Raw genomic sequence first — 288358 nt, forward strand, 5'->3', positions numbered from 1 at the left:
TGGAAGAACTAGGGCTTGGGATTTTGAATATTTGATTAAATATTTGGAGGACCATTTGGGGTCGGATTTGAGAACCTTTGATATGTATGAACTCGTGGGGTGATAAGGAATCTAATGATGTGAAAATTTTTGAGTTTTGAGGAGTGGGCCCGGGGCTCGGGTTTTGCTAATTTTGGGGTTTTTGATATTTTACGATTATTTTCGCTTGGGGCTTTTCTCCCTAAGCATATTGTGATGTATTCGTTCTGATTTTGGATAGATTCGACACGTGTGGAGGCCAATATGAGGGGCAAAGGCATCGCGAGCTAGAGATTTCGCCGGTTCAAGGTATGTAATGATTTTAAATACTGTCCTGAGGGTTTGAAACCATGTATTACACATCATTATGTTACTTTGAGTGACTTACACGCTAGATGACGAGCATGGGGTAGAGCACTGCTGGGGATTGTGACCTAGTCTATCCCGAACGACTATTTTAATGCGTATTTGATAGTTAACTGTTTGATGTTATTATACTTTAGGTTGTATGTCATGTTTGGGGCCTTGTGACGACTTGTTGAGACCCTTAGGATATGTTTACTATCTTTCCTCACTCTATTTATTTGAAAGCATATGCTCAGTCATGTTTTACCTGTTTACTACTCAAATCTGGCTTTATCACTATATTCTTAAAAATGTGGAAACTGTTTTGGGCTGAGTTCCTTGTTTTACTGATGGTCCGAGTGATCGTGAGATGATGACTGAGATAGATCGAGGGTCTGATTGTGAGATTGATGACTGAGATAGACTGAGAGTCTGATGGTGAGGTTAATGACTGAGAGAGGCCGAGGGCATAGTTGTGAGGATTATATATCTATGGATCGGGCTGCACACTGCAGCAATATATATATATATATATATATATATATATATATATATATATATATATATATATATATATATATATATATATATATATATATATGTATATGTATATGTATATGTATATGGGCTGCACGCCGCAACGATATAGCGCTTGGGTTGTAGGAGCCCCTCCGGAGTCTGCACACCCCCAGTAAGCGCCGTCGATGAGATAAACAGATCGGGCTATGCGCCGCAGTGCTTATTCTGATTTCTGTTATTATGAGCGATATATGGATTGGGCTGCACACCGCAGCGGTTACTATATGGTACCTATTGAGCATGAGTGCTGAGTGTGAGCGCTGATTGGTGAGAGTTGAGTCACAAGTGACTGAGAGGCTAGCCCGAGGGGCGATAGACATATACATGCACATGAGTGATACTTGCTTGAAGGTCCTATTTATGAACTTATTGATTTGTCACTTCTCTTAAGAATGAGTTTCTATCAAATATGTTGATTTATTGACTGTTTTCACTCATCTTTATATTGAGTCTCTATCTAAGTGTTGAACAAATGTTTTAAAAACAACTTTCATTTAAGCTGGGGTTTATGAGATGTTCAGAATTTGATCACTGATTTGACATCGGTTATTTCCACTGAGATTTTCAAGTTATGAGGTGTTTATGATTACTGTTTTTCCTGAGGGGTTATTTTACGAACTTGTTTTGCCCGAGAGGCCGATTATGGTTTTTATCTCTTTTATTAAAATGGAATTGAACCCATACTGAAACTGTCGAAAAGCATTTCCAAATGATTTTTACCAAAAGGCTGGATTTTAAATGAGACGATCGACTCATATTATGATTTGAAAGCATGTTGTGCTTACTGAGCCTAATGTAAATGTGGATTCATTGTTTCCTACTGCTCAGTCTTTATTTACTCTTATTACTTACTGGGTTGGAGTACTCACATTACTCCCTGCACCTCGTGTGCAGATTCAGGTATTTCGGAACCCGGTAGTGGATGCCGGTTGCTTAAATGTGGAGTCATTAGAGTTAGCAAGGTGGCTGCACGACGTTCGCAGCACTGATTCTTCCCTCTCACTTTCATTTCTGTACTTATTACATTTTTACTATTGTTGTTGTATTCAGATCTTGGTAGATGCTCATGGTTAGTGACACCCCGATGTCGGGCTTGTATATTAATTCCGCACTATTCTTTCAGACGTATATTATGAAACATTGTTCTAATTAAAGTTTTAAAAGATGACTCTTAATGATTAAATGGTTAATGTGAGAGTTGTGTCAGATGGCCTTGTCTTCACGAGAGGCGCCATCACGACCGGGCCGGTTTGGGGTCGTGACAATAAAAGCACATAGTTTGGAGCTGCAATAGCTTAGGGATACCGATGATATTGCAATAATAAATTGATCAATTGGTTTAACATCATATCTTGTCATTATAACACACATATATTAATAATACTACTTGGAACCTAAATAAAGATTCGGACAATGACATAAGCAAGTTATGGTACTCAATCAGTAACAACAGGATGTTTCTCTAAGACCAGATTCAATTCAGATTAATAGGAAAAGAGAGAACTAAGTACAGTTTCAAAATAATGTTACAAAAGTATGAAGTCATAAGGGATAAACAAAGATTCATGATAAACTTTCATTCACCCACACATATAGAGATTTCAACCAAAGTTATGACCTCACAAGATAGGAAACCATAACAAAAGCAGATTGTTAATATCATTAAGGGTCCAAGAACAACAAAACATCACACTAGGCAGGCTTAACTTAACTATATAGACCAAGGTTGATATCTAGACATGATGGAGTTACATTCAACTTATAAAATAGTTAAACATTCAAATACAACAGACACAACTACAGTCTAATTCATAAGAGGTAGGTTGATCTTAACAAAACATGTGAAGAATGACCATTAATGTTCTTACTTAGAGATGCAACTGACAATTTGACATTAATATAAAGCTTTCAAAATAACGATTCAAAGGATGCTTAAAAGTTAACAATCATTTATACAAAGAAGGGGAGCATTTAAATACTTAAACTTCATATATTTTAGTTAAGTGATGAAGAGTTAAACTGTTAGCTTTCATGTTTGTACTAGTCAGAATTATCAGACAACTGCCCTAATAACAAAATGCAGGAAACAATATGGCAGGAGTAAAGATCACAGCAGGATCATTAAAAGTAAACCTGAAGCTTATACAAACACGAAATTTCATTAAGGTATATCAAGTAGTTTAATCACATTGACTATTTAATAGGCATGCTTGATATGGAATATAAGCCAAAGTCATTAAGAGCACCTAGTAACTCAATCAACACTGATAAAATATAATAGCTAACCACAAATCAATAAAAAAAGCCATGTTGAACTAATATAAATTATTATAGATTAATAGCAAACACTTAATAGGAAAATAGAAGTACGTTCATGATTATCGAATGAAGACAGTCATAAGAGAAAGGGTAGAATTGTTCTGACCTTTTCTAGGGAAGCTGACTAAACAAAGACACTTTCTTAGTCGTATAGAATCAAGAAAACCAACTCCGACCAGTGTAAGGGTCAGAATAAGAAATAAATTAGAAACTAAGAAAACCGCAGCTTGGTTTTTACTACTCAAGACTAAAACTGATATTTTCCTTTGTCTGTTAAGTGATTTGGTAGTGTGTCTTCTATTGTTAGTTGAGAGCATTGAAGGATCCTTTTATAGTGGCATTCAATGCCTCTAGGGTTCAACAAAATTCAAAATTGGTAGTAGAAGATGACGAGGAGTTGATGATATGAGCAAACTATGTGAAATCAGAGAAGAATTGAGGGGAAAACAATGAGGATTTGTTTTTCCTGAGAAAGGAGAGGGTCGACCATTGAAGTCTTCGACCAGTGATCAGACAATAATGTCCAGAGTTTATTGCATTTGACCTATGAAAAAAGAATAATGATGATGAAGCCGAAGATATCAACTATGCATGCTTTGATTTGAAAGAACGAAGGGAGAAATCAGACGAATTGAATTTTCGTCCTTTAGGTTTAGGGTTTCAGATTGGGAATTTTGACTTTAATGATGGAAATGTAAAATAAATCTCAGGCTTCATATCCTAGGGACAAAGTGGATGATTTTCTGAGTTTAGATTTGAAAGGATGAAGACGAGGCAGTATCTCGATGCTAAGTACGGGATTCTGGTGATTCAAATTTGAGAAACACAATAAGGGAAAAGGTCAGCGGTATTCTCGGATAGTGAAGCTGGAGAGGATGATTTGGTGAGAGGTTTCATGACCTTGCAGAAATTTGTGTAAGGTCTGTTGATCGACATTCACAAGAGATTGAGAGACGGGAGCGAAAAAGAGGAAATGGAGGCGGCTGAAAGGGTCGTAAATAAATTAGGGTTAAGGGTTTGGGGTCAGCTTTAAGATTAAGCTTGAAAGATTGTATATGGGCCATTGATCTCTTAGATCAACGGTCCTGATATTTAGGTATTAAACTAATTTTTGTGAAAAATTCGGTGGCCGTTGGATATTTGCGATCCAATGGTCAAGACTAATAACTCTAGCGTTTTAAAATTAAGGGGAAGTAGAATTAAAAAATTATATGTCGTTGATCTATGAAACAGACGGCCTAGATTTGTTGTGTTAGTTTTGTTAGGGGTCTGGATAGGTGACGTGACAAGATCTTACTAGTTCAATGGGAATGACATGGATAGCCAAAGTGAAGAGAAAGGGAATTGGATATGGGTCATTTTTCAGACTGGCTTGTATATTGGGTAGGTTTAATTTACGAAATGGCCATTGTGTAATTATATAAGGAATTGCAAGTGTAGCCTTTTAGTTTTTAACACTTTTATAATTAACTTTATTATTTTCAATAAAATGTAGTGAAATTATAATTATCAAATATACTACTAACTATTGTAATTAATTATTTATAAAATACTTTGTCTTCTAAATTATAACACCGGTTTCAGATTGTCAACATAGTAATCTAATTAATCAAAAATTGAGAAATAATTTATTAAATTAATTATAAAACCTTTATGATGTATTTTAAAATTATTTTAATAGTATTAAAATAATAGGTATATTTTTAATCACATAATACTAATGTTAGGTTATCAATTTCAAAATTAATACTTAATTAACTTGTAAAAAATAGGTAATTATTGATGAAAAATACTTACGAATAAATAAATTAATTTTGAAAGGGTGGGTCAAAATTGTCCGACAGCAGCTGCTCCTCTTTGACCGGAGATGATGACAGAGTTGTCGGGCTAAGAAATTAAACCAAAGCCAATTTTGTCCTAACCTTAGGCCTGCATTGCATGAATGTCATGAAGATTATGAGCTATAGGATTGGGAGTTCAGAAGATTCGGGAAGGATTTTTGGAAAGTTGGGGCCGGATTGTGGCTTTGAATTGCTCACGTACCTCTGGATTAATGAGGATCAAGCCTCATGTAGTTCTGGAGTAATGATTTTGAGGAAGCGATGCTCACAGGAACTGCCCCAGTATCGTATTATGACGGTACTGCGAGACTGGTGATTAGGCACTCACAACAGCTTGAATTTTGCAGCTTGACTTGAAAGATCTAAAGATTTGGAGTTCTGCTGGTCGTTATGTGCTTGAACTTGGATCCTTGGCCCGCTAATGAGTATGTTATCCCTCATAGCGTTGTAGTTTGGTCTGCTACTTAGAAAGAGTTCCACATTGTGATATTTGTTGCTATAACAATGAAATACACAAACACCCATATATTGTAATGCAGAGTATATTAAGATATGATGTAAATGATGGAGGAATGATGATGCCTGATTGCCGGCAAGCCGTTATTTAAGATCAGGATGATGGGGTACTTAAACTTGACTTGGTCTGTTAGCCGGGCTGTGTATCGTTTCGCAGTTGTCTGAGCATTGAAAAGTGTCTCTGCTTGTTAGGAGAGATTGATTTTTATAGTACATCTCCGCTTGTTGAGAAAGCTTTGCACCGAGAGATGTCATGCTTGTTGGGAGAGCTTAGTTTGTAGAGAATGTCTCCACGTGTTGGGAGAGCTTAGTTTGTAGAATGCGTCTCCACTTGTTGGGAGAGCTTTGCACTAAAATGTAAAGCAATCTCCACTTGGGAGTGATTGACTTAAATCGTAATCATGCCTAAAGTTGCATGAGCAAAACGTCAAAACATTCAAGGTAATGGCAAAGAAAATGAAAAGCATGTCCAAGAGATACTCTTGAATGCGAATCTAAGTTGTGGCCATCAATTGGCAGAACGTTGGTGACGAGGTTTGCGATAGTCTAATCTGCCCCGTTGTGACGGAGCGACGGTGCGGATCATTCTATAGGAAGAATGAACAATTTGCTATATACAAGGACATTCGGTTGGCGAGGCTGATGTTTGATTTGTACAGGGTGCTCCGATTGATTGAGCTGGAAATTTGCTATATACAGGACTACAATTAGTGAAGTCGGCGACTCAATTTGTACAAGGTGCTCTGATTGATTGAGCAGGCGGTTTTCTATATATAGGGCTTCAATTGGTGAAGCCAGCATTTTGTTTTGTACAAGATGCTCTGATTGTTTGAGTAGGCGGTTTGCTATATAGGGTGCCTTTTCCGTATCAGCGGTCTAACTCTGAGTTACCTGCAAAGGATTCAAGGATTAGCTTTAGTCTCACCGAAAATAATTTAATTAAAGGAGAAATGGTGATAATTCGGGAAAACTAGCGGATCCATCATTTGCCCCAGTGTGGTCAAACCACTTCCTTGTTTCTTGTTGACCCTGCACTCAAAGAAAAGTTCTTAGTGGGAGTGGGGGTGGGGGGAGATGGGAGAGGGGGTGGGTTTCTGTCTACCACAATATCGGTTTTGCCCTGACCTTGATATGGTTATGCCATAGAAGTTTGGTAGGTAGAAAAAATTGTTGTATTTTTAGAAAATATTTTGAAAATTTGTTTTTAGACAAATGTCGTCGTTCCAAATTATGACATACCACAAAAGGTTCTCCAAACGTGTGTGTCACTTCTTGAAAACTCTATCATGTTGATGTTGATACTTCGTGATGCTTTGACAACGCGGTTGTTTGCCCTTGAAACTGCATCCTAATTCAAACTAATGCATTACAAAGGTTTTTCCTAAGGTTATGATTGAACCCTTGCAGGTTGCCTATGTATCCAAAATGGAATCAGGTGTGTACGTTGTTCGTCGGTGATGATTAAGAATATGATGAAGATGACTGAGCCTGACTCAGGAAGCCTACGTATCTAAATGGAATCAGGTCAAGATGCAGTCAATTACAATAGGTGCAAAATGATGAGATTAAGAATGAAATGGCCGAGTCTGACTCAGACTGCCTATGTATCCAAATAGAATCAGGTCGGAATGTAGTTCACTTACAAAAGATTATTGAATTCGATGAGGATTTCCTACGTATTCATTCAAGAGGAAATCAAGTCGGCATAGTTCCAGAGCAACATACAAAATGATATTTGAATTTTCTATTACAAAAGAAAGGAGGGAGAGAAATTGAACCTTACGTGGGTTGCCTATGTATCCCTCTATATGAGCCAGGTCGAATGTAGTTTTGTTACTGCAAAACCTAACTTTTTTTCTCTTACAACATAGTTTCTCTCCCCTGCACCTTTACTGAAGTTATATTCGTTGACCTTAACTTTTGAACGTGCCGATACAAAAAGGCCATCGGCTCCACATCATAGCTTAAATCACCATCTAACTAAACCGTACTGAAGTCCAAAACATGAGATGAATCGCTAAAATACTTCTAGATCATGGAAATATGAAATACTGGATGAACACTCAATAGACTAGACCACAATGCAAGCTTGTAAGCCACCTATCCAATCCTCTCAAGCACCTCAAAAGGGCCAACATACCGAGGGCTCAACTTGCCCTTCTTCCCAAACCTCATAACTCCCTTCAGGGGCGAAACTTTGAGCAATAACTTCTCTCTTACCATGCATCACAAACCTTCCAATTGGTATAACTCTCCTATCTAGACTACGCTGTGTGAAGCCAATCTTGAATCAACTTAACCTTTTCCAAAGCATCCTAAACCAAGTTTGTACCTAATAGCCTCTCCTTTCCCATCTCAAACCAATTCCATACAAGGCCTCATACGGAGCCATTTAAATACTCGGTTGGTATTTGTTGTTGTAGGAATACTCTGTAAGAGGCAGAAACGGATCCCAAGAACCCCTAAAATCCATGATACAAGCATGTAACATATCTTCCAATATCTGAATGATGCGCTCAGACTATTTGTTCGTCTGAGGGTGGAATGTTGTACTCAACCCAATCCGTGTGTCTAACTCTCACTGCACAGCTCTCCAAAATTGTGATGTGAACTGCGTGCCCTGATCTGAAATGATGGACACCGACACAGCATGAAGCTGCACAATCTCGCGGATATAGATCTCAGCCAATCGCTCTGAAGAATAGGTAGTCCAAACTTGAATGAAATGCGAAGACTTGGTCAACTGGTCCATAATCGCCTAAATAGCATCAAACTTCTTCAAAGTTCGTGGGAGCCCAACTACAAAGCATATGGTGATACGCTCTTATTTCCACTTAGGAATATCAAGCCTCTGAAGCAAACCACCCGGTGCTCGTACTTCACCTGCTAATAATTCAAGCACCGAGCTACAAACTCTACTGTATCGTTCTTCATCCTCTTCCACATACATCTTCGCAGTAACCGGATGAATGGAATACTGCAAACTGTGGTCCTCTTCCAGAATCAACTCATGTAACACATCTACATTGAGCACATAAATCTGACCTTGTATCCACAACACCCCGCCATCCATAGAAACCTCTGGGAAGGCTAATGTGGTGGCCGAGGAGGTTTCTATGGATCATTTTGCTTTAACAAGTGTTGAAGACTCCAATGATCCGTAAATACCTCACAAGACACACTGCGGAGATAATTCCTTCAAATCTTCAATGCATGAACGGTGGCTGCCAGCTCTAAATCATGAACTGTGTAGTTTTTATCCTGCGGATTCAACTGGTGTGAAGCATAAACAACCACTCTACCCTCCTGTATAAGACACACCATTACCAATCTGAAAAACATCTGAATATATTATATAACAACCCGATGCTAAAAGTAAAACTAGAACTGGAATTGTGGTTAAGGAAGTCTTGAGCTTCTAAAGGCTCTCCTCACACTTACCCAACCAGCTGAATGGAGCACCCTTATGGGTCAACCTGGTCAAAGGCACTTTAATGGAGGAGAAACCCTCCACGAAGCAATGATAATATCTGTCCAAGCCAAGAAAACTTCGAATCTCAGTAGCTGACGGTCTAGGCCAAATTTGAACCTCATCAATCTTCTTTAGATCCACTTTAATCCCCCCACTGGAAACCACGTGCCCCATGAATGCCACCGAACTGAGCCAAAACTCACACTTGGAGAACTTGGCATAAAGTTTTTCCTCCGTCAACCTCTGTAACACTTGGAGAACCTGGAATAAATCTTTTCCTCCCTCAACCTCTGTAGTACAATCCTCATATGATGTGCATGCTCCTCATGGCTATATGAGTACACTAGGATATCATTAATAATACTATGACATAATTAAGATATGGTTGGAATACAATGTTCATCAGATGTATGAACGTTGTTGGGGCATTGATCAGCCCAAAAGACATCACAAGGAACTCATAGTGACCATATCGGGTCCTCAATGTCGTCTTTAGAATATCCGAGTCTCAAATCTTTAACTGGTGATACCTAGACCTTAAATCAATCTTAGAGAACACCCTAGCTCCCTGAAGCTTATCAAATAAGTCATCAATGCGGGGCAAAAGGATACTTGTTCTTATTTATAACTTTATTCAACTGTCTATAGCCAATGCACATCAGCATAGTACCATCCTTCTTCTTCATAAACAGAATTGGTGCACCCCAAGGCCACACACTTGGCCTAATTAAACCCTTTAGCAAGAAGCTCCTGAATCTACTCTTTTAATTCCTTCAACTCTATTGGTGCCATACGGTATGAAGCAATAGAAATGGGCTGAGTGCCCGGCACCAAGTCAATACCAAAATCAATATCCCTATCGGGTGGCATGCCCAGCAGGTCTATAGGAAACACAACTGGGAAGTCCTTCACTACTGAAACAAACTTAGTAGGAGGAGTATCAGCACCAACATCCCCCAGGAAAGCCAAATATGCCAAAATACCCTTCCCAACCATCCATTGGGCCTTCAGATATGAAATCACCCTAGAGAACCTCTTCATTCGATCCTAGGTAACCCCCGCATCGCCAATGTCATGGTATGAGTGTGACAATCCAAAAGAGCATGACATGGGGACAACCAATATGATGTACTTCAATGTTATGCACCTCTCAAGTACAAAGAAGAGATAAAAACAAAAGCACCCCGCTAAATTTTCACGAAACTAGCGAAGGCATTCTTCAAACTTAAGTTAGAAGAATTTAAGATGGAAAGAAACCTCACCCACACGTTTCTCAACCCCCCAAGATTGCAAAAAGCATTGAATAAACAAAGAAGAATAAAATAAAAGATCAATTACATTTTTAAAGATAATGATCAAAGAACCTAATCACCAATATTTATTTTTAATATATTAAGCCCTTTAAATAGGCCTTACAATGAATAAAATTGATAAGGTTAAGTAAAACTAATCATACCTAAACTAGAATAAGAATAAGGCTAAGAAAACATTCCTAACTAAAATAGGAAAAAGAATTCTAGTGGGAATGAGATACCAACTAACAATCCTAGTTTGACTAGAACTACAAATATAATCCTACTAAAACAAAAACTAATTTACTAGGAAATAAGAAATCCCAATCTTTAAGAAAAAGAAATCATAATCTTGAATGGATCCTTGGACTTTTTCAATTTTTTTGAAATTCTTGGGCCTTAACTAGACTAAGGAAAATTAGTGTAAGCATTTTAAATTTGTGGCCCAATTCTCCAAATCCATTTGCACCATCACGGGACCAATAGGCCTCCATTATTGTAGAAAACATGGCCTCTATATATTCATGATTCTCCTCTGATTGAAAAGGACTCGCCCTCGAGTCATCGAAATAGTAGGGAGCAAGATCTGCTACATTGAAGATAGGTGATATTTCAAATTCATTGGGAAGCTCCAAACGGTAAGCATTATCACCAATATTTTGCAGTACCTTAAAAGGTCTATCAACTCACTTCTGTGATTTCAAAAACTTGCAGTTGGGAAATCTTTCCTTGCTCAAATGAACACAAGCCACGTCGCCTTCCTTGAACACCACATATTTCCTACATGTATCAGTCTTTTCTTTATATTTAGCATTTTGTTTCTCGGTATGTGCCCGAACGTTCTCATGTAGTTTCTTTAGTTGCTTCACTCGACCAACAACATCTCCACTAAAAGAATGAATAACTAGAAGAGGGGAAAGATCAAGCGGTCCAAAAGGATTCTTACCATAAAAAACTTCAAATGGACTCCTTCCCGTAGTGTGGTTGGTTCAATTGATGAAGGAAAACTCAGCAGTAGGAAGTAACGATTCCCACTCTTTAAGATTCTTCTTCATTAACCCATAAAGTAAAGCACCTAAACTTTGATTGACAACTTCTGTTTGACCATCAGTTTGGGGATGATGAGAAGTGCTAGGTGTTAGCTAAGTACCAAGTTTAGCCCATAAAGTCCTCCAAAAATGGCCTAGGAACCTCGAATCCCTATTTGAAATAATAGTTCTGGGAATTCCATGCAATTTCATAATATGATCAAAGAAGAGATCAGCAATATTTGGTGCATCCGAAGTCTTATCACAAGGACAAAGTGAGCTATATTCGAAAATTGATCGACGACCACAAATATGGAATCGATCAATTTTCGCAATGTTGAGTAGGAATTGGCCGAGGAGTGTAAAGACCAGAATTGCTTTTGTGCAATTCCGCCTTTATACAAGTTTAACATCTTGCAACTAGCTTATTGACATCCCTAACTATCTTAGGCCAATATAAGTTTTCTTAAACTAGGCATAGAGTCTTTGTTTTCCCAAAGTGGCCAGCTAACCCTCCCTCATGGAACTCACGGATTATAAATTTACGCAAACATCCTTCTGGAACACAAAGCTTCTTACCATGATAAAGATAGTCATCCCTAAGCACAAACATACACTGAGGAACCTCCCAGCATTGAACCCAAATAGCTCCAAAGTTCGGATTTGTTATATATAATTCCTATATGTGTTCAAAACCTGCAATAGTGTTTTGCATGGCAGAAACAAAACAAGGCTTGTGATTTAATGCATCATCTACTTGATTGATCTTCCCAACCTTGTGTTTAATAACAAAGTGAAAGGCCTGCAAAATTCTACCCACTTGGCATGCCTACTGTTTAGTTTTTATTGGCTATTCACATATTTCAAGACCTCATGATAAGAATAAAGATCATATTCTCCAGGTAAAAGATAGCGACTCTAATGAGAAAGAGCTTTGACGATGGCGTTGAACTCCTTGTCATAAGTAGAATACGTTAACTTAGCATCATTCAGCTTCTCACTAAAAGAAGCAATAGGTCTACCTTCTTGACCAAGAATAACCCCAATCCTAACTCCGGAAGCATGACATTCAACTTCAAAGATTACATCAAAGTTGGGAAAAGCAAGCACATATACTTGAGTCATCTTTGTCTTAATCAATTCAAAACTCTTTTGGGTAGCATCAATCCATTTAAATGAGTTTCCTTTCAAACACTTGGTAATAGGAGCAACAAGAGAGCTAAAATTCTTAATAAATGCCAATAAAAAGAAACCATACCATGAAAACTGGGAATCTCTGTTAAGCTTTTTGGAATAGGCCAGCTAGCAATAGCTTTAATCTTTCCCATGTCGGCATGAATTCCCTCACTAGAGACAATATAACCGAGAAAAGATACTTGCTCAGAAAAGAACTTGCACTTCTTCAAGTTGGCATAAAGTGTTTTCTCTCTTAAAACTTCAAAAATCTTCCTCAAGTTCTTCAAATGCTATTATTATCCTTGCTATAAATAAGATTATCATCAAAATAAACAACAATAAATTTTTCCATGTATGGCTGAAAAATTTGCATCATGAGCCTCATAAATGTGCTAGGATGTTAGATAGCCCAAATTTCATAATGAGCCATTCATACAATCCCTTGCATGTCTTGAATGCATTCTTCCATTCATCACCCTCTTTCATTCGAATTTGTTGATAGCCACTCTTCAAATCAATTTTAGAAAATATCTTGGCCCCATGTAATTGGTCAAAAAGATCATCAGGCCTAGGAATAGGAAATCTATACTTGATGGTGATCATGTTAATAGGACAATATCAACACACATGCACCAAGATCCATATTCTTAGGAACGAGTAAGGCAGGTACAACACAAGGACTTAAATTTTCCCTTATTAGTCCACGATCTAGTAGCTCCTCGACTTATTATTGATGTTCCTCTTGCTGTGTTGGATTCATTCGATATGTTGCTTCATTAGGAAGTGGTGCATCTAGAATTAAATCTATTTGATGAATTGACCTCATTAGTGGTAAAGAAGAAGGTGTAGTATTAGAAACAACATCATGAAACTCATTCAATATTGCTTGAAGTCGTGGTTCAATGACTTCTAATGACTCTTTCTCGGTGATATACTCCACTTCCTTGGGTACTACAAAAGCACTTCCTCTCCTTCGTTCAAGTGTTCTTCTACCACGACCTAAACCGATGGGCCGCGACTGGCACCCAGTACCTTATGGGTTGCGACGGACACCCGGTACCTCACTCAATCGAGTACCTACATAACATATCTTTTGTATCAAACTATCATGGTCACATGGTACTTTGTATGGTACTAGTCCATAAGAATCGGGTATTAACGCTCGACCCATTGTTTATACCTAATTTTTTCCTATATATGTTTAATATGCAAAATACTTTCAAAATAGCATATGTATGCATATATAAGTATGTCTAAATGTTTTATTATTTTTCCTTAATTTTTAAACCAATTTATTCCCCTATTTTATTCATAAAAACCGAATAATAATTTCCAGAATTATCATTTTTGGTGATTCATTTATTGGATTCTCACATTTATGTTAAAGTATAGCCAAGATGATTTTTGCATATTTGTATAAATTTATTTAGTATTTTTAAAGCTAAATTGCATATAATTACAATATTAGCCTCTTTTAGGATTTAATTGCGTTTACATTTATAAAAATTAAGTCCAATATTTTTTAAATTGATAATTATATGTTCTAAATCATTTTAGTAGTTTCAATTTATTTCCAAAATTTGATTTACTATTTTTTATAAAATAAATTAGAAAAATGGCTATTTAAAATCTAGCCAGATTTCATTTTAATTGTAGCCTAATTCTACCCCAGTTTAAGCCCAATTTACCCCAATCTAATTCCTACTTATACCCGACCCTCAAACCAATTAAATGACCCACCTAGACTCCCACCTAATCCCAGCCATTGATTGTTTAGATCAACGGCTCTCATGACCCTTTCCTTTTTTAACCCAAACGACCCCTTCACCCTAATTCATTTCTCACATACTGTCCCCCCTGAATCCCCTTCTCTCTCAATTCTCTCTGCAACACCACCTAAATACTAGTTGTCGTCGCCCTAATCCACCTTGATATCTACCTAATCCATGGCCTTCTGAGGTCATCGAAGACCTGTATCAGCCTTCTGAGGTTTCAAGGCCAGACTATGAAGAACTCTAGTCCAGCTTTCATTCGATTTTAGTTCATGGACCTTCTCCGGTCATCTTTGACCTTTCTCCGGCCAGCCATGGCCATTCGAGTTAGACCTTCGACTCCCCTAGTTAGATCGGTATTTTTCAAGGCCTTTCTCGTTGCTTTTGGGTTCTTCTGAAACCCTAATCTCTAAGACTTTTCGATTTCTTTCAGATCTATTTTAGATCTATGCTTTCTTTGAACTTTTAAGCATTTTTCTCAAAGTTTCTTTAACTTTTCTTTCAAAACTCTTTATCTTTCCCGATTAGGGTTTTCTTGTTAAGTTATTTCAAATCTCTTCTCTGATTTTTGACATGTTTTGTTATGTTTTGCTCGTGTTGTTCTTCTATCTGAGTTAGCATGCTGATAACCCTAATTTCTTTTGGTTGTTTGTCAGGCGTGTTCTTGTTTAGCTAAGTTTTTGTCTGATTTGGTTATTTATCATCTTTTAAGCTCTTCTATTGTTGATAAAAACTATGTCTTTGGGTTTGAAACTGTTCGCTTGAATACATGACTCGATTTGAAGTTCTTTGTTCTCTTTTTCATTTATGTGATTCCTTTGACTCTGGGTTTCTACTATCTTTAAAACTCTACTATGCTTGAAACCCTAACTTTTCAAAATGTTTCTCATATGTTACTGTGGGACCTTTGCATGCTTCTGATATACTATTTTATCTCCACTATCGATTCAACTGGACTTGACCTATTTAACTATCATGCTTCGAATGTTTGCTATCTACTGAACTTTGTGCTACTACTGTATGTTGTCTCTTTTGCCAATGAATTTGGCCTTGCATGTCTGGTGTCCCTGCTTACCAAGCTTAAATACTGAAGTGCAGAAGCATGTTACTTCTTTGATTGATCTTCAATCTCGTGACTGATTTCAAAACATTTCTTTTACGAATTCTAATTTCACTCGCCTGTCAAGGTTAATTGATTTCTTTCTTTATTTTGCCTTGCTGAATCCTTTCCCAAAATAAGTATATTTCTGTACTTAGACTCGATTTCTTACTTAATGTTTTACTATTTCTTTTATGGTAATAATCAGTTCACCTACAAACTGATTTTCTTTCCTTATTTTGAATCTATTAGCCAAGTAATTCCTCAATTAAAGGGAAATCACTTGGTTGATTGATTCTGACTGTTGATTATTTCCATATTTGTATTGAACTTTACTTATTACCTTATTTCTCACATGTTTTAAAGGCTATAAATACCCTGCACCCCTCTTCTTTCAAAGACACGAACATAAGGAATACGTACACTTGAGTTCGGAACACACACTTCACTAAAAGCTCTCTCTTTCTTTTCTCTGTCACTACTTGTGTTGCTGCCTTATGTAGCCGGCTGAAAGCCAAGGCTAGGCTGAGGAAATTTGCCTGCTTTTCATTTTGCATTTGCTTTTTCACTGGTATGTTCTGATTAATCTTCAGCATAAACAAAAACTTGTTTATTTACTATTTCCTGCACTCTTGCTTGTTTCCTGCTTGTGTTTAATCGAGTTTCATTCCTAAGAATGCTATAATTTGCCCTTTCCTTTTCTTAATTAATATTTCCCTTATAAATGAACTCTGTCAATTAGTTATGAATCCCAAACCCCCATCTCCTATGTGTTTGTATTCTTTGGTTGGTTGAGGGCATGTCAGCATCAGACATTGTTGTGCATGACCTAAACTAGGTCCTTCCTGGGTCATATGCTTCATATCCTCTCTATGTGTTATGTCTTTTGCCTGGTTTAGGGGCATGCCAGCTTCACTTATTGCTGTGCATGTCCAGACTTAACCCCTTTTCAGTGCCGTATGCCATCTACAATGTATTCCCAAACCCCTGCCCCTTTGTGCAATTGCTGATAATGTGCTTTACTACTACTGTTTTTTTAAACTACCCTTATCCCTTACTATTCTCAATCCTGTCTTTTTTAAACAAATCTCTGCTTCTGCACTTCTACCATATTCTTAGACTTAAGTTCTGCCCCTCTTATGTGAGCCTTACTTTAGGACCCATGAGCTCCCTCTGAACTTGGACACATAAGGGCTGGCCCTTCCACACTGCACTCATCTCTATCTGGTTATGCAACTTGGGTGTGAGTACTACCCGGGGTCCTCTTGATACCCTTAGGCAACTTTGACACAATCAAGTCTAAGAAAGGCTTTGAAACAATGGCATTTGAGGTGGTTTATTCCATAACTCAAAGAGGAAGTCAAGAATCAGGCTTCCTCTGGTTGTAACTCTTTCTTTTATACTTCTTTGATGTAATTCATTATTCAGTTTTGTAATAATTTATAATAAAAATTTGGGGCTTGGCTGGTGAAAACGAGCTGAAGGGTAGATATCATGTCTATAGGACCTAAAATTCTACATGTTTAACTCTGCATCTAGATATCATGCCTATAAGATCTGTTGTTCTGCATGTTTAACTGTGCATCTAGATACCATGCCTATAAGATCTGCTTTCATTGAAATTCTGTATGTTCTACATCTAGAGAATATGCCTATAGGACCTAAAATCTGCATATTGAACTCTGCATTTAGAGAACCTGTCTATAAGACTTGTTTTAATTTCTGCATTACCACACTTAAAAATCATGCTTAGGAACTAACTGGTTAAAAATCATATATCATGTCATTGTTTAAAATCAGTACCCCCTTTCGTAGAAATCATGCCTATAGGAAAACTGCATGCTTCCAATTCACGTTCGACTAGATATTATGTCTATAGGAATTAAATTAGTAATAATCAGTGTTTATAGAATCTGAAATCAGACTAATTTAAAATCAACTGTCCTCAACTAGTTTTTAAACAACTCTCTCACTTCCTATTAGTACGGTTTATAAATCATGCATGTAAGATTTCAAATCGTTCGTCTTCAATTGTTACTGCTTTTCCTCATTCCGGATAGATACCATGCCTATAGGATCTCACCTAAACGCATAGGCAAGACTTAGGTGATAATAACCATAAAATTGAATCCGCCTTTGTTTAATCAATAATTGCTACAACCAGCAGGCATGCCTGATTCAATCTTCTTATCTGAGATATGTAATAAACTGGTCTGCCTTAACAAATTGGAATTCCCTTACCTTAGTATTCACACCCTGAATGTGTGTTTAAGTCATGCTATTTATGTGTTTCACTTGAGGAGGTATACATGAGCCTTTATTTGTTTACATGTTTCCCCCTAATGTGCAGTATTATGTGTTTTGTATGTCGCCTTAGATTTTTTCACCTTTTTGAAATCAAAAGTCAGCCTAATATCCCTTCCCTTTAGGAATAGTAGTCCTAAGTTCCTCCGGGACTGATAGGAATGGGACGGGTAATAGCATGCAATAGAGATCGAGACCAATCCGCGCTTTAATACCTTAACGGGGTGGGAATGGTAGATATGGATATGATGACCGGTGCGCTAATGCCACTTGTATCCCCTCTTCTGAGGAGTGTCATACCGGGTAGCGCATTGATGTGATCCATATTATATCTAAACCTAGGACCCCTTTCCCTTTTTATTGCAAACTTCTTTTCAGAACTCTTCTTTTAGTTGTTCTTTGTAACTCTTATGTGTTCAAATTTAAATCCCCTCTTATTTGAGCTTTATTTGATTACTTGCTAATTGCACAAATTCACAATAAACTGTCTAGCTGGGAACCACACTAGTGGATCATGAGGGGTGCCTAACACCTTCCCTTTAGGATAATTTCAAGTCCTTACCCTATCTCTGGCTATCAACAAACTTAGAAGTGAACTCTTATAGGTGTTCTAATGCACCTTATAATCATTAGGTGGTGACTCTTCAAATGCAAAACTCAGTTCCCAAAAGGAATGAGTTGTCCCATACCAAATGTCACAAACCCAACCTCCCGATTGCACCAAGAGGGAAAAAAGGGGCGCGACACCCGTATTTTACCCCATATGCCAAACTTGGACAAAAATTCATTTTCTTTGACTTGCTTCCCCTTTCACCTTCACGAATTTACTCATCACTTGTGAAATAGCATAATTCTTATAATCTCCAAATAATCTTTTACTTGGACTGATGTCAATTACCTTATGACAAATTCAACGTACAATACTACATGGTGCGACATTGTCGTAATTTAGTACTACAAAGTGTAATATCATCGTAATATAGTACTGCGGGACATAATATCGATGTAATATTGCGGGGAATAACATCTTCTACCTTAGCTCTTGTAATGTATATCTCCTTCATTTTAGGATTTGACTTCTTTAAATCTTCAGGGTTCATTGTGAGAAGTTTGATCTTCTTTCCATCCTTGATGAAAGAGTAACTGTTCTTGAAGCCATCATGAATTGCCCTCCTATCATATTCCCATGGTCTCCCAAGTAGTAAGTGGCAAGCATTCATAGGCATTACATCATACGAGACCTTATCTTGATAATTCTTGCTAATAGAGAAAGGAATAAGGCATCGTTTATTGACTTGTACATTCCTTCCTTCATCCAGCCACCTCATGCAGTATGGCTTTTGCAATGGTTCTGTCTCGAACCCCAATTTGGTAACCATTTATTTAGAAACTACATTGGTACAACTTCACGGATTAATGATGAGTGTACAAACCTTTCACTTAGATATACAACGTGTATGGAAAATTTTGTGCCGCAACCATGGTTCTTCCTTTCTAGAATCTGAATGAAGAACTTGTTGGATCATAATGTATTCTCCATTATCTCCATATTCAGCTACTTCTTCCAAGTTATGATCATGTTGCTCTTCATGATAATCTTCTTCATCAATTTCTCCTTCAAGGATGGTGAATGTCTTTTTGTTAGGATAATTAGCTTGTATATACCCAAGTCCTCCACATTTATGGCATCTCTTTTTAAAAATAGATTCTAAAGTCATGGTCTTCCCTTCAAATTTCTAGACACTTGGTTTTGTTGTAGTTGATTATGGTTTTGTAGAGCTAAAACTAGCACTCCCATGGTTGAAATTGTTTGGCCTTTTGATGGTAGTTGATGAAGATGTGGCTTTGGCTTCCTTCTGTTGTGCCTCTATGACCTTGGCTAGTTTGATAACGTCTCTAAAGATCCAATGTGGATGCAAATGTATCACATTCACAATAGACTTATTTAATCCAGCAAAATATCGAGCAATTAGGTGGGCTGGTTTTTCTTTAATGTCACTTTTGAGCCTTAGATATTCAAATTCTCTTGTGTACTCATCCACAGATAAAGTTCCTTGTCTAAAAGAATGAAAGTTTAAGTAAGAATCTTCTTCATATGTCTCTTGCAAGAACTGTTTACGCGATTCTCGTTTCATTCTCTCCCAAGTGCGAATTTGTGTTTTTCCTTCAAGCTCTCGCTCTCTAGTAAGGTTTTCCCACCATAGCGATGCGTAACCTCTAATCTTTATAGCAACAAGTTTGACCTTCTTCTCATCATAATATTCTTTATAATCAGAAACATACTCAATAGTTATAAGCCAAGCGATGAATTTATAGCCTTGAGATTTGCCATCATACTCCGAAATTTCAAGCTTAATATCATCACATTAATACTTATCTGGATTATTATTGTGTGGCCTTCTCTAAAATCTCCTTCTATCATGTTGATACTGAACTTCATCAGAGTAATACTCTTCACTACCTTGATTATCAGAGTGTTCCGAATCTGAGTTTTAATCATAGTGAGCATGGAACCTCGGTACTCTCATGCCTTGGTCAGCCATAGCTTCTTCCGCTTGCTCAGTATGTTCTACTCTACGTGGTTGAATTGGTGGATCTCGAAGTAGAATACGTCGCGATAACACTGGTATATTGTGTCTTGGTGGCGATGGAGGCTGTAGGCATTGTGGCAGATTTAGTGGCTGATTTTGAATTGCCAAACCTTCTACCAATTGAGTCAGATTCTGCATTGATTTCTTCAAGTAATCTAGCTGCACTTTAATTTATTCGTTGTCTCGCTCAAGGACTGCAGTTCTTAATCGAATTTGTTCATCAATTGAAGAGGATCCTGAACTCTCAATTTTCTTGTCTGGCAACATGATGAACACGATAGCAATTCAAGAATTAGAATCTGGAACCTATGCTCCGATACCAAATTAATGTACTTCAATGTTTTTCACTTCTCAAGTACAAAGAAGAGAAAAAAACAAAAGCACCCCGCAAAAGATTTTTCACAAAACTAGTGAATGGGTTCTTCAAACTCATGTTAGAAGAATGTAAGATGGAAAGAAACCTCACCCATACGTTCCTCAATCCTGCAAGATTGTAAGAAGCGTTAAATAAATGAAGAAGAATAAAATAAAAGATCAATCACATTTTTTAAGACTAATGCTCAAAGAAACTAATCACTAGTGGGAATGGGATACCAACTAACAATCCTAGTTTGACTAGAACTACTAATATAATCCTACTAAATAAAATTTAAATTACTAGGAAATAAGAAATAAGAAATCCCAATCTTTAAGGAAAAGAAATCCTAATCTTGAATGGATTCTTGGACTTCATCAATTTCTTGAAATTTTTGGGCCTTAATTGGACTAAGGCTAATTAGAGTAAGCATTTTAAACTCGTGGCCCAATTATCCAAATCCATTGGCACAATTATGATCCCAATAGGCCTCCACTGTTGCAGAAAACATGGCCTCTAAATGTTCATCATAATCCATATCCAGAATGTCGTCAAAATCAACCATACCAGGAAATAAGAGATCAAGTCTAGTCTTGATCCCCCAATAGTTACCACACACAACCGATACACCCGCGGTCCACAACAATAGAATCACTCACCGGTGTAGATATGTGAACAAGTGGAACTAAGGACTCACGGGGCATATCCAAATAACAAGAAAAATATAATGGTACATACGAATAAGTGGAACCAGGGTCAAATAATATGGAAGTATCTGTGTGGCATACTGAGACAAAACCTTTGATCACTACGTCTGAAGCAACGGCCTCTGGCATGGCAGGGAAAGCATAGCATCGAGCTCGATTGCCACCTGTTGGCCTCCCTCTCTAAGGAGACCTTTAGCTGCCTGAGCCTCACCCCGAGCTGGCTAAATGAGTGGTGAAGTAACTAGTGCGGAAGTCATAACCTAACCCCTCTGCTGAACTGGACCTCCAAAACAACAGGGACACTGCCTCCACACATATCCAAACTCCCCGCACTTGAAGCAACTCCGATCCGCCAATGGTGGCGGAGACTAAATCTGACCCCGAGAACCAGAATAGCTACTAGAAGGAACTGGTAGAGATAAACCCTGAATTGATAGAGCACAAGATGAACTCTAAGCCGGGAGGGAACTGAGAGATAACTGACCCGGACGAGCACTGTATGAACCACGATTATCTGATGCACCATGATGAACCAGACGAGTCATCTGAGTGGGCCTATGAGGACAACCCCTACTATGGTGGAACTGCCCTCTAGAAGAAACACCACTAAAACCACCTGCACCACGAGGCCTCTTGGCCACCCTCTCCTCATGCTATTGACTACAGACCTGCTCTAGCCGCCTAGCAATATCAACCACCTCGTCGAACCTAGCACCTGATGCAATCTCCTGAGCCATGATGAAGCGTAGTCCATAGTTTAGGCCATTAATGAACCTCCTAATCCTCTCCCTTTCTGTGTGAACCAACCAGATCGCCTGACGAGCCAACTCTAAAAATATCATCTCATACTAGGTCACGAACATACCCTCCTGGCGTAGCTTCTCACACTGCCTACGCAATTTATCCCTATCGGTTTGTGACACAAACTTCTCAAAGAATAAAATGGAGAACTAGTGCCACGTAAGTGGTGCACTACTGGCTGATCTGTTCAACTCATAGGCCTCCCACCATATGAAAGCTACCCCTGACAGCTGAAAAGTAGTAAATGAGACTCCACTAGTCTCCAGAATATGGAGGCCTAAGCCTCTCAAACCACTCTAGCCTATTCTGCTCCTCGTCACTCATCGGTGGATCAACCAGGCCTGAGCCGCTACAACCAGCTGGAAGTAGTACCCTTGGTGTCTGAAGTCCCTGAACCACTTGCTATGTACGGGCAGCGGGAATCTGAGCACCTCTCCCAGCCTGAGAAATGGCTAGTGTGGCCTAAAATAAAACCGCCTTAGCAAGGCTAGTGCATATAGTTAATATCTGTTCCAAATCCTCTTAAAGCCCTGGAATCACAATGGGCACAGCTGATGCCTGGTCTCAGCGGCTCAACCACATTTGCAATTTGCTTCTAAGCTAGAGCAACTGGTGGATCTACGGGTGCTGCTCTAGCTGCTCTACGAGCTGCACCTTGGCCTCTACCGCTGCCCCAACCTCTCACTACTATAGCTGGTTGTACTGGTGGCCGTCTGCCCGATCCGGTAGCATGTGTCCTCACCATCAGTGAGAGAATATAATAATAGAAGTTTAGTTTCCGGAACAATCATATTCGTAAGATAAGAATACAAAGAAAGTGAAGTTTTCCTAATGGTTAGGTAGTCTCTCGAAGATAAGTATAGACGTCTACGTACCGATCTTAAAGACTCTACTAAACCTGCTCATGACTCGTGAGACCTATGTAACCTAGGCTCTTATAGCAACTTGTCACGATCCAAAATCTAACATGTCATGATGGCGTCTATTACAGTTCTAGGCAAGCCGACAGTCACCACTAACTACATATTTTTATTAAAATATAATAAACAGGTTTTACAGTCATAAATTCTCATAAATAACCGATAAGGAAATACCGTGACTCAATACAAAATCTCTCAAAATTCGGGTGTCACTGAGTACATGAGCATCTAAATAACAATACAGTATAAATGCTAAACATAGAATAGTGCTAATAAACTAAACAAAAGGAGAGTCGAGGTTTGCGGATGCCAAGGCATCTACTCAATAGTTTCATAACAGATAAAGCTCAAAATATAGCAACTATCATGCCTAGAAATACCTAGATCTGCACACGAAGTGCAGAGACAGTATGAGTACAACCGACCTAATGTACTCAATAAGTAACAAGACTAACTTTGGACTAAAAGCAGTGACGAGCTCAGAAAGGTACACTCCAAATCTAGATAATAACGATACAGATATGATAAGAAAAATGATAATAATAACTCAGAGAAAGCCTCATAATCAATTGTAGACAATTCAGAATGTAGACATGCTTTCAAGTATTTAACAGTTTTAGCTCAGCACGGATAAAATAGGCCAAGTATGTCTAATATGAGGTATGTTACATCTCGATATCTACATGTCAACTATGCATGTCAACTATAATGAAACACAATGATAAAGTCATATTCATACTCGGAGTATTCAACCTCTCAGCACGCTCAACCACTCAGTACTTCCAATCACTTAGCACTCTCAATCGTTTGGCACTCGCACTTGGCAGTCACCTGCACTCATTGTTCGTACGTAAAACTTCATAGGGGCAGATCCTGCCCAAGCGCTAATAAAGCCAATCATGGCATGAATCAATAAATCTTGCTATGGCGTGCATCCCGGTCCCATAAATATCACTCACACTCAGGCCCTCAACCTCACTTAGTCATCTATCTCTCCAATCTCTCGGGCTCACAAACCTCATGACAATAAGCCCAAATAATGATAATATGATGTTACAATAAATGGAAATAAAGACTAAGATATGATATGTAAATGATAGATGTGACTGAGTGCATAATTACAAATTAAACAAATAATTCAGCAATAGAACCACCTCTGTAGGTCCCAATAGTACCAGCATATAGCCTAAACATGATTTTTAATATGAATCATAACTCAATTTCTCTAACACATTAGAAATACATGAATAATAACAAGATTAGATAACTACGCAGTTCCATAGAATCAATTGAGTCACAATTACTACGGTGCAAGCCCACACGCCAGTCACTAGCATGTGTGCCACCTCAACACCAACCACATAACATGTATTTCTGGGATTCATACCCTTAGAACTAAGTTAAGAAGTGTTACTTACCTTAAACCGCACAAATACCTACTCCAACAAGACCTTGCCTCACGAATCGGCTTCCAAAGGACATGAATCTAGCCACAACAACTTAATACAATCAACACAAGCTATAGGAATCCATTCTATATGATAAAGCTATGTTCTTTAACAAAAGTCAAAAAGTCAACCTCAGGCTCACGTCTCAGAATCCGACAAAATTAATAAAATCCAAACACTCATTCAATAACGAGTCCAACCATATATAAATTACTCCATTCCGATCTCAACTCGACCTTCAAATCCTCAAATTATAGTTTATGAAGTTTCTACAATTTTTTCCATTTTGTTTCCAACCGAAAACACTAATTAAATGGTAAAAGCAATGATAGATTCATGTATATTAACCAAATCCGAGTTAGAATCACTTATCCCAATCAATTCCTTAAAAATTCCTCCAAGAATTGCCTCAATCTGAGCTCCCAAACTCCAAATGTGAAATAATACCCAAACCCTCATTTTTGAAAATTTATATTCTGCCCAGTTGTTCCTCTTCGCGATCGCAGAAAGTCCTTCGCGATTATGAAGAACAAAAATATGCGGCCCTCACAATACTCTTCGCGAATGTGGTGCAAATAAACTCAACTCTACGGGATCGCACTCCTCCTCACGCAATCGCGATGAACAAACGTGTGGCTTCCAGGCCACCCCTCATTCCTTCTTCGCGAACGCGGTACAACCCTCACATTCGCATAGTACTACTGACCATAGCTCTGAAATTACAGACTTATTCTCACAATCACATAGAACAATTTTTACCAATCCCCAAACAACTCTTCATGATCGCAGACTTTCACTCGAGATCGCATATAAGTAAATGAGAAACACAGGCATCAGCAACTTCAGCAAATCTTCCAAGTCTAATTTCAATCCGTTAACCATCCAAAATTCACTAGAGGCCCCCAGGACATCAACCAAACGTATCAACAAGTCCTAAAATACGATAAAAACTTAGTCGAAGAGGCCTCAAATCACATCAAACAATATCAAAAACACGAATAGCACCTCAATTCAAGCTTAATGAAACTAATAAATTTCCCACTTCTACAATCGAGGCCGAAACCTATCAAACCAACTACGATTGACCCCAAATTTTTTACACAAGTTATAAATGATACAACAGACCAATTCCAACTCCCAAAATAAAAATCCGAGTTTGGTAACCATAAAGTCAACTTTTGGTCAAACCTCTCAACTCTCCAAACCTCGACTTTTCCAACTTTCCCCATCTCAAGCCGGAATCATCTATGGACCTTCAAATTAACATCTGAACACACTCCTAAGTCCAAAATCATAATACGGATCTATCGAAACCATCAAAATTCTATTTCGCAGTTATTTACACGTAAGTCAATATCCGATCAACTCTTTCAACTTAAGCTTCAAACCTTGGGACTAAGTGTCCCAGTTCATTCCGGAATATCCTCGAAACCAAACCAACTACCACGGCATGTTACATAATATCAAATGAGCACATAATAATTAATAAATGGTAAAACAAGGCTATAATACTCAAAATGATCGGTCAGGTCGTTACAAAGTACAAGGAGTGTGAGTTGGGTCTGTTTGAGGGATTCCGTAGGGATGATGGTTATTTGTTTAGGAATGGAAAACTGTGTGTCCCTAGATCTTCTTTCAGGGAATTATTTGCTAGAGAGACACATAATGGTGGATTATGGGGAATTTTGGAGTTTCTAAAATACTAGAGCGCCTAAAACTTTTTTATTGACCCCACATGAGGATAGATATAGGTAGAGTTTTTGGTAGATGTATCGAGTGTCTTCAGGAGAAGTCTAAGGTTAAGCCATATGGTGTATAATACTCCATTTCTTGTTCCTTAGGATCCTTGGTTAGATATTTCTATGGATATAGGGCTTACCAAGGACTAGGAAGGGACATGATTGCATATTTGTTATGGTTGACCATTTTTTAAGATGTCACATTTTATTTCCTATCACAAGAAAGATGATGCATTTTACGTAGCTACATTATTTGAGAGAGAGGTTTGAGGTTACATGGGGTGCCTAGGTCCAATATTAGTGATATGGATATCAAGTTTGTTAGACAATTTTGGAGAACTTTGTGGTCTAAGTTAAGAACTGAGCTATTATATTCTACTACTTGTCATCCCCAAATTGATGGTCAAGCTAAGGTACTTAATAGGACCTTGGGTAGGATGTTAAAAATCGCACTTAGAGGTAAGTACACTTCTTGGGAGGAGCATTTACCATTGATTGAGTTTGCTTACAATAGATCTGTTCACTCTTCCATGGGTAAGTCTCCTTTTGAGGTTGTATATATATTTAATCCGCTAACACCTTCAGATTTAATTCCTTTACCTATGAGTGATGTTGTGAATTTAGATGGTAAGAACAGGGCTGAAGCATTGAAGAGGGTTCATGAGAAAGTGCGATTTCAATTGGAGAAGACATATGAAAGGTTATTAAATAGATCTAACAAAGGAAGAAAATGAGTTATTTTCAAACCTGGTGAATGGGTTTGGGTTCACTTGAGGAAGGAACATTTCCTGATAAACGTAAGCCTAAGTTCCATCCTCATGGAGATGGACCATGCAAATTTCTTGAGAAGATTGACGATAATGCATACAAGCTGGATATACGTGGTGAATTTAAAGTGAATGTGACATTTAATGTTTCTGACTTATGTCCTTTTCGTGCAGATATTTCAGATTCGTGGGTGAATCCTTTTCAAGAGGGAGGGATTGATACAATCCTAGATAGCCTAGGAAAAGCAGAGAATATTAAAGATGGTCCCGAATTATCTAGTAGATCGTTGACTCGCTTCAAGACCAAGAACGCCTGAGGGATGCACACCGAGGAGCTGCATAATCATCAAAAATTGACTAGAAGATGTTTGGAGAGTCACTTGGAGGATTCATGCAAAGAATACCATATTCGGAGTCTTGAGAATTGAAGAATCAGGACCCCAAGTCAAACCATCTGACATAATTTCACTAACTGTTGGTTATAGTTCAAGAGGGCATGAAGAGCTAAAGAAAATAAGCTTTTGGAATTTGACATGATTCAGCTGTGTGTTACGGTTGGGGTTACGGTTGAGGCTATAGTTTGTCCTGATGAGTTTTTATGGGAAATTAACTTTGAAACTTTTCCTATTTTACCCATTGTGTATTTATAATAGCCTAGGGTTATTTTATTAGTATTTAGCATATTTTTTTTACATAAGAAAACATTTGAGAGAGATTTGGATTACCAATTTTCAAGACATGGGTTCTTGAGGGTAATCTTCTTCTCCTTTCTTTATATCTAGGATTTCTAATTTGTCGTTTCTTGGAGGTGGTCGGATAGTATTTCGATTGTTGCTTGAGATGTTCACTTATGGTTCTAGATTTTCTTCTAGACTTCATTATTTAGACTACTTTGATTATCTTAATCAAACCTATCATTAGTTTTTACTTTAATTATTGTTATTTTCATATCCCGCTTCTTTGTTTATCTCGAATTGTATCACCTAATAAGGGCCTCTATGTATGGTAGTTCGTCGACTATGATAGTACGAGAAGGAGATATTGCGGGTTAGAGAAAGCAGAAGCAGTTGCAGATTTAGAGGGGCGAAAGGGGGTTCACCGAACCCCCTTCGCCAAAAAATCACACTGTATATATAAAGCAAAATCTATTTTTTACCTCTATATATTAAGCTTTGAATCCCCTTGACACAACCCAAAAGCGTAGTTTAGTGGTCAAGGGGGTTCAAAACTTTTGTAAGGTCATAGGTTCAATTCCCACTAGCTATAATATTTTTCAACTTTTTTTTTAACTCCCTTAGTGGAAATCCTGCATCCGCCACTGAGCAGAAGGTTGAGAAGCCCTTACAGTGATGAAGAAGATAACGAGTAGTGAAAAGTGAAAGAGCATAAGGGAATGCAAGGAAGAAGACAAACACAAGGGAAAATATAAGAAAGGTTTGAGGGTTTTTGGTTTCGTATTTATAGGAGGAGATTACATCATTAAGATCCGTCATCATGGAACTAACACTTCGAAGTCACAGAGCTGTAGGTGCCAAAAAGCTGCTGTAAATATCATATTCCGCCATGTGTCTCGAGCATTAATTGAAAGTGATGCATGTCCTTTTGCATTTGTAGTACGTCATTATAATTTTGAAAAGAGGCGGCAAAAATTTACCTTTATAAATTCTTTACTACTTCCCGAATAATCAATTGAGATTATCCGAAAAATGGGAATGAATGGGGGGAGGGGGAGGGGGACTATCTGTATTAGTGAAAAATAAATTCTCTTCGTGTACCAATTAAATAACAACATGTATCAGTAAAGTTATGAAAGAGGTAAAGAATGACGTGTAAGGAATACTCAGAACTAAATATATCATTACCGTAACTATTAGTCCTAGAACTGATCATAAGAGGATTGCACTAAATCTGACACGGACAAACGTTCATAATTTCGAATAAGGAGAGAATTAATTAATCTCAGATTACACGAATTTTTTTATTAATACGCCATCAGTTATGAATCAGTGATGTAACGCACAATAAATATAATAAATTTTTGTAACAGGTGGATATAGAGTGAGACAGTTAGTTACGAATAAGTTTACAATTTAAACCCATATTCCCTGCATGTAATCCATCAAAAATACCACTTAACTATTCTCGTAATCATAGCATCTTATTTCTAGCAATTCATGATCCATGTGACACAAAAGAGGAGCTATATTCATCAATAAGAATTTTCTTTTCTTTTACATTATTTCTTTAATATTTCGTTCATTTCTTTATATTCTTATTGTTCTTATTTAGAAAAGTAAATTAAATTAATTATTAATACCTTAAAATACAAAATTAATTACTTTGACCTTCAAACCAAATTTTCGGTTAAACACTTGGGGGTAAGGGGAGGAAAAGTGTAACAATTCATGCTAGCTTTGTGGGTCAATGTGCTTTGAAAAGTTTCGACTATGAACAAGATAAAGATTATGGCATGGACAGAAAAAGGCTAGATCAAGAAAAAGATATGGCTCTAATCATCTTCTACTTTCAGTGACGTGCACTCATCCAATCCAAATAGAAGAAACGACTTTATGGAAAATGATTGGGTCATTAAAGCCACTATCTACACAAATAGTTAGGTAGAAATTTGACCCATGCCTTTTGGCTAAGACCACCTTTCAACATATTAAGATATGTCTGCTGCATCCTTTCTTGCACATATTAATTATTAGCTTAAAAAAAAAAAATCTAACAAACGTGCCTTGCCTTTTGGGAAAAGGGAGATGTCCCACTTGCTAGCTAGCTAGCGCATTATTGACTAGCTTTTGGGGAAAGTCATCGGATTCTCAAAGAAATTTTATTCCAAGAAACCAAGTGACTCGATTAATTAGGCCAATAGTATCACTACACAAAATCCTACATAATATGACATCCTAAAATGTAACTCCAATCTACATTGTCAGGTTGCCATGGATCAAATAACTTGTTTTGTATTGTGCATTGGTATTCTTCTTAGTGCATTCATGGTAAGAATAATGATAGTGGAAGATAGGAATAAGTGAAAGGGGCCAAAAGTAAAGACCCACCTCTAGAGGAATAAACGTACCAAATGCAAAACTTGCCCACCTCATAGAAACATGATAAGTTGATACCTATACTTTTGAGAGAATCCAAAGCAAACTAAGTCATAAAAACGCCTATAGGGGAATGTGGGGATTGTTCTCTCCTTTAACTTTACCATTGGCTGCAATCAGACATGCCACTAACCGTCAAATGAATTGAAGCATTGTATTCCTCCCTGTAAAGCTTCATATCGTAGACTTAAAATGTGGCTGTAGTTCCACAAATGTGTAGTATGATCTCAAAAAGAGGTGGGACTAGCATAGTATGATTTGACCATCTAGCTTCTAGCATTACTTAACATATCTAAAATCATTAATTGAACGAAAAAAATTAAATTCCCTAACGTGGTAGTTTTCATCATAAAACTTTGTATCTATAGATTATGCCATGCATTACCAAAACAAAAAAATCCATTATCGAAGTGCTAATTCATTCCGAACTCATTTGATTGCTCTAATAAAGAAGGGGAGTATACTTCGCGACAATATCGCACATAGCACTTCAACGTTACTACAATGCTTCGCTAACTCGAAGGAGAATTGCATCACCTTAGGAAGTAAAAATTTCTTAATGTGAGAGCAAGTTATGCTTTTTCGCACACATTATGTACATTTTTTTCTTGTAAACTTTAAGTGCATATAGTTCTCATGTTTTGAACCAGAAAATCACTTTTTTCTGAAACCACGACCCTGAAAAGGTGCAGAAATGGATTTGCAAGGTTAGTCAATGCCCACTATATGAAGGCACATCAAATCATATAATGGCCTGGTTTATGAGCTGAAAATAATTAATTAAGATGTCCATCCTCGCGAAAAAGGCACATGGCATGGATCGGTTGATGGGACAATGTCTTCTTTTCCTTTCATTCTGCATATGCCTTGGAGGTTCAAAGTTTAAGACCAATATTCTATTTGTTGAGTGTGTGAATAAAGTTCTCCATCGGTAACTGTAAAGATTGGGAGCTTACATAAAAGATGTAGGAATCTCTTAATGGTATGAGATTTTTTGGGGGAAAATGTGATGGCTTGGCCCAAAATGAATAATATCACACCATGTTAAGAGTATTATTGGGTCGTTTTAGCCCAACAACTGGTATTAGAGCCCAGGTTCGGGGATGGTGCATGGTCTGTTTGCTTACCCTTACGAGCTTGAAAACGCACACATAAATAGAGGCTAGTTGCAGGCTTCGGTTTGCCTTAAATGCTCTAACAATATGGATGGAACATAGTGAATCTCAAAATTGACCCGTGAATCATGGTAATAGGTCATGTAGAACTGTTTCGAGGGGGTGAACGTGGATCGTAGTAGTGGCCACATGAAACTTAGTTCGCGGGGAGATTGTTGGGTGTGTGAATAAATTTTCACGTTGGTAGCTGAAAATATTGGAGCCTACATATAAGGTATAAGGATCTATTAATGGTGTGAGGCCTTTTGATGAAAATCGTGCAGGTTTAGCCCAAAGGGAACAATATCACACTATGTTAAGAGTATCATTGGGGCGTTTTATCCTCATACTTGTAACGACCAGACTGGTCGTTTTGTGTTATTGCGTCATGTTTCCCCTTTTGATGCATCACAAATGTGTGTTTTTGGTTTTATGACTTACAGATTGAATGGTTTCGTTCCGGGAAAATTTCGGGTTGATTTGCATTTAATTCTTGGCCTAGAAGCCCTAAGTTGTTTATGCTGACGAATAATTGACTTTTGTGAAAATGACCACGGAATGGTATTTTGAGGGCTTCGATAGCTTCGTTTTGTGAATTTGGACTTGGACATATGCCCATAATCGAATTTGGAAATTCGTAGGTTGATTTGTGTTACTTTGCCGAAAATTTACAATTTGAGACTTAGGAGTTTAACAGTAGGTTGACTTTTAGCTATTGGGTTCGTAATTTAGTTTTAGGACTTGAAATAGGTCTGTTATGCTATTTAGGACTTGTCTGCAAAATTTAGTATCATTGGGAGTTGAATTAATAGGATTCGGATGGTCAGTTGCAATTCTAGAAGTTCTTGAACTTTACTTTAATATTCATGCGTTTTGGTGTCTGATTCGTAGTTCTAGATGCTATTTTTTTTATTTTGATCATGTGAGCAAATTTGTATGATATTTTTTAAGACTTGTGTAGATGTTTGATTTGATGCCCCGAGGGCTCGGATGAATTTCATATATGTTTCGGAATGTTTTGAACTGAAAATAGAATCTGGTGTGTTGATGCCTCTGGTGTCGCATTTACGAACACTAGGGTCGCAATTGCGACCTTAGCATAGTGGCCTCAGGTGTCGCAATTACGATACCCGGATCGCAATTGCGAATAGTGACAGGAGGTTGGGTAATTTGCATTTGCGACAAAAGAATCGCATTTGCGCTGAGGACAGGCTTCGCAAATACGAAGCCAATGTCGCATTTGCAACCTCCTCTTAGGATGTCAATAGCCGCATTTCCTCGCAATTACGAATTTCTGTCGCAATTGCGACATCTGCAACTAAACAAAAGGTTAGAAAAGTCAGGCTTTAGTCTCATTTCTCATATTTTGGAACCCTAGACTCGGCAAAAGGCGATTGGAGAGGAGACTTTTACCTACAAACATAGTATAAGTGGTTCTAACCAATTTCCAACTATATTTTATGATTATATCTTAGATTTAACATCAAATTTATGTGAATCAAAAAGGAAAAATTGGAAAATTTTGTCAAATTTTTAAAAAATGAGAAATTGAGTTTTAAGAGTCAATTTGGACTAGGATTTTGAAACTAATTACATATATAGACTGATGAAGTTATGGGTAGTCGGAATCTACCCTTCGACCTGGATTTTGACTGGGCAGGTCCGGGGTAGACTTTTATTGACTGTTTGGAAAAAGTATAAAGATCATAGCTTTATCTATTATAATTATTTTCCCTTGCATTGTTTGATGATATTAAGTGAATTTTGGTTTGAGCCGTATGGAGGAGAATTTTAGGGAAAAAGCTATTTCCAAGGATTGAGTTTCCCTAGTTGAGGTAAGTACTTGCCTAACTCTGTGGGGGGGGAGGAACTACCTATTAAAATTTGGGATTGCTTGTGCTATTTATGTTATGTGAAAGCTTTGTACGCAAGGTGACGAGTGGGTACAGGGGTTATATGCGGTATTTGACTGGTTTAGGTTATTTAGACTCCTTCCATGCCTTTAATTGAATTGCCATATCATGTTTTAATTCTCATTGTTAATCTACTCTTACATGTGTTAATCTACCCTTACATGCCTTATTTGAATTTGTTAATACTTGTTCTACCTCTTGCTTGTTATTTTGCTCGTATATGCCTAGTTGAAGTTATTGTCTTCCTTATTGCCTTGTTACATCTTAATTTGTTGAATCAATTTTAATTGAAGTTGTTATTGTCATGATCTCAAATACCCCGGTCGTGATGGCGCCTATCACAATACTAGGCAAGCCAATCCAACATTTACCACATCGAATTCTTTTTATAAAAATAATTTTCTAAAACCAATTAAGTCTCAAATTCTCCATATGTAATATATAAGTCTAGAGAAATATGCAGAAATCAGTACAAAATATACTAACACAGCCCGAATTCGGTGTCACTAGCCATAAGCCTCTAAGTACAACCAAAACGCTGTCTGAATAATACAAAATTAGTCTGAAATACACAATACTAAGATAGGAAGGAGGAAAGTAGGGCTGCGAACGCTGTGCAACTACCTTGTGATCTCCGATAAAACTCTGAGAGTGCTGGAAGCTCTCACTCTGATGCACGGGCACCTGGATCTACACACAAGGTGCATGGAGTAACGTGAATACGCCAACTCAGTAAGTAAATAATGTAAATAAAGTATGAGTGCAATGACGAGCATTTAAAATCATATAAGAAATATCAACAGAAATATCAAGTCAAATCTATAGTTCAATAGCCAGTTATTTTTTCAAACCCCAGTTTCAGTTAAAAATCCTTTGTAAACATATATATTCAACAATTTTCAACAGAGGCTCAGTATAAAAGAGGAGTAAAAGTAGAAAAAATGTCACAAACAAGCCTCTTGGGACAAGTATCACTCATAAATATAGCCTCTCGGGCAAGCCTCTCAGTCACTCGTGACTCAGCTCTCGTCACACAGTACTTCAACTCAGCACTCCGACTCAATAAATATCTCATAATAATAATAATCGGTGTGGCGTGCAACCCGATCCGTAATATATAGTCGACTATGCTCACTGGGGGTGTGCAGACTCTAGTGGGGCTCCTACAGCCCAAGCGTCATATTACTGCGGCGGGCAGCCCGATCTAATATATATCGTTGTGGCGTGCAGTCCGATCCTTATAAATAGCGTTGCGGCATGCAGCCCGATCCATAATATATATATATATATATATATATATATATATATATATATATATATATATATATTATGGATCGGGCTGCATGCCGCAACGATATATATACACAATCCTCACCATTAGGTCTTCAACCTCTCTCAATCATTAACCCCACGGCCACTCGGGCATATCACTGAAAATCAGGAAAACTCAGCCCCAATAAATGTGAAATATGACTAAGGATATGCTTTCAAATCAAATAGAGTGAGAAAAATAGTTAAAATACCTCTAAGGGTCTAAACAGGTCGACACAAGGCCCCAAACATGGCATTCAGCCCAAATTAACAAACCAATTTCTAAAACACGTGGATATCCTATACAGTGTATCAAAATACGCAACTATACAGTCTCCATGGGACTGACCAATTTATAATCCCTACGAGTGCACGCCCACACTCTCATCACCTAGCATGTATGTCACCTCATTTATCAAAACAATACGAAATTCCGGGGTTTCATACCCTCAGGTCTAGATTTACAATGGTTACTTACCTCAAAACAACTGAAATACTACTCTGCGACGCCCTTTCCTCTCAACTCGGCCTCAACTCGCGTCGAATCTATCCAAAACAGAATCATAACATTAAAATATGCTAAGGGAACGAAGCCCATGCGAAAATAATCAAACTGCATCAACAATCCCGAAATTGGCCAAACTCGACTTTCGGACCCACAGGACCTCAACCAAACATGCCAACACGTTCCATAATATCATTCAAATATGTTCCAACCTTCGGAATGCTCTAAACAACATTCCGTCCCGTCCCGCTTCAAGTTAAATGGGATGGGCCAATGTTAAACGGGACAGGGGATGAGACAGGACGGTCATTTCATTCCGTTTGTTGCCTTCTGTCCCGCGTCCCGCCAGTTTTTTTTTTTTAAGACTAGCCGTTGGGCAACGGCTTAAATTGCAAAAATAGAAGTTGCCAACAGTCCAAACAGCCCCTACCCCCTCCTCCCCTCCCCCCGAAACACCCCTACCTCCCCCTCCCCCCAAACTTTTAATATAACCCCTATGTTTATTAAATTACACTTTGGCCCTATTTTCTACTATAAATACCTCCATTCTTCTTTATTTTTTCCACAAAAAATCAATCTTCGCTCTCAAATCTTTTACATTCTAATATTCTATCTATATTTTTCTTTCAATTTTGTTACTATCAAGTATCAACTATCAAGTATCAAGTGATAACTTTCAAGTATTTGGGCAAATATTTTGGAGCAACTTTCAAGCTTCAAATTAATTCGTCAAGTATTTGGAGCAATATTTTGGGTAATTTCTTCAAGTTTCAATATTTAATCACGGTGCACTCGTTCCATCTCCTAATTTTAATATATAATTTTTGTGTATCATTTAATGTTTAATTTTTGTGTTTACTTTACGTGTTATATTTTCGTATTTCATTTGTGTGTTTAATATTTGTGTTAGCTTTTTTAATTTAATTTCGTATTTAAATTATGGCACCTAAAAATGTATTTGGTATTTTAAAAAAAGTAGTAAAAAAATAGTAAAGGTGAAAGTAGTAGTAATCCTAATCATAACCCTTCTCCTAGACCTAGAATTAGAAAGCATATTGATGAAATTACTCATGTTGATGAAACTTCATTTTCCCAACCCCCCCCCCCCCACATTTTATGATATTCATGTCGGAGAACGATTAGATCATGAAACTTTACAATGACAATTCGGCAATGATATTTTTTTTGAGGATGAAGAAAATGAGGAAGAAGAATTAGATGAAACACCCACTAGTCCCGCAACACAAGCTCCAACTCAGAGTAAATCTCAGTCTGGAGCTTTACCCTTTGTACCCCCTGTAAGGGGTAAGCCTAAGGCTGAACGTCCCCAAACATCACTTGTATGGAAATTTTTTTAACATGAAAAAGTTAATCATCGTGCTATATGTGAAAAATGTAAGCAAGTATTTGCACAAACAACAAGTGGTGGGACGGGGGGTTTAAGTAGATACTTAATAAGGGATCACAAATCTTTATGGATACAAGCTAACATAGAAGCAGGAAAAATTATAGATCCTACCATCAGTACTAACACTCCTAGTGGATCTGGTTCTAATCAAATTCAACAACAACTTGACCCTGTTTCTGGTCATGTTTTACGCAAATATAACAAAGATAGAGATCGTGAGAACTTAGCAAAAATAGTGGTTGTCTGTGGCTGACCTTTTACTTTCCCTTCTCACCCTGCTTTTGTGCATTATATACAAGAAACTTATAACCCTGCTTTTCAAGGTTTTTCTAAGACCACAGTTAGAAATGATGTTTTTAAATTTCAAACTGAATATCTTCAATATATTCGTTGTGTATTTTTTCACTTAGATTGTAAAGTGTCTATCACATCTGATATAGGTCGTAGTCCTAATGGTTGTGATTATTTAACTGTTACATGTCATTGGGTTGATCATCACTGGAACTTTCAAAAACATATTATTGGTTATAAATTTGTTGATTCAAAACACACTGGAGCATATATTGCAACTACTGTTCTACAAATACTTGATTTTTATGGACTCATTAAAAAAATTTTAACTAGCACCTTAGATAATGCTTCTGCTAACACAACCGCAGCAAATAGCTTAAAATCTAGACTTTGTCCAATTAATCCAATAATTTTTCATGTTAGATGTGCATGCCATATTTTTAACTTGGTTGTAAAAGATGGTCTTAATTTATTTTCTGATGCTTGTAGTAAAATACAAATGCTTGTGGTTATATTTTTCATGCTCCTAAACAAAGTAGAATTCGTGAATTTGCTCAACAATGTGCTAGTGCTAACCTTCCATTTAGAAAAGTTCTAAAAGATATTTGTACTAGGTGGAATTCTACTTATGAAATGCTTAAAGTTGCTTATGATTATTGGGTGCCTATCCAAAAGGTATTTAGTATGCATAATGCTCACCCTGTTGATCAAATTGTTGATTCTGATTGGGATGAGATCAGAGAGCTTACTAAATTTTTGGAAAATTTTTATTATGCTACAAGATAATTTTCTGGTATATATTATCCTACTGTTACACAAATATTATGGTATATTTGTGAAATTTCTGTTGTATTTGGTAAGTATAAAATAAATTTAAGTTATGCACCGACCATTAAAGAAATGATTTTAAAATTTAAAAAGTATTTTTTTTCCTATTCCCGAAGTTTATTTAATTTCTACTCTACTTAACTCATCTTTAAAACTAAGAGGTGCAAAGAGACTTGTTCGTAAAATTTATGAGAATTTAGAAATTCAAGAAAATGAACAACCATCTCTCGAAAACTGCCAAGCTATCATATATTCTTATGCTAGATCAATGTTTAATAAATATAAATCTATGAATACAACTGGTTGTGAAACTGCTCCTTCTACTTCTAAGTCTAGAGCAGAAGTTTTATGCGAAGATATGGATGATATAACAGGTTTTGATTCCTCTATTAATGATCAACTTGATTCTTATCTTAATCAAAGATTGGAAAATATTAAAGACGAAGAAGGCAAGGAACAACTTTTGTCATGGTGGAGGGAGGGTGGCAAGGCTTTTCCAACACTTTCAATTATGGCCTGAGATATCCTGGCTAGTCAAGCATCATCAGTAGCATCGGAGAGTGCTTTTAGCGCGGCAAGCTTTCAAATTGGAGATCATAGACATTCATTAGCGGAGGACAGTCTAGAGATTTCCATATTATTCAGAGATTGGATTAATTCAGAAAGAAGAAATCTTGGTTTTGAAAAATTAACCAATAGGGAAGAAAAAGAATACAATGAGATACTAACCACTGGGAGCGATGACGGCATGGAGCTCATGGAACATCAATCAACATTGCCAATTCCAGTTGAATATCCGAGAGATATTATTGATAAGTTACAAAGAAGCTATTTAGGAGCTTACAAATATTAGTATGATAATTTGTAATTGGCTACTAAGAGGCCTAGTTCAAATAGAACCCTTCCTAGAAGGTGGCTGCGTAGATTAGGTGCTATTCAAAAGAATTATATTTGTATTTGAGATTTGAAAGTTCTATTAATAAAATAAAAGGCTCTAAGTGTTTAATTTTATTTATGAATTGTCTAAGTTACTTAATAGTTAATACTTTGAAATTATATTAAATAAATTATAATTCTATTATAAATTTATAATTAATAGAATATTTCATTACAAGTCTTTTATTTTAATATTTTATAATTCTTTACTTAGTTTTCTAATTTTCATTTTAACATAGTAACATTTAAGTTTATTAAATAAGTTAAAAATCTAGCCGTCGCAAATTTTAAAAATATAGTAATTTTCAAAAAACTAGACGCTTTTTAAAAAAAAATACACTTAAGGCCCACTAACCCGTCCCGTCCCATCCCGTTTGTTATCGGGACGGAATGGGATGAACGTTTCGTCCCGTTTATCCCGTCCCGCTTAAATGTCATCCCGCCCCGTCCCGTCCTGTTAATTTGGTCCCGTCCCGTTGGACAGCCTAACATTTGAACCAAATTTTGAATAAACACAACATAGACGGACTCAAAAGCAACAAAAAAAAAGAAAGAAGAAGGAACCGAAAAGGAATATGGAACCGAAAAGGAATATGGAAGGGAAAAGAATGTAAAAGTTACATACTCCTATTAATAAAAATGGACTAGTTGTTTCTGCATGCCCGTTGATAGAACGTCTTTCATGACTCATGTTTGTAAGAAGGATTGTAGCACTATCAAATTCAACTTTTAGACAATTTTGGGATAATGGATCTTTGTCATACCAATCCTATGTTGCTCGGACTCTCCGAAAATGTCTTTGGATGTGTGTCGGATCCTTCAAAAATAATGTATTTTTGGAAGATTTGACACGAATACAATAATATTTTGGAGAGTCCACACAACATAGTAAAAATCTCATCAAAGGTATATAGTATCTTATTACAACGAGTTGTAAGCATTTTTTAACTTGTAATTATATCATGTTAATGTTGGGGGGAAACAAGCAATAGAAATGCATGACAGGGTAGTAGTGGAAGAAATACCTAAATCTAAACTTTTTAAAACTATTTGAACCAAGAGAAAGAAAAATAAACCGTCACGACCCAACAACCCTAACCGATCGTGATAGTGCCTATCGATGATACTAGGCAAGTCGATTTTTAAAACACTTCTATATTTCATAAAAGATAAATCAAAAACCTTTTCATAACAGTGTTTTCATAAAAACAGGAGTTAAACTCAAAATATAATGTGGAAAGATAGCCCCAAATATCGGGGTCTCACCAAGTCATGAGCAACTAGACCTCCAGTCTAAGAAACAATGTTTACAATTGTTTGTGTCTAAATGTCAATATAGAAAAGAAAGATAGTAAATAAGGAGAACAAGGATAGCTAACGCCGACAGCTACCTCGTAAATCTTCGGTAATCGACCACGCACGAGCTCAATATCCTTCGTGACCCGACACACCTGGATCTGCACAATTAAGTGTAGGAAGGAACGTGAGTACTTTCAACTCAGTATAACAGAAACAAATAAGGAACTGAGAAGCAGTGACAAGCTATAGAAGTACAGTTCATTTTAGTAATTTCAGTAAAGAATAGACATACTTTCAAATTCGGCAGTTTAAGTCAAATCAGTTTTTATACATTTTCAAGTTCAAATAGACCGAATATAAAACCTTCCAGGAATTTTCGCAACAATGAAAAATATAATATAAGTACAACAACAAATGAAAGCAAGTACCGCCTTTTAGGGCAACAGTCACTCAACTCATCTCAACAGCTCAATCACTCGGCTCTCAGCCCTCAGTACTCACACTCAACAGGTACCTGCACTCATTGGGGGTGTACAGACTTCGGAGGGGCTCATCCAGCCCAACCGCTATAATCCGCACGGACAACTCACGTGCTATAAGATCAAATCAAGATCTGCACGGACAACTCGCGTGCTATGCTATCAATACCTCACCATCAGGCCTAAGGCCTCATTCAATCATCAACCTCCCTAATATCTCAGGCGCTCAGAAATCATATAAATCAGTCAAAATAGAGATAATAACATGTATCAACAAGGAATAAGAAGAGATGGAGGCATGGTACGCAACTAAAGTCATGACTGAGTACAAGACAACAAATAGCAGCTAATTCAACAAGTACACGACCCCAACGGGTGCCAACAGTGATATCATGTGGCCTAAGCATGATTTCTAATATGAATTTCAGTCGAATCTCCATGAAACAGAGGAAACACGTAGTTTATAATAAGCTATTCCACATTACAGTCTCACGGGACGGACAAGTCACAATCCCTACGGTGCACGCCCACACGTCCGTCACCTAATATGTGCGTCACCTCCAAAATAATCACACGATATAAAATCTGGGGTTTCATAGCCTCAGGAAAAGATTTATAACGGTAACTTATCTTAATCCGAGAATAACGCTACTTCAAAATGCCCTTGCCTCGCGATCAGCCTCCGAATGCCCCCAATCTAGCCACAAGCAGTACAATACAATTAATATAGGCCAAAAGGATCAATTCCACAAGAAAACTATTAAATTAGACCCAAAAATCCGAAATTGGCTCAACCCGGTGCTCGGGTCCACATATCGAAATCCGACAAAAGTCACAAAACCCAAAAGCTCATTCACCCATGATTCTAACCATACTAAACTTTCTCAAATCTTATAACAAAATTCCATTCAAAACCTCAAAAATCCATCTCAAGAACACTTCCTCTTTTTTCCCTAATTTTTCACCCTAAATCACAAATTAGATGATAAAATTAAAGATATAATCATAGGATTTAACCAAAACCAAGTAAGAATCACTTACCCCAATCAACTCCACGAAAATCCCTTCAGCAATCGCCCAAATCTGTGATATCTAGCTCAAAATATGAAAAATGGGTTTCAAACCCTCGTTTTTGAAATTAATACTGTCTGCCCAGATATTCTTCTTCGCGAACGCCACCGTCCTCTGGTAAGGGGAAACTTTACAAACTCTGACCTTCGCAAATGCGACCCTCACCTTACAAACGCATAGACCAAGGACCCGGGGTCCACATCTACCTCACTACTCTTCGCGAATGCGACACTACTTACGCGTTCGCGATGCACACACTGCCATACCATTGGTGTTCGCGTCCTCACCCCTGCGAACGCATAGAACAAAATCTCACCAGCTCACAAAACACTCTTCGTGAATGCGAGACTCCTCTCACGAACGCGTAAGAGGAAACCAGAAATATGCAACAGTAGATATCAACTATCTCTCAAAGGCCAAAAATGAACTTTTAACCACCCGAAACTCAGTCGAGGCCCTTGGGACCTCAACCAAACATACCAACACGTCCCAAAACATTATACAAACTTAGTCGAATTATCAAATCACCTCCAATAACATCAAAAGCATGAATTACACACGGATTCAAGCCTAATGAACTTTGAAATTTTCAAATTCTACAAATGACGTCGAAACATATCAAATCACGTCCGATTGACCCCAAATTTTTCACACAAGTCATAAATGACACCATGGACCTAGTTCCACTTTTGTAAATACAATCCAATCCCGATATCAAAAAGTACACTACCGGTCAAACTTCCTAAAATTCCAATTTTCGGCATTTCAAGCCTAATTCTACTATAGACCTCCAAAACACAATCTGAATGCTCTCCTAAGTCCAAAATAACCTAACGGAGCTAAGAGAACCCTCAAGATTTAAATCTGAAGTTGTTTACACATAAGTTAATATCCGATCAACTTTTATAACTTAAACTTTCAAATAAGAGACTAAGTGTCTCATTTAATTTTGAAATCACTTTGGACCCGAATCAACTAACCCGATAAGTCATAACACAGCTGTAGAATACAAAAGAAGCAGAAAATAGGGGAATGGGGCTACAACTCTCGATACAACTGGCTGGGTCATTACATCCACCCCTTCTTAAACAAGCGTTCGTCCTCGAACGGGTCTAGAAATATACCTAGAGCCTCAAATACATGTAGATATCTGCTCTGCATTTCCCGCTCGGTCTCCCAAGTAGCCTCTTCCACGGGCTGACCTCTCCACTGCACTTTCACTGAAGCTATATCCTTTGACCTCAACTTTGAGCTTGTCTCCCCAAAATAGCCAGTAGCTCCACATCATAAGTCAAACCATTATCCAACTGAACCGTGCTAAAATCCAAAACATGAGATGTATCGCCGATATACTTCCGGAGCATAGAAACATTAAATACTGGTTGTACACTCAACAAGATAGGTGGCAAGGCAAGCTTGTAAGCAACCTCCACAATCCTCTAAAGTACCTCAAAAGGTCCAATGAACCGAGGGCTCAACTTGCCCTTCTCTCGAATCTCATAACACCCTTCATTGGTGAAACCTTTAGCAGGACTTTCTCCCCAACCATGTAAGACACATCACGAACCTTCCTGTAGGAATAACTCTTTTATCTTGACTGCGCCGTGCCAAGACGCTCCTTAATCAATTTAACCCAGTCCAAAGCATCTTGAACCAAGTTAGCACCTAATAGCCTAGCCTCGCTCAGCTTAAACCAGCTCATCGGAGATCTACATTGCCTCCCATTTAAAGCCTCATACGGAGCCATCTGAATACTTGACTGATAATTGTTGTTGTAATCAAACTCTACGAGCTGCAAAAACAGGTCCTATGAATAATCAAAATTAATGACACAAGCACGTAACATGTCCTACAATATCTGAATAATGCGCTTGGAATGACTGTCCGTTTGCAGGCGAAATGTTGTGCTCAACTCAACCTGAGTGCCCAACTCTTGCTGCACGGCTCTCTAAAACTGCAATGTAAACTGCGTGCCTCTATTTGAAATGATAGAAACGGGCACACCGTGCAGGCGAACAATCTCTCTAATGTAAATCTCAGTCAACTGGTCTGAAAATAGGTAGTATTCACAGGAATGAAGTGCGCGGACTTGGTCAGTTGATCCACAATCACCCAAATAGCATCAAACTTCCTCAAAGTCTGTGGGAGCCCAACTACGAAATTCATGGTGATCCACTCCCACTTCCACTCTGGGATCTTGATCTTCTGAAGCAAACCACCCGGTATCTGATGCTTATATTTACCTGTTGAAAGTCGAAACACCGAGCTACAAACCCAACTATATCCTTCTTCATCCTCCTCCACCAGTAGTACCGTCTCAAATCCTGATACATCTTCGCGGCACCTGGATGGATGGAATACCACGAGCTGTAGGCCTCCCCAAGAATCAACTCCCATAGCCCATCTACATTGGGCTCACATATCCGGCCCTGCATCCTCAATAATCCATCATCACGAATAGTCACAAATCTGGCATCACCATCCTGAACTCTGTCCTTAAGGACAAGCAAATGAGGATCATCATATTGGGGCTCTCTAATGCGATAAAATAAGGAAGACCGAGAAACCACACAAGCTAGAACCCGATTGGGCTCCGAAATATCCAATCACACGAACTGGTTGGCCAACGGCTGAACATCAACTACAAAGAGGTCTCTCCCAATAGGAATGAATGCAAGACTGGCCATACTCATTTCCTTCCTACTCAAAGCATCGCCCACCATATTAGCCTTCCCTAGATGATACAAAATAGTAATATCATAGTCCTTTAGAAACTCTAACCATCTCTGCTACCTCAAATTGAGATCCTTCTGTTTGAACAAGTGTTGGAGGCTATGATGATCAGTAAATACCTTACAAGACACACCATAGAGATGGTGGCTCCAAATCTTTAACGCGTGAACAATGGCAGCCAACTCCAAATAATGAATATGGTAGTTCTTTTCATGAGGCTTCAACTAACGCGAAGCATAAGCAATCACTCTACATTCCTGCATCAAAACACACCCAATACCGATCCGTGAAGCATCACAATATATTGTATAAGAACCAGAAGCTGATGGTAGAACTAGAACTGGAGTTGTGATCAAGATAGTCTTGAGCTTCTGAAAGCTCGCCTCACACTCATCCGACCACCTGAAAGGAGCACCCTTTTGGGTCAATTTTGTCAAGAGTGATGCAATAGACGAGAAACCCAACACGAACCAATGGTATTAACTAGCCAAAACAAGAAAGTTCCAAATCCCTGTAGCTGAGGACTATTTGGGAAACCTCTAAACCGCTTCTATCTTCTTCGGATCAACCTGAATACCCTCATTGGACACCATGTGTCCCAAAACGCCACTAAACTGAGCCAAAACTCACACTTGGAGAACTTAGCATAAAGCTTCTCCTGTCTTAATCGCTGCAATACAATCCTAAAATGTTGGGCGTGCTCCTCCTGGATACGAGAGTACACCAGAATATTATCAATGAATACAATAACAAACGAGTCGAGATAAGGCTGAAACACGTTGTTCTCCAAAACATGAATGTTGCTAGGGCGTTGTTCAGCCCAAAAGACATCACGAGGAACTCATAATGACCATGACGGGTCCTGAAAGTTGTCTTACAAATGTCTGAGTTCCTATCTTAATCCGAGAAAAACGCTACTTCAAAATGTCCTTGCCTCGCAATCAGCCTCCGAATGACCCGAATCTAGCCACAAGCAGTACAATACAATAAATATAGGCCAAAAGGATCAATTCCACAAGAAAACTATTAAATTAGACCCAACTCAACCCGGCGCTCGGGTCCACGTATCGAAATCTGACAAAAGTCACAAAACCCAAAAGCTCATTCACCCATGATTCTAACCATACTAAACTTTCTCAAATCTTATAACAAAATTCCATTCAAAACCTCAAAAATCCATCTCAAGAACACTTCCTCTTTTTTCCCTAATTTTTCATCCTAAATCACAAATTAGATGATAAAATTAAAGATATAATCATGTGATTTAACCAAAACCAAGTACGAATCACTTACCCCAATCAACTCCACGAAAATCCCTTCAAAAATCGCCCAAATCTGTGATATCTAGCTCAAAATATGAAAAATGGGTTTCAAACCCTCGTTTTTGAAAGTAATATTGTCTGCACAGATATTCTTCTTCGCGAATGCCACCGTCCTCTGGTAAGGGGAAACTTTACAAACTCTGACCTTCGCAAATGCGACCCTCACCTCACAAATGCATAGACCAAGGACCCGGGGTCCATATCTACCTCACTTCTCTTCGCGAATGCGACACTACTTACGCGTTCGCGATGCACACACTGCCATACCATTGGTGTTCGCGTCCTCACCCCTGCGAACGCATATAACAAAATCTCACCAGCTCACAAAACACTCTTCGTGAATGCGAGACTCCTCTCGCGAACGCGTAAGAGGAAACCAGAAATATGCAACAGTAGATATCAGCTATCTCTCAAAGGCCAAAAATGAACTGTTAACCACCCGAAACTCAGTCGAGGCCCTTGGGACCTCAACCAAACATACCAATACGTCCCAAAACATTATACAAACTTAGTCGAATTATCAAATCACCTCCAACAACATCAAAAGAACGAATTACACACGGATTCAAGCCTAATGAACTTTGAAATTTTCAAATTCTACAAACGACGTCGAAATATATCAAATCACGTCCGATTGACCCCAAATTTTTCACACAAGTCATAAATGACACCACGGACCTAGTTCCACTTTTGTAAATACAATCCGATCCCGATATCAAAAAGTACACTACCGGTCAAACTTCCCAAAATTCCAATTTTCGGCATTTCAAGCCTAATTCTACTATGGACCTCCAAAACACAATCTGAACGCGCTCCTAAGTCCAAAATCACCTAACGGAGCTAACAGAACCCTCAACATTTAAATCTGAAGTTGTTTACACATAAGTTAATATCCGGTCAACTTTTATAACTTAAGCTTTCAAATAAGAGACTAAGTGTCTCATTTAATTTTGAAATCACTCCGGACCCGAATCAACTAACCCGATAAGTCATAACACAGCTGTAGAATACAAAAGAAGCAGAAAATAGGGGAATGGGGCTACAACTCTCGATACAACTGGTCGGGTCATTACATCCACCCCTTCTTAAACAAGCATTCGTCCTCGAACAGGTCTAGAAATATACCTGGAGCCTCAAATACGTGTAGATATCTGCTCTACATTTCCCGCTCGGTCTCTCAAGTAGCCTCTTCCACGGGCTGACCTCTCCACTGCACTTTCACTGAAGCTATATATCCTTTGACCTCAACTTTGAGCTTGCCGCTCCAAAATAGCCACTAGCTCCACATCATAAGTCAAATCATTATCCAACTGAACCGTGCTAAAATCTAAAACATGAGATGTATCGCCGATATACTTCCGGAGCATAGAAACATTAAATACTGGTTGTACACTCAACAAGATAGGTGGCAAGGCAAGCTTGTAAGCAACCTCCACAATCCTCTGAAGTACCTCAAAAGGTCCAATGAACCGAGGGCTCAACTTGCCCTTCTCTCGAATCTCATAGCACGCTTCATTGGTGAAACCTTTAGCAGGACTTTCTCCCCAACCATGTAAGACACATCACGAACCTTCCTATAGGAATAACTCTTTTATCTTGACTGCGCCGTGCCAAGCCGCTCCTGAATCAATTTAACCTTGTCCAAAGCATCTTGAACCAAGTTAGTACCTATTAGCCTAGCCTCGCTTGACTTAAACCAGCTCATCGGAGATATACATCGCCTCCCATATAAAGCCTCACACGGAGCCATCTAAATACTTGACTGATAATTGTTGTTGTAATCAAACTCTACGAGCTGCAAAAACAGGTCCTATGAACCATCAAAATTAATGACACAAGCACGTAACATGTCCTACAATATCTGAATAATGCGCTCGGACTGTCTGTCCGTTTGCGGGCGAAATGTTGTGCTCAACTCAACCTGAGTGCCCAACTCTCACTGCACGGCTCTCCAAAACTACAATGTAAACTGCGTGCCTCTATTTGAAATGATAGAAACGGGCACACCGTGCAGGCGAACAATCATTCTAATGTAAATCTCAGTCAACTGGTCTGAAAATAGGTAGTATTCACAGGAATGAAGTTCGCGGACTTGGTCAGTTGATCCACAATCACCCAAATAGCATCAAACTTCCTCAAAGTCTGTGGGAGCCCAACTACGAAATTCATGGTGATCCACTCCCACTTCCATTCTGGGATCTTGATCTTCTGAAGCAAACCACCCGGTATCTGATGCTTATATTTACCTGTTGACAGTCGAAACACCGAGCTACAAACCCAACTATATCCTTCTTCATCCTCCTCCACCAGTAGTACCGTCTCAAATCCTGATACATCTTCGCGGCACCTGGATGGATGGAATACCACGAGCTGTAGGCCTCCCCAAGAATCAACTCCCATATCCCATCTACATTGGGCTCACATATCTGGCCCTGCATCCTCAATAATCCATCATCACCAATAGTCACAAATCTGGCATAACCATCCTGAACTCTGTCCTTAAGGATAAGCAAATAAGGATCATCATATTGGGGCTCTCTAATGCGATAAAATAAGGAAGACCGAGAAACCACACAAGCTAGAACCCGATTGGGCTCCGAAATATCCAATCACACGAACTGGTTGGCCAACGGCTGAACATCAACTACAAAGAGGTCTCTCCCAATAGGAATGAATGCAAGACTGGCCATACTCATTTCCTTCCTACTCAAAGCATCGCCCACCATATTAGCCTTCCCTAGATGATACAAAATAGTAATATCATAGTCCTTTAGAAACTCTAACCATCTCTGCTACCTCAAATTGAGATCCTTCTGTTTGAACAAGTGTTGGAGGCTATGATGATCAGTAAATACCTTACAAGACACACCATAGAGATGGTGGCTCCAAATCTTTAACGCGTGAACAATGGCAGCCAACTCCAAATAATGAATATGGTAGTTCTTTTCATGAGGCTTCAACTAACGCGAAGCATAAGCAATCACTCTACATTCCTGCATCAAAACACACCCAATACCGATCCGTGAAGCATCACAATATATTGTATAAGAACCAGAAGCTGATGGTAGAACTAGAACTGGAGTTGTGATCAAGATAGTCTTGAGCTTCTGAAAGCTCGCCTCACACTCATCCGACCACCTGAAAGGAGCACCCTTTTGGGTCAATTTTGTCAAGAGTGATGCAATAGACGAGAAACCCAACACGAACCAATGGTATTAACTAGCCAAAACAAGAAAGTTCCAAATCCCTGTAGCTGAGGACTATTTGGGAAACCTCTAAACCGCTTCTATCTTCTTCGGATCAACCTGAATACCCTCATTGGACACCATGTGTCCCAAAACGCCACTAAACTGAGCCAAAACTCACACTTGGAGAACTTAGCATAAAGCTTCTCCTGTCTTAATCGCTGCAATACAATCCTAAAATGTTGGGCGTGCTCCTCCTGGATACGAGAGTACACCAGAATATTATCAATGAATACAATAACAAACGAGTCGAGATAAGGCTGAAACACGTTGTTCTCCAAAACATGAATGTTGCTAGGGCGTTGTTCAGCCCAAAAGACATCACGAGGAACTCATAATGACCATGACGGGTCCTGAAAGTTGTCTTACAAATGTCTGAGTTCCTATCTTAATCCGAGAAAAACGCTACTTCAAAATGTCCTTGCCTCGCAATCAGCCTCCGAATGACCCGAATCTAGCCACAAGCAGTACAATACAATAAATATAGGCCAAAAGGATCAATTCCACAAGAAAACTATTAAATTAGACCCAACTCAACCCGGCGCTCGGGTCCACGTATCGAAATCTGACAAAAGTCACAAAACCCAAAAGCTCATTCACCCATGATTCTAACCATACTAAACTTTCTCAAATCTTATAACAAAATTCCATTCAAAACCTCAAAAATCCATCTCAAGAACACTTCCTCTTTTTTCCCTAATTTTTCATCCTAAATCACAAATTAGATGATAAAATTAAAGATATAATCATGTGATTTAACCAAAACCAAGTACGAATCACTTACCCCAATCAACTCCACGAAAATCCCTTCAAAAATCGCCCAAATCTGTGATATCTAGCTCAAAATATGAAAAATGGGTTTCAAACCCTCGTTTTTGAAAGTAATATTGTCTGCACAGATATTCTTCTTCGCGAACGCCACCGTCCTCTGGTAAGGGGAAACTTTACAAACTCTGACCTTCGCAAATGCGACCCTCACCTCACAAATGCATAGACCAAGGACCCGGGGTCCATATCTACCTCACTTCTCTTCGCGAATGCGACACTACTTACGCGTTCGCGATGCACACACTGCCATACCATTGGTGTTCGCGTCCTCACCCCTGCGAACGCATATAACAAAATCTCACCAGCTCACAAAACACTCTTCGTGAATGCGAGACTCCTCTCGCGAACGCGTAAGAGGAAACCAGAAATATGCAACAGTAGATATCAGCTATCTCTCAAAGGCCAAAAATGAACTGTTAACCACCCGAAACTCAGTCGAGGCCCTTGGGACCTCAACCAAACATACCAATACGTCCCAAAACATTATACAAACTTAGTCGAATTATCAAATCACCTCCAACAACATCAAAAGAACGAATTACACACGGATTCAAGCCTAATGAACTTTGAAATTTTCAAATTCTACAAACGACGTCGAAATATATCAAATCACGTCCGATTGACCCCAAATTTTTCACACAAGTTATAAATGACACCACGGACCTAGTTCCACTTTTGGAAATACAATCCGATCCCGATATCAAAAAGTACACTACCGGTCAAACTTCCCAAAATTCCAATTTTCTGCATTTCAAGCCTAATTCTACTATGGACCTCCAAAACACAATCTGAACGCGCTCCTAAGTCCAAAATCACCTAACGGAGCTAACAGAACCCTCAACATTTAAATCTGAAGTTGTTTACACATAAGTTAATATCCGGTCAACTTTTATAACTTAAGCTTTCAAATAAGAGACTAAGTGTCTCATTTAATTTTGAAATCACTCCGGACCCGAATCAACTAACCCGATAAGTCATAACACAGCTGTAGAATACAAAAGAAGCAGAAAATAGGGGAATGGGGCTACAACTCTCGATACAACTGGTCGGGTCATTACATCCACCCCTTCTTAAACAAGCGTTCGTCCTCGAACAGGTCTAGAAATATACCTGGAGCCTCAAATACGTGTAGATATCTGCTCTACATTTCCCGCTCGGTCTCTCAAGTAGCCTCTTCCACGGGCTGACCTCTCCACTGCACTTTCACTGAAGCTATATATCCTTTGACCTCAACTTTGAGCTTGCCGCTCCAAAATAGCCACTAGCTCCACATCATAAGTCAAATCATTATCCAACTGAACCGTGCTAAAATCCAAAACATGAGATGTATCGCCGATATACTTCCGGAGCATAGAAACATTAAATACTGGTTGTACACTCTACAAGATAGGTGGCAAGGCAAGCTTGTAAGCAACCTCCACAATCCTCTGAAGTACCTCAAAAGGTCCAATGAACCGAGGGCTCAACTTGCCCTTCTCTCGAATCTCATAGCACGCTTCATTGGTGAAACCTTTAGCAGGACTTTCTCCCCAACCATGTAAGACACATCACGAACCTTCCTATAGGAATAACTCTTTTATCTTGACTGCGCCGTGCCAAGCCGCTCCTGAATCAATTTAACCTTGTCCAAAGCATCTTGAACCAAGTTAGTACCTATTAGCCTAGCCTCGCTTGACTTAAACCAGCTCATCGGAGATATACATCGCCTCCCATATAAAGCCTCACACGGAGCCATCTAAATACTTGACTGATAATTGTTGTTGTAATCAAACTCTACGAGCTGCAAAAACAGGTCCTATGAACCATCAAAATTAATGACACAAGCACGTAACATGTCCTACAATATCTGAATAATGCGCTCGGACTGTCTGTCCGTTTGCGGGCGAAATGTTGTGCTCAACTCAACCTGAGTGCCCAACTCTCACTGCACGGCTCTCCAAAACTACAATGTAAACTGCGTGCCTCTATTTGAAATGATAGAAACGGGCACACCGTGCAGGCGAACAATCATTCTAATGTAAATCTCAGTCAACTGGTCTGAAAATAGGTAGTATTCACAGGAATGAAGTTCGCGGACTTGGTCAGTTGATCCACAATCACCCAAATAGCATCAAACTTCCTCAAAGTCTGTGGGAGCCCAACTACGAAATTCATGGTGATCCACTCCCACTTCCATTCTGGGATCTTGATCTTCTGAAGCAAACCACCCGGTATCTGATGCTTATATTTACCTGTTGACAGTCGAAACACCGAGCTACAAACCCAACTATATCCTTCTTCATCCTCCTCCACCAGTAGTACCGTCTCAAATCCTGATACATCTTCGCGGCACCTGGATGGATGGAATACCACGAGCTGTAGGCCTCCCCAAGAATCAACTCCCATATCCCATCTACATTGGGCTCACATATCTGGCCCTGCATCCTCAATAATCCATCATCACCAATAGTCACAAATCTGGCATAACCATCCTGAACTCTGTCCTTAAGGATAAGCAAATGAGGATCATCATATTGGGGCTCTCTAATGCGATAAAATAAGGAAGGCCGAGAAACCACACAAGCTAGAACCCGATTGGGCTCCGAAATATCCAATCACATGAACTGATTGGCCAAAGGCTGAACATCAACTACAAAGAGGTCTCTCCCAATAGGAATGAATGCAAGACTTCCCATACTCATTTCCTTCCTACTCAAAGCATCGTCCATCATATTAGTCTTCCCTAGATGATACAGAATAGTAATATCATAGTCCTTTAGCAACTCTAACCATCTCTGCTACCTCGAATTGAGATCCTTCTGTTTGAACAAGTGTTGGGGGCAATGATGATCAGTAAATACCTTACAAGACACACCATAGAGATTGTGGCTCCAAATCTTTAACGCGTTAACAATGGCAGCCAACTCCAAATAATGAATATGGTAGTTCTTTTCATGAGGCTTCAACTAACGCGAAGCATAAGCAATCACTCCACCTTCCTGCATCAAAACACACCCAATACCGATCCGAGAAGCATCACAATATATTGTATAAGAACTAGAAGCTGATGGTAGAACTAGAGCTGGAGTTGTGGTCAAGATAGTCTTGAGCTTCTGAAAGCTCGCCTCACACTCATCCGACCACCTGAAAGGAGCACCCTTTTGGGTCAATTTTGTCAAGAGTGATGCAATAGACGTGAAACCCAACACGAACCAATGGTAATAACCAGCCAAACCAAGAAAGCTCCAAATACTTGTAGCTGAGGACTATTTGGAAAACCTCTAAACTACTTATATCTTCTTCGGATCAACCTGAATACCCTCACTGGACACCATGTGTCCCAAAACGCCACTAAACTGAGCCAAAACTCACACTTGGAGAACTTAGCATAAATCTTCTCCTCCCTTAATCGCTGCAATACAATCATCAAATGTTGGGCGTGCTCCTCCTGGATACGAGAGTACACCAGAATATCATCAATGAATACAATAACAAACGAGTCGAGATAAGGCTGAAACATGTTGTTCTCCAAAACATGAATGTTGTTGGGGTGTTGTTCAGCCCAAAAGACATCACAAGGAACTCATAATGACCATGACGGGTCTTGAAAGTTGTCTTACAAATGTCTGAGTTCCTATTCTTCAATTGGTGATACCTTGATATCAATTTAATCTTGGAGAACACCCTCTCTCCATGAAGCTAGTCAAATAAATCATCAATATGGGGCAAAGGATACTTGTTCTTGATTGTGACTTTGTTCAGCTGCCTGTAATCAATGAACAATGTTATGGTACCATCCTTCTTCTTCACAAATAGAACTGGTGCACCCCAAGGTGACATGCTAGGCCGAATAAACCCCTTATCAAGGAGTTTCTGAAGTTGCTCCTTCAATTTTTTAACTCCACCAATTTCGTACGATACGGTGGAATAGATATGGGCAGTGCCCGACACCACATTAATACCGAAGTCAATATCCCTGTCTGATGGCATGCCTGGCAGGTCTGCAAGAAACACATCCAGAAAATATTGCACCACCAAATTAGAATCAATAGTAGGGGTGTCTGCACTGACATCCCTCACAAAGGCCAAATAAGAAAGACAACCCTTCCCAAACATCCGCTGGGCCTTTAAGTATGAAATTACTCTACTAGGAACACGGTCTAAAGAACCTCATCACTCGATCTGTGGCAAGCCCGGCATCGCCAACGTTACAGTCTTAGCGTGATAGTCTAGAATAGCAAGACACGAAGACACAAATCTGTACCCAATATCACGTCAAAATCAACCTACTAAGAAGCAACAGATCAACTCTAGTCTCTAACCTCCCAATAGTCACTACACACGACCGGTATACGCGGTCTAAAATAATAGTATCGCCCACTGGCATAGATACACGAACAGATGAAACTAGAGACTCACAGGGTGTTCCTAGATAATGAGCAAATACGACGACACATATGAATAGGTGGAACCAGGGTCAAATAATATAAAATCATATCGATGACATACTGAGATAATACCTGTGATCACTATGTCTGAAGTAATGGCATTTGGTCTGGCAAGGAGTGCATAGAAACGAGCATATCTGCCACCTGATCGGCCTCCCCCTCTAGGGCAACCTCTGGCTAACTGGGCCCCATCCCGAGCTGGCTAAGCGGGTGGTGTAGCTGCTGGTGCTAGTTCCATTAGCCGAAAACTCTGCTCTAGAGTCCCACTCAACAACCTAGGGCAATCTCTCTTGATATGACCAAGATCCCCACACTCGAAACAACCCCTCATCTGACGGAACTACTACTCCTAATACCCTAAGGAACTACCCGTAGAAACCTTAGAAGATGAGGCATAGTGAGAACTCTACACTGGCAGTGCACTGAATGAAGGCTGGCCCGAGCCAGCAATGTAAGAATTGTGGTTGACTGATGCACCACGATGAACTGGCCGGGTCGTGTGAGCATGTCTATAGGGATGACCCCTACCATGCTGGAACTGACTTCCAAAAGGAACACCACCAAAACTACCTGATCTACGAGGCCTCTTGGCCTCCCTTTCAACCCGCTCCTAGCGGCGGACATACTCTATCTCTTGAGCAATGTCAACAACCTCCTCAAAAGTAGCACCAGTCACCCTCTCTCTAGTCATAAGCACCCGCAACTAAAATGTAAGGCCATCAATGAACCTCCTGATCCTATCCCTATCTGTGGGAACCAACCAAACAACATGACGAACTAACTTAGAAAATCTCATCTCGTTCTACGTCACAATCATATCATCCTGATGCAACTACTCGAACTGTCTGTGTTGCTCCTCTTTGCGGGACTGCGGTACATACTTCTCCAAAAAGAGAACAGGACTCCTACCATGTAAGTGGCACTGCACAAACCGGCCTATGCCTATCATAAGCCTCCCACCAAGTGAAGGCAACTTCAGTGAGCTGAAAAGTAGTGAACGAGACCCTACTGGTCTCCAGAATACCTGTTGTACGGAGGATCCTCTAACATATGTCCAAGAAACCCTGGGCATCCTCTCTCTTTACACCACTTAAAGATGGAGGCTGAAGTCTCCCAAACCTCTCCAATCTATGCTACTCATCATCAGGCATGACAGGAACCACATAGTCCTGAGCAGCTGTAACCGGTTGGGCTGGTGGTGCCTCCGGTGTCTGGAGTCCCTCCATCACCTACTCGGGTATGCGGAAGGGGGGAGTCTGAGCACCTCCTCCAACCTGAGAAGTGGTTGTTACAGCCGGAACATAGACTGCCTGAGCAAGACTGGTGCACACGTTCAAAATCTGAGACAAGGCCTCCTGAAGGCCTAGAATAACAATGGGCACAACTGGTGCATGAGCTAATCCCGCTAGCACATCCACAACTGGGACCTGATCCTAAACTGGGCAACTGGTGGATCTGCAGGTTCTGCCCTAACTATTGTGTGAGTTGTACCTTTGCCCCTACCATGGCCTCTATCACAATCTCGGCCTTATGCAGCCACGACTGGTGGTACTAGTGGATGTCTGTCTTGCCCAGTAGCATGTGTCCTCACCATATGTGAGAAAATAGAATAACAGAAGTTTAGTTACCAGAATCAACAGATTCGCATGATAAGAATTCAAGAATGTGGAGTTTCCTAAGGGTTCTACAACCTCTCGAATATAAGTATAGATGTCTTCGCACAGATCCACAAGACTCTACTAAACCTGCTCATGACTCGTGATACTTATGTAACCTAGGCTTTGATACCAACTTGTCACAATCCAAAAACTCTAACCTGTCTTAATGGCGCCTATTGATCGTACTAGGCAAGCCAATTTTCAAAACTATGAGAATGCACGGGAGAAAAATCTATTATATTGATTAAAGTGTTGTACAATCCTATTTATATATAGTAATTACATAATAGTAGGTATTTACTTTCCAATGTGGGACACTAAACATGACTAACTACTTAACACTCCCCCTCAAGTTGGTGCATATAAATCATATGTACCGAGTATGTTACAGATGTAACTAATACGAGAATTAGTAAGAGACTTAGTGAAAATATCTGCTAGCTGATCATTCGACTTTACAAACTTTGTAACAATATCTCCTGAGAGTATCTTTCCTCTAACAACGTGACAATTGATCTCAATGTGTTTAGTCCTCTCATAGAACACCGGATTTGACGCAATATGAAGAGCAGCTTGATTACCACACACCAGTTCCATCTTGCTGATTTCTCCAAACTTCAACTGCTTGATCCAAACTAGCTCACACGTTGCCACAGCCATGGCCTGATATTTAGCTTCGGCACTAGATCGAGCAACTACATTCTATTTCTTTCTCTTCTAAGAGACCAATTACCTCTATTAGAACACAATATCCAGACGTAGAACATTTATCAGAAGGTGATCTTGCCCAATCAGCATTTGTGTACCCAACAATCTGTTCGTGGCCTCGATCCTCAAATAGAAACCCTTTGCCTGGAGCTGACTTTATATACCAAAGAATGCAAACAACTGCATCCCAGTGACTATCACAAGTAGAATCCATAAACTGACTTACAACACTCACTGGAAAAGAAATGTCAAGTCTAGTCACTGTGAGGCAATTCAATTTGCCAATCAACCTCTTATATCTCATAGGATCTCTAAGTGGCTCCCCCTGTCCAGGCAAAAGCTTAGCATTTGGATCCATAGGAGTGTCAACCGATCTACAACCTATCATTCCAGTCTCCTCAAGAATGTCTAAGGCATACTTCCGTTGTGAAATAACAATACCTGAGCTAGACTGAGCGACCTTAATACCTAGAAAATACTTCAATATGCCCAAATCCTTGGTCTGGAAGTGCTGAAAAAGATGGTACTTCATATTAGTAATAATATCCCAACCATTGCCAGTAATAACAATATCATCAATATAAACCACCAGATAAATACATAGATTAGGAGCAGAATATCGATAAAATACAGAGTGATCAGCTTCACTACGAGTCATGCCGAACTCCTGAATAATTGTACTGAACTTACCAAACCAAGCTCGAGGGGACTATTTCAAACCATATAGTGACCTACGCAATCGGCATACAAGACCACTAGACTCCCCCTGAGCAACAAAACCAGGTGGTTGCTCCATATAAACTTCTTCCTCAAGATCACCATGGAGGAAAGCATTCTTAATGTCTAACTGATAAAGAGGCCAATGACGTACAACAGCCATGGACAAGAAGAGACGAACAGATGCTACTTTAGCTACAGGAGAGAAAGTGTCACTATAATCAAGCCCAAAAATCTGAGTGTATCCTTTTGCAACAAGACAAGCCTTAAGACGATCAACTTGGCTATTCGGGCCGACTTTGACTGCATAAATCCAATTACAACCAACAGTAGACTTACCTGAAGGAAGAGGAACAAGCTCCCAAGTGCCACTCGCATGTACAGTAGGCATCTCCTCAATCATAGCTTGTCGCCATCCTGGATGAGATAGTGCCTCACCTATAGACTTTCAGATAGAAACAGTTGACAAAGATGATATAAAAGCATAATGAGGTGATGACAGATGATGATAACTTAAACCGACATAATGGGGATTAGGATTAAGAGTGTATCGTACACCTTTTTGAAGTGAAATTGGTATACTAGGAAGAGACAAGTCCACAGTAGGAGCAGGGTCAGGTGCAGGACATGAATCAGCTGGGCCTGATGCTCGGTGCAGACGACGATGATATGTTAAGAGTGATGTTCCTGTGGCGGGGAATCTAGGAGGAGCCATACTAGACTCCCAATGGTTGGAATGGGTAAGACTTCTGTGGCGGAAGGTAAAAAAGGAGCTATAGTAAGCTCCTTTAAAGGTCGGTATAGGTAAGACCTCAGATATATCAAGTTGGTCAGAAGAGGTAAAGAAAGGTTTAGACTTACAAAATGTGACATCAGACATAAAGTACTTACGAAGATCAGGTGAGTAACAACGATATCCCTTCTAAACACGAGAATAACCAAGGAAGACACACTTGAGAGCACGAAGAGCTAACTTATCTTTCCTAGGGGCTAAGTTATGAATGAAACAAGTGCTCCCAAAAACACGAGGAGGAACAGAGTATAAGGGTAAGTAGGGAAACAATACTGCATACAGAATCTAATTCTGGATGAGAGATGAAGGCATCCGATTAACCAAATAATAAGTTGTGAGAACTCTATTGCCCTAAAAATGCAACGGAACATGAGATTCAATGAGAAGTGTGCGATAAGTCTCAATGATGTGCCTATTCTTTCTCTCTGTAACCCCATTTTGCTGAGGGGTATAAGGACAAGAGGTCTGATGAATAATTCCTTGAGAAGTCATAAACTGCTGAAATTGAGAGGATAAATATTCTAAGGTATTATCACTGCGAAAAGTGTGAATAGAAACACCAAATTGATTTTTAATTTCAGCACAAAAATTTTGGAATATAGAAAACAACTCAGAACGATCTTTCATTAAGAAAATCCAATTACATCTTGAATGATCATCAATGAAACTAACAAAATAACGAAATCCCAAGGTGGAACTGACTCTACTAGGACTCCATATATCATAATGAATTAAAGAAAAAAGAAACTCTGCATGACTCTCAAGACTACGAGGAAAGGAGGCTCAGATATGTTTCCTGAGCTAACATGACTCACACTCTAATATAGATAAACTAGACAAACTAGGCACCATCTTCTGAAGCTTGGATAAGCTTGGATGTCCTAAATATCTGTGAATTAGGTCTGGAGGATCTATAACTAGACATGCCTTGGAGTAATTGAGTGAGTTAAGGTAGTAAAGGCCTAGTGGTTTTGAATGCCGATTGTGCACGTCACTATATGGTTTGAAATAGTCCTCTCAATAAAGAAAATCTCGGGTTACCTGTAGTCTCGGTCTAAGCAACATAAGCAATTTTGGGTGGACGACCATGTAAAGAATAACACACGTCTCAAGTGTGTCCAAGTTTATGACAATAAGAGCACTTGGGTCTAGATCTTCCAAAACGACCTCCTCCTCATATATTCTCCATAGTTTGAGATGCTCGATTGTCCACTGACTGGGATACGAGAACAAATGAGTCAAGTGTCTGTGATGAGCTCACTGAGTGACTTGGTGATGCATCAAGGCAAAGTAATCGAAAGAATAATTCATCAGCAGTGAGGACAGTCGGACTAGCCAAAAATCCGGTCACATACTGAATCAAGGTCATTAGGGAGTCCAGCGAGTGTAAAAACTAGAAACATCTTCTGTCGTTGCTCTTATTGCTTTTCAATCTAGTAGAAACTGGCATCAACTGCTCAAATTCTTGTATGACTGTCTGTACTTGTCCCAAGTTAGTAGACATATCCAATTCCCGTTTCTTCAAGCTTGTCATTCGAGATATTACATCATAGAAATGAAATATGTCATTGGTGTATAAAGTACGAGCCTTTTCCCAAACTAAATAACATGTCTGGAATGGACGGAACAAGGGCATCAACTTGGAATCAACAAATCGCCAAATGATACTACATAACTAAGCCCTCAGCCCTCAGTACTCACACTCAATAGGTACATACGCTTATTGGGGGTGTACAGACATCGGAGGGGCTCCAACAGCCCAAGTGCTATAATCAGCACAGACAACTCACGTGTTGCATGGACAACTCACGTGCTATAATATAAAATCAAGATCCACACGGACAACTTACGTGCTATGGTATCAAAACCTTACCATCAAGCCCAAGGCCTCGCTCAGTCATCAACCTCCCTAGTCCTTCAAGCTCTCAAAAATCGTATAAATTAGCCCAAAAAGAGTTAATAACATGTATCAACAAGGATTAAGAAGAGACGGAGGTATGGTATTGTCACGACCCAAACCGAAGGGCCGCGACGGGCACCTGATGCCTTACTTAACCGAGTACTAACGTAACATATCTTTCTTATCATGTCATCATGAGTAAATGAACCAGAAAACCCATCATGAGATAACAAGAATAAAACATAAGGGAATACTCAACATATGAAGACCCAACATGATATATAAACTTATATATGTGACATACGGGCCTATAAGGCCAACATGACCATTAGTAAACTCGAAACATAGGCCGACAAGGCCATACAAGTATCCATACACCTGATATCTGTCTACAAGCCTCTAAGAGTACATAAAATTATAAAGGTCGGGACAGGGCCCCGCCATACCAATCAATATATATCCAAAGCATACTGACAAAATAGGCAACTCCGGAGCAAGTGGAGTGCACCAACACCTTCGCTGAGCTGATAGCCTACTAGGAGGACTATCAAACTATCAATCGAGACCTGCGGGAATGAAATGCAGCGTCCCCAGGCAAAAGGGACGTCAGTACAAATAAAGTACCGAGTATGTTAGGCAGGAATGCATAAACAAAAACAGTAATGTAAAGAGAGAGATAGAGGAGATACAACCTGTAACATCTGAGTGCCTCTAGAGGCTATGATATGAAATGCATAATACATATATATACATAAACTTTTTAAAACATTCGCCTCTATGGGCATCATCATCATATCGTACCCAGTCTCAAAGAGGACTCGGTAAAAGCGTACCCGACCATCATAAGGTTCGGTAGAATCGTACCCGGCCACGTGGAGCTCGGTAAACCCAACTGATCAGTGGTTGCACAATAGGTTCCATACCCGGCCGACTATAGCGCGGCTCGGTAGAGTAAAATAGATACTATATATAATGCATGCTAGACTCATGGAATCACCTTCTAAACCTTTTGGAGTGACTTAAGAACAATATGGACATCCATACCCTCAATATGAACCTTAGTAGGATTCAAGGATCATACACACTTGCTTAGAATAATTTTATAAGGAAAGACCAACATGGACAACCTTAGTTGCTAGGAGCAGATCCGTTATGAAGTAGCGTATTCATTTCACTTTAGATCATGCCAAAAGAAAGAAGAAAGTGCCTTAACATACCTTAAACCCGTTGAGTCCTTAATCACTTCCAAGTAACTCTTCAAACAAGTCAACTCAATCTATCATAGTATAAGGAGATTCAAAATCAGTGCTGAGCAAAGGCTAAGTCTATAACTTAAGCTAGTAGCTCGTTTACGTAAATTTTGGCAGCATCTCCCTTGTAACAAGGGACTCCTCCAATACCATATACAAACAACAATGACCAGAGTAATCCATCAATACATAATTATCAATATCAAGACACCATATAACAACAACAAGTCACAACTACATTACGACGAGCGGCAAGCTCCGATTGGAATCTGTATACCCCTTATCAATCCTTATAGACTTATTACTTCAACATAAAAGTATCATTAACATGATAATGAAGTCATTAATCAATGATTCCAGCCTTAAACCATATATTTATAACAACGAAAATAATCCACAACTTCAACTATCCTCAATTAGCAACTTTATTCACTAGTTCATGTCTAGCCCATCATCAAGATAACCTTAGGCACAAGTAATAACACAATATAAATACCTACTACAGTAACTTCAAGTCAAAATCCAAGTTATATTCAGTTTACAACAACCCTCAATAGCAATACAACACCATAAAAGTGACTTAAGCTAACCCAAGTATTATCTTGTAGTTTATCATCCTAACAACTTAACCAACATACAAGCAAGATTAAGCACAATTATTAGGATATTATACTCACCTTAGACAGCAACAACAACTTGGAATTTCAACCAAATACAGCCCACAACAATCCTCAATGACAACACAACCTCAAAGAGGTGTTGTTCTTCACTAGAACTAAGTTTTGATGTTGAAATATGGTGTAATCACTTCAAACCCTTGTGGTATATGTTTAAGAGGGTTAGGAGAAGTTTGGAGACTAATTTTAGTTGAAAAATGAGCAAAAATAGGCGTTCAAATCGTTTATAAATTGAAGTAGGTCAACCACCGCCTAAGTGGGTCCCATTGGGAGCTGCTTGCACGGTCTTGCGAAAATACGAATATCTCTCTACTCCGATATCGTATTGACGAACGGTTTAATGAGTTAGAAAGTAGACTCGTAGACATTCAATTTGGTAGGTAGAACACCCCATGATTCCAAGTATATTTGGAGAAATTCTCAGATACATTTGACCTAAATTTCAGCAAATTTATGAATGTAACTTGTGATGACCTTTGCCAACTCTTATTCCACAGCTTGCTTGCCTTCAAAATGTAGAAAATGAATATCATACGACTAAAATAACTCATAGAATAACCTCCTTATCATGTTAAGAACCCTAGTATCACCCCAAAGTACATGTTATAACATTCCAAACTTGTCGACTTTTGACGAAACTTATTTTCTTCAATTGGTTTAGCTTCTAAGATTTCCAACCCTCTTGGTACTCGTTATTCATGATCTTAAATATTTGTAACCTCCAAGGTAACATGATTAACTTACTTTATTTGCTTCCAAATATAATCTCATTTCCGAGCTTACATCAATGACTTACGACGTACTCTCACGTATGAAAACTTGGGGTGTAACAGGTATGCAAGTAAAGTCGTGACTGAGTACAAGACAACAAATAGTAGCTAATTCAACAAGTACACGACCCCAACGGGTCCCAACAATGATATCATATGGCCTAAGCATGATTTCTAACATGAATTTCAGTCTAATCTCCATGAAACAAAGGAAACACGAGTTTACAGTATGTTATTCCACATTAATGTCTCAGGGGACGGAGCACCTCCAAAATAATCACACAATACCTCCAAGTTATCCCGTCACCTAGCATGTGTGCCACCTCCAAAATAATCACACAATACAAAATACAGGGTTTCATACCCTCAAGACCAGATTTATAACTGTTACTTACCTCAATCCGAGCAAAACAGAACTACAAAATGACCTTGCCTTGCGAGTTGGCCTCCGAATGTCCCGGATCAATCCATAAGCAATACAATAAAATTAATAAAAGCTTAAGGGATCAATTCCACAAGAAAACTTCTAAATTAGACCCAATAATCCGAAATTGGCTCAATCCAGCACCCGGGCCCACGTCTCAAAATCTGACAAAAGTCACAAAACCAGAAAGCCCATTCACTCACGAATCTAACCATACTAAATTTACTCAAATCCGATAACAAAAATCCATTCAAAACCTCATAAAATCCATCTCAAGAACACTTCCTCTTTTTTCCCCAATGTTTACCCCAAATCACAAATTAGATAATAAAATTAAAGATATAATCATGGGATTTAACCAAAACCATGTAAGAATCACTTACCCCAATCAGCTCCACGAAAATCCCTTCAAGAATGTCCCAAATTCGTGATCTCTAGCTCAAAATATGAAAAAATGGGTTCAAACCCTCGTCTTTTAAATTAATCCTATCTGAACAGATTTTCTTCTTCGCGAACGCGACCGTCCTCTCGCGTTCGCGTAGACCAACTCAAACTTCCCCTCAACTTTACTCTTCGCGAATGTGACCACAGCTTCGCAAACGCGAAGCTTTACAGACTGTGACCTTCGCGAACGCGACCCTCACCTCGCGAATACGTAGATCAAGGACCTGGGGTCCCCATATGCCTCACTCCTCTTCGCGAATGCGACACCACTCACGCGTTTGCGATGCACACACTGCCATACCCATCGCGTTCGCGTCCTTTCCCTGCGAATGCGTAGAACAAAATCTCACCAGCTTAGAAAATACTTTTCGCGAGCATGAGACTCCTCCCACGAACGCGTAAGAGGAAACTAGAAAAATGCAGTAGCAGATATCAACAATCTCTCAAACGCCAAAAATGATCTGTTAACCACCCGAAACTCATCCGAGGCCCTCGGGACCTCAACCAAACACACCAACACGTCCCGAAATATTATATGAACTTAGTCGAATCCTCAAATCACCTCCAACAATATCAAAAACACGAATTACACATGGATTCAAGCCTAATAAACTTTGAAATTTCCAAATTCTACAAACGACATCGAAACATATTAAATCACGTCCGATTGACCTTAAATTTTGCACACAAGTCATAAATGATACCACGGACCTAGTCCAACTTCCGGAAATCCAATCCGACCTCAATATCAAAAAGTCGACAACCGGTCAAACTTCCCAAAATTCCAACTTTCGGCATTGCAAGCCTCATTCTACTACGAACCTCCAAAACACAATCCGAACGCGCTCCTAAGTCCAAAATCACCTAAAGGAGCTAACGGAACCATCAAAATTCAAATCCGAGGTCGTTTACACATAAGTCATCATCCGGTCAACTTTTCCAACTTAAGCTTTCAAATAAGAGACTAAGTGTTTCATTTCATTTTGAAATCACTCCGGACCCAAACCAACTAACTCGATAAGTCATAATACAGCTGTAGAACACAAAAGAAGCAAAAAATGAGAAACGGGGCTACAACTCTCGAAACGACCAACCAGGTCATTACATAAACTCAAGCACAAATGCTATCCTCACAGCAAGTATATCAACCAACAAAGTTATGTCAATGCAAGAATACATTAGTGGGCTCGAGCAAAAGATTACAATATTTCCTCTCTCGAAGCTTCAAAAACAGTTGCATCTCTCCTTTTTTCTTCGTCTTATTTCAAACATAAAACAGGGTCATATTTATATGTCTTTATATAAGCAATTAAATTACATAAATAAATAAGTATAAAAATTCTTATATAATGTGTTATGTATATATAACTTAAATTGTTTCTCAAATATCTTGTTAAAGGTATGTGACAATGAAAGTTTGTATACGGTAAAATCGGAGGGTCCAATTTCCATCGTTACAACGTCTCAAAGGCTCGAAATCACGGTCGAGTCTCACCCTTCGAGGGCCATCGACGCTCGACCTCGGGGCAGTATGGGATCGACAGTTATGGGAAGAAAAAGGAGAAACTGGAACCGACAAGATCTATCAGGCTAGTCTGAGCCTGGATCTTGGCATTAGTTAGATGTTTCATCTCCATATCTTTGTAATAAATGCACTTGTACTATGTTGGGATTCCCCCTCTTATATAAAGGGGATCCTTAGTATTTTGTAAAAATCTGTTGCTCCATACTAAATATATAAGAACATTATCTCTGCTCTCTAACATATTCTACTGATTTTGTTACTTCATGTATTGCCCACATTTATTGTGATTCTATTCATTGTTCATCATTTATTGCTTATAATTCACCATAAAGAGCCACGCTTGATCTATTTATAATTGTTATCCGCCACCGATCGCCTTCGATAGCTCCCAATCAAGCCTCAGAATCGACCTCGAGGCCCTTGGATAGGCAAGCTTGAGGCCTCGATAGCCAGCGATTCGGTTTGATTAACACCTCGTTCTTGAGTTCTTATTTCGTTTCTAAGCCTTTCACATAGCATCTACTGCCTAACAACTAGCATAAAAATAGATCACGTATTTTTAGAACCACTAAATCAAATTTAATCGTTATTACCATTTTCACGGTAAACAAAGTTGTAATCTTAAAGAGAGGGCATGAACGTCTTTTAGAGACACTTGGACGCCATCGATAAAGCCATAGATATCAAACGTAGTATTTTGATGAAACATGCCATGCCTTACAATATCTGAACATTGCCTACTCTATTAGGGGACCCACCCTACCCCTTACACGTGTCAACAAATGAAACCCTCCATCAATATGACCCCCTCCAAATTTTCTTAGTTGGCCAATAGTTGAACTAGTTATTCACAGTGTCACACATTAATTTCCAACTTCAGTCAACTCCATTGCCACTGAATTGAACAAATCCCAAAAGGAGAAAAGAAATGAAGGTACGTACAGTTTCAATTCAATTATAGGATTTAAAACTCACAAGTATTCTTTTTTCTTTCTTTATTTACCTTCTCCCCTCTAGTTTTTGGAGTTCATATCTTTATTTTATTAACTATGCTTTCTTTCTTGACGTAGATCTTCAATTGGGTGCACCGCAAATTGTATCAGAAAGGTGATGCTAAATTTCTTCATCATTTAAATTTACAAAATATTACACTTACATTTTTTTTACTTAAAGAAAGTAGTGTTTATTCAACATAAAATATTAATATATATGGAAAAAATAATTAGCATAATGTATAAAGTGTAATATGTTAAGTGGTAAGAAAAGATTGAATTTATCAAAATTTAAATTCTGAATACACCTTTAACTTAACAGATGGATTGGTCAGTCGGAATGTGAAGAAAGATGAGCTCAGGATTAGCAATGAGTTTATTGGTGACGCACAAGTTCTTCTTCAAGATGCATCCATTGCACATATGTTAGATAGTTGGAGAGGAGGAATCCTAACAATTGGCACATTTGGGTTTGATCCATTGAAAAATGTGCAAGATCAAAGTGTCATAGACATTGAAGAAGAAGAAGTAGAAGAATCACTTGAGGATGAATATTACTCAGTGGAAAGTATTGGACAATGTCAAATTACTGTCACTAAGGAAAATGAAGAAGTGTACCCATTGATATATGCAAGTGGAGGTGAAGTGATTGAATATCCAAAACAAAATGAGATACTGGCCATTGAGTTAAACAATTCTTCAGAGAGCAATAAGATGCTGAAAAAAGAAAGGATTACTCTAGCAGACCTTTTTTCAGCTGATTCTGATCATCACCAAAACCTTAAGCCAAATCCAAGCAAAAAGGAAGAAGAGTTTTACACAAAGAAACCTTGTTCACAAGTGAAGAATGGAACATTTTTCGCCAAAAAGCTAATTCCTCGAGTTAAGGAGGATTCTCGTCCGATCCAAAAACTACAGCAAGTGCGTCTAAGATTTCCTCTTCTTCTTTTTTTATTCCTTCACTGCGTGCATGCATGCTTGTAATGTCAGTGTTTGCCCTCATATTTAGCAATATCAAAATTTGAATGCGCAACCCCATGAACAGAGTATCCTGTGTTCACGCCGGTGGCATAATCAGAAAATTTAATAATGGTATTCAAATTTTGAACACCTTTTGCCCGTGGGCTATGCAAAGGTGCTTAAAGTGTATTTTTAATCAATAATAAGTAATATTTTACCTTATACATAGTATAATTTTTCGGCCAAGTGTGGTAAGTTGACCACCCTTGGGCCAACATAGCTTCGCCCCTAGTTCATGTCGGGTCCGGGGAAGGGACGCACCTCAAAGGTGTGGTGTAGACAGTGTATCCTAATGCAAGCATTAGTGGCTGATTCCAGAGGCGGATTTAAGATTTTAATTCTATGGGTTCAACATTTCATGTTTTTAGCATTGAAGACATTATATTTTAAAGTATGCATTTATATCTATTATTTATTGTAAACTTAGTGATTTTAATATATAAATTTGTGTTATGCGTCGAAAGTACTGAGTTCAGTTGACCTAGTAGGTGCATGTTGCATCCGCTGCAGTCTGCTTCCACGGCTCGAACCCGTGATCTATGTCACACGGAGACAACTTTACTATTGCTCCAAGGATTCCCTTCTTTTCTCTTCTTAAAAGGAGAGCATAAACCTTCCACATTTAATTTTTTTTTTTCTTTTTTTTTGAAGAAAAAATTATGTTTCTTTCTCCTTGTTAGATGATAGCATCCACAGTACAGACAGTCAAATTTAGAGAGAAAATGTGACACACAAGTTGTAGCTGCCACTTATGTGAACCTCTCTAAGATTGAAGTGTATGAGTTTATTCTTTCGATAATTTCGCACTCTCTATTATAATTTCTTCGAAATTGTGGATTGGTCGTCCTGCTGCTGGTTATAGGTCAATTGACCCCGTTAAATTTGGAATCTCTTTTGATATATTTCTACTTTATCGTCTCGTAAATAATCATCATTCAGCATTTGTTGTTTTAGATTCCTCGTAACACCTGCTTATTTTGATTCTTAAACTGTAAAGGGTCAATTTTGGTCAAACTGTAGATTATCTTGTTTATTTAGCATATATAAATGTAAATTAGCTGCTTGTGCATGTAGTTGATGACGAGGGTGATGAAAAGGAAGGTTCATCCAGATATTGAAAGCAAAATAGGCAAGAACAACAACATTACTACTCATCAAGTGAAAGCAGCAGCTAGCATGCTTGGGCTTTCCTGCGTTAAGCATGTAAGAGTTGACTCTGTTTCCCTTCTGCAACTTGATCAAGGTATGCATGTTTTTTTTTTTTTTCATGTAATTTAAATATAACTCCATTAAATTTGTTTCACTATAGGTTACTATTGAAATGTTATATCGCGTTGATCAAGATTCTAAAACATGCTAAGATCCCTTTATTTTCTTTTTATTTAACTTATTGGAGTATATTATTTTAAATCTTAAAAATGTCGCCCGAGGCGGATAGATCTAGGATATAGCTTTATGGGTTCAACCTTTAAGGTTCAGTATTGAACTCATCATATTTTTAAAATTATGGATTCATACATATTATTTATTACAACTTAATGAATATTTACGCATAAATTTATGTTTTGCATGGAAAATGCTGAACTTAGATACCCAGTGCCACAATACTGCATCCGCCTCTGAATATAGCAGGTTTTCTTGATGAATGAAAATTTATAAGGCCCAGTGTGATCAACTTGTGATGTTACATTGATCTAAGAAAAAATGGCAGACACGCATAGAAACACAAGCATTTTAGGCATTACTCCCTCCGATTCATTTTAATTGATTTTTTGGCTTTTTATTGTGATCCACAATATTTGATTTTTTCAGATATCAAGAAAGAATTAACTTCTTTTTTGTAAAGCTGCCCTTAGAATAAAGATTTTAAGACTATTTGTTATATTTCCTATAAACAAATTAAGGTTAATATGATCAATTTTATTATTAATAATGCTAAAAATAAATTACTTAATACGTGTGAAAACAGTCAACGTCAATTAAAATGAACAGGAGGGAGCAACTTTTAAAAAGTGATGCATTGTTAAGGACCTTAAGATGGCTCGGTTTCTGTCCATTTTCCATGTCGGACGACTTCGACAACCTTGATATATATATATAGACTATAGTACATAAAGCAACAAACTTTTCGCTGTTATTATCCTTTTTTTTCCTCTTCTTTTTAAAGAAGTTTCTGCTTGTGCTGCTCTAAGACATTTTCGGATTCTTCTTTTTGATTGTGCTTCTCTTTTTTTGCTAATGCCTTTGTATAAATGATCATATATCTCAATTGCAATGATGTATTATTTTCTTCATTACATTTGCAGATGCCACGGCCTAAGCTTCCATATTCCAGTTGCTAATTGGGGATGAAATGAATTAGTTATCCTTATGTTTGTAAAATTATTGTTTTAAAAGTGACGTGAATTAATTGTTTGTAAGATTTCGATATTGTGAACAGCTAGACCATGTGATCCGATTATGTCGTGGCTTTTGGTCTTTGTCGTGTGAAAAAAAAGGTTTTGTGGTGTTGAATTTAGGGTTTTTGATTCGACTGATTGGTTATATTTGGAGGTACCTAGGTGTCTTCTTTATTTATTTTTACTTTTGTTTCCACTTTATGTTCGTTATCCGCATTGGAGCCCGACTATATTCACATTCGTGGTTAAAATAGCACGGTCTAGCCAGTTTTTAGATTGGTCATTCAAAAATAGCCAGCGTTTGCCAAATCATTGAAAAATAGCCACTATTATGAACTTCCAGCATATTATGCTGGACCGGTATACTTTGTTGGCTCCATTATAATATACTGGAGACTGGAGCGCCGGTGCTCCAAACTCCAGTATATTATGCTGGACCGGTATAATATACTGGAACTCCAGTATATTATGCTGGAGTATTTTTACGGATTTTGAACAGTGTTTTCGTTCAGATTTATCTTTACATGAAAAGTGGATAAATTTCGATTACTTTTGAAACTGTGGCTATTTTTGAATGACCACTTGTAAATCTGGCTATTTTTAAATTTCTCCCAAATTCATATCGCGTAGGGCCCATTCGGGGGAAAGCGCTTCCTACCAAGAATTTTTTCTTATTTAAGGCTCGAACTCGAGATCTTTAGTTAAGGGAAAAATAGTCTTATCCACTGATTATATGCACTTTATAAGAAAAGAGAAAGCGTCACAACTTAATCAAGAAAGAAATTCTCCTTCTTCAACACTAAACAGGCACATCAAACAAAATGATTCTTATCCAAATTATAATTGCCAATCTCGGCTTGAATTTTTTAGTCGAAATGATGATTATTGTATATGATGAGCTCGGAGGATCCAATTTCTCATTATCAAAGCACCTCAGAAGACCATCTCGAGATCTCGAGGCTACAAGGTTATGATCGAGTCTCCTCCCTCGAGGTTCGTCGACACTCGGTCTTGGGATAATATTGACCACGGCCACATTATAAATGGGGAGTTCCCAAGGCATGTGGCTGGGACTGACAGAGCCTAGAGAGCTACTCTAAAACCCAAATCAGGGTGTCATCTAGTTGTCACATCTTTGTATCTTTGTAATTAATGTTTGTTGTACTATGATGGATTTCCGCTCCTATATAAAGGGGATCCTTGTCATTTTGTAAGCTCTCTGTTTCTCCAATTGCTCCACACGAAATATACAGGAACATTCTCTTTGGCTCTCTAATATATTCTCTTGATATTATTGCCTTCATTTATTATCTTCATTATTTCTCTTCATCAATTGCTTATCATTGGCCATAAAAAGCCTCCATTGATTTTAGTATAACTGTTAGCCGTATCTCGATTACCTTTGATAGCTCCCAGTCGAGCTCCGGAATCGACTCCGAGACCTTGAATCGACCAGCTCGAGGCCCCGATAATTGACCCATCGGTTTGCTTATCACTTTTTCCTTTACTCTTATTTCGTCTCTAAGTCTCACATACATAACATCAACTGCTTAAAAAACTAGCATGAAAATAGATCACGTATTTTTAGAGTCTCATCAACAAATTTAATTGTTATTACCATTTTCACAGTAAACAGTTTGGCGCCCACCGTGGGGCTAAAAATAATAGTGACTATTTTCTTGCTGGTTTCGTCAGATAACGCAAGTTATCTTTCACATTTTTTCTTGTCCAAGATTTTCGATTTCAGGTCGAAATGTCTAACTCAGTGAACGGAGGTGTAAACAACAATCTTGAGGACCACGGAGAAAACAGTGTGGCTATTCCAGGTGTTGGTGTGCCACCACGAAACCCTGAGAATGCATCGGACCCAATCCCCATGGATGCGATCTAACGGATGCTCAACACATCGATATAAGCTCGCACACCAACAAGAGTGTGCACCAAGGAGATCAACAAGAAGCTCAGAAAACCCCGACTAGGGAAGAACATGAGGTTAGTCTCCATGTTATTTTCGAAATGTTGCAGGCACAACAGCTAGCTATCGCCCAGCTGCAAAGTCACCAGAAAACTCCTAGCACGGTATCACCGGGGACAACTCCCCTGGCCGAACAGGTACCGGAGAGATCGAGCAATAACGGGTCGATGACCGATCCCGTCATCGTAAAAATGCTCAAGGACCTCACCAGAAGGATCGAATCGGGCGAGAAAATGATAGAAGCCAACGACAAAAAGGTCGAGACCTACAACTCCAGGGTCGACCAAATTTCGGGTGCACCCCCAGTCTTGGAAGGTGTGGATTCGAAGAAGTTCAGACAAAGGCCGTTCCTGGAGGAAGCGGCCCTGAAACTCATTCCAAAGAAGTTCAGAATGCCAGAACTCCCAAAATACAATGGAACCTCGGATCCCAACGAGCATGTCACCGCCTACACCTGTGCAGTAAAAGGCAATGACATAAAGGACGACGAGATCGAGTCTGTCTTACTCAAGAAATTCGGGGAAACACTCTTGAAGGGGGCCATGATGTGGTATCACAACCTAGATCCTAACTCCATAGACTCATTCGCCATGCTGGCAGACTCCTTCATATGGGCACATGCCGGTGCCATCAAAGTAGCAACAACGAAATCTGACATTTTTAAGATCAAGTAGAGGGAGAGCGAAATGCTGTGAGAGTTCGTATCTCGATTTCAAACGGAACGAATGGAACTGCCACCAGTCTCCGATGACTGGGTAGTATAGGCCTTCACTCAGGGTTTGAATGAACGAAGCTCGGTGGCTTCGAAGCAGCTAAAGCAGAATCTGGTTGAATATCTCACCGTGACCTGGTCGGACGTCCATAACTGATACCAGTCGAAGATCAAGGTCGAAGATGACCAGCTAGGAGCCCCATCGGGCTAAGTATACCCAAGCAGGCTTCTAGAAAGGGAGCCAAAGCCAAACAAAGAAAGATATCAACCATACATTGGAGATAGAAGGAATGCCCCGAGGTGCAATCCACCTCGCAACGATCGAAGGATAAACCGAGGACAGAATCCTCGGGGACTCATCAATAGAGCAGGATTCGATAGACACATAGGGCCAATAGAGGCACCTCGCTTTTCAGAGTACAACTTCAACGTCGATGTGTTAGACATCGTGTTCGCATCAGCAAAATCAAAGAAACCAGATGGCCCAGGTCTGTACAGTCGGATCCTTCATAGAGGAATCATAACTTATTTTGTGAATTCAACAACGCGCACGGCCACCGGACCGAGGATTGCCACCATCTCCGAGAAGAGGTAGCTCGGCTACTTAAAAAAGGTCATCTTCGAGAATTCCTCAGCGACCGGGCCAAAAATTAGTTCCGGAAAAGAGAGGCGGCCAAGAAGAGTAAAACAAACGAGCCACAATATGTCATCCATATGATCTTGGGAGGCATCGATGCCCCACAGGAGCCCGTGATGAGAAGGACAAAAATATCCATCACCAGAGAAAAGCGAACCCGAGGGTATATACCCGAGGATGCCCTCACATTCAGCGAGGAGGATACCGAGACCTTGTCTCAACCTCACAATGATGCAATGGTAATCTTTTTCCTCGTAAACACATTTCAAATAAAACATGTACTCGTGGATCTAGGTAGCTCGACCAATATTATCAGGTCGAGAGTAATAAAGCAGCTCAGACTACTTGACCAAATTGTGCCTGCCACTCGAGTCCTCAACGACTTCCACATGGTAAGCGAAACAATGAAAGGAGAAATCACTCTCCCAGTCAACGTGGCCAGCCCAACCCAAAATGCCAAATTCCATGTCATCGATGGAGACATGAGATATAATGCTTTGCTCGGAAGGCCGTGGATACACTACATGAGAGCAGTACCATCCACCCTCCATCAAATGATGAAATTCCCGACAAAAGACGGAATAAAAACCATCTATGGGGAGAAGCATGCGGCGAAGGAAATGTTCGCGGTACATGACATAGCGCTAGCGCCAGCACCTCCACCACCGAAGGAGCTAAAGGATAAGCAAACGATAAAATAGCGACGACAAGATACATTCTTGGCCACGCCCGACTTAACAAAACAAAGGACCGTACTGAGTCCTCATAACAAGCGACTGAGACATATCAGACCTCAAAGCATCGCCGACGCACCCCACACCAAGATATAACCCTTTCCCTTTTCATTTTATATTTACCACTAACCTTTATGCAGGCGCCCGACCGAAGCCAGTCAAAGCGCTAACTCAGCTCGAAGACTTTAAGGTTTCAAAGCATCCGTTGCTCTCTTTTCCTTCGACTGAGTTTTGTCCCGAAAAGGGTTTTGCCGGCAAGGTTTTAAATGAGGAAACCTTCGCATGCTACCTAAGGACGATTCACCAAGTATTCAAGGCTTCTTTTGCAATCAGCCTCGAACACTGGGGGGGCATCCCCCAAGAGGCCATCCACTCGAAAAAACTAAGAAACGCCAAATGGGGTCCAATAGGAAATGATGTACTGGGCCAAACGGTCGAATGAACCGTGTCTGTATACCCGGGGCCCCGATGGCAAAAACATGTACGCTCGCACCAAATAATTGAAGAATATCTTTTTATTAAAGCATCTCTCTCCTCAAAAAGAAGCTCGGCACCTCTGCGAAAATGACTTATCCGCTAAAATCGTCTCGAACACTCGGGGACTAGCATCAACAATTCGTCACCTAAATGACCTTCGGGTCGGGACTCCAAACTCATAAGCCCTCAACAAGGCAACATGAAAATCACAAAATATCTCCAAGGCCAAAAGTGCCCCGAACACTCGGGGACTGATGTCAAAATCTCCAAAAAACGCATGACCCTAGGGTAGGAATCTTCGAAGTCATAAGCCCTCAATGAGGCAATACAAAGTTTACAAGTAATGGCTCCCGAGTCAAGAAACCCTCTACGACTCGGGGGCTGCCGTCAAGCGCCATCTCCATTAACTTAACAAAACCCGAGGTCGTAAGGCCACATGCGGGAAACCTTGGTCTCATAAGACCTATAAAAGGCAACAACAATATCTATAAGACCTCAAGCAAGGCATGAACCATACTTGTACCAAGTATCCAAAACTGTAAGACCTCAAAGGCATGAAAAAAGTGTAAGACCTTACTAAAGGCATCAACCCGATCTCAAAGTTTCGGCTATATATCAAACTTGTAAGACCCCTAAAAAGGCATACCCTCGATATATATGATGAAACTACTTCACTCGGGACTCAAAGGCTTCGGCCAAACACAAATGACTCCGGTCACACGTTTGTACCAGCCAAACTAACGCAACTCGGGGACGCCCGACTGTCGCTACAAAATCACAGGCCTTCCATTACTTCGAATATACTTCAAAAAGAACCGGTTAAACAGGATACCCTCGATATAGGCAAAAGAGCTTCGACCACGTCAGCTCCTAACATCGGCTTCGAGATACTCAGCCTCCGAGCCAAACCTCCCAAAGTGCTCGATCATCGCCATATAATGATTCATAATCGAGGGTTTTTATTAATCCGTCGAAGAATCGGGCAAATACTATCCTTATCGAGGGAAAAATAAAGCCTACACAAATGGTCGCATCGACCAAGCGCGTAAGATCCATTATCGCCAGTAATGAGCCTCAGGGCCACACACATAGAAGGTCGCTTCAACCCAAGGCATAAGAGCCATTGTCGCCAGCCCACACAAATTCGAAAACTTGAGGGTCAAACAAGCTTGAATCATAACCCGATTCAGAGACGGGACCCAAAGCAATTAACTAAATATGCCTAAAGGCAAAAGCGTAAGACCCATTGTCGCCAGCTTGACGAGCCTCAGGGTCGCACACATAAAAGGTCATTTCGACCCAAGGCGTAAGAGCCATCGTCGCCAACCTGATGAGCCTCAGGGCCACACTCATAAAAAGGTTGGTTCGACCCAAGGCATAAGAGCCGATGTACAAATGGCAAAATTCGCGCTCCCTAGGAGCTATGGCCTGCCGGCCTCGTCTTCGCTTTCTTCGGCGTCGGACAGAAGTAACTGAGCATCATGCTCGTCCTCCCTCACTCGCTCCAACTCTTCCAAGAGAACGAAACCACTTGCATAGATCTCCTCAAAGGTCTTCCTCCGGGACTTGCAACGAGCATATTCTCCAATCCTCTCTTCACGGTCAAGGATCCTTCTCAGCTCAGCTTGTGCATCGGTAGCATCCTTTAAATAGATCTCCATCTCCTGGTCAGCCTTAGTTCGGCTCACTACTACTTCAGCCCGGGCATCAACAATCTCAGCCCTAACTCTCTAAAGCTTGGACTCAAGCTTCTTAATCATATCAGCTTGAACCGACACGAGCCGGGTGAAGTTGACCCTCAAAAGCGGGAACTTTGGCCAGAGCACCCTTCCCCACTAAAGCCTGAGCCCCCGCCCAAGCTTTTAATTTATCATGCTAGGCCCGATCAGCTACATCCCGAAGGCGCTCCAGAGCCTCAGTCTTTTTCTACAACTGAAATAAACAAAGCATTAGCCTCAGAAGCTAGGAGGTGGATTGCACGCTCACCCAGGACCAAAAATTACCTGCTTCTTCAAGTAGTTCTCATAATTCAAGCTCCGACTCGCCTCACACCTCAAGTGTACCAACTCAACTTCCTTTTCATCACAAAGGAGCCTGAGGGATCTCTCCTCATCTAGAGCTTTCTGTAGCCTGGCTTCACAACAAAACATCATGGACTTAAGTTTGTCGAAGGCCTGCAAAAGAAAACCCAATAAGGAAGGGAAAGTGCGAAGCTCAAAAAGCCTGGGCCGAAACTCACCACGAAGTGAAGCCGTTGGGCTTCCTCGAAAGTTGAGCACACATATGCCAGCCTAGTTCCCTCAGCTCCGACAGGGTCGACTCGGGTCGAGGCACGGTCGCTCGGTGTATGCGACATCGGATTTCTAGTATTCCCTGAAGTACTGTCGGCAAAAAAAGAAGGCGATACCCACAGAGAAACTACCTTTCCAGAACCAGGAACCACGGACGCGACAGGCTCGGACGATGCTTTCTCTCCGAAGCCGCGGTCCCGTTTTGCCTCACCTTGAGCGCCATCACCCTATAAAAGCATCTCTCTCTTATTCTTGACATTCTTTAGCCAGGAAGCTAGAAACCCTTCCCCTTCTCTAGGAGAGCGCGGCCTTGACTCGGAAGGTTCTTCGATGCCTACAACAACATGATTAATACGCGTAAAGGGAAAATGCCTCTCCAAATGAAGGAAGGAAAAAGAGAAAATAACGCAACACACACCATGGTATTTTGCTTCCCATCTGCCTCGGGACAAAACTCGCCATCTGCACTCATCACAGGACGAGTAGATCACCAACTTCCAAACCCAATCCGGCAAATCAGGAACATCACCCAGCACCCATGAGACCGCTGCAGGAAAAGAAGAGAAGGCAAGGTTACAAAACCAACCTTCGCCATAAACGAAACTAAGAAGGCACGAAATGCACCACTTACATGCATAGTTCCATTCCTCAAGGAATGGCATAGGCTCCACGGGGATAATGTCAGTGGTCCGCACTCGGACGAAGCGACTCATCCACTCCCGATCTCTATCTCCCTCATCATCAACAACAAAGGGTGTGGTCGATCGACATCGCAAGGTTAGCAGACCTCAATGGTGAAAGGGCCGATACAGCCTAACGAGATAATTGAGCGTAATTTCAAGCCCCGCTTTCTCCACGAAAAATCTCATCATCAACACTGTTCGCCAAAATGACGGATGGATCTGCGCCAAGGTAACCCGATACTTCAAACAGAAGTCGAGCACGACCCTATCAAGGGGGCCCAGTATGAAGGGGTACGTGCACACATTTAAGAATCCATCGGCACGATCCGTGATGCCCTCACCCGGGGGAAGTATCTGTAACACTACCTTTTCCCCCATCCATAGTCTTTTCTCACTAACCCAAGATGTTCTTCTCCTATCGAAGAAGCAATCTTCATGGCATACACTCGTTGGTCCTAAATACTGGAGGCGGAACTCTCCCCTTCCTGTCGGGTAGACACCGATGCAGCAGTCATGGCTATGGAAAAATTGGAGAAATAATATGGGAATCTATGCAAGTACGTTAGTATATGAAAGGTTTGACGCGGAACGAAAATGGCAACTACTTAAAATGGTAGGATCCCCAAAGGAGCAGAAATGACCCTATATATGGAAAAAGCGACAACGATCCGCCTGTCTAAAAGGCCAACAGTATCATCACCAGTCCCGAGATAGTACCCGACCTCGAGGACCTCCATCAAAGAAAAGTTAGCGTGCCTAAAAGGCCAACAACATCATCGCCAATCCCGAGGTAGTACCCGACCCCGAGGACCTCCATCAAAGAAAAGTTAGCCTGCCTAAAAGGCCAATAACATCATCGCCAGTCCTGAGGTAGTACCCGACCCCGAGGACCTCCATCAAATAAAAGTTAGCCTGCCTAAAAGGCCAACGACATGATCTCCAGTCCCGAGGTGGTACCCGATCTCGAGGACCTCCATCAAAGAAAAGTTAGCCGGCCTAAAAGGCCAACGGCATCATCGCCAATCCCGAGGTTGTACTCAACCTCGAGGACCTCCATCAAAGAAAAGATAGCCTGCTTAAAAGGTCAACGACATCATCGCCAGTCCCGAGGTGGTACCCGACCTAGAGGACCTCTATCAAAAGGAAGTTAGCCTGCCTGAAAAGCCTACGACATCATCGCCAGTCCCGAGGTTGAACCCGACCTCGAGGGTCTCCATCAGAAAGAGGTTAGGCTCCAGAAAGCCAATGATATCATTACAAGTCCTGAGGTGGTACCCAACCTTGGGAATTTTTGTCAAAAAGGAGTTAGGCTCCAAGGAAATAAGCATCCAATCTCCTCCCACATGGGCTTGGTCCCATAATGCCGTTTTGAATTCAGGCAAACCCTCTTTCGGGATCTATCTACAGTGCCCTCAAACTATCTACACTAAGTTCAAAGCAAGTTTCCAGATGGTCCAGATTAGAACGAATCTCTACCTGAGGACTGCCCTCGAAAGCTCAAAAGCAGTCCCTATCTACGAGCCTTAGGGCAAATTTCCCCTCAAAGGTTGTCGTGGAGCCTAAGTGATAGATCACGATTTCAAGGCTCAAAGCATTACTTTCACCCAACTCGAAGTAAGGGTTCCAACGACCCGAGCTTACCGGTTTAATCCAGGCTCAATTCAAGGAACGACGAAGAGTTCCCCGAGAGGTTGTATTAAGTTATTCAAAAATTAGGAAAAAACACGCACATCTGCGCTCGATATTAGCATCAACCAGTAGAGTCATACATTCAAAGTCTCCGATAAATGTAAATAAAAAGGAATATAGCAGGCATCGAAGGCAAAATTGAGGAAACATCTTCATATTCATAAAAGTTCGATTATAGAAGCCCACAAGGGGTCATTACATACAATTACAAAAGCCCACGAGAGGTCCTTACACAGAAACAAAGATGCAAAAGGGTACACATGTAGTAAAAGCCTAGAACCTAGTCTACTCTCGAAGGTTCATCTCCGGTAGCAGCATCTCCGAGCACCATCTCCTCGAACATGCATCCTCGACGGTGATACTTTCGACCGCCACCTCCTCTAGGTTCCTATCTCAATCCCACGGAGTAATACCTCCCAGGGCGAAGATGAAGAAGAGAAAAGTGGGAAGGCAAAGAAGAGGAAAGTGATGCAGAAGAGGTAGAAAAAAGAGACATAGCCCGCCGAATCTAAAGGTTGAAAATTCGGCGGGCCTCAACCCTGTTCACACGGCCGCTCCGAGTCCACCTTCTGGGACATCGTGTCCTGCGAGCTTAATGGCCGGTTGTGCCATTTTATACCTTAGGAAAATACCCGAGGGATGAAGTGCCACACCAGGCCAGGGTAAGAGAGTGAGCAGCGGTATATAGTCCGAACACTCTCCCGAGCAGCGGTGTAGAGTCCAAATGCCCTCCTACATCGAAACAGGCCGACCCCCTTTATCTCGTCACCTTGATCCAACGACCACAGCAGTGATAGCCGTAATAATAACAACAACAACAACAACAACAACAACAACGAGACAGTATAATCTCGCTCGACATAGGAAAGTCCAGGTAAAAGGCCATGGCGTGGCTGATAAGAACGCCGCCATATGACCTTAAGGCCAGAGACCCCAAACATGGCGGGTAGTAATGGAGAAGGATAATGAGAACGAGAAGAAAGAGATGGAAAGATATTGAAAAGCACTTGGATAAAAAGATGGTATGGAAAGGCCCCATTTAGAGGGGATGATAATGTGGCCAACAATGCCATCAGTGCCTTTGAAATATGGATCGACATGCGCAATCAATGCGCCATTAGAAACTGGATCGACGACGATATGGTCGCCTTGAAGAATGGGAATCGGCAGCACATTGTATGACGCTGAAAAGACAAGTCCATGGGATGTACCCGTTACCGTGAAGGTTTACATCATAAGTATGATATCATCAGCGTGACATCATTGCGGGAAGTCCGAAGAGTTGGATGTCAAAATCGTTTCTTATCACTCCTCTGTAAGAAACGCGGGGACTATCTGTATACGGTGAGATCGGAGGGTCCAATTTCTCATTATCAAAGCACCTCAGAAGACCATCTCGAGATATCAAGGCTACAAGGTTATGATCGAGTCTCCTCCCTCGAGGTTCGTCGACACTCGGTCTTGGGATAATGTTGACCACGGCCACGGTATAAACGGGGAGTTCCCAAGGCACATGGTTGGAACTGACAGAGCCTAGTGAGCTACTCTAAGACCCAAATCAGGGTGTGATCTAGTTGTCACATCTCCGTATCTTTGTAATTAATTCTTGTTGTACTATGTTGGATTTTCCCTCTTATATAAAGGGGATCCTTGCCATTTTGTAAGCTCTCTGTTGCTCTAATTGCTTCACACGAAATATACAAGAACATTCTCTTTTGCTCTCTAACATATTCTCTTGATATTATTGCCTTCATTTATTATCTTCATTATTACTCTTCATTTATTGCTTATCATTGGCCATAAAGAGCCTCCATTGATTTTAGTATAACTGTTAGACGTATCTCGATTACCTTCGATAGCTCCTAGTCGAGCTCCAGAATCGACTCCGAGACCCTGAATCGACCAGCTCGAGGCCCCGATAATTGGCCCATCAGTTTGCTTATCACTTTTTCCTTTACTCTTATTTCATTTCTAAGTCTCACATACATAGCATCAACTGCTTAACAAACTAGTATAAAAATATATCACGTATTTTTAGAGTCCCATCAATAAATTTAATTATTATTACCATTTTCACGATAAACAATTATGTTTCCTGTTGTCCAATATATCTATCATTACTCTGCTTATAGTCCTACGATCACAAGTAAATAGTTAATCAAAATTTAATTATCCGCACATAAAATTAAAAATTAGGTCGAATGAGTTGTTTACAACTTGAGATAAGCCAGTATCTAGGTATGATATGGTAGCTCAGTTAGTTAAGGCTTGGGTCGAATTTCATTCCCCTTCTGTTTCCCAATTATTTTTAAAAAAAATTAAGCCACTATCTTTCCACGTCACCACCAATCAACACACCAACTCAACATTCTCTACATGGACATTAATTGTTTATTTAAATTTAAAATATATTCTTTTAAATATGACTTATGTAAAAATCATTTTTTCCAACAAAAAACAGAAGATTCTTTTTTTTTTGATCATTCAGGAGATACAATACTCTGTAGTTGCACATTACTGACACAGACAAGAACAAAATGGTTCTTTAAATAAGACACTGCACTATTCTAATGTAGGGAAGAATTTGTTGGATGTTTACACCGAATTAATAAATATAAGATATATATCATTTATATATAGAAATTTATAAACTTAGACAAGGTTAAGTGAACCCTTTTCGCTAGCTCCTGCTCCTTAGTCCTTTAGCATCTAGCGTTTCTACTTTTGAGCAACTGATTTAGTTTAGGTGTTACGATCCCAATATGAAATTTAGGTCGCAACAGAGCACCCAAAGAGCAGGGGCGGACCCACCTTATAATAAGGGGTTCAATTCTGCTTTGTCGAAAAAACTAATTTCTTTTTAACTTCTTCAGAAAATCATGAAAATCAGATAAAATTATAAAACATGAACCCACTTGACACAGTGGAACTGCAAAGCAGCAGCAAAGATGGTTCAAAGTGGGGTTGAAGGTCACAAGTTCGATACTCTATGGGAGTGAAAACTCCTTTTTATTTTTATTTTTATCTTTTTTTGTTTATGAATTCTTATTATGTTCAATTTCTTATAGTTAAATACTGTTATGATAAATACCATATTATGGTGGGTGTCTACTCTTCTTCCATGATATTCATCTCAAATCCTTAATGACATATTCCATGACATATTTTCTTCACTTTTTATGCCTATATAAAGGCCTTGTAATAGATAGAAAAATACACACAATTGAAGAAGAAAATCTCTTCTTTCTCTCTATCTCTATTTCTTGTTCATGTTTTATTAAATTGCTTTTATTTCTTGTTCATGTTTTACTAAATTACTTTTATTTCATAACACGTTATCAGCACGAGTCTCTAACCAATTGTATATATATCTACAAAAAATTTCCTACATCCTGAAAAATTGTAATTAGAAGCCATACATATTATCTCATGGTTATATGTAACGAGAAACTACATATGGTACGTAATGAAACGTAAGAAGGTATGATTATCCTATACTTGTCATTCCTTTAATATCTCATATGCACATAACTTCATATTACACCATGTATTGCATGAGCACATATTAATATTACATTTTTTATATATCACATGAATGGACTGAAATTTTCGAAGTTCTATATGTGAAAATCATAGTAGCAGTTAATTGTTGATATGATGCATGTCATGGTAACCAAGGATATGTTATATAAGTTGTCTTATGCATATTTGTGTGTTAACTATCTTCAATCTGTCCTGCCATTTTCTTTAACTTGGATAAATATTTTTTCCTTTTGGGTTTTTGCACTTGCATATAGAACAAAAAAAAGGAATAAAAAAAATTGGTCATACTGATTAGAAGCATAAATCATCTTGAAGAAAACAACAAATACTTCACATCTTTATCTAGGTTGATTAATTACTTCTTTGAAATTTGGAAAACAAACCAGCTATTGAGAAAGTATACTTCATAATTTATGATCGTATCATTTGAAAGCAAACAGTGATTAGTATGACTACTACAAGAGGTATTTTCGAGTATCCATGATCTACTTGATGCTTGCTATTAACTTGCCATTTTCAAGTATTTTATATGAATGATGCATAAGATACAACTAGTAAGTTGTTATCTATAATGTCACTTTTCAGGTAATATAAATTCTTAATTTATGTATTAGTACTATATATGTGTCGTTACCTATATGTTGTACTTTTGATAAATCTATTCACTAATTGCTTGGTTGAATTGAGTGAAGGAAAGTCATGGCGTTAAATCAAATCCAATAGGTAGGGTATACTCCGAAAACAATAATATTTTTGAGAAAAGCTCAATAAATATTATTGTAAGCACGTGATTTTTGCCCTATATGAGAATTACTCCCAAAAAATTCAAAATAAAATGATTTTCTTTGGTGTGCAATTTTGAGAATTTTGTGACATTTTTGGATAATTATTTGTATTTGTTTGTGCATGTTTATTTGTTAAATTATTAAAAATACAAAAATATGTCGCATTTTACATGTAGGATTTAATTATACAATTGTTAGTAATTAAGTTCGTTTTACAAAAATTGAAAATTACAAAAAATAGGCATCTTTTGCATTTTTAGCATTTAATGTCCAAATATACAATTTTATTCTTAATTATTACTTAATTGTGCGTTAATTGTTATTTGGAGTTAATTTGCGCTTTTATAACTTAATTTAGTTCTTAATAATAATTTAAGTATTTTTATAATTTAGTTTTAGAAAAATAAAAGAAGAAAAGAGAGCAAAAATATAAAGAAAATCGGAATTAGGCCTCTTCTTCAATTTCAAGCCACAGGCCCAAAAAATGGCCCAACCTTCCCTATGACCCGGTCCATTACAAACCGGGTCGACCCAGTCTAGTACCAACAACCCAACTCCCCCTCTTCATTTTTATTTTTTCATTTTTTACAAAACAAAAAAAAAAAAGAGAGAAAACCCTAGACTAAACTCATCCCCCCCCCCTTCTCTTTCTCTTTTCTCCTTCTTCTCCAAAACAGCTCAAAGCCCCTCCCATGGCTGCCCCTCTCCCGTTACCTTCATCCCCACGTCACATACACACACACACACAACCACGGCAACGCAACACACACACACACCCGCTGCCCGTGTTTCTTCTTCTTCTTCAAGATCGCGAGGGTTTCTTCTTCTTCAAGTTCACGTTGATTGTTGCTTCTTCTTCTTCTTCCTCACTTAATGCTGCTGCGTTTCCAGTGACCCCATCGCTGCCACTGTTACGGTTTCGTCTCAAACGACCAGCCATGGACGAGCTTCATCGAGCTCGAACTCGAGCTCCCATGGCTGTTGCTGCTGCTTCAGCTGTGCTACTGTGCATCGTCTGCTTCTTCTGCTCCTTCAAGGACGTCCATGGCTTATCCTACTGTGTGTCGTCTAGCAACTGAGTTTGAAACAAACCTCCATGGCTGCGTCAAGCTCGTCGTCGCTCCATCGCTTCCACCATTTGAGTAGCGTCGCTAAACAACCCCCACGCCACCAGTCACGCCGAGCTCCGTCCCTTGCTGCGTCGTTTCTTCTTCTTCTGTATTCTCACACCAACGACCACTCTCATCACTCACACGCCAGTGACTAGCGATTGGTTGAATTCAAGTTCGAGTTCGAGTTGCCATTAAGTTGAAGTCAGTTGATCGAGTATTCCGATTAAACGGAGCAGGCCGATTTTCCACTGATTTGAGGTTCAGTTGAGTTTCGATTTGAGTTCGTTGTTCTTCATTTTCGGTTAGTTGGTTTAAGTTTCGTTCCCATCCGTAATTTGTTTGATATTTTTCGGATATGAAATCATTAAATGTTTGATTCTTGTTCTTGATTTTTATTTAGTTGTTTTGTTTTTCTTGTTTGATTTTGTAGAAATTGTTAGTTTGATTAATTATATTGTTGATAGATTTAAATTGAATATTCAATTAAATTATTTTTCAGTTTGTTTTATTAATTTTAAGAGGATTTAGTTTTAATATAGAAAAGTGTTAGCTTAAATCGTTTGAATTCGTTGTTTGTTGTTAATATAGATTTAATTCGTATTCATTTTTTTTGAAGTTCGTTTTAAATTCAGTGATTTAATGTGAAGTTATGTTTTGGTTTTTAATTTTTGGATCATATATCTTTGTTATAATTTTGTTGGATTTAATTTAAAAAGATTAATTGATTATTTAAAGATTAGTGATTTGAATATATTTATTTGTTTTGTTTAAGTTTAATTCAAAGTTGAATAAAGCTTGTTTGTTATTGTTATTGAATCTTTTCATTTATGTTCATACTTTGTTTGATTGATATTGAATCCGAAATTAGTATAAGTTTGATCTTCTTGTTTGTTGATTATCATTTTTGATTATTTCTTCAGTTTGCTTCATGATTTTGTTTAGTTTTAATATAGGAATTGTTGGTTGTAAAGTTGTTAGATTTTAAGTCCAAATGATTATTGAATTTAGAAATCTGAATATATTTGTTTGTTGTTATTGTTGTTGAATCTGAAAGTAGGCTTGTTTTTTGTTAAAGATTTTGTTCAATCAAGATAATTTTAGTTGTTTCTTTGTTGTTCATTATTTAGTTTGATTTTGTTGTTGAACATTGTTAGAAATTGATCATATTGGCTATATTTTGGTTAAGATTGATTAGGTGAATTGGTTACAGCTGATGGGGGTAGTTTGGTAATTTGCAGTAAGTTCAGGGGTAAAATGGTAATTGCAATAGGGTCGGAGGGGCAATTTGGGAATTGAACATTTTGAATAATTCTTTATGTTAAGCATGAGGGACAAAATGTAATGGGGTGTGGGTAATATAATTGTTTAATATAAATGGGGGACAAGACAAATTGTAGTGGAGGGGAATATGGTAATTGTTTATGTTAGGCATGGGGGACAAGATGTAATGGGTTGAAGTTGATATATTTGTTTAATGTAGTGAAGGATGAGTGGAAAGATAGTGAGTTTGGTAGGAGAAAGTGATGGTTTTATTAATGGATTAAAGGGTTTGGGATGAGAAATAAATAGAGAAACGGGGATCAGATAAGGGCAGGAGAAAAGAGAGAAGACAGAAGAAAATTTTAAGAGAGAGGAAATTCCGAAAAATACTAAGACTTTAGAAAATAAAAAGAAAAACATTCTAGAAATTCAAAAGAAGAATAGTACACACTTAATATACAATCCAAATATTCTGATATACGGATTCAGAAATTAAGGGTTAAACACTAACTAGTCTTTCAAAATTTGAAAAGATTCCCTTTGCTTCTATCCATTGATTGTTGTTGGTGTTTCTGGATTTTTGTCTTGATTTTAAAATCTGCCACTAAGTTTCTCGTTGCTGGTTGTTACTGGTTGTTGGGGTTGCTGTTGTTGTATGCTACTGAGTTTTTGCTGATCTCACGTTTCTTTTGCTTCCAATATCAGGTACACAACTGACACGCTGATTATTGTAAACTGAAACAGGAAGCATGAATACGAAAAATGAAGAATTGAAGTTCTAAATTTATTTTAAATTATATTCTGAATTTTATTTGTATATATAAATTATTTAGCTTACAAAAATCAGAATCATGTAGCTATTTAATATATATATATATATATATATAGTGGAACATCTGACGATAGCTTAACGGATGAACTATCTATATATATATATTGCCTAAAAATAAATAAATGGTGTAGTAACTCCGTCTAAGTTAAAAATCAAACGAATAGACCATTTCGAAACTTGTAAGAATATTGTTTAGTTAAATAATATTGGTTAATTCCAGCATGTAATTAGTTTAGGATTAAAATTAGATTGCTAAGTTTTTTTTTTAATTTGACAAATTGAGAACATGCCTAGTATAATGTAACTAGTTAGTAATACGTGAATAAGACGGCCCAGGTTTAGTTTTATGCCATACACGTTGGGCCTGGGCCCGCATTAGCAACGGACCTCCCTGCTTACATCATCTTCAGAATTTATGAATCATATCCGAAACTCAACTATAACAACTCAAGCATGTAAATAAATTAAGACCTTTTTTCTTTCATTTTGTAGAGACAATTTTAATAGAAAAATGTAGGCACTTTAGGATTATCCTGTTAAAATAAATGAGATGAGCCTCGCCCAATAAAATGCACAAATTGTGGGGCCCTCGATAAATATTTAATTAAAATTACTTAAACTTCGGGATGAGCCGTTTAGCAAAATTTCACGGCCTTACCCAGAAATAATAATACGATAATTGCTTCATGTGCGCATTTTAATAATCTTACCTTCTTAAACTAGGGTGCGCATTGATGCGACCCAAATCCAAATCTCAACGAAGTTGGAATGTGTCGATAATCATGGGTGCATTGATTGCGACGTGGTTCGAGATGCATTTTCACGACGTTGCAATTCTATTAAATAATAATAATAATAATAAAAGCGGTTTAAACTTAATAAAAGCATAAGTCACAACATGTATTTAAATCAGATATTTAGCCATTATAACAATTTAAGCGACCGTGCTAGAACCACGGGATTCGGGGGTGCCTAACACCTTCCCTCGGGTCAACATAATTCCTTACTTAGAATTTCTGGTTCGCAGACTTCATTTGGAAAGTCGAAAATTTCCTCGATTCGGGATACAAGATAAACCGGTGACTTGGGACACCAAAAGCCAAACCTTTCACAAGTGGCGACTCTGAATTAAATAAATAATCCCATTTCGAATATTGTCACTTAAATTGGAAAAACTCCCTCGCGCATTTATCCTTCGGGGCGGGCGCGCAAAAAGGAGGTGTGACAATTATGACAATGATTTTATGATCCATTTAAACTCTAATAGAATTTAGAAGAAATATTCTGACTACAAACAGTTGTATTTCATATAGATGCTACAAATAATTGATAAAACTTTACGCTGATTTGATATTTGTACACTTATTTAAGAAAACTAATTTGATTTGTTAAGTTGAAAATTAGTTGTGTACAAACTTTATTGGCATGTGATTGAAATTAAGGCTTGAGAATGAATCTCAATATTGTTTAGCCTATTATGCCATTGATTGAGGGTAAGACATCGAGATCAAGTCCTGATGCTCCGTAATGATAAGAGTTGGGTTTGAGTCCCAATTTATTATGGCCTAACATGCCTTTATATTGGTAAGCCATTGGGTTTGAGTCCCAATGTACCATATTGATGATATAATGATGACTAAAGAAAAATAATATATTTTTCATTAAAGGCATGAAGATTGTCCCATTCTATTTGCTCTATTCTTAAAGTAAATGTGGTAGCGGCGCATAATAAGTTTAAATGAAGCAAGTGGTTGAACAACGAACGTGGGCATTCCAATGATAAAAATAATAATAATCATCACTATGATTATAAAAGAAGAACAATAAGGGTTCTCAAAATAGTCTTTCAAAATGTGAAGACAATGTTTACCATCAAATTGGTATGAAAATAATAAAGAACGTCGCTGATTATGATCCATTCCTTGAAGAGAATGTGACTTGTGATAAGCATTGAGAATGCTGACCCATTCCTAAATATGAATGTGGCAATATGTGATAAAAGCAATGAATAAAGACATGCAATTTGATTAGATGAATACCATATAACTCACCTCTAAGGGAGATTTGAGTGAAATAAAGAGAATAAATATTATTGTGTGGTTACATGAATATGTCATTGGTCGCGTACATGTGATATGCCAAAAATTATTTTGTCATGCCTTATAAAAGTTATTAAAGGCAAAATTAAAGCAAGAAATAATTTTTCTTATGATAATTCTGACTTTGACAATTTATTATGATATAAGTTTCTCCGTGAAGGAGACATTTACCATATGAATGGTATGATAAAAGATCTTGTAGTACAAAAGTTATTAAGAGCTCCGGAAAAACTAATTTGTTACTACCTAGATGAATAAAATTATTCATGACATTGATATTGTAATGTATCAAAAGAAACTTTTTGAGTTTCAAATGTATAAGTCAAAGTGGTTTTCAAATTGAGACTTTAAATGAAAGAAAGATTGAATATCTTCATATTTCTATAATCATACCGGGTAAATATAAAAGGTTACCCGATTTTCTTTCTATTTGTACTACACAAATATAAGCATGATGATGGGATCATATGCCACAAGTAAACTAGAGGTTTACTAAAACAAATATTAGTTGGCATAACCGGTTGACCATCCTGGTTCAATTATGATGCGAAAAATTAATTGAGAAATACATTGGCATATATTGAAGAATAAAAGATTCTTCAAAAATTCTCTTGTGCTGCTTATTCTCATGATATACCAGTTAAGGTTGGATTGAATCTCTTGGTTTCTGGAACGAATAAAAGGTGACAAATATATGGCCCAGTCACCTGCCATGTGGACCGTTTACTATAATATAATTTTAATAGATGCATCTATTCTATGGTCACATGTGCATTTGTTATCAACTTGCAGTTTGGCTTTTGCAAGATTGTATGCTCAAATTATTAGAGCATAGTTCCAAATTATAAATTATGATGATTTATCTTGATAATACTGGTTTAAATCCAAGTTGGTTTAGCAGAAACTGTATGCCTCCAATTATAGCTAAATCATTGGTTATGAGAACAAAACTCCCAAAAATGAAATTTAGTATGAGATGTATTATTTAATATACATCAGCACTTGTACGCATCTAGCCAAATTATAAAAATTTCTCCCTATCAGAATAGGTTCAGGGTCAGGAACCAAATAATATCTATATAGAAATATGGATGTGCTATATGATTTAATTATGACACCAAAGTGCACAAAGATGAGTTCCCAAAGAAGGTTGGGAAATGTATTGGTGATCCCAACATTAGGGGGAGAAAATGGGCAGTTGAGAAAGTTATACGTGAAATGAATTATTATGAATACATATAGATCCTCATACAAGAAAATATGAACTTGAAGTTCAAGTGATAATTCACTTACAAATTATTGCCAGATGCATTTGCTGACCTAAAGCTAAATGTCATATTTCAGCTGCTAATGCTCCAAATAGAATAAAGTCCATGAGGGACAGAGTCTATGGAACGCATGAAGCGTCAAACAAATCGGTTCCAAAGATAAAACTTCTTGAAGAAGGAGAGGGGAAAATATTCAAAATGGTCATAATAATGAGGCAAGTGCCCTAGAAGAACACCACGATATAACACTTCATAAGACCTCATGGGAGAGACTCAGGTACCTGAAAATAATGATATAAAGAAATCTCAATAAGTTATGTCTTTATTAGGTAATAATGGAACCGACGTAAAGTGATCGTCGACGATATTGTGAATATAATGTAGAGCTCAATATTATTAATATTGACGAGGATCTTGAGCTTAAATCTGTCATTAAATTTGGATAGATAAATGATTGGCCAAATGAAAAATACGCAATGAAAATTGATTTCACTTGAAAAATGTGAAGTTGGGCGGATAGTCCCAAAACCTAAAAGTATAAAGCCAGTGGAGGTATAAATGTGCTCTTGTGTGAAGAAAGTCAAGTCGATAGACATAAAGACGACTTGTGTCACAAAAAGATTTGTAAATATCCTGGCATTGATTATATAGAGACATGTTCTCTTGTGGTGGATGTAGTTATTTCAGGTTTTAATCTGGCAATACATAAAAAAGCTTGATATGCGTATAATGGAAATCATTGAAGGATTTAAATTGTTCTGAAGCATATTATGGTTTCCAAGAAATTTATTAAATAAAGCTTCAATAATCCTTATACAGATTGAAACAATCAGGGCGTATGTGGTATAATCGCTCGAGAAAATACTTATTGAAAGAAGAGTACAAGAATAATTTAATTTGTCCTTGTAAAAGGATCTGGATTTGAATTTGTTATAATCGTCGTGTATGTTGATGATTCAAATATCATTAGAACTCCCGGGGAGCTTCATAAAGCAGTAGACTGTTTAAAGAAAGAATTTGGAATGAAAGATCTTAGAAAGACAAAATTTCATCTTGGTCTACAAATTAAGTATATGAAAGATGAAATTTTTGTCCATCAATTAACATACACTGAAAATATTTTAAAGCGATTCTATTTGGATAAAGTACATCCATTGAGTACCCCGATGGTTGTGTGATCACTCAATATAAATAAAGATTCATTCCGACCTCATGAAAATAATGAAAGACTTCTTGATCCTGAAGTACCATATCTTAGTGCAATTGATGCACTAATGTATCTTGCTAACACTACAAGGCATGAAATAACTTTTTTAGTTAATGTCTTAGCAAGATATAGCTCTGCTCCTACATGAAGACATTGGAATGAAATCAAACACATATTGCATTATCTAAAAAGGACTACCGATGTGGGCTTATTTTATGGAAATGATTTCAATTCCGATCATGTTGGTTATGCCGATGCAGGGTATTTATCTGACACATACAAGGCTTGATCTCAAACATGCTATGTGTTTACATGTGGAGGTATGGTCATATCTTGGCGATCGACTAAGCAATCAATCGTGGCTACTTCATCTAATCATGCTGAGATAATTTCTATTCATGATGAAAGTCGAGAATATATATGATTGAAGTCTATAATACATCTTATTCGAGCCAAAAATGATTTGAAGTGTTACAAACTACCCACAATTTTGTATGAAGACAATACATCATGAATAGCCCAATTGAAGGGAGGATTCATAAAAGGAGTTAGGACAATCACATTTCACCAAAGTTATTTTCCATACATGATCTTCAAAAGAATGGTGATATCAATGTACAACAGACTCTTTCAAGTGATAATATAGCTGATTTGTTCACCAAATCTCTACCGACGTCAACCTTCAAGAAAATAGTATACAAGATTGGGATGTGAATGATCAAGGATGTGAATTGATGCTCTCATCAGGGGGAGTTAATACGCGTTGTACTCTTTTTCCCTTACAAAGTTTTATCCCACTGGGTTTTCCTTGCAAGGTTTTTAACGAGACAACCAAAAGGTGTATTTCTAAACATGTGTATTCTTTTTCCTTCACTAGGATTTTTTTCCCATAGGGTTTTTTCCTAGTAAGGTTTTAACGAGGCACATTATCTTTGGACATCCAAGGGAGAGTGTTATGAAAATATCATATTATGGTGGATGTCTACTCTTCTTCCATGATCTTCATCTCAAATGCTTAATGACATATTCAATGACATATTCCATGACATATTTTCTTCACTTTTTATGCATATATAAAGGCCTTGTAATAGATAGAAAAATACACACAATTGAAGAAGAAAATCTCTTCCTTCTCTCTATCTATTTTCTTGTTCATGTTTTACTAAATTACTTTTATTTCTTATTCATGTTTTACTAAATTGCTTTTATTTCATAATAAATACATTTTTGTTAAAATTAATAAATTTGTTGAAGTAACATTTGTTAATATATATAGATAAAATTTTAAAAATTAAAAGTAATTAGTTAAAAAAAATTCCCAACTTTTATTAAAAGAGAGCGTCAATGCGTTTATTTTGAGGTCATATGATGAATAAAACTGAATAGTGAGCAAATTCTATTTATTGGTGCCGCTTATACAAGTGGCTACTATACTTTTTGATTGAACCCGCTTGTATAAAATCATGGGTCTGCCACTGCCAAAGAGACACTGCCCATTAGGCAAATCCTCTAAGTTAGAACATGCGAAAAACATAAAAAAGAGAAGAGAGAAATACTACTCAATTGTCTAATATAGATAACGTGCGTAATCATAACAAAATGTTCGAACAACATCGTATAAACTTACAATACTAAGTCATGGAGCACTAGAATCTAAATACAACTTATACGAGACGCAACTCGAAATAATATGGTAGCTCACATCAACTAAAGATACTAATATCAAGTTGGAATCACTCTAAGTAGTTGGATCTTCCTTTATAGTATATGCACCAACTGTGAGTCTAAAAGACCCAATAAGATTATTGACTTGCTCTCCCATCATACCCTGAGGCAAGTATTTAGAATCGCTGGTAGTGCATAAGTATAATCAATACAAAGCAATAAAGGTATAAAGTAATACACAAGTGGAGAAACTAAATCAGAAATCATGATTACAAATAATGAAAGTAAACATGTTATTGGTAATGCTGATAAACTGTTGTATGTCTAACCTGCCTCGCGCGGAGCACCAATTCCACATCTTACCAGATAACTGAAGTTGCTGACTCAAAGGTATCATCATACCTGAGCTTAATAAAATACTAATTGTGTGATAATGCATGCTAAGCAGTCAAAAAAATAGCATAAAGAGGAAGAAATATATACTGAGAGCTGGCTGAGTGATAAAATATACCAAACAGCTAAACAAGTAGCACAACAAGTAAAGAAAATTGGTGGAAGTATCAAAATAGTATGATAACACATGCTAGGACAGTTATAGTCTACTATACATATTTTAAAACTAGCTAATCTAGCTCACGCTTGCTGTCATGAGCACAAATCATAACCTGTCGTGATGGCGCCTAACATAGTACTAGGCAAACCGATATTTCAAAATATTCCAACATTTTCAACAGAAAATGAGCTAAAGTAGCTTTAGATAATAAAAGTTCTCATAAATAGGATAGAAAATCCAAAACATAACGCAAAAATTCCCAACATTGGGGTGTCACTAAGTACATGAGCATCTAAATATCACAAATCTGGAATACACTGTCTATGATAGTCCGAAACAAAATACAGTAAGCGAAAGGATAGAAAAAGAGAAACAAGGTCTACGAAGCGCCGGGCAGCTACCTTGAAATCTCCCAGAAGATCAACTGTGCGATGAAATCAATACCCACCGCGTCCGGAAACACCTGGATCTGCACACGAAGTGCAGGATGTAGCGTGAGTACAACCAACTCAGTAAGTAACAAGACTAAATAAAGAACTAAAAGTAGTGACGATCTCTGCAATTTATAGTTCAATTTCAGCAATTTCAACAGAGGAAAGTAGGCATGCTTTCAAGTTCGATAATTTTAGGTCAAATCGGTTACCTCATATCAAGTTCAAGTAAAACAGAATATAATATCTTTCAGAAAACTTCAGGACAATGATATATGACAACTAATTGCAACAATAATGAAATCAAAAGCATCCCCTCTATGCAACAGTCACTTAGACTTTCTCAATAGCTCGACACTCGACACTCGACACTTGTACTTACTAGGTACCTACGCTAACTGGGGGTGTGTACAGACTCCAGAGGGGCTCCTTCAGCCCAAGAGCTATAATCCGCACAGACAACTCACCTGCTGCACGAATAACTCATGTGCTATAGTATAAATATCTGGATCCGTATGGACAACTCACGTGCTGCACGGGCAACTCACGTGCTATAGTATAAATATCTGGATCTGAACGAACAACTTATGTGTTGCACAGATAACTCACGTGCTATAGTATCAATATCTCACAATCAGGCCCTCGGCCTAACTCAGTCATCAATCTCTCCAGTCTCTCAGGCTCTCAGAAATTATAAAAATCAGCCCAAACATAATTGATATAATGTATCGACAAGGAACAATAGAGACAGAGATATAATATGTAAGTAAAACTGAGACTGAGTACACCACATAAATTTTAGCAGATAGATTAACATGTACACGACCTCTCAGGGCCCCTTCAGTACCAACACATGGCCTAAGTATGATTTCTAATAGGGTTTGCAGCTCAATTACTATATCACATCAAGAATTTACAGATATCAACAGATTAATCCTCTATAGAGTTCTATGAAATGGACCAAGTCTCAATTCCTATGGTGCACGCCCACACGCCCGTCATCTGGCATGTACGTCACCTCAAAACAAATCACATGACACATACTTCAGGGTTTCATACCCTTAGAACCAAATTTAGAACTGTAACATACCTCAATATGAGCAAATCTTTACTCCAAGACACATTTGCCTCGCAAATTGGCCTCCAAATGTCCCGAATCTAGCCATAAACAGTACGATCTAATCAAGACGGGCTAAAGGAATCAATTCCACAAGAAAATATGAAGTTATTAATCAAAAGTCAAAAATCGACTCAAAGCCGACCCCCGGGCCCATATCTCAAAATCCAACAAAAGTCACAAAACTCGAAAGCTTATTCGACCACGAGTCTAATCACATCAAATTTATCGAAATCTAACACCAAATCGTCACCCAAATCCCCAAATCAAACTCTCCAAATTGCTAGTCTTACACCCCCAATTTACACCTTAAATATGCACCAACTAGGTGGGAAGATCAATGTGGAAACAAGATTATTGACCAAAAACGAGCACAAGAGACTTACGTCAAGAATCCCCTCGAAAAAACTCTCAAGATCGCCAAAACCCGAGCTCAAAATGTTAAAATGAAGCCAAAATTGCGAACCCTCATATTTAAATATTCTTCCCAACACTTCCACTTCTGCGGAAACTTAACTGCATCTGCAGCGTCGCAAAAGCAACCAAACTCCTGCTTCTGCGGTCCCTTGTTCCGCTCATGCCGACTCACTTCTGCGAGCCACCAACCGCTTCTGCGAACCAAGCTTACCTCTCTATTTTTGCTTCTGTGCTCACCTCGACGTATCTGTGGCCATGCAGGTGCTGAATAACCTCGCAACTAAGACCTCTGCTCACTTCCTCCTTGACCGCTTCTTCGGCTCCCTTCTTGCTTCTGCGAGACTGCACCCACGATCCCCACTCCACAGGGGCGATTGCAACAGAAGCTAGTGAGCTTCAACATTTCCTTCAAACTCCAAATCGATCTATTAACCATCTGATATCAACCCGAGGCCCCGGGACCTCAACCAAACATACCAACAAGTCCTAAAACATAATATGAACTTAGTCGAGCCTTCAATTCACATCAAACAACATCAAAAACACGAATCACGCATATATTCAAGCCTAATGAATTTTGAATTTCCAATTTCTACAAACGACGCCGAAACATATCAATTCACGTCCGATTAACCCCAAATTTTACACACAAGTTACAAAAGACACCACGAACCTACTTCAACTTGCGGAACTCCAATTTGACCCCGATATCAATAAGTCCACTCTCGATTAAACTTTTCAAAAATCCAACTTCGCCATTTCAAGCCTAATTCAACTATAGGCTTCCGAATTCACAATTCGGACACGCTCCTAAGTCCAAAATCACCCGACGGAGCTAATAGAACCATCAAAACTCCATTCCGGAGTCTTTTACACATAAGTCAATATCCGGTCAACCTTTTCAACTTAAGCTTCCAACTTTAAAACTAAGTGTTTCAATTCATTCTGAAATCTCTCTGGACCCCAACCGACTAACCCGGCAAGACAGATAATAGCTATAAAGCACAAAATAAGCAGTAAATGAGAAAACAGGGCTACAACTCTCGAAACGACCGGCTTGGTTGTTACACTTGCCTATACATTTGAACTATATGGTTTAAATTTACGAAAAATGGTTAAAATTACCTCTACCATTTGGTAAATGATTTAGTATTACCCCATCCACCTTGTGATCCAAAAATACCCTCATTGTTATTTTTATTGCTATAAATGCCCCTCGATTTAACAACAACATATGTGGACCCCACTTTTAATGTGTTGGAAACATTTATTGGGTCACACGGTTCCTGTTTTTACTTCATATATATATATATATATATATATATATATATATATATATATATGAGTATAATATACCTGCCGTATTATTTAAAACCATGACCCGTTCCATTATTTTCTTTTTTGATTTGCTTTTTCCTTATCACCCAACACATCCACCTAACCCCCTCCCCCCTCTGTTTCTCCTCAAATTAATACAGAAGATCAATGATTCGATGAATGATTCAGAGATTTTATGAATCAAAAAGGCTACATTTGAATTTGATTCCTTTCACCTGGATAAACATGAGTAGTTTCACTGTAATATAGGCCTTTTACCTCTATCTGTTTTAAGTGATATTCAAACTGGATAATTCTGAAATAGTGCTCAAAACCCTAGACCTCACTGATTGGTAAACATATTCACTTCTTTGTTATATGAGTTTCCGAATTCTTTCAATTAGTGCAAAAAAGGATATTAACTATGATTTGGATGTTTTAATCTTTCCTCTTTTTGTTTTAAAGGGTTTTTAGTGCTTTATATAATCGTGATATTTACTACGATATTTTATATTTTGATTAATTTATAACTTGAATAAGAGGGATTACAGTAGCGATGTTGGTGATGGGTCGGTGGTTTTTGCAGTGAAATACGAGAGAAGTGAACTGAAAATAATGAAGAAGAAAAGTGGATTGAAGGAAGTTACTATCCTTTTTGATTTTCATTTCAAGGCTGGGAGAAGAAGAGGAGTGGGGTTAGGTAGGTGGGAGTGGGTATGTTGGGTGATTAGGAAGAAAGAGAAAGAAAAAAAGTAAAGAAAAAAAATGAGGCAGGTCAAATAATGTGGCACGTATATTATACCATTATGTATGAAGTAAAATTAGGAGCCACGTATCCCAATAAAATGCTACAACGTATTAAAAGTAGAGCCCACATCTGTTACGATAAAATTGAAGAGTAATTTTAGTAGTAGAAATAAAGAGATGGGAAATTTTGGACCAAAACATAGACGGGGGAGGGGGTGAGGGTAATTTTAAACTATTTAGCAACTATAGGAGTAATTTTGACTTTTTTCTATTAAATTTATATAAGCAACACAAATAGCATGCTTTTAAAGAAAAGTAAGCAAATTAAACTAAGAGTTAAGTCTCATTTGCCTCGAATATGACAAATCTCAACTTGAACCTTGACAAATTACAAACCTTGCTCAAATAACCTCCAATGGATTCAATCTATTCAAATTCATAAATAACGAGTCAAGATTAGTCTAATAAAGCTATTCTCATAATTTTAGGAAGCTTATAACCTAAAGTAAACTTTTCGTCAACACAAATATTAGTTCCGGTTAACTTGGTCAAAACTCAAAACAATGTTCATGAACTATTTACCAAGTTAAGAAATCCAAATATGTAATCAAAATCCAAATTTGATGTCATTTACTAGCTTAAATCATCACTTAGGCGATTCTAGGTTTTCTTCAAAATTTCACTTGATTTTACTTTTAATCCATATTCTTAAGTTATATCTAGTGATAGATTCATGATATAAACTCAAATTCAAGTTAGAATCACTTACCCTAAGTTTGTAGATGAAGATCTAAGTTTACCTCCAAAATCGAGCTCCCAAGTTTTGTAAATGATGAAAATTAATTAAAACTCACAAAGATGGACCCCCTTTATACTTGGATGAAATCTGATTTTAATGCTACAACCACCGTTCCACGATACCCTAAAATTGAAAGTTTCAAGTTTCAGGTTTCAGTACTATAGCCACAGTTCCACACTGCCCTGGACACTTACACCAACAACTCTCTTTTCAATATTATTCAATATTCTCCAAATATGTTGAGACTTACTCGAGCCTCCTGGGACCCTCCAAACCATTTTGAATTCAAAGGCTCGATAGTTGAGGCAAAATGCTACTAATCAAAACGACAAGATAATTCAACTTGAAGAGTCTTTAAAGTTCCAATTTTCATTCAACATGAGAGGGTGGTTGAAGTGAGGGTGAGGAGCAGTGTGTCCCGTTTTTAGAACTAGTTCATTTTCATTTCGAGGCGTTCGACTATGGAAGTCATTCACCTTGTGAGGAGATTAGTGGAGCGCTATAGGGAGATGAAGAAGGACTTGCATATGATGTTCATTAACCTAAAAAAATCTTATGACAAAGTCCCGAGAGAGGTGCTTTGGAGATGTTTGGACGCTAAAAGGGTCTCAATAGCCTATATTAGGGTGATTAAAGACATTTATGATGGAGCTAAGACCCGGGTTAGGACAGTAGAAGGAGACTCGAAATACTTTCCAGTTATGATGGAGTTGCACCAGGGATCAGCTCTTAGCCCTTTTCTATTTTCCTTGGAAATGGACGCATTGACATTGTCACACCTCCTTTTTTACCACCCCGAGGGTATATGAGAGTTTTCTAATTAAAGTGACATTATTCGAAATATGATTACTTAATTTATCAGAGTCGCCACTTGGAATAGTTTATTTGGTGTCTCAAGTCATCGGTTTATTTTAAATCCCAATCGAGGAAGTTTTCGACTTTATTTAAAAGTCTGCGAACTAGAAATTCTAAGTATAGAATTCTATTAACCCGAGAGAAGATGTTAGGCATTTCCGAGTTTTGTGGTTCTAGCACGGTCGCTTAGTGATTTATACTTGGCTTAAATTGTGTAACTACTCATTTTAGAACCTATGTGCATTTACCTTTTCACCGCTTTTAATTATCTTAAACTAGGTCATGCGTACGTGTACTCATTATGTTTGGCGCTTCACAAATCATGTTACGCGTACGTGTCCACAATTAATCACGCTTTATTAATATTAAGAAAATTTGGCCGAAGTTGCGTGAACGTATACCACGATTTATTTTTAGAGAAATCATAATTATGTTACGCGAACGTATACACAATCACGATGATTTATTAAGTCACGCCTAAAGCATTTTTTACGAATATTCACTATTCTTCCTAAACTTTGAGGTTGTTGTGATGCCAAATTTATGAACAAGATATTATTGGGAGGTAAATAGGCTAGCTAACATGATCTATTACTTGGCCAGGTTCCTTATAGTCCAAAACCCACCTTATGGCCCATTCTTATTCCTTGCCAAGAAAGAAACAACCCCAATTTTCCATCTACCCAATTAAAAGTATTTATTCAAGAACCAAGACTATGTACATCACAATCGAAATAAAAACTAGTTAAAATAATTTAATTGCAAACTAAGACATGCCACTCAAACATCGTAGAAACAAAAATCAACCAACGCGCGCACCAAGCTATCACAACACAGTAAAATGAGAATGAAAATTGAGAAATGGACTTTTTATTGATGAACAAAGGTGAAAATTGCAAATCAATCGGACTAAACAGAGCAACAATCCTTGAACCGGAACATCAAAATTATAAATCGGAACCTCGACTTCGAAACTTGCTGGAACTCGACGAACCTCGCACAACACCTCGAAATTCTATCCCAGACGTTGTTGAAAAAAAAACACAAAATAAAAGCTGACAAGTGAAAAGACGGCGCCGATGGGAGCTACTGTTCTCAATTTATGTTTTGGGAATTTGGGACAGTGGTCTCTTTTTCCTTTTGGGAAATCGGAGCCGCTTTTTGTTGTTTAGTTCAGGCCTCCATTATTTGTTTCTCAATCACATCTTTTCTCCATTTTTCTTAATCACTATCTAACCAAAACCCTTAGGCTTCGTTTTCTCTTTCTTCTTAGGAATTAGCATTTTTTTTCCTTCTTGCTGCACCATTTTCTTCTGTTTCTATATGGCTAGGTCCTCGTCGAAAGCAAGTTCTTGCTGTTTCATCCACCAATCTGTATTTTACTTCATTTTCAAATAGGACGAACCAAATGTCCAGCTTTTTATCAATTGCCAAAACAGGAACCTTGAATCAAGTTTAAGATTTTTCCTTTTTGTATTTTTTTGTTACGGCTGGTTTGGATTTTTCTCTTTTTTTAGTCTAGAAATTCTTTTTAGCTAGCTCTTAGCTCTTTAGGAATGGGGATGTCCGCCATTTTTAGTCTTAGGTCTTAGGTCTTTTTTATTTTAGAAGTTAAGTGTTATTTTATAGGGGGTGGGATTATGTTAGGTCAAATGGGAATGGGTATGAGCTCAATATTTTGGGCTTATTAATTTTGGGGTAGGAAGACTAAATCAAAACCCTTTTTTTCATTTTACTTTTTCTTTGATTTTAAAATCTAATAAAATCCTAAATTAATCCTAAATCAATCTAATTTATAAAAATTAAAATTATTTATCTATTAAAACAACTAATTAACTTAAAACTAAATAAAAATATTACTTTCTAAAGACTAATAGCTAAATATGTAAAATACCTATTTTGTGATTTTTTCCTTAATAATGCAATTAACTCAATTTAATTAATTCCTAAATGCAATTTGGACCTAAGATGATATGAAATTAAAACGTGACATTTTTTATAATTTTAAAATATTAAAAATGCATGAGATGCAACTAAAGAAAGAAAAACTTCTAAAATCCCTTAAAAATTATTTTTGGTTTATTTTTTGGAGTTACTTTCATGTAGGGCAAATATTAGGTGCTCACAGCTGCCCCTCTTTGCTCGAAAATATGAAGAGTTTTCGGGCAAAGATAATGTGAGCAATTACGAGCAATTTTTTTCCTGCCCATTTGAAACTCCATTTGGAAGCATTTTGAAAAAGTTTGACCGAACCTTGCTTCGGAGGTTGCCTACATATCCTTGGCTATAAAGGAATCAGGTCGGTGTAGTTCTGGAAGGATGATGGAGTGATGAGTTCGAGAGTGGAGTGAGGTTCCATCGAGGCTCTAGTCTGCAGTCCTGTTATTACATCAAAATCAAAATGAAAAAGACTAACTAAACCTATCAGCTACGAGTTACAAGATTCCTATCTATAAATCTTCTGAAGCTTGATCTTGAGTCTTGGCTGGTTCTTCCTGTAGAGTCCGATCTGAATCTTGATGCTAATTAGCTGCAAACGCTAGTTCATTTTTCTTCTGCTCTTCGGATCAAGGCGGGACATGCAAAGCTTGTGACTACAATCATATCTTGGGCAGTCCGCATCTTTTCTCCGCTTCTGCACTTAGAGTTCAATTTCTTTTCTTGTTCTTTTCTTTTATTTGGGTTGAGACTTCTTCTTTTGGTCATCTCAAACCTTGTGCCTCACGGTGGAAACCTGTTCATGCAACAAAGCAAACAAACGAATGAAATTTTCTGCCCCAGTTTTCACTAGAAAAATTTCGTGAGTTATTTGTAAAAAAATCTAAACTATTTCTTTATTGAAAGTAATAAAATCAGGATTGTGTATCCTTGGGAAAAAGAGAATAGGGAGTAGATCCCTATATTTATAATGAAATCAACTAGGGAGTGGGGAACCTATATCTAAACTAAAATCAACTAGGGAGTGGGGACCCTATGTTGGAAAAGTGACTAGAGTGTGGAGGCCCTATGCTTAAAATAACTTCAACTAGGGAGTGGAGACCCTATGTTGGAAAGGTAGACTAGAGAGTAGAAATCTTATGTCTAAAATAACTTCAACTAGGGAGTGGAGACCCTCTGTTGGAAAAACAGACTAGGGAGTGTAGACCCTATGTCTAAAATAACTTAACCTAGGGAGTGGAGACCCTATGTTGAAAAAGCTGTCTAGGGAGTGGAGACCCTATGTCTAAAATAAAATCAACTAGGAAGTGAAGACCCTATGTTGGAAAAGCTACAAGGGAGTGGAGACCCTATTGTCTAAAAATAAAATCAACTAGGGAGTGGAGACCCTATGTTGGAAAAGCAGACTAGGGAGTGGAGACCCTGTGTCTAAAATAAAATCAACTAGGGAGTGGAAACCCTATGTTGGAAAAGCGACTAGGGAGTGGAAACCCTATGTCTTAAATAACTTCAACTAGGGAGTGAAGACCCTATGTTGGAAAAGCAGAATAGGGAGTGGAGACCCTATATCTAAACTAAAATCAACTAGGGAGTGGAGACCCTATGTTGGAGAAGTGACTAGGGAGTGGAGACCCTATGTCTAACTTAAACTAGGGTGTGGAGACCCTATGTTGGAAAAGTATACTAGGGAGTGGAGACCCTATGTCTAAAACAACTTCAATTAGGGAGTGGAGACCCTGTGTCTAAAATAAACTCAACTAGGGAGTGGAGACCCTATGTTGGAAAAACGACTAGGGAGTGGAGACCCTATGTCTAAAAATAAAATCAACTAGGGAGTGGAGACCCTATGTTGGGAAAGCGTAAATAGAGATTGGGGATCCTAGGCTACCATTTTTTAATTTTTCTTCTTATCTCTTTTTTTTTGTTTCTTCTTCTTCTTCTTCTTTTTATTTTCATAGAATGAGTGAATGTGGGAAAGAATATTTGGAAGGGACTTCCCTTTTATGGATTGCTGCTGCATAGCTATTTCTAGCCCTTGCGCACTATCTTTTCAGTTGCACCTACTTCTTGCACGGTTGCTTTAGATTGTACATGTTTCATGTATTCAAACAAAGAACAATTGTTAGTTTGAAATAGTGGTTGGTTTTGTGGCCTTGATTATATTTGATCACTTGATCTTGGCCTGACTATTTTAATGAGAACCTCTATTGCTTGCTGGCTTTCTGGAGATCGATCTCTCTTCTATAACCAAGGATCTTGACTTTCCAAAATTTCACATGATGGTTCACCCGTGTGGGACTTTGGCCTTTTCATCCTATTTTGGAAAATCTTACTAGGGAGTGGAGACCCTATGTCTAAAACAACTTCAACTAGGGAGTGGAAACCCTATGTTGGAAAATCAGACTAGGGAGTGAAGACCCTATGCCTAAAATAAAATCAACTAGGGAGTGAAAACCCTATGTTGGAAAAGCGACTAGGGATGTGACGACCCGGCCAGTCGTCTCATGAGTTACCACTCCGTTTTCCCCATTTCTGATTCTTTATGATTTTTTTATCCGTGTAATGTGGTATTGGGTCGGTCGGATCGAGTTCGAAAAGGATTTGGTAAGGTTTGAGGCACTTAGTCTCTTTAGAGTGAGTTTAAATTGGAAAAGTCAACTAGATGTTGACTTGTGTGTTAGAGGTCTCGGATATGTGTTCCGATGATTTAGTTAGCTTCGGGAGGTGATTTGTGATTTAGGAGCGTGATCAGAATGAGTTTTGGAGGTTCTGAGTAGATTTAGGCTTGAATTGACGAAATCAGATTTTTTGAGATTTCCGGTTGATAGGTGAGATTTTGATATAGGGGTTGGAATGGAATTCTAAGAGTTGTAGTAGTTTTGTTGTGTCATTTGGGACGTATTTGCAAAATTTCAGGTCATTCAGACGTGGTTTGATCGGGTTTTTGATCAAAAGCGGAATTTAGAAGTTTTTGGAAACTTAAGCTTGAATCCAATGTGTTTTGGTCGATTTGATGTTGTTTGAGGTGTTTTGAAGATTGGTACAAGTTTGAATAAAGTTTTGGGATATATTGGTGCCTTTGGTTGAGGTCCCGGGGGCCTCAGGTGAGTTTCGGTGGTCAATCAGGCCATTCCATAAAGTTGGAACCTGCAGAAAATTGCTGCAGAAAAAAGACCTTCGCGTTCGCGAGAGGGTCCTCGCGTTCGCGAAGGGTCAGTTGAGGAAGCTGGAAATTTAGCCTTCGTGTTCGCGAGGGAGGCTCCGCGTTCGCGAAGGGCTGTACATCTGTGCACCGCATTCGCGGGGGTGTTGTCGTGTTCGCATATAAGGAATGGGCAGCTGAGCTCCAGAGGGGCATTTGTTCATCGCGTTCGCGAGAGTCAGAATGCGATTGCAAAGGTTGGTCTGAGCAAAGCATCGCGTTCGCGATGGGGATGTCACGATTGCAAAAGTGGAAAATTGGTCAAAGTTAATTTGTGCTTCGCGAACGCGAGGCTTTGACCGCGTCCGCAAAGAAGGATTTCAGGTCTGGGTAGAAGGTTTTAAATGTCATCTTGTCTGCGAATGTGGGGTTTATTTCTTCCATTGTTGGTCATTTTTGGAGCTATTTGAACGAGATTGAAGAGGGATACAAGGGAAATCACTTGGAGGTAAATATTTTGGACTTAAAACTCAATTCTAATGTGAAATCTACCTAATAAATCATGGAATCTAAGCCTAAAATTAAGGAATTAGGGCATGAGATTAAGAGACTTTAGAATGAGAATTTGAGGGTCATTTGGACTCCGATTTTAGTGTTCTTAGTATGTATGGACTCGTGGGAGGATAAGGATACCGTTGATATGATTTTTATTGAGTTTCGAGACATGGGATCGGAGGTCGGGTTTGGCCAATTTCGGGATTTTTGGTATAATTTGATTATTTTCATCTGGGCTTCATTCCCTTAGCATATTTTGATGCCGTGATTCTGATTTTAGATAGATTTGACGCGAGTGGAGGCCGATTCGAGGGGAAAAGGCATCATGGAGTAGTATTTTCACCGGTTTGAGGTAAGTAACCATTGTAAATCTGGAACTAAGGGTACAAACCCCGGTATTTGACTTGTTTTGATAAATGCGGTGATGCACATGCTAGGTGACGAGCGTGTGGGCGTGCACCGGTAGGGATTGTGACTTGGTCCATCCCGTAGCGACTATTAAGCCACTTATTTGATTTGGAACCTTATGATATTCCGTACTTTAGCTATTTATACTATATTATGTGCTGTATGCCATGTTTGGGGCCCTGTGCCGACCTGTTGAGACCCTTAGGGGCATTTTTACTGTTTTTCTTCACTCTACTTGTTGAAAGCAAATCCTCAGTCATGTTTTACCTGTTTAAATGTTTAAAACTAGTTTTATCACCCTACTTTTAAATGTGAGGACTGTTTGGGCTGAGTTCCCTAATTTCTGTTGTTGTGCCCGAGAGGCTGTGAGATTAATGACTGAGAGAGGTTGAGAACCTAATAGTGAGGATAATTATATATGTATGAGATATGGATCGGGTTGCACGCCGCAGCAATATATATATATATATATATATATATATATATATATATATATTGGATCGAACTGCGCGCTGCATCGATATAACACTTGGGTTGTAGGAGCCCCTCCGGAGTTTGTACACTCCTAGTGAGCGTAGTCGAATATACATTACGGATCGGGGTGCACACCGTAGCGGTTACTATGATTTCTATTATTATGAGATATTAATGATCCTGTGTGCTGTGAGTGAGTACTGAGTAACGAGAGTGAATCACGAGTGACTGAGAGGCTGCCCGAGAGGCCATGTTCTGAGTGATACTTTGCCCGAGGGGCCCAATTATAATGTTTTCAATAATTTCACTATTCTTTTAAAATAACCATCTGTTGGAAAATTGCTAAGTATATGATTTCAAGTGTTTAAACTGAAGTTGATAATGTTAAGACGAAACTGGTTTTAAACTGTGAAATGGACTTGTTATCCTGTTGTTTATTTAGTTATATGATTTTTAACTGCTCGTCACTACTTTCAGACCTTATTTACTTTAGTTACTTACTGAGTTGGCGTCACATTACTCCCTGCACCTTGTGTGGAGATCCAGGTGCCCGAGTGGCAGAGTGAGGGTCCTCAGCTGATCCAAAGGTTGTCGGAGATTTCAAAGTAGTTGCATGGCGTCCGCAGCCCTGTTTTACCCTTCTTATTTTGTTCTTTTCCGCATTTTCTAGACTTACATTTTATTAGACAGTCGGTTATGTAGTAGAGGCTCTAGACTTGTGATACCGGATATTTGGGGCTATATAGTTCATGTTTATTTGACTTGCACTTATATTTTGTTGTTTTTAAACACTTATTATGGAAATTTGGTATTTAAACATGTGCTAGAAAATGGTTTTATAAAAGGAATTTGTTGTCGTTAATGGTTTGGGTTGGATTGCCTAGTAATGTAATAGGCGCCATCACGACCGGGTATTTGGGGTCATGACAAGGGAGTGGAGACCCTATGTCTAAAATAAAATCAACTAGGGAGTGAAAACCCTATGTTGGAAAAGCGAATAGGGAGTGGAGACCCTATGTATAAAATAAAATCAACTAGGGAGTGAAGACCTTATATTGGAAAAACGATTCGGGAGTGAAGACCCTATGTCTAAAATAAAATCAACTAGGGAGTGGAGACCCTATGTTGGAAAAGCAGACTAGGGAGTGGAGACCCTATGTCTCAAGTAAATTCAACTAGGGAGTGGAGAGATCCTAGGTTTGAAAAGCAGACTAGGAAGTGGAGACCCTATGTCTAAAGTAAATTCAACTAGGGAATGAAGACCCTATGTTGGAAAAACGCAGCTAGAGATTGGGGACCCTAGGCTACCAAGATTTTGAATTTTTTCTTCTCTTTTATTTTCTTCACTTTTCATTTTTATTTAGGAGAATGGATGAAGAGTTTGAAGGACTTCCCTTTTCGGGTCAACTTTTGTTGCAGAACTGTTTTGGTTTCTGCGTGCCTTGCTTTTATTGCACTTGCTCCTTGCAGGGTTGTTTTGGATTGCACCTGTTTCATATTTTCAAACAAAGAACAATTGTTAGTTTGAAATGGTGGTTGGTTTTGTGGCCTTGATTGTCTTGATCTCGGCCCAACTCTTTTGATGAAAACCTCAATTGCTCGCTGGCTTTCTAGAGATCGATCTATCTTCTAAACTTAGAGATCTTGATTTTCCAAAATTTCACATGATGGTTCACACATGTGGGGCTTTGGTCTTTTCATCTTATTTTGCCTTTATGGGCGCTTGACTTTGGATTTATTTCCTTTTTCAAGAGCTTTTCAATTTCAAACATCAGCCGCCATGGCCGGTCGAGGTTGACTTAAAGCCCCCGACGAGGCCGGGTGCCTTTTTGCATATTAGATTGTATCAAATGAGAATCCTAAAAATCAATCTTACCATCATTTCTTTGTCTTAGTTTCGGAACAGAGTTGGACCGAAAGGGATTCAAAGAAAACAAACAATGGAATGGAGAATGAGTTTAAACAAGATGTGTCCCTTTCGGGGAAAGGAAAGAAGGACTTATCTGGAGTACATGCGGACTTCAATGTACATGATATGCCTTTTGGATTGGATTCCTGATCCGTATAAACCATCCGACTCTCACAAATTTATCACAACTTTTTCCTCAAAATTGGGAAACCTTTCTAGGACTCTGTCGATGTCGATGGCTGTGAGGCTCCTCTTTTCGATCAAGGACGCTCTTTGTGGGTTTTCACGAGCTGACCTCTCTCGTTTCTCTTCCCACCATCGCCTTGTAGTGCTCTTTGTGTGTTTTCACTAACAAGACTCTCATTTTCCATTTCTCTGCTTATCATCGCCTTACGGTGCCCGTGTGGGTTTTTACCAATAAGATTCTCTCATTTTTATTGCATCTAATCCATGTAGTTGTATTCTCTAATCCTTGAACATTCCCACCGATTGATCGGAAGGACTTGAAAGGATTTGGGTAAAAATGATTTGGATTGAATTACAACTTTGGAACTATTCAACGGGATCATTGCCGAACCATTGTAACATCTGCCCCAGTTTCAGTTTTGGGGAATTTGGATTTTTATTTTGGTGTGACTGAACCCCAGAGAGAGGCTGCCTAAGTATCCTTTCGGAATCAAGTCAAACGAAGTTTAGGGAACTTTTTTTGATTTTCTTTGGTTTTTCTTATGTTTTGTTTTCTTTTCTCTTTCTTTTTGCTTTCCTTTTTCCTCTCTTTTTTTCACCATTTCATTTTCCTTGCCTTTTCTTCCTCTTTTTTTTTTCTTTTTCATTTCATTTTTTTAATGTTTCAATTTCAATTTTTTTTCACTAATACTTTTAGGTTCCAAAGAGGGTAATCAAAGAAGAGTAACCAGCTCAAATGGTTTACAAAAGGGGTAAGTGTTTGGATAGTGAGAAAGAAATCCTTCTTCATCCTAACCGGAGAACATTAATGCTATATAGAGGATCCAATATAGTACCTTTTGACTGCATTTGCATTGGCAGTTTTTTCAAGGACATTTCCTTCGATGTGTCCCAAGTACAACACACTCTTTTGGCAGTACTCTTGTTGCAATGTATGGACCTTTTCAATATGGAACTAATTTTCCTTCAGCTGTTCCAAATCTTTTTTTATTTCCTTAAACGTATCCTCATTGCGATCTAATTCTTGATTCATTACTTCGAGGTCTGACAACTTTTCAGGATCTGGGCATGAAGTCCGCAAGCATGTCATGTTATTGAAATCTGCATTTAACAGAACTGAAAAGAAAAATAAGAAAAGTGACACTACTAAGAAAAAAGATATTCCTGGACAATGAAATATTAGTTTCATTTGATTTTTTCTTTTATTTTTTTCAATTTTTGAAGATAGAAGGGTTTACATTCGAAAGTAAGACAATAAAGTAAAACATCCGGATCACACCCTGAGATAATTCAAATGCAGAAAAGATAGCAAGACTGGCTACCGAGACTCCCGTCTGATGGGGAACATTCAGGCTTGGCGACCGTTTTTCGGCTTTTCTTCTATTTCGGCAATGGCCTTCAGTGCCGGATCAAATTCCTCAGCTTCACAAATCACTCCGACTATTGGCCCGATGATGTGGGCAGGAAATAGATTGTTTATCACATCAGGAGCTTCTTCATCCCGAAAAATGATTCTTTCAGCTTCAATCAAATCTTCAACTACCCTTTTGAGGGTCCAACTGTCCTCCGTACTGTGTCCCACTACTCCAGAGTGGTATTCACATCTAGCATCAGCTCGGTGTGAGGGGACTTGGGGTTTGGCCGTATCGGGGCCACTGGCTGTAATAGATTAGCCTGATTAGCTTTTGGAACAAGCTTGAATACGATTCACCAATAGGAGTGAACTGATTCTTTCTAAAAGGCTCTCTTGGGCGAGTATTGTATTGGGGATAATTTGTTGATGATTATATGGAGCTTGGTAAGGATGAGAATTTCTAGGAGGTGGAGTTCGATTTTGTGGATAATGTTGTGGCCGCGTGTAAGATTGCACATTTATCACCGCATAAGGACGTGGTGCCACAACATAAGCAGCATATTGAAGGGGATAATAGTGTTGAGGCACCTCAGGAGGCACATATGACTGGCTGAATGACCTGCGGGCCCCCCTCGAGCTTGAAACCATCATGTCTCCCTCCTCACTCCCATTTTGGTTCATCAAACCCTCTGAACAACTTTGAACATCTGGTGATGTGGCTTTAAAATCATCATGACTCAATATTCAACCCGATTTTAGACCGTTTTCAACCATTTCCCCAATTTTGATAGCCTCAGCGAACAACTTACCTGAAACAGACATCATATTCTGGAAGTAGTCAGCCTCTTGGGCTTGTAGAAAGACCATGACCATTTCAGTTTCGTCCATTCGAGGCTTTACCCTGCCAGCTTGCTCACGCCATTTGACAATATATTCACGGAATCTTTCCGCGGTATTCTTTTTCAAATTGGACAAGGAGTTTCTGTCGGGAGCGATGTCCATATTATATTGGAACTGGCGGACAAAATCTTGAGCCATATCGTCCCACACATGCCAATGAGTAATTTCTTGATCCGTATACCACTCAGAAGCGATTCCGGTGAGGCTTTCCCCGAAATAGGTCATTAGCAGCTCCTCTTTTCCACCAACTCCTCTCCATGCCCGTTGTACTTTTCAAATTTTGGCATCTTGAAGCCAGCTGGCAAGTGGACATGGGGAAACATACAGAGGTCAGAGTATGAGACACTTTTCTGACCACTAAGACCTTGCATATTTTCAGGCTTTGTTCCAGGCTCTTCATATTATGAGCCATTTCCTCTTGCTCGAGATTTTTAACAACCTTTTCTTGCTCCACCGAGATATCATATTGTGGAGGTTGAGTGAAAGAGTATGGGGACACATATGCTATTTCTGACTGAAGTTGTGGACCCTGAAAGGTGAAGATTGGAGGCTCAATATACGGCCGTGGTAAAGTTAGTCGTGCCCTGGAAAATGGCGCCTGGGGGCGAACCACAGAAGGCATGCCATGATCATTGGACGACATTGGAATGTGCCCGCATGGGATGAGCAGGTTGGGCACAAGGGCGTTGGTAACATCACTTGACCTGGGGATCAACTCAGGGAACTCGGGGATTACACTTGACGGTTCCCTAACATTAGACCAGGCGTCCCACATTTCCAATATGCGGAGCCGCAACTTCTTATTCTCTTGAGCAACTGCTGATTCTAGCTACAGAATAGCCGATGCCGGGCTATCCTCAGGGCTGATGATTCGTAGATTGCTTGCTGAGGTCATTTGTGCCTTTGGATTTTGTGAAGGAGGGGAGGCTAGACTACCAACAAAACCAACCACCAAAACCTGGCTAGTTTGCACATCGAACAACCTTGTTAGTTTTGAGACGCTTAACAGATAGGAAATCGCACGCTTGGATGCAATGCACCTAAACAATTAAACGTTTCTACCATGTGTTTGTACGGTCGCATGTTTCATTCCAGCCTTAACTAACCCTTTTCACTTTGTGCCTCTTTTCTTTTATTTCTGTCTCTCTTTAATCACTCTTGATTTGATTTTTTTTTCATTTCGTTTCTGTCCCTCTTTTATTTTTTGACACTCTCTTTTCTTTTTCTTTTTTTTTGTTTTTCTCACTCTCTTTTTTCTTCTTTTTTATTTTCTTCTTCTTTCTATTTTTTTTTTAATTTTTTTGACTCAACTAATTTTATAGCTATGATCGAATCCGATGGGGATTGCGTACGTATCATGACCCCGCATGAATCAGATCTTGCGTAATTTGGGAAGATAGAGAATGAAGTGAATAAGCTAACTCTTTTTTTTACTTTTTATAAAACTCGGACCATGAAAGCTTTAAGGCAAAAGAAACATATTTTTGATTTCCAAATCTTTAATTTTTCTCTAATTTTTGAAAGAAATGCTTTAAAAGAAGAAAGGAAATATTTTTCTTGATTTTTTGATTTTGATTTTTGTTTTATTTTTGAAAGAAAAACTTCTAAAAATTTATTTCCTTTTGATTTGAACTATGGGAATTTTAAAAGTAAAAAAGAAAATATTTTTTTTTGAATTTTTCATTTGTTTAAAAAGAAAATATTTTTTTTGAATTTTTCATTTGTTTTCTCTTTTTCTAAAGAAGAAAGAAAATATTTTTGGATTTTGGATGTTGCCTCTTAATATTCGAAAGAGGGACTTTTAAGAAATTTTTTTTGGATTTTTGAGTTTTTATTTATTTGCGAAAGAACTTCTAAAGAAAAGCAAAAATATTTTTGGACTTAAATGTTTTCAATTTTTTTTTAAGAGAGACTTTTAAACAAGGAAAAGATTTTTTTTAATTCATTTTTTTTGAATTTTTGCGAAAAATACTTTAAAATAAAGGAAACCCGTATTTTTGATTTTGATTGATTTTATTTTTCCATATGAAAGACTTCAGAAAGAAGGAAACTATTTTTATGAGTTTAAATTTTTTTTGAATTTTTTAAGGAAATGTTTCTAAGGACGTAATTAAAGGAAATTGTTTTTGGATTGTTAAAAAAAAAAATTAGGGCCGGAACCGATGATGTTTGCCTACCTATCTCATATCTGGTTAGAATTAGACTCACGTAGTTCGGTCAATTTTGATATACAAAAAAACATGATATTTGACTCACTTTTTTTTGAAATACATTTTCCTTTTTCCTTTTTTTTTGTCAAAAATTTTGGTGGAGTTTGGAGATATTTTCAAATACCGGAATTTTTTTTAAAACGAAGTAAATTCTCTATCCTACCTCACTCTTTGTTTTTCACTTGATTTTCTTCTCCTAGTCGGTCAACATGCAAGCCGAAACAAATAAATATTCATATAGCACATAGGATGCATCAGGATGGTCTGTTATTTTGGGTTCACCTGTCCTAGACGGACCCAACCCCTGTGTTGAGTCCCCAAGGTCAAATCCACGTGATGCAAATAAATGTTCCTACTAGGGATCCGACATGAGGTTATATTATTCTATGTTTGAGCCTAGGGTTGTGTTTTAGTCCTGACTTACCCGAGCGGACAAACTCGAGTCGAGGTGGGGGCAATGTACCGGGAACACGAAAGTCTGTTTGGCCTTGTTGTTTGCCCAACCCCATTCTATTTGGTATGACTCTAACAGAGAAGTGGGCCACGCGAACGTGAGCACCATTTTTCAGAAGACTCAGAAGGGAGGCGTAAGAAGATATTTAAATACAGTTCAAGCAATATCAAAGCGGTAAATAAATGGCAATTAGTACATTAAGTCCACAAAATACAGTAATATCAATAATAAAGCCAAATAAAATCACATTAACAAGCTCGAATTCTTGAACCCTGAACCAGAGATTCTAGGTTCTTATCCTCAGTGGAGTCGCCAGAGCTGTCACACCTCCTTTTTTACCACTCCGAGGGTATATGAGAGTTTTTCCAAATAAAGTGACATTATTCGAAATAGGACTATTTAATTTATCAGAGTCGCCACTTGGAATAGTTTATTTGGTGTCCCAAGTCACCGGTTTATTTTAAATCCCAAATCGAGGAAGTTTTCGACTTTATTTAAAAGTCTGCGAACCAGAAATTCTAAGTAAGGAATTCTATTAACCCGAGAGAAGATGTAAGGCATTCCCGGGTTCCGTGGTTCTAGCACGGTCGCTTAGTGATTTATACTTGGCTTAAATTATTTAACTACTCATTTTAGAACCTATGTGCATTTACCTTTTCACCGATTTTAATTATCTTAAACTAGGTCATGCGTACATGTACTCATTTTATTTGGCACATCACAAATCATGTCACGTGTACGTGTCCTCAATTAATCACATTTTATTAATATTAAGAAAATTGGCCGAAGTTGCGCGAACGCATACCTCGATTTATTTTTAGAGAAATCATAATTATGTTACGCGAACGTATACACAATCACGATGATTTATTAAGTTGCACCTAAAGCATTTTTTATGAATGTTCATTATTCTTCCTAAACTTTGAGGTTGTTGCGATGCCAAATTTATGAACAAGATATTATTGGGAGGCAAATAGGCTAGCTAACATGATCTATTACTTGGCCAGGTTCCTTATGGTCCAAAACCCACCTTATGGCCCATTATTATTCCTTGCCAAGAAAAAAACAACCCCAATTTTTCATCTACCCAATTAAAAGCATTTATTCAAGAACCAAGACTACGTATATCACAACCGAAATAAAAACAAGTTAAAACAATTTAATTGCAAATTAAGACATGACACTCAAACAATGTAGAAACAAAAATCAACCAACACGCGCACCAAGCTATCACAACACAATAAAATGAGAATGAAAATTGAGAAATGGACCTTTTATTGATGAACAAAGCTGAAAATTGCATTTCAATCGGACTAAACAAAGCAACAATCCTTGAATCGAAACACCGAAATTATAAACCGGAACCTCGACTTTGAAACTTGCTGGAACTCGACGAACCTCGGACAACACCTCGAAATTCTAACCTAGACGTTGTTGAAAAAAAATGCACAAAATAAAAGCTGACAAGTGAAAAGATAGCGCCGGTGGGAGCTACTGTTCTCACTTTATGTTTTGTGAATTTGGGACAGTGGTCTCTTTTTCCTTTTGGGAGATCGGCGCCGCTTTTTATTGTTTAGTTCAGGCCTCCATTTTATTTTTCTCACTCAGTTTTTTTCTCCATTTTCCTAAATAACTGTCTAACCAAAAGCCTTAGGCTTAGTTTTCTCTTTCTTCTTAGGAATTAGGATTTTTTTGCTTCCTGCTGCGTCGTTTTCTTCTGTTTCTATATGGCTAGGTCCTCCTCGAAAGCAAGTCCTTGTCGTTTTATATTTTTTTTGTTAGGGCTGGTTTGGATTTTTTTCTTTTTTAGTCTAGAAATCCTTCTTAGCTAGGTCTTAGATCTTTAGGAATGGGGATGTCCGCCATTTTTAGTCTTAGGTCTTAGGTCTTTTTTATTTTAGAAGTTAAGTGTTATTTTATAGGGGTGAGATTAGGTTAGGTCAAATGGGAAATGAGTGTGTGTAACGACCCGACCGGTCGTTTTGAGCTTTTGTACTTTGATCGCCAGTTCTCGGGCATGACTTGCCCTGTATGATGTATTATAACTTATGTAGATCGATGGTTTTGGTTTTCAGGAAAATCAGAAGGAATTTAAAAGAACAGTCTTATATGAAAGCTTTGAATTTGAAAGGTTTGACCAAGAGTTGACTTGTTTGTATATGATCCCGGATCAGAATTTCTATGATTTGGTTAGCTCCGTTAGGTGATTTATAACTTAGGAGCGCGATCGGAATGCATTTTGGAAGTCCGTGGAAGGATTTGGTTCGAATTGGCAAAGTTTAGTATTTTGGCGAATTCCGGTTGATAGGTGAGATTTTGATCCGAGGGTTGGAATGGAATTCCGAGAGTTGTTATAGCTTCGTTATGTCATTTGTGATGTGTGTGCAAAATTTCAGGTTATTCGGACATTGTTTGGTCGGGGTTTTTGATCGAAAGTGTATTTCAGAAGTTTTTGGAAACTTAGGCTTGAATTCGATGAGTTTTGGATATTCTGATGTTGTTTGAGGTATTTTGATGATTGGAACAAGATTTAATGATGTTATGAATTATGCTGGCAAGTTTGGTCGGGGTCCTATGAGGCTAGGATAAGTTTTGGAAGAGTTTTTGGAAGATTTTTGCCGTTTTGAGCATAAGCATGTAATGATCCAAAGGTCTATTTTTAGTTCTAGAGATCGAAATTTGATTTCGAGACTTCCAATATTTCAATAATGAACTATAGGAATGATCTGGAAAGTTTGGTCTAATTTCATCAAGTCGCGATTGGGTTTTGACGCGAATCATGAGTTAATTGTTAAACGAGCGAAATGAATATCGCACTGAGCAAACAAGCTTCGAATTGAGTTTCGATTGAAGGACTATGTTCGTATCATTATTTGTGACTCATAGGAACAAGAATCATCGAATTTCGAGTTCGTATGATGGAGTTAGATCCTTTTAGTGAAATTAAACATTGCTGGTGCAGCAGGATCTGGTGCGCACCTTTAGCGACTAGATTTGTTACTTTTAGCGACGGGAATGAATCTTTTAGCGACCAAAATAGGTTTATTAAAGCTGTTGCGCTTTTTTGCTCATTTTGACCTTTTTTTGGTGAAAGAACACGGCTTGGGGCGATTTTTTAGCAAGAAATCATGGGAAATCTTGAGGTAAGTCACTTGTGATCATTTCTACTCCATAATATTGAATTATCATCGAATAATCCGACTAGATTACATGTTTTTGAGGTGTAAATTGGGGATTTGGACCTAGGGATTTGAAAATAAGATTTGAAGATTTGGAGGCCGAATTGTTATCGGAATTTAGTAATTTTGGTATGGTTGGACTCGTGGTTGAATGGGTTGTCGGATTTTGTGAGTTTCATCAAATTCCGAAGCATGGGCCCGGGGGGCCGGGTTTTAGCAATTTTGGGATTTTGATGTTAAATTGGATATTTTCGAGTGGGCTTCGCTCCCTTAGCATATTTTAATGATTATGTACTGATTGTGGCTAGATTTGGAGCATCCGGAGGTCGATTCGTGCGGGCGAGGCATCGTAGGCTAGATTTTGGACCGGATCGAGGTAAGTAATGATTGTAAATATTGTCCTAAGGGTTTGAAACCCCGGATTATACGTCGTTGTGTTACTTTGAGGTGACTTGCATGCTGGATGACGAGCGTGGGGTAGAGCACCGCTGGGGATTGTGACCTAGTCCATCCCGAACGAATATTTTAATGCGTATTTGATAGTTAATTATTTGACATTATTATATTTTTGGGTTGTATGCCACGTTTGGGCCTTGTGCCGACTTGTTGAGACCCTTAGGGGAATTTTTACTATCTTTCCTCACTCTATTTGTTTGAAAGCATATTCTCAGTCATATTTTACCTATTTACTGCTCAAATCTAGGTTTATCACTATATTCTTAATATGTGGAAATTGTTTTGGGTTGAGTTCCCTGTTTTGCTGAGATAGACCTAGGGTCTGATTGTGAGATTAATGATTGAGATAGACTGAGAGTCTGATGGTGAGGTTAATGACTGAGAGATGCCGAGGGCCTAGTTGTGAGGATTATATATCTATGGATCGGGCTGCACGCCGCAACAATGTATAGATATATGTATATGGATCGGGCTGCACGTAGCAGCGATACTTATATGGACCGGGCTGCGCGCCGCAGCAATATAGAGCTTAGGTTGTAGGAACCCCTCCGGAGTCTGCACACCCCCAGTGAGTGCAGTCATCTATTTATATGGATCGCTCTGTGTGCCAGAGCGATGCATTGATCGGGCTGCACGCCGCAGTGGTTACTTTGATTTCAGTTATTGTGAGATATATACGGATCGGGTTGCACGCCGCAGCGGTTACTATATGGTACCAATTGAGCGTGAATGCTGAGTGCGAGTACTGATTGGTAAGAGTTGAGTCACGAGTGACAGAGAGGCTATCCCGAGGGGCGATAGATATATACATGCATATGAGTGGTGTTTTGTCTGAGAGGCCTTTTTATGGAATTATTGATTTCACTCCTCTTAAAATGAGTTTCTATCGAATATGTTGATTTATTGACTGTTTTCACTCATCTTTATATTGAGCCTCCGTCGGAAAGTTGCACAAATGTTTTAAAACAACTTTTATTTAAACTAGGGTTTATGAGATGTTCAGAAATTAATCACTGATTTGACATTGGTTATTTCTACTGAGATTTTCAAGATATGAAGAGTTTGTGATTACTGTTTTGCCCGAGGGGCTGTTTTACAAACTATGCTTTGCTCGAGGGGCCGATTATGACTTTAATCTCTATTATTATTTTAAATGGTATTGAACTCCTACTGAAACTGTTGGAAGGTATTTCAAAGATGATTTTTACTAAAAGCTGGATTTTAAAAGGGAAGATTGACTCGTATTATGATTTGAAAGCCTGTTGTGTTTAATGAACCCAGCGTAAATGTGGACTCATTGTTTCCTACTGCTCAGCCTTTATTTACTCTTATTACTTACTGGGTTGGAGTACTCACATTACTCCCTGCACCTCGTGTGCAGTTTCTGGTATATCGGAACCCGATAGTGGGTGTTGATAGCTCAGCCGCGGAGTCATCAGAGTTAGCAAGGTAGTTGCATGATGTTCGCAACACTGCTTCCTTTCCCTCATTGTTGTTACTATGTTTAGTACATTTTTAGACTTTTGTTGTATTCAAACCTTGATAGTTGCTCATGACTAGTGATACCCCGATGTCGGGCTAGTATTTTATTCCGCACTATTATTCCAGGATTTTATTATGAAACATTGTTTAATTTAAAGAATTAAAAATGACTCTTAATGCTTAAAGGGTTAAGGTGAGTGTTGTGTCGGCTAGCCTTGTCTTTACGAGAGGCGCCATCACAACCGGGCCGGTTTGGGGTCGTGACAAGTTGGTATCAGTGCCTAGGTTACATAGGTCTCACGAGTCATGAGCAGGTTTAGTAGAGTCTTGCGGATCAGTACGGAGACGTCTGTATTTATCCTCGAGAGGCTGCAGAACCTTTAGGAAAAACTTCACATTCTTGGAATTCTTATCATGCGTCCTTGATTCAGCTTGGGAAGTAACTCTTTAAATTTTTTCCACGTGTTCGCATGCGCGCATGAGCGCTCAGTATCAGATGTGCCTTGTTAGCTTGTGATCCCCTGATCCAGGGGCGAGATGTAATCTCTATGAGTTGATGTTGGGCCAGTCTGAAGGACTTGAGGCTGGATCTTTGCCTAGGGCTTGAGCACCGAGGTTCTGATTGTGTGAGCAAGTGTTTTGAACTTATATGTTCGGTATTTTTCCTATTAGTGGGAATGAAGACTGGATTGCTATATGGCGAGTATGTTAGTACTGCGAGATGTATCTATATGACTTGGAAGTGATGAGGAAGGTCTGCTGGATGATAGATGAACTATTAAATGTTTGATTTCCATTGTGATTGGATGTGTAGCCCCAAGTTATGGGCGTGTGAAGAATCTTTTCATGTCCCCTAGTTGGAGTGAAGTAAATTTCATGTTGCGGTATGAGTTCAGACTCAGTAAGACTAAGTGACTGTGTAATGTGTATGACAGTGGAAGGTATACAGAAATGTTATATTGAGGCGAAACAGGTAGGTTATCTCCTGCGGAGTGTTCTGAAGTGGTGTGATCCTTATGTGTATGTTAGAAGATCTCATGTGTAAGTGAAAAGTACGTGTTGAAATTTGAAATTTCGGGTCGCTTAAGAGAGTGGGCTTAACTGTTGTGGGGATGAATGCGAGATTTACAGAAGGTTTATAGTACTGGATGATCTGTGTTTTCACAAGCTTACAAATGATTTGAGTTTAATCTCATTATGGTATTGTGGCGCCAATAGTGTAAAAGTGTTATGAGTTATTGAGGGTATCTTGATCTATGGCTTCGAGCCAAGTGGGGGAGTCTGCTGTGAGCAGGTGATTGCATAGTTAGGTGCTATGTTGGTTTCAGTTTGAGGTGTGCGAGTGAATTAGCTATGACATGCGAAAATTGAGACCGAGAATGGCTCGAGTAAAGGAAGATTTTGACAAAGGTTATACTATGCTTTATGGAGAAAGAGAATCACGGGATGTCTTGAGTTATCATTGGTAAAGGGTGCTCCGTGCATAGAGTAGGAGGTTGCTTGGTTGTATTGAGATAAGGCTACATCTTGCAGTGTCAGATTGCTAATGAGGTACGGGTGGTCTGTTCATTTGATCAGGCTAATTGTAGTTGGAATAGTGTGAATGACTCTCGAGAAAGGTTCTAATGTGTTAAAGATCCTACATGTAACAATTGGATATCTCAAAGTAGTATATGTGGCTAGAAATCGAGTTTTCATTGGAAGGGTTCAAGACTTGTGGAACTTCTATGTAATTATGGGATTCTATGTATCAGTATCATGAAGGTAAAGGTAGCAGATTCGGATTCGCATAAAGTCTCTTCAGGATAAAGTATTTTGATCGTGGTGCTCGTGGGAATATCTGAGAAAGTATTCGGCAACTTATGAGCCTTAAACGGTGTGGCTTTACGCTTGGGTTCCGTGTGGTAAGTCTGGGTTGAAAGAATTGTAATGTTATAGCAAGAATGAGTATCGAGTTGAAGGTAAATCAGAAGGAATTCAGATAGCCGAGATAGCTTGGTAGTAGGCCGAGTTGGTATGGTGAGGATATGATTAAATCTTTGGATGCTTTTGAGATAATGAGTTTCTACGGGTGTTTCGCGGGCAATTTCAGATAATTAGAGAAATGAGCTTCAGATGATTTGAGAAATGATCTGAAGATGATTAAGGAAATGGTAATGCTAATTGAGGTGATTGACGAGGGTATATGTTCTCGTAAGAGGCAATGTGATTAAGTTGATGGTACTTTGATAGTATTGCAACACTTTTTGTCAGATCGGCTGCTGATATTCGAATTTGCTTTGTAGCACAGAAAAATCTTAGAGTATCTCTCGTGAGATGATTAGGTACTAGAGGTGAGTTATATATGAGAGTGGCGGAATTGGGATAAGATATGGTAATTCGTGTGTTTTTTGGACTTGGAGAATGGGAGTTCTCATATACATGGTAGCTTGTGGTTGTGAATGGCAAGATGTGGGTAAGTTAGTCAGATATTAGTATGTACTATGATTCCGTCATTGGTAGACCTATATGGATGTGTGTTCTGTATCACGATGGCTTGGTTGACTTCGAGTGGCCAATGGTGAGGTGTGTGTTGATTCTTCTGTTATTGAGCTTATTAGTAATCTAGGGAGACCTATGAGTTACCTTTCTGTGTTGCGAGACGTTATGATTTGTTGGTTATAGGCACATGTGGTGCAGTTCTATTAGGGTTTCATAGTGGAAGTCGAGCGGGAAGAGTAATTTGGTGTTGCTCGGTGAATGGCGTATTGGTTATGTCCTATCGGGTGTACGTGGTGTATGTTATTTGTTTCACCGTAGGTGTAATGATTGCTTTGGTTCCAGACATCAAATTATGCGTGGTTGTCAATTTCGAGCATAATGACTTGAGGTGTTTCATGTGGAATCGTGTTGGATAGGATCACGCATCACAACGAAGTTATGTGGAGGTATGACCTTGCGGGTTAGATTCGTGTGTTATGTTCCTACAATGCGAGACAGGTTCTTAGACTTGTGTTGTGGCGGTACTGGTGAGCTTGAGGTACAACTCTTTCAATTGAGTCATTTTCATGATTTGAGTATGTTCGGACCATTGCTTATTGGTGCGTATATTATGCAAGTGGTGTTTTTGGCTTGTATGAATGTGTCATGTCACCAGAGTAGTGTGTTAGATTAGAGGAGATCGTTGGGATCTTTAATAAATACAAACAGATTCGATTTTAGCATGTCGGGAGGATAAATATCGAGGTTCGGCTCAGAAATTTTCTATAGTCCTTGCCAAAGGAGAAGTGGCCTTATGAGTGGTTGATCTGAGAAATGGTTATGGTTTATTGCGTGTTTCATTTATCATTGGCAGTATATGGAAGTGTTGGAATGAGACTTTAGTTGATAAGAGGTTTTCTGTCAGTATTCGGTTGTTATGTGCAGCTGTTGTGAATAGAAGTTATCGCTACGAGTGTTTGAGTTATGTGGTATATCATATAATTGCACCTGAGGTTGCAGGCATAGGCTATTATAGCTGGTTCGGGCCTATTCAGTGTATGAGTGTGAGGTTTTGATCGTATTGATGGTTTCAGAAGTGAAAATGTGGTTCTATGATTCATGGGCTAGATTGGGTTATGTAATTTCAGCTTCTATGTGTTATCACACCTATATGAGATAGGGTGACATGGGATCACCCCCGGGTTATGCATGGTAAAGTTATTCAGCTATTGGTTGGCTTTTAGAACAACTCTGAGTACGTTCGAGGACGAATGTGTGTTTAAGTGGGGGAGGATGTAACGACCCGACCGGTCATTTTGAGCTTTTGTACTTTGATCGCTAGTTCTCGGGCATGACTTGTCCCGTATGATGTATTATGACTTATGTAGAACGATGGTTTTGGTTTTCAGGAAAATCGGAAGGAATTTGAAAGAATAATCTTAGATGAAAGCTTTGAATTTGAAAGGTTTGACCAAGAGTTGACTTGTTTGTATATGATCTCGGATTGGAATTTTATGATTTGGTTAGCTCCGTTAGGTGATTTATGATTTAGGAGCACAATCGAAATGCATTTTGGAAGTCCGTGGAAGGATTTGGCTCGAATTGGCAAAGTTAGTATTTTGGCGAATTCCGGTTGATAGGTGAGAAATTGATCCGAGGGTCGGAATGGAATTCCGAGAGTTGCTATAGCTTCGTTATGTCATTTTTGATGTGTGTACAAAATTTCAGGTTATTCGGACATCATTTGATCGGGTTTTTGATCGAAAGTGTATTTCGAAAGTTTTTGGAAACTTAGGCTTGAATTCGATGAGTTTTGGGTATTCTGATGTTGTTTGAGATATTTTGATGATTGGAAGAGGTTTTAATGATGTTATGAATTATGTTGGCAAGTTTGGTCGGGGTCACATGAGGCTAGGATAAGTTTTGGAAGAGTTTTTGGAAGATTTTTGCCATTTTGAGTATAAACATGTAATGATCCAAAGGACCATTTTTAGTTCTAGAGATTGAAATTTGATTTCCAGACTTCCAAAATTTCAATAATGAATTATAGGAGTGATCTGGAAAGTTTGGTCTAATTTCATCAAGTCGCGATTGGGTTTTGACGCGAATCATGAGTTAATTGTTTAACGAGCGAAATGGATATCGCACTGAGCAAACAAGTTCCGAATTGAGTTTCAATTGAAGGACTATGTTCATATCATTATTTGTGACTCATAGGAACAAGAATCATCGAATTCCGAGTTCGTATGATGGAGTTAGAGCCTTTTTAGTGAAATTAAACATTGCTGGTGCAGCAGGATCTGGTGTGCACCTTTAGCGACCAGATTTTGTCACTTTTAGCGACGAGAATGACTCCTTTAGCGACCAGAAGAGGTTTATTAAAGCTGTTGCGTTTTTCTGCTCATTTTGACCTTTTTTTTGGTGAAAGAACACGGCTTGGGGCGATTTTTGAGCAAGAAAGCATGGGAATTAATGAGGTAAGTCACTTGTGATCATTTCTACTCCATAATATTGAATTATCATCGAATAATCCGACTAGATTACATGTTTTTGAGGTGTAAATTGGGGATTTGGACCTAGGGATTTGAAAATAAGATTTGAAGATTTGGAGGCCAAATTGTTATCGGAATTTAGTAATTTTGGTATGGTTAGACTCGTGGTTGAATGGGTTGTCGGATTTTGTGAGTTTTGTCGAATTCCGAAGCGTGGGTCCGGGGGCCGGGTTTGAGCAATTTCGGGATTTTGATGTTAAATTGGATATTTTCGCATGGGCTTCGCTCCCTTAGCATATTTTAATGATTATGTACTAATTGTGGCTAGATTTGGATCGTCCGGAGGTCGATTCATGCGGGCGAGGCATCGCTGGCTAGATTTTGGACCGAATCGAGATAAGTAATGATTGTAAATATTGTACTAAGGGTTTGAAACCCGGGATTTTACGTCGATGTGTTACTTTGAGGTGACTTGCACGCTGGATGACGAGCGTAGGGTAGAGCACCTCTGGGGATTGTGACCTAGTCCATCCCGAACGAATATTTTAATGCGTATTTGATAGTTAATTGTTTGACATTATTATATTTTTGGGTTGTATGCCATGTTTGGGGCCTTGTTCCGACTTATTGAGACCCTTAGGGGCATTTTTACTATCTTTCCTCACTCTATTTGTTTGAAAGCATATTCTCAGTCATGTTTTACCTGCTTACTGCTCAAATCTGGCTTTATCACTATATTCTTAACATGTGGAAATTGTTTTGGGCTGAGTTCCCTATTTTACTGGATAGACCGAGGGTCTGATTGTGAGATTAATGACTGAGATAGACTGAGAGTCTGATGGTGAGGTTAATGACTGAAAGAGGCCTAGGGCCTAGTTGTGAGGAGTATATATCTATTGATCGGGCTGCACGCCGCAGCCATGTATATATATATGTATATGGATCGGGCTGCACGCAGCAGCGATACTTATATGGATCGGGTTGCGCGCCGCAGCAATATAGCGCTTGGGCTGTAGGAGACCCTCCGGAGTCTGCACATCCCCAGTGAGCGCAGTCGACTATTTATATGGATCGGGGTGTGCACCACATCGATGCATGGATCGGGCTGCACGCCGCAGCGGTTACTTTGATTTCAGTTATTATGAGAGATATACGGATCGGGCTGCACGCCGCAGCGGTTACTATATGGTACCAATTGAGCGTGAATGCTGAGTGCGAGTGCTGATTGGTAAGAGTTGAGTCACGAGTGACAGAGAGGCTATCCCGAGGGGCGATAGATATATACATGCATATGAGTGGTGTTTTACCTGAGAGGCCTGTTTATGGACTTATTGATTTCACTCCTCTTAAAATGAGTTTCTATCGAATATATTGATTTATTCACTATTTACACTCATCTTTATATTGAGCCTATGTCGGAAAGTTGCACAAATATTTTAAAATAACTTTTATTTAAACTGGGGTTTATGAGATGTTCAGAAATTAATCACTGATTTGACATTGGTTATTTCCACTGAGATTTTCAAGATATGATGTGTTTGTGATTACTATTTTGCCCGAGGGGCTGTTTTACGAACTATGCTTTGCTCGAGGGGCCGATTATGACTTTAATCTCTATTATTATTTTAAATGATATTGAACCCCTACTGAAATTGTTGGAAGGTATTTCAAAGATGATTTTACTAAAAGCTGGATTTTAAAAGGGAAGATTGACTCGTATTATGATTTGAAAGCCTGTTGTGTTTATTGAACCCAGCGTAAATGTGGATTCATTGTTTCGTACTGCTCAACCTTTATTTACTCTTATTACTTACTGGGTTGGAGTGCTCACATTACTCCCTGCACCTCATGTGCAGATTCAGGTATATCAAAATCCGGTAGCGGGTGTTGATAGCTTAGTCGCGGAGTCATCAGAGTTAGCAAGGTGACTGCATGACGTTCGCAGCACTGCTTCCTTCCCCTCATTGTTGTTACTGTGTTTAGTACATTTTTAGACTTTTGTTGTATTCAGACCTTGATAGTTGCTCATGACTAGTGACTCCCCGATGTCGGGCTGATATTTTATTCCGCACTGTTATTCCAGGATTTTATTATGAAACATTGTTTAATTTAAAGACTTAAAAATAACTCTTAATGCTTAAAGGGTTAAGGTGAGTGTTGTGTCGACTGACCTTGTCTTTATGAGAGGCGCCATCACGACCGGACCGGTTTGGGGTCGTGACAGTGTGGTCTCAATATTTTGGGCTTATTAATTTTGGGGTAGGAAGACTAAATCAAACCCTTTCTTTTTTCATTTTTCTTTTTCTTTGATTTTAAAATCTAATAAAATCCAAAATTAATCCTAAATCAATCTAATTTATAAAAATTAAAATTGTTTATCTATTAAAACAACTAATTAACTTAAAACTAAATAAAAATACTACTTTCTAAAGACTAAAAGCTAAATATGTAAAAATGAATATTTTTATGATTTTTCCTTAATAATGCAATTAACGCAATGTAATTAATTCCTAAATGCAAATTGGACCTAAGATGACATGAAATTAAAACGTGACATTTTTTATTATTTTTCTATGATTTTAAAATATTAAAAATGCATCAGATGCAACTAAATAAAGAAAAACTTCTAAAATACATTAAAAATTATTTTTGGTTTATTTTTAGGAGTTATTTTCATGTAAGGCAAAAATAGGTGTTTACAGACGTGACACATTCAAGGAGAGGTGCCATGGTATATGTTATTTGTTGATAACATAGTTTTGATTGATGAGACGCAGGGTGGTGTTAACAAGAGGCTTGAGGTTTGGAGGCAGACCTTAGAGTCTAAGGGTTTCCAGTTAAGCAGGACCAAGACGGAATACTTGGAGTGTAAGTTCAACAACATTACCAAAGAAGCGGACATGGAAGTGAGGCTTGATACACAAGTCACCCCCAAGAGAGGTAGTTTCAAGTACCTTGGATATATAATACAAGTTAACAATGAGATTGATGAGGATGTCACACACCATATCGGAGTATGATGGATGAAGTGAAGGCTCGCTTCTGGTATCTTGTGTGATAAGAATGTGCTGCTGAGACTTAAAAGTAAGTTTAACAAGGTTGTAGTTAGACTGAATATGTTGTATGGAGGAGAGTGTTGGCCTGTCAGAATCCTTATGTTTAGAAGATAAAAGTAGTTGAGATGAGGATGTTAAGGTGGATGTTTGGACATACTAGGCTAGATAAGATTAGGAATGAAGTTATTCAGGATAAGGTGGAAGTGACCCCTGTGGAGGAAAAAATGCATGAGGTGAGGTTGAAATGGTTCAAGAATATTAAGAGGAGAAGTATAGAAGTCCCAGTTAGAAGATGCAAGAGGTTAGCCTCAGTGGATATCCAGAGGTGTAGATATAGGCCTAAGAAGTCTTGGGGAGAGGTTATTAGGCAGGACATGGCGTAACTGGAACTGATTGAGGACATGTCCCCAGATAGGAGGGTGTGGAGGTCGAGGATTAGGATAGAAGGTTAGTAGGTAGTCAAGCGTTTCTCTTTGTCTTACCCAGCTCGCTAGCATTAGTGTTAGTATGATATCCTTTTATTCATAGATTTCTATTGCTACCTAGAGTTTAATTGCTTTCTTGGCTTCAGTCTTTTTTATCTTGTTGTTATTCTTACTTATTGCCATTACTTTTTTCATCCGTTCTCTAGCCGAGGGTCTATCGGAAACAACCTCTCTATCCTTTTAGTGTAGGGGTAAGGCTGCGTACATCTTACCTTCCTCAGACCCCACTTATGCAAAATTACTATGCTTGTTGTTGTTGTTGTGTCGAAATATCTCTAAACCACTCGGGACTAAAACCCACTATCACACCTCCTTTTCTACCCCTCCAAATAATAATAATAATAATATGTGTATGGGTTAAAGAGTTTTTCCAATTAATGTGAGAAAATTTGAATAGGGATTATTTTTTTGTTCAGAGTCGCCACTTGGAATTGATTTTTTCGGTGTTCCAAGTCATCATTTATTTGAATCCCTAGTCAAAGGAAGGTTTGACTCTATTTTTATCAGTCCGCGAAAACAAAGTTCGGGTAAGGAATTCTGTTGACCAGGGATAAGGTATAAGGCATTCCCTGAGTCCCGTGGTTCTAGCACGGTCGCTTTATTGACTTAAACTTGGCTGGAATTAATTTTGGACAAACTGTGATTTATATTATTTTCATGTTTTACCTATCTTCTTTTATCTCTTGATTATTAGAAAAATTAAAGAATATTCTTGAATAATAAGATGTCATAACCACACTACGCAAGCGAATGCGTGATCGACGAAATTTATTATTTAGTCATAATGGCGCTGCGCAAGCGAATCCGCAATCATGACAAACGATTGTTAGCACGTTATTTAATTTTGAAAAAAAAAATCCTACAATTGTGCTTGGAGGAAACATTAACTCTCTTTTTTTTGGAAAAATTATTAAATGTTACTACCATGCTACGCAAGGGAATCCGTAATTATGACAAAAGATTTATAAATTAATTAAAACTATTGAATATGACATGAAATTGATGAATTAACTTATTAAAAGTTAAGTGTCACGCTACACAAGTGAGTCCGTGAAGTTAAAGCGCACCTACTATTTGCCTAGCGTTTAAATTAATTAAAAGGAAACGAGTTAATTAGAATAGTAGAAAAATCTGATATTATTATTATTATTTTCGAGCTTTATAGTTGGAAAAAATTATGCAAATAAATATTGGACCAACTTTATCTATTTTTAAAAAAATGAGCCAACTTCTTGCTAAAAGAAAAAAGGGGCCAGCTTGTATAGAGCGTTAGGGCTGCTGGAATTTATTATTAAAATAGGCCAAGAAATGGATTTCAATAGGCCCAATGCTATATAGAAGAAAAAGAGTAATTTTGTTGTTTAAAGGTAAATGAGCCAACTTTTATTTTTGATTCAATAAGGCCCAAAGTTGATACAATCTTAGCTCTTTACTTAGTTTGCATTCATGATCATTAACTACATAGTCACAATTGTATGAACGCCCACTTTACAAAAATAGCCAGTTTTGCAAATCCGGCAAAATGGCCAGATTCACAAAGATATTATCACAGCATTCCTAGAAGCATATATTGGCAGCGAAATTTCAGCAACTAAAATGTACTCATGCCATGTGTTATACACCTAAAGTCATTCATGGCATACTTAGCATTGTTACTCGGATACAATAGCTTGAAAACATGCTTAGAAATTCATAAACGACGTATATATCACATTCAAAAACATACAACTCAATATTCAAGTATTATGAAGGACTATATTCACATTATCACATGCTTGATACATAACAATAACATACACACTCTTTTGTTGTCAAACTATTTATCACATCAAACACATTTAAATGGTGAAACATGTTCAAGTTGTTTCCATTGCTGAACATACGTACATTACGAGTCTTAATGGATTACCCGGATAGCAAAAGAATAAACAGTAGTTCAGCAACTAAAGCAGCATAAAAGCAGCAGCAAAACAACAGCAAATCCGTGTTAAAACAACCTGGAAACTTAGAGAGGAAACCCAGAAACGAACTCTAAAGAGGACTTATACTTTTCTAAAAGTTTGCACTCTAAGATTCACTCCCAAAGCTCACCATTTCAGCTTACATTTCATGTGTTCAACTGCTGAATTTTTTTTTGTTTTTTGTGTGTTCAAAGTAATTATAAAAGCACTACGGAAGTGTGATGGAGTCCCCCCTATAATGAGGAAAGGGCAGCCCTTAAATAGGCAAAGAAAAGCCAACTTTTTGGACAGATTTTGGTTCACCAAAAGTTTACCCAACAAGGACTGACATTGTATGCTAAACACTGTTCAAAATTTGTCCAAAATCTACAATGTCAGAAGCAAGGAGAAAAAATGTCATTTCAGCCACCCTACTAGTAAAAGTAGGCTACTAGCAGCCTATTTTGTGATAAAAATATCTAAATTTCAGATTTTAACAACATCAATATCACCCTATTGATTCAAATTAAACCAAGTATTAAAACATGTAATTAAACTTCAACACATGTACTATGAACCAACATGAGCAAACAAAAATTAACTATTAAAGCCAAACAGAACACACGCTATCGCTAAAGCGATTTAACAAACCAACTAGACAAACATAATCAGAAATGGATTAAATAAAGAAACAAGACAGAAACTAACTCTAATTAAAATCTCAAAAAGAAATCAGAAAATTAATAACGGGGAAGGATTACGATTTTACCATATACTCGAGCATCCGGAAAATGACGATAGGCGGTTGTACGATTTCGAGCAAGCTTTTATTGTTGATGTTCTTGAAACCAAAAACTCCGGCGAATCCGAGTCCGATTTCAATGATATCAACGATACAACCTTGCTCGGGGCCGGTTTGAGAAGACAAACGAGAGACAGTGGTGGTTGAGGGATGGCGGTGACGGCGACATGTTTTTTTTTGAGATTTTGAGTCAGAGATATGGAAAGAGGGGGAGAAGAGGAAGCCGGTGGTGTAAAATTTCCGGAATTTGGGGTGGTGGGCGGCGACTAGGGTTTCAGATTTTTGTAGATCTATAGAGATTGATGCAGATTTGGAGGATATGAGTGGTATAGGTAGCAAGAGGAGGAAGAGGGGAAGAGATGGTGAAATTTTGGGGTGGATTGGAGGGTTGCCGCCAGCGGCTGTGATTTCTAGCCGACGACGGTGGGCGGAGCTGGGGCGGCATTGGGCGGAGAGAAGCGAGAGTGATGAGAGAGTGAGGAGAGGGGAAGAAGAAATGAGAATAGGGAAAAAATGGGGGCCAAATTTCTGATTTTGAGGCCTTATATACATGGGGTGGAGAGTGAATTAGAACCATTAGATCAAAGTGGTATGAATGGATGGGATTTAATCTCACCTCACTTATCAAAACAACGTAGTTTCAAGACAAAACTACGTCATTTTGAGTTCTTTCTTGGCCAACCAACTAATGGACCGGGTATGGCCAAATTGGGCTCAAATTTTAGGCCAATTTTGGCACAATTTTAATTAAAATATACTAGCCCAATCCCTTTTCCCTCTAATGAATTAATTAAACTAAAAGTCTAATTCTCAAATCTCCAAACACACACAAAAATAATTATTCAAAAATACAATGTAAAAGAAAGAACAAAAATTAGGGATTTATAGCCACCAAACAAATAATTTTGAAGACATCATATGGACCTATCCAAGGTCTCGAAACATGAACTGGTGCTCAACTACACAAATTGAGGCTCCTTAAGCTCAGTAGTTACATGCAATGGTATCGAACATGTCCTAAGCTTCTCGAGGCTTAAACCAAATACGCATACAAGCCTAACTAATTGATACGAATATATAGGAAGTTTCAAATCAACCAAGAAAGTATAAATACTCAAAAGAGGGAGTTAGCTCATAAAAGACATTAAATTGCTTACATACTGATGTTTTATACTTCAATACCACACAAGAGGAGGGGGTGATTTGTGTGGTGTCCAAATTTTTACGTTATAGAAGGACCTGGTTCTTCTATGTATTCCTTATACTGCTGTTGCAGAATAATAAATGCAGAAAGTAAAGAACACAAGTATATTTACGTGGAAAACATCCGACTCAAAAGGTGAAAAACCACGACCTACTACTCAGTAGGAAACCCCGACACTTCACTAAATTACTAAGCCAAAATAGCATTTATAAAACTCTTTGTAAACCTAAGGATTACCTCTAATCCCTTTGCGGCAACCAACCTCTAGCTGTTGCGACAACTTCAAGTTATTTCTAACTTTAATACAACACTTAGAGTACCTAGTACAATTACTTCTTGATAAAGATGAAAGGTACAATTTGAAACACCTACTACACTGAAACTAGAATAAAAGACAGACACTTGGAACTGGTTCTTTATCTAGTTCATGTAGCTTTAGGTTTGCACACTTGAATCACAAAAGAATTGCTTGCAAAAAGCCTTGCTATTTTGCTCTCAACTCATGTTTAACTTCAGCATTTATGCGTACCTGTAAAATGAGAACATCCTGCCATTTATAGAGTTAGTATAATAGGAAATAACTAGAGTTCTGATCCTATATTCTTCCATGGTGGAAGAGTTCTAGTTATCTTCAACTTCTAACTCCTCCATTATCTAGGACAGAGTTATCTCGAGTAAGGAGTCATTCTCCTTATCATTCATGCAACCTTTTCATTCAGGAGATATCTGATATATCCACTTAAGCTTATCTCCTTCATGTGCATGCCTTGTGCTCGAATCTGCCCGTGTCTGTGTAGACTGTGTATGGACCCAGTTCATGTTTGAGTTCCTTTGTCAATCATCAAAACAAACTTCACTTTGGCTAACAAATTCCCCCATTTTGATGATGAAAAAACTCCGTGCTTTTCATAAGCATAAGCCATGTTTTAACTCAGCTCAACATCAACACAATGTTAGAACACTTTCCATTTTAAAGTCACTAATTATCAAGGACCAGGTTCATTTGGAGGTTCATTAGGCTATAAATATCACAATCCAAAGTAAAAAAATATAACCTATCTTCCTCCTTTTGGCATCATCAAAAAGTTGCATAATTATGTTAAATAACAAAATTTTACTAGATATTACTCATGGCCACTGAGGCTACTTCAAATGCAATCATGGAGTCAAGCATCATATATCAATCTAATGATATTATCTATCTAAGAAGCATCAAAAAATAGTTAGAGCACAAAACTAGTTGATTAACATTGATACTAGTCATCCATAAAACATAAAGAAAAATAAAGATACTGGATCATGAGCAAAAAGAAAAAAAAAGAAAATCCCATCCGGGTCACTGGTTTGTCTGACTAAGCTAGGAAGGTTTCAAGGCTGGGAATAACCATGTTCTTGGTTTCTGGCCTAAAGTAGCTTCAACATATCATGAATAATGCCTTCATTCTTCTCCTTCTCCTTTGCAAGCTAAGCCCTGAGAGCATCCCTATCAGTTTCTACTACAGCCAGCCTCTCAATCTCAGCATCCTTAGCCCCACTCTCCTGCACCAAACTCTCACTTTGCTATTCACAAGCACCTTCTTGGACGAACCATGTTCTTTGGCAGCAGCCTAGACTTCATAGTCACAAGTAGTCAAAGTGTTTGGTCCAAAATGATCCTTGTTTGTACTAATATCCCATTTCTTCATGGGTACCTTGAAGTGGGCAAGTACAAATGTGATAATGAAACCATAGGGTATAGCATGAGTTTTGGTGCCAGTTAGAACCCTATCAAAAAGCTAGATGATAAACCCCGGCCAATTGATCTGCCTCTCACTATCCAGGCATTCCATAAGGACCAGGTCCATGAATGTGGCAATGTGCCTTCTTTTCTGCCTGGGTAACACAACTTTGTTAACAAATTCAAACAACACTTTGTGGGGTGGCTTCATCTCACTTTTATAAGCAACCTTAGGCTGAAGCTCTTCTTCGTTGTCACTAAACTTCCTTGTAATGGCAAGGGAGGTGGGGAGGTTTTCTAGGCTTGGCCATTTTAACTTTTTGTAGGCATTGTACCCTTCAGCAGGTACTCCTAAAATTTCTCCCAACTCCTCGTCATCAAAGCTCACGGTCACCCCCTTTACCACACTGGTGTCTCTGCCAATTTTGCAACTTGACATGAACTCCACAATCTCAGTTCTGGAAAGCATTCCATCCATCTGAAGGACCATGTCCTTCTAACCCTGCAGTTGTAGTTTTTCCAGCAACAACATCATCTCTTCCTCCTCCAAGTCACTGAGGAGTCTACCTTTAAAGATGGTTCTTTTCCCAAACTTAAACATCTTTTCCTTCTCTTTATCAGATTCTTCTTCGTCTTTACTCTCTTCTTCCTCTACCACTTTCACTTTTCTAGACTTCATGGCAGACGTGGTTCTTTTTGCCAAGGTATAAGGTTCTGCAGACTTTGTTTTTGAAGGAGACTTCTTTTTGGAAGTGTTGATTTTCTTTGCTTTCAGAGTCACAATCTCCACCTCTTCAGCCACCTCTTCATCATGAAGGACTGGGTCCATCTCCTCAATATCAATTGCCTCAATAGGTTCGCTCACCTTCTTCTTCCCCTTTGCAATAGCTTTTCTTTTACTTTCTTTCAAGGCCTTTTCAAGTTCAGCCTCACTCTGCTTCTTTTGACTCCTTGTAGCTCTTTCTCTTCTGGGAGGAGTCTCTACAGGGATAGAAGACGTAGCCCTTCTCTTCTTGTTTTCCCTAAAAGTTTCAAGGATTTCAACTACTTAAATTTTTTTCCTCTTTAGATTATAGCTATCAGACACGCGTTTCAGTAGGTCTTCAAGGGGTTCCTGTACTGATGGAACATGTTCTTGAACTTTCTTCCCCAACCTAAGCAACCCCTCAACAGCTTCTCCAGATCCACTACCCCTTTACCTCTCAAATTTTCTTCTTCTCCAGTAGATTCCTCTCTCTACACTACCATAGCTTTTGTTTCTTTAGTCAAGGAGTGGGTGAGGATTCAACCACTCCTTGTTTTCCCTTTCCCCTCACATCACCTTGAGCACCCTTACTCTCCTTTTCTTTTCTCCTTTCATTTTTACCACCAGTTTCAACCCTAGCAATAGTTCCCACCAGAACAAACATGTTTTTCTAGATTTTCAGCAACCTCCGAGATTATTTCAAATGTAATTTTAGGGCCAGATGTTACCTGCTCTATTTTAGAAAAAACAATTTATCCCCCCTCAGTAGCAGACTTAAATGATTCTTCAGATTTTGGTTCTTGGTTCTGGCTTTAACTTCTTGGATAATTCACTCCCTGCCATATTCTTACAATCAAGTATCTTAAATGTTCCTTTCATAGAGAGAGGTCTGGTTAAGGGTGTGGTTGAAGGTGTGGATGTGGATTCTTTGGATGGTGATGAGGGATCTCCAGATATGTTAGCCATTAATGGTTGGAGGATGAGAGAAGATGAGTATCTATGTGTTTAGAAGATGAGAGAAGATGGAGAGAATTGTTTGGCGGCTGGAAATTTAGAAGTGAAGAAACATCCAAGGCCTAACCAATATAAAAGAGCGAGAATTTAGTTGGGTAACATTAGCTTTTTCAGAAGCTCAGAAGTCTAATAAAACTGGGAGTCAGTTTGAAAAGATGTTGAGGACTCTCCTTAGAATCTAGGCACTTATTGCGTTTTGGGACTCTCTTTGGATGAAACTGGTTCATTTCATAACGGATAAGCTTAAGGAGTTTAGGATTAAATGGGACTCTCCTTTTGATCATAATCCAAATATAATTATTTCAAAATATGCAGAGTGGAGAGTACGTACCATGTAATTTTGATGAACCAGGTTCTTCACTAAGAAATCTCTTGTGTAAGTCTGAATTTTTCTAGAAAATAAAGATAATATCATTATAGATTAATGAGACATTTTAGCACACGACACAAAAGTATACTAGAGAAAGTATAAGACTGAGCAAAATCTAATCTAATTATGTACAAAATTCACAAATTTTCTAACAAAAATTTTGAGTTAGAACTGGTTCCTTTTAGGCGATCTTAGTCATCCCTAATTCTAATCCGTTCCTTTCAAAATGATCTTTACTTAGTGCTTTTGTGAAGATGTCAGCTATTTGCTTGTCAGTAGCACAAAATTCTACAGTGATCAAACCCTTTTCATAGTTGTCCATCAAAAAGTGGTGCCTAACATATATGTGCTTAGTTCTTTTATGATGAACCGGGTTCTTGGTCATACTAATTGCATTGGTGTTACCAAAAAATATGGGGATACAACCTACATCAATTTCAAAGTCCAATAATTGCTTTTTGATGCACAATAATTGAGCACAACATGAGGCAACAACAACATACTCAGCTTCAGCAGTAGATAAGGCCACAAAATTTTACTTTTTGGTGGCCCAAGACACACAACATGGGCCAAGAAAATGTGCCATACCGAGGTGATTTTTCTATCCACAAGAAAACCTGCATAATCAACATTAACATATCTGACAAATTTGAAATTACTACCTTTTGGATACCATAGACAAAGGCCAATTATGCTTTTTAGGTATCTCAAGATCCTCTTGACAGCAGTCAAGTGAGACTTCTTTGGATTTCCCTGAAGTCTAGCACAAAGGCCTACATTGAAAATAATGTCAGGTGTGCTAGCAGTGAGATATAACAAGGATCCAATCATTCCCCTATATAACTTCTGATCAACAAATGAACCATGCTCGTTTACATCCAATTTTGTGGCTGTTGCTATAGGAGTGTCAATTTCTTTGGAATCTTCCATTTTAAACCTTTTAAGCAACTCTTTCACATACTTCTTCTGATGGATCATAGTTCCATTTAAATTTTGTTTAATTTGTAATCCTAAAAAGAAATTAAGCTCACCCATCATACTTATTTCAAATTCACTCCCTATTAGATTAGCAAATTCTATACTTAACTTATCAGCAGTTGCTCCAAAGATTATATCATTAACACATATCTTAGCTACCAATAGATCTTTAATTTTTTCTTTCAAGAATAAAGTATAATCATATTTTACCTCTCTTGTAGCCATGCTCAAGCAAGAAATTTGATAATCTTTAATACAATGCTCTTGCAGTGTGCTTGAGCCCATAAAGTGCCTTGTCAAACTTGTACATATGATCAGGACATTCCTTCCTTTCAAATCCCAAAGGTTGCTTGACAAACACTTCTTCTTTTAGATAGCCATTAATAAAGGAACTCTTGATATCTGTCTGATGAAGAGTGAATTCCATGTAGGCAGCAAAGGTTATAAGGAGTCTAATTTCTTCCAATCTTGCAACTGGAGCAAAAGTTTCATCATAGTCTATATCCTTCTCTTGACTATATCCTTGAACCACCAATCTTGCCTTGTTCCTTGGAATTGTTCCATATTTGTCAAGTTTTTTTTGAAGACCCACATTTTGTCCAATTACAGATCTGTTCTTGGGTCTTGGTACTAGAGGAGAAACTTGACTTCTCTCAAATTGGTTGAGTTCATCTTGTATTGCATTTACCCATTCTGCATCCTGCATCCTGCAAAGCCTCAACAATATGTTTAGGTTAAATAAGAGATAAAAAGGCATCAAAAGCACAAATATTCTTCAAAGAAGATCTAGTTTTGATTCCAGGGGTTGGATCAGTAATTATGTTCTCAATAGGATGAGAACTTTGGTACTTGTAAGGTTTCACAACCAACTGGTTTCCCCTAGATGTTCCTTTAATGTTTTGTTGCTGAGGAACAAGTTCATGGACAGGTTCCCTCGAGGTTTGAGGATCAGTTCCTCTTTGTTTAGTTCCCCCTATCATGTTGCCCTGGGTGGAAGGACCTATTCCATCACCTATTCCTTCCTCTAGTGCAGCTTCAGTCTGGGCTGTGGTTTCACTTGATTTTCTTACCAGCCCAATTGCTTCATCATCATGTCCCTGCCTCTCATAAAGAATGTTAGTTTCATCAAAAACCACATGTACACTTTCTTTGACACACATAATTCTTTTGTTATAAATCTTATAAGCTTTACTATGTGAAGAATACTCACTCCTCACTTCTGGGATGAAAATTACCTAGGGAGTCTTTGTCATTATTGTGTAAAAAGCACTTGCATCCAAATGCCCTAAGCTGGGAATTTGGATTTCTCCTTTTAAGTAACTCATAGAGAGTTTTCTCAACAAGATGTCTAATCATGCACCTATTTATGATGTAGTATGCAATGTTCACAGCTTCTGCCCAGAAACTATGAGGTGGTTTACTAGAAAGAAGCATAGTCCTAGCCATTTCTTCCAATATCATATTCTTTCTTTCAACTTCTCTATTTTGTTGTGGAGTCCCAGGAGCAGAAAAATTATGATTTATATCATGCTCATCACAACATTCAGCAAATTTAGCATTCTCAAATTCAGTACCATGATCTGACCTAATTGATGTAAGTTGATTACCTAGTTGTTTCTGAGTTTTTCTAACAAAAGAAGTGAGCATGTCAAATTCTTCATCTTTAGATGTTAAAAATAGTGTCCAAGTAAACTTAGATTAATCATCAACAAGCATCATAACATATCTCTTACCACCTCTGCTCAATGTTCTCTTTGGCCCATACAAATCCATATGGACCAGTTCCATCGTCCTGGTGGTGCTTACATTTTCTTGCTTTTGAAAGAGGATCTTACCTGCTTCCCCCTTGCATAGGCCTCACAAACTTTATCTTCCTTGAACTTGATTTTAGGCAGTCCTATCATCAAGTCCTTGGAGACTAGTTTGTTGAGTTGACTTAGATGACATGTCCAAGTCTTTTGTGCTAAAGGAGGGGATCATTATCCAACACACTTAAGCAAGTGATTCATTATCAGAAAGTGTGGACAGATTCACAACATATATATTGTTCATTCCTTTTTCCTGCAAAACTATCTTGTCAGTGGTAAGAAAAATCACAAAGCATTTTGTATAGGTGAACTCTATCATGTTACCTCTATCACATAATTGTGATACACTTATTAGACTGTACTTCAGTCTATCTATCAAATAGACATTTTGAATAGAGTGAGAATTAGTCTTACCTATCTTTTCAACCCCAATGAACTCACCTTTCTTCCCATTTCAAAAGGAGACATTACCTTCTTTAAGGTCCTCAAGTGAAAGGAACTAGTTATTGCTTCCTCTCATATGCTTTGAGCATCCACTATCCATGTACCATATTTGACTGCTCCCCTTCACTTAGACTTGAAAAAGGAAATTAGGAGTTAGTGTTAGGAACCCAAACTAGCTTGGGTCCTTTTCTATAGGCAAAAGGATGAATCAAATTCTTTTTAGTCCAAGTTGGTAGCCTATTCTTCCCTTGAAAAAATTCTTTGTTCTTTTGACTTGCCTTTTCTTTCGTAGTGCATTCACTTTTATAGTGACCAGTTTTACCATAGTGTGTGCAAATCTTGTTCTCAGGAAGTGTGAGGTACTTGCTTTTGGGATCCCACTTAGGTGCAGGGTTCCCAAAGCCAAGTCCTCTTTTGTTGCTACTATGTTTTTCTTGTAGCATATGCTTGACCTTGCTTAGATCATCCTTTAGGATTCTTACCTGCTCATCTCTTTTGTACAACTCATAATTCATTTTTCCTACATTTTCTTCTAGAGTGAGTCGTGTGTGATCATTTGTCTTTTTACCTGTTCCTAATTTCAGTTTTATATTTTTGGATCTAAGTTCTAGGATAGTTATGTCAAGTTCATGAACCTGGTTCTTCAACACATCATTTTCACTTTTAGTTTCACTAGCCCTAAGTTCGAGGTTTTTGCACTTAGCTTTTAAAACCACACATTCTTTTGACAGTTATTCGTTTTTATTATTTACATCCTCAAATTCATCAATTAGCTCTAGTAGCAACTCAGATAACCTTTCTTTAGACAAAAATTTAATCTTGTCTTTGAGATGAAAGACTCTTGCCTCGGTTTCTTCATCAGATTCTCCAATGGCCATATGTGCTCATTCATCATCATAATCATCATATGAGCTTTCATCTGAGCTTTCTCCCCAAGCAGCGACCATAATTTCAGTTGATCCTTTGTTGTTGCTTTTCTTAGGTTGAACCTGTTCCTTCATTCAGCTCTTTCCTTCTTTCATTTAATTTCCCGCAAAAGACAGTTCTTGATGTGGTGATCAATTTTTCCAAACTTGTAGCATCCATCATTTGTTTTCTTCTCAGGAGCTTTTGATTTGATGTAGCTTCCACTTCTCAAAGAACCTTTTTCTCTCCTCAGGTACTTCTTGAATTCTTTGGTAATCATAGCCATTTCATCATCATCTATATCAGAACCTTCAGTGATTCTAAGTGCCAAGCTCCTTTCCTTCTTAGGTACATCCATCTATATGGTTTGTCTCCTAAGTTGATAAACAGTAAGATTTCCAATCAATTAATCTAGTGGGAGAGTGGCAATATTCTTTGATTCTTGTATGGTAGTGATCTTGCTCTCCCAACTGATAGGCAAAACCCTAGTAAGTATCTTCTCGACTCTTTCTTCTTTAGGAATAATTCTTCCAAGAGATTTTAGCTCATTTGTCAGTGTAGTGAATCTTGTGTACATCTCTTGAATGGTTTCTCCATTCTTTATAGTAAAGTTCTCATACTAAGAGTATAGAAGAGTTTATCTAGATCTCTTCACCTGAGTTGTTCCTTCGTGAGACACCTGCAGTGTGTCCCAAATTTGCTTAGCAGTGGCACATCCTTGGATTCTGTTGTACTCATCTGGACTAAGTCCACAAACAAGTCATTTCTTGGCTTTAACATTCTTCTCCCACTTCTTTAAGTCTTTAGTAGTGCAACTTGCTCTTATTTTTGGCACATCTGCTCATTCAGCATTTTCCCCCAAGGTAGTCAGTAGACCATCAGTGACAATGTCCCATAGCTCATAGTCCACTCCTTAAATGTGATCTCTCATTTTGTTATTTCACCAAGAGTAGTACTAGCCATTAAAGAGTGGTAGACTTGGAGTGTGGATTGCCCTTCCCAATTTTCAGGTGGTGCACTCATCTTGATCTTCTCCTAATGTGCTAGCCTCTTCAAGAATAACCTGCTATGATACCAATTGATATTTTAAACTTTAATGCCACACAAAAGGGGGTGATTTGTGTGGTGTCAAATTTTTTGTGTGCACAGATTATAGAAGGACTTGGTTCTTCTATATGTTCCTTATACTACTATTGTGGAATAACAAATGTAGAAAGTAAAAAACACAAGTATTTTTACGTGGAAAACACCCAACTCAAAAGGTGAATAAATCACGACCTACTACTCAGTAGGATTTTCCCCAACACTTCACTAAATTACTGAGCCAAAATAGCATTTATAATACTCTTTGTAAACCTAAGGATTACCTTTAATCCCTTTGTGGCAACTAGCTGAAAGGTATAATTTTGAAACACCTACTACACTCAAACTAGAATAAAAGATAGACGCTTGAAACTGGTTCTTCTATCTGGTTCATGTATCTTCAGGTTTGCACACTCGAATCAAACAAAAATTGCTTGCAAAATGCCTTGCTATTTTTCTCTCAACTCTCATTTAACTTCAAAGTTTTTGCGTTCCTATAAAATGAGAACTTCCTGCCATTTATAGAGTTAGTACAATAGTAAATAACTAGAGTTCTAATGCTATACTCTTCCATGGTGGAAGAGTTCTAGTTATCTTCCAATTCTAACTCATTCCTTATCTAGGATGAAGTTCTATCGAATAAGGAGTCCTTCTCCTTATCATTTATGAAACCTTTTCCTTCAGGGCTTCTTGCTATCAGGGTTTCTTTCACCTTCTTTAGCCGAGGGTCTAACGAAACCAGTCTTTCTATCCTTCTAGGGTAGGGGTAAGGCTGCGTACATCCTACCCTCTTCAGACCCCACTTGCGGGATTATACTGGGTTGTTTTTGTTGTCGTTTAGGAGATATCAAATATAACCACTTAAGCTTATCTCTTTCACGTGCATGCCTTGTGCTCGAATCTGCTTGTGTCTATGTACACTGTGTATGGACCTGGTTTATGCTTGAGTTACTTTGTCCATCATCAGAACAAACTTTATTTGGGCCAGCACATACCATGATAAATTTCCTAATCTATTGAGGTTTTGAAACATTGACTATTAACCAAATCATATTACGTGCTTATTTGTGACGACCCGACCGGTCATCTTAAGAATTTATGCCCAGACCCCTTGTCACCTGCTTTTCCCGTATTTATTTCTGTTATTTTGATTTACCGGGATGTTCGGTTTTGAGTTCAGAGAGTTTTGGGACACTTAGTCCCTATATGAGAGCTTAAGTGTTGAAAAGTTGACCATAGTCGGAACAGTGTGAAGATGGCCTTGGAATGGAATTCCAATGGTTTCGTTAGCTCCGTGGGGTGATTTCGGGCTTAGGGGCGTGTTCGGATTGTGTTTTGGAGGTTCATAGCTAATTTAGGCTTGAAATGCCGAAAGGTCGAATTTTGAAGTTTCTGGTTCGATAGTGAGATTTTGATCCGAGGTTCGAAATGGAATTATGGAAGTTATAGTAGCTCTATAGTCTTGAATGTGACGTGTGTGCAAAATTTCAAGTCATTCGGACGAGGTTTGATAGACTTTTTGATCGAAAGCGCATTTTTAGAGTTTTGAAGTTCTTAGGCTTAAATTCGTGGTTGATTCATCGTTTCGATGTTGTTTTAGGTGTTTTAAGGATTGGTATAAGTTTGGACAGGGTATTGAACTTGTTTGTGCTTTTGGTTGAGGTTCCGGGGGCCTCGGGATGATTTCTGGTGGTTAACGGGAAGTTGGAAAGTTGGAAATTGCAGCTAAAGTCTTTGGGCTGCTGTCATAACCGCATCTGCGGTTGGTAGGCTGCATATGCGACTACCGTAGATGCAGAGTTGAGCCACAGAAGCGGCTAAGAGGAATTTGAGTAGGGACTGCAGAAGCGATAGGATTACCGCACCCGTAGGACCACAGATACAACATCTGGGTCGCAGGTGCGAAGAGGGAACTTTAAGTGAGAACTGCAGAAGCAGTTTCCAATTGCAGAAGCAGTATCACAGATGCGATGGGTGGACCACAGATGCGAGATTGCTGGGCAAAACATATAAATAGTTGCCTTCACGAATTTGAGTTATTCTTTCACCATTTTCATCCGGGAAGTGAGCTTTTGGGAGGTTTTGAGAGGGAATTAAAGGGAACTTCAAGGAGGTAAGATTCTTGGAATCTACACTCGTTATTGAGGTGATTTTTATCATTATAAACATGAAAATTTAAGGAAAATCAGTGGTAAATTTGAGGTTAGGGCTTGACTAATTTGAGACATTTGAGCTATGATTTGAGGGACAATTTGAGGTCAGATTTTTGTACTTTTGGTATGACTGAACTTGTGAGAGTGAGAGGATTCTGGAAATGCAAATTTTACCCGATTCTGAGATGTGGGCCCGAGGGAAATTTTGGTTATTTTACCTAATTTCGTGTATTAGCTTAGAATTTCTTTGTAGAATAGTTACTTGAAGTGTTATTTATATTATGCAATTAATTTAAATAGATTTGGGCCATTTGGAGTCGAGTACTCGTGGCAAAAGCGTGATTTTGGATTGATTTGAGATGGTTCAAGGTAAGTGGCTTGCCTAACCTTGTGTGGGGGACCTTCCCCTTAGGATTTGGTATTACTGTTAATTGAAATGCCTTGTATGTGAGGTGACGAGTGCGTACTTGTGCTAATTGTTGAAAATCCGGTTTTCATTAAGTAATTACTAGTATGTTTCTTATCATGTTCATATTACCTATATTTAAAGACTATTGTTAGCTTAGGAAAGCATGTCTAAGTGTTTTAATTGCCTTATTTTCTCAAACCACTTTACCTGAATTCCGTGCAGCATGCTAGGCTAGAATTACTTGTTTTCCTTGATATGAAATTGACATTTCTGCATATTTTCCTGATGTTGCTGTGTAATTACATTGGGGATTACGGATGTGGGATTCCGGTAGCTCCCCCTTGTCTGTTTATTTGGGACTACGGATTCCGGTAGATCCCCCTACACAGTTATTTGGAACTACGAGACTGTACCCGGTAGATTCCCCCAGTACTAGGTATTTATATTTGGGACTACGGAACGGGATTCTGGTAGATCCCCGCGCACTATGAGTTTGACTACAGGACGGGATCCTGAGAGATCTATTGGATATGTATATTTGGGACTACAGGACGGTATCCTAGGAGATCCCCGATTGTTATTTTGGTGCTGAGCTGTATTTCTTTCTGTGTTACCTTGCCTCTATTATACTTGTTGTTGCCCTTTTATATCGTTTGTTACTTTTACTGTTGTACTTATTTATATTGTTCTATTCTACACTGTCGAACTTTATATTTTAATTAACCTCAGTAGGGCCCTGTCCTTCCTCATCACTACCCGACCGAGGTTAGGCTTGACACTTATTGAGTACCACTGTGGTGTACTTATGCCCTTTCTGCGCATGTTTTTCATGTGCAGATCCAGGTACTTTGACTCAGTCATATCACACTTGAGGCGAGGCGATTGTTCCAGAGACTTCGAGGTATATCTGCCGCGTCCGCAGACCGAGGAGTCCCTTTCCATTCTATCTTGTAGTGATAGCCCTTCTATTTTCTTCTGTTGATGTAGTCATTTCGGAGTTAGACCATTTTTTATTATATTCGTATCTTGTGATTCATGGGTTTTCGGGTTTTGGGAAAGTGTATTGGTTTTAAGAGTTAATATTGTGTATGCAGAGTGGCACTTTTAAGCTCTGTTTTATTACTCTATTTCTGTTTTAAATTATTTTCTTCCGGAAATTTGGTCTATCTTCCTCATCTTAGGCTTACCTAGTCGCAGAGACTAGGTGACATCACGATGGTTCACGGAGGGCGAACCGGGGTCGTGACAAGTTGGTATCAGAGCTTTAGGTTCATAGGAGTCATGGATCACAAGCCGGTTTATTAGAGTCTTGTTGATCGGTACAGAGGGTTCTGTACTTATCTACGAGAGGCTATGTAACTGTTAGGAAAATTCAACTTCTTTTGATTTCCTTGTCGTGCGAGATTTTGATATCACAATTCTAAACTTCTAACTTCTATTCTCTCATAGATGGTGAGGACGCGTACTACCTGAGATGATCAGGCACTCGCGCCCCTACTGCAGTCGTCAAAGGCAAGGGCCGGGATAGAGGCCGAAGACGCGCACGTGGTGCAGCCAAAGCAGCTACGCGAGGTACCACCGAGGTACCACCAGCAGTTCCAGCCGGAGTCTAGGCACTTGATACGCCTGCTGCTACTACGACTCCAGCTCAGTTCATGAGCATGAACACCACTTTGGCTCAGGCAGGGTTACTTCCTCTTGCTGTAGCTACGTCTCAGGCCGGGGGAGGAGCATAGACTCCCGCCGCCTGCACTCCTGAGCAGCAAGTTCATGTGGAGCAGGTCCCTGATATTATTCCTGTATAGCCTGCTATCCGAGATCAGCCCAAGGACAGGGCAGCAGCTTCCGAGGATGAGCAGCTGAGGCCTGAGAGGTTCAAGAAGCACAAGCCTCCTATATTCTGTGGTCTAGCATCGGATAATGCTCTAGGATTTCTAGATGAGTGTTACCGTATTCTCCGTACCATGGGTATATCAGGATCGAGCGGGGTTTCTTTCACTACTTTCCAGCTTTGAGGAGCTGCCTATGAGTGATGGCGCACCTATGAGTTATACAGTCCGGATGAGGTTGCTTCACTGACTTGGGCTCAGTTTTCAAATCTGTTCCTGAGAGAGTATGTTCCTCAGAGCCTCAGGGACGCGTGGCACACATAGTTTGAGCATTTTCCCCATGGTGATATGATTGTCTTAGAGTATGTAGTCCATTACATTAGTTTGGCTAGGCATGCACCAGCCTTGGTTTCTACTGTTCGCGAGAGGGTTCACCGGTTTATTGAGGGCCTTATTCCCAATATCATGTCTAGCATGGCTCGTTAGTTGGAGATGTATATTTCTTATTAGCAGGTGGTGAGCATTGCTTAGAGGATTGAGGGTATGCATGATAGGGAGAGAGAGAGATAGGAGAGGGAGGCCAAGATGTCTCGAGAGTCGGGTCATTATTCTGGTGCCCGTGCCCCAGCTGCAGGTCGTCATGGTAGGGGTTGTAGACATGCAATTTTTGACCCTCCCCAAGACTTTTCATATTTTAGCACGTAAATATTTAATTTAGTCCTAATAGCGTTATTTTGAACTAATTTTGACTCTTATACTTTATTTTATTACAAGAAAATAAAAATTACAAAAAAATAGTTTCTTTAACGTTTTGTAGTCATTTTTAATCTTGAAAAATACCAAAAATGATTTCGTTTTAACGGTGAGTCTTATTTAAATAATTACTTTTACTTAAGTAGGCTAATTAATATTTTTATATGTATAGATTTTTAGTTAATTAAGCTAAGTTTGCGTAAAGCTAGTCATAAAAGCCAAAGATTCTAGCCCATTCCTTAAGCCCAATACCCAATACCCATTAAGCTAACCATAGGGACCCTTCTAGAATTTTCCTTTTGAAAAAATAAAAGAAAAACCTAAACAAATCCTTACCCTATAAGAGTAACGCCTATCAGCCAAAGAAGGAGGGGAAGAGAGATAAGGCTCAAGGGGAAAAAGCTGAAAAAGCTGCGCAGAACGATAGACCCCTCCCCCTCTGGTTCTTTTTCTTCTTCTTCTTCTTCTTCTTCTTCTTATTCTTATTCTTCTTCTTCTTCAGTGTTTCAGCACAAGACACAGACCAAAAAATGCCTAAGATCTCTCCCTGAAGAACGATCAGCATCGTTCAGTATCCGAAACGACATCCCCTTTCGTTCGTCTTCTGCAACAGAGACGGAGTCGCTCCCATTCATCTCCTAGAGGCCCCTGTTTCTTCACCTTCATTCGAGTTCCACAGAAGAAGCTCCAGCAACAACTACCAAGAAGCAGGCCCCCATAACCGTTACCCCATCTCCTTCACAAAATCAAAACAGAAACGGAGTTGCACCTAGGAGATCCGAGTTTGAGTTCGAGGTTTTTCCGGGTTCTGCGCTCGTTCGTGGTTTGATTCGCATTTAACATTGAATCTTTGAGCTGTTCTTTGCTATTGTTTCGAATTTTCTGGTCAAGCTTTGTCTGCCAACCATTTTTTGTACATTTGGACATAAATTTAACGGGAGAAGTTTGTTCATTTGAGTTCTTTTGGGTTCTTTTGCTGTTGGAGTAATAATATCAACAACCGATCTTGCTCGGCATACACTCGAACATGTTTTTTTATCTCGTGTATTTCTTAAGTATTTTGCTTTTCCTCATGTCTTTCTCATTGCTGTCATTATGGCGTTATCTATGTGCAAGATACTGAAGAACAACTTGTTTCTCTAGCCATACTTTCGGTTGTTAGTTATCCAATTTTACTGTACAATAATATTTTGGATTTAGCCTATAAAATCCAAATATCCATTCAAATAATTGTCCACAATAGCAATGTAAAGAAAAGTATTGATTCTAGAAAGCATTATTGACGTCTTTTTTCTATTTGACTATGTAAAGACTTACCAACCTAAGGTTTATCATCAGTTATTTGGGATTCTTTAGACAGATTTGTTAAGGTTGATAACTAGAACTAAAAATGTTTTAGCTTAGGATGATTTTGTTGCCTCCTTATTTGTTTTTTATGTTTTCAGTAATAATCGCTAGCATACTTTTAGGCGCATTTTTAATCTATTATCGTAATTGTATACACGTTCGCATGACATGAGTTTACTTTAAAAATATGAATATTCATAGTTCACCTAGTTGAATGCTTTTCCCTTAATAAAATTGAGGTGTGTCATCCAATCACCTAGTTCATGGCCCTCACATCGATATCTTAACTAGTGTAGAAAATGCCTTGAAAATGCGTAGTTGCTTTAGACGCGTTATTTTAATAATTTACCTTCCTAAACTCGAGTGCACATTTATGTGACCCAAATCCAAATTTCAACAATGTTAGATAAAATGTGTCGAGAGCCGCGGGTGCATTTATGTGACGAGGTTCAAGACGTATTTTAAATGACATTGCAATTTTCCTTAACAAATAATTAAATAAAAGCGGTTATAAAGTTAAAATTGAACCATAGGCTAAAACATGTATTAAAATCAGATAATTAAGCCGAATATAACAGTTGAGCGACCGTGCTAGAACCAGGGAACTCGGTTATTCGTATTTCTAGTTCGCGGACTGTAATACAGAGTCAATCTTTTCCTCGATTCGGGATTTGAACCGGTGACTTGGGACACCATAAATTATCCCAAGTGGCGACTCTGAATTTAATAAATAAATAATCCTTTTTCGATTGTCACTTTAAGTTGGAAAAAACTCCCTTATATACCCTCCTGCGGGGTGGAGGTAAAAAGGAGGTGCGAGGGCCATGGAAATTTGCTAAATGGCATGCCTCGAGTTCTAAGAATTTTAAAAGAAAACAATTAAATGAGGGCCACACATTTAAGATTTGGTTTGGCGCAGCGCACCTCAATTTCATTTTTAATGGATATTCAAGATAAATTTCGGAGGGCCATAAACTACTTGTCTTATCTATTATAGCTCACCTCCCAATTATTTAATAGTCTAATTAATTAACACTAAAAAAGCAAAGCACTGTTTATCTCAAAACTAATTGAGGACTTATGTGAGTAGAGAAACAATTGGGCAAAGGGATTGACCCATCGCCAATCATGCAGACGGCCCAATAGAAAAGAGAATAATTTAAACACCATTCGGAAGGGACTGTCCAGTTTTGGGCCCAAGGACAAGCCCAAATTCCGCTGGCTCTACAGCCACCCAATGCATAACCTCAACATCGAATCCCCATGATGCCTGAAATGGCCAATATGCCATGCAAATGTCAAATGAATGAGGGCATCAATATTTATTGGGCTCAAACTCGAGCCCAGATGCAGGCCCCAATTTGAAGACATTGCAGCTGAAAGGAGGGACTCAAGATCGAGTCCCTGAAGGCATCAACTTTTCATAGAAAAAAGAAAGTTCTTCATTGATTTAAACACCAAAAGCACAACTTCATTTTTGACCATTAAACTATATGCAATCTTAAATCTTTAAGCCTCAAACTAGTTTTAAGCATTGTGATGAAATAACACTCAAAGAATCGGGGAAAAAATGTTCTCAAACTACTAAAGAATCCCATTTACTCATAACTAACTGTTGAAACAACAATTACCAGTAAAACAATAGCCAATTCGAAACCACCTGCAAAGCTTAAACACACTCACATGATACTCCAAATTTTAAACTTAAACTAACATTGAAAACATGGTAACAGAACCTTTAAAACACTTTAAAAGATCAATACTATTATACGATTAACCTTTCATGATTTCTAAGCTTCACGAGTGACAAGAGTCCAATTATTATAGCATGCCTAAAACTACTAAAGGCAATATCAAACTTGCATCTACAGACAGCAGTAGAACCTGACAATTCCAAAATACCCTACACTTAACTAAAAGGGATTACAAGGAAAGTTTAACCTATATTAAAGCTAAAACAACAAAATAAGGTCCAAATACATCAAGATATTAACATTCCATAATTAATTACAAATTGAGAATTTGGCTACTCCAACAGAAAAACACACAAACTACATCATGAGTCAAATGAACAAGACATAAATATCGTTAAAGAAAAACAGCTTTGGCACAAAGAGAACTACTGTTAAGATTTTAAAAACTGCCTTCATTCCATCTTCAAACTGGAGTTTACATCCTCAGGGATTCAAAATTTATACCTGGAATTTGCAACAGAATAGGAGAAGGATAGTCAACAGCAGCAAAACAAAGCAGCAACAAATGAATTAACCCAGAAATAACCGAGGAAAAAACAGCTTTGAAACAATTTTGAACCCCTAGAACTCTCAAACAATACCCATAAATCAAAAGCAACCAAAACTTGAAACAAATCTCTTGAAAATCAACCAAAACTCAAGTCATTTTAACCCTTGATTATCCAGAGATGATTTCAGAAGTAGGAGCCTCAAAGATTACCAAATTTTCTCAATGGACTAGTGTTTTACTAACTATTTTTCAGTCGTTTTGCTTTTTTTTTTCTTTTTTTTTGATTTCTTTTTGCTCTTGAAGTCTATCAAAGTAGTAAAATTTTGCAGCTTCTGTATTTTTAGATTTCCAGCCTTCAATGGACAGACCCCTCAGCCCCCGTAGCTTTTCATCGTTTCGATTGTTACTTTAAGTTGGAAAAACTCCCTTCATATACTCCCTTTCGGGGGTGTAGGTGAAAAAGGAGGTGTGACAGCTCTGGCGACTCTGCTGGGGATGGAACCCAGAATCTCTGGTTCAGGGTTCAAGAGTTCGAGCTTAAAATAATTGTTATATTTGGTTTTATTTATTATTTGATTTTATTACATGTTTGGGCTTGATGTGCTAATTGTTGCTTTTTACCGCTTTGATATTATCTGAACTATATATATAAACTGCTACGAAACCCCTCTATTCTCCCTCCTGAGGAGTGCACGCTGGTCGTGACTTCTTTCTGTTAGTGTCAAATCCCAAATAGAACGAGGTTCGGACAAGTTGCAAAGCCGGATGATCTTTTGGTTACCGGTATGCAGCCCCCCCAGCTCAAGTTGTCTGCTCGGGTAAGCCAGGTCTAGGACAAATAAACCCAGGTTTTTAAACCTAGTATAACAATACCTCATGCCGGATCCCTAGTAGGAACATTTGTTTGCATCATGTGCATTTTGACTTTGGAGACTCAACACAGGGGTTGGGTCTGTCTAGGACAGGTGTACCCAAAATAACAGACCATCTTGATGCATCCTATGTGCTACATATTGTATTTCTTCGAGGGTAAAAAGGTCATTTGCCGGACTTACGATAGTTGAGGGCAAATGAAAATAAAATGAAAAAGAAAAAGAAAAGGAGAGGGTGAATTGTGAATAGAGTGAGGCCTAATTATGTTTTCTGTCATATTTTTTGTTAAGGTAAAAGAGCTTGAAAATTCAAAAGAAAGATTTTGCACTTTTTCATCGTTTTCGAAAATTAAATAAAACAAAATGGGGGAAAAGAAAATCCAAAAAAAAAGGAAAAAAAAATGTTGCTTGTTTCATCATTTTCAAGGAAAAGATAAAAAAAATAATAAACTATATTTTCTCTAAATTAGTTGTTTTTGTTTTAATTTTCGCCCGTATCCAAATTGCCCGAATTACGCATACCTGATTCTCGTCTTTCGGGACGTGATACGTAGGCAACCCACATAGGGTCCGGTCTTCCTAGTAAATCTTACGTTCTTGGCTTTGCGGGGTCATATCCAAAATTTGCACTTCTAGCCACCTTTTGGCCAAATAAGTCATTTTGTAAAAATAGGCTCAATCATGTCTTGCATGTTAGTAGGGAATGTTATTGTCTCACATAGTGTTGGTTTAAATTTTCTCATACAGGTGTGGATCCACTTACCGGAGTTTCAGCATGACAGATACCCCAGGACCACTGCATTCAGGAGTTGCTTAAGGAGATTTGTTTTATTTTTATGTGTTGAGTCTGTTCCTCATTTTATGTCGTCTTTTACTTTCTACTTTTGTACAGTAATGTCAAGTCTTTTTATTATTGTTATTTTCTGTTTTATATTTGAAAAAATGTGCTGTAACTCAAAAATCCAAAAAAGAGATGTTGCATTTTTATATTTCCGTTATAAGTTTTCTTTAGAATACCAATTCTAGAATTGAAAAATTTGAGGTTGTTTCTCCTTTACGCAATTAATATCTAGAACTTAAAATGTTTCCTTTAGTATATTAGGACCAAAATTCAAAACAAAAAGAGAGAATTTTATTTTAGTACTTCTTTAAAAGCTTTCTTTAAGGTGTTAATTCCAAAATTCAAAAAGATTTTCTGTTGAAGTGTTTCTTTGGGAAATTAATGAAAGATGAAAAAAATTCTTTTTATCTTCATTAGAACTTTAGGATATTGTACATAGAAAAAAGCATACTTAATCTTTTGTTTATCATTAGAATTTTTCCTTTAGGCAATCAAAATTGAAATCCAAAAACATTATGTTTTATCTTTTTCATTGCTTGCTTTGAAATCTTGCGTTAGGATATCAAATGAAAATTCAAAATCTTTTTCCGTGGTTTATTCTTTCGATCTTCTTCCTAAAAAAGAAGAATAAAAAAAATATATTTTTGTTTTCTCTTCTAGGGCCATCCTTAATAATTTCCCATGGAGTGTTTGTTTCAAAGAAAAGAAAAAAAAAACAAAATATATGCTCGTTAAGCTTGAGTTTGCAATAGGTTATAGAACATTAAGTCTAGAAAATTTAAAAACAAAAAAAGAGATTTGTTTCTTTTATTTCCCTTTTCTCGTCAGAGTCATTAAGGTAGAAACAGAGAACGTCAGTTTGTTTCCTTTATTCCTGATCATCCCGAACTACGCAAAGATCTGATTCATGCGGCGTCATGATACGCAGGCAACTTACATAGGGTTCGATCGAATCAATTTTTTTAATTTTTTTATTTTTTAAGAGAAAAGAAAAAAAAAAGAGAGAAAAAGATGGTGAAATTATGGGATGTGAGAATTGAGAAGGAAGAAAAGAGCGACAATTAGAAAGAAAAAGGGAAAGAAAATGAGCGAGCTATGAAGTGCGAGGAAAGAAAAGAAAAGAGAAGATTCAAATGGACAGATTGGGATGATTCCAAGTGATCTTATGACCCTCGAAGTCATTCTAGTACCATTAAATCTTGCTAGGTGCATTGCACGCAACGTGATATTTCTGGTGTTAAATCTAACGGGATGACCACATTTTGTTCATTTTGATATTTTTATAGAAATAAAGGTGGTTGGTTTGTGGCCCTCGAAGTAGTAACTCCTCTCCACAACATAAAGTAAAAAGGCAATGGCAGACAACAATAAAACTGAGTTGGTTGATACAGGTGCCCAAAAAAAATTGGTTGAACAGGACAATGGGTTGGTTGAAGAGGTAAGGATGTTAAGACAACACATGGCGGACATGTATCAGGCCTGGACGACTGGGAAGGAACCACCCCCGCCACCACATAGCTTCCTAAATACTACCCTTACCCAAACACCGATCACAGTGCCAGATGATCCCACATACTCTCCAAATCCACCCGCTTATCATGGCTTTCCCAACCACCCTAGTAGCTCCATCACTCATCTTCCAATTACCTTTCCCAAAAATTGCCCTCTGGTCTTATCTACCATCCCCAACAATGAACACCCACTCAAAGCTCATGATGCCCAATATTACCCCTTAGAGGTTGCCCACAAGGTTCCCAACTCATACAAGCAGAGTCCGCGGGATGGGCCTAATGTTGTAAATGAAGAGTTCACAGGAAGAAAAGGGCGAGATAGGATACCCAGAAGGCTGAAAGGCATAGAACAATCCTTAAAAAACAAACAAGGAAGGGAAGACCAGGGTAGCATGGCTTACAAAGAATTGTCTGTGTCCCCTGACGTTCGCCTGCCCGCGGGATTCAAAGATCCAAGATTTAACTTGTATGATGGGTGTGGAAATCTGGTAGCCCATTCGAGGGATTATTGCAGTGAAATGAGAAGTGTTGGCGAGAAAGATGATTTGTTGATGGCGTACTTCAGTGAGAGCCTAACCGGGGCAGCTTTGGAATGGCATAATCGTGAAGATGTTGATAAGTGGCCTACATTGGGCAACATGGCTCAAGATTTTGTTCGATACTTCAATACAGATCAGGTGTTGTCCCAGACCGCTCCTCCCTATCTCAAATGGAAAACAAACCCAAGAAAAGTTTTAGGGATTTTTGGCTCAGATGGAACGAACAAATTGCTCGGTATAGTCCTCCCCAATGCTACATCTCCCCACAGAACTCCCAAAGTCATACATCACTTTCCCAGTACCCTGTCCACAATGCACCACCATATACTCCACACCCACAAGGCCCGCGATGGCGCACACCACTTCCCCAAATGTCTTACCTGCCCCCACGAGCCTGCTAAAAACCCCCTGGACCAGGTTTTCGGCCTAATCAAGTATTTAAGAATGAGAGGTTGCTGAAAAAAGAAAAGGCTTTCACCCCTATTGGAGAATCATATGCCAGTTTGTTCCAAAAGTTGAAGCAATTGGACATGTTGAAGCCGATTCATATAAAAATGCCAAACCCTCTGTCAAAGAAGTTTGATTTTTCTCAAAGGTGTGCATATTGCTCAGATGCCCCGGGGCATAACATAGAGAAGTGTTGGAATCTGAAGAAAGCAATTCATAAGCTCATTGATGGAGGCGACATTGTCGTGCAAAATCAGATGAAGCAGACACTTGCCAAAGTCCATCGCCTGTGCATAATGAGGTGCATATGGTGAGTATGGTTTATTTTGGAAAGGAATGTGAGAATTCATCTGGAAGCCTTGGAGGTCCACGTGCTACTAAGCTTTCAGCGCTATCAGGGGTTGATCTTAAGAACGAGCCGACAAAAGGAACCCAAAAGCAATTTGTTAAGAACAATGTAATGAAGACTTGTGGAGGTCCTAGTATTGCTGATGTAGAATTCAGTGGCTAAGATATCGCGCTTGGTAATTGGAAAGATGCTCTTTTCTTAGTTAGCCAGGGAGGAGCTTTGGTGGCTTAGTTTGTTGTCATTTCTGTTGTCCGGGTTATTTTAGGGTTGTAGTACGGATATTGTCTTGTGACTCAAACCCTTCTATCCTTTTATATTGTCTAGTTCCTTTAGTCGTAGTATCTCATTTAGTACTGTCTAGGTTTGTTCTAGGGTTGTATCCCAGTTTCTTTTACTTGCTTTGTTATTCGAACAGTTTCACCATCTATTTAATGCAAGGTCTTGTCTTTTGTTATTTCCAGTCATTTTCTTTGTTTAGTTCTTTTCTATCCTTTCATTTTGTCTTTTGTCTAATGTTGGTTCTAGTGACATGACATGCATGCAAAATTCTAGGCCTGGTCTTAAAGTCAGTTTAGTTATGAAGCAATGAAACAATTTTGAAGATGATAGGGACATTTGAGGGAAATAAGTAAAGGCATTTTGAGATCACTTGAAGCTCGAACCATATGAAACTGGGGCAGATAGAACCTAAAGAAACCCTATTGAAATGCATCATGCTGCATCAGTTTGAAGATAATGGCAAGTTTGCCCCAAATTTGTAGGGGGCCGTTCGTGGTAGTGAGAGTGAGAATGTTGTCCAATGGTGCTTTGTGTGTAACAAATGTAAAAGGCGAATGTGTGGATATGGTCATCAAGTCTGGCGAAATCAAAAGATGTTACGAATGTCTTCCTTGGTTTGTTTAATTGTATTGTTTGTACTTGGCATGTTTTGAAGATTGGAATGACGAAGGCATTTTGTTCTGCTATCTAAACACCTTATTCTTCGTTACCCCTTTGAGCCTTGTTTATTTTCTTTATACTCCTCTTTCGAAATCAGTAGCAAATATCAGAAACACAAGCGTGAAAGATAAGTAAAGGAAAAGGAGAAAACAAAAGAACGAAAAGGGAGAGAAGAAAAATGAAAATAAAAAAAAAAGAAAAAAAAGAGAAAGAAAAGAATGAAAAGAAAAAAAAAGAAAGAAGAAAAACAACAAAAAGAGAAAACGAAAGCAAAAAAGAAAATAAAAGAGAAAGAGAAAAGAAAAATCACAACAACAAAGTAATTCCTATGTCATGAACTATGTTCGACCTGATTCCTTTTAAGGATATGTAGGCAGCCTCACGGTTCGGTCTCATCAAAAATAAAAATCCAATAGTCCCTAGGCAAGAAACTGGGGCAGAAGTTGTGGTTGTTGTAAGAAATCTGGTTCCGAAAGTTGTAATTTTAAACCCATTTGTGATAGGTTTTGAGCCTTTGATGCCCTTTCTTTCTAACCCCATACAAAAGTCCACATTATGATCTGAAGAAAGACCTTCCGATTAGTCTTCGAGAGATGTCAAGTCGAGCAAATAGAGGTGATTCATATCAGGGTCAAAACTGTGGTCCAAGCAGGAAAATAATAAAAATGAGAGAGTCTTATCGGTGAAAACCCTCACAAGCACCGTAAGGCGACGGAAGTTGAGAGAAATAAAAATGAGAGAGTCTTATTAGTGAAAACCTTCATGGGAACCTTGAGGCGACGGTAAGTTGAGAAAAAGAACAAAATGAGAGAGGCTTGATGGTGAAAACCCCTCAGGCACTACATGTCGAATAAGGATTGTGAATCAGATTGGATAATCGGAGCATGGAAGCCCAGTTTCACGGTTTGTGGTATAATAGGAGTTGAACATCAGAACTGCTTGACAAAATAGGCCACAGGTGCATGTCACGGTCATTAGAGTTGGTGTCCACATCTGATAGGTTTCTACTTTGTAGTTTTCTTGTTAGGAATCATCTCTTTCCTTTGTCCTTTACTCTGTTCCTTTTATCTTGTTTACTTCCTCTTCCTGAGTCTGTTTGGTCAAAATAAGTGAGAAATGACTTCAAAATTTGCCACCAGCTTTCCAATTACACAAAACGGGATTTGGCCAGTACATCAAAGTGTCATAAGTTAGGAAAGAACAACAAGCGCACTGAGCTGGTAACAATCAACATGCTTTGGGGCCCTTGTGAAATACAAAGGTTTGGTACACATCAATTTAGGAACAATGCAACAGATGGAGGGTGCTAGGTAAACGGATCAAAGGTATTTCTGGTGAAATACGAGGGTTTGGTGCATATCAATTCATGAACAATGCAACAAGATGGAGGGGTTTGGTGAATGGATCGAAGGTATTTTCTGTGGTAAGATTGACAAAAGGTGCTTAATTAGTGACAAGCGAGGTCCTCCGAGTAGAAATCAAAGTTATCGTGGCAAGTCAAAGAGCAACGGACCTCAATGCCAGGGCCAATGGTTTAAGTCAAGAAAGAACAACATGCGCGATGAATGGGTGGCAATTGTCGTGCTTTGAGATTCATGTGAAACACAAGGGTTTGGTAAATGTCGGTTTATGAGCAATGCAACAGATAGAGGGTATTGGGTCTTAACGGAGAAGAGGTATTTTCTGTGATAAGGATGACAGAAAAAGTGGTTAATCAATAAACAAGCAAGGTCTTTGAGTGGAAATCAAAGTTATCATGGGAAGTGAAGGAGCAACCGTCCTCAAAGTCAAGACCACAAACCAACCACCATATTTTTAAACTGACAAGATTTTTCTTTGATTTGAAACAGGGGCAGAAAATTTCGTTTGTTTCAGAGAAACCCTCCGTAAAGAAAGGCGGTCACCAAACAGGTTTGATTTTTGATTCTCAGGACCCTCCTGGAAAATGGGACCTAGTTTAAAGTTCAAAAATAGCATAATCTAGCATGAATGTATCCCAAAGGAATATAAGTTAACTTAGAAGTTTGCATGTTCGAGATATGATTCAATTAGGAGTTTCCAGGACCCTCCTGAATAATGGGATTAGCTTTAAGATTTCGATTAGATAACAACATTTAGCGTAGACTCTGTTGTAGGGTAGTATAATTCAGCCATGACAGTTATCACCCTTAAGATAAAACTTGACCTTTGATTTTCAGGACCCTCCTGGATAATGTGGAGTAGCTTAAGACCTTCTTAGATAAGTCATACCTTTAAAAGATATAGCTTAGATTTAAAATTGTCGTTTAGTTAAGAGTTGTTAGGACCCCCCTGGATAATGGGACCTAGCTTTCAAATTCTTAGTGATATTTGGTAATATGATTGAGTTTAACACTCACATATGTGCCCAGCTACCAAACTAGGGCAGAAAGTTTTCTTTGTTTTGTCTATTTTATTGAAATTAGGTACCCGCTTGGAGAACAGGGAGAAGAATTTCAAGTCAGCAGTCAGGAGCCCGCCTGAAGAGCAGGGAATACATTTCAAGTTCAGCGGTCAGCAGCCAGCCTGGAGAGCAGGGAATACATTCAAGTTCAGTAGTCAGGAGCCCTCCTGAAGAGCAAGGAATATATTTCAAGTCAGCAATCAGGAGCCCGCCTGGAGAGCAGGGAATACATTTTGAGTTCAGTAGTCAGGAGCCCGCCTGGAGAGCAGGGAATACATTTCAAGTCAGCAGTCAGAAGCCCGCCTGAAGAGCAGGGAATACATTTCAAGTCAGCAATCAGGAGCCCACCTGGAGAACAAGGGAGTACAATTCAAGTTTTAGCTTTCAAGTTCTTATTTGGTAACATGATTTAGTTTTACACTCACATCTGTGCCCAGCCACCAAACTGGAACAGAAAATTTTCTTTGTTTTGTCTATTTTGTTGAAATCAGGAGCCCGCCTGGAGAGCAGGGAATACATTCAAGTCAGGATCCCACCTGGAGAGCAGGGAATACATTTCAAGTCAGCACTCAGGAGCCTGCTTGGAGAGCAGGGAATACATTTCAGTTCAGCAGCCAGGAGCCCGCCTGGAGAGCAGGGAATACATTTCAAGTTCAGCAGTCAGGAGCCCGCTTGGAGAGCAGGGAATACATTCAAGTTTAGAAATCAGGAGCCCACCTGGAGAGAAAGGGAATACAATTCAAGTTCATGCAATTAGGCGCCCACCTGGAGAGCAAGGGAATACATTTCAAGTTCAGCAATCAGGAGCCCGCCTGGAGAGTAGGGGAATACAGTTCAACTTCAGCAGTCAGGCGTCCACTTGGAGAAAAGGAAAGCATCTCAAAGTACAATTCAAGTTCAGCAATCAGGTATCCACCTGGAGAAAGGGAAAGCAGCTCAAATTACAATTCAAGTTAGCTGTAAAAGGAGGTCGCGGCAAAAATGCGAGTCAACAGTCTGAGGTGATCAACAGAAGTTAGTCACAATAAAGGAAAAGGAGAAGGGCAAGAAGTTAATCCAAATGCAGAAGTTGATGGTGGATGTGAACTGCTTAAGACATGGTGGAAGTCCCAAGCACTATAGGTCCGGTCTTGATCCAAAAAGCTGAAGACGAGCGAGCTAGCACCGACAGCTAACAAGCTCCAAGGTTCAAATCTAAAGTCTGCATGAAGAACCATTCAAGACTCAAGATCAAGCTTCAGAAGACTTATAGATAGGAATCTTGTGACTCATAGTTGATAGGTTTAGTTAGTCTTTTTCATTTGATTTTTGATGTAATAATAGGAACCGCGGACCGGAACCTCGGCGGAACGTCACCTCGACCAGATCCCCACCTCGGCATACTTCGTCATCTCACTCATCTCTGAACTACACGTGGCCTGATTCCCTTATAGCCAAGGATATGTAGGCAGCTCATATACTAGAGCTCGGTCACATTTCCCTCTCTCTTAGTTTTAGTCTCTTCAAATAAGGGTCAGGTCAAAAAACCTGTCTAGTCGTTCTTTGTCTGAAAATACTTCGTTTTTCCAGTTAAAGAGGGGCAGCTGTAGACATGTGATTTTTGACCCTCCCCAAGACTTTTCATATTTTAGCATGTAAATATTTAATTTAGGCCTAATAGCGTTATATAAACTAATTTTGACTCTTATACTTTATTTTATTAAAAGAAAATAAAAATTACAAAAAATATAGTTTCGTTAACGTTTTGTAGTCATTTTTAATCGTGAAAAATACCAAAAATGATTTCGTTTTAACGGTCAGTCTTATTTTAATAATTAATTTTACTTAAGTAGGCTAATTAATATTTTTATATGTATATATTTTTAGTTAATTAAGCTAAGTTTAAGTAAAGCTAGTCATAAAAGCCCAAGTTTTAAGCCCATTCCTTAAGCCCAATACCCAATACCCATTAAGCTAACCCTAGGAACCCTTCTAGAATTTTCCTTTTGAAAAAATAAAAGAAAAACCTAAAAAAATCCTTACCCTATAAGAGTAACGCCTATCAGCCAAAGAAGGAGGGAAGAGAGATAAAACTGAAAGGGAAAAAGCTGAAAAAGCTGCGCAGAAAGATAAACCCCTCCCCTCTGGTTCTTCTTCTTCTTCTTCTTCTTCTTCTTCTTCTTCTTCTTCTTCTTCTTCTTCTTCTTCTTCTCCAGTGTTTCAACACAAGACACAAACCAAAAAACGACTAAGATCTCTCCTTGAAGAACGATCAGCATCGTTCAATATCTGAAACGACATCCCCTTTCGTTCGTCTTCTGCAACAGAGACGAAGTTGCTCCCCTTCATCTCCTAGAGGCCCTTGTTTATTCACCTCCATTCGAGTTCCACAGAAGAAGCTCCAACAGCAACTACCAAGAAGTAGGCCCCCATAACTGTTACCCCATCTCCTTCACAAAATCGAAACAGAAAATGGAGTTGCACCTAGGATATCCGAGTTTGAGTTCGAGGTTTTTTCGGGTTCTGCACACGTTCGTGGTTTGATTTGCATTTAACATTGAATCTTTGATCTGTTCTTCGCTATTGTTTCGAATTTTCTGGTCAAGCTTTGTCTTCCAGCCATTTTTTGTACATTTGGATAGAAATTTAACGGGAGAAGTTTGTTCATTTGAGTTCTTCTGGGTTCTTTTGCTGTTTGAGTAATAATATCAACAACCGATCTTGCTTGACATATACTCAAACAAGTTTTTTTGCGTTGTGTATTTCATAAGTATTTTTCTTTTCCTCATGTCTTTCTCATTGCTGTCATTATGGCGTTATCTATGTGCAAGATACTGAAGAACAACTTGTGTCTCTAGCCATACTTTTAGTTGTTAGTTATCCAATTTTACTGTACAATAATATTTTAGATTTAGCCTATAAAATCCAAATATCCATTCAAATAATTGTCCACAATAGCAATGTAAAGAAAAGTATTGATTCTAAAAAGCATTATTGACGTCTTGTTTCTATTTGACTATGTAAAGACTTACCAACCTAAGGTTTATCATCAGTTATTTGGGATTCTTTAGACAGATTTGTTAAGGTTGATAACTAGAACTAAAAATGTTTTAGCTTAGGATGATTTTGTTGCCTCCTTATTTGTTTTTTATGTATTCATTAATTATCGCTAGCATACTTTTAGGCACATTTTTAATCTATTATCGTAATTGTATACACATTCGTGTGACATGAGTATGACTTTAAAAATATTAATATTCATAGTTCACCTAGTTGAATGCTTTTCCTTTAATAAAATTGAGGTGTGCCATCCAATCACCTAGTCCATGGTCCTCGCATCGATATCTTAACTAGTGTAGAAAATGCTTTGAAAATACGTAGTTGCTTTAGGCGCGTTATTTTAATAATTTACCTTCCAAAACTTGGGTGCACATTTATGTGACCCAAATCCAAATCTCAATAATGTTAGATAAAATGTGTCGATAGCCGCGGGTGCATTTATATGACGGGGTTCAAGACGTATTTTAAATGACATTGTAATTTTCCTTAAAAAATAATTAAATAAAATCGGTTATAAAGTTAAAATTGTACCATAGGCTAAAACATGTATTAGAATCAGATAATAGACTTATTATAACAGTTGAGCGACCGTGCTAAAATCACGAAACTCGGGAATGCCTAACACCTTCTCCCGGGTTAATAAAATTCTTTACCCAGATTTCTGTGTTCGCGGATTGTAATACAGAGTCAATCTTTTCCTCGACTCAGGATTCGAACCAGTGACTTGGGACACCATAAAATTATCCCAAGTGGCGACTTTAAATCTTCAAAAAGTAATCTCATTTCGATTGTCACTTTAAGTTGGAAAAAACTCCTTTCATATACTCTCTTTCGGGGGTATAGGTGAAAAAGGAGGTGTGACAGGGGTTATATGAGTCGCCCTGTTCATTCAGCTCTTCCAGTGGCCAGTGGTATTCCAGCTCCTCCTAGGCCTCAGGAGCCTTATTATGCACCTCCGTTATCTAGCGTGCCTCTGGCGCTGGGTGCTTTCACAGGTCAGTCCAGCAGACCTGGCCTGAGCCAATCACAACCACCATGTCCTCCCAAAGCTTGTTTTGAGTGTGGTGACACACACCATATGGTGAGGGATTGCCCCAGACATGGGGGGGGGGGGTGCACCTCCACAGACCTTTCAGCCACATCGTGCCCCGCAGAGTTCTCAGGCTATGGTTACAGCTCCATTTGCTACCCCACCTGCTCAGCCAGCTAGAGGTAGAGGTTGGGGAGGTATAGGTCGCCCTAGAAGGGGAGGCCATGCCCGATACTATGCCCTTCTTTCCCGTACCGAGGTTGTTGCCTCCGATTCTATCATCACAGGTATTATACTGGTTTGTCACAGAGATGCATCAGTTCTATTTGATCCAGGCTTCACTTACTCTTATGTCTCTTCTTATTTTGCTCTACATTTGGGTGTACCTCGGGATTCCTGGAGTTCCCCTGTTTATGTTTCTACTCATGTGGGTGATTCTCTTATTGTGGATCCCATTTATCAGTCGTGTTTGGTTGCTCTTAGTGGTTTAGAGACCATAGCCGATTTATTGTTGCTCAGCATGGTAGATTTTATATTATCTTGGGAATGGAATGGTTGTCACCCCATTATGCTATTCTTAATTGTCACGCCAAAACCGTGACGCTGGCTATGCCAGGTGTACCACGTGTTGAGTGGAGGGGTACTTTAGATCATACTCCTAGTAGAGTTATTTCTTTTCTTAAAGCTCGGCGTATGGTTGAGAAGGGGTGTGACATGTATTTATCGTATGTGAGAGATGTTAGTATTGATACCCCTTCAGTTGATTTAGTTCCAGTAGTAAGGGACTTTCCCGATGTGTTTCCAGCGGATCTTCCAGTCATGCTGCCTAATAGAAATATTGATTTCGGCATTGATCTGTTGTTGTGTACTCAACCAATTTCTATTCCTCTATATCGTATGGCTCCCCCTAAGTTGAAGGAGTTGAAGGATCAGTTACAGGAATTACTTGATAAGGGTTTTATTCAGCCCAGTATATCACCTTGGGGTGACCCTGTCTTGTTTGTGAAGAAAAAGGATTGTTCTATGCATATGTGTATTGATTATCGCCAAATGAACAAGGTCACAGTGAAGAACCGTTATCCTTTGCCTCGTATTGATGATTTATTTGACCAGCTTCAGGGTGCACGGGTGTTTTCTAAGATTGACTTGCGCTCAGGTTATCATTAGTTGAAGATTCGGGAGACAAATATCCCGAAGACTGCTTTCAGGACTCGGTATGGTCGTTACGAGTTTCTTTGTTATGTCTTTTGGGCGGACCAATGCCCTAACAGCCTTTATGTATTTGATGCATAGTGTATCGGCCGTATCTTGACTCGTTTGTCACTGTCTTTATTGATGATATTCTGGTGTATTCCCGGATTCAGAAAGATCATGAGCAGCACCTAAGGACTGTGCTTCAGACTCTAAGAGAGAATAAGGTATATGCTAAGTTCTCGAAATGTGACTTTTGGTTGGATTCCTTGGCATTCTTAGGCCACGTGGTATGAAGTGAGGGTATTCAGGTGGATCCGAAGAAAATAGAGGTTGTGCAGAGTTGGCCCAGACCATCCTTAGCTACAGAGATCCGTAGTTTCCTTGGCTTGGCAGGTTACTACCATCGTTTTGTGGAGGGGTTTTCATCTATTGCAGCCCCTATGACCAGGTTGACCTAGAAGGGTGCTCCAATCCAATGGACGAAGGAGTGTGAGGCGAGCTTTCAGAAGCTCAAGACAGCTTTGACCACAACCCCAATTTTGATATTGCCTACAGGTTTGGGGTCTTACACGGTCTATTGTTATGCCTCGAAGATTGGCCTTGGAGTGGTGTTGATGTAGGACGATAGGGTGATTACCTACGCGTCTAGACAGTTGAAGGTACATGAGAAGAATTACCCTATCCACGACCTTGAGTTAGCTGTTATTTTCCATGCCTTGAAGATCTGTCACCATTATTTATACGTTGTGCCTTGTGATATTTATACTGATCATCGGAGCTTGCAGCACCTGTTCAAGAAAAGGATCTAAATTTGCACCAGAGGAGGTGGTTAGAGTTGCTGAAGGACTATGATATCACTATTTTGTATCACTCGAGCAAGGCCAATGTGGTGGTTGATGCTTTGTGTTGCCAAGCAGAGAGTTTGGGGAGTTTGGCTTATTTACCATTATCGGAGAGGCCTATGGCGATGGATATTCGGGCCTTAGCTAGCCAGTTGTGAGATTGGATCTTTCGGAGCCCAGTCGGGTTCTAGCTTGCGTGGTTTCTCGGTATTCCTTATTTGATCGCATATGGGAGCGTCAATATGATAACCCTCATTTGCTTGTCCTCAACGACAAGGTTCAGCACGGTGATGCCAAAGATGTGACTATTGGTAAGGACGGGGTATTGAGGATGTAGGGTTAGATTTGTGTACCTAATGTTGATGGGCTTCAAGAGTTGATTCTAGATAAGGGCCATAGTTCGTGGTATTCCATCCATTTAGGTGCCACGAAGATGTATCAGGATTTGAAACAGCACTATTGGTGGATGCGGATGAAGAAAGATATAGTTGGGTTTGTAGCTCGGTGCCTCAACTGTCAGCAGGTGAAGTATGAGCACTAGAGATCGGGTGGATTACTTCAGCAGACAGAGATTCTGAAGTGGAAGTGGGAGCGGATCACCATAGACTTGGTAGTTGGACTACCACATTTTGAGGAAGTTTTATGCTATTTGGGTGATTGTGGATTGGCTGACCAAGTCCGCTCACTTTATTCCTGTGTGTACTATTTATTCTTCGGAGCAGTTGGCGGAGATCTATGTTTGGGAGATTGTTCGTCTGCATGGTATTCTAGTTTCCATCATTTCAGACAGAGGTACTCAGTTTAAATCATGATTCTGGAGAGCCGTTCAGCATGAGTTGGGTACTCGGGTGGAGTTGAGTACAACATTTCACCCTCAGATGGACGGGCAGTCCGAGCGCACTATTTAGATTCTTGAGGATATGCTCTGTGCGTATGTGATTAATTTTGAAGGGTCTTGGGATCAGTTCCTGCCATTGGCATAGTTTGCCTACAACAACAGCTATCAGTCCAGCATTCAGATGGCACCGAATGAGGCTTTATATGGTAGGCGGTATAGATCCCTGGTGGGTTGGTTTGAGCCGGGTGAGGCTAGATTGTTGGGCACAGACTTAGTTCAGGATGCTTTGGAGAAGGTTAAGGTGATTCAGGATAGACTCCGTACAGCCCAGTCTCGACAGAAGAGTTACGCAGACCGGAAGGTTTGTGACATTTCCTATATGGTTAGAGAGCGGGTTCTGCTTCGGGTTTCGCCTATGAAAGGCGTTATGAGATTTGGGAAAAAAGAGAAGTTGAGTCCGAGGTTTATTGTCCCTTTTAAGATATTGAGGCTTGTTGGGGAGGTTGCTTATGAGCTTGCCTTACCTCCCAGCTTGGCAGGAGTTTATCCGATATTTCATGTTTCGATGCTTTGGAGGTATCACAGTGATCGGTCACACATGTTAGATTTCAGTTCAGTCCAGTTGGACAAGGATCTATCCTATGTTGAGGAGCCAGTGGAAATATTAGACAGACAGGTTAGAAAGCTGAGGTCAAAGAACATTACATCCGTGAAGGTTCAATGGCGGGGGTCAGCCGGTCGAGGAGGCGACCTAGGTGACCGAGCAGGATATGCGCAGCCGTTACCCTCATCTTTTCACTACTTCAGGTATGTCTATATGGTCGTTCGAGGACGAACGAATGTTCAAGTGTAGGAGAATGTGATGACCCGGCCGGTCGTCTTAAGAATTTACGCCCCGATCCCCCGTCAACTACTTTCCCTGTGTTTATATCTGCTATTTTAATTTGCCGGGGTGTTCGATTTTGAGTTTCGGAGAGTCTCGGACACTTATTCCCTCAATGAGAGCTTAAGTGTTGGAAAGTTGACCGTAGTCTGAACAGTGTGAAGATGGACTCGGAATAGAATTCTGATGGTTCCATTAACTCTCTGGGGTGATATCAGGCTTAGGGGCGTGTTCGGATTGTGTTTTGGAGGTCCGTATCTAATTGATGCTTAAAATGCCAAAAGGTCGAATTTTGAAGTTTCCGATTCGATAGTGAGATCTTAATCTGAGGGTCGGAATGGAATTCCGGAAGTTGGAGTAGGTACGTAGTGTTGAATGTGACGTGTGTGCAAAATTTCAGGTCATTCGGACGAGGTTTGATAGACTTTTTGAATGAAAGCGTATTTTGAAAGTTTTGGAGTTCTTAGGCTTGAATTCGTGGTTGATTCGTTGTTTTGATGTTATTTTAGGTGTTTTAAGGATTAGAATAAGTTTGAACAGGGGTATTGGACTTTTTGTGCTTTTGGTTGAGGTCTCGGGGGCCTCGGGATGATTTCGGGTGGTTAACGGATTTTTGGAAAGTTGGAAAGTGCAGCTAAAGTCTTTGGGCTGTTGTCATAACCGCATCTGCTAAACGACTTCCTATGCTAAACGACTTCCTATGTTTATATTCTGATTTTGGGCTTCGTTCCCTTAGCATATTTTGATGTCATCATTCTGATTTTGGATTGATTCGACGCGAGTTGAGGCCGATTCAAGGGGCAAAGGCATCGCGGGCTAGAGTTTGGACCGGATTGAGGTGAGTAATGATTGTAAATGTTGTCCTGAGGGTATGAAACCCCGGATTTGACATTGTTGTGCTATTTCGAGGTGATGCACACGCTAGGTGACGAGCGTGGGGTCGTGCACTATTGGAGATCGTGACTTAGTCCGTCCCGAATAACTATTTTACTGCATATTAGATTGAAAACTGTTTGCTATCATCATGTTTTGGGCTGAATGCCATATTTGGGCCTCGTGCCAACTGTTTTGGACCTTAGGGGATTTTTTTACTACTATTCATCAATGTTTTGACTTTATACTTGTACTAAGTCATGCCATATTCTACTATTTTCATAACTCAGCCATGTTTACACTATTTTGACATCTTAAATGATAGTTTGAGCTGAGAATCATATTTTACTATGCCCGAGTGGCTTTTAGAGATTTCTGACTGAGTAGGGCCGATGGCTTGTGTTGTGAGGTTAGTATGGGATCGGGCTGTGCACCACAGAGATATTGTGTTGATTCATGATAATGAGGCCGAGGGCTGAGTTGTACGCCAAAAGGTGGCTTGATATGAGGCTGAGAGCCTATTTGAGTATGCCACGAGATGGCTTGATATTGCGTTGGGCTGTAAGGGGCCCCTCCCGGAGTCTGTACGCCCCTAGTGAGTGCGGGTGCCTAGTGTGAGATGTGTTATAGCCCGAGGGGATGATGTTGTTCCAAGCTATTGCCCGAGGGGCTGATACGAGTGATTGTGAGATAGACCGAGGGGCTGATTCTGTTGGTACTTTGCCCGAGGGGTTGGTTTTATGTGTTTATCTTTTCTCATTGCTTTTCATTCACTTGTTTAACTGTTAAAAGATGTTTTAAAGATGCTTATACTGAACTAAGGTGTTTTTATAAGTTTTCGTTATTTTATTGCATTGTATTTGGTTTTACACTGCCTCTATGTAGCATATTATTGTGTTTTACGTATTTTCTTATCGCTCAGCTGCCTTTACTTTTATTACTCACTGAGTTGGCGTACTCACATTACTCCTTGCACCCTGTGTACAGATTCAGGAGCTTCGGGTCCCGCTAGGGAGTGGTGATTGCTTCCAGCAGGCGGTTCGGAGTTCACTAGGAAGCTTCGGCGTTCGCAGCCCAGTGCTTCTCCCTCTTATCTTACTTTCCCTTGTATTAGTTTCTGTAGTAGACTGCATAGTCTCTCTCATACTCTTAGACAGATGTTTAGATGCTCATGACTGGTGACACCCCGATGTCGGGCTGTGTTTATTTCCGCAATTGTTCTATTTCACTTTATTTGTGATTTATCACTTATTAATGAATTAAATTGAATTATTATAACTGTTAAAACTGAATTTGGAGTTGTGTCGACTGGCCTTATTTCACGATAGGCGCCATCACGAGCGGGTCCGAATTTAGGGTCGTGAGAATTCTAAACTTCAGACCTTGGCCGAAGGAAAGCCAAGGCCACCAGAATTCGATTATTGTTCTTTTCTCAGTGCGAGCACTGCACGGGGTTCACTTAAAACCCCGCAGATGTGCGACCGCAGGCTAGAATTACTTGTTTGCCTTGATAGCATCAAAATATGCTAAACAACTTCCTATGCTAAACGACTTCCTATGCTATACGTATTTTCTTGCCTTTTCTCCTATGTGTGGCTAACTAGTACAAGGTTTGATGCATGCATGTCCCGTTGATATGAGAGTTAACATGTTGCTTGTTTACCATAACTTCTTCTGGTATTGACTGATACTCAACATGTTACAGTTGTCTCATGTTCAACTAAGTATTTGCTCATGAACCTGTTCTGCTATGCTATTTTCACTAGGCTTTCATGTTAGACATTCTATTGTATCCCACTTGTTCTTGTCTACGACTCTACAAGATTCTCATGTTTAAGTCTCTTATCTAAAGTTATTTTAGGCTAACTCTAGATCATTTTACTTTTGAAACTCTTTTTAGAATAATTCACTAGCATATGATGGTTAATCCTATCATTCTATCTTTGTTTGTGAGAATACAAGCATGGACTAGCCCTGCAAACTTGTCAATATTTCATGTGATCTTGTCTATGTGTTTTGGTTGGAACTACTGTTAGATACAACTTTATGAATTCCCTAAGTAGTTTTCACTTGCATGGTTAAGTCTGGCATCAGTTGGGTTAAGTAAGTCATGCATTCTAGGCCTGCTATTGGGCCATATATGGACTTGGGCGCTATATTTAGGCATACTCTATTGTTCTGCTAAGCCTAGGATTTGGGTCTGCTGGTTGTGGGAAGAGTAAGGCTGTTGAAGGCCCTAGAAACCTCACCGGGTTATTTTGTATTGGGCATGTCACTTATTTTATTGGGCCCATAGTTATCATTCTGTAACTATTCATATTTGAGTTTTTATTATTTCATTTTTGTGCCTGTAATAACTTATAATAACGAACAGTGGGGAATTAGTGAAAAGGGGATCGGGGTACTTTAATTCTCGCATGAATGGGTAGAAACATGCATATAGGGTCTACATGTTTTGTTTGCTACTTTGTTTGACATGCTCTCTCTCTCTCTCTTTCTATACAGTGATGAAAGCATGCCTATAGGAACCTAAGCATTTCACTCGCTTTACATGTCTTGTTCTGTACACTGTTAGAAAGCATGTCTATAGGATTCAAACATCGTTGATTACTTGCTCAACTTGTGCTATTGTTGTGTGGTTGTTAGATATCATGTCAATAAGATCGCATTTAGTAATTAAGATCTGCTCATCTAGATACAATGTCTATAAGGCCTTAATTGATCAATAAAATAGTTGTTTTATTGTTCTTATCACACTGCCCGCCTAGAAAACATGCCTATAGGAATAAGTATGACGAATTAATTTTCAAATACTACATTAGAAAACATGCCTATAGGATATCACCACTCACTTAGAAAGCATGTCAATAGGATCAAAAAGAAATAATTCTAAGTTTTCTAGAGGCTTCACTGCCCAAACGAGAATCACCTAGAGATCAAGTCTACATGCTTTTAATAACAATTATAATCTGCAGCTTCGATAATCTAAATAATAACACCGCCTATGAGATTTTATTAAACTATGCAGTCATATAGAAGCTATGCCTATAGGTTTTAAACAACTTTAATACATCTTAATTCTAAAACTGCCTACGACTCCTTACTGCATAATCTGAAATTCTGTTCATGTGCTTTTGTTTCTTTGTGTGGAGGCTAATTTGAGCCTTTCATGCTATTATGTGTAGTCTTACTTGTTTTAAATGTGCGCCTAATTTCATCATTTTGAGCACCCTAAGTAAAGTATAGAACCACCCAAAGAGTAGGTCCAAAGCCTCCTGGACCATAGGCATGGGACATGTAATGCACGCATAGGACGAAATTTAGAATTAAACTAGAGTGATTTACGTAAACCACTTTAGCATAGTAATTGGGTAGCAGGAGATGATAGTTTGTGCCTGCTAAAAAATATGAGCAACCCCTACCTTAAGGGAGTTGCGAAGTATTATTATGTTTCACGTGGTGATTCTTTAGGCTAAAAAACTTAGAACCCACCATATGTTTACTACTCGCACCTTTGTTTCTTTGGATTTAGAATAAATTAGTGTGACGACCCGGCCGGTCGTCTTAAGAATTTACTCCCCGATCCCCTATTAACTGCTTTCCCCATGTTTATTTCTAATATTTTGAATTGTTGGGATGTTAGGTTTTGAGTTTCGGAGAGTTTTGGGACACTTAGTCCCTAAATGAGAGCTTAAGTGTTGAAAAGTTGACCTTAGTCGGAATAGTGTGAAGCTCCGTTGGATGATTTCAGGCTTAGGAGCGTGTTCAAATTGTGTTTTGGAGGTCCGTAGCTAATTTAGACTTGGAATGCCGAAAGTCGAAATTTTGAAGTTTCCGGTTAGATAGTGAGATTTTGATCCGAGGGTCGGAATGGAATTCTGGAAGATGGAGTAGCTCTGTAGTGTTGAATGTGATATGTGTGCAAAATTTCAGGTCATTCGAACGAGGTTCGATAGACTTTTTGATCGAAAGCGTATTTTTAGATTTTTGGAATTTTTAGACTTGAATCCGTGGTTGATTCGTCATTTCGATGTTGTTTTAGGTGTTTTAAGAATTGGTATAAGTTTGGGCAGTGGTATTAGACTCGTTGGTGCCTTTGGTTGAGGTCCTGTGGGCCTCGAGATGATTTCGAATGGTTGAGAGATGGATTTTTTGAGTTGCAGCCTCAGCTGGTTTTCTATCATAACCGCACCTGGGAGTGTGGGACCGTAGGTACGGAGCCACAGAAGCGGTGGATCAATCGCACAAGTGGAATTAGGGAGGTCTAGCAGGAGCCATAGGTGCGAGAAGGGTATCGCACCTGCGAGACCGCAAGTGCGGAGGATCTATCGCAGAAGCGGAAAAGGGGATTTAATGAGAAGTCATAGACGCGACCGTTGGTCCGCAGAAGCGGTCCCAGGGTCGTAGATGCGAAAATCGCTGGGCAGAAACATATAAATACTTGCCTTCTCGAAATTTAGCTATTTTTCACCATATTTCAAACGGGAAGAAGCTTGGGAAGAACTTTTCAAGGGGGATTTTCAGAGGAGATCATTGGGGTAAGGTCTTTGGGCACAAAACCCGTTATTGGAACGATATTTATCAATTTAAGCATGAAAAATTAAGGAAATCAGTGGTGATTTGTGGGTTAGGGTTTGACTAGTTAGAGGCCTTTGAGTGATGATTTGAGGGACCAATTGAGGTCCGATTTTAGTACCTTTTCGTATGACTGAACTCATGAGAGTGTGAGGATTTTGGCAATGTAAATTCTACCTGATTCCGAGACTTGGGCCCGAGGGGCGTTTCGGTTATTTCACCTAATTTCGCATATCAGCTTAGAATTTTATTGTAGAATCAGTTACTTGAAGTAATTAAAAGAATAATGCAGAATGATGATAGGTAAGTGGCTTGCCTAACCTTGTGTGGGGGACCTTCCCCTTAAGATTTGGTATTATTGTTAATTGAAATGCCTTGTACGTGAGGTGACGAGTGCGTACTTGTGCTAATTGTTGAAAATTCGATTTTTCATTAAGTAATTACTAGTATGTTTTCTTTCCGGTTTTTGTTACTTGCACTATTAAGCCTATTGTTAGCTTTGGAAAGCATGTCTAAGTGATTTATTTGCTTTATTTATTCAAACTGCTTACCTGAATTCTATGCATCATGCTAGGCTAGACTTATTTGTTTGCCTTAATATGGAATTTTGACAGTTCTGAGTATTTTTCTGTTGCTGCTGTGTATTTACATTGAGAATACGGATGTGGGATTCCGGTAGCTCCCCTTTGTCTGTTTATATTTGGGACTACGGATGTGGGATTCCGGTAGATCCCCCTGCACAATTATATGGAACTACGGGACTACACCCGGTAGATTCACCCATAACTGGGTATTTACATTTGGGACTACGAAATAGGATTCCGGTAGATCCCCACACACTATGATTTGGACTACGGGACGGTATTCCGGGAGACCTATTAGATATGTATATTTGGGACTACAGGACGGTATCCTGGGAGGTCCCCGATTGTTATTTTTGGTACTGAGCCGTATTTCTTTCTATGTATTTTGCCTCTGTAATTGTTGTTGATGTCCTTTATATCCTGTGTTACTTTTATTACTGTACTTATTTATACTGTTTTTCTCTACATTGTCGAACTTTATATTTTATTTAACCTCAGTAGGGCCCAAACCTTCCTTGTTACTACCCGACCGAGGTTAGGCTTGGCACTTACTGAGTACCGCTGTGGTGTACTCATGCGCTTTCTATGCATGTTTTTCATGTGCAGATCCAGGTACTTCGACCCAGTCCTATCACCTTCGAGGCTAGTCGACTACCCCAGAGACTTCGAGGTATATCTGCCGCGTTCGCAGATCGAGGAGTTCCTTTCTATTCTCGCTTTTAAGTATTACCTCTTCTGTGTTTCTTTTCCTTGGTAGATATTCTGGAGTTAGACACTATTAGATATTCAAAGGCTTGTGGTTTCATGGGTTTTCGGGTTTTGGGAATATGTATTGATTTTTGAGAGTTAATATTGTGTATCCGAGCGGCACCTTTAAACACTGTTTTATTACTCTATTTCTGGTTTAAATTATTTTCTTCCGCAAATTGGTTTGTTTTTCTGCATTATTAGGCTTACCTAGTCGTAGGTAACTAGGTGTCGTCACGATGGTTCACAGAGGGCGAACCGGGGTCGTGACAAGTTGGTATCAGAGCTCTAGGTTCATAGGAGTCATGGATTACAAGCCAGTTTATTAGAGTCTCACTGATCGGTATGGAGACATCTGTACTTATCTACGAGTGGCTATGTAATTGTTAGGAAAATTCCACTTCATTTGATTTCCTTGTCGTGCGCGATTTTGATATAACAATTCTAAACTTCTGTCTTCTATTCTCTCACAGATGGTGAGGACACACACTACCCGAGATGATCAGGTACCTGCGCCCCCTACTGTATCCATCAGAGGCCGGGGCCGGGGTAGAGGCCGAGGATGCACACGTGGTGCAGCCAGAGCACTTGCGCGAGCTTTCACCGAGGTACCATCAGCAGTTCCAGCCGGAGTCCAGGCACCTGATACGCCTACTGCTGCTACGACTCCAGCTCTTCAGGAGACTCTAGCACAGTTGATGATCATGTACACAACTTTGGCTCAGGCAGGGTTGCTTCCCCTTGCTGCAGCTACATCTCAGGCTGGGGGAGGAGCACAGACTACCGCCGCCCGCACTCCTGAGCAGCGAGTGCATATTGAGCAGGTCCCTGTGATTATTCCTGTACATCCTGTAGTCCGAGATCAGCCCGAGGACAAGGCAGCGACTTTTGAGGATGAGCAGCTGAGGCTTGAGAGGTTCAAGAAGTACAACCCTCCTATATTCAGTGGTCTAGCATCGGATGATGCTTTGGGATTTCTAGATGAGTGTTACCGTATTCTCCGTACCATAGGTATATCAGGATCGAGCGGGGTTTCCTTCACTACTTTCCAGCTTTGAGGAGCCGCCTATGAGTGGTGGCACACCTATGAGTTAGACAGTCCGGATGTGGCTGCTTCACTGACTTGGGCTTAGTTTTCAGATTTGTTCCTAAGAGAGTGTGTTCCTTAGAGCCTTAGGGATGCGTGGCATGCAGAGTTTGAGAATTTGCGCTTGGGTGCTATGATTGTCTTAGAGTATGCAGTCCGTTACACTAGTTTGGCTAGGCATGCACCAGCCATGGTTTCTACTATTCGTGAGAGGGTTCGCCAGTTTATTGAGGGCTTTATTCCTAACATCAGGTCTAGCATGGGTCATGAGTTGGACATGGATATTTATTATCAGCAGGTGGTGAGCATTGCTTAGAGGATTGAGGGTATGCATGCTAGGAAAAGAGAGGAGAGGGAGGCCAAGAGGTCTCGAGAGTCGGGCCATTATTCTGGTGCCCATGCCCCAGCTGCAGGTCGTCATGGTAGGGATTATATGAGTTGCCCTATTCATTCAGCTCTTCCAGAAGCCAGTGGTATCCCAACTCCTCCTAGACCTCAAGAGCCTTATTATGCACCTCCGGTATCTAGCGCGCCTCCTACGCAGGGTGCTTTCAGAGGTCAGTCCAGCAGAACTGGCCCGATCCAGTCACAGCCACCACTTCCTCCTAGAGTTTGTTTTGAGTGTGGTGACACATGCCATATGGTGAGGGATTGCCCTAGACTTGGGAGGAGTGCACCTCCACAGGCTTCTCAGCCACCGCGTGCCCCGCCGAGTTATCAGGCTATGGTTACAGCTCCAGTTGCTACCCCACCTGCTCATCCAGCCAGAGGTGGAGGTCGGGGAGGTAGAGGTCGCCCTAGAGAGGGAGGCCATGCTAGATATTATGCCCTTCCTACACATATCGTGGTTGTTGCCTCTGATTCTTTCATCACAGGTATTATACTGGTTTATCACAGAGATGCATCAGTTCTATTCGATCTAGGCTCCACTTACTTTTATGTGTCTTCTTATTTTGCTCCGCATTTGGGTGTACCTTGGAATTCTTTGAGTTCCCATGTTTATGTTTCTATTCCTGTGGGAGATTCTCTTGTTGTGGACCACATTTATCGGTCGTGTTTGGTTGCTCTTAGTGGTTTTGAGACCAGAGCCGATTTATTGTTGCTCAACGTGGTAGATTTTGATATTATCTTGGGCATGGACTGGTTGTTCCCCCATTATGCTATTCTTGATTGTCACGCAAAAACTGTGACGCTGGCTATGCTAGGTGTACCGCGTGTTGAGTGGAGGGGTACTTTAGATCACACTCCCAGTAGAGTTATTTCTTTTCTTAAAGCTTAGCGTATGGTTGAGAAGGGGTGTGACGCGTATTTAGCCTATGTGAGAGATGCCAGTATTGATACCCCTTCAGTTGATTCAGTCCCAGTTATGTGTATAGGATTTTCCCAATATGTTTCCAGCTATTTTCCGAGCATGCCGACGGATAGAGATATTGATTTTGGCATTGATCTATTGCCGGGCACTCAGCCCATTTCGATTCCTCCGTATCGTATGGCTCCTGCTAAGTTGAAAGATTTGATGGATCAGTTACAGGAATTGCTTGATAAGGGTTTTATTCAGCCTAGTGTATCATCTTGGGGTGCTCCTGTCTTGTTTGTGAAGAAAGAGGATGTTTCTATGCGTATGTGTATCGATTATCACCGGTTGAACAAGGTTATAGTGAAGTACCATTATGCTTTGCCTCGTGTTGATGACCTATTTGACCAGCTTCAGGGCGCACGGGTGTTTTCTAAGATGACCCTCGGATCAAAATCACACTATCGAATCGGAAACTTCAAAATTTTGACTTTCGGCATTTCAAGTCTAAATTAGCTACGGACCTCCAAAACACAATCCGAACACAATCCTAAGCCCGAAATCACCCAATGGAGCTAACGGAGCCATTAGAATTCCTTTTCGAGGTTTTCTTTATATTGTTCCGACTACGGTCAACTTTCCAACACTTAAGCTCTCATTTAGGGACTAAGTGTCCCAAAACTCTCCGAAACTCAATATCGAGCATCCCGGCGATTTTTAACCTGCCTGTCCAATATTGCCATTGGCTCCTGTACATAGGATAGATCCTTGTCCAACTGGACTGAACTGAAATCCAACACGTGCGACGGATCACTGTGAAATCTCCAGAGCATCGAAACATGAAATACTGGATGAACTCCTGCCAAGCTGGGAGGTAAGGCAAGCTCATAAGCAACCTCCCTAACATGCCTCAATATCTCAAAAGGGCCAATAAACCTCGGACTCAACTTCCCTTTCTTTCCAAATCTCATAACGCCATTCATAGGCGAAACCCGAAGCAGAACCCTCTCTCCAACCATGTAGAAAATATCACGAACCTTCCGGTCCGTGTAACTCTTCTGTCTGGACTGGGCTGTACGGAGTCTATCCTGAATCACCTTAACCTTCTCCAATGCATCCTGAACCAAGCCTGTGCCCAATAATCTGGCCTCACCCGGCTCAAACCAACCCACCGGGGATCTACACCGCCTACTATATAAAGCCTCATACGGTGCCATCTAAATGTTGGACTGATAGTTGTTGTTGTAGGAAAACTCTACCAATGGTAAGAACTGATCCCAAGACCCTCCAAACTCAATCACACACGCATGAAGCATATCCTCAAGAATCTGAATAGTGCGCACGGACTATTCGTCAGTCTGAGGGTGAAATATTGTACTCAACTCATGCTGAACGGCCCTCCAAAATTGTGATGTGAACTTAGTACCTCTATCTGAAATGATGGAAACTGGAATACCATGCAGGCGAACAACCTCCCGAATATAAATCTCCGCCAACCGCTCCAAATAATAAGTAGTACACACAGGGCAGACTGGGTCAGCCGATCCACAATCACCCAAATAGCATCAAACTTTCTCAAAGTCCGTGGGAGCCCAACTACAAAGTCCATGGTGATCCGCTCCCACTTCCACTCTGGAATCTCTATCTGCTGAAGCAACCCACCTGGTCTCTAGTGCTCATACTTCACCTGCTGATAGTTAAGGTACCGAGCTACAAATCCAACTATATCTTTCTTTATCCGCCTCCACCAGTAGTGCTGCCTCAAATTCTGATACATTTTCGCGGCACCTAGATGAATGGAATACCACGAACTATGGGCCTCCTCCATAATCATCTCCCAAAGACCAACAACATTGGGTACACAAATCCGGCCCTGCATCCTCAATACACTGTCATCATCAATAGTCACATCTCTGGCATTATCGTGCTCAACCTTGTCCTTGAGGACAAACAAATGAGGGTCATCATACTAATTCTCCCTGAGACGATCAAATAAGGAATACTGAGAAACCACACAAGCTAGAACCCGACTGGGCTTCGAAAGATCCAATCTCACAACTGGCTGGCTAAGGCCCGAACATCCATCGCCATAGGCCTCTCCGATAATGGTAAATAAGCCAAACTCCCCAAACTCTCTGCCTGGCGACACAAAGTATCGGCCACCACATTGGCCTTGCTCGGGTGATACAAAATAGTGATATCATAGTCCTTCAGCAACTCTAACCACCTCCTCTGGTGCAAATTTAGATCCTTTTGCTTGAACAGGTGCTGCAAGCTCCGATGATCAGTATAAATCTCACAAGGCACAATGTATAAATAATGGCGACAGATCTTCAAGGCGTGGAAAATGACAGCTAACTCAAGGTCGTGGACAGGGTAATTCTTCTCATGTACCTTTAACTGTCTAGACGCGTAGGCAATCACCCTACCGTCCTGTATCAACACCGCTTTGAGGCCGATCCTCGAGGTATTACAATAGACCGTATAAGACCCCGAACCTGTAGGCAGTATCAAAATTAGGGCTGTAGTTAAAGCTATCTTGAGCCAACTTTGCACGGCCTCTATTTTTTTCGGATCCACCTAAATACCCTCACTCGATACCATGTGGCCTAGGAATGCCACGGAATCCAACCAAAACTCACATTTCGAGAACTTAGCATATAACTTCTTCTCTCTCAGAGTTTGAAGCACAGTACTCAGGTGCTGCTCATGATCTTCCCAACTCCGGGAGTACACCAGAATATCATCAATAAAGACAATGACAAACGAGTCAAGATACGGCCGAAACACACCGTGCATCAAATGCATAAAGGTTGTTGGGGCATTGGTCAGCCCAAATGACATAACAAGGAACTCGTAATGACCATACCGATTCCTGAAAGCAGTCTTTAGGATATCTGGTTCCCGAATCTTCAACTAATGGTAACCTGAGCACACAGATTACATTTGGAAATATGGCCTACACTTTCGAGCGGCAACCACGAGAGCTTGCACCAATATTTCTAGATGTGGGTAGCGGAATTCTACTCCCATTAAAATGTTACTAACATAATAGATAGGAGATTGCATACCTTTGTCCTCAAGGAATAAAACGACACTTACCGGTACCTTCGAGACCGCTAAGTAAATCAACAGGATTCATGGGTTTCCGTGTTTTGGGAAAGTGTATTGGTTTTAAGAGTTAATATTGTGTATACCGAGTGACACTTTTAAACTCTATTTTAATACTCTATTTCTGTTTTAAATTATTTTCTTCCGCAAATTTGGTCTATCTTACGCATCTTAGGCTTACCTAGTCGTAGATACTAGGTGCCGTCACGATGGTTCACGGAGGGCGAACCGGGGTCGTGACACTATTAAATCTGTAATGTCTGAGGAACTACGAATTAGGAAAGTAAGGGTTCAAATATTGCTATATTGGGGGTCTTTGAGTCTTGACACATCGATGGTTAAAATAATTATAATTAAGTCAAGTAGGCATTACTTCATTAGGGGTTTATGAAAAATGGATTGTATTGTTATGAAAATCTACGTGGTATACCCATTCGAAGTACTAGTTAACTCCATATATGTTACGATCCAAATACCATTATAGGTCGTGATGGTGTCCAACATCATTGTTAGGCAAGCCAACACTAATCAACTAATGAATTCCCGTTTTAAATAAATTAGTAAGTGATAGATTCTCCTTATTTGATAAAAATTTAGGAGTTTGAAACTTTACCATAAATAAATGGAAACAATAAATACGAATCGAAATCATGTAAGTAAACCAAAATCATAAGTCTACTGGTGTGTGTGCCAAGACCTGATATCATAAGTATGTGGGCAATCTAGTAGAATATACAAAACCATGCTAGCCTACTGTCTGAAAAGAAATAAATAGAAAATAAAGACGTAAGAGAGACTTCAACTGCTGCAGAACACCTAAAAAGGGCAACTCACCGGGAAGTCTCAAGCTAGGGAATCAATTCTACGCGCCGGACAGGTGGTCAGATGTACCTGCCTTAAATCATGTACAATCAATTACAAAAGTGTAGCGTGAGTACATAAAAACAAATACCCAGTAAGTATCTCGTCTAACCTCGAAGAAGTAGTGACGAGGGGTCGACTCCGACACTTACTAGGGCCAACAATATAATAATATGAAGCTCAAATTTTAAATCATAATGTATATAGATAAAAGTATGCTCAAAATACGACTAATAACTGGAAAATCCTTCCATCATATTTAAGAATTCAAAGCACTTTCTTCATTTAAAGACAAGTAACCTTTCAAGCAGCAAATTATACAATCTATAAAAAGCTCCGGTTCTATTATCACACACAAATACCACCAAGGACGTTCAGTCTAATCCAACATATATATAAACTACATACTACTGATGGTCGAATGGCGTGAACTATAGATACATCTATTAACATGACGAGGCGAACAGCCCGCTCCCATGAGAGTAGTGGAAATAGTCACCCCGCTCGTAGAATATACTTGCAACACGGTTAAATGTAAATATAACATAATTTTCCTCAATTCTTTTCAAAATAATAAATTCACTTGAAACCTTTGAAATCTTGAAATCCTCAACTTAGTTCCATTCAATGTAAATCAACAAATATATTCAGATAACAGTACCCACAAAGCATGGTGTAAGCCTAGAACTACCCCGACATAACAAGAATAGGAGCTACGTACGGACTCTCGTCACATCGTACATATTTATCCCCCACAATTAATCATATAATATTTAAGTTCACCTATGGGAAAATTTCCCTCTTACAAGGTTAGAAAAGAGACTTAACTCGTCTCAGGCCTACTTCCAACTTAAGAATGCACTCAAACCCTCAAACCGGAGCCGAACAATCCAAAACTATTCAAATAGTGTAGAAGCCAATCATTATAGGTTCAAAAGTTCATATTCTAACTATTAAAGTGATGACCCAACCCCAAAGGCAAGATTCCTAAAATTCACCTCCGGGCCCACGTGCCCGGATTCTAGAAATATTCGAAGGAAGTTGTTACCCATAACCTAAGGAACATATGTAACAATCCGAAAAAAATTTGGCTTAGGTATGAATGAGTTAAAAGAGTAGTAAGGATATATTTTGATCATGTGAAGTCCCATCGAGATGATTATGGGTGAAAATAGCTATTTCAAAATCAAGATGGAAAATGAGGTGCATAAGATTTGACAAAATCGCCTATGTTTGTAGAAGGTTCATATTCCAATAGGTTTTAGTGAAAATATGTAAGGAATTTTGGAAAATCCAAAGCATGAAAGTTATAGGCCTTTGAAATATCTTTCCAACGATATATTGTGCAGTTCAAACGAAGCTTTGTGCAAATGGTTATACCCATTTTACTGAGAGGTATGCAACCGCCACGGTCCTGCCGCGTTTTACTGCAGCTGCGGTGGCGAGGCAGTGTCTCAGCGATTTACCGTGGTCGGAACCGCAGTCATGCCAACCGGGACGCGGTGGACGACTTGGGAGGTCATTGTTTTAGCCTTATTTCATCCCCTACAGCCCCAAAACATAAAAAACTTGTCCTAGAAAGGAAAACTCTCAAAAACCTAACTCCTTAAAGGTCCCTCCACCACCCAATATAAGTTCTAATGGTGATTCTATGTTTATCTCAATTACCCAAAATCTTATTAACATGGGTAAACCCTCCATATCATTAGATATTTGATTGGGACATCATTGTTGAGAGAAGAAACCTTAGAACTCGAATTCAAGGAGATTGAACGTCAAAAGGTAATATCTTCACCCTCTAATTAATTCTATCATTGAATTAATGATTATAGACTCTAGTTCATGAGATATGAGTTGATGTGTTTGATAGAAAAGCATGAACGGTGATAGGTTTGGGTTGTTGATTGGTTATTATTGCTTATAACCATTTGAGACTTTAGAATTTATCTAGAAGCAAGAGAATGGGTTATTGGGTGTAGAGACACCATTAATGAGGGCTATGAAGCTTTATGCCACCAAGTGTTTGATAAAATGCCTAATTGACCAAAACATGAGTATTATTGCTAATATGGAATCCCCTTCACTTGTATTTATATAGATTGAAGTTCAAGGGTTGGCGAATGTTGTATTACGCTCAAGAACAGGAAGTTAAGGTATGTGATGCTAACTCTCTATGTTTGGGAATGTTAATGATTCTCCCCACATTACGTTTCTTTTACGACGTATCAATTGCCTCAGAAATATAGTTAAGCCTAGTTCCTTGAATAGTTGTAGAACATCTATTCTCTAGCTTCATAACTTTTTCATGACTTTCATTCTGAACGTTGTGGGCTCAGTGCGTATTCAATATAGACTTTGGTTTAATTCCCCCGAGTCTTAGTATAGATTACTCAGTATGCCATAAATAGTTGAAGTTTCAGTGTTCATAATCAGTTCAGGAATACATGTCTCAATCTAGTCCTATTTAGTATTCCAGTATTATGTAACTCAGTGTGATCCAGTATTCCAGTATTATGTAACTCAATGTGATTCAGTATTTCACTATCATATATTGCAGTATGATTCTCAATTCCTGATTTTAAATCCATGAATGTTGAACACTTGTATTTGGGCCTTAGTCCGTAGTTTATGCTTTATGCATCTTTGGGTCTGAGGCCGTAGTTTATGCTTTATGCATTTTGGACCTAAGGTCGCAATTATGTATACGTATACTTGGGCCTGAGGCCATAGCTTGTGCACATATATATATTGGGCCTGAGGCTGCAGTTTAATATTCAGATAAATAGGTTGTTCATTATTCAGAATAGGGAGTATTCATATTCTTACTTCCTTTCAGTTCAATTATTAGTTACTGTTCAGTTATCAGCTATCATATCAGTTACCAGTTATCAGTTCAGTTATCAGTTATCAGTTCAATTACCAGTTATCAGTTATCAGTTATCATTTCAATTTCTGTTTGAATAGTTATCATTTCAGTTATCAATTATAAATTCTCAGTTATCAGCTTAGTTTCAGTTTCATCATTTATAATTCTTTCTTTCAGTTGCTTTACATACCAGTACAATTCAAATGTACTAACATCCCTTTTGCTCGGGGCCTGCATCTCACAATGCAGGTAATGATTTATAGGTTGATGATTCCGAGCGCTAGGAGTCTCGTACCAGCTATTTGGTGATCCCCAGTTCTTTCGGGGCATTATCATTACTATAGCCTTCAGTATTTTCAGACAGTTAGTGTTTACAGTACTTTATTAGAGGCTTCATAGACTAGAGTAATAGTTAGAAAGAGTCTCGGACTTTTCATATTAAGCTATGTTGGCTACAAATATGTTTCAGAATTGTAGTAGTATTTTCGCACTTTGATTTATATCATCCAAACTTTCACTATATTAGCATGTGTTAGTTTATCTTCCGCATTCAGTATGTTATGATACCACATGTTGATTCAACCAGCCAGTTGGTTCGCTCGGTCACATGTAGTCAAGCACCGAGTGTCGTGTTACGTCCAGGCCCAGGTTTGGGGCATGACAAAGCTTAGTATCAGAGCACCAGGTTCAAGAGTCCTAGGGAGTCTATGAAGCCGTGTCTAGTGGAGTTTCCTTTATATGTGTGTGCCGGCCACTCATATAAATGGTTAACTACCAAGACATCCAGGATTGTCTCATTTCTTTCTACTCTAGATCGTGCCATGAATCTTAGAGCAATAGGTAACCTTTTCTTCCGATCAAATTCCAAACGTATTGGATGCCCAAGTGACGCGCAGGAGAAACCTAAAGTCCTAGAGAGGATAATTTCCCATTGAGGTATAATTATGGAGTACAGGTTGGTAAATACGAGAGTTTAGAGGATGTAAAAATTGGGATGCAATAGATAGTGTTACAGATTAGAGCATAACCTTATCAGAAAGTACAAAAGCAGTTATCATGTCTTATGGTTATTCAGTACGCCAGTATTCAGTTATATGTTTACCAGATATCCAATTTTGAGTGTATCAAAATTTCTATAGACTTGTGAGTATACAGTGATGCATATGGATGCTCAAAGAGAATGTAAGTAACAGTGATTATAGCAAAATCTTTGCATGTTTTAGGGATTAAGACCCAAGACTCACGGGATGGTGCATAAAGTGATTTATCAGATATATATGGCAGTGTATCCATATGTCAGACCCCACGATGTATCAGGATAAGGATTCAACTGCAACGGGCATAGAATTGATCACTATAGCTTTGGACAGAAAAGGGCCTAAGGGTAAAATACCTAGGAGTCAGAAACGTTTGTTATTATCAAAGATATGATTTCATACAACTCATGCAAATGACTAGAAGATATGATGTATTAAATGAGAACCAAGAGCAGCCAATAGTGAATTTCAGGGAATGATTTTAAGTTGTTCATATTTATTCAAATCAGAACTAGAAAGTACCACGTTAGTAAGTTACTATAAGAAGCAGCTATTGGTGTAAGATAAAAGATATGACAGTTCCCCTTGATGTGACTATGTGTTTAGGTTGGAGGTTTATAATCTGATATGATTTTGAAGTGTATAGAAAGTTTGGGGTTAGATATTCCAATTTTGTTTAAGATATATGAGTTTTCCCTAAGTGCGATCCATGTGCATAGTTCAAAAAGAATGATAGTGCACGGCAAAAGAATATGGTCAGATGATGAGGGAAGTTAGGAGTAACCTTATGTTTCACTTTAGTTATTCAAAGTAGAACATGAACACATGACGCTAGCAGGTAGTTAGCAACAAAATAGTGAGTATGATTGAGTAGATACAGTGAATTAGCACTTTCAGCAGAGCTAGTAGAGGTACAATTTGATTCACTTAGCTAGGTTAACTCTAGTGAGTGGATGACAGTTTGAAATACCGAACGTGTGTTAGAACCGAAAGAGTTTAAGTTAAACTCGAAGTACAGTAGAAGAAAGGGAAATCAGCTAGGTAGTGACAGAGCAAACTACAGAAGAATTGCCTTTAAGAATTATCAAAAAGGGGTCTTCCCAAGATTGACAGTGTGAGCAAAGTTAAATCATTAAGATCATGTATGATAGTTGTGAATTCATTAGCTCTTAATTTATGTAGGTAATATAGTTTTCCTAGTAAGAAAGATTTCTCAGAAGTTAGTTGGAAGATGAGTCGTCATTGACGTAGAGTGCAAAGAATTACAGAAAACAAGGAAAGTTATTTGGGCCACAACAAAAAAAAGGAAGGATCCACAAGTATAAGACCTTTGGTCTAAGGGGTGATGTGAAGACCATCAATAAGTCCAGATGGAGATTTGAAACCTATAGTTAGCATGGGATATGAAAAAAAAAATCAGTTCGGTAATGAGGGAAAATTGTATAATTACCACAAGGATTATGTCTATCATGTGTAAGAAATACAAAGTGATTAGAATGATCACCAGGCTTAGTTATTGATGATAAAGTGATCACATAAAAGTTGTAAAATCATGCCTATTTATGTGTCACGAGGGTAGTGCCATTGCACGAGAATCTAGTCTTCGGAATACTGGTCAAAGACTTAGTTCACAACAATTCTATAAGTGTTTTCAGGAAATGCTTAAGAAGATAATCAACTATGGGAAGTATAACTCATGATCGAGGTAGATAAGACAACTCTGGTGAAAAAAGTTCACCGCTTAGACTAGCTAGGAGTTCAATTTGCGTACTCCAAAGATAATAGAGTTATTGTCTAAAATATGACTTGGGGGGGGGGGCCCTTAGTAGGCAAAGTGAAGAAGAAATAGTTGATGATCCCTACTTGTTGTACCTGAAAGAGGGGATTCATAGGCATAAAATGATAGCTTTGGAATAAGGGGAGATGAGAGTGCTTTGAGGTACCACGACAGATTATGTGTTCCAGACATAGATGGACATAAAGAGGGAAGATCATGCTAGAAGCCCAGAATTTCAGGTATTCTATTTACTCAGGTACCACAAATATGTATCATGGTCTTAAGGAGATTTATTGGTGGAACGACATGAAAAAGGACATTGCAGACTTTATGGACAAGTATCTGAATTATTAGTAAGTGAAAGTTGAGCAGCAGAAAACCCAATGTTTTATCACAGAATACACATATTTTGAGTGGAGATGGTAAATATGGGCTTTATAATAGGATTATCTTGATCATTTTGAAAGCATGATTTGTATGGCCGAAGGTGTAGATCACCAATTGGTTGGTCGAAAGTTGGAGAAAGGGAGTTGATGGGACCAAATTTGGTCTATGAGACTATAGAGAAATTGAAGTTAATTCAAGAGCATTTGAAGATAACTCAGAACCGCCAAAAGTCCTATTCGAATGTGCGGCATAGAGACCTAGAGTTTCAAGTTGATGATTGGCTGTTTTTGAAAGTTTTGCATGTGAAAGGCGTTATGAGATTTAAAAAGAAGGGGAAGCATAGTCCCTGCTATGTTGGTTCGTATAGAATCTTGTGAAGGATCAGTCAATTAGCTTATGAGTTGGAGTTACCACCAGAGTTAGTGGTGGGACAACCGGTATTTCACGTGCCATGTTATAACATTCAAGTTTCCAACACTCAAATACTCATGTTAATTCAGTACTCAAATACTCATGCCAGTTCAGTACTCAGATACTCATGCCAGTTTAGTACTCAGATACTCATGTCAGTTCAATACTCAGATACTCATGCCAGTTCAGTATTTAGATACTCATGTCAGTTCAATACTTAGATATTCAAGTCAGTTCAATACTCAACTACTAATGTCAATCCAATACTTAGATATTCATGCCAGCTTAGTACTCAGATACTGATGTTATTTCAATACTCAAATATTCGTGCAAGTTTAATATTCATATATACATGTTCGTTTAGTATTCACGTATCCATGGCCGACCAATATCCAAATAATGCAGTAGTTATTCAGTTCAGTATCTCAACAGTTCAGTAATCATGAATTCATTCAATTTAGTATGCAAGTCTTAATGAAGTTCATGTTTCTACTAGACCCGTTTAAGGTCCGAAGTTAGCAGAAGTTGCAGCCAGGACCTTCATTCGAGGACGAATGATTCCAAGGGGGAGATAATGTAACACCCCAAAAAAAATTCGGCTTAGGTATGAATGAGTTCAAGGAGTAGTAAGGATATAATTTGATCATGTGAAGTCCCATCCGGATGATTATGGGTGAGAATAGTTATTTCAATATCAAGATGGAAAGTGAGGTGCATAAGATTTGATAAAATAGACTAAGTTTGCAGAAGATTCGTATTCCAGTAGGGTTTAGTGAAAATTTGTAAGGAATTTGGGAAAACTCAAAGTATGAAAGTTGTAGACCTTTGCAATACCCTTCCGACAATATATTGTGGAGTCCAAAAGGATCTTTCTGCAAAACGTTATGCTCGTTTTACAGAGAGGTGTGCAACCACCATGGTCCTGCCGTATTTTACCGCGATCGTGGTGGGGAGGCAGTGTCTCAGCAATTTACCGTGGTCGGGACCACGGTCACGCCAATCGGGACGTGGTGGACAACTTGGGAGGTCATTGTTTTAGCCTTATTTCGTCCCCTACAGCCCCAAAACATAAAAACCTTGTCCTAGAAAGGAAAATTCTCAAAAACCTAACTACTTAAAGGTCCCTCCACCACCCAAGGTAAGTTCTAATGGTGATTCTATGTTTATTTCAATTCCCCAAAATCTTATTAACATGGGTAAACCCTCTATATCATTAGATATTCGATTGGGACATCATTGTTGAGAGAAGAAACCCTAAAACTCGAATTCAAGGAGATTGAATGTCAAAAAGGTAATATCTTCACCCTCTAATTAATTCTATCATTAAATTAATGATTACAGACTCTAGTTCATGAGATATGAGTTGATGTGTTTGATAGAAAAGCATGAACGGTTATAGGTTAGGGTCGTTTATTGGTTATTATTGGTTATGGGTGTTGATTACGTTATGGGTGATAAAGAATGATGTTGATTATAACCATTTGAGACTTTAAAATTTATCTAGAAGCAAGAGAATGGGTTATTGGGTGTAGAGACACCATAAATAAGGGCTATGAAGCTTTATGCCACCAAGTGTTTGATAAAATGCCTAAGTGACCAAAACATGAGTATTATTGCTAATATGGAATCTTTTTGACTTGTATTTATATAGATTGAAGTTGAAAGGGTTGGTGAATGTTGTATTACGCTCAAGAACAGGAAGTTAAGGTATGTGAGGCTAACTCTCTATGTTTGGGAATGTTAAGGATTCTCCCTATATTATGTTTCTTTAACGACGTATCAATTTCCTCAGAAATATAGTTAAGCCTAGTTCCTTGAATAGTTGTAGAACTTCTATTCTCTAGCTTCATAACTCGTTCATGACTTTCATTCTGAACGTTGTGAGTTCAGTGCGTATTCAATATAGACTTGGGTTTAATGCCCCTGATTCTTTGTATATATTACTCAGTATGCCATAAATAGTTGAAGTTTCAGTGTTCATAATCAGTTCAAAAATACATGTCTCAGTCTAGTCCTATTCAGTATTCCAGTATTATGTAACTCAGTATGATCCAGTATTCTAGTATTATGTAACTCAATGTGATTCAGTATATCACTATCATATATTGCAGTATGATTCTCAATTCCTGATTTTAAATCTCTGAATGTTGAACACTTGTATTTGGGCCTAAGACCGCAGTTTATGCTTTATGCATCTTTGGGCCTGAGGCCGCAGTTTATGCTTTATGCATTTTGGACCTGAGGTCGCAGTTATGTATACGTATACTTGGGCATGAGGGCGCAACTTGTGCACATATATATATTGGGCCTGAGACCACAGTTTAATATTCAGATAAATAGGTTGTTCATCATTCAGAAAAGGGAGTATCATATCCTTACTTCCTTTCAGTTCAATTATTAGTTACCGTTCAGTTATCAGCTATCATATCAGTTACCAGTTATCAGTTTAGTTATCAGTTATCAGTTCAATTACCAGTTATCAGTTATCAGTTATCATTTCAGTTTCAGTTTGAATAGTTACCATTTCAGTTATCAATTATAAATTCTCAGTTATCAGCTTAGTTTCAGTTTCAGCATTTATAATTCTTTCTTTCAATTGCTTTACATACCAGTACAATTCAAATGTACTGTCATTCCTTTTGCCCGGGCCTGCATCTCACAATACAGGAAATGATTTACAGGTTGATGATTCCGAGCGCTAGGAGTCTCGTACCAGCTATTTGGTGATCCCCAGTTCTTTCGGGGCATTATCATTACTATAGCCTTCAGTATTTTCAGACAGTCAGTGTTTACAGTACTTTATTAGAGGCTTCATAGACTAGAGTAACAGCAAGACAGAGTCTCAGACTTTTCATATTAAGCTAATGTTTCCTACAAATATGTTTCAGAATTGTAGTAGTATTTCCTCACTTTGATTTATATCATCCAGACTTTCAGTATATCAGCATGTGTTAGTTTATCTTCTGCATTCAGTATGTTATGATACCACATGTTGATTCAGCCAGCCAGTTGGTTTGCTCGGTCACATGTAGTCAGACTCCGAGTGTTGTGTTACGTCCAGGCCGAAGTTCGGGGCGTGAACGCATAAATATATGATTATCACTAAGTTTCATGGTCAATTTCGTGGTAAAAATCTCATTCTTGTAAAACCCTAGGTTTTTCATCTAAACCCATGATTTTCACAATTTATACATGTTAATCTACCCATAATCTAAGTATTTAACTCACATATGGTAGAAATTACTTACCTCCAAAAGCTATGAATATCCCTCTCAAGAAGCTCCAAAAAGCGCCCAACAATGGAGTGAAAATGAGTCAAAAATACCTAAGTCCTATATTAAATAATGTGCACTGCCTCCAACTTTTCCGCACCTGCGGTCACTGGGCCACATCTGCGCCCCCGCTTTTGCGAACAAGGGTCCACTTCTACGGAAATGGGTTGGGTTGGCTAGCATCGCACCTGCGGACGGGCTCCCACTTCTGCGGCACCTGGGCTGCTCTTCCTTAGTTTCTTCTATGGTGTTTGGCCCGCACCTGCAAGCTCGCACCTACGCCTTACCAACTGCAGGTCCGGTTATGACAGCAGCTGAAGCTTCAGCTCTTGCTCCAACTTTCAACTCGGTCCAGGCCTCGTCCGATTGACGCTTGGGGCCCCTGAGATCCCGCCCGAACATACCAACAAGTTTGGAATCATAAAACGGACTTACTCCAACTCTTGGAATGCCCTAAACAACACTAAAACTAAGAATCACACCCTAAAACCAATTGAATCAAACTTATGAACTTCAAGTTTCTTCAATTTGCTTACAATGTGCGGAAACGTACTTATACTACTCGGAATGACACCACATTTTGTGTGCAAGTTTTACATGACAATACAGAACTATTCTCGGTCTCAAAATCTCGTTTGAACCCCGATATCACCAAAACCCACTCCAAACCAAATTTAAAGAACTTCTAAAAACCTTCATGAACCAACTTTCACTATTAGGTGCCAAAACACTCCCGGGTTGTTCAAAACTCAATCCAGACATACGTCCAAGTCCGATATTATCATACGAATCTATTGGAACCGTCAATCCCGATTTCGAGATCGTTTACTCAAAATATTGACTGAAGTCAAACTTGGCCTTTTAGGCCAACCTTAGGAAACCAATTGTTCCAATTTCTACCCAAACTCTTCCAAATCCCGAATCAACCATCCCGCAAGTTATAAATCAGAAAAAGTAAGTACTGGAAGTCTCATTTCGGAGAACAGGGTTCTAGAAAGCAAAACGAGTGATCGGGTCATTACAATATACATTTTAAATATTTATTTTACTTTATATACCTACTTTATAAAAGTTTAGTCACTTTTTATATCTTTAATATCATCATATATCATTAAACAAAATCTCACCTTTTAAGGGACTAGATTATATCTCACAAATTTTTTAACGTATCTTTATTCAATATTTTATTGGGATAGTATCAGATCTCTCAAACTATAAAACACCAATTGCGAAAATCCCTCTTTAAATACTGTTTTCCAAACTAAAAAATTATAGAATATTTGGGTTGTATATTGTATTCTAAATTAAAATATTGTGATATATTTAGTTTTAATATTGCATTCTAAATTAGAATATTGTAGTATGTTTTGTTTGAATATTGTATTCCAAATTAGAATATTATTGTATATCTAGTTTGAATATTGTATTTCAAATTAGAATATTATAGTATTTGAATAATGTATTATAAATTAAAATATTATAGTATATTTAGTTTAAATAATATATTATAAATTAGAATATTATGATATGCTTGGTTTAAATATTGTACATGTCATTAAAATATTGTGGTATGTTCGATTTGAATTATATACCAAATAGAACATTGTGGTATGTTTAGAATATATGGAGAGATTTGATGGTATAGAGTGTACAATATCATAAATGAAGCTTTGATAGAAAATAGGAATATGGTTTAATTAGGAGAGGTGTGAATCTCAAAATTCACTAAGTACACATTTTAATAATTAAGGCTTTATTTAAGGGATATTATCCCTTTACTAATAGTGGTACTTACAGGCATAAGATTCTTTACCAAGATATGCGATGTAATTTTTCTACGGGTATGCAGTGTAATTTTCATAGTTAGAGCATAATAATTAAAGAGATCTATAGGGGGTATACGTTGTTATTTTCTCGTTATAGCGGTCCATCTGAAAGATGGACTGCAGAAGAGCTTAGGGCTCAAACACACTCAAGCCTAAGAACAACTTATTAATACGTAGATGCTAGAGTGCAGGAGCAAGAAATTTCTGGTAAATTTCAGTTACGACGTCCTAACTGATTTCTTCTTCTCTCTTCTCTCTTCTCTTCTCTCTGTTCGTCTCTAATCTTCCCATTTCTTCTTCTTCTTTCAGGTCATTTATGGAGTAGTTCTGAATCAATGTTGTATTTTAATTCTTAATCGAGATTAATAAAAGTGTTCATGCTACTCCTCATTAACTTTTTCTTAATTTTGTTTAGAAATTCTAGTACATTATAAAATTCCTTAGGCCTTAGTATTGCGATGAAAAGTGATGCATATATTTTTTTTTATTCCAACAATTAAGGCTAATAGATTTTGATGTATTCTGAAATGATTATATGTCCAATAGATGCGCTTTGAAAAAAAATTCTTTTCGAAGATGGCAAACTTCTTTTTTCTATATTTAAGTATCATGCATAAGCTAAGCAGTCTGCAGTGGATCGAAACCAGACTGAAACAGTTTAAAAAGGAAGTAATAACTACAATTTTGGGAGCTACAATCTACCATACATAGACTGCTAGAATCTGGTAGCTCTTTATAGTAGCTAATGTAAATAAAAATTTTGTAATTACACAGATAAAAAAAGAGATCACAGAGAAAGTGGATTTGCTAAGAGGATCGAAGAGATCCCATAGGTGTAGTTTATTGATTAGGAGATTGTGTAATTAATTTGTCAGGGGCCTAAGCAACCAAATTGGTTTCTTAGGTACTCTATAGGTGTATTGTTTTAATTTTGTTAATGGTAATTTTCACAGTTATCATGGCGTATGTCGATCCTACAATCTCTTCTCCTATTGCACATGCTACCACTGGCAAACACGCTTGGAAAATTCTTAAACCACTTATTCCAACAAATCACAATCACGTATCTTCAGTCTGCGTGACACTCTTGATCATCTCAAATGAGACTCACACTTCATTAGTGAGTACATGAAGGATATTAAAACTATTTCGGATGATCTTGAATCTAGTGGCTCACCTCTCTCAAATGAAGAACTTGTCATCAAAATCCTAAGTGGTCTAAGATCTGAGTACAAATAACTATCTGCTGCTATAACGGCTCGAGATAATCTAGTATTATTTGAAGAGCTTTATGACAAATTGCTTGCACATGAGATGTTTATTAAATACTCTGAGCGAAAGCCTGAAAATCCAATCATCACTATACAGTTTTATAAAAACTCAGCCAACACAAACTCAAGATCCAGGAACTATAATCCAAGCAACAACCACAGAGATTCCATTATGAACACCTCAACCAACCAATGCACTAACTCCTTCGAGAATTACAACTCCTTCCCCTCACCCCAACAACCGTAGCGACCAGCAAAGAGTCCAATGCCAATTATGTGATAAATTTGGGCACATCGCGAAAGATTGTCGCTAAAAATCACATATAGAACTTGAGGCTCAAGCGAACTTCACCAACTGCATATCATATGCATCTAATCCAGCAAACAGTTGGATTGTTGACTCTGGAGTATCATACCGTATCACAAATAATTCAAAATCTCAACAAGCCACAAAGAACTCCCTGGCACTGATGAAATATTTGTTGAAGATGGTAAAACCATTATGATTACTCGTATTGGTCACACTATACTTTCTTCATCCAATAATTCTTTTTAAGTTACAGAATGTTCTTTGTTCCCCATATATAAAGAAGAAACTAATCTCTGTTGCTCAATTTTGTCGTCAAAATCTAACATCCATTGAATTTTTTCCTTACTCTTTTGTTGTGAAAGATTTTAGCACGGGGGCATATATTCTTCAAGGTCGGAGTAAAGGTGATCTCTATGAATGGCCACCAACTAGTGTCTCACCCCCTTCATCGCATGGCAATTTGCTACTCAAACATCACCGTCGTTGAACCTTTGGCATGCTCGTCTTGGTTATCTTCAAACTCATATTACCAAAGCATGTGCGTCCTTATTCAAGCTTCCAATGTTAAATAATGATCCTTTTACTTTTTGTAATTCATGTCTATGTAATAAAAGTCATTATTTACCATTTGGTGATAACTCTATTTCTTGTTCTAAACCATTTGATGTAATTTATTCAGATGTTTAGGGTGCATCTACAATTCTCTCTTTTGATAACATTTGATTCTATATTATATTTATTGATCACTATACAAAATATACACGGTTGTCCCCGCTCAAAAATAAATCAGATGTTAAAAGTATTTTTATCAACTTCACTTACATGATTCATAATCATTTTAGTGCATCAATCAAGACACTATATATAGATGCAGGAGGTGAATACATTGGTCTTAAATCTCTCTTACTGGAAATGGGTATTCAGAATCTCATGAGTCCTCCATCCACTCCTCAAATAGTTGGTACTACTGAAAGAAAACATAGACATGTCGTTGACATGGCTCTGACCTTACCTCATCATGCCTCGGTACCACTCAAATTTTGGTCTGTTACATTCCAAAGTGCAGTATTCCTCATTAATCAACTACCAACTCCTTTACTCAACTTAAAATCACCATTCCAGCATTTGTTCAATGCCTCACCTAATCATCACAAGCTCCGGGTTTTAATTGTATTTGCTATCTTTGGCTTAAACCTTACTCTATCTCCAAACTTGATACAAAATCAAAATCTTGTGTCTTTATGGGATACTCTTCTGTCACTATCAGTTTTGCTTGCCTAGATCTCTCTACCTCAAAATGTTTTCTCTCGCGACAAATTGTCTTTGTCAAACATGTTTTTCCATTCAAGTTAAACTTCCCTTCACTTGATCGCGCTTCAACCTCCAACTTGGAGCCTTGGTACTATCCATTAGCTTCCTTCTCCTCAGTTTTCCTACCTTGCACCAATGAATCACGCATTTCACCTCCTATATCACAAACCATCAACCTGGTTGTCCTAAGGACTACCCAAGAGATTACTTCAACTCCAACTACTGTAAAGGATGTGTCATCTAGTATTACTGTAAGTGCCTCAGCTAATTCAACCGCACCCTCTACTTCAGGCATTCCTAACATTATGTCTCTTGTTGCACAATCTCCTTCGCTTCCACTACAACTTTTGACACCTGCTCCAACTCTCTCTATGGTCATGAGATCCCAAAACAATATCTTCAAACCAAAAGTTATCTTTAACTATCGTGCTATCTCTTCCACCAAACCGCTTTTTCTTGCTCCAACAACTTTTCCCAAGCAAACAAGTTTCCTGAATGGAAAATAGACATAGAAGGATGAATTTACTACCCTTATGAGACACTCCACCTGGACTTTGGTTGCAAGTGGTTTTATCGTGTCAAGCATAAACCTAATGGGTTTGTGGATCACTACAAAACAAGATTAGTTGCAAAGGACTTTTATCAACGACCTGGTGTAGACTTTCATTCCACTTTTAGTCCTATGATAAAACATACTACAATACATCTAATTCTTGCGCTTGTGGTTTCGTTCAAGTGTCCCTTGCGACAATTAGATGTGAATAATGCCTTCTTACAAGTTACACTTCATGAAGTTGTTAACATGAATCAACCACCCGGTTTTGGGGATTCTAAATTTCCATAACATATATGCAATCTTCATAAGTCAATATATGACCTTAGTCAATCACCTAGGGCATGGTATAACGAGCTCAAACAGTACCTTCTGTCATGTGGTTTTCAAAGGGCTAAATCTGATGACTCTTTATTCCTGAAATGTACCACTAGCTTATTACTTTTTGTGATGGTCTATATCGATGATATCGTCTTCTCTGGTTCTAACTCTTCTCATGTCCAAACTACTATCAAACTACTAGGTGACAGGTTTTCCATTAAAGATGTTGGTTCTTTATATTTTTTCCTTGGTGTTGAAGTCTTGCAGCATGCTCATGGCTTGGTTCTCACCCAAAGAAGCTTCATCGCTGATCTTCTGGAAAGATTCGACATGCTGGATACGAACAACATTAGCATTCCGATGTCTACCAATGAACCTCTTTCACTCGATGAAGGATCATCATCTGTAGATGCCAAGTTATTGTCACAACCCCAATTTTCCTCCTAAGGATGTCGTGAAAGCACCTAGTCTTTAAGACTAGGTAAGCCTAATATTCATGCAAAAATGACTGAAGCAATAATTTAAAGTCTCAAAACTTCAACAACTATATATAATAAATTCTTCAACTCAACATGTACAACTCCCAGAACCTGACGAAATATAAGTCACAAACTCTATGAAATGATATTGAATATCTCTACATAATAGTGTCTAAATAAGGACAAGGAAATAAAATAAGCCAGATATAGGGGGATTTCGAGGCCTGTGGACGCTGGCAGGTGTACCTTGAAGTCTCAGTGCACGAACTCTACTCACTGACGCCTGGGCTGGTAGGAAGTACCTGGATCGGCACAAAAAGATGTGTAAAAGTGTAGCATGAGAACACCACAACAATACCTAGTAAGCGCCAAGACTAACCTCGGTAGAGCAGTGACGAGGTCAGGTCAAGGCCCTACTGAAAATAATAATAAACATGACGAAAGATTTTAACAATATAATAATAACAAAGGGAATGAAAGTAAGGAGTATACCAAAGTTAAATGCACAGAATCAAGGCAAAAGATATATTACAGAAAGAAACAAGGATTCGACATACTAAGGAAATAAACAAGCAAAGACAAGTACATCGAATAGAGAAAAGATCAACAAGGGTCACTACAGAGGTACTGCCTTGTAGTCCCAAATCACAAGAATAACTCACAGTCTTTACTTATATTACCGCGAGAGCCTTTATATTTTATTTTGAAAATTATTTTCTCAAAATAGCATCCTGCGTTTTAGCCCACCTTATCACACCGCATGACTTCTAGTAGCTCCCCTACTAGCCACGCATATCAAGCCCACCTTATCTCACTGCATGCGTTTCAACCCAAAACCTTATACCACCGCATGCGTATCAATATCACAACGTATTACAAATCGCACCTTAAATGCCCAATATCACAACTTGCCAGAGAAACCAAACAATAACAGTATTTTCACAGTAAAAAGCCCATGGCTCAACAACAATGTACACGAGAGTCTTAACAATAACAACCGGATTGAACAACTCAACAGAATGGTATTTTACAATTTAACTCAAGGTGAATCACGGCCTTTATATCTCAATACCAACTCCAACAACAAGATATTCCATGATTTAATAACTTCAAGTAAAGAGTTCAACAATCAAATAATGAGTACGGGATAAAGGAAATGATAACTTCAATTATAAATGTAGGGGAATTAGCATATAAGAGAATAAGACAAGTAGACATGTGAAAATAGACTAGATATGATGATAACATGATAAGGTAACTCAATTACGGCATGAAAGGAATCTACATAGCCTAAACCAGTAATTCCACATTAAGCCTGTATACACACTCGTTACCTTGCGTATACGGCTTTCACAATCCTAATTTCACTTATCACAACCAACACATATCCTAAGAGGTAATTCCCTCACACAAGGTTAGCCAAGTAACTTACCTCAAATCACGCTAAATCAATCCACTAGTAGGCTTTTCTCTCGATTATCCAACTTTGAACGGCTCGAATTAAGCCAAAAAAAATTCATACCATAAATATAAACTATAGAAAACTAATTCGAACAATAAAATTACGATCTTTGAGAAGAAATAAAAAGTCAACTCGGCCCGCGCCACGGAACCTGACCAAATTTACAAAATCCGAACGCTCATTCGATGACGACTTCAACCATACAAAAATTACTCAAATCCGACCTCGAATCACCTTTCAAATCCTCAATTTTAGACTAAGAAGTTTCTACTATTTTCCTCCAATTTTCCATCTCAAATCCCTAATTAGATGATAAAAACAACAATAGATTCACGTAATTTAACAAAAATCGAGTTAAGAATTCTTACCCTAATAATCTCTTGAAAATTTGCCTCATACTGAGCTCTCTAAGTCCAAATTATGAAATAAGAGATAAAACCCTCGTTTTGAAATTTAAGCCTGTTTCCCAGTGATTTCTTCTTCGTGAACGCGGAAAATTCCTCGCATTCACGAAGCAAAAAATGTTGCTGCCCAATTTTCCTCATACACGAATGCGAGAACCCACTCGCGAACGCGATGACAAAAGCTCCCAAGCTTCGCGATCGCTAAGCCTCACTCGCGAACACGTAGACCAAATGCGTGAAGTCCCTCCAGCACGCCTTTCCTCTTCGCGAACGGCATCTCCCTGTCCGCGATTACAGTACACAAAATCCCGACACTTCACGAACACGTGGCCTTCTTCGCGAATGCGAAGGGTAAATCTCTAGCATTCTCATAAGACTCTACGTGAACGCGGGAACACATTCGCGAACGTGTAGAAGGAAACTAGACCTGTAGAGAAACTAGAACTTCCGCAATCCTCAATGTTCTGAAATGCGCCGAACATGGTCCGAATTACATACGAGGCCTCTGGACCTCAAACAAACATACCAAAAAATCCTAAAACATCATATGAACACGCTCGAAGCGTCAAATCACATCAAACAACACTAGAATCACGAATCACGCATAGACTCAAGCCTAAGAAACTTATGAACTTCTGAATTCCGAAACTAATGTCGATTCATACCAAAACAATTCCGATTGGCTTCAAATTTTGCACACAAGTCATAATTGACATGGTGGACCAGTTCCAACTTTCAGAATCGGATTCTAACCCCGATATCAATAAAGTCAACTCCTGGTCAAACTTTCCAATCTTCCAAGCCTTCAACTTTCTAACTTTCGCCAATTCTCGCCAAAATGACATATGGACCTCAAAATCCACATCCAGACACACACCTAAGTTAAAAATTACCATACGGAGCAATTGGAACCATCAAAACTCTATTTCGGAGTCTTCTATACAAAAGTCAAACTACGGTGAACTCTTTCAACTTAAAGCTCCCATTTAGGGACTATCTGTCCCATTTTACTCTGGAACTGACCCGAAACCAAAACCAAACATCCTGGTAAGTCACATATTCACAATATAGCATAGATGAGGCAATAAATAGGTAAATAGGGGATCGAGTCTAAAACACTCAAAACGATCGGCCAGGTCATTACATCATCCCCCTCTTAAAAAAACGTTCGTCGTTGAAGTGAAAAGATGAGGATAACGGCTACGCATATCATGCTCGGTCTCCCAAGTCGCCTCCTCGACTGGCTGACCCCTCCACTGCACCTTCACTAAAGCATTATTCTTCTACCTCAACTTTCAAACCTGCCTATCCAAAATGGCCACCGGCTCCTCAACATAAGACAAATCCTTGTCCAACTGGACTGAGCTGAAATCCAACACATGAAACAGATCACCGTGATACTTCCAGAGTATAGATACATGGAATACGGGATGAACTGCAGCTAGACTAGGTGGTAGTACAAGCTTGTAAGCCACATCTCCAATCCTCTCAAGAATCTCAAAAGGTATGATATACCTAGGGCTCAACTTTCCCTTCATCCTGAACCTCATAACACCCTTCATGGGCAAAACCCAAAGCAAGACCCGCTCCTCAACCATGAATACAACGTCGCAAACCTTCTGATCCGCATAACTATTCTGTCTAGATTGGGTTGTGCAAAACCAATCTTGAATTAATTTAACCTTTTCCAAAGCATCCTGAACCATGTCTGTACCCAATAGCCTAGCTTCACTCAGCTCGAACCAACCCAGCGGAGACCGGCGCCATCTCCCATACAAAGCCTCATACGGAGCCATATGAATGCTCGACTGGTAGCTATTGTTGTAGATAAACTCTGCAAGCTGCAAGAAGTGATCCCTATAACCCCCAAACTCCATCACACATGCCCGAAGCATATCCTCCAGTATCTGAATAGTGCGCTCGGACTTTCCGTCCGTCTGAGGGTGATGTTGTACTCAACTCCACCTGTGTGCCTAACTTATATTGTACGACCCTCCAGAACCGCAATATAAACTGCATACCCAGGTTAGAGATGATGGATACCTGCATGATATGAAGTCTGACAATCTCGAGAATATAAACCTGAGGCAGTTGTTCTGAAGAATAAGTAGTCACCACTAGAATGAAATGAGCCGACTTGGTCAATCTATCCACAATCACCCAAACTGCATCAAACTTCCTCTGAGTCCGTAGGATCCCAACAACAAAATCCATAGTAACTCACTCCCATTTCAATTCTGGGATCTCTAGCCTCTGAAGAAATCCACCTAGATGCTAATGCTCATACATCACATGGTGACAATTTAGGCACCGAGCTACATATTCCACTATGTTCTTCTTCATTCTCCTCCACCAATAGTGTTGTTTCAAGTCCTGATACATCTTTGCGGTACCCGAATGAATGAAGTACCCCGAACTGTGAGCCTCCTGAAGAATCAGCTCATACAACCTATCTATATTGAGCCCACATAGCATGCCCTACATCCGTAACACACCGTCATCCCCAATAGTGACCTCCTCAGCATCGCCGTGCTGCACCGTGTCCTTGAGGACAAGCAGATGGGAGTCGTCATACTAACGCTCTCTGATACAATCGTATAGAGAAGACCGAGAAACCACACAAGCCAAAACTCGACTCGGTTCCAAAATATCCAATCTAACAAACTGGTTGGCCAAGGCTTGAACATCCAAGGCTAATGGCTTCTCTGCTGCCGGTAGATATGCTAAACTTCCCAAGCTCTCCGCCTTACGACTAAAGGCATCGATCACTACATTGGCCTTCCTAGGATGATATAGAATGGTGATATCATAATCCTTAAGCAACTCTAACCACCTCTGCTACCGCAAGTTAAGATCCTTCTATTTGAACAGATGTTGTATACTCTGGTGGTCAGTATAAACCTCACAAGGGACACCGTACAAATAGTGCCGCCAAATATTTAAGGCATGAACAATAGCTGCTAACTCAAGGTCATGGACAGGATAGTTCTTCTCATGTACCTTCAGTTGTCTAGATGCGTAGGAAATCACCCTACCGTCCTGCATCAATAGCGCTCTGAGGACAATCCTCGAGACATCACAGTATATAGTATGAGACCCTGAACCCGTAGGAAACACCAAATACTGGGGCTTTAGTCAAAGCAGTCTTGAGCTTTTGAAAGCTCTCTTCACACTCCTCGGTCCACCTGAATAGAGCACCCTGGTCAATTTGGTCATAGGTGCAGTACATGAGAAACCCTCTATGAATCGATAGTAATACCCTGTCAAACCAAAAAAACTCCAGATCTCCGTAGCATAAGAAGGTTTGGAACAACTCTCCACTGCTTCAATCTTCTTCGGATCAAACTTAATCCCCTCACTCGACACTACATGACCCAAAAACTCTATGGAATCAAGCCAGAATTCACACTTTGAAAAATTTGCATACAACTTCTTTTCTCTTAAGGTCTGAACCACGATCCTTAGGTACTGCTCATAGTCCTCCCGGTCCGGGAGTATACCAGAATGTCGTCAATAACTACAATGAAAAATGAGTCAAGATAGGGCTGGAATACAATGTTCATCAAGTGCATGAATGTTGCTGGGGCGTTGGCCAGCCTAAATGACATCACAAGGAACTCGTAATGACCATACCGAGTCCTGAAGATAGTCTTTGGGATATCTGGTTCCCAAATCTTCAACTGATGATAGTTGGACCGTAAATTAATCTTTGAGAACACTCTAGACCTCTGTAGCTAATCAAATAGGTCATCAATGCGCCGCAATGGATACTTGTTGTTCACTGTAACCTTGGTCAACTGACGATAATCAATACACATACGGATGGAACCATCCTTCTTTTTTAAAAACAAGATCGGAGCACCCTAAATGATACACTAGGCCGAATAAAACCGTTATCAAGCAGCTCTTGCAATTGTTCTTTTAACTCCTTCAACTCTGTTGGGGCCATCTGATATGGTGGAATAGAAATGGGCTGAGTGCTCGGTAACAAATAAATTCCAAAATCGATATCTTTGTGGGTCGGCATGTCCAAAATATCCACCAGAAATACATTTGGATAATCCCTCACTATCGGAACTGACTCAACGGTAGAAGTATCAATACTGGCATCTCTCAAATATGATAGATATGCATCACATCCCTTTCCAACCATCTATTTTACCTTAAGGAAAGACACCAACCTACTAGGAACATAATCTAATGTACCTCTCCACTCTAACTGCGGCAAACTTGGCATAACCAATGTCATTGTCATGGCGTGACAATCAAAGATAGCATGATATGACAACAACCAGTCCATGCCCAAAATAACATCAGAAATCTACCATACTGAGCAACAATAGATCGTCTCTGGTCTTAAAACCACCAAGAAACACTAAACACGACCGATACACACGGTCAACAATAATGGAATCTCTCACAGGCGAGGACATATAGACAGGAGAACTCAAAGAATCACAGGATATACCCAAATACAGAGCAAAATTAGATGATACATAGGAATAAGTGGACCCTAGATCAAATAAGACTCATGCATCTCTATGAAAAATCAGAATAATACCTGTGATAACTGAGTCGGATGCAACCTTCTCTGCCCTAGAAAGAATAGCATAATATCTGGCATGGCCTCCCCCTCTGGGGCAATCTCTACCTGCCTGACCTCCACCTATATCTGTCTATGCAGGTGGAGTGACAACTGGTGTGGTAACCATGGCGTGAGAAGCCTGATGGACTTGTGGAATACGTGGGGCCTGAGTAGTCTATGGAGGTGCATCCCTCCTGAGTCAGGGGCAATCCCTCACCATATGAAGAGTGTCACCACACTCAAAATAAGCTCTTGAAGGACATGTCTACTGGAACTGACTCGGGCCTGGTCAGCTGGACTGACCGCTAAAAGCACCCCGTACAAGAGGTGCACTAGACAATGGCAGTGCATAATGGGGGACCTAAGGCGTGAGAGTGGCTGGAATACAACTGGAATATGGAAGTGTTGAATGAACAGTGCGGCTCACATAGCCCCTACCATGACGGGCTGCATTTGTGGAACGGGCACCACTGTATGTGCTAGAATCTCGAGGCCTCTTGGCCTCCCTTTCCTCTCTCTCCCGAGCCCAGATACCCTCCAATCTTCTAGCAATATCCACTACCTGCTAGTATGGGATGTCCATCTCCAACTCTCGGGCCATGTTGAATCTGATACCAAGGTTGAGCCCCTCGATAAATCGACGAACTCGCTCTCTAATAGTAGCAATCAAGGCTGGTGCATGCCTTGACAAATCACTGAACCGGACTGCATACTCCAACACGGTCATAGAACCCTGGTGCAACTGCTCAAACTCTGCGCGACACGCATCCCTAAGACTTTGGGGAACAAACTCCCACATGAATATCTCTGAGAAATGACCCCAGGTGAGTGAAGCTACCTCGCCCGGATGATGCAACTCATACGCTCACCACTACTGATAAGCCACTCCCTTAAGCTAGAACGTAGTGAAAGCAACCCCACTCGACTACATAATACCCATATTACGAAGGATACAATGGCACTCCTAAGGAAAACTCGGGGCAACCTCAGAAGCCAAACCGCTGAAAGTAGGAGGGTGGTACTTTTTTACCTCTCAAGCCTGATCTGCTCCCCCTCAGAAGTTGTTTCCCTAACCTCGGGTTGAACTAGGGGCGACCGACTGCACTGGTATGACCTTTGGGATATGGTCAACCTGGATCTGCTGCTCTAGGGTGCGAGCGACAGGAATATGTGCTCCTTCCCCAGCCTGAGATGTGGTAGGAGCTACTGGAATCAACCCTACCTAAGCTAAAGTGCAGAACATTCTCAGAAACTTGGCGAGAGTCTCCTAAGGTTTAAGGGTAGTAACAGGCGTCTCAGGTGCCTGATCTCCAACCGGAGCTACTGTAGGCTCACCTGTAGCAGCTCATGCAGGTGCTCTAGCAGTACCACGTGGTCGTCCTCTGTCTCTGTCCCGACCCTGGCTACTCGTGGCTCTAGAAAAGGGCACGAGTGTCTGATCATCAGATCTAGCTATGCATGTCCTCACCATCTTTGAAAGAATAGAAAGGCGGAGATCTAGAATTTCAAAGTCAACAAATTCGCACGATAAAGAATCAAAGAAGTGAAACTTTTTTTTAACAGTTCCATTGCCTCCTGAAGATAAGTACAAACGTTTCCGTACCGATCCGCGAGACTCTACTAAACTCGCGTGTGACACATAACACATATGAACCTAGAACTTTAATACTAACTTATCACGACCCCAATTTCCCTCCGTAGGATGTCGTGACGGCACCTAGTCTCTACGACTAGGTGAGCCTAACATTCATGCATAAATGGCTGAAGCAACAATTTGAAGTCTCAAAACATCAACAACTATATATAATAAAATCTGCAACTCAACATGTACAACTCTCAAAACCCAGCAAAATATAAGTTACAAGCTCTATGAAGTGATACTGAATATCTCTATACAATAATGTCTAAATAAGGACAAGGAAATAAAATAATCCAGGTTGAGGGGAACTCCGAGGCCTACGGATGCTGGCAGGTGTACCTTGAAGTCTCCGCGCATGGACTCTACTCACTGACGCCCCGACTAGTAGGAAGTACCTGGATCTGCACAAAAAGATATGCAGAAGCATAGCATGAGTACACCACAACGGTACCCAATAAGTGCCAAACCTAACCTCGATAGAGTAGTGACGAGCTCAAGTCAAGGCCCTACTAGAAATAATAAGAAACAGGACGAAAGATTTAACAGTATAATAATAATAATAATAATAATAATAATAATAATAATAATAATAATAATAATAATAATAATAATAATAATAATAATAACAAAGGAAATGAAAGTAAGGAGGGTACCAAAGTTACTGCATAGAATCAATTGAAATTATACATCACGGAAGGAAACAAGGATTCAATATGTTGAGGAAACAAAAAACCAAAGACAAGTACAACAAATAGAGAAAAGATCAACAAGGGTCACTACCTAGTTACTTCCTCGTAGTCCTAAATCACAAGAATAACTCACAATCTGTCCTTATATCGTCGAGGGAGCCTTTACATTTTAGTTTTGAAAATCATTTTTTACCGAAATAGCATCTCGCGTTTAGCCCACCTTATCACACCGCATGACTTCTAGTAGTTCCCTTACTAGCCATGCGTATCAATCCTACCTTATCTCACCGCATGCGTTTCAACCCCAAAACTTTATACAACCGCATGCGTATCAATATCACAATGTATCACAAATCACACCTCAATTGCCCAATATCACAACTTGCCAGAGAAACCAAACAATAACAATATTTCACAGTAAAGAGCTTATGGCTCAACCACAATGTGCACAAGAGTCTCAACAATAATAATCGGAATGAACAATTCAACAGATTGGTATTTCACAATGTAACACTTTGCCTCAAGGCGAATAACAACCTTTATGTTTCAATACCAACTCCAACAACAAGATATTCCACGATTTAACAACTTCAACTAAAGAGTTCAACGATCAAATAATGAGTACGGGACAAAGGAAACATTAACTTCAATTAAACATGTAGAGAAATTTGCATGTAAGAGAATAAGACAAGTAAATATGTGAACATAGACTAGAAATGATGACTACAATATGTTAAGGTAACCCAATTACGGCATGAAAGAAATCTACATAGCCTAAACTGGTAATTTCCACATTTAGACCGTGTACAAACTCGTCACCTTGCGTACACGGCTTTCACATATCACAATTACATAACCAATACAAATCTTATGGGGTAATTCACTCACACAAGGTTAGGCAAGTCACTTACCTCAAATCACGCTGAATAAATCCTTTATTAGGCCTTTCACTAGATTATCCAACTCTGAATGGCTCGAATCTAGCCAAAACAACTTCATACCATATATATAAACTATAAAAAAATAATTCGAACAATAAAATTATGATCTTTGTGAAAAAATAAAAGTCAACCTAGGCCCGCGCCTTAAAACCCGACCAAATTTACAAAATCTGAACACCATTCGTTGACGAGTTCAAACATACAAGAATTACAAACTCGACCTCAAATCGCCTTTTAAATCTTCAAATTTTAGCCTAAGAAGTTTATACCTTTTTGTCTCAATTTTCCAACTCAAATCCCTAACTAGATGATAAAAAAAAATAATAGATTCGTGTAATTTAATCAAAACCGAGTTAGGAATTTTTACCCCAATAATCTCTCTGAAAACCTCCCGAAAAATCGCCTCACACTGCGCTCTCTAAGTCCAAATTATGAAACACGATATAAAACCCTGGTTTTTAAATTTAAGTCTGCTGCCCAGTGATTTATTCTTCGCGAACGCGGAAAATACCTCGCGTTCGTGAAGCACAAAAATGTTGCTGCCCAATTTTCCTCTTATGGGAACACGAGAACCCACTTACGAACGCGATGACAAAAGCTCCCAAGCTTTGCGATCGCGAAGCCTCACTCGCGAACGCGTAGACCAAACACATGAAGTCCCTCAAACCTGCCTTTCCTCTTCGCGAACGCGGCTCCCTATCTACGATCGCAGTGCACAAAATCCTGACCCTTCGCAAATGCGAAAGGTAAATCTCTAACGATGGCAGAAGACTCTACACAAATGCAGGAACACCTCCGAGAACGAACAGAAGGAAACCAGACCTGTAGAGATACCAGAACTTCAGCAATCCTCAATGTTCTGAAATGCGCCGAACATGGTCTGAATTACACCCGAGGCATCCAGGATCTCAACCAAATATACCAGCAAGTCCTAAAATATTATACTAACACGCTCGAAGCGTCAAATCACATCAAACAATACAAGAATCATGAATTGCGCTCGATTCAAGCCTAAGAAACTTATGAACTTCCGAATTCCAAAACTAATGCCGATTCATACCAAAACAACTCCGATTGACTTCAAATTTCGTACATAGGTTATAATTTACATGACGCGCCTATTCCAAATTCCAGAATAGGATTGCGACCCCGATATCAATAAAGTCAACTCCCGGTCAAACTTTTCAACCTTCCAAACCTTCAACTTTCCAACTTTCGCCAATTCTCACCGAAATGACTTACAGACCTCCAAATCAACATCCAGATACGTACCTAAGTCCAAAATAACCATACGGAGCTTTAAAATCGTCAAAACTACATTCTAGCGTCATTTACATAAATGTCAAACTACGGTCAACTCTTTTAACTTAAAGCTCCCACTTAGGGACTATGTGTCCCATTTCACTCCGGTAAGTCACCCGAAACCAAAACTAAACACCCCCGTAAGTCACATATTCACAATATAGCATAGAGAAGGCAATAAATAGGAGATCGGGGTTAAAACACTCAAAACGACCGATCGGATCGTTACAGTTATATAGCCAGATTATTGGTTCCTTACCATATCTAAAATTCACTCGTCCAGATATATGTTTTTAATGAACATATTTGCTCAGTTTCAGCATAGACCAATCATGAAAAATTGGCAAGCAGCCAAGAGACTACTACGCTACTGGAAGGGTACCATTACTTATGGTCTTTAATTTAGATCCACTTCCTGAACTGATAATCTGATATACTAATTGATACAAATTTCACATAATAATGTATATTTAAGGAAGGATGCCACAACTGGTTAGTGTAATGTCTGCACTAATACAATAGTGACATTATACCCCCACTCTTCTTGTGAACCAAAAGACGAGAAATAGTGAGCAATTTATTTAGGAGTATTTCCGTTCCGTATGCACACTGTTAAAGTAAAACTAAGCTTTAGTGTTGCAATTATATTCCCTCCGTTCACTTTTACTTGGCGTTTTGACTCTTCATACCTCTTATGAAATAATAAATGAAGTGCATAATTTACCATGATACCCATATTAATTGATGGATATTTTATTAAATTTGAGAAAATGATTTGAAGTGAGTAATAAATATTGTGGGTATAACAGGAATTTCTTTTGTCTTCTCTTGATAAGCGTAAAGTGTCAAGTAAAAACAAAAATCTATTTTTAGTATACATGCCAAGTAAAAGTGAACGGAAGGAGTATTTTAGATTTAACTATAAAAGAAATTGGGCTTATGATTATATGCAAATGAGAATTTTACCTTCCTATACACTATTTGAAACCTTATTACCCTCCCTACTCAAGTTTCAATTTAATTACATGGTCAAATACAATTTACCAATTATATACAAATAAGTTATAAATGAATATCCCTTTATATTAGGAATTGAATAAGGAATATCAATTAATTCCTTATCCCTTTATAATTGCCAACTCTCTCTCTCTCTCTCTTCGTCTCTCTCTCCGCCTGTCTCTGTCTCTGTCTTCGTCTCTCTACTCTCATTCTCTGTTTTTTTTTTCAATTTTTCTTTATTTGATGTTCTCTGTTTTTTATGCTTTCTTGATGTATAGAGTTTTAATGGAATTCATCAATGGATTTCAATCATTTTAACTTAGCAATTTTCTTTCAACATGCACAATTGGTGTTCAAATTGAAATTGTCAATCACTAAATTTTGAAGGTATTTGACTCTCCGCCATTGACAGCCATTAAAAAGCTTAAAAGCTTTGAATTCGAATTTGGGTTTTCAAAAACTATTATTTGTTGGGATTGGGTGTTGTTGCAAGTAATTGGAAATATTGTTTGGAGTTTATATCTCAATTTTGACGGTGTTTGGTGAAGCTAAGACTTGATTTTGGCTGAAGTTCAGATTGAAACTCGAAGAAGAAAAAGAAGATATGGCATACAATATATTAACGAAATTGTAGTAAAGTTATAGTATAATTATATATAAATTGTATTATGTCGTAGTTATATTTTTTTAGTTAAATGTTATATGAATGTTGAACAATAGTTGTATAATGTATGAATCATTGTATAAAATTTATATTTCAGTTATCAATACAATATGTTTACATAAAGTTATTGATATGTATCAAAATTGTATTAAAAGAGTAAACTTTGATTGGAATTTTAGAGAGGAAGAAGCACACACCACATACAAAATATATACAAATCAGATACAAAATATATACAAAGACATATTGTATAAAATTTGTATAAAAATTATATTTAATTGTATGATATTTTAGTTGTATATAACTGGGTAAAAATAATGTATGAAAGTTATAGATAAGTTGTATAATATATAATAGTTGTATGAAATTTATTTTTACTATGTATAAATTAGATACAAAATATACAAAAGACATATTGTATAAAATTTGTATAAAAATTATATTTAAATTGTATGATATTGTAGTTGTATTTAACTAGATAGTAAGTGTATATTTTGAATCTATTAGCTTTCTGATTCTTTTCTTTCTTATTAATTCTGTTTATGGTGAGTTTATGTTATTTTTCGTGGATAGTTTGGTGAAATGTTAATTGAGAATGATATCTTTGCCTTTTTCTCTCAATTAATTGGTTTTTTATCTTCCCAGTTATTGCTTCTTTAATATGTAATTAACCAAAGTAATGAAAAGTTGTAACTATTGTCAATTTTTTTTGCAGATGTCCGCAAAGAGATGTAATTTTTGTCAATAACTTATTGTCACGACCCCAGTTTGTCCTCCGTGAACTATCGTGACGGCACCTAGTCTCTACGACTAAGTAAGCCTAAAAATGCGGAAAAGAAATAATTTGCGGAGAGAAAATAATATAAAACCGAAATAACAAAATGAAATAGTATTTAAGATGTCGCCTGGCACATAACTGTACAAGAATCTCAACCTAACACTTCCCAAAATCCGAAACCCCATGAATCACAAGCTAAGAGATACATAAGAAGCTCTAACTCCAGAAATGTCTAAGAAAAAGGAGAATACTAAAGGGCTATACTATTACGGACAGATAGAAAGGGACTCCTAGGTCTGCGAACGCGGCATATATACCTCGAAGTCTCTACAGAAGCGCCTCGCCTCAATGATGATAAGACTGAGTAGAAGTACCTGGATCTGCACATAAAAATTATGCGCAGAAAGGGCTTGAGTACACCACAGCGGTACTAAGTAAGTGCCAAGCCTAACCTCGGTTGGGTAGTGACGAGGAAAGTCAAGGCCCTACTGAGGTTAAATAAAATACAAGGTATAAAAGTGTAAAAATAAGACAGTATAATAAGTGCAACAGTAAGGAGTAACACAAAATAGAAAGAACAGCAACAACTACTATAGAGGCAAAGTAAACATAGAGAGAAATACAACTCAACACAAAATAACAATCGGGGATCTCCCAGGATACCGTCCTGTAGTCCCAAATATAAATATTCAGTCGATCTCCCGGGATGTCGTCCCGTAGTCCAACTCGTAATGCGGAGGGGATCTCCCGGAATACCGATCCGTAGTCCCAAATGTAAATACTCAGTACAAGGGGAATCTACCGGGTGCAGTCCCCACACAAGGTTAGGCAAGCCACTTACCTCGAACCGGCTCAAAATCAACTCGAAACCATGTCCTTGCCACGAGTACTCGACTCCAAATGAACCAAATCTATTCAATTCAATTGAATAATATAAATAACACTTTAAGTAACTGATTTTACAACAAATTCTAAGCTAATACGCGAAATTAGGTAAAATGACCAAAATGCTCCTCAGGCCCACGTCTCAGAATCGGGTAAAATTTACATTTTCAGAATCCCCATACTCTCACGAGTTTAACCATACCAAAATTATCCAAATCCAATGTCAAATCCCCAATCAAAACTCGTATTTTTGGTCTAGGAACTTTCCCCCAATTTTCATACAAATTCTAAAATTAAATGATGAATTCATGTTTAGACTAATGGGTTACAAGCAAAAAGGAGTTAAGAATCGTTACCCAATCAATCTCTCTGAAAATTCCTCAAAACCTCGTTCAAATCCGAGCTCCCAAGCTCTAGTTTAAACAAAAATGGTTAAACCCTCGATTTTGAACTTAAACATTCTGCCCAGGCGCGTTTTTCTTAGCGAACACGAGACAACGGTCGCGAACGCAATGCACTAATGTTCCAATGGCCAATCTCTCTCTTCACAAACGCGATGCCCGAGCTGCAAACGCGATGATCATTTCTCTTCTCCTACGCGAACGCGAGACTGCCTTCGCGAACGTAAAGGCACAAGGTCCCACAGCCTCGTGAATGCGGGAGCTCCTTCGCGAACGCGAAGTGTTAATTCCTCACTAGCCCCAGCTCCTCTTCGCGAACGCGATACCCCACTCGTGAACGCAAAGAAGGAAACCAGAACTGACTGCTACAACATTTTTCTACAATTTCTAAGTTTCAAAAAATGACCCGTTGAGCATCTGAAACACACCCAAGGCCAGCGAGACCTCAACTAAACATGCCAACCAATCCTAAAATATCATTCAAACTTGTTCCAATCCTTGTAGCGCTCAAAACAACATCAAAACACCAATTAAACAACAGATTCAAACCTAAGAACTCCAAAAACTCTTACGCTTAAAATCAAAAAGTCTATCAATCCTCGTCCGAATGACCTAAAATTTTGCAAGCACGTCACATTCAACACTACGGAGCTACTCCAACTTCCGAAATTCCATTCCGACCCCGATATCAAAATCTCACTATTGAATCGGAAATAGCAAGAATTCAACTTTCGGCATTTCAAGCCTAAATAAGCTACGGACCTTCAAAACACAATCCGAACACGCTCCTAAGCCCGTAATTACTCAACGGAGTTAACGGAACCAACAAAATTTCATTCCGAGTCCGTCTTCACACTGCTCCGACTATGGTCCAATTTCTAAAACTTAAACTCTCATTTAGGGACTAAGTGTCCCAAAATACTTCGAAACTCATGTCACGACCCCAGTTCACCCTCCGTGACCCATCATGACGGTACCTAGTTTCTACGACTAAGTAAGACTAAAATGCGGAAGATAAACCAAATTTGCGGAAGAAAACAATTTAAAATAGAAATAGAGTAATAAAACAGAGTTTAAAAGTGTCGCTACACAATATTAACTCTTAAAACCAATACATTTTCCCAAAACCCAGAAACCCATGAATCACAAGCTAAGAGATACATAAGAAGCTCTAACTCCAGAAATGTCTAACCAAAGGGGGAATACTGAAGGGCTATACTATTACAGAAAGATAGAAAGGGACTCCTCAGTCTACGGATGCAGCAGATATACCTCGAAGTCTCTATAGAAGCACCTCGCCTCAAGTATGATAAGACAAACTGAAAGTACCTAGATCTGCACATGAAAAACATGCGCAGAAGGGGCATGAGTACACCACAGTGGTACTCAGTAAGTGTCAAGCCTAACATCGGTCGGGTAGTGACGAGGAAGGTCAGGCCCTACTGAGGTTAAATAAAATATAATGTAAAACAGTGTAGAATAAGACAGTATAATTAAGTGCAACAGTAAGAAATAACATAGAATAGAAAGAACAACAACAATAGAAAAGAGACAAAATACTCATGGAAAGGAAATACAACTCAACACAGAGATAACAACCGGACTACCTTCCAGGATACTGTCCTATAGTCCCAATTACATCTATCCAGTGGATCTCCCGGGATACCGTCCCATAGTCCATCATATGTATCCGAAAGATCTCCCGGGATCCCATCCCAAAGTCCAACTATCAGTGCGCGGGGATCTACCGGAATCCCGATACATAGTTCCAAATATAAATATCCAGTACTGGGGGAATCTACCGGGTGCACTCTTGTAGTTCCATATAACTGTGCTAGGGGAATCTACCGAGTGCAGTCTCGTAGTTCCATATAACTATGTAGGGGGACTACCGGAATCCTACATCCGTAGTCCCAAATAAACAGACAAGGGGGAGCTACAAGAATCCCACATCTGTAGTCCCAAATAAATAGACAAGGGGAGCTACCGGAATCCCACATCCGTAGTCCCAAATGTAATTACACAACAACATCAGGAAAATATTCAGAAATGTCAATTTCATATCAAGGCAAACAAGTAATTATAGCCTAGCATGCTGCACGGAATTCAAGTAAAGCAATTTGAGCAAATAAGGCAATTAAAACACTCATACATGCTTTCCTAAGCTAACAACAGGCTTTAAATGCAGGTAATATGAACAGGAAAAGAAACATGCTAGTAATTACTTAATGAAAACTGGATTTTCAACAATTAGCACAAGTGCACACTCATCACGTCACGTACAAGGCATTTCAATCAACAGTAATACCAAATCCTAAGGGGAAGGCCCCCCCACAAGTTTAGACAAGCCAATTACCTCGAATCGGCTCAAAATCAACTTGAAACCACGTTCTTTCCATGAATACTCGGCTCCAAATGGCCCAAATCTATTCAATTCAATTTCATAATGTAAATAACATTTCAAGTTACTGATTCTACAAAGATATTCTAAACTAATACGCGAAATTAGGTAACATGACCAAAACGGCCCTCGGGCCTAAGTCTAAGAATCGGGTAAAATTTATATTTACAGAATATTCATACTCTCACGAGTTCATGCATACCAAAATTATCCAAATCTACGGTCAAATTCCCAATCAAAAGTTGAATTCTAGGTCTAAGAACTTTCTTCCAACTTTTCTCCAATTTTCATCTCTAATCCAAAATTAAATGATGAATTCATGTTTAGATTAATGGGTTATAAGAAAAAATGAGTAAGGAATCGTTACCCAATTAATATCTCTGAAAATCCCTCAAAACCTCGCTCAAATCTGAGCTCCCACGCTCATATTTTCACAAAAATGGCTAAACCATCGATTTTGAACTTAAACATTCTGCCCAGCTAATTCCTTCTTCGCAGACGCAGAAGGCCCCTCGCATTCGCGAAGCACAAGTACACTTGGATCCAGATTTCTTCATCGCGAACACGATGCACGGGACACGAACGTGATTCAAAACTTTTTCCTCCTACGCGAACACGGGAAAGCCATCGTGAACGCGTAGATATAGAACTCCCAGCTTCGCGAACACAGGAGACACTTCGCAAACGCTAAGCACAAATTCCTTGCCAGCCCAAGCTTCTCTTCGCGAACGCGAGACTACACTCGCGAACGCGAAGAAAGAAACCAGAACTAACTGCTGCAACATTTTCTGCAATTTTCTAAGTTCCAAAAATGACTATTGGGCATCCAAAACACACCCGAGGCCCCCCAGGACCTCAACCAAACCTACCAAAATCTCCCATAACTTCATTCAAACTTGCTCCAACCTTCGGAACGGTCAAAACAACATCAAAACACCTATTTTTCTTTAGATTCAAGCCTAAGAATTCCAAAAACTCTAAAAATACGCTTTCCATCAAAAAGTCTATCAAACCTCATCTGAATGACCTGAAATTTTGCACACACGTCACATTAAACACTACAGAGATACTCCAACTTTCGGAATTTTATTCCGACCCTTAGATCAAAATCTCACTATCGAACCGGAAACTTCAAACATTCAACTTTCGGCATTTCAAGCCTAAATTAGCTACGGACCTCCAAAACAGAAGCCGAACACGCCCCTAAGCCCGAATTCACCCAACAGAACCATCGGATTTCCATTCTAAGGTCGTCTTCATACTGTTCCAACTACGATCAACTTTCCAACTCTTAAGCTCTCATTTAGGAACCTTGTCCCAAAACTCTTTGAAACTCAAAACTGAACATCTCGGCAAATCAAAATAGCAGAAATAAACATGGGGAAAGCAATTAATAGGGGAACAGGGCATTAATTCTTAAGACGACCGGCCAGGTCGTCACATCCTCCTATACTTAAACATTCGTTCATACTCGAACGAGCATAGAGATATACCTAATGTAGTGAAAGATGAGGGTAATGGCTACGCATATCCTGCTCCGTCTCCCAGGTCGCCTCCTGGACCGGCTGGCCCCGCCACTAAACCTTTACTGATGCAATGTTCTTTGACCTCAGCATTCTAGCCTGCCTATCCAATATTGCCATTAGCTCCTCAACATAGGATAGATCCTTGTCCAACTGGACTGAACTGAAATCCAACACACGCGACAGATCACCGTGATACCTCCGAAGCATCAAACATAAAATACCGGATGAACTCCTTCCAAGCTGGGAGGTAAGGCAAGCTCATAAGCAACCTCCCCAACACGCTTCAATATCTCAAAAGGGCCAATAAACCTCGGACTCAACTTTCCCTTCTTCCCAAATCTCATAACGCCCTTCATAGGTGAAACCCGAAGCAGAACCCGCTCTCCAACCATATAGGAAACATCACGAACCTTCTGATCCGCGTAACTCTTATATCTGGACTGGGCTGTACGGAGTCTATCCTGAATTACCTTAACCTTCTCCTAAGCATCCTGAACCAAGTCTGTGCCCAGTAATCTAGCCTCACCCGGCTCAAACTAACCCATCAGGGATCTATACCGCCTACCATATAAAGCCTCGTACGATTCCATTTGAATGATGGACTGATAGTTGTTGTTGTAGGCAACTCCACAAATGGCAAGAACTGATCTCAAGACCCTCCAAACTCAATCACACACACACACAGAGCATATCCTCAAGAATCTAAATAGTGCGCTCGGACTGTCCGTCCGTCTGAGGGTGAAATGTTGTACTCAACTCTACTCGAGTACCCAAATCATGCTGAACGGCCCTCCAGAACCGTGTTGAACTAAGTACCTCTATCTGAAATGATGGAAACCAGAATACCATACAGACGAACAATCTCCTGGATATAGATCTCCGCCAACCACTTTGAGGAATAAGTAGTACACACAGGAATAAAGTGAATGGACTTGGTCAGCCAATCCACAATCACCCAAATAGCATCGAACTTCCTCAAAGTCCGTGGGAGCCCAACTACAAAGTCCATGGTGATCCGCTACCACTTCCACTCCGAAATCTCCATCTGTTGAATCAACCCTCCCAGTCTCTGGTGCACATACTTCACCTGCTGACAATTGAGGCATCAAGCTACAAATCCAACTATATCGCTCTTCATCCACCTCCACTAGTAGTGCTGCCTTAAATCCTGATACATCTTCGCAGCACCCGGATGAATGAAATACTGCAAACTATAGGCCACTTCCAGAATCAACTCTCGAAGCCCATCAACATTGGGTACACAAATCCGACCTTGCATCCTCAATACACCGTCGTCATATCTCTGGCGTCACCGTGCTGAACCTTGTCCTTGAGGGAATGCAAATGAGGGCCATCATATTGATGCTCCCTGATACGATCAAATAAGGGAGACCGAGAAACCATGCAAGCTAGAACCTGACTGGGCTCCGAAAGATCTAATCTCACAAACTGGCTAGCTAAGGCCTGAACATCCATTGCCATAGGCCTCTCCGATGCTGGTAAATAAACCAAACTCCCTAAACTCTCCACCCGGCAACTCAAGGCATCAGCCACCACATCCGGGTGATACAAAATAGTGATATCATAGTCCTTCAACAACTCTAACAACTTCCTCTAGCACAAATTTAGATCATTCTGCTTGAACAGGTGCTGCAAGCTCCGATGGTCAATATAAATCTCACAAGGTACCCCGTATAAATAATGGCGCCAGATCTTCAGCGCGTGAATAATGGTAGCTAACTCAAGGTCGTGGACAGGGTAATTCTTCTCATGTACCTTCAACTGTCTGGACGTGTAGGCAATCACCCTACCATCCTACATCAACAATGCTCCGAGGCCAATTCTCGAGGCATCACAATAAACCGTATAAGACCCCGAACCTGTAGGCAATGTTAAAATTGGGGCTGTGGTCAAAGCTGTCTTGAGCTTCAGAAAGCTCGCCTCACACTCCTCCGTCCATTGGAACGGAGCACCCTTATGGGTCAACCTGGTCACGAGGGCTGCAATTGACGAAAACCCCTCCACAAAACAACGGTAGTAACCCTCAAAGTTAAGGAAACTGCGGATCTCTGTAGTTAAGGATGGTCTGGGCCAACTCTGCACGACCTCTATTTTCTTCGGATCCACCTGAATACCCTCACTCGATACCACGTGGCCTAGGAATGCCACAGAATCCAACCAAAACTTACATTTCAAGAACTTAGCATATAATTTCTTCTCTCTCAGAGTCTGAAGCACAGTCCTCTAGTGCTGCTCATGATCTTTCTAGAATATTATCAATAAAGAATACACCAGAATATCATCAATAAAGAAAATGACGAACGTGTCAAGATACAACCAGAACACACTATGCATCAAATCCATAAGGCTGCTGGGGCATTGGTCAGCCCAAATGACATAACAAAGAACTCGCAATGACCATACCGAGTTCTGAAAGCAGCCTTCGGGATATCTGGCTCTCGAATCTTCAACTGTTGGTAATCTGATCGCAAGTCAATCTTAGAAAACACCCATGCACCCTGAAGCTGGTCAAACAGATCATCAATACGAGGCAAAGGATAATGGTTCTTAACTGTAACTTTGTTCAACTGGCGATAATCAATACACATACGCATAGAACCTTCCTTTTTCTTCACAAACAAGACAGAAGCACCCCATGGTGATACACTAGGCCGAATAAAACCCTTATCAAGCAATTCCTGTAACTGATCCTTCAACTCTTTCAACTCAGGAGGAGCCATATGATACGGAAGAATAGAAACGGGCTGAGTGCTCAGCAACAGATCAATGCCAAAATTAGTATCTCTACCAGGCGGCATGCCCGAAAGATCAGCTGGAAACACATCGGGAAAATCCCGTACTACTGGAACTGAATCAACTTAAGGGGTATTAATACTGACATCTCGCACCTAAGCTAAATACGCATTACACCCCTTCTCAACCATACGCCGGGCTTTAAGAAAAAAAAATAACTCTATTAGGAGTGTGATCTAAAGTACCTCTCCACTCAACACGTGGTACACATGGCATAGCCAGCAATCACGATTTTGGCGTGACAATCAAGGATAGCATAATGGGGCGACAACCAGTCCATGCCCAAGATAGTATCAAAATCTACCATGCTGAGCAATAATAAATTGGCTCTAGTCTCAAAACCACTAAGATAACCAAAGACAACCGATAAATATGGTCCACAACAAGAGAATTCTCCTACAGGAGTAGAAACATAAATAGGGGAAATCAAAGAATCCCGAGGTAAACCCAAATGCGGAGCAAAATAAGAAGACACATAAGAGTAAGTGGAGCCTAGATCGAATAGAACTGATGCATCTCTATGAAAAACCAATATAATACCTGTGACAACAGAATCAGAGGCAACAGCCTTGGTACGGGCAGGAAGGTCATAATATCTAGTTTAGCCTTCCCCTCTAGCTAGCTGAGCAAGTGGGGTAGCAACTGGTGCTGTGATCATAGCTTGAGAACTCTACAGAGCGCGCTGTGGATGAGAAGTCTAAGGAGGTGCAGTCCTCCCAAGTCTAGGGCAATCCCTCACCACATAGCATGTGTCGCCACACTCAAAACAAGCTCTGGGAGGACGTGGTAGTGGGAACTGTTGCGGTATGGGTACTCTAAGACCTCTGAACACCTGAAACATTGTGTGAAATCTGAGATGCAAACTGAGCTGACTGACCCACAAAATCACTACCATGCCGTACCCTTCCTCCAAAATAAGGACCAGTGGGTCTCTCCAAGCTATGAGGTCTCCTCACTTCCCTATACTCTCTCTCCTGACCTCGTATGTCCTCTCTCTCCTGGACCCATCCGTCCTCTACTCGGTGAGAGATCCTCACCACCCGTTGAACTGGGACCACAGGTTGTGTCGCTATGACACCTGGAACCCGACCAATAAGAACTCACTACTCTGGAGTCGGGGTGGCAGAAATCTAGGTCCCTTCCCCGATCTGTGAGGTAGTTGGTACAACCTGAATCAACCCCCTCCCCCAAACTAATGTACCAAAAAAGCTCAGGAATTATGCTAATGTCTCCTGAAGTGCTGGAGCAGTAGTAGCAGTAAGCGCATCTGGTGCCTGGGCTCTGGCTAGAACTGTTGGTGGCTCCTCGGTGGCAGCTCGCGCGGGTGCTCTAGCTGCACCGCATGCGCGTCCTCGGCCTCCACCCCAGCCCCGACCTCTCACGGCTCTCATAGGGGGTGCTGTGTCTGATCATCTCTGGCAGCACGTGTCCTCACCATCTGTGAGGGAATGGAAGACAGAGGTTTAGGATTCGTGATGTCAAAAATCTCGCTCGATAGGGAAATCAAATGAAGTAGAATTTTCCTAACGGTTACATAGCCTCTCGTAGATAAGTACAGACATCTCTGTATCGATCAGTGAGACTCTAACAAATCGGCTTGTGATTCATGACTCCTATAAACCTAGAGCTCAAATACCAACTTGTCACGCCCCCGGTTCGCCCTCCATGAACAATCGTGATGGCACCTAGTCTCTACAACTAGGTAAGCCTAAAATGCGGAAGATAAACCAAATTTGCGAAAGAAAATAATTTATAATAGAAATAGAGTAATAAACAGCATTTAAAAGTGTCGCTCGACATACACAATATTAACTCTTAAAACCAATACATTTTGCTAAAACCCGGAAACCCATGAATCACAAGCTAAGAGATACATAAGAAGATCTAACTCCAAAAATGTCTAACCATAAGGGGAATATTGAAGAGCTATACTATTACACAAAGATAGAAAGAGACTCTTCGGTCTGCGGATGTGGCAGATATACCTCGAAGTCTCTACAGAAACACCTCTCCTCAAGGATGATAAGACAGAGTGAAATTACCTAGATATGCACATAAAAACATGCGCAGAAGGGGCATGAGTACACCATAGCGGTACTCAGTAAGTGCCAAGCCTAACCTCAGTCGGGTAGTGACGAGGAAGGTCAGGGCCCTACTGAGGTTAAATAAAATATAAGGTATAATAGTGTAGAATAAGACAGTATAATTAAGTGCAATAGCAAGAAATAACATAGAATAGAAAGAACAACAACAACTAGAACAGAGACAAAACAATCACGGAAAGGAAATACAACTCAACACAGAGATAACAACCACGGTACCTTCCAAGATACCGTCCTGTAGTCCCAATTAAATCTATCCAGTGGATCTCTCGGGATACCGTCCTGTAGTCCATCATATGTATCCGAAGGATCTCTCGGGATCCCGTCCCGTAGTACAACTATCAGTGCGCAGGGATTTACCGGAATCCCGATCCGTAGTCCCAAATATAAATACCTAGTACTGGGGGAATCTACCAGGTGCAGTCCCATAGTTTCATATAACTGTGCAGGGGGATCTATCGGAATCCCACATCTGTAGTCCCAATTAAACAGACAAGGGGGATCTACCAGAATCCCACATTCGTAGTCCCAAATAAACAGACAATATGAGGGGGGATCTACCGGAATACCACATCTGTAGTCCCAAATGAAATTACACAGCAACATAAGGATAATATTCAGAAATGTCAATTTCATATCGAGGCAAACAAGAATTCTAGCCTAGCATGCTGCACGGAATTCAGATAAAGCTGTTTGAGCAAATAAGGCAATTAAAATACTTAGACATTCTTTCCTAAGCTAACAACATGCTTTAAATGCCGGTAATATAAACAGGAAAAGAAACATACTAGTAATTACTTAATGAAAATCGGATTTTCAATAATTAGCACAAGTACGCACTCGTCACCTCACGTACAAGGCATTTCAATTAACAGTAATACCAAATCCTAAGGGAAAGGTCCCTCACACAAGGTTAGGCAAGCCACTTACCTCGAACCGGCTCAAAATCAACTTGAAACCATGTTCTTGCCATAAGTACTCGACTCCAAATGGCCCAAATCTATTCAATTCAATTTTATAATGTAAATAACATTTCAAGTAACTGATTCTACAAAGATATTCTAAGCTAATACGCGAAATTAGGTAACATGACCAAAACGCCCCTCGGACCCACGTCTCGGAATCGGGTAAAATTTATATTTTCAGAATCGTCATACTCTCACGAGTTCATGCATACCAAAATTATCCAAATCTAATTTCAAATTCCCAATTAAAAGTCAAATTCTAGGTCTAAGAACTTTATTCCAACTTTTCCCCAATTTTCATCTCCAATCCGAAATTAAATGATGAATTCATGTTTAGATTAATGGGTTACAAGCAAAAAGGAGTAAGGAATCGTTACCCAATTGATATCTCTGAAAATCCCTCAAAACCTCGCTCAAATCTGAGCTCCCAAGCTCTAGTTTGCACAAAAATGGTTAAACCCTCAATTTCGAACTTAACCATTCTACCCAGCTAATTCCTTCTTCGCGAATGCGGATGGCCCCTCGCATTCGCGGAGAACAATTACACTTGGACCCAGATTGTTTCATCGCGAACACGATTCAAAACTTCCTCCTCCTACGCAAAAGCGGGAAAACCATAGCGAACGCGTAGGTATAAAACTCCCAGCTTCGCGAACGTGGGAGACACTTCGCGAATGCGAAGCACAAATTCCTTGTCAGCCGAATCTCCTCTTCGCGAACGCGAGATCCCACACACAAATGCGAAAAAGGAAACAAGAACTAACTGCAACAACATTTTCTGTAATTTTCTAAGTTCCAAAAATGACATGTTGGGCATCCGAAACACACCAGAGGCCCCCGGGACCTCAACCAAACCTACCAGCATCTCCCATAACTTCATTAAAACTTGTTCCAACCTTTAGAACGCTCAAAACAACATCAAAACACCTATTTTTCATCGGATTCAAGCCTAAGAATTCCAAAAACTCTAAAAATACGCTTTCGGTCAAAATGTCTATCAAACCTCGTCCGAATGACCTGAAATTTTGCACACACATCACATTAAATACTACGGAGCTACTCCAACTTCCGTAATTCCATTCCGACCCTCGAATCAAAATCTCACTATTGAACCGGAAACTTCAAAAATTCAACTTTCGGTATTTCAAGCCTAAATTAGCTACGGACCTCCAAAACACAATCTGAACATGCCCCTAAGCCCGAAATCACCCCAACAGAGCTAATGGAACCATCAGATTTCTATTTCGAGGCTGTCTTCACATTGTTCTGACTACAGTCAACTTTCCAACACTTAAGCTCTCATTTAGGGACTAAGTGTCCCAAAACTCTCTAAAACTTAAAACCGAACATTCCGGCAAATCAAAAATAGCTGAAATAAACACAGGGAAAGTTGTTAATAGGGGATCAGGGTGTTAATTCTTAAGACGGTCATCTGAGTCATCACAACTCAAAACCCAACATCCCGAGAAATCAAAATAGCATAAACAAACACGGGGAAAGTAGTTACAGTGGATCGGGGCATAAATTCTTAAAACGACCGGCCGGGTCGTTACATCCCCCCACACTTAAACATTCGTTCTTCCTCAAACGAGCATAGAGACATACCTGAATTAGTGAAAAGATGAGGGTAACAACTACGCATATCCTGCTCGTTCTCCTAGGTCGCCTCCTCGGCCAGCTAACCCCGCCACTGAACCTTCGTTGATGCAATGTTCTTTGACCTCAGCTTTCGATCTTGCCGGTCCAATATCGCCACTATCTCATCAACATAAGATAGATCCTTGTCCAACTAGACTGAACTGAAATCCAACACGTACGACGGATCACTGTGTTATCTCCGGAGCATTGAAACGTGAAATATCGGATAAAATCCTTCCAAGCTGGGAGGTAAGGCAAGCTCATAAGCAACCTCCCCAACACGTCGCAATATCTCAAAAGGACCAATAAACCTCAGACTCAACTTCCCTTTTTCTCCAAATCTCATAAAGCCCTTCATAGGCGAAACACGAAGCAGAACCCGCTCTCCAACCATATAGGAAATATCACAAACCTTCCAGTCTGCATAACTCTTCTATCTAGACCGGGCGGTACAGAGTCTATCCTAAATCACCTTAACCTTCTCCAAAGCATCTTAAACCAAGACTGTGCCCAATAATCTGGCCTCACCCGGCTCAAACCAGCCCACTAGGGATCTACACCGCCTACCATATAAAGCCTTATACGGTGCCATCTGAATGCTGGACTGATAGTTGTTGTTGTAGGCAAACTCCGCCATTGGCAAGAACTGATCCCAAGACCCTCCAAACTCAATCACACACGCACGGAGCAAATCCTCAAGAATTTGAATAGTGCGCTCGGACTGTTCGTCCGTCTGAGGGTGAAATGTTGTACTCAACTCCACCCGAGTACCCAACTCATGTTGCACGGCCCTCCAGAACCGTGATGTGAACTGAGTACCTCTGTCTGAAATGATGGAAACTGGAATACCATGTAGATGGATAATCTCCCGGATTTAAATCTCTGCCAACCACTCTGAAGAATAAGTAGTACACATAGGAATGAAGTGCGTGGACTTGGTCAGCCGATCCAAAATCACCCAAATGGCATTGAACTTCTTCAAAGTCCGTGGGATTCCAACTACGAAGTCCATGGTGATCCTCTCCCACTTCCACTCCGGAATCTCCACCTGCTGAAGAAACCCATCCGGTCTCTGGTACTCATACTTTACCTGCTGACAATTGAGGCACCGAGCTACAAACCCAACTATATCTTTCTTCATCCGCCTCCACCAATAGTGCTATCTCAAATTCTGATAAATCTTTGCGGCACCCGGATGAATGGAATACCGCAAACTATGGGCCTCCTCTAGAATTAACTCCCGAAGCCTATCAATATTGGGTACACAGATACGACCCTGCATCCTCAATACTTATCATCACCAATAGTCACATCTCTGGCATCACTATGCTGAACATTGTCCTTGAGGACAAGCAAATGAGGGTCATCAAACTAACGCTTCCTGATACGATCAAATAAGGAAGATCGAGAAATCATGCAAGCTAGAACCCGACTGGGCTCCGAAAGATCCAATCTCACAAACTGACTGGCTAAGGCCTGAACGTCCATCGCTATGGGCCTCTCCACTGCTAGTAAATAAGCCAAACTCCCCAAGCTCTCTGCCCGGCGAAGCATCGGCTACCACATTGGCCTTGCCCGGGTGATACAAAATAGTGATATCATAGTCCTTCAGCAACTCTAACCACCTCCTCTGGCGCAAATTAAGATCCTTTTGCTTGAACAGATGTTGCAAACTCCGATGATCAGTATAAATCTCACAAGGAACACCGTACAAACAACGACGCGAGATCTTCAAGGCATGAAAAATAGCAGCTAACTCGAGATCATGGACATGATAATTCTTCTCATGTACCTTCAACCTTTTGGACGCGTAGGCAATCGCCCTACCGTCCTACATCAATACCACTCCAAGGACAATCCTCGAGGCATTACAATAGACAGTATAAGACCCCGAACCTGTAGGCAATATCAAAACTAGGGTTGTAGTCAAAGCTATCTTGATCTTCTGAAATCTTGCCTCACACTCTTCCGTCCACTGGAATAGAGCACCCTTCTGGGTCAGCCTGGTCATAGGTGCTGCAATAGATGAAAAGCCCTCAACAAATCGACGGTAATAACCCGCCAAGCCAAGAAAACTTCGGATCTCGATAGTTGAGGATGGTCTGGACCAACTCTGCACTTTTTCCACTTTCTTCGGATCCACCTGAATGCCCTCACTCGATACTACGTGGCCTAAGAATCCCACGGAATCCAACCAAAACTCACATTTCGGGAACTTAGCATATAACTTCTTTTCCTTCAAAGTCTGAAGCATTGTCCTCAGGTGCTACTCATGATCTTTCCGACTCTGGGAATACACCAGAATATCATCAATAAAAACAATAACAAAGGAGTCAAGATACGACCGGAACACTGTGCATCAAATGCATAAAGGCTGTTGGGGCATTGGTCAGCCCAAATTACATAACAAGGAACTCGTAATGACTATACCGAGTCCTGAAAGCAGTGTTCGGGATATTTGGCTCCCAAATCTTCAACAGATGGTAACCTGAGCGCAAGTTAATTTTAGAAAACACTCGTGCGCCCGAAGTTGGTCAAACAGATCATCAATACGAGGCAAAGGATAAAGATTCTTCACTGTAACATTGTTCAACTGGCGATAATCAATACACATACGCATAGAACCATCCTTTTTCTTGACAAACAAGACAGGAGCACCGCAAGGTGATACACTGGGCCGAATAAAACCTTTATTTAGCAATTCTTGTTACTGATCCTTCAACTCCTTCAACTCAGGAGGATCCATAAGATAAGGAGGAATATAAATGGGTTGAGTGCCCGACAACAGATCAATGCCAAAATCAATATCTCTATCGGGCGGCATGCCTGGAAGATCAGCTGGAAACACATCAGGAAAATCCCGTACTACTGGAAATGAATCAACTGTAGGGGTATCAACACTAACATCTCTTACATAAGCTAGATATACGTCACACCCCTTCTCAACCATACGCTGAGCCTTAAGGAATGAAATAACTCTACTAGAAGTATGATCTAAGGTACCCCTCCACTCTACTCGCGGTACACCTAGCATAGCCAGCTTCACGATTTTGGCTTGACAATCAAGAATAACATAATGGGGTGACAACCAGTCCATGCCTAAGATAACATCAAAATATACCATGCTGAGCAATAACAAATCAGCTCTGGTCTCAACACCACTAAGAGCAATCAAACACGACCGATAAATGTGTTCTAGAACAAGAGAATCTCCCACAGGATTAGAAACATAAACATGGGTACTCAAAGAATCCCGAGGTACACCCAAGTGCAGGGCAAAATAAGAAGACACATAATAATAGGTAGAGCCTGGATCAAATAAAACCGATGCATCTTCAAGACAAACCAAGGCAATACCTGTGATGATAGAAACAGAGGCAACAACCTCGGTACGGGCAGAAAAGGAATAATATCTGGCCTAGCCTCCCCCTCTAGGGCGACCTCTACCTCCCCGACCTCCACCTTTAGCTGGCTGAGCAGGTGGGGTAGCAACTGGTGATGTAATCATACCCTAAGAACTCTACGGGGCACACTGTGGCTGAGAAGTCTGTGGAGGTGCACCCCTCCTAAGTCTGGGGCAATGCCTCACTATATGTTGTGTGTCACCACACTCAAAACAAGCTTTGGGATGACATGGTGGTTGTGACTAGCTCGAGCCAAGTATGCTAGACTGACCACTGAAAGCACCCCGTACAGAAGGCGCACGAGATACTGGAGGTGCATAATAAGGCTTCTTAGGCCTAAGAGGAGCTGGAATACCACTAGCTGCTGGAAGAGCTAAATGAATAGGGAAACCCGTATAATCCCTACCATGACGACCTGCAGCTGGGGCACAGGCACCAGAATAATGGCCCGACTCTCGAGAACTCCTGGGCTCCCTCTCTTCTCTCTCCCTAACATGCATACCCTCTATCCTCATAGCAATGCTCATCACCTGCTGATAAGAAATATCCATTTACAACTCACGAGACATGCTAGACATGATGCTGGGAATGAGTCCCTCAATAAATCGGCAAACCCTTTTACGAATAGTAGAAACCAAGGCTGGGGCATGTCTAGCCAAGCTGGTGTAACGGACATCATACTCCGAGACAGTCATGGCACCCTGGCGCAAATGCTCAAACTCTGTGCGCCATGCGTCCCTGAGGCTTTGAGGAACAAACTCTCTCAGGAACATATCTAAAAACTGAGTCCAAGTCAGTGAAGCTACCTCATCCGGACTGTCTAACTCATAGGTACACCACCACTCATAGGCGGCTCCTCGAAGGTGGAAGGCAGTGAAAGAAACCCCACTCGATCCTGATATACCCATAGTGCGGAGGATACAGTGACACTTCTCCAGAAATCCCAAGGCATCATCTGATGCTAACCCACTGAATACAGGAGGATCATACCTCTTGAACCTCTCAAGCCTACGCTGCTCAGCCTCTGAAGTCGTTGCCCTATCCTCGGGCTGAGCTAGGACTGCAGGACATACAAGAATAATCTCTAGGACCAGATCAACATGCACTCGCTGCTCAGGAGTGCGGGTGGCGGGAGTCTGTGCTCCTCCCTCGGCCTGAGATGTGGCTGCAGCAAGGGGAAGCAACCATGCCTGAACCAGAGTGGTGTACATGCTCATGAACTGCGCAAGAGTCTCCTGAAGAGCTGGAGTAGTAGTAGCAGCAGGCGTATTAGGTGCCTGAACTCTGGCTGGAACTGCTAGTGGTACCTCAGTGGCAACTCGCACGGGTGCTCTGGCTGCACCACGTACGCGTCCTTGGCCTCTACCCCGACCCTGGCCCCAGCCTCTGGCAGCTGCAGTAGTGGGCGTGTGTGCCTGATCATCTCGGGTAGCATGTATCCTCACCATCTATGAGAAAATAGAAGACAGAAGTTTAGAGTTGTGACATCAAAATCTCGCACGACAAGGAAATCAAATGAAGTGAAATTTTCCTAACAGTTACATAGCCTCTCGCAGATAACTACAGATGTCTCTGCACCGATACGCAAGACTCTAATAAACCGTCTTTTGATTCATGACTCTTATGAACCTAGAGCTCTGATACCAACTTGTCACAACCCCAGTTCGCCCTCCGTGAACCATCGTGACGGCACCTAGTCTGTACGACTAGGTAATCCTAACAAATGAGAAAAAGAAACAATTTGTGGAGAGAAAATAATATAAAACCAAAATAAAAAATAAAATAGTATTTAAGATGTTTTCTGGAACATAACAGTATAAGAATCTCAACCTAACCATTCCCAAAATCCGGAACCCCATGAATCACAAGCTAAGAGATACATAAGAAGCTCTAACTCCAGAAATATCAAACAAAAAGGAGAATACTGAAGGGTTATACTATTACAGACAGATAGAAAGAGACTGTTTGGTCTGCAAATGCGGCAGATATACCTCGAAGTCTCTAGAGAAGCGCCTCGCCTCAAGGATGATAAGATTGAGTGCAAGTACCTGGATCTGCATAGGAAAAACATGCGCAGAAAGGGCATGCGTACACCATAGCAGTACTCCGTAAGTGCCAAGCCTAACCTCGGTCGGGTAGTGACGAGAAAAGTCAGGGCCCTACTAAGGTTAAATGAAATACAAGGTATAATAGTGTAAAAATAAGATAGTATAATAAGTGCAACAGTAAGGAGTAACACAGAATAGAAAGAACAGCAACAACTACTATAGAGGCAAAGTAAACACAAAGAGAAATACAACTCAACGCAGAATAACAACCAGGGATCTCCCAGGATACCGTCCTGTAGTCCCAAATATAAATATCCAGTGGATTTCTAGGGATGTCGTCCCGTAATCCAACTCATAATGCGAGGGGATCTCCCAGAATACCGATCTGTAGTCTCAAATGTAACTACTCAGTACAGGGGGAATCTACGGGTGTAGTCCCGTAGTTCCAATGTAAATATGCAGGGGATCTCCCGGAATACCGTTCTGTAGTTCCAAAGTAAACATATAGGGGGATCTCCCCGGATACCGTCCCGTAGTCCCAAAGTAAACACACAGCAACAACAAGAAGAATACATAGTTCAATTCAAATTCCATACCAAGGTAAAACAGGTATTTCTAACCTAGAATGTTACATGTAATCCAAATAAGGCAGTTTGAGCAAGTAAAGCAATTAAGTCAATTAGACATGCTTCCCTAAGCTAACAACATGCTTAAATTGCAAGTAGTATAAACAGGAAAAGAAGCACAATTAAAATTACTTAAAGAAAAATCGGATTTTTCAACAATTAGCACAAGTACGCACTTATCACCTCACGTATAAGGCATTTCAAATATCAATAATACCAAATCCTAAGGGGAGTTCCCCCACACAAGGTTAGACAAGCCACTTACCTCGAACCGGCTCAAAATCAACTCGAAACCACGTTCTTGCCACGAGTACTCGACTCCAAATGGCTCAAATCTATTTAATTCAATTGCATAATATAAATAACACTTCAAGTAACTGATTCTACAACAAATTCTAAGCTAATATGCAAAATTATATAAAATTATCAAAATGCCCCTCGAGCCCACGTCTCCCAATCAGGTAAAATTTATATTTTCATAATATTCATACTCTTACGAGTCTAACCATACCAAAATTATCCAAATCCAATGTCAAATCCCCAATCAAAACTCGAATTTTTGGTCTAGGAACTCTCCCCCAATTTTCATACAAATTCCGAAATTAAATGATGAATTCATGTTTAGATTAATGAGTTACAAGCAAAAAGGAGTTAAGAATTGTTACACAATCGATATCTCTGAAAATCCCTCAAAACCTCGCTCAAATCCGAGCTCCCAAGCTCTAGTTTTCACAAAAATGGCTAAACCCTCGATTTTGAACTTAAACATTCTGCATAGGCACGTTTTTTTTCGTGAACGCGAGACAATGATCGCGAACGCGATGCACTAAAGTTCCACTGGCTAGTCTCCCTCTTCGTGAACGTGATGCCCAAGCCGCGAACGCGAGACTGCCTTTGCGAACGCGTAGGCGCAAGGTCCCACAGCCTCGCGAAAACGGGAGCTCCTCCGCGAACGCGAAGCATTAATTCCTCACCAGCCCCAGTTCCTCTTCGCGAACGTGAGACCCCACTCGCGAATGAGAAGAAGGAAACCAGAACTGACTGCTGCAATATTTTTCTACAATTTTTAAGTTTCAAAAATTGACCCGTTGAGCATTCGAAATACACCCGAGGACCCCAGGACCTTAATCAAACATGACAACCAATCCTAAAACATTATTCAAACTTGTTCCAATCTTTCGAACGCTCAAAACAACATCAAAATACCAATTAAACAACGGATTCAAGCCTAAGAACACCAAAAACTCTCAAATGACGCTTTCGATCAAAATATCTATCAAACCTCATCCGAATGATCTGAAATTTTGCAAGCACGTCACATTCAACACTATGGAGCTACTCTATCTTCCGGAATTCCATTCCGACCCCGATATCAAAATCTCACCATCGAACCGGAAATTTCAAGAATTCAACTTTCGGCATTTCAAGCCTAAATAAGCTACGGACCTCCAAAACACAATCCGAACACGCCCCTAAGCCCGAAATCACTCAACGGAGCTTACGAAACCTACAAAATTCCATTCCGAGTCCGTCTTCACACTGCTCCGACTACGGTCCAATTTCTAAAACTTAAACTCTCATTTAGGGACTAGGTGTCCAAAAACATTCTGAAACTCAAAATCGAACATCCCGGCAAATCAAAATATCATAAACAAACATGGGAAAAGCAGTTTACAGGGGATCAGGGTGTAAATTCTTAAAACGACTGGCCGGATCGTTACAGTTATTACTATTAATTGGTTAAATTTTCTGACTTCTCATTTTAAAGTGCAGCTTCGATAGCTTGGGCACCTATTTTAACAAACTATAGATTGCTTCTATTGTTTCTATAATTCTTGAAAGCTTAAATTATATTGGGTTCTTCGTAGATATATACATATATAGATAAGACATATACATATTTATATCTGGACATATTAATTTATAAACTACTAAAAAAATTAAAGATGAGGCTTATGCCCCGCCCCAACATTTGATATATTTTTCTGTTCTTACAAATATTAGCTTAAGGATAAAATATATAAAAAAAAATACCGAAACAATTAGCAAATAGAAATCCCTAAATATAAGTTAGATCGGGAGAAGAGGGGAGAGAGGAGAGAAAAAAGGAAAAGGGTATAGCTAAATCTCTTAATTGAAGGCACTAATAATGGATTGGGAGCCTTTTAAGGTGGATTGTATATATTCTGTAGCTAAACGTCTTTAGGTCGGATAAATACAAAAACTTAAACATTTTTCGTAATGAGGTTTCAAATAGTGTATAAGAACAAAAAAATCCCTATGCAAATCAATGATGCTTTCCAGACAATCTCTGCCTAACTACAAAAGCCCATAAAATAGATAATCACGAAGGAAAAGAAAATCGGGCTTCTGATTATTCAAGATCAAGAACGCTTTCCAGTAAATCTTCCCAACTCCAATAGCCCATCTGATAATTCTCCAATAAACTACCAAAAGTTAGAAGCCCATGTTTATGTGTGAGACGCAAAAATGTTACAACTACAACAAAAAACAAAATTTGTCAGTCCGTCGAAACTAATTGAAGTTGCTGGTGAAAAGTGTATAGTATATATTTATTATATGCATATAATATATATATATTACATATTTCATATTTCATCGATTATTATTTTTTAAAACGGCTAAAAATATATTTCTCTTATCAAAACTACTATCAGTAAGCATTGGGCTTTTAGGCTACGTAAAAAGGGGAGAAATTCAAAAATAGTCAGATTTACAACTAGTCGTTCAAAAATACCCCAGTTTCAAAAGTAATCAAAATTTAACCACTTTTCATGTAAAGATAAATCTGAGCGAAACACTGTTCAAAACCAGAAAAATATGGCAGTATATTATAATGGAGTTCCAGCATAAGTATGCTTGAACTCCAGCGTATTATACTGAAGTTCTAGGATAAGTATATTGGAACTCCAGCATAATATGATGGAGTTCCAGCACAAGTACACTAGAACTCCAGCATAATATACTAGAGTTCCAGCAAGTATAATTGTCCAGTATAATATACTGGAGTTTGGATCACCGGTGCTCCAGTCTCCAGTATATTATACTGGAGCCAGCAAAGTATACCGGTCCAACATAATATCCTGGAGTTCATACACAGGTGTACCGAACTCCAACATATTATGCTGGACCGGTCTCTGTTGCAACAAAATAGTGGCTATTTTTCATTGACTTTATAAAAACTAGCTATTTTTAAATGACCAATCCAAAAACTGGTTATATCGTGATATTTTTGCCGTAAAAAGGGCAAAATGGCCTAGCTGCAATCTCTTATTCTCAAAGTTCTTTGTGAGGGAACGAAAGGAGCAAATGATCTCTTATAATCAATTACAGTTTGAATTATAAAAATTCTAGAAAAATGTCATGTGTGTTATAAATAGAACTATAGTTAAGGTGAATGTCTATATTTTAGAGAGATTTTAGGGTTTGTTATTTGGTGGCTAAGTCACTTTTCCCTATAAATAGAGGAGTTTTATACCATTGTAATTGATCCCATTTCAATAAGAATATTGTCTCTCTATTTTCCTCTGCAATACTCTTCTTCTTCTCTTATTATTTTATAACACATTATCAGCACGAGACTCCAATCAATTGAGTAGAGGCTTTGAGATACGTGCATGGTGCTCAACTTATAAATAATACTGTGCGTAATGATTGTCAATTATTCCATGAACTTCCCTCAGGAATAAATTATGGATTTAAGATAAATATTTTACCTTATTTTTTTCTTTTTAAATTCTTGAAATTCTATAATCTTATTTTAAATACAAGCAAGACAATAAATTTTGATTATAACTCTAATAGAGTTTGGAAGAAATTATAACCACCCGAAACGGTAAAATTTCTATGTCGTGCCATGATCAAATTCATGTTGATTGTGAGTACAAAAAGTGAAAACTCGTCCCATTGAATATGCTTCATTCTCATTCCCTTGAGAGAATGTGGTAGCAGTATGTGATAAGTCTGGAAGAAGACAAAGTTATTACCGTAAAGGTATCAATGGATGTGGACGTGGCAATAGACGAAATTATAATCGTCATCATTGTGGTAATGAGAATAATAAGAATTCTCAAAATAATCATTCACTCTGTGAAAGTAATGTTTATCATCGATTTGACATGAGATTTTATAAAGCACATATATATGATTATGGTCCATTCATAATGTGAATGTGACAGCATATGATTTATGAATAAATATTCATTTTTTGGAAGAATATAAATGTGCTAGTGGTAGTGAATATACCACACTCACCTCTAGAATGAGGTTTGATATGAAAAGTAATGTCATTATTATGGCATGAATAGTCATTAGTCAGGTACCTATCGTATGACAAAATACTATGGCAATGTGATTATTACAGGGCAAAAGTAATGGAAGCAACATATCATGCTAATAATGATTTTGACGATGACCATAATGGTATAACTTTCTCCTCGAAAGAGATATTCATCATATTGATGTTGATGAATATATGATAGTACAAAATTAATTGATAGCTCTAGAAGAGCCAATTAGTACTATTTTTGATGAATAAAATTGATTATCAATAAGCATTGTGTCGTAGTAAGTCTAAAAGAAACTTATTAAGTTTCTAAAGTATTCGCGAAAGCGGTTAGTTATATTGAGATTATCAATAATGAGAAGATTTAATATCTTTATGTCACGACCCAAAATAAACCGTTGTGATGACGTCAATCGTGGAACTAGTCCAGCCACAACTCAACATCTCGATACGGTAAACCACTTTAAAGAAATTAGGCGGAAGCAATTAATGTTTAAGAAAAACCTTTTCATAACAGAAACCATCCAAAATGTGATACAATTTATCCCAACACCTAGGTGTCACAGAGTACATGAGCATTTAAACCGGAATACAGTCCACTACAGTATTTAGGAAATAAACACTGAAATATAGATAAAGATAAAGAAGGAGGGTTAAGGCTCGCGAACGCCATACAACTATCTCGATAGTCTCTGAACTCTGATGCCTCAATCAGCAGCCGTCGACGTGACCAGAATCGCCTGGATCTGTACACAAGATGCATAGAGTAACATGAGTACATCCAACTCAATAAGTAATAAGTTCAACCTTTGGACTGAAAGGTTGTGACGATCTCAACAAGTACAGTTACCAATAGAAAATAATAGTGCAGAAACGTAAGCATGCTTTCAAATTAAATAAATAGCTCAAATAGTGAAATAGATCAGATCTGAACAATGTGAAGAATATACTCTTCTATTTCTATATGCCAATGCACATGATGTATGTGATGCACCATATTGTTAGCCTTGTGTGCTTACACTCTCAAATGCTCAATCACTCGGTACTGTATATGGCCCAGACGACCCAGGGAAGATCCATCCCAAAATATATACATCGCTGACCATAAGTCACCCAGTACCAAGTAAGACCAATCCAGCCCTGTGGAGAAGATCCATCTCCAAGTATCAAGTACTTCGGACAAGATCCATGTCCAAGGAAGATCCATCCGTCAATAACATCATATGTGCTCACTGGGGATGTGTACAGACTCAAGAGGGGCTCCTACAGCCCAAGCGCTATCATAACATCAATATAACCGCTGCAACGTGCAGCCCGATCCCATAACTGCCTCTCATAATCAGGCTCTCGGCCTCACTCAATCATCAATCTCTCCAGTGTCACTCACAGGCTCACAATGTCATGAAAACTAGCCTGAAATAATAATATAATATATCAATAAATAACAACTGATACTGAGATATGATATAAAATGCATGAATATGATTGAGTACGAAATATCAATAAAATCAATAAGGTGACAGCAAGAAAACGACCATTATGGGTCCCAACAGTACCGGCATAAAGCCTAAACATGATATCTAGCATGATTGACATCGCAATTACTTTATCACATGATGAAAATATGGATATCAAGAAGATAGTATCTCTATACGGTGCCATGGAAACAACCAGGCCACAATTCTCATGGTGCACGCTCGCACGCCCGTCACTTCATATGTGCGTCACCTCAATACCAATCATATATCACATAATACGGGGATTCGAACCCTCAGAACCAAGTTTAAAAGTGTTACTTACCTCAATCCGGGCAAAACACTACTCTGAAATGCCTTTGCCTCTCAAATCGGTCTCCAAACATTCCAAATCTAGCCACAAGCAATACAATACAATTAATATAGGCTAAAGGGATCAATTCCATAAGAAAACTACTAATTATAGCCAAAATCCAAAATTGGCCTAAACCCGGCCCTCGGGCCCACGTATCGAAATCCGACAAAAGTCACAAACCCGAAAGCCCATTCACTCCCTAGTCTAAACATACCAAATTTATCAAAATCTGACACCAAATGGCCATTCAACTCCCCAAAACTCAGTCTTCAAATCCCTAGCCTCAAACCCCCAAATTTCACTTCAACACCACACAATGTAGGTGGGAAAACATTGGGGAAATAAGATTTATGATAAAAAATGAGTACAAGAAGCTTACCTCAATAATACCTCACAATTTCCTAAGTCCGAGTTCAAAATGTTGGAATGAGACTAAAATCGTGAACACTTGTATTTAAACCTTCTGCCCAGGCTTTTCGCACCTGCGGCCATTTTTTCGCTCCTGCGGAACCGCTTCTGTAGTTAAATTCCCGCTTCTGCAGAAGTCACTTATACATATGCCTCTGCTTCTGCGAGTGATCACATCTGCGCATATCGCATGTGCGGGAAATCCATCGCACATGTGGATCCAACTAGCATATGTGCCCTTCTGCCCGCTTTTGCGACCATCGCAAGTACGGGATAGTCTTCGCACCTGCGACCTCTGTTCAACTCTTCCTTGGTCGCTTCTGTGATTCATGCCCCGCTTCTGCGGGCTCGCACCTACGTTGTCCACTTCGCAAGTGCGGTTACACCTGTAGCAACATCATTTTAGCTGCTTCACCAATTCCAAACCAAGTCTGTTAACCACCCGAAATCAACCCGAGTCCCTCGAGACCTCCACAAGCATACCATCAAGTCCCAATACATCATACGAACTTAGTTGAACCCTCAAATCACCTCAAATGACATCAAAAACACGAAATACACATGGATTCAAGCCTAATGAACTTTGAAATTTCAACATTCTACCAACGACGCCGGAACCTATCAAATCACATCCGATTGACCTCAAATTTTACACACAAGTCATAAATGACACCACGAACCTAATCCAACTTTCGAGAATCCGATCCGACCCTTATATCAAAACGTCCACCCTCGGTCAAACTTCCCAAAATTCCAAATTTCGCAATTCAAGCCTAATTCTACTACGGGCCTCCAAATCACAATCCGGACATGCTCCTAAGTCAAAAATCAGCTAACGGAGCTAAAAAATCATCAAAATTCAAATCTGAGGTTGTTTACACACAAGTCGACATTCGATCAACTTTCTAACTTAAGATTTCAATTAATAGACTAAGTGTCTCAATTCACTCCGAAATCACTCAGGACCCAAACCAACTAACCCGGTAAGTTATATAACAATTGTAGAAGACAAAAGAAGCAGAAAATGGGGAAATGGGGCTACAACTCTCAAAATGACCGGCCGAATCATTACATCCCCCTCCTCTTAAATAAATGTTTGTCCTCGAACGCGTCTAGAAACATACCTGGAGTCTCAAATAGGTGGGATATCTGCTCCGCATCACCCGCTTGTTCTCCCAAGTAGCCTCCTCCATGGGGTGACCTTTCCACTGCACTTTTACTGAAGCTATATCCTTTAACCTTAACTTTCAAACCCGATGATCCAAAATAGCCACCGGCTCCACATCATAAGTCAAATCACCATCCAACTGAACCGTGCGGAAATCCAAAACATGAGACGGATTGCTGATATACTTCCAAAGCATAGAAACATGAAATACTGGATGCACACTCGACAAGCTAGGTGGTAAGGCAAGCTCGTAGGCTACCTCTCCGATCCTCCAAAGTACCTCAAACGGCCTAATAAACCGAGGTCTCAACTTTCCCTTCTTCCCAAATCTCATATCACATTTCTTGGGTGAAACCTTCAACAGAACATTCTCCCCGACCATGTAAGACACATCACGGACCTTCCTGTCAGCATAACTTTTTTGTCTAAATTGCTTTGTGCGAAGCTGCTCCTGAATCAATTTCATCTTGTCCAACGCATCCTAAACCAAGTCTGTACCCAAAAGCCTAGCCTCACCCGGCTCAAACCAACCTACCAGAGAACTACACCGCCTCCCTTATAAACCCTCATACTGAGAAATCTCAATCCTCGACTGATAACTATTGTTGTAAGAAAACTCCACGAGCGGCAGGAATTGGTCCCATGAACCTCCAAAATCAATGACACAAGCGTGTAGCATGTCCTCCAATATCTGAATAATGCGCTCGGACTGGCCGTCCGTCTGAGGGTTAAATGTTGTACTCACCTCAACCTGAGTGCCCAACTCTCATTGCACAACTCTCCAAAACTATTATGTAATTGCGTGCCTCTATCTAAAATGATGGAAACTGGTACACCGTGAAGGCGAACAATCTCTCAGATGTAAATCTCAGCCAGCCGCTCTGAAGAATAAGTAGTACCAACTAGAATGAAGTGCACGGACTTGGTCAGCTGATCCACAATCACCCAAATAGCATCGAACTCAATGTCCGTGGGAGCCCAACTACGAAATCCATGGTGATCTGCTCCCACTTCCACTCTGGAATCTATATCCTCTAAAGCAAGCCAACCTGTCTTTAATGCTCATATTTCACATGCTGATAGCTGAAACATCGAGCTACAAAGCCAACTATATCCTTCTTCATCCTCCTCCACCAACAGTGTTGCCTCAAATTCTGATACATCTTTGTGGCACCCCGATAGATGGAATACTCCGAGCTATGGGCCTCCTCAAGAATCAACTCTCGTAGCCCATCTACATTGTGCACACGTATCTGGCCTTGCATCCTCAACACCGCATCATCACCAATGGTCACATCTATGGCATTACCGTGTTGAACCCTGTCCTTGAGGACAAGCAAATGAGGATCATCATACTGGCACTCTCTGATGCGATCAAATAAGGAAGACCGAGAAACCACACAAGCTAGAACCCGACTGGGCTCCGAAACATCTAATCTCATGAACTGGTTGGTCAAGGCCTAAACATCAATAGCAAGAGGTCTCTCACCAACAGGAATGAATGCAAGACTACCCATACTTACTACCTTCGTACTCAAGGCATCGGCCACCACATTAGCCTTTCCCGAGTGATACAGAATAGTGATATCATAGTCCTTTAGAAGCTCCAACCATCTCCGCTACCGCAAATTGAGATCCTTCTGTTATAACAATTGCTAGAGGCTATCATATTTAGTAAATATCTCACAAGACACACCATAGAGATAGTGCCTCCAAATCTTCAATGCATGAACAATGGCAGCCAACTCCAAATCATGAACAAGGTAATTCTTCTGATAGGGCTTCAACTGACGTGAAGCATAGGCAATCACTCTACCCTCCTGCACCAAAACACACCCAATACAGATCCGAAAAGCATCACAATACAATGTATAAGAACCAGAAGCTGATTGTAGGACTAAAACTGCAGTTGTGGTAAAGGCAGTCTTGGGCTTCTGAAAGCTCGCCTCACACTCATCTGACCACCTGAAAGGAGCACCCTTTTGGGTCAATTTGGTCAAGGTCGATGTAATAGACGAGAAACCCTACACAAAACGATAGTAACAACAACCCAAACCGAGAAAGCTCCAAATCTCTATAGCTGAGGACGGTTTGGGCCAACTCTGAACTACATTTATCTTCTTCGGATCTACCTTAATACCCTCACTAGATACCATGTTCCCTAAGAATGTCACTGAATTGAGCCAAAACTCACACTTGGAGAAATTGGCATAAAGGTTCTCCTCCCTCAACCGTTGCAACACAACCCTCAAATGCTGGGCGTGCTCCTCCTGGCTATGAGAGTACACCAGAAAATCATCAATGAATATAATAACAAACGAGTCGAGATAAGGCCAAAACACATTGTTCATCAGATGCATAAACGCTGTTGGGGCGTTGGTTGATCCAAAATACATCACAAGGAACTTATAATGACCATAACAGGTCCTAAAAGCTGTTTAAGAATATCCGAGTCTCGAATCTTCAACTAGTGATACTGTTTACCGTGAAAATGGCAATAATAATTAAATTTGATTGTGTGGTTCTAAAAATACGTAATCTATTTTTGTGCTAGTTGTTAAGCAATAGACGCTAAGTAAAAGATTATAAATCAAGATTATAGCTTGAAAACAATGTGATAGTCAAACCAAACGGCTAGAAATCTAGGCCTCGAGCTGGCATATATGGGGTCTCGAGGTCGAGTCTGGTGACCGACTTAGGGTGATCGATGGAGGATTAACAGTTGTGAGAGCTATAGTTATGGCTCTTTTTGATCAATGATAAGCAATAAATGAAGAATAATAAATAGAACACAATGAATATAAGCAATAAATGGAAGTAATGAGATCAAGAGAATATGTTAGAGAGTAGAGAGAATGTTCTTGTGTATTTAGTCTTGAATATCAGATGTCCTACAAAATGACAAGGATCCCCTTTATATATGAGGGGAATCCCAACATAGTACAAATATATTTATTCCAAAGATATGGGGCTAGTACAACCATTTAATGCCATGGTACGGGTTTGGACCAGCCCCTTAGACTTTGTCAGCTCTAGTTACGCGCCTTGGGAACTTCCCACTTTTTCACCATAACCGTTGATCTGCACTGCCCCAAGGTTAGGCGTTGATAGCCCCTCAGGGGTAAATTTCGACCATAGCCTCGAGCTTTTAGAAACGTGCTTATGAAACATCGTGGTTACCGAAAATTGGACCCTCCGATTTTATCATATACAGATACCCTGTCCTCAAATCAATCTTGGAGAACACCCTCACTCCCTAAAACTGGTCAAATAAATCATCAATACATGGAAAAGGATACTTGTTCTTGATTGTGACTTTGTTCATATGTCGATAATTGTCACACCTCCTTTTTCCGCTCCCGCGAGGGGCGTAGGGAGTTTTCTCCAATTAAAGGACAGTCGAAACGGGATTTGTTTATTTGTTTCAGAGTCGCCACCTGGGAATTTTATGGCATCCCAAGTCACCGGTTTTAATCCCGAATCGAGGAGAATATGACTATGTTTGTCATTCTGCGAACCAAAAATCTGGATAAGGAATTCTGTTAACCCGGGAGAAGGTGTTAGGCATTCCCGAATTCCGTGGTTCTATCACGGTTGCTTAACCATTTTTATACTTGGCTTAATTATCTCGATTTACTAAATATATTTTTTCTTGTTGCCTGATTTCGTTATCGCCTTAGATTGTTTATAATTATAGACCCTTCTTTGAAACGAATCACGCGTACGTATATTCGTATTATATATTTTTTATAAACGTAGAGAATCGTGTCACGCATACGTATACACAATAAGATTGATAATATTTTTTTTATTTTTGTTATAAAAAAAAATATGTTCGAAATAAAATTAAGAACATCATCACCCTTGTATTATTAAATAGTGAACTACACATCTCAGGTTATATGAAATTATTTTAACATCCTCCGAGGAACCCCTTTTATTAAAAATTTGCTCGAAGTTGCGCGAATGCATAATCCGAATTGCCTTTAGAAGTATAATCAAGTCACGCGAACGCATCCCTAATTATGCAAATATTCTTGATGGTAATATAAATTCTCTACAAATGTTTATTGCATCCATCTATTTTTAAATGTGAGAGTCATGGAGAATCACCGATTGGGATGCCACCAAATTTCTTGAAAAAGAATTCAAAATTTATTAGGCATTGACCGCGAGTTATATTTTACACGTATGGGTTATGTCTCTCAAAGGTTATTCAAATTTAAGAAATTAATGATAAAGAATAAATAACGTGCGGCTACACTTACCATTTTATTAGTTAATATGGTATTAGTATAAAAAAGTGAATTACACGCAAAATTCGGAAAGATTTAAACGGATAAACAAACTAATATTTCTTCGAAGAATTTACATTATTCCATTTGTAGCGAATGCTATTTATACATTCTTAAAATGTTGCAATTTATAAACCCAATCTTCTTCTACACCATTTTTTTTAATCCAAATGTATGATTATTTGGTTAATTTGATCACGATGATTGAATTTAGGATAAATATAATCAAACCAATTCTTATTCTCGGCCTATGCGAATATTTGCAAACACTAACTCTATAATTTGTAAAAATTATTGACATTATTTTTATACTTTGTTTTTTTTAGAATTGAGTTGATCGCACTCTCAAAATAACTATGACCATTTGTTATTAAGAAAGAGAACTAATCTACCAATTGATTTAATAAGACGACATCACATATAACGCAAACATACATCATGAACTGTTCGCAATATTCCAACATTGTAGTCGTAACGGATTATATCAATTCACCTTTCAACTATTGATTATACACATAACCATTATTGCGCCATATATGATCAAAATACAACTAACAATCATTTAGCTTTGAAAAAAATCAAATATTGGACGAGATATGCTAGTAATGTAGTTTCTTGGTATTTCCATACTATCCTATGCTTAACCAACAGTATCACAAAATGTAATTAATGACCAACTTTCTGCCATGTTCCCTATCTCAACAATTCAAACAGTAAATGTCATCACTAGTCCTCAAAACATATAAGATTATCGTGGAATTTACTACTCCAGAAGGTTAATTAGTTAACAGTTTATCATGTCAAGTATAATACTATATTAACCAACTAAAACAAAACTGAAACTTAAACTAATAAAATTTAAATGAGTAGAAGACATCCTTATAATTTCAAACTTCATTTACTTGCCATGTTGAAGCTTTTCATGACATGAGTTTACAGATATGTACCTGATATTGGAAGCAAAAGAAAATGAAGATGAGAATCAGCAGCAGTAATAACAGTACAACACAGCAACAACAGCCCAATAACAATAACAACCCAGGAAAGAGTTTGCAAACCAGTAGAGCAGTAATCCCAAAAACAAAAGCCTCAAGCTTTGAATGAAACAACAACAATTAATACTGATTTCAAACAAAGAAAGCAGAAGATTTTTTTTTTAGTTTTTTTTCTTATTTGAAAGCTTAAATATTTTTCGGAATTTTTCTTTCTCTCTTAAATATTCAGCCCTTTTTCTCTGTCTTATTTTCTTTCTATTCAGATTCATTCTTTCTCTTCTATATTCTCTCGTATCTGTGTTATTTCTCTTCTATCATCTTGTTTCAAGACTTCCTATATATAATCCATCCCATAAATCTTTCAATCAATTAAAATCAATACTTTTACTCTACCAAACCCATTATCTTCCCATTCACCCACATTACATTAAATAAACATATCACACCACCCCATTATATTTTGTCCCCCATCCCTAACATAAACAAATACAAGATTCCCCCCACTAAATTTTGTCTTGTCCCCCCTTTATATTAAACAATTATATCCCAACCCACCCCATTTCATTTTTTCCCTCATGCTTAACATAAAGAATTACAAAATGTTCAATTACCAAACTACCCCTCCGACGTTATTGCAATTACCATTTTACCCCTGAACGTACTACAAATTACCAAACTACCCCATCAGCTATAACAAACAATTAATCAAACTTAACTAAAATATAGATAATATGATTAATTTCTACACAAATTTAAACAACAAATCACATGAACATGATTTCTTCAACATTTCAACAATAAATCACATGAACATGATTTCAACAACAAATCATATGAACGCAAATTGAACAACAAAGAACAACTAAAATTTGATTGAACAATATTTTTAGCAACAAACAACCTATTTTCAGATTCAACAACAACAACAAACAAGTATATTTAGATTTCTAAATTCAATCAAATTGAACTTAAAATTAACTCTAACAACATTACAACCAACAATTCCTATATTAAACTTAAACAAAATTATGAGACAAATTCAAGAAATAATCATAAACGATAAACAAGAAATCAAACTATACAAATTTCGGATTCAAGATCAACCAAACAAAGTATGAACATGAATGAAGCTATTTTTTTTAAAACAACAAACATGACGGATTCACATGATTCAAATGACATTACTAATTTCTGGAAAATATATAACAACATGAAACAAATTGAAGAAATAATTAATTAAATTTCAATTTGAATCTAACAAACATCAAACTAACAAATTCTTACCTAAACATGAAATAAACATGAAAAACCACTAATTAACTTTCCATTTGAAATCTGAAAATTAATTCAATCAAAACACATGAACACACTAGAAAATTAATTCAAACGATAGACAAACAAAGCAAAGCTCAAACATTTATCGACTTTTACTTCGAAAAAATATAAAAATGAAATATGGACAAAATAAAACTCAAAAAACCAACTAACCGGAAATGAGCAACGATGAACTCGAACGGACACGGACAACTCGAACAAAGCTTGAATAAACGAGGTCTGTTTGGTGATAATAGTAGCTGGACGAAGCAGCAAATAGCAATGTCCATGGCGGGCAGCAACAGCGATCGCGAGCAGCAGGTGAAGGAGCAGAGGCGTCAGGCGTGTTTGGACGTAAGGTTGCTGAAGCAGCTGCGCGAGCAGCAGCAGTTCGGAGGGCTCCACCTTGATGAAGAAGATGAATAGGCAGCGATGGTTGAGGCTTGCGACATGAGGTCGATGCTGGACGGGAGTGGTAGTCGACGAAGAAGCGACGGGGTTGGAGAAGGTTGTTGGTTCGGTCGCGTTCGGAGGTCGTTTGGTTGAAACAGAAGCAGCAGCGACATGGACGTCGAGGACGGGAGTGGTCGTCAACGAAGAAGGGGTTAGCCATGGAGGTGAAGGGTTGAGGGCAGACATGGCTGATGCTTTGGAGTTTTGGAGGAGAAGAAGCAACAGTGGGGGGGCGGATGATTTTTTTTAGTTTTTTAGGGTTTTTTGTCTTGTGTTTTGCTTTGTGTTGGATGAAAAATGAAGAAGGGGTGTTGGGTTAATGGGTTAATGGGGCGGACCGGGTCGACCCAGTTCGAAATGGACTGGGTCGTAGGGAAGGTTGGGCCATTTTTTGGGCCTGTGGCTTGAAATTGAAGAAGAGGCCCAATTCCGATTTTTTTATATTTTGCTCTCTTTTCTTCTTTTATTTTTTTTCTAAAACTAAATTATAAAAATACTTAAACTATTATTAAGAACTAAATTAAGTTATAAAAGCACAAATTAACTCCCAATAATAATTAATGCACAATTAAGTAATAATTAAGTATAAAATTGTATATTTGGACATTAAATGCTAAAAATGCAAACAATGCTTATTTTTGTAATTTTTATTTTTTTTGTAAAACAAACTTAATTACTAACAATTGTAGAATTAAATCCTACATGCAAAATGTGACATATTTTTGTATTTTTAATAATTTAACAAATAAACATGCACAGACCAACATACAAATAGTTACACAAAATATCACAAAATATCACAAAATTGCACACCAAGAAAAATTATTTTATTTTTTAATTTTTGGGAGTAATTCTCATATAGGGCAAAAATCACGTGCTTACAGCTGCCCCTCTTTGCCCGAAGACACGAAGGGTTTTCGTGCAAAGATAAAGCGAGCGATTTTTGCCCATCCGAGTACTCCGTGTGAAGCATATTTTTTTTGAAAAAGATTTGACCGAACCTTTGCTTCAAAGGTTTCCTACATATCCTGGGCTAAACAGGAATCAGGTCAATGTAGTTCGGGAAGTTTTGGTAGCTGGGACTACCGTGGGACTGCAATGTTACTGTTGTTGCATGCTATTACCACTGCTTACCGATCTCCTTGTTACACCGTGCTTAAAAGAAAACAAGAAGCTAGGCTAGACTACAATTTGTTCTTGTTGCCTTGCTTTCTTGTCTGCTTGCATTTCTTCCGGTGCTTTTCTTCTGATGTTTTTCTTCCTTTTGACACATGCACTTGAGTTTGTGCTGGGACCTCTTGTTGCAACCTTCTGCTTCCCGGTGCTGGGGATTTTTATTGTTTTCTGCTGGGGATTCTTATTGTAATCCTCTGTTTTATTGTCATCTGACTTGATCTTAAAATGTATGTCTCTATTATCTGGGCGGGCTCCCAACTTCAATGCTCGAAATGTAAAGACTGAAATGTATGCCTCTGTTATCTGGGCGGGCTCCCAACTTCAATGCTTGAAATGTAAAGACTGAAATGTATGCCTCTGTTATCTGGGCGGGCTCCCAACTTCGACGCTTGAAATATAAAGACTGAAATGTATGCCTCTGTTATCTGGGCGGGCTCTCAACTTCAATGCTTGAAATATAAAGACTGAAATGTATGCCTCTGTTCTATGGGCGGGCTCCCAACTTCAAATAAACAACTTTTGAAATAAACGTCATTCCTCTCTTCAGGCGGGCTCCTGACTTCATCAACAACTTTTAAAATAAAACGCCTTTCCTCTCTTCCAGCGGGCTCCTGACTTCAATAAACAACTTTGAAAATAAATGCCATTCTGTTCTTCAGGGGGGCTCCTGACTACTTAAAATTTGAAATGTATTGCATTATTCTCCAGGTGGGCTCCTGACTGTTGATACTTCAACTGTATTCCCTTATTCTCCAGGTGGGCGCCTGACTGCTGATACTTCAACTGTATTCCCTTATTCTCCAGGTGGGCGCCTGACTGCTGATATTTCAACTGTATTCCCTTATTCTCCAGGTGGGTGCCTGACTGCTGATACTTCAACTATATTCCCTTATTCTCTAGGTGGGCGCCTGACTGCTGATAGTTCAACTGTATTCCCTTATTCTCCAGGTGGGCGCCTGACTGCTGATATTTCAACTGTATTCCCTTATTCTCCAGGTGGGCGCCTGATTGCTGATACTTCAACTGTATTCCCTTATTCTCCAGGTGGGCGCCTGACTGCTGAGACTTCAACTGTATTCCCTTATTCTCCAGGTGGGCGCCTGACTGTCGAGACTTCATCTGTATTCCTCATTCTCCAGGTGGGCGCCTGATTTCTTCTTTAATTCTTCATCCTCATTCTCCAGGTGGACGCCTGACTTCTTCTTAAATTCTTCATCCTCGTTCTCCAGGTGGACGCCTGACTTCTTCTTAAATTCTTCATCCTCATTCTCCAGGTGGACGCCTGATTTCTTCTTTAATTCTTCATCCTCATTCTCCAGGTGGACGCCTGATTTCTTCTTTAATTCTTTATCCTCATTCTCCAGGTGGACGCCTTATTTCTTCTTTAATTCTTTCATCCTCATTCTCCAGGTGGACGCCTGATTTCTTCTTTAATTCTTCATCCTCATTCTCCAGGTGGATGCCTGACTTCTTCTTTAATTCTTCATCCTCATTCTCCAGGTGGACGCCTGATTTCTTCTTTAATTCTTCATCCTCATTCTCCAGGTGGACGTCTGATTTCTTCTTTAATTCTTCATCCTCATTCTCCAGGTGGACGCCTGATTTTTTCTTTAATTCTTTATCCTCATTCTCTAGGTGGACGCCTGATTTCTTCTTTAATTCTATATCCTCATTCTCTAGGTGGACACCTGATTTCTTCTTTAATTCTTTATCCTCATTCTCCAGGTGGACGCCTTACTTCTTCCTTAATTCTTCATCCTCATTCTCCAGGTGGACGCCTGATTTCTTCTTCAATTCTTCATCCTTGTTCTCCAGGTGGACGCCTGATTGCTATTTCCTTTCTTCTTCCTTCGTGCTGCTTTGTTCTTGCTTGCTGGGGATAATACCACTGTGGGAATTTTTTTTTTTGGTTTTTTTTTTCTTTTTTCTTTTTATTATTTATTTTCTCTCAACACTGCTGGGGATAAAAGTGTTATCTTCTTGGGATAACGTTGTTGAGAATAACGTTGCTAGGGAATTTTATCCCTTCAAATCGATGCTTCATTTTTCTGGAAGCTGCTGGGGATGATAATGGCTTTTGCTTTTTCTAAACACCAATTTCATCTCCTTGGTTTTGTCTGCTGGGGATCAACTTCCTCCATTGGAAACTTATTATGTTGGGGGCAACCCTGGTTCAAAGACCACTTCCTTGGTGCTATCTTTATTCTTCCCCAAATGGGTACCTGATTTTCCAGAAAATTTTCTAACTGAAAAGAAAATTTTCTGCCCCAGTTTGACAATCTTTCTTGTGGCATGCATTTCTGACATCAATGCCATTTCCTTTACCTGTTTCAAATTAAACAAAATTTGTTAGTTTAAAACGCGGTGGTTGGTTGTGATACTCCTACTTGGGATGGCTTTCCCTTTCTCCTTCATTGCTCTGCGTTCCACAACTTGTTGAGGATGATATTATTTGCTGGGGATATCCCTCTTCTTTCGTGGCATGGCTCGGAAACTTGCATTTTCCCGTCCTTTTAGTCTCATATAAATTTCCCAAATCATGCTCATTACTCTCCTTGATTTGTCCACGGGCCTTGGCCTTGAGGTTTTAATAACCTTTGATTTTGGCAAGGATATCCCTCTTGACACTCGTTGATCCTTTTGTCAATCTCCTTTTGCTGGAGATATCTTTCTTGATACTGGCCTCGCGCTTGTTCCTTGCTGACTATACCATTTGTATGTACTAGTCAGATCTTATCTTGGAAAGCTGATGGCCTATTTTGAAGTCATTTCCCACTGGTTCTGACCAAACAGACTCTACTGGGGAAATTTCTATGAAAGGAAAAGATAAAAGGAAACAGAATAAAAGACAACAGAAAAAGATGTCTCTTTAACAAAAGAAACTATAAATAAAAACCTATCAAACGCAAACACCGACTCTATTAGTCATGACATGCATATGTGGCCTATCCTCCGTCATCAATCGTCTTTCGAGATCTTCACTTGACTATCCCCCATCTGATTCCAATCTTATTCGACTTGTAGTGCCCGAAGGGTTTTCACTATCAAGCCTCTCTCATTTTGGTTTTTCTCTCAGCTTTCATCGCCTTATGGTGTCCGTGAAGATTTTCACCGATAAGACTCTCTCATTTGTATCACTTTCCAGCTGGGGATTTGGAGTGTTGCCGGTATGACTTTCTCTGCTTAGAGTCCCTTCTGCTGTGGAACAGAGTGTTATGTTCACCGGTAAGACTCTCATTTGTCTGACTTGGCGTCTTTTGAAGACTGATCAGAAGGTCTTTCTTTGGACCGTAATGTGGGTTTTGGATAGGCTAGAAAGAAAGGGTATTAAAGGCTCAAAAACAAAATAAACTTGGGGTTAAAAATTAACCTTCAGAACCATATTTGTTTACAACAAGCGCAACCCTTGCCCCAGTTTCTTGCTTGGGGATTATTTATTTATTTGTTTTTTTTTAATTTTTTGTTACACTATGCACACCATGCACACTATGCACACCTATGACCGAGCCGTGAAGCGCCTATGTATCCTCCTTGAGGAATCAGGTCAAACGTAGTTCCCAACTCCTCTGTTTTTCAGTTGACTTTCTTTTGTTTTCGTTATCATTTTTCTCTTCTTCTTTTTTTTCTTTTTTTTTGATTTTTTTTTCTTTACCTTCCAGACTTGTATTTCCTAGTCGTTGCTATTGATTCCGAACGAGGGGTATGAAAGAAAATAAATAAGGCTCAAAAGGGGTAACGAAGGATAAAGTGTTTAGGTAGCAGAACAAAATGCCTTCGTCATTCCAGTCTTCAAAACATGCCAAGTGCAAAGAACACAATTGATCATAGATTTATAGTCTCTTCCGATGGTGCTGGTTTGACAATTATGTTAAACACTTGCTTTTTATTTGTCATTTCTGAAGCACTGCTGGGCGACACTCTCACTCTCATGAACGACCCTCATGCCAATTCGGCGAATCTTGCATTTAACGGTTTTCTTTGTGTTTTACTTGCCCTAATTCCACATGACTCGGGCTTCAAATAATCTCACACTGTTCTTATTTCCTTTAAATGCTTTGATCACTTTCCTAGGGTTTTATGATTAACTTTTAAGATTAGGCCCAAACTGTGTGCGCATGTCATGTCACGAGAATCGGCGTTTGAACAAAAATGATAAAAGGACTAAACAAAAAAGATGACTGAAAATAATAAAGACCGGCTTTTGTATTAAATTACCGGCGAAATGGTTTGAATAATAAAACAAAACAAAAACAAACCGGAATAAAATCCTAAAACAACCTGGACAAAATTTAAACAAACTGATATGACAAAATGGAAAGATAAGAAGGTTTGACACAAGACAATATCCGGATTACAACCTTAAGAATAATCCGGACAACAGAAATGACTACAAAATAAGCCACCACAAGCTTATCTCTTGCTAACCAAGGAACGGAGCGTCCTCCCACTTTATCGAAAATTGGCATCTTAGCCACTGAACTTCGCATCAGTATTGTCCAGCCCATTGCCAACTTCGATATCATCAACCTTAGTCAACAATTCCCCAATAGGATTCGAGTGCTTCCGTTATTAGGCCTGATCCCCGCAAAGCGTGCTTCTGGGTCTTGTATTTCCGGCTTACCACAAACCAAACACCTTCTTTCTTTGCGATTCAAAACAAAATAGGTTAAAATGGACTCAGTCAGTCCCCATTATTAACATCTCTTTTTTTCATTTTTCTTTTTTTTCATTTTTTTTTTCAAAATTTTTTCTTTTCTTTATTTTTTTCGATTTTTTCATATTTGTTTTTCGGTTTTTTTTCATTTTTTCCATTTTTTTTCTTTCTTTTTTTGTTGTGGTCGAATCTTATGGAGATTTCCTACGTATCATGACCCCGCATAAATCAGACCTTGCGTAGTTCGGACCAATAAAAGATAAACAATAATAAACATTTTTTTTCAATTTTCATATTAAAATAAATTGGGTTTTAAAGGTTTGAAGATGACCTACAAACTCGAAAATCAAACAACCCACATATTCTAATCAAAAGATTTACAAACTCCAAAAACAAATGGCCAGCTTCCTTTCCCCGTTTGACAAATGCAACCAAATGGCTATTTTTGCAAATGTGGCCCTTTCCAAATCTCACATGAGTTTTGAGGCCGGGGAGGATTATTTTATAACACTTTTTACAAACTTGTCCATTCTTTTACGAAAATAACCTTTTGACAATTGAAAGATACTCTAAGGCTATTTCGGCAAGAACGGTTTAAGACACTGCCGAAGCTGGCTCAGCTTATTTTGACCAAAAGCCCAAACGGTATTCACCCGACCGTTGACTCTTTTTTTTTCAAATTGTAATAAAAACCGGGTGTTGCAAACACGGCCCTTCAGCGCCTCGGGGGCGAAGATTTTTAAGGCTGTGTGGGTCAACTGGACCAAAATCCTAAACATGACCCAAAAGGTGGCTGTTTATGCAAAGTCAGCCTTCCGGCGTCTTTCGGGAACATTCGGCTATGTCTTGACAAAACAGCGTCACCCAACTTCTTTATGACAAAATTAAAATTTGACATATTTTTTTAGCAAAAAGGGGAGGTTGGACACCACCCGACTTATTTACAACAAAATTAAAATTTTGACACGTTTTTTTATTTATTTATTGGATTTTGGCTATTTTAGCAAAAAGGGGGGGTTGGACCCGATGAGGGTTGCCTACGTATCTCACATCCGGTGAGAATCAAACCCGCGTAGTTCGGGCCGGTCATGAATAAAGTAAACTAATTTTAAAATAAACTAAATTAATTTAAAATAAACTAATTTTAAATTATTATTTTTTTTTTTGAATTTGTAAAAGAACTGCTTTAAAAGAAGAAAGGAAGTATTTTTTTTTTTTGAATTTTTGATTTATTTTCTTTTTGAAAGAAAGACTTCTAAGAATTCCTTTTCTTTTGATTTTAACTTTGAGAATTTCAAAAGTAAAAGGAAGATATTTTTTTTGTTTGAATTTTTATTTGTTTTCTCTTATTCTAAAGAAGAAAGAAAATATTTTTTGGAATTTTACCTCTAATAAAAGAAATGCTTTCTAATTTTTTTTTTTTTTTTTGAATTTTCTTTTCAATTTTTAAAGAAGAAGGAAAATATTTTCGGATTTGTTTTATTTTATTATATATAGATATATTTTTTAATAATTAAAAAGACTTTCTAAAGAAGTCAATAATGGAAAATATTTTTGGATTTTTTGTTTTGAAAATTGGGAGTCTAAAAAAAACTTTTCTAGACTTTTTGGTAGGACAAATATTTTTGCAACAAATAAAGATATATACATTTTTTGGAAATAAAGAAAAACTTTTTGGATTTATATATATATATATATTTGCAACAAATAATAAAACCACTTTCAACGCCCGACTCTTTTTATTTTATTATTTTTATTTTTATTTTGGCATCTAAACAAATAAATAAATAAAAACACATTTTAAAAACAAGACTTTTTTTCATTTTCATTTTTATGGCAAGACAAACTATTTTTTTTTCTAATTTGTTTTTTTTTTTTTGAAAAACAAGACAGAACAACAATTTTTTTTTTCTATTTTTCCTTTGCTTTTAATAAAACAAACTAATAAGACATTTTTTTTTCATTTTCTCAAAATCTCGGCAGAGTTTTGACAGTATTTGGGCATTGGTTTTTTTTTTCAAAAATAAACAATCAATTCCCTAACCGCTATTTCTTTTTTTTTTCAATTTCAAAATATTATTCCTGATATTCAAAAGTCAGTCAACATACAAGTCCGTATCAAATAAATGCGCAAGTAGGAGCAAGTAAGATGCATCAGGATGGTCATTTTCATTTTTGGTACACCTGTCCTAGCCAGACCCAACCCCTGTGTTGAGCCTCCAAAGTCAAATGCACGTGATGCAAATAATCTTTCCTACTAGGGATCCGGCATGAAGCTGAGTTATTCTAAGTGAAAAACCCTAAGGCATATTGTTCTAGCCCTGGCTCACCCAAGTGGACAGCTTGAGCCGAAGTGGGGGCAACGTACCGGGAGCACAAAAGTCTGCCCGGCCTAGTTACTTGTCCCAACTTCGTCTTATTTGGTATGACTTCTAACAGAAAGGTGGGCCACGCGCACGTGTACACCATAAGTTCAGAAGACTCAGAAAGAAGAAGGGTTTCGTAGCAGTTGTATATACATAATTCAGATAATATTAAAGCGATAAAAGCATCATTTAGCACATTAGGCATATATCATGTAAAAATCAGATAATAAATAAAGCTAACTATAACAGTTATTTTAAGCTCGAATTTTTGAACCCTGAACCAGTGGTTCTAGGTCCAATTAATTCCCCATCAGAGTCGCCAGAGCTGTCACACCTCCTTTTTCGGCCCCCGCGAGGGGCGTAGGGAGTTTTCTCCAATTAAAGGACAGTCGAAACGAGATTTATTTATTTGTTTCAGAGTCGCCACCTGGGAATTTTATGGCATCCCAAGTCACCGGTTTTAATCCCGAATCGAGGAGAATATGACTCTGTTTGTCATTCTGCGAACCAGAAATCTGGATAATGAATTCTGTTAACTCGGGAGAAGGTGTTAGGCATTCCCGAATTCCGTGGTTCTATCACGGTCGCTTAACCATTTTTATACTTGGCTTAATTATCTCGATTTACTAAATATATTTTTTCTTGTTGCCTTATTTCGTTACCGCCTTAGATTGTTTATAATTATAGACCCTTCTTTGAAACGAATCACGCGTACGTATATTCGTATTATATATTTTTTATAAACGTAGAGAATCGTGTCACGCATACGTGTACACAATAAGATTGATAATATTTTTTATATTTTTGTTATAAAAAAAATATGTTCGAAATAAAATTAAGAACATCATCACCCTTGTATTATTAAATAGTGAACTGCACATCTCGGGTTATATGAAATTATTTTAACATCCTCCGAGGAACCCCTTTTATTAAAAATTTGCTCGAAGTTGCGCGAATGCATAATCCGAATTGCCTTTAGAAGTATAATCAAGTCACGCGAACGCATCCCTAATTATGCAAATATTCTTGATGGTAATATAAATTCTCTACAAATGTTTATTGCATCCATCTATTTTTAAATGTGAGAGTCATGGAGAATCACCGATTGGGATGCCACCAAATTTCTTGAAAAAGAATTCAAAATTTATTAGGCATTGACCGCGAGTTATATTTTACACGTATGGGTTATGTCTCTCAAAGGTTATTCAAATTTAAGAAATTAATGATAAAGAATAAATAACGTGCGGCTACACTTACCATTTTATTAGTTAATATGGTATTAGTATAAAAAAGTGAATTACACGCAAAATTCGGAAAGATTTAAACGGATAAACAAACTAATATTTCTTCGAAGAATTTACATTATTCCATTTGTAGCGAATGCTATTTATACATTCTTAAAATGTTGCAATTTATAAACCCAATCTTCTTCTACACCATTTTTTTTAATCCAAATGTATGATTATTTGGTTAATTTGATCACGATGATTGAATTTAGGATAAATATAATCAAACCAATTCTTATTCTCGGCCTATGCGAATATTTGCAAACACTAACTCTATAATTTGTAAAAATTATTGACATTATTTTTATACTTTGTTTTTTTTAGAATTGAGTTGATCGCACTCTCAAAATAACTATGACCATTTGTTATTAAGAAAGAGAACTAATCTACCAATTGATTTAATAAGACGACATCACATATAACGCAAACATACATCATGAACTGTTCGCAATATTCCAACATTGTAGTCGTAACGGATTATATCAATTCACCTTTCAACTATTGATTATACACATAACCATTATTGCGCCATATATGATCAAAATACAACTAACAATCATTTAGCTTTGAAAAAAATCAAATATTGGACGAGATATGCTAGTAATGTAGTTTCTTGGTATTTCCATACTATCCTATGCTTAACCAACAGTATCACAAAATGTAATTAATGACCAACTTTCTGCCATGTTCCCTATCTCAACAATTCAAACAGTAAATGTCATCACTAGTCCTCAAAACATATAAGATTATCGTGGAATTTACTACTCCAGAAGGTTAATTAGTTAACAGTTTATCATGTCAAGTATAATACTATATTAACCAACTAAAACAAAACTGAAACTTAAACTAATAAAATTTAAATGAGTAGAAGACATCCTTATAATTTCAAACTTCATTTACTTGCCATGTTGAAGATTTTCATGACATGAGTTTACAGATATGTACCTGATATTGGAAGCAAAAGAAAATGAAGATGAGAATCAGCAGCAGTAATAACAGTACAGCACAACAACAACAACCCAATAACAGTAACAACCCAGGAAAGAATTTGCAAACCAGTAGAGCAGTAATCCCAAAAACAAAAGCCTCAAGCTTTGAATGAAACAACAACAATTAATACTGATTTCAAACAAAGAAAGCAGAAGATTTTTTTTTAGTTTTTTTTCTTATTTGAAAGATTAAATATTTTTCGGAATTTTTCTTTCTCTCTTAAATATTCAGCCCTTTTTCTCTGTCTTATTTTCTTTCTCTTCAGATTCGTTCTTTCTCTTCTGTATTCTCTCGTATCTATGTTATTTTTCTTCTATCATCTTGTTTCAAGACTTCCTATATATAACACATCCCATAAATCTTTCAATCAATTAAAATCAATACTTTTTCTCTACCAAACCCATTATCTTCTCATTCATCCACATTACATTAAATAAACATATCACACCACCCCATTATATTTTGTCCCCCATGCCTAACATAAACAAATACAAGATTCCCCCCACTAAATTTTGTCTTGTCCCCCCTTTATATTAAACAATTATATCACAACCCACCCCATTTCATTTTGTCCCTCATGCTTAACATAAAGAATTACAAAATGTTCAATTACCAAACTACCCCTCCGACCTTATTGCAATTACCATTTTACCCCTGAACGTACTACAAATTACCAAACTACCCCATCAGCTATAACAAACAATTAATCAAACTTAACCAAAATATAGACAATATGATTAATTTCTACACAAATTTAAACAACAAATCACATGAACATGATTTCTTCAACATTTCAACAATAAATCACATGAACATGATTTCAACAACAAATCATATGAACACAAATTGAACAACAAAGAACAACAAAAATTTGATTGAACAATATTTTTAGCAACAAACAATCCTATTTTCAGATTCAACAACAACAACAAACAAGTATATTTAGATTTCTAAATTCAATCATATTGAACTTAAAATTAACTCTAACAACATTACAACCAACAATTCCTATATTAAACTTAAACAAGATTATGAGACAAATTCAAGAAATAATCATAAACGATAAACAAGAAATCAAACTATACAAATTTCGGATTCAAGATCAACCAAACAAAGTATGAACATGAATGAATCTATTTTTTTAAAACAACAAACATGACGGATTCACATGATTCAAACGACATTACTAATTTCTGGAAAATATATAACAACATGAAACAAATTGAAGAAATAATTAATTAAATTTCAATTTGAATCTAACAAACATCAAACTAACAAATTCTTACCTAAACAATAAAACAAACATGAAATAAACATGAAAAACCACTAATTAACTTTCCATTTGAAATCTGAAAATTAATTCAATCAAAACACATGAACACACTAGAAAATTAATTCAAACGATAGACAAACAAAGCAAAGCTCGAACATTTATCGACTTTTACTTCGAAAAAATATAAAAACGAAATATGGACAAAATAAAACTCAAAAAACCAACTAACCGGAAATGAGCAACGATGAACTCGAACGGACACAGACAACTCGAACAAAGCTTGAATAAACGGGGTCTGTTTGGTGATAATAGTAGCTGGACGAAGCAGCAAATAGCAGCGTCCATGGCAGGCAACAGCAGCGATCGCGAGCAGCAGGTGAAGGAGCAGCGGCGTCAGGCGTGTTTGGACGTAAGGTTGCTGAAGCAGCTGCGCGAGCAGCAGCAGTTCGGAGGGCTCCACCTTGATGAAGAAGATGAAGTAGGCAGTGATGGTTGAGGCTTGCGACATGAGGTCGATGCTGGACGGGAGTGGTAGTCGACGAAGAAGCGACGGGGTTGGAGAAGGTTGTTGGTTCGGTCGCGTTCGGAGGTCGTTTGGTTGAAACAGAAGCAGCAGCGACATGGACGTCGAGGACGGGAGTGGTCGTCGATGAAGAAGGTGTTAGCCATGGAGGTGAAGGGTTGAGGGCAGCCATGGCTGATGCTTTGGAGTTTTGGAGGAGAAGAAGCAACAGTGGGGGGGCGGATGATTTTTTTTAGTTTTTTAGGGTTTTTTGTCTTGTGTTTTGCTTTGTGTTGGATGAAAAATGAAGAAGGGGTGTTGGGTTAATGGGTTAATGGGGCGGACCGGGTCGACCCAGTTCGAAATGGACTGGGTCGTAGGGAAGGTTGGGCCATTTTTTGGGCCTGTGGCTTGAAATTGAAGAAGAGGCCCAATTCCGATTTTTTTATATTTTGCTCTCTTTTCTTCTTTTATTTTTTTTCTAAAACTAAATTATAAAAATACTTAAACTATTATTAAGAACTAAATTAAGTTATAAAAGCACAAATTAACTCCCAATAACAATTAATGCACAATTAAGTAATAATTAAGCATAAAATTGTATATTTGGACATTAAATGCTAAAAATGCAAACGATGCTTATTTTTGTAATTTTTATTTTTTTGTAAAACAAACTTAATTACTAACAATTGTAGAATTAAATCCTACATGCAAATGTGACATATTTTTGTATTTTTAATAATTTAACAAATAAACATGCACAGACCAACATACAAATAGTTACACAAAATATCACAAAATATCACCAAATTGCACACCAAGAAAAATTATTTTATTTTTTAATTTTTTGGGAGTAATTCTCATATAGGGCAAAAATCACGTGCTTACAATAATTAGTGCACATTCTCATAGTGCCATCCTTCTTCTTCACAAACAGAACTGGTGCACCCCAAGGCGACACACTAGGACTAATAAACCCCTTCTCAAGTAGTTCCTGAAGCTGCTCCTTTAACTCCTTCAACTCAGCCAGTGCCATACGGAATAGAGGAATAGAAATGGGCTAGGTGCCCGGCACCAAGTCAACAGAATATAAATCCGGAAAATCTTGCACTATCGGAACGGAATCAATAGTAGGGGTCTCGGCACTGACATCCCGCACAAAGGCCAAGTAAGATAGACAACCCTTCCCAACCATCTGTTGGGCCTTTAAATATGAAATCACTCTACTAGGAACATAGTATAAAGAACCTCGCCACTCAATCCGTGGCAACCCCGGCATCACCAACGTCACAGTCTTAGCGTGACAGTCTAAAATATCATGACATGGAGACAACCAATCCATACCCAATATCATATCAAAATCAACCATACTAAGCAAAAAGAGATCAACTCTAGTCTCTAATCCCCCAATAGTCACTACACAAGACCGATACACACGGTCCACAACAATAGTATCACCCACTAGCTTAGACACATGAACAAATAAAACTAAAGACTCACGGCGCATATCCAGATAATGAGCAAAATACGATGATACATATGAATATGTGGAATCTAGGGTCAAATAATACAGAAGCATCTCGATGACATACGGAGACAATACCTGTAATCACTTTGTCTGAAGCAATAGCATATGGTCTGGTAGGGAGTTCATAGAAACAGGCTTGACTGCCACCTGATCGGCCTCCCCCTTTAAGGCGACCCCTGGCTGCACTGAGCTCCACCCTAAGCTGACTCGGCGGGTGGTAAAGTAAATGGTGCTGAAGTCAAAGGATGACTTCTATGCTGAGATGAACCTCTAGAAAGGCGGGGACAATGCCTCTTGATTTGACCCAGATCTCCACACTCAAAGCTACCATCTGTTGTGAATGGCGGTGGGGATTGAAGGGAGCCTTGAGCATCGGGATAACTGCTAGAAGACCCCGACGTTGATGAACCCTAAGCTGATGGTGCATGAGTCGAACTCTGAGCTAGAAGGGCACTGAGAGATGAGTGATCCTGATCTGAACTATGAGAACCATGGCCAGATGATGCACCACGGTGAACTGGGCGAGCCATCTGAGCATACCTGTAAGGATGACCTCTGCCGTGGTAGAACTGACCTCCAGAAGGAACACCACCAAAAATACATGATCCACGAGACATCATGGTCTCCCTCTCAACCCGCTCCTGATTGCGGACCAACTCTATCTGTCGAGCAATGTCAACAACCTCATCGAAAGTAGCACTAGATACCCTCTCTCTAGTCATAAGTACCCGCAACTGAAATGTGAGGCCATCAATGAATCTCCTAATCCTCTCTCGATTAGTGAGAACCAACCAAACCGCATGACAAGCCAACTCAGAAAACCTCATCTCGTACTGCATCACAATTATATCATCCTGACGTAACTGCTCAATATGCCTGCGTAGCTCCTCTCTACCAGACTGTGGCACGAACTTCTCTAAGAGGAGAACGGTGAACTCCTGCCAGGTAAGTGGTGTTGCACCAACAGGCCTACGCCTCTTATAGGCATCCTACCAACTGAAGGCAGCTCTAGAGAACTGGAAAGTAGTAAATGAGATCCCACTGGTCTCTAGAATACCTGCTGTATGGAGTATCCTCTGACACTTATCCAAGAAGCCATGTGCATCCTCTGCCTCCGTACCACTGAAAAATGGAGGTTGAAGTCTCCCAAACCTCTCCTATCTATGCTGCTCATCATCAGGAATAACAGGAACCACATAGTCCTGAGCAGCTGCAACCATCTTGGCTGGTGGTACCTCTGGTGTCTAGAGTCCCTGCATCACTTGCTCTAGTGTGCATACGGCAGGAGTCTAAGTACCTCCCCCGGCTTGAGAAATGACTGCTACAACCGGAATAGAGACTGCCTGAGCAAGACTGGTGCACACAATCAGAATCTGAGCTAAGGCCTCCTGAAGGCCTAGAATCACAATGGGCACGGGCGGTGCCTGAGCTGGCCCCACTGGCACATCCACAAATGTGACTTGCTCCTGAACTGGGGCAACTGGTAGGTCTGTAGGTGCTGCCCTAACTGTTGTGCAAACTGCATCTCTGCCCCTACCGGAGTCTCAATTGCAACCTCGGCCTCTCGCGGCCTTGGCTGGTGGTACTGGTGGCTATCCATCCTACCCAGTAGTACGTGTCCTCACCATCTGTAAGAGAATAGAATAACAGAAGTTCAGTTACCAGTATCAACAAATTCTCACAACAAGAATTCAAGAATATTGTTGATACCCAATTTTTCCCTATAATATTTTTAAAGTGTATATACACCTTCAAAACTATGCATTAGCATCAATTGATATTTTTCCATAATTTCTATATTTTAACTTAATTTATTCTAGTATTTTATTTATCTAAATAATTATAAAATTGCATCACAAATGGCTCTATAACACCTCATTGATTTAATTTTGCTTTTTATAGCCCTATTAAGTTCAAATCATTTTACAAATGGCCAGATTTACCCCTTTTGGTTACAATTGCAATAATTTTTCAATTATAGCCCATGCATGCCTCACTACATTATTTTACCAGAAATTGATCCATTATATTTTTAAAATATTGAATAATTATGTTAAAACATTTCTATGCATGAAAGTCATTTTTTATAATTAGTTAATTATTTTATAAATTAATTTTATTCAATTGCTTAGGTATTTAACAAATAGGCCTTTTTGTTTTCAATTTTAACCCAAGAGACCAGCCCAAGATCCCTTATATTTTGGCCCAATTCCTTAAGCCCAAAACATAGCCCGCCTGACCCAATACCATGGCCAATCCTGGCCGTTGATCATTTTTGATCAGCGGTTCAGATTTCCCCTACTATAATTAAACCCTAATGAACCCCCTTACACCCTCTCATTTCCACCCTTTCCCCCTGTTGTCACCCTCTCTCTTCTCTCTCAAACACTCTCTACCTAAACCCTAATCTGCAGGCGTCGTCACCGGCTTAGCCCTCCGTTCTATGATGTTTCTTTGTCATCTCATGCCTATACTAGCCTCCTACTTGCTATGGTTCAACAGTTTCCTAGATCCTTGAGAAGATCTCAAGGGACCTAGGCAGTCTGGTTTGCACCTTTGATTTCTTTGCTTGTTTCAGGCCATTTACTCGACCACGAGTAAGAAACCTTTCTTATTTTGCTATGAATCCATGGTTTTCTAGGCCTTTGTTCTCGTCTCTGTTATGATTTCTTAAAAACCATAATTTATTATCTCCGATCTTCTCAGGTCTGTATAGATCTGAGACGAATCGAGCAACTCTTGCATGATTTCCTTGAAATTTTCCGGTTTCAACTGATTTTTTGATTTTCCGATTTTTCTCTAAACTAGGGTTCATTATAAGTCATTTTTTCAAGGTCTTTCTGATTTTTAAATGTTTAATCGACTATCCTTTAATGTTCTTGATTGATTTAAGCAAAAGTGCTTAAACCCTAGTCGATTTATGTGAAACTCCGATTTTCTAATTTTTTGCTTTGATTCTGAGTTTTTCAATGTTACCTGTTGTATTGATTCACTCTGTATCTTTGACCTACACTATTTTCCTTTGTCAAATGCATTGCTGTGTGATTTTTGCCCTAATTAATCTTTATTAGGGTTTTTGAACCAATTTTCCGGTTAACTTTTCTGCATTTATAAAGTTTTACTTAGTCTACTTTATTTCTGGGAATTGATATATTCTTTCCAGAATTGTTGTTAATCTGGTTGATTGATTTGCTCTGTTAAGAATCTGTACTCCTGCCTATTTCTATGATTACGACCTTAATTAGTCATTCTTGCCTTATTTGATTCTTGTATATTTACTGATTCTTTACATGATTCTTTCCTTAATTAGACTCCTGATTATTACTACTTTATTTGGTCTGATTTGAACCTCTTGACTTAATTAATCCTATCATTACCATTGGTTAATTGCCCTTAATTAAGGGAAGACTATGCTGAACTCTTTGTATGATTCGATTCAGAGATCTTTTAATTGCTGATTATTGATTCCTTTACCTTATTTGCTCTACTCTTGAACTACTATATAAACTCTCTTATTTCACTTCTTAATACACGAACACAAGTTCAAAGAACACATACTCACACTCAAACTCTTTTTTCTTTCTCTGTTACTTGTGATAATTACTGGTCTAGCCGGCTGAAAGCCAAGGCTAAACATTGGAATTGCACCTGCTTTACATTTTGTACTCTTTTCTTCAACTGGTATGTCTCTATTTTAATTTTGAAACTCCACTCTATTTGTTCTATGTTTACTTTGCACTAGTTCGATTGGTTATGCATTCAAGTTGTCCTTTTGTTTAATGTTTTACCCTACATGTCTAAATTCTGTCTCCTTTTGCCCAAACATGTAATCAGTATATCCTGACTTCATTTGATGGTTTGATACTGGCTAAGCATGTTTCTGTTACTCCCTTATGTTGGTGTGATCATGATTAGTAGGTTAATCCCCTAATGAACTTAACTGTATGTCTAATCCTATCTAAGACACCCTTAATTTCCACATGATTTTACTACATCTTTGCTCTATATCATAATTGCCTATTATTATGGCTAGCCTATTAATTCTCTAAGACTCCTAAGTGTCCTGTGCATTTGTTGTCTATATGTCTTCCCTGTGCCCTGTTCATGTGCCCCCTTAATGTGATTTTTATATGTTTCCAACCCCCTTCACCCTTGTGTGAGATCTGTCTGTCTATGAATCTGGGTATTCTATATCTGATTGCTTGTTTGCTGAATTTGCTCTCTTCGGAACTCATTTCAAATGGTCTTAGTATTATTCTAAAAACTGGTTTTCATTCTTAGCATCTTCTTAAAACTGGACTATTTTAGAAAATCTTTTTTACTCCTAAAAGTTATCTCCACACTGTTTTTCACTATGTCTTTCAAAACTATGTCAAACACTCTCACCCTACTCCTAGATTATTAAGTTCTGCCCCTCTGGTATGTGTACTGCTTAGGGATCCTTGAGATGTCTCTGAACTCTGGCATACCAGAGGTGGCCCTTCCACATTGCACATAATCAATTCCCATTTGAGAAATGGCCTTGGTGTTAGCATTTTCCAGGATCCTTGAGGTCCCAAGAGAACTCTGACACACCAAGGCACACATTATTGGCTGTGAAATCTTTGGCTTCTGAGACTCTATTGAAGGCCTGGCATTCCCAGTTTTACTTTGGGCCTGATTTAGGCTCCCTGTAGTATAGTTTCATTTACTTATATAATTCATTTGATCTTAGTTGTAATAATATTATTTGTAAACAGATATTGGGGTGATTAGTAACAAGGGAGGGTTCCATATATGATTTTTGTGGGAAAACTAGGTAGATACCATGCTTTAGGTTGATGCATAGTAGAAATCATGCTCTTGATCTATGTGATGCACTAGATACCATGCTTAGGATTGATATGGTTATTTGCATTAAATCATGCTAAATCTATGCATTAGATATCCTGTTTTAGAGCACTCACATTTACTGCTTTGCATACTAGAAACATGAGGTAGATCATGACTATATTTCTGATTATGTATAATTCGTGATCACATAGAAATCCTGTCACTAGATTATTATAATTGCTTAATAAACCACCTTCTCCATGTGCATTACAGATCCTATTTTTAGGACAATACTTGCATTTGCTTCACGTATTTATATCAAATTCCAGTATTAATTTGTATAAAATTACTTGTTGTAACCTTCATCACTTAGATTTGCATGCCTATAGGTTGAAATAACTTCAGATTATTTAAACAGCTTCTACCACTATGGTTGCATATAGCCCCACGCCTAGGCAAACCTTAGGTGATTAATGTCCTTGTAAAAACTGAGAAACTATGCTCTGATTATTTATAAACTGCTCAGGTTTAACAGGTTTTTAAAATCAGTAGGCAACTGATTAGGGTTCTGCCACTTCACTTTAAATATTGATTCATATTATGTATCTGTGATGTTCATCTAGATATCATATTCTAAGGCTTTCTGAATTTCTTTAAAAAGTAGTTGTTTTGAGACGTGCTATGTATCTGATTATGTGTGGAGGCAAACATGAGCCCCTAATTATTTCCTATTTGATAGTCCTATGTGTTCTTTGTTGTCGCTTAGATTTTACCTTTTAAATACCTTAGGAGTGTATAGAGGTCCTAAACGCCTCCGGGACCACAAGGAAGGGACGGGTAAAGCACATTTAGAGTTCATTAATTAAACTCGATTATATAACCACTAAGGGAGGGTAATGGGTAGTAAAAGGATATGATGACTTGTGCGCTAATGTCACGTGTAGCCCCTCTAGTTGAGAAGGATTACCGGGCATTGTACAGATTGATCCTATAGGCTAATCAACTTAGGACTTCCCTTTCCCAATTCACAAATGTGTGCTTAGACTGCCTAAACTTCCTTGGTTTATGTATGTATGCTTGGACTGTTCAAACTTCCTTAATTTATACTCCATCCGTTTCAATTTATGTGAACCCATTTGTTTAGACTATATAAACTTCCCTTATTTGCAAATGGGTGCTTAGACTATTTACCTATTAATGACTAATCCACATAACTAAGTTCGACCGGGACCCACCGTTTGTGGACCGCGAGGGGTGCCTAACACCTTCCCCTCAAGGTCATTTCGATCCCTTACCCTAATCTCTGGTAATGCAAACTGGTTACATGAGTTAATTGCTCTAGGTTCCCTAACGCACCTTAATCCGTTAGGTGGCAACTCTTCAAATACCCAATTCCCAAAAGGAAACGAGTTGTTCCCCAATGAATGTAGAAACCCGGACTCCATGGAGGAAAAAGGGGGCATGACAAATGTGAAGTTTCCAAAGGGTTCGGCAGCCTCTCGAAGATAAGTACAGACGTCTCTATACCAATCTGCAAGACTCTGCTAAACCTGCTCATGACTCGTGAGTCCTATGTAACCTAGGCTCTGATACCAACTTGTCACGACCCAAAAGCAACCGTCATGATGGCGCCTATTGTGGAACTAGGCCATCCACAAATCAATATCTCAATACAGTAAAACACTTTAAAGAAATAAGGCAGAAGCAAATAATGATTAAGAAAAATATTTAAAAACAGAAACCATCTAAAATGTGATATTATTTATCCCAACACCTGGGTGTCTCAAAGTACATGAGTGTCTAAACCGGAATATAGTCCACTATAGTATCTAGGAAATAAAAACTAAAATATAGATAGAGATAAAGAGGAGGGTCAAGGCCCGCGAACGCCATGTACCTACCTCGATAGTCTCCGAATTCTGATGCCTCAATCAGCAGCCGCCATCGTAACCAGAAGCGTCTCGATTTGCACAGGAGGTATAAGGAGTGTTGCGAACAAAAACACTCACGCAAGTGCACGTGATCGTCAAGTAATAAAGTAGTGAGTAGAGTATCGTTCCCACGAAGACTTATGATTAACTGTTGACTGATTCAAACCCAATTTCTGTATCTACCCAAGAGATTGTTCACAAAAGAGAGATGTAATTGTTTTACTACTTAAACTATAAAGAATTAATCTAACTAAAGCAAGTAACCAAACGAATAGCAATTTCAAGTAACAAACAGTAGGAGAGGATATTCTAGGGTCATGGGCATAGTTAACAATCGTGTTGTGTTCTTGGCTTAGAATGACTAATCCATTTATCTGGGTTATTGATTGACAAGGTTGATATTACTCATAAGAATCTGTCGAGTTCTTACTCGCCTATTAAAGTCAACTCAATGCCTATATGTCTATGGAATTAATATTAACAAGAACGCATTTACAATTCCTATATTTCAATCAAGCAAGGCAATTGGGTATATGTCTATCCCAATTGCGAATCCGTTCCCCGAGACCCGGGTTCAAGAACTTGCTCTATTTAATTCTATATGCAATCTAAAGTTCCCACTTTCGAGTTCAACTAAAGATTCGTAGATAGTATTTCACTGTTAGCTACTCAGCAAAATAATTGAACGCGGAATTAAATAAACAACCCAATATGATAAACCCACTTTGTCAAATTAAACTCCAAACAACAACATTCATGTTTTACCCATGACCCCAGAACAATGGGTCTTAGCCACTCATACTAGTGTTCATCCCAAATAAGTTCAATTTCATCACAAAATAGCAAAAACAAGAGAAAAAAAGAAGAACTTGATGGTCAAAACTCCTCCTTGCCTCTTGCCTCTCTATTTCTTGCACTAAACTGTGAAACCCTTTATCATTTAACCTTGGGCGAGCTTGACTTTAAATAGGTTAAGTGGGTTTCTCTCCAGATTTTCAATTTTACCCCTAAATAACATTTTTTCGGGCTAGACACGCGCGAGCTCATGCATCACTTCACGCGTTTCTTCGCGCATGATTCTGCCTCGGCCTTTCTTACGCGCGAACTCCTTCGCGCCTTCGCGCGTTTCTTCGCGCACCTGGAGCTTGATTTCGTCCATTTTTTCACCTCGTCCTTGCACGCACTCAACTCCGAGGGGTTGTTCTTGCTCATAAATCATTCCAATATCCTCTTGAAAGCATCATACAGGCTCATCGTCCTGCAATGTATACATATCACAATTAAAGCCAATTTTTCATCAATTAACCATGATATGTCATAGGAATATAATCAAGCGGAAGCATAAACAATAGCTAAATCACCTAGATTTCGCCTATTATCAACACCCCACACTTAATTCATTGCTAGTCCTCGAGCAATCAACTATACTCTCTAGAGAATCCTTCACTCAACCATTTCCCTTAACGCATTACACCTAGAACAATGTACATGTATTACGCCTAGCAGTGAACAATCCTAGCCTCAATGTCGACTCTCAAGTGCCATGAAATATTCACACTTCCTCAAAGTACTCTACACAGAAGTCAAGACTTTCTTTACCGTCACGAATCATATGCCCTCCCAATTACATCAACAAAAACTGAGTTCAATCCACCACATTCAATTCATATACTCACATATATCAAGGAAATCACTCACTCTCACAAAAGAGGTCACATGCATGCAATTGGTACCATAAGCTTGCCCTTAATGTAAATCTCTACTAATGTAGGCTAGCTCGATCCAAAATCAATTAGGACTTTTTCATGGTTGTAATGTGGGCTAAGGGACGGGTAGGATGTATTTAGGAATAGTGACTCAACCCCTAAGCACTTTAACACATCACATGAGCAATATTTAGCGCAAATTCTTCAACCTACTTCTCATTCACACACAATATCATCCACAAATACTCTTTTCTTATTTAAGCACTCTATTAATTCATTCCCACTAGCTGGAACAAGACACAATGTAATCATCTATTTTCTTTTATTTATTTATTTTTTTCAGTTTATTCTTCTTGTCACTCAATTTCTGCTAGTGGTGTATTCGTTTACAACATAAGTGCACCTTTCATTCTTTTATTGGTTCCACTCAAAATCCACCCCACACTTATTTCCTTCTTACTTCTTTTAGCGCTCCTCTCACAATTGAAGTGCTTTAAGAGGTAAAAGGATCAAAACAATGTCAATTAAGAATAAAAGGTTATAGTCTTGTAATGCGGGTGCCAAACAAAAGTCTAAAGGCTCAAAAGGGTGAACTAGGGACAAATTTTATTTGTGATAAGCAATTAAGCTCAAAAAGGTCAAAGAAAGCCTAACATCATTTTTCAAACCGAGCATCACCTAAAATTTCGCTTCAACTCACATACCGGGCAAGTTCTAGACACAAGTACAATACATGGACTACACAAAACTCACCACACATGGCATAAGACTCATTCCAGATCAGCTCATCAAGACACTCCATTACGAGCATTCAATTCAGTAACAAACATACAAATTAAGGCACTTTCAGTGAGATTCAACAATTAGGACTAAGCGTTACTCTCAAGGTCTATTGTGTTCAGGTGTGTTAACGTTGTGGGTTCTCTTTCAATTTTATAGCTCGTAGCCCATTACCCTAATCTACAAATCAAAAAGAAAACAAAAATAAAAACTACCTATGTCCGGTTCAAGCTAAACCCTTGGAAAAGAACCGCGGCTTAAAGAAAAACCAAGGGGGAATTGCTACACTACCTAAGAAAAAAAATAAAAAATCTTTTTGTTGTTTTCTCTATACTCACTTCCCTCAAGAAAATCATCTAAAAGATCCATCATCAAGAAGAGTCTACAATTTTTTTCAGTTTTTCAGTTTTTTTTCTCTCGACTCAGTCCCTCAAGAACCCCGTCGAAAGGGATCCATCGTCGGGCCGAGCCATTTATCTAAATTAACAAAAAAAACTACTCCTGCTTAACAAAAACTATCAAGTCAACATGAAACAAAAAAAACAACCCGGCAATTTGTACAACTACATACAACATACAATGAAGGAATACCCCACCCCACACTTAAAAAAAGAAGACATGTCCCCATGGCTTAAAATTTAAAAGAGCAGTGAGGTAAAGAGACTTCCCAGAAGCTTCACTCTTGGTCGGAAACGGTTTCGGGGTTCACGTTGCATGCACGCCCCAAAGCTCGCAGCCAACCCATGAACTTCTTTTCCGACTTGACTTGTCGGTCAGCTATCGCGTCCACACGAGTGCCCAAATCATTCATGGAGGTGCATAGACCAGCCACCTCCTGCTCCAATGTGGTGTGCCGGGACACTCTGGCAGTTCCTAAAGAGGATGTTGCTCGTGACAGTATTGCAGTTATTGCGCTGGGCGCATGGGCCTGCGCTTTGCCCTCCACATCCATTTGCTCTTACTCTTCCTCCTCCGATGCATTAGTTCCACTTCATCCTCTCCACCTACCGCTGCTGCTGGGGCTGCCCCCGAGGTATTCTTGCCAGGTCGGATCTTGTGGATTTTTCTTACCAGCCCGTCTACACGAGTATTTTCAGGTACCTGCACTTTCCTGCAAAGCTTAGTCACCAAGGATGGGAAAAAGAACCCATACAGGCGTTGATGAAACAACAAATCAATGCAGCCGTCCATTCACCTCCGTATTATTTTTGTAGGGAATAAGGCGACTGTTAATCACATACAACCAGCTCTTCGCCTCTGGAGTTAAGATGGAGGAGTGGAACTTCTCTCCATGTTCCAGCCACTCTACTATTTTTCCTGGTACGCAAATGTCATCAAAGAAACGCTCCAACTTGGCATCGGTTGGATTTCGCCCATATTCATAAAAGTCAGTATTCCCAGGCAGAGGGTCGGGCAATTGATATGCTATGCGTATTGCCTCAATGGAGGCATCCACCACCTTGTGGCGCACTGTGACCACATGGTGGACATGCTCTGGTAGATTAGCATAGAATTCGCATACAACCATTACATTAGCCTCCCCTGGCTCGTCAATGAAGGCCTGCAAACCCCGCTCCATCAACTCATTGTACATGTGGTGGCATCGTTCCTTGACCTTTTTGATGTCAATGCCCCTCTTCGGAATTGGCTTCTTGGTAGCCTTCTCTGTAAAACGGGTCTGAGCCTCAGGGGAGACAAATTTGTTGCTGTCATAGGGATGTGCAGGAGCTGCCCTTTGGCGGCTTGAGGATGGACCCGTGGATTGGCACTTTTTCGATGGTGCCATAATACCTGCAAAATGTGGACACATTAGCTCAGCCCAACAAAATTAGTGTGACTTAATGTGGTTACTCAAACTTCACACGCAAAATTGGTCACAAATACATAATCATGCTCATTGAGGCCTTTCCACAAACACCTTGTGGGCATAGGCTCTCACAACTCTTTTCTAAGTGTCTTGCAACAAGGGCCCCCCACAAAAGCTCATCCAGAACCCAAATCAAGTGCTACCCACCCCACACTTACAACAAACTAACCCCAAAACATATTTCACCAAGTTTGAACACCAAATCACAAAACACATCTACACTAATGGCATAAGATACAACATAAAAAAAATCTGAAAGTAGAAAGAGAAAAAGAAAGAAAACTACAACTAGGGCTCATACCCTGTTAAAAATTGTGAGAGAGGGGGATGGGGGTAGGGGTGCTGGAATTTGGTGTTTTTGAGGTAGTTGGGAGAGTTTGGAAGAGGGGATTTGGGTTTTGTTTAATAGAAGGGGGGGGGGGGGGTAATTGTGTCTAAAATGAATAACCAATTAAACTACAAAAATAAAAAAAATAAAAATAAAAAGAAAAACCAAAACTAAAAAGAAAAACAAAACGCCTGAAAAGTTCTAGGCAGAATGGTCCGCCCAGGCGCGCGAACTTGTGCGCGAAGTTTTGGAGCTCGCGCGTTTCTTCGCGCGGTGCTGTTGAGTTCCAGGCAGAATGGTTCGTCCAGTCGTGCGAACTTGTGCGTGAAGTGGGCGCGAAATCATGCTCCTGGGCGTTTATTTTTGCATTTATTTTCACCTGGTTTGCTCCTAGTTGATGGTCCTTTCACCCGCCCTTCGTCGCCTGCATTTGTTAGTAAGTTAAAGCTCAAACTCAAACACTACTACTATCGTTGGGTTGCCTCCCAACCAGCGCCTTATTTAACGTCGTGGCATGACAGTTACAACAGTTCAATGGGTTGCCTCCCATCCAGCGCTTGATTTAACGTTGCGGCACGACTCAACATGTTCTCAAGCATCCTTCAAGTCTACTGAGGTCTTGTGACGTGCAAAGTCACCACCCCAGTAGTGTTTTATCCGTTGACCGTTCACCAAGAAAGTACTAGTTGAACTCATATCTCCCAACTCCACGGCTCCATGAGGCTTCATGCTTACCACAACAAAAGGGACCGACCAACGAGATTTAAGCTTTCTGGGGAAAAGCTTCAACCTCGAATTGAACAACAGAACTTCTTTCCCTGGCTCGAACTCTCGATGTTGAATGTGCTTGTCATGCCACCTCTTAGTCTTCTCTTTATACAATTTGGCATTCTCATATGCATGTAATCGAAACTCCTCGAGCTCATCGAGTTGCAGCAACCTCTTCTCTCCAGCTACATCCCCATCCATGTTCAACTTCTTTATTTCCCAATAGGCCTTGTGCTCAAGTTCGACGGGCAAGTGACATGCCTTCCCATACACCAATCTATAAGGAGAAGCACCTATGGGAGTTTTGTATGTTGTTCGATACGCCCACAATGCATCGTCTAACTTTCCGGCCCAATCTTTTCTATTTGCACTTACTGTTTTCTCAAGAATTTGCTTTACCTCTCTGTTTAAAACCTCCACTTGACCACTCATCTGTGGGTGATAGGCAGTGGAGACATTATGCTTGACCCCATACTTTGCAAGGACATTGTTTAACAGTTTGTTGCAGAAATGTGTACCTCCATCACTGATCAACACTCTGGGAGTTCCAAAGCATGTGAAGATATGCTTCTTGACTAAGCTTACCACCACCTTTGCATCATTAGAGGGAAGAGAAATGGCCTCCACCCACTTACACATAATCAACTGCCACCAAGATGTATCTATGGCCGTTCGATTATGGAAAAGGTCCCATGAATTCAATTCCCCAAACATCGAAAAGCTCCACTACCAGGATGTTTTGTAGTGGCATCTCGTGCTTCTTAGTGATCGTCCCGGTTCTTTGGCACCTGTCACACATTTTAACAAAGGCGTGTGCATCCCTAAACAATTTTGGTCAATAGAAACCTGATTGTAGCACTTTTTGGGCGGTCCTGTCTCCACCGTGATGACCTCCGTATGACGAGGCGTGACAACTAGGAAGTATGGCACTCATCTCCTCCTCAGGAACACATCTCTGTATCAACTGATATGCACATAGCCTATATAAGAATGGTTCATCCCACATGTAGAGCCTCAAATCATGCAAGAACCTTCGTCTATTGTCTGGTGTCAATTCTGGTGGTGTCACCCCACTTGCAATAAAGTTCACATAATCTGCATACCACGGGGCTGTGCTTGAGGTGATTGCCAATAATTGCTCATCAGGGAATGTTTCTTTGATTGCACCCCCTTCAGCCACATGGTTCCGATTTTCTAACCTGGACAAGTGATCAGCCACTTGGTTCTCTGTTCCTTTGCGATCTCAGATCTCTAAATCAAACTACTGCAAGAGCAGGACCCACCAAATCAGTCTCGGCTTGGCGTCCTTCTTCTCAAATAGGTATCTGATAGCTGAATGATATGTGTAGATGATGACTTTGGTCCCCACAAGATATGACCTGAACTTGTCAAATGCCCACACCACTGCAAGCAACTCTTTTTCAGTGACGGTGTAGTTCATCTGAGCTGGATTCAGAGTTTTGCTCGCATAGTAGATGGAGTGGAATATCTTATTTCTCCTTTGCCCCAAGACAGCACCAACAGCCAAGTCGCTCGCATCGCATATCAACTCAAATGGTTGCTCCCAATCCGGAGCAATTATGATTGGTGCAGTAACCAACCTTCCTTTCAGCTCCTCGAATGCCTTCAGACAGACATCATCAAATTTGAAGGTGACATCTTTTTCAAGCAACCTGCACAAGGGAGAGGAAATTTTCAAGAAATCTTTAATGAAACGACGATAAAAACCTGCATGGCACAAGAAACTGCGAATGCCTTTAACAGATATCGGTGGAGGCAATTTTTCAATCGCTTCCACCTTTGCCTTGTCCACCTGCAAACCATCTGTGGACACTTTGTGCCCCAGGACTATACCTTCACGTACCATGAAATGGCACTTTTCCCAGTTTAGCACCAAGTTAGTTTCTTCACACCTAGTAAGTACTTTATCAAGGTTCATCAAACAGTTATCAAAAGAACATCCAAAAACAGAAATATCGTCCATGAACACTTCCACAAACCTCTCAACCATGTCAGTAAAAATGGCCATCATACACCTTTGAAAAGTCACAGGTGCATTACAAAGACCAAGGGCATTCGCTTGAATGCATACGTGCCATAAGGACACGTAAAAGTGGTCTTCTCTTGGTCCTCTAGGGCTATAGCATTCTGATTATACCCCGAGTAACCATCTAAGAAGCAGTAGTACTCCTGGCCGGCTAATCTATCAAGCATTTGGTCAATAAAGGGGAGGGGAAAGTGGTCCTTCCGGGTGGCATTGTTCAATTTTCTATAATCAATGCAAATTCTCCACCCGGTGACAGTTCTTGTAGGTATTAAATCATTATTCTCATTAACTACTACAGTCATCCCCCCTTTCTTGGGTACACATTGGACGGGGCTTACCCATTTGCTTTCTAAGATAGGAAATACAATACCTGCATCGAGCCACTTAATCACTTCTTTTCTTACCACCTCTTTCATGATTGGATTGAGTCGGCGTTGTTGCTCTACACTGGGCTTGTGTCCGTCCTCCATGAGGATTTTGTTCATGCAGAAGGCTGGACTAATGCCCTTAATGTCAGACATAGTCCACCCAAGTGCTCGCTTGTGCTCACGTAGCACTCTCAACAGCTTTTCTTCCTGCAATTTAGACAAGTCAGACGAGACAATAACAGGTAAAGTGTCAGAGTCACCCAAATAAGCATATTGCAAGTGAGGTGGAAGGGGTTTAAGTTCCAATTTTGGGGCTTCCTCAATTGACGGCTTTGGAGGAGGCCCCTCTGGTCTACTCAAAGGCTCGAAGGGGTGCGTCCCTTGCAGGTATGCACAAGATGTATCAAGGATGCGCATTATCTCCTCAACCTCCTCATCAACCCCTAGGAAATCAAGAAACATAAGTGTTTTCTCTAGAGAATCGTCTAGATATACACTCAGATAATGAATCTGCTTATCGGCCTTAACAACAGATATCATTGAGAGCTCCTCATAGTGGCGAGGAAGTTGGATTGCTCTGTAGACATTAAAAATTGCTTCCTCGTCATCTACCCTCAAAATCATCTTTCCCTCTCTTACTTTGATAATTGCATCACCAGTAGCTAAGATAGGTCGCCCCAATATGATTGGAACCAGTTCGTCAGCCTCATAATTGAGGATAATGAAATCAGCAGGGAAGATGAATTTCCCAATCTGCAGTGACACATCTTCAATCACCCCTTCAGGGTGTGCTATCGATCTGTCAGCCAGCTGTAACATCACAATATTGGGCGTTTGAGCTCCCAGGCCCAATTGCTTGAATAAGGACAGGGGTATTAGATTTATGCTCTCCCCCAAATCGCAAAGAGCATGACCCACATCAATATTGCCAATGCGCACAGGAATCGTGAAGCTGTCAGGATCCTTAAGCTTTTGAGGGAGCTTATTTTGGACCCTTGAAATGCACTCCTCAGTAAGTGCCACTGTCTCAAAATCAGTTAATCTTCTCTTGTGAGCCACTATATCTTTTATGTATTTAGCATACTTTGGAATTTCACGAAGCACATCAACAAGTGGGATATTCAATTGAACCTGGCTCAACATAGAGAGGAATTTTGTGAACATGTGATCATCATTCTTTTTCTACAATTTCTGGGGAAAAAGGTGGTGGTGGTCTTAGGGCCTCCACTGGCTTTGAAATTTCAGTAGCATTATTTGGCTCTTGGGTCACTTTAGGGATCAACTCTCCCTCAGGTATGGGCTTGTCTTTCTTTTTCTTTGGAACTTCCTCTAGCTCCCTCCCATTTCTAAGTGTAACTGCATTCACTTGAGGGTTCTTTTCTGTATCACTGGGGAGGGCGCCTACAGGTCTAGTGTTTTGATTTGTTGCTAACTGCCCCATTTGCCTTTCAAGATTTATGAAGTCGGTCCTGAGTTGTTGATTGTCGATCAACAACTTCTTTAGCAGATCATTGGTACTCTCTTCCATTTGTTGGGGTGGTCTCTGAGGCTGATTGAAATTCCCTTGGGGTCTATGCTGATTCTGATTCTGCTGATTTCCACCCCATGAGAAGTTGGGATGATTCCTCCAATTTGGATTGTAAGAATTCTCGTATTGTGCATGCTGATTTGGTGGACCTCTGTTCTGTTGCCCCACATAATAGATGGATTTTGGATTCATGGGGCACATATCACTCATATGACTGTCGTCACAGAGTTCGCAGCAAATAGTCGTTTGTTGTACGTGTTGCATTGTCTGTGGTTGTTGCATTGTCATCCTAGTCATCTGATTGGCCAGCTTTGCATTATCGGCTCTCATGGCTGACACTTCGTCTAACTCAAGTAACCCAGCTGATTTTTGCTTAACTGTCTTTCGTGAATCACCCTCACCTTGCCAGTTATTATCATTAGCAGTGAAGTTATTCAGCAAGATTTGGATTTCACTGTACGGTCTGGCCATGCAACTACCCCCACAAGCTAAATCAAGATTCATCTTTGAAGCATCATCTAACCCATCTACAAAAGTGTGACCCAATACCTCGTCCATCTGGCAATGATGAGGACAGTCTCTGAGCATCTTCTTGTACCTTTCCCATGCTTGATGCAGTGTCTCGCCAGCTCGTTGTTCAAACCCAAGAATTTGACTCCTCAATACCTTTGTTTTCTTAGTGGGGAAAAACTTGATTAAGAATTTCCTCGCCAGATCATCCCAAGTGCGGATTGAATTTGCTGGCTCTTTATTCAACCACTCTTTAGCTTCCCCAATCAGTGAAAAGGGGAAAAGTGTCAGCCTGACATAGTCCTTAGAAATGTTCGGATAGTTGTAGGTATCCGTAATTTCCAAGAAATTCTGAATGTGCCTTTGCGGGTCTTCATGAGGTAAACCCACAAACAGCCCTATGGATTGGATCAGCTACACCATGTATTGTTTCAGCTCAAAGTGCCCAGTGATGTCAGGCTTCACAATAGCCTGAGTCATAATAGCCATACTGGGCCTTGTGGCTTCAATCACCGCGCGTTCCTCATTACCTGCCATCTCAATTGGTCGTGGTTGAACTACGATGTCCAACTCTCTTTCAATTCTAGTTCTAGAGTCCACCTCCCTCCTCAATCTGTGAAGTGTTCGTTCAATTTCGGGATCGAGAGGAAGGAGATTGTTTGCGCTTCTACTTCTTCGCATTCAATAGAGACTCATGTATTAGCACAAACAAAGTGAACTGAGAGTTAAAACTCGAATAAATAAATAATAAAAGCTCAATTCAGTCAAGTAGCTAATTTCTAAGTCCCCGGCAATGATGCCAAAAACTTGTTGCGACCAAAAACACTCACACAAGTGCACGTGATCGTCAAGTAATAGAGTAGTGAGCAGAGTATCGTTCCCACGAAGACTTATGATTAATTGTTGACTGCTTCAAACCCAATTTCTGTATCGACCCAAGAGATTGTTCACAAAAGAGAGATGTAATTGTTTTACTACTTAAACTATAAAGAATTAATCTAACTAAAGCAAGTAACCAAACGAATAGCAATTTCGAGTAACAAACAGTAGGATAGGATATTCCAGGGTCACGGGCATAGTTAACAATCGTGTTGTGTTCTTGGCTTAGAATGACTAATCAATTTATCTGGGTTATTGATTGACAGGGTTGATATTACTCATAAGAATCTGTCGAGCTCTTACTCGCCTATTAAAGACAACTCAATGCCTACATGTCTATGGAATTAAGATTAACAAGAACGCATTTACAATTCATGTATTTCAACCAAGCAAGGCAATTGGTTATATGTCTATCCCAATTGCGAATCCGTTCCTCGAGACCCAGGTTCAAGAACTTGCTCTATTTAATTCTATATGCAATCTAAAGTTCCCACTTTCGAGTTCAACTAAAGATTCGTAGATAGTATTTCACTGTTAGCTACTCATCAAAATAATTGAACGCAGAATTAAATAAACAACCCAACATGATAAACCCACTTTGTCAAATTAAACTCCAAACAACAACATTCATATTTTACCCATGACCCCAGAACAATGGGTATTAGTCACTCATACTAGTGTTCATCCCAAATAAGTTCAATTTCATCACAAAATAGCAAAAACAAGAGAAGAAAAGAAGAACTTGATGGTCAAAACTCCTCCTTGCCTCTTGCCTCTCTATTTCTTGCACTAAACTATAAAAACCCTTCATCATTTAACCTTGGGCGAGCTTGACTTTATATAGGTTAAGTGGGTTTCTCTCCAGATTTCCAATTTTACCCCTAAATAATGTTTTTCCGGACCGGACAAGCGCGAGCTCGCGAATAACTTCGTGCATTTCTTCGTGCATGATTCTGCCTCGGCCTTTCTTACGCACGAACTCTTGCGCGCCTTCGCGTGTTTCTTCGCGCACCTGGAGCTTGATTTCATCCATTTTTTCATCTCGTCCTTGCGCGCACTCAACTACGAGGGGTTGTTCTTGCTCATAAATCATTCCAATATCCTCTTGAAAGCATCATACAGGCTCCTCGTCCTGCAATGTATACATATCACAATTAAAGCCTATTTTTCATCAATTAACCATAATATGTCATTGGAATATAATCAAGCGGAAGCATAAACAATAGCTAAATCACCTAGATTTCGCCTATTATCAGGGAGTAACAGAGTACATCCAATTCAGTAAGTAACATGTCCAACCTTTGGACTGAAAAGTAGTGACGATCTCAACCAGTACAGTTAACAATAGAAAATAACAGTGCAGAAATGTAGGCATGCTTTTAAATTAAATAGATTGCTTAAACGGTGAAATAGATCAGATCTGAATAATGTAAAGAATTACTCTTCTATTTCTACATGCCAATGCACATTCTATATGTGATGCACCATGCTGTTAGCCCCGTGTACTTACACTCTCAAATGCTCAAACATTTGGTACTGCATATTGCCCATACGGCCCAGGGAAGATTCATCTCGGAATATATACATCATTGACCATTAGTCACCCAGTACCGAGGAAGGCCAATCCATCCTTGTAGAGAAGATCCATGTCCAGGTATCTAGTACTTCGGACAAGATCCATGTCCAGGGAAGATCCATCCCTCAATAATATCAACCGCGCTCACTGGGGGTATGTACAAATTTCAGAGGGGCTCCTATAGCCCAAGCGTTATCATAACATCAATATAATCACTACGGCGTGCAGCCCGATCCCATAACTGTCACTCATAATCAAGCTCTTGGCCTCACTCAGTTATCAATCTCTCCAGTCTCACTCACGGGATCACAATGTCATGAAAACTAGCCCGAAATAATAATATAATGTATAAATAAATAACAATTGAGACAAAGATATGATATGAAATGCATGAATATGACTGAGTACGAAATATCAATGAAATCAGTAAGGTGACAGCAAGAAAAAGACCACTATGGGTCCCAACGATACCGGCATAAAGCCTAAACATGACATCTAGCATGATTGACAACTCAATTACTTTATCACATGCTGAAAACACGGATATCAACAAGATAATATCTCTATACGGTGCCATGGAATCAACCAGGCCACAATTCTCATGGTGCAGGCTCGCACGTCTGTCACTTGGCACGTGCGTCACCTCAATACCAATCATATAACACATAATTCAGGATTTCGATCCCTTAGAACCAAGTTTGAAAGTATTACTTAACTCAATTTGGGCAAAACTCTACTCCAAAATACATTTGCCTTTCAAATCGGTCTCCAAACATCCTGAATCTAGCGACAAGCATTACAATATAATTAATATAGGCTAAAGGGATCAATTCCACAAAACGATTACTAAATTATAGCCAAAATCCGAAATCGACTTAAACCTGGCCACCGGGTCCACGTATCAAAATTCGACAAAAATTACAAAACGCGAAAGCCCATTCCCTCACGAGTCTAACTATACCTAATTTATCAAAATCCAACACAAAATATCCATTCAAATTCCCAAAACTCATTCTCCAAATTCCTAGCCTCAAACCCCCAAATTTCACCTCAACACCACACAATCTAGGTGGGAAAAATAATGGGAAAACAAGATTTATAATAAAAAACGAGTACAACAAGCATACCTCAATAATCCCCTCCAAAATGTCTAAGTCTGAGTTCAAAATGTTGGAATGAGACTAAAATCGCGAACCCTTGTTTTTAAACCTTCTTCTTAGGGTTTTCGCACCTGCGGCCATTTTTCCTCTTCTGCGGTTAAATTCCTACTTCTACAGAAGTCACTTATCCAACTGCCTCTGCTTCTGCGAGTACTAGATTCCATCTGCGCATATCGCAGGTGCGGGATAGTCTTCGCACCTGCGACCTCTGCTCAACTCTTCCTTGGCCGCTTCTGCGATTCATGCCCCGCTTCTGCGGGCTCGCACCTGCAGTGCCCACTCCGCAGGTGTGGTTACACCAGTAGCAGCAGCACTTCAGCTGCTTCACCAATTCAAAACCAAGTCCGTTAACCACCCAAAATCATCTCAGGGCTCTCGGGACCTCCACCAAGCATACCACCAAGTCCCAAAACATCATACGGACTTAGTCGAACCCTCAAATCACCTCAAACGACATCAAAAACACGAATTACACACGAATTCAAGCCTAATGAACTTTGAAATTTCCAAATTCTACCAACGACGCCGGAACCTATCAAATCACTAATTAATCTCAAATTTTGCACACAAGTCATAAATGACACCACAAACTTACTCCAACTTGCAAAAATCTGATCCGACCCCAATATCAAAAAGTCCACCCTCAGTCAAACTTTCCAAAATTTCAACTTTTGCCAATTCAAGCCTAATTCTACTACATGCCTCCAAATCACAATCTAGACACGCTCCTAAGTCCAAAATCACCTAACGGAGCTAACAGAATCATCAAAAATTTAAATCCGAGGTCGTTTACACACAAGTCAACATCCAGTCAACTTTTCCAACATAAGCTTTCAATTAAGAAGTGTCTCAATTCACGCCGAAATTACTCCAGACTCGAACCAACTAACCTGATAAGTCACATAACAGCTGTAGATGACAAAAGAAGCAGAAAACGGGAGAACGGGGCTAAAATCTCAAAACGACCAGCCGTATCGTTACACTTTATATTACTACAACTATAGCAAGGTAATATGTATATAACAATTACCGCTTTATTGCCTGATTTGTACTGTACAAATAAAAATATGGTAAAATTACATGACACTGTAAACTGAATGTTTATAGTTATAAAAATCCATGTTATAGTAAACTAGAGTTTAATTAACAATTGAACATATCATGATGTAAACCTGAAGTTTACTGATACAGACAGTTTTATCAAGCATGACTCATTGAGCAATCTTGATTTAAGCTTGATGTGCAAAAATAAAAGCGAATTTACATGGTTAAATTAAAGAACTATAAATTTCTTTACTAATTATCTTATGTTATTTATTCTCATCAATTAATAGACCAACTAAAATTGGGATTGAATCACATGAATGCTAGAAATATCAACGGTGAATATGGGTCCATTCACCTGCCATGTATACCACATAATATGCATCTATGAGATGGTTACATGTGCGATTATTATTAACCCGCAACATTATATTTTCGAGGTAACTTGCTCAATAATTTAATTTTGAGCATAATTTCCATATTTTCTATTCAAGACAGTTCATCTTAATAAGTTGGTTTATATAATGGTTGGTTTGTCAAAACGATTTATTGAGTGCCTCCACTTAATAGCTAAAATATTGCTTATGAGAATAAAGTTATCTATATCAGTTTGTTATATGTTATACATGAAAGTATATTACATTCTCCCCTCACAGTTGGTTCAGGGTCAGGAACCAAATAATTCCATCTTATTATTATTAATGTACGGTGTATATTTTGATTAACACCGTAACGCACAAAGGTGGGTTTCCAAAGTTGAGGAAACAAGTTATTTTTTATAACATGAGGGGGAGAGATGATAAACATTTGAGAAAATGTTATGTGGAATGAATTATCATTTATACATTCAGATTCTCAAATAACATAATATGAACTTGAAGTTCATACAAAGAGAATTCATCCGCAATATATTGCAAAGGAAGATAAACGCATTTGCTTACCATAGAAAGTAACTATATTCTCACTGCAAATGCTCATATTAGAATAAGTCTTAGAAGGACAAAGTCTATGATACGCTTAAAGTGTATAGACAAATCGACTTCAAATAAAATTCTTGATCAAGAAGATGAGCAAATGATCAAAATGATCATAAAAAGGAGGCAAGTAATCTAGAAGATCACATGATATAACATTTCATAAAACCTTAGGAGAGGTTCAAGTACCTGAAATGATTGAATATATTTCTATGTTATGTCTCTATGAAAAAAATATTGGAACCGATATAAACTGTTCGTCGACGACATCTATGATAGCGCTAAGTATAGATGGGGATCTTAATTCTGTCGAATACAGACACAAAAATATTGGCCAAATGGAAGAGACACAATTCAAATAGAATTGGTTTCATATGAAGGACATATAGTTCAAACACTCAAAAGTATAAAGTCAATAGGTTTATGCAATCACTTTCATATATTTTATATGTCGACATGACATAAAAACTCGATATGCATCTAAAGTCTATTTATATGGCTTATATGACAATCCATGAAGGATTTAGATCGCTTAAAGCATATATAATTCTTGGTCCAGAAGTACCGCATCCTAAGTGCAATTTGTGCACGTATATATCTTACTATAATATAAGCATGGTAATGTGATAACGAGAATTTTTACCTTTATAGAAATATTGAAAATGCCATTCCATGACTGTGATGATCCAAAAGGTTATCTTCTATTTTAGAATTCGATTCCGTATTCCGAGGCCTTAAAACCTCATTTTATATCTCCTCGATTTGCTTGCACAGTCTGGGTAAGATTCTGGAAATCCTTTATGCGAAAATTCGATAAAATAATAATTTTTGCCTTTAAAAGTTGATTTTAGTCGACTTCGGTCTACATTTTGGGTAAACGGATTCGGACCCATGTTCCTATGGTATCGGAGGATTCGTAGTAAAATATACGTCCTGGGCATAAGTCCGAAATCAAATTCCAAGGTCCCTAGCCAGAGATATGAATTATTTGAAAGAAATTGATAAGACTGAAAATGCAATAATTTAGAAGATTTGATCTTGTTGGTATTGGGTCCGTATTTTGGTTCCGGAGTCCAGTATAGGTCTATTATGATATTTAAACCTTATCTATGGAATTTAGTGGAAAACGGAAGTGATTAGATGTGATTCGGACCTTTGGTTGAGAAAATAAAAGCTTTGAAACTATTTTGAAAATTTCATGTGTTTTGGTGTTGAATTCGTAGTTCAGGGTGTTATATTGGTGATTTGATCATGCGAGCAAGTTTGTATGATGTTTTAAGACTTGTGTGCATGTTTGGTTTGCATACCCGGGGGCTCGAGTGAGTTTTGGATAGGCTATGGAGTGATTTTGGAACTTAGAGAATTGTTGGTGTAACTGGTATCTGTTGCAGGCCTCTGATCTCGCAATTGCAAGATTAGGCTTCGCAAATACGAGCAAAACATGCATGGAAATTGTGAGGTCTTTATCGTAATTGCAAATAGGGCCTAGGCTAGCAAAGTTCGCAAATGCGAACATATCTTCGCAATTGCTAAGAGAGTATGGGAAGGGGTGTGATCGCAAATGCAATCTTTTCGTCGCATTTTCGGTGGTCCCTGATTGCAATTGCGATCATTACCTTCATAATTGCGAATGCAGCAGAAGTGTGGGGAACTTCGCATTTGCGAGATTCGCATTTGCAAAGCCCGGGTCGCAATTGCGACATCTGCAACTGAGTAAAAGGGGTCTTAGACGGGATTTTTCATTCATTCTCCCATTTTTCAAAACATAAACTTCAAGAGGCAATTTTTCTAGGGCAAGTTCATCCCCATATCATAGGTAAATAATTCTTAACTCATTTTGCTCAATCTATTTCATCGTTTTACAAAATTTTATCCTAGAATCTAGGGTTTTTCATAGTGAAATTGGGTGTTTTTGGGTAAAACTTAGGAATTTAAAAATTGGGGGATTTAGACCTCAAATTGAGGTCGTATTCCAAAACCAATTGTATATACGGGCTTGGGGTTGAATGGGTAATCGGGTTTTGGTCCGAATTTTGAGTTTTGACCAAGCTGGCCCGGGGTCGATTTTTGAATTTTTGGAGAAAATATTGGGAAATCTATAATTATGCATTAGAATTGGTTTCTTTAACGTTAATTGATGTTATTAAGTTAATTATGGTTAGATACGAGTGGATTGGAGGTGGAATCGAGAGGGAAAGCATCCTTTGAGCTTTGAAATACTCGTTGGCTTGAGGTAAGTGTTTGGTCTAACTTTGACTTGAGGGATTAGGGATCCCCGACTTATTTCCTATGTGAAATTTCATGTGTGTGGCGTATAGGTGTGGTAAGGAGTACCTATACGCCACCAAATTATCTGTTAGCTTGTTCCCTTACCCGTTTCCTTATATATTGCTTTCTTGTCTTAAATGTTACTTGCTTATTCATGCTTCCATGTCTAATTACTTCTTGTTAAAAGTTGTTTTATCTATTGAATGTATTAATTGTTTTGTAATTTCATTATATTATATTGTTGGTTTATGTGGGTTTAATGATGCTTCATGGTACACTTTAGTTGGCCTCATTGTGTAGTATTAACTGTTGAAGTTTCATAATGGTATAGATTCCCCGTTGGTATGATTTGAAGCATAAATGTTGTGGAGGGATTTGAACTAAATTGTGAAATACTTGTTCTTATTTTGTGATTGGTACTGATATGTTGGGATCAGGTTGCACGCCGCAACAGGAGGAATAAGAGTGAAATGTAATTGTCTGGTGGGATCGGGTTGCACACCGTAACAAGGATTAATAAGGGTGGACAGGTGGGATCGGGTTGCGTGCCGCAATAGGAGAAATAAGGGTGATATATTGAGGAGTAATAAGGGTAGACTGGTGGGATCGGGTTGCACGCTGCAACAAGGAGTAATAAGGGTAAATGCTCATATTGTTACTGATTATATGGTGGGATTGGGATGCGCGCCGCATCAACTATTGTTTATGTACTTCTTCTTCTGTTGAGATTCATTGTTGTGGTGTTAAAACTCTCTTAAGGGTTGGTTATAGCTAAGTATTAGAAGGATGACTGGGTTCCGTATTTATGTAATGCAAGTTACTATCATATTTCATTTTGTATCTTCTTTTTGCCCTATTATAAACTGCTATAGGATATATATTGTTTATGCCCCGCCGTAGCCTCATCACTCCTTCGTCGAGGTTAGGCTCGGAACTTACCAGTACATGGGGTCAGTTGTACTGATACTGCACTCTACACTTTCTGTGCAAATTTCGGAGCTGGTAGTAGCTGATCGAGAGGTCGGTTGTTGATACTTCACTAAGGAGACCCAAGGTAGTCCGGTAGGCGTCCTGGCATCCCCACCTATCTTTACTTCATTTTTGTTTTACTTTCTTCGAGACAGATGTATTTTCTCTCAAACTATTACTTGTAGTATTCATAGAATGTTCGTGAGTTGTGACACCACTTTCTGGGTGGTATCTATTTCGGCTTTTGTTTGTAATATATAACTAATCAGTTAAATCATGTACTTCAATTTTTATTTCCGCTGATTTAGTTTTTGTTAAATTTTAATTATAAAAGAATAAAGGAAAAAAGGTGAAATATTCTATAACGTTTGCTTGCCTCGCGAGTGCAATGTTAGGCGTCATCACGTCCCAACGGTGGGAAATTCGGGTCATGACAAGTTGGTATCAGAGAACTAGGTTGTCTAGGTCTCACAATTCACGAACAAGCTTAGTAGAGTCTGAGGGATCGGTACAGAGATGTGTGTGCTTAGGTTATAGAGTTAGGAATAATTTCACTTCTATTCATATCTGTCGTGCAGTTTGATCTCTCAATGCTAATTGAACTCTCTACTCTGTTCTTTCGCAGATGGTGAGAATACGTACTGCTTCATCAGCTGATCAGCAGCCCGAGCCCCCAGTGGCAGCTCCTACAAGGGTCAAAGGACGAGGCCAAGGCCGTGTTAGAGGCTGAGGTAGGGGAAGGGCTCAGCCTAGAGCTTGAGCAGCAATACCTGCGGCGGAGCTTCGGGTAGAGTTTGATGAGGAGCCTTCGGCCTAGACCGTTCCAGCAAGACAAGCTCAAGTTCCAGAGGGGTTCATAGCTACACCGGTACTTCATGATGCTTTGTTCCATCTAGTGGGCCTTATGGAGAGTATTACTAAGACTGGTATATTCCCTATAGCCCCAGCCATCTCCTGGGCTGGGGGAGGAGCACAGACTCCCACTACCACACTTCGGAGAAGGTAGCTCCCCAATTTTAGACTCTAGCAGCTCAACCAGTTGGGGTAGTTCCGCCGGGTGTTGTAGCACAGACCGACAACAGATCAGCTATGTCTTCTGAGGACTTGTGGAGATTGGATAGGTTTACCAAGATTTTCACCACTACTTATGGCGGTACATCTTCAGAGGATCCCTAGGACTATCTGGACAGTTGTCATGAGGTGTTGTGGAACAAGGGGATAGTGGAGACCATTAGGGTCGACTTTGTTGCTTTTCGTTTGTCAAGTTCCGCCAAGAAATGCTGGAGGTATTTTTATTTGGCTAGACCAGCTGGGTCACTTGCTTTGACTTGGGATTAGTTCTCTCAGCTATTTTTGGAGGAGTTCCTTCCTATCACTCAGAGAAAGGACTATCAGAGGTAGTTCAAGTGCCTTCAGCAGGGTTCTATGACTGTCACTCAATACGAGACCATATTTGTTGACTTAGCCCGTCATGCTCTTCCTATACTTCCCCCCGAGAGAGAGAGAGGGGGTGAGGAGGTTTATTGAGGGACTTGCTTAGCCTATCAGATTGTAGATGGCAAAGGAGTTACGGAGTGAGATTTCTTTCCAGGATGCAGCCAATGTGGCCAGACTGGTTCTATCACAGGGGAATGGTCAGGGGTCTAACAAGAGGATGTTTCATTCCGGTGGATTCAGTGGGACCTCATCTAGAGGTCGAGGTACTTTTGGTAGGGGGCCATTCTCCTAGGCCGTTTCATTCAGCACTTCAGACATCCCATAGAGCTTCAGGGGGTCATGGTCCTTATGTACCTCCTTCAGGGCAGCAAGCCTATAGTACATCACCAGACCCTATTAGAGCACCTCCTTTTCAGAGTTATTATCGCGATCAGTCACCCCATTAAGGTTAGTCTCAATTTCCTCAATCGGTATTCATATGGATGCTTTGAGTATGGTGAGTATGGGCACATCCGAAGGACCTGTCAGAGATTAGTGGGTGTTTAACAACAACAGCAGGGTTCTCGTGCCATGATCCTGGCACCTGCTGCTCAGCCAGCTAGAGGTAGGGGTCAGGGAGCCCGAGGTAGGGGTTAGCCCACTAGAGGTGGAGGTCAGGTTGTTAGATGTGGAGGCCAGCCAATAGGAGGTCATCCCAGAGATATAGTTCAGAGTGGTGGGGCCAGCCCCGATGTTATGCTTTCCCAGTGAGGCCTAAGGCTGAGTCCTCTGATGCTGTTATCACAGGTATTGTTTTGGTTTGTATTAGAGATGCTTCAGTTCTGTTTGATCTAGGGTCTACATACTCCTATGTGTCTTCTTATTTTGCTTCATATTTGGTTGTGCCTCATGATTCTTTGAGTGCTCCCATATATGTGTAAATACCGGTGGGGGATTCTATTATTGTAGATCGTGTCTATCGCTCGTGTGTGGTTATTATTAGGGGTCTTGAGACTAGCGTAAATCTCCTACTTATCGATATGGTTGATTTTGATGTCATTTTGGGAATGGATTGGCTATCACCTTATCATGCTATATTGGATTGTTACGCCAAGATCGTGACCTTAGCATTGCCAGAGTTGCCTCGATTAGAGTGGAGAGGGACTCCTGATCATTCTGCCAGCAAGGTTATCTCTTATATGAAGGCTCGGCGTATGGTCGAGAATGGGTGTTTGGCTTATTTTGCTTATGTTCGTGATTTGAGTGCTGAGGTTCCTTCTATGGATTCTGTGCCAGTTGTTTGGGAGTTTCCAGAGGTGTTTCCTGCAGACCTGCCAGGGATGCCACCCGACAGGGATATTAACTTTTGCATTGATTTGGCTCCGGGCACTCAACCCATTTCTATTCTGCCATATCGTATGGCCCTGCCAGAGTTGAAAGAATTGAAGGAGCAGCTGCAAGATCTTCTTGATAAAGGCTTTATTAGACCTAGTGTCTCGCCTTGGGGTGAGCCGGTGTTATTTGTAAAGAAGAAGGATGGGTCGATGAGGATGTGCATAGACTATCGATAGTTGAACAAAGTCACCATCAAGAACAAGTATCCATTGCCGAGGATTGATGATTTATTTGATCAGCTTTAGGGTTCTAAGGTGTTTTCGAAGATTGATTTGAGATCTAAATACCATCAGTTGAAGATTAGGGCATCTGATATCCCTAAGACAGCTTTTTGAACTCGATATGGGCATTACGAGTTCTTAGTATCACACCTCATTTTTACCTACACCTCGTAAAGGGTATAAATACAAGGGAGTGTTTCCAATTAAAGGACAATCGAAACGGGATTTGTTTATTTAAAGATTCAGAGTCGCCACTTGGGATAATTCGTAGTGTCCCAAAGTCACCGATTCGAATCCCGAATCGAGGAAAATATTGACTTTGTACTGCAGTCTGCGAAAACAGAAAATCCGGGTAAGGAATTCTGTTAACTCGGGAGAAGGTGTTAGGCATTCCCGAGTTCCGTGGTTCTAACACGGTCGCTTTGATCATACTTGGCTTATTACAAATTGTTTAATTACTGATTTTAGAACCTAGGTGCATTTACCTTCTACCGCTTTTTAAATAAGAAACTTATCTCGAAACGAGTCACGCGTACGTGTACCCATTTGTTTGGCCCGTCAAAAATTATGTCACGCTAACGTGTCCACAATTAATAATGCTTATTATTACTAAGAAAGTTTGGCCGAAGTTGCACGAACACGTACTCCGAATTAGTTTTAGAATCGTAATTATGTTATGCGAACGTATACACAATCACAGTGGTATATTAAACGGGCCTAAAGCAAACTACGGACATCCGTTATTTTATAGTCAAATCATAAGAAATTAATAGAGGGCCATAAATTGTGACTTGGCTAATAGCTCGCCTCAAATTATCTAAAGGGCTTACCAATAAAAAAAACTCAAGAGACTGGCATTTATTCCTAGATTAAGCTGAATTTAAAGTATGAATTTAAATGAACCAATGCTTTCAATTTGTTTCTCATCTAGGCCTGGTCCGACAGGAGGCCCAAAAATTACTAAACCCATAAGCTGCAAAGAGTGAATCTCCACAGCAAATTTCAATGAGCCCATTTAGTAAGCCCAACTTAGCAATCGTTTACAAGTTGGGTATTAATGGGTTACGTGCGTCGAACCCAGATTACAGCAAAAACGTCCAAACTTTCTTAACCAAAACAAAGGGATTTAAACATCACATATCCGAAAACATGGTATTGAATAATCATCAAAGTTAAACCGACAATTGCTAGGTGTGGAAGCTGCGATTGAAATTGACTGAAACCCATGCCCCAAGTCATTTTAAGTTAACCGCATGCGTATGATATTCATTTACACCCCAGAAGCTAAAAATTATAGAATACATTACTTAGAGAATCATGATATCACATCACAACTTACTTGAATTTATCCCCCATACAATAAATATAACTTCAAACCTAATGTTAAACAAAACATTAATTACCTGATACATACACCCACCATACTTCTCATGAACAAAACAATACCATCATTTTAAACAAATCATAGAACTCGACTAATACCCCAGCATCAACGTTTTTCCCCTAGCCTTCCTACATCAATTCAACCATGGAACTGTTATCAAGCACATCGGTTTACGCTATTTAGAGCTAACAGATCTAAAACACATTAGATTTGACTGAACTTGTAAACACAATGTTTTAACAGTCCTTAAACAAATACAGACTTAAACATTCAATTAAATACATAATAGCTCATGTGGTATAGAGCATAGACATCATGGAGAGGTATAAATGAACACAAAGGAATCTATAGTCATGCTTTCAACTTTTACTTCATCTTCAAATTGAGACTTACATCTAATAGAATTTAGGAGAAGTACCTGGAGATTGAAACAGAAAAGGAAATAGTGAAAGATCAGCAGAGTGACATTAGAGAAGCAATGGAACAGTGTTAGAATCAACCAATTAAACCCAAGGAATTCAAGATAAAACCTAAACTAGACAGTACTCCACACGAACAAACTCAACCCATGCTTTCAAGCCCAAAAATGAGGTGCAAAAGTCCAAAAAAAAAATCAATTTCAGTCGAACAAAATCCCAGCAGAAATCAAAACCAAACTTTAAAGACTCAACTCAATCCATTTTAACCCCAAATAAAACAAAATTACTTCAGGAATTGAAGACCTCCAGGTTTCAAAGCAAAAAGTTCAATGGAATAGTGTATTTATCAAATCTTTCAACCGTTTTGATTTTTCTGAAATTTCTTTTTCTTCAACTTTTAGGTTTGCCTTGAAAGGTAAGTTTTGGATGCCTTTATAGGCAATCTACTAGGGCAGACTTATCTTGAACTTTTCCCCTTTTCTAATTTTCATTTTAGTTTAAAAATCACTAGCCAGAAATCAGATTTTCACATTAGTCCCCACCCCAGCTTCCAGGAAGCTTCCCCATTCAGTTACAAAGAGATTCCCAGGCCTAGATTACCCAAACTATCCCTTTGAACCCTGTTTATTACTCTAAGGACCCAACCGGGTTAACTGACCCAAGCTGAAGGGTCTATAGACTCAAATTAAACTCTCTTTGGACCTTTGATTCCTAGAGCCCAATTAAAATCCATCAGAGATTCACCACTCTAAAGACGGACTTAAAAATTAAAAAGAAAATGTCGGAAACCTTAAACCAAAGCCCAAAACCAAAAAGGAAAAAATGAAAAATAAATTAACTAATCTTAAACAACAACAAAATGACTATGCTAACTTTCAAACGAGTCATGCATGGAGGACATTGACGACGGGCATACAATGAAGAAACAGAATACGGACAAAGAAACAGAGATGAAGAAGGACGTCTTTAAAAGAAAAATATAAGAAAAGAAACATCAAATGAAACAAAAACATAAAATACCTAAAACGGGTTGGCCAAGCCTTGGAGTCCTTCCTCGACCTCTCGATTTTGACCAAAAGGGGGTCTCAACCATGTGTTCTCAGATGCGAACACGTGGTCAAGGTCCGTTGTGTCCCAATTATCGTCAAATCCGCCGATTTTTGAAGTTTGGCAGTTTTTAGGTCCTATCTTCAACTCAAGATTTGACAGGCTCGGGGCATGTTTGAGGGGAACTAGTCTAGGATTTGGAAAGAGGGGGTTAGGGTGGTTCTGTGGTGTGATTTTGATGAGGATTGGAGCCGGCGCCGCCGGGCCGAGGCAGTGGAAAGTAGGGCGGCGGATTAGGTTTGAAATTTCTGAGCCAGATTTGAGACGTTCAGGTGTGATTCGAGGGGAAAGGAGTGTGGATTCAGAATGAGGAGAAGGAGAGGGATCTAGGGAGTAAATCCGGTGGTCATCGGATACCTACCGCCGGCGGAGACGATTTTCGGCCGGGGGTTCCGGCGGGGATGATGAGAGTCGGGTGAAAGAGATGAGAGGGGGGTAGGGCACGTTTGGACACTTAAATATCAAATGACCCGAGCTTCAGGACCGTCCGATCAAGAAACCTCGACGGTCCTGATCTGTTGCCCATGAAACAGTGTCATTTTGATTTGAGTGGGGCAGACCGGGTATTGGAGGCGGGTTTGGGCTTGGTTAGACGGGCATGGGGGAATTTTTGTTTGGGCTGGGGAAAATTGAATTGGTTTTAGCCCAAATTCGGATTTTCTTTCATTTCTTTTCTTTTTCTTTTTCAATTTCAAATTCTTTTCTTTTCAAAGTTAAAATAAAACCTAAATTAATTAATAAATTTTTAAACTAAATTAACTTACCCAATTAGATTAATCACTCATTGTGGTATGTACAATAATTAATTAAATCCTAAATTTAAAGAAAAACTATACAATTCAAAATTAAAAAGTTAAAATGCAAAATGAACTATTTTTGTGATTTTCATTTTTTTATAAAACAAACTAATTTACTAATTAATCTAAAAAGATATAAAATTAAATCCTAAATGCAGTGCGTGATATTTTGTATTTTCATGAATTAGATAAAATAAACGTGCACAGATGAATGCAAATAATTAACAGAAAATGCCACAAAATCCAACAAAATTGCAAAAAGTGAAAGAAATTATTTTGTTTTGCATTTGTTGGAATAATTCATATAGGAAAAAAATCACGTGCTCACAGCTTCCCCTCTTTGCCCGGAAACACGAAGAGTTTTCGTTCGAAGATAAGTGAGTGGATACGAGCGATTTTTGCCCGTTTGAATACTCCGCGGGAAGCATTTTTGAAAGATTTGACTACACCCTACTTCCGAGGTTGCCTACATATCCTTGGCTAAAAAGGAATCAGGTCGGTGCAGTTCAGGAAGTTTTGGTAGCTGGGACTACCATGAAGCGTGATTCCACTGTTGCTGCTGCTGCTGCTACTGCTTACTGAACCCCCTTATTACACCATGTCAAAATAAAACAAGAAGTTAGACTAGAATATTATCTATGGATTACAAAACTCCTGTCTATATCTTCAAACTTGCTCTTGTGTTTCTTGTTGCCTTGTTGTCTTGTATTCTCTTGGTAAAATTCCTTTGTTGCCGCCTTGAATTGTAAATAGAGATGCTTCCCTTTCTCCAGGCGGGCTCCTGACTACTGCATTTGAAAGTATTCCCTGCTCTCCAGGCAGGCTCCTAACTGATGCATTTGAAAGTATTCCCTGCTCTCCAGGCGGGCTCCCGACTGCTGCATTTGAAAGTATTCCCTGCTCTCCAGGCGGGCTCCTGACTTCAACTCGAAATGTATTCCCTGCTCTCCAGGCGGGCTCCTGACTTCAGCTTGAAATGTATTCCCTTCTCTCCAGGCGGGCTCCTGACTTTAAAACGTGAATGTATTCCCATGCTATCCAGGAAGGCTCCTGACTTTCAGCAAAATAGACAAAAACAAAGAAAATTTTCTGCCCCAGTTTGGGTATGTGGGCCCATATGTAAGTGTAAAACGAACCACATTACTGAATATCAATATAAATTTTGAAAACCAAAACTTGAATTGTACTCCCTTGTTCTCCAGGCGGGCTCCTGACTGCTAAACTTGAAAGTATTCCCTGCTTTCCAGGCGGGCTCCTGACTTCAACTTGAAAGTACTCCCTACTTTCCAGGCGGGCTCCTGACTTCAAAATAGACAAAACCAAGAATTTGAAAGCTAAAACTTAAATTGTACTCCCTTGTTCTCCAGGCGGGCTCCTGACTGCTACGCTTGAATGTATTCCCTGCTCTCCAGGCGAGCTCCTGACTTCAACTTGAAATGTGTTCCCTGCTCTCCAGGCGGGCCCCTGACTGCAACTCGAAATGTATTCCCTGCTCTCCAAGCGGGCTCCTGACTTCAACTTGGAATGTATTCCCTGCTCTCCAGGCGGGCTCCTGACTTCAAAATAAACAAAACAAAGAAAATTTTCTTGCCCCAATTTGGTGGCTGGGCACAGATGTGAGTGTAAAACTAAATCATATTACCAATTATTACTAAGAATTGAAAGCTAGATCCCATTATTCAAGAGGTCCTAACAACTCTTAACTAAACGACAATTTTTAAAATCTAAGTTATGTCTTCTATAGGTGTGATATTTGCTAAATCTTGTTATCTAAGAGGGTCTTAAACTACTCCCCATTATCCAGGAGGGTCGTGAAAATCAAAAGTCAAGTTTTATCTTAAGAGTGACAACTTTCATGGCTGAACTATACTACCCTACAGCAGAACTTACGCTAAATGTTATTATCTAATCGAAATTTTAAAGCTAAGTCTCATTATTCATGAGGGTCCTGGAAACTCCTAATTGAATCTTATCTCGAACATGCAAACTTCTAAACCTTCTTATATTCCTTTGGGATACATTTATGCTAGATTATGCTATTTCTGAACTTTAAACTAGGTCCCATTTTCCAAGAGGATCTTGAAAGTTTACAGTCAAACCTGTTTTGATGCTTTCTCTTTCCCCTATAGAGAGTTTCTCCGAAACAAACGAATTTTCTGCCCCTGTCTCAATCAAAGAAAATTTTTGTTAGTTTAAAGTGGTGGTTAGCTGATGGCATTCTTGCTGCAGATCTTTCCACTGCATTTTTTTGTTCTGAATGGCTTTCCCCAACTGGCCCTGAACCGATTTGACTTTCTGACTGACTTTCAAATCCCATGATCTTTGACGAACCGAGTATTCTATACCCATGTTGTTGTTTCACCTCTGACCCCTTCGCCTGAACCTTTGCATCTCTCATGACATTACCAAATCATTCCACCAGTGAAATTTCCAGTGATTCCTTGTACCCCACCTTACATCATGCTGTCTTTAGTATGCTCTGACCACGTTGTGATTTGCAATTTTGGGAGTTGATAGTGAGCTTTGAAACTCTTTTCCACTTACTTGGGACGAGACTAACATTAAAACATCTTAGACAAATAAACCTAAAAGAAAATGAAATGCAATGACTTTGCAGGTTAAGGATAAGAAGAATCCAAAACCAGATGACTGCAACAAAGGGAAAAAAAGAAAAAGAAACTTATCTGAGTGGAAAAACTGGTACCGAGGATCATGACATGCATTTCGGATTAATCGGCCCAATTTGTCCGACCAATCAACTTTCAGTTGCCGTACTTTGTTGCCTCAGAATTTCCATGACCTGATTACTTTACCCAAACCTTGATCTTGTTCATCCTGCGGTGCCTTGAAACAGTTTTCCACCAACAGACCTTTCTCGCTTGTTGACTTTTCAACTCACTTTCGCCTCAAGGTGCCCGTGAGGCTTTTCACCAATAAGACTCTCTCATTTTAATTTCTCTCAACTCCCGTCGCCTTACGGTGCCTATGGAGATTTTCACCAATCAGACTCTCATTTTATTTCTCTCAACTCCCATCGCCTTACGGTGCCTGTGAAGGTTTTCACCAATAAGACTCTCTCATTTTATTTCTCTCGCTCGAACTAGAGTGCTGCCCCTGACATGAATTACCTTTACCTGCTCGACTTGGCACTTCTCAAAGACTGATCAGAATGTCTTTCTTTGGACCGTAATGTGGGCTTTTGGACAGGGCTAGAAAAAAAGGACATTAAAGGCTCAAAACAATTCAAATGGGTTAAAATTACAACTTT

At 39.1% G+C, this 288358-nt stretch overlaps 2 protein-coding genes across 2 annotated transcripts; one reads left to right on the forward strand and one right to left on the reverse strand.

The window, feature by feature from the left end:
• Positions 1–65657: 65657 nt before the first annotated feature.
• On the forward strand, positions 65658–69344 carry LOC107819481 (protein TILLER ANGLE CONTROL 1). Its single transcript, XM_016645586.2, has 5 exons — positions 65658–65752; positions 65889–65925; positions 66133–66731; positions 67905–68073; positions 69137–69344. Exons 1-5 carry the CDS (start codon positions 65747–65749, stop codon positions 69148–69150), a joined length of 825 nt encoding a protein of 274 aa, XP_016501072.1. The 5' UTR covers positions 65658–65746; the 3' UTR covers positions 69151–69344.
• Positions 69345–263239: 193895 nt separating this feature from the next.
• Positions 263240–268262, reverse strand: LOC142164608 (uncharacterized). The gene is made up of 7 exons (XM_075222655.1): positions 267704–268262; positions 266768–266882; positions 266312–266701; positions 266060–266227; positions 265141–265566; positions 264381–264388; positions 263240–263856 (listed from the first exon to the last, which is right to left on the reverse strand). Exons 1-7 carry the CDS (start codon positions 268260–268262, stop codon positions 263240–263242), a joined length of 2283 nt encoding a protein of 760 aa, XP_075078756.1.
• Between the last annotated feature and the right edge of the window lie 20096 nt (positions 268263–288358).

Source organism: Nicotiana tabacum, chromosome 1 (assembly GCF_000715075.1).
Source record: "Nicotiana tabacum cultivar K326 chromosome 1, ASM71507v2, whole genome shotgun sequence".
In the NCBI taxonomy this organism is placed as follows: domain Eukaryota; kingdom Viridiplantae; phylum Streptophyta; class Magnoliopsida; order Solanales; family Solanaceae; genus Nicotiana; species Nicotiana tabacum.

Excerpts from the sequence above, each read along its gene's own strand:
- LOC142164608 (XM_075222655.1), bottom strand. The coding sequence starts at position 268,262 with ATGTTACAGCTGGCTGACAGATCGATAGCACACCCTGAAGGGGTGATT. Across the intron at positions 266,702-266,767 it reads AAAGGCATTCGCAGTTTCTT|GTTGCTTGAAAAAGATGTCA; the intron begins GTGCCATGCAGG and ends TCCCTTGTGCAG. Across the intron at positions 265,567-266,059 it reads ACACCAGACAATAGACGAAG|AGTGTTGATCAGTGATGGAG; the intron begins GTTCTTGCATGA and ends TGGAACTCCCAG.
- LOC107819481 (XM_016645586.2), top strand. Across the intron at positions 65,926-66,132 it reads CCGCAAATTGTATCAGAAAG|ATGGATTGGTCAGTCGGAAT; the intron begins GTGATGCTAAAT and ends TTAACTTAACAG. Across the intron at positions 66,732-67,904 it reads CGATCCAAAAACTACAGCAA|TTGATGACGAGGGTGATGAA; the intron begins GTGCGTCTAAGA and ends TTGTGCATGTAG.